The sequence below is a fragment of the Equus caballus genome, chromosome 1 (assembly GCF_041296265.1).
Source record: "Equus caballus isolate H_3958 breed thoroughbred chromosome 1, TB-T2T, whole genome shotgun sequence".
Classification (NCBI taxonomy): domain Eukaryota; kingdom Metazoa; phylum Chordata; class Mammalia; order Perissodactyla; family Equidae; genus Equus; species Equus caballus.
The window spans coordinates 135162822-135413573 of NC_091684.1; the positions used below are offsets into that span (position 1 = coordinate 135162822).

At 39.4% G+C, this 250752-nt stretch overlaps 3 protein-coding genes and 1 long non-coding RNA gene across 16 annotated transcripts; 2 read left to right on the forward strand and 2 right to left on the reverse strand.

The window, feature by feature from the left end:
- Positions 1–2896: 2896 nt before the first annotated feature.
- LRRC49 (leucine rich repeat containing 49) lies at positions 2897–140381 on the reverse strand. Of its 12 annotated transcripts, XM_023654519.2 has the most exons (18): positions 139769–140381; positions 139511–139697; positions 139036–139092; positions 136873–136960; positions 132108–132305; positions 131661–131763; positions 127804–128007; positions 121065–121131; positions 115352–115495; positions 100993–101054; positions 61039–61186; positions 50294–50377; positions 45624–45790; positions 34800–35037; positions 33439–33624; positions 30207–30316; positions 20033–20186; positions 2897–3579 (listed from the first exon to the last, which is right to left on the reverse strand). In XM_023654519.2, exons 5-18 carry the CDS (start codon positions 132214–132216, stop codon positions 3376–3378), a joined length of 1980 nt encoding a protein of 659 aa, XP_023510287.1. In that variant the 5' UTR covers positions 132217–132305; positions 136873–136960; positions 139036–139092; positions 139511–139697; positions 139769–140381; the 3' UTR covers positions 2897–3375. The 12 variants fall into 12 exon arrangements, with proteins under 12 accessions (XP_023510287.1, XP_005603015.1, XP_070125382.1 ...); XM_005602958.4 differs by lacking the exon at positions 139511–139697 and having other exon boundaries at positions 139769–140289; XM_070269281.1 differs by lacking the exon at positions 115352–115495 and having other exon boundaries at positions 139769–140063.
- Positions 139815–147875, forward strand: THAP10 (THAP domain containing 10). Its single transcript, XM_070241268.1, is given in 6 exon segments — positions 139815–139903; positions 140061–140666; positions 140668–140746; positions 147280–147394; positions 147397–147426; positions 147537–147875. Coding segments are annotated over 6 exon segments (1116 nt in total). The 3' UTR covers positions 147734–147875.
- Positions 147876–174054: 26179 nt separating this feature from the next.
- On the reverse strand, positions 174055–176529 carry LOC138924561 (uncharacterized). Its single transcript, XR_011439506.1, has 3 exons — positions 176398–176529; positions 174767–174865; positions 174055–174639 (listed from the first exon to the last, which is right to left on the reverse strand). It is a non-coding gene; the product is annotated as an uncharacterized lncRNA (long non-coding RNA).
- LARP6 (La ribonucleoprotein 6, translational regulator) lies at positions 175112–195188 on the forward strand. 2 transcript variants are annotated; one of them, XM_070269317.1, is made up of 3 exons: positions 175112–175262; positions 189402–189612; positions 193637–195188. In XM_070269317.1, the coding sequence occupies exon 3, from the start codon at positions 193778–193780 to the stop codon at positions 194702–194704; it is 927 nt and encodes a 308-aa protein (XP_070125418.1). In that variant the 5' UTR covers positions 175112–175262; positions 189402–189612; positions 193637–193777; the 3' UTR covers positions 194705–195188. The 2 variants fall into 2 exon arrangements, with proteins under 2 accessions (XP_070125418.1, XP_023510306.1); XM_023654538.2 differs by lacking the exon at positions 175112–175262 and adding an exon at positions 175733–176060.
- Positions 195189–250752: the final 55564 nt, after the last annotated feature.

A 250752-nucleotide genomic window follows, 5' to 3' on the forward strand; every position in this document is an offset into this window, starting at 1 on the left:
TTCCCCCCTCCCTCCTTCCTTCCTTCCCTCCTTCCCTCTACTTCCTTTCTTTTCATTCTTTCATTTATTTTACCCAGATGCCAGATTCTTAAGACTAGCGGTGGGTATGAGTGCAGGTCTTGTCTACTAACTATGGGCTGAAATAACCTTGGCTGAGGTTTCTAACCTCTCTATGCCTCAGTTTCCTAATGTTCAATTGGGGATATCGATCATATGTATATCACAGTGTTAGGAGATTCAACGAGATAATGAATGCAAAGAGCTTAGAATAGTGCTCGACACTGCTCAATAAATCTCAGTGGAGGAGGATATGAATCTCAATGTATTCTGCGCCCTGGTCAGGAACAGATCAGGAGCAGGGCGAGGCCTCACCGTCGCACATGCCAGGCTGTCAGTGGAGTGAAGCTTGAGAAATGGGGAGCTGATACCAGCAACATCCTCAGACTCAGGAGCACGGTTAACTGGCTTTATATCCAACAGCACACTTAGCAACCATGCCCAGATCTAGCAGCACACGTAACCATCTAGCTGCTGCACCAGAACATGAAGGTATCCCCCAGGTGGGAGATACTGGACGTTTCTGCTTTTGGGTCATACGCAATGTTCTCTTTCTGCTTGAGACTCCTCTTCCAAAAAAGCACTCCTTCAGCATATGCCAGCCTGGACAGTTTCAGACTGTGGGATATCACCTCTTCCCCTTTCCTGAAGACCCTGGCATACTCCAAATAGAGAGGACAGCTTGTTCCAGCAATCACCATTAACAACCTAGGACCCAGACTTGATTCCAGACCCAGTAGACCCAGAAGACCCAGATCTCCTTGTCCTTTCATCTGGAAATTATCCTCACCTAGGAACTCCAGCAAGCAAAAGGGGCTAGGAGGAAGCTCAGCTGAAGGGGCCAGAAACTAGATGGGAGGACATAGCCATCAGGAGTTTGCAAACAGGCAAAATAAGGATTCAGGACATAGAAGTCAATCAGTATGGGATAGTAGGGGCAGACAAGAGGGAGCTCAGGTACAAAGGGATGTCAAACTAAGTGGCTAAAGCTGCGGCATAAGGCAGTTTGGTTTCAGGAACAAGACAGAAACCCTATTACTAGGCCTGAAACAGACGGTCTAGGTCGAGCCAGCAGCGCCTGGATAGGCTTGCTGCCAAGTCATTAAGTGATGACCCAGGGTTCCTTAAATTCCCAGAATGACTGGGGAGGGCCAAGAATGCATGTAAATGTGAGGGTCAAGTGCCTCTGGCTTCAGGGATGGGTTAAGGGAGAGGCAGCATTCGAGAAACGAGACAGATTATTTATTAAACAGCCAGGCCATTCACCTGCAAAGCCTAGAGCGAGCAATAATTCCCCACACTCCTGAGTAGTCATAGGTTCTTGCCTTTCCTGTTTACTAGAAGTCCATGAGCAAGATATTCTTGGTTTTTCTCTCAACATCACCCTCAAGGTGAGAACTCATTTCTATACCAAACAAGATATAAACCCCAGGAGAGATCACCCTTTACCAGCCAGATGAGAGATGCTCCGTGTTTCAATATAGAGAGACTGAAGGATCAGCAAGAAAAGCTAATAGCTCTTCCTGTCCTGGGGCACCAATTCTGTGGTTCCACTTGTATCTAGAAGAATTAGCTCCATTTACTGGGCGTTTGCTCTGTCCCAGGCATTATAATAAATGCTTTAAATGTATTATCTCATTTGATCCTCACAACAATCTTATGGGGTAGCTTCTCTTATGAGGAAACTGAGGTTCAGATTGGTTACAAGCGATCCAGCTGGTAGCTTAAGTGCCAAGATGCGAACGCAGGACAGGGTGACTTACAGCGTCACCTTCTTAAATATTATGTTTACCTCCTAAGCTTGAGCACTCTTTCTTGGGGGAGGATGACTAGGAATTCTTAAGGATGTGAGCCCTTCTTAGAACTGCAAAAGTAGCTTACCTAGCTTCCTTCCCAGCATTTCTGTATGACTTTGTTGTCCTATAACTTCATTGTTGTTTTCCCACATCATGGTGGTTCTGCTGACATGAGCTGCTAGGCAAAATCTGAGCAAACTGGAGAAGTCCCATTTATTGACCTGTAAGATCGTTTTTCTGAAGTTGTACCATCTCTAGCTACGGTAATGGGCTCCAACCTCCCTCCTCACCAGCATGAACCAGGACAAACCCCTGCTTATATCCGGTTTACCTATTAGATCTTCATATGGAAATGGAATTAGAAAAATGAGAACCTTTCACTCATGAATTCCTAAATCTTCTGAGGTACAGGGACATATTCCTGCTGGAAAAAAGAGCCTCAGAATAGCTACCAACAGAAGGAAACACCTTTCAGAGAAGACAAGTGATTATAATTTATATTTTATAATTTATAATTTAAAGCGGATGATTTATAACTGCATCTTACATTCACTAAGGATCCTTTAAGACAAAGCACTTTTTTAAAGATTGGCACCTGAGCTAACAACTGTTGCCAATCTTTTTTTTTCCTGCTTTTTTCTCCCCAAAGCCCCCCAGTACATAGTTGTATATTTTAGTTGTGGGTCCTTCTAGTTGTGGCACGTGGGACGCCACCTCAACGTGGCCTGATGAGCAGTGCCATGTCCGTGCCCAGGATCCAAACCAGTGAAACCCTGGGCCACCAAAGCAGAGTGCACAAACTTAACCACTCGGCCACAGGGCCGGCCCCCACACAAAGCATTTTTTCCTGCCCCAGTTTTGACTCATTTTCATATTTTCTGCCCACAGTGACCCCCAGAATCTCCTGCCGTACCCTGAGGAGAACAGCATCCCTGGAAGAGTAGGACCTCTTCTCATGTAAGTGAAGACAAGGGCTCCTATTCAGCTAAGGAGGAACATACAGTAAATACGACAATTCCCACTGGATTAAGGAGGCAAACACCTTTTTTTAAACTAATTTATTAATAAGTTTATTCTTCATTCATAAAAAAGAACATATTTTTGGCTTTGAAATCATGACATAAAATAAAAAGGCAAACAATTGGAAATTTCCAGCTGAAAGTAGGTAAAAGCAACTCATGCTGAACATGAGCAAATACTGAGTGCTTTGGGCTCCAGCAGGGGCAGCAGTCAGAGCAAGAACCGAAAATGCAGTGCTAATGCAAGGCCCAGGCGATCTCTGCAGACCGCTTAGTTCCCAAAGGTGGTCTGGTCAACATATGGAGGAAATTAACCCTCCCTTTCTTGCTCTCTTTCTTTCCTTCCTAACCTTTACTTATGAGAACAGTAGGCAATAATGGCTTGATGCTAGTCTTTCTAGTTTGTAGGATAGTGTTGTTGTTGTTTTAACATGTTTAACCTACGTATTTTCAACCTTGAAAAACATAAAACTGCTAAAATCAACTGTAACTACAAGTCATTTCTATTTTTGGTCAGTTATCTGCTGCAGGCAAAGCTTCATGTAGGAGCTTTTGTTGCGGATTTCTATGACTGCATCCCTAACAAGCTCAATGAACATTTGTGGCCAAAGCTTCTGCAAAGCCTCATTTTTCATGTTGATCTCTGTGGCTTCCTTCACAAGGTCCTCAATATACATCTTGCAGAATTTCTTTTTTTCCTTTATTTCCTGTTAAAAAAAGAAAAATTTGCATTGAATCATAATTAATCCAAAAGCCAAAGCAACAATCAGCTGAACCAGAAAACTTGAAATAATCTGTTCTGAGCCCCAACCCTCAGAGCAGGAACACTTTCCTAGACACTTGACACAGAGCTCTGCTTGAGCAAGACAGCAATCAGGAGCTCACTGCTTCCCAGTCCACTCCTACCTCTGTTGGACAGCTCTCTTAGAAAATGTGTTTCTTTATTGGAATCACTGGCTCATAACTACTATTTCTCCCTTGGTAGACTTTCCCCTTACTCAGTTCAGGTAGTTCAGCTCACACAAGTCAACTGAACGCACAGATTCACAGTTTCTAGTGGTAATGTATCACAGTACTGATACTGACAATCTTAATTGGTATGAGGTCAGTGAATATCCATATACATACTTTAAACAGCCATACTCTGAACTGATTCTGTGTTTTAGGAAAGCAGGTGGTGATATATTATACTAACTTATGTGGCTTAGACCATTTGGACAAAGTTGGGGGAAGTGTACAAGGAGGAAGAGGAAATATACACAAGTTCAGGACCTGAAACTTGGCCTTTGAAAGAAATAATGCTCCCATTCAACTTCTGGGTCTGGCAGTCTGCACGTGAAAAATCTGGAGTGCAAACACAACAGGGAAAGTTTTGGGCCCAAGGATATTAGGGCATTGGGCCCCAATTTCATCCCAGGGGCTGAGACAAGGCCATTTTGTTTTAATGCAAGAATTCAACATTAATTTTGCTTATTGATACTTTTGGGGACTATAAAGGCATGATGCTGGAAAATGTTATAATACGGAAAAATCAATGCAATAGATAAGATAATCAGAATTATAAGGGAAAAAGTCTCCATCAATGAAAGAGGAAAGAAATAATAAATGTCAATGAGACAATAGGTTTAATTACTTGGAAAAGATCTATTGAAACCTCCAATTCAAATCAAAATACCAAAATAATTTCAAGATGAATTAAAGAGTTAAATTTAAAATATCAATAGATATTGCCATTAAAATTACACTTATGAAGATCTGTAATAACAAGGAAAATACACTATAATGTTAAATGGAAAAGGAAAAATACAAAATGAAATTTTGATAGAGGTTGGGTTATACAAGTGTATGTATTTGTCAAAACTTAGCAATTGTACACCTAAAATTTATATTTCATTGTATATAAATTTTACCTAAAAAGAAGAAACGTTATCAAATAACAAATACTGAATTATTTAGGGAGAAGCATGCTAATATCTGCAATTACTCTGAAATGAATTTAAAAAATAAGGTGCACTGTTGACGGATAGAGGATGGGCAGACGCACAGATATGTGACAAAGCAAGTACACTGTATAGTACAATGTTAATAGTAGGATCCAGGTTTGGGTGTATGGGTGTTTCCTGTAAAATTCTTTCAACTTTGCTGAACGTTTCAAATTTTCATTAAAAAGTTAGAAAAAATACATAGAAAATTATTGAAGAAAATATACTGAAGTGTCATTAAGACTGTCTTTGGGTTTTGAGACCACGAGTGCTTTTTCCTCCTTTATCTATTTCTCTTCCTTTTCCAAATTTTTACAATTTTTAAAACAATAAAATATGTTTTAGGTTCCTGATCAATTAATGTAAGTCAATGATGAGTCCCAACTGTCCTAACTTTCCCTAACAGAGGCATATTTTGAAAATTTTCTTATGACATGTAAGATTTCTCTAAATAATCATTCACCATTCAGGAGTCAACATGCTGATTTGATTTAGTTCATGTACTAAAAACAACAGGTCATGGGTTGACCTATCATAAAAATATGTACAGATTTTGACGGGCGATGAATAACAAATGGTTCCAGCTGGCTACTCCACCAATGAACCTCACTTCTCTAACTCTGAAATATAGTCTGGAACTCAGTCACCTGCACTAAGTTAGCTTGTCGATGAGAACAGCATTTAGCTGCTCCCTTTGAACACTCAGTAAATCTGGGCTACCCAGGGACTACCCGGAAGAAAGACAAGTGTGACTCACCAGAGATCAATAACTAAAACGAGCAATATTTTACAACGAGCAATGCATTTCTACAAGTAGAAGGCACAGAGCATACTTAGTGAAGGTCTCTCTGCAGATTTTTAAGTTTCTTAAAACATGATTTTGAGTTAAAAGGTAAGGGAGTTCTCGTCAAGATGGTGCTGTGAGCAGACGTTGAACTCGCCTCCTCCCACAAACACAACCAGGTTACAACAATTTTAGGAAGAATCACCCTGGATTGAAAACTGAAAACTGGATAAAAAGAACCCCCACAACAAGGGACAGTCCTAATGAAAGCAGAAGAGGCAGTAACTCTGGCCAAAGAGGAAAAAAGCCTCCTTTGGGAGCAGGAGAGCTTCTCAGTTGGCCAGGCGGGAGCCAACCTAAGGTACACAGCCCTCCCTGGAGGAGTGAGGTCCGGAGCGAGGGCAATACTGCTATAACTATCCTTCGGACTCAGCCCAACTGAGAGGGGGGGTCTTACTGTCTGGCTTTGCTGGCTATTAACTGCAGCGAGGACACCCCAGAAAAGCTATCGGACGAAAGCCGAAAAGATCCGGGTCTTAAAGGGGCCACTCACTCATTGCAGCAACCTAAAATCACCAGAGAGAAGGCTGACTGTCCTTTGGTGAAACGAGACTCACCTGGTGGGCTCCGGGGGCATCTTGGTGAGAGGAGGATCCTCTCCGGAGACTGAGACATTGGTGGGGGCCATTGTTCTGAGCTGGTCCAGGCGTGCTGATACGGACACAGGTGGGGGCCATTGAGGTGCGTCCCTTGGGCTGTTAGCCCAGGGGTCTGCCACACCCACTAGAGCACAGATTTAATCCAGTTCAGCCGGGGCAGGCAACCCACCCTAGGGACTGGCCCCACCTAACAGCAAGCCCTCAGGCTACTTTTCAGCCTGCATTGACTGAGTGCCTTGATCCTCTACAGGCAGGCAAAGTTGTCTGCCTCTGTGGGGCAGGGCTTGTGTGAGGACCAGGTGAACTGTGGGGGGCATTGGGGCAGAGGTGGGGGCCTCTGCAGTGTGGTGGTGGGGTATGCTCCAGGGGGTTGAGAAGTGTGCATGGACCAGGACTGTGCTGACAGTGTATGCGGTCCAGAGGGGGGTGAGGCTTATCAGCAGCAGAAGACTTGTGTTTCACAAATAGCCATAAAAAGGATCAGCCCCACCTTCCAAAGCCTGAAACAACTGAGTGCCTCCATGCCAAGGGCTAGCCCTACTCAGCTGCACTCCTAAGAGAACTGACATCAGCCTTGTTGGCCTCAGGCCTATCACAACTGTACGCCCCTGAGCCTAGCAACCAGCTACACTGGGTACCAACCCAATTAAGAGGACAATTGCAATAAGAGTGTGCTAATAGGCGGGACCAAGATGGCGGAGTGAGTGGTCTTCTTTGTCTCTCCCCCGACGAATCTACAACTAATTGGACATTCACCGATTAACAAAGGATATCCAGATAGCATCTCAAGATGCCTAAGAGTCTTGTGCTACTCTACATCGGAAGGCGGACAGACTTCCCCTCGGGAGGAGGTGGAAATAGGTGAAAACTCTCCGACCCCCGACCCCCAACCCCCGGAGAGCCTAGTTCCTGCAGGAGGCTCTCTTCCAGTGGACTCCCCCATAGCATTGCCACATACCAAGGGCGGGAATGTGCACTCACCAGCAGAGCGGCGGTGGAAACAGGTGACAACAGCCCTACTCAAGCCCCCCGTGATTACACCTAAGCCCAGGGGGAATCCCCAGGGTCCCGCTCCCACTGGCAAGGAAGGACTCCACTCACCATTAGCAGGGAGGCCCGCCCAGAATCCAGAACAAAGGGAAGCTCCCGGTGGGCGGATTCCCTGGCATGGCACCAGACCACAAGCTGCTGCTGGGCCCACGGTCTCCAGCGCACGGGTTGGTGTAGGGGGCACCCGGACTTCCTGTGGACGTGCTTGGGGACAGGGTTGGAGCTCCAATACCCAGCTCTGTGGCCCAGGGGGACACTCCAGGGTCCCGCACCCCCCCACCCCAGCAGGGAGGGCCTCTGCTCACCATTGGCAGGGAGGCCCCACCCAGCATTCGGAATACCAAGAAGCTCCCTAGAGCAGAATTCCCCACAAGGCAGCAGCCTACAAGCCACCGCCAGGCCCATGGACTCTGGCCATGTCCCAGACGAGGCAAGGGGCTCCCAGAGATCCCATGAGAGTGGAATGGGGCAGAGTGGAGCTCCAGTGAAACGGCTACGTAGCCCAGGGGGGAACTCCAGGTTCCTACAGCAGCCTCAGTGAAAGCCTCTGCACAGCACTAGTGGAGAGGTCCCGAGTGGCAATCGCAAGGTGGGAAGGCCCTGGGGCAAAAGTAGCACAGCTAGGTGAGCTAACGACAGTCTGCAGAAGATACCCATAGCTCTGCTGGGACTTATAGTGGACAAGTGTGATCTTGTGGGCTATGTTAGGGACAAAGCGGCGATTATAGGTGATCCTGCTCCTGGCTGCTGGGAAAGCTCACAACACTGCTGCAGACCACAAGGAGGGAGCGCGTCTAAGTGGGCTGCAACAGTAGGCACCAGCAGCCTGAGGCCCCCTTGTGATTGCCCCCATAACCGATGAGGGACCCCACAGGACCACTGTGACTACGAGGAGGGGTCCAGGTCCAGTCAGTAACAGCTGACAGGGTTCCTGGTTGGTGCAGTCTAAACAGCTGCCCCCCTCAACACCAGTCGCAACAAGTGGAAGCAGCGACTAAACTCTATCTCTATGCGGAGGCACAAATCCACGCCATCAAGCAGTATGAAAAAATATATTAAATCTCCAGAACAGGAGGAAAATGACAAGGACCCAGAAAACAATCCCAAAGACAATGAAATCTATAACCGAAATGATGATGATTTCAAAACTGCCATTATTAAAAAACTCAACGAGTTAAAAGAGAGTTCAGATAGACAACTCAATGAGTTCAGGAGCTATGTCACAAAAGAGCTTGACACTATAAAGAAGAACCAATTAGAAATACTGGAGATGAAGAACACAATGGAGGAGACTAAGAAAAATCTGGACTCTCTGAACAGTAGGGTCGATAATATGGAGGACAGAATTAGCAATTTAGAGGATAGGAATATAGAAATGCTGCAGACAGAGGAGGAGAAAGAACTAAGACTAAAAAGAAATGAAGAAACTCTCCGAGAATTATCTCACTCAATTAGGAGATGCAACATAAGGCTTATAGGTATACCAGAGGGAGAAGAGAAGAAGGGGGCAGAAGGCCTGTTCAAAGAAATAATAGCTGATAACTTTCCAAACTTGGGAAGAGAGATGGAACTTCATGTGACAGAAGCCAATAAATCTCCAAACTTTATTAACGCAAGAAGACCAACCCCAAGGCATATAGTAGTGAAACTAGCAAAAGTCAACGACAAAGAGAAAATACTAAGGGCAGCCAGGCAGAAGAAAATAACTTACAAAGGAAACCCCATAAGGCTATCAGCAGATTTCTCAGGAGAGACCTTTCAGGCTAGAAGAGATTGGAATGAAATATTCAAAACTCTGAAGGACAAAAACCTGCAGCCAAGAATGCTCTACCCAGTGAAAATATCCTTCAAATACGATGGAGAAATAAAAACTTTCCCAGATAAACAAAAGTTAAGGGAGTTCATCGCCACAAAACCTCCTCTTCAAGAAATGCTCAGGAAGAACCACATTCCTGAAAAATCAAAAAAAGGAAAGGGGTTACAAAATCCAGAACAAAGGAGATAAGCAGAAGGACAATAACACAAAGTAACAGCTCTCCATCAGGACAAAATGCAAAATAACCGGAAAACAAGCGATAAAATGGCAACAGTAGGCCCCCACGTTTCAATAATCACTCTAAACGTGAATGGATTGAACTCTCCAATCAAAAGGCACAGAGTGGCAGGATGGATCAAAGAACAAGATCCAACAATATGCTGCCTCCAGGAAACACACCTCAGCCCCAAAGACAAACACAGACTCAAAGTGAAGGGATGGAAGACAATACTCCAAGCTAATAATGAACAAAAGAAAGCAGGTGTTGCCATACTTATATCAGACAAAGTAGACTTCAAAGAAAAACAGATAAAGAAAGACAAAGAGGGGCAGTATATAATGATAAAAGGGACGCTCCACCAAGATGACATAACACTTACAAATATATACGCACCTAACACAGGAGCACCAAAATTCGTAAAGAAACTATTAACAAAAATAAAAAGAGACATCAACAGCAATACAATAATAGTAGGGGACCTCAACACCCCATTAACACCAATGGATAGATCATCCAGACAGAAAATCAACAAGGAAATTATAGAATTAAATGAAAAATTAGATCAGATGGACCTAATAGATATATATAGGACACTTCATCCAAAAACAGCAGGTTACACATTCTTCTCAAGCGCTCATGGAACATTCTCAAGGATAGACCATATCTTGGGAAACAAAGCAAGCATCAATGAGTTCAAGAGGGTTGAAATAATATCAAGCATCTTTTTGGATCATAATGCTATGAAACTAGAAATCAACTACAAGAGTAAAGCTGGGAAAGGGCCAAAAATGTAGAGACTAAACAACATGCTACTGAACAAACAATGGATTATTGAAGAAATTAGAGAAGAAATCAAACATTATCTGTAGACAAATGAAAATGAAAACACACCGTACCAAATGATCTGGGACACATCAAAGGCAGTCCTAACAGGGAAATTCATTGCAATATAGGCTCACCTCAATAAGCAAGAAAAATCTTACATAAACAACCTCAAACAACACCTAACAGAATTAGAAAAAGAAGAACAAACAAAGCCCAAAGCCAGTAGAAGGAGGGGAATAATAAAAATTAGAGCAGAAATAAATGATATTGAAACAAAAAAGACAGTAGAAAGGATCAATGAAACAAAGAGTTGGTTCTTCGAAAAAATTAACAAAATTGACAAACCCTTAGCCAGACTCACTAAAAAAAAAAAAAAAGAGAGAGAAGTCTCAAATAAATAAAATTAGAAACGAGAGAGGAGAAATCACAATAGATACCGAAGAAATACAAAGGATCATAAGAGAATACTATGAAAAACTATATGCCAACAAATTGAACAACCTAGAAGAAATGGATAAATTCCTAGACTCATACAACCTACCCAAACTGAATCAGGAAGAAATAGAGAATCTGAATAGACCAATCACAAGTAAAGAAATAGAAACAGTAATCAAAAACCTCCCCAAAAATAAGAGTCCAGGACCAGACAGCTTTTCTGGAGAATTCTACCAAACATTCAAAGAAGATTTAATACCTATCCTTCTCAAACTAGTCCAGAAAATAGAGGAAGATGGAGCACTCCCTAATACATTCTATGAAGCCAACATCACCCTGATCCCCAAACCTGACAAGGACAACACAAAGAAGGAAAACTACAGGCCAATATCACTGATGAACATAGATGCAAAAATCCTCAACAAAATTTTGGCAAACCGAATACAGCAATACATCAGAAAGATTATATACCATGATCAAGTGGGATTTATACCAGGGACACAGGGATGGTTCAACATCCACAAGTCAATCAATGTGATTCACTACACTAACAAAATGAGAAACAAAAACCACATGATCATCTCAATAGATGCAGAGAAAGCATTCGACAAGATCCAACATCCATTTATGATAAAAACCCTCAATAAAATGGGTATAGAATGAAAGTACCTGAACATAATAAAGGCCATATATGACAAACCCACAGCCAACATCATACTCAATGGACCAAAACTGAAACCCATCCCTCTCAGAACAGGAACAAGACAAGGGTGCCCACTTTCACCACTCTTATTCAACATAGTACTGGAGGTTTTGGCCAGAGGAATTCGGCAGGAAAAAGAAATAAAAGGAATCCAAATAGGCAACAAAGAAGTAAAACTCTTGCTGTTTGCAGACGACATGATCTTATATATATATATAGAAAACCCCAAAGAATCCACAGAAAAACTATTAGAAACAATCAACAACTACAGCAAAGTTGCAGGGTATAAAATCAACATACATAAATCAGTAGCATTTCTATATGCTAACAATGAACTAACAGAACAAGATCTCAAGAACTCAATCCCATTCACGATTGCAACAAAAAGAATAAAATACCTTGAGATAAATTTAACCAAGGAAGTGAAAGATCTATACAATGAAAACTACATGACTTCCTTGAAAGAAATCGATGACGACATAAAGAGATGGAAAGACATTCCATGCACATGGATTGGAAGAATAAACATAGTTAAAATGTCCATACTACCTAAAGCAATCTACAGATTCAACGCTATCCCAATCAGAATTCCAATGTCATTCTTTACAGAAATTGAACAAAGAATCCTAAAATTCATATGGGGCAACAAAAGACCCCGAATTGCTAAAGCAATCCTGAGAAAGAAGAACAAAGCTGGAGGCATCACAATCCCTGACTTCAAAACATACTACAAAGCTACAGTAATCAAAACAGCATGGTACTGGTACAAAAGCAGATGCACAGATCAATGGAACAGAATTGAAAGCCCAGAAATAAAACCACACATCTATGGACAGCTTATCTTTGACAAAGGAGCTGAGGGCATACAATGGAGGAAAGAAAGTCTCTTCAACAAATGGTGCCGGGAAAACTGGACAGCCACATGTAAAAGAATGAAAATCAACCATTCTTTTTCACCATTCACTAAAATAAACTCCAAATGGATCAAAGACCTAAAGATTAGGCCTGAAACAATAAGTCTTCTAGAAGAGAATATCGGCCGTACATTCTTTGACATCAGCTTCAAAAGAATCTTTTCAGACACCATAACCCCTCACATAAGGGAAACAATAGAAAGAATAAACAAATGGGACTTCATCAGACTAAAGAGCTTCTTCAAGGCAAGGGAAAACAGGATTGAAATGAAAAAACAGCCCACTAATTGGGAAAAAATATTCACAAGTTATTTATCCGACAAAGGGTTAATCTCCATACTATACAAAGAACTCACACAACTCAACAATAAAAAATCAAACAACCCAATTACAAAATGGGCAGGGGACATGAACAGACATTTCTCCAAAGAAGATATACGGATGGCCAATAGACACATGAAAAGATGCTCATCATCACTAATCATCAGGGAAATGCAAATCAAAACTACACTAAGATGCCACCTTACACCTGTTAGAATGGCAAAAATATCCAAAACCAAGAGTGACAAATGTTGGAGAGGCTGTGGAGAAAAGGGAACCCTCATACACTGTTGGTGGGAATGCAAACTGGTGCAGCCACTATGGAAAACAGTATGGAGATTCCTCAAAAAGTTAAGAATAGAAATACCTTATGACCCAGCCATCCCACTACTGGGTATCTATCCTAAGAACCTGAAATCAGCAATTCCAAAAGTTCCATGCACCCCTATGTTCATTGCAGCATTATTCACAATAGCCAAGCCATGGAACCAACCTAAGTGCCCAGCAACTGATGATTGGATAAAGAAGATGTGGTATATATATACACAATGGAATACTACTCAGCCATAAAAAAGGACAAAGTTGTCCCATTCACAACAACATGGATGGACCTTGAGGGTATTATGTTGAGTGAAATAAGCCAGACAGAGAAAGACGAACTCTGTATGACTCCACTCATAGGTGGTAGTTAACATATGGACAAAGAGAACTGATCGGTGGTTGCCAGGGGAAAGGGGGGTGGGGGGAGGACACTAGGGGTGAAGTGGTGTACCTACAACATGGCTAATAATGATATACAACTGTAATTTCACAAGGATGTTAACTTTCATAACCTTAATAAAAAAAAAAGAAAAAGGTAAAGTTCTAGCAGTAAGACTGGAAAAAACCCATATAGTAATTTAGGAATAAGAAAAATTTAAAAAATATTTTAAATGACGTATTTTGTTAAGTAATTTATACAGAATACAAATTAAAATAAACTTTTCTTAATTGTTATAATGCAATTTTTGTGCTTTAAAATTTCCTGCTACAGTTTCTTCCATTACTTCTTTATAAACATGTTGATACAGAAATGTATCTGCTATAATAACCCTTAATTTAGTAACTGTTTGAAAGCATTTTTACTTCTTCATTTATTCTTTCCTCCAAGCCAATTACTCTACATCTCAGTGCATATGCTCTGAGACTCCTCAGGTGTCTGCCAGGACAACTCTGCCTGTCCGGAATGACTGTTAAGGAGTACGTTAGACATACCTCCTGCCCTAACCCGTCAAGGAGTTGCTGCTCTGTGAATAATGCTTTGTCCATTCTCGAAGGCTTTCATACATTTACCTTTTTTCTATTCCACAATATCCCTGTGGAGTTCATAAAACAAGTATTTTCAAGTTAATCCTGATGAAATGGACTCTATATAATATTGTTTATATTGTTTCATTGAACTAAAATTTTTTGTGTTGTCATGAAGATGGTTTGGAAAAAAAGTAGGTCAAAGGTGGGATCTGTGATAGAGCAATTTTAACTGTAATGGTACTGGTATTGGGATTTAATCCATATCTCTATTTTACAAATGGGAAACTAAAGCCAATAGAGGTTGAGAGACTTTCTCAGGATTAGACATCAACTACTAATACTCATGTAGAGAAAAGTCTAATCTAGTTCCTGAAGAACTTGCAGTCTAGTTAGAGGTGGCCTACACATATGAAAAGCTAACTAAAAAAATTAAACAGTAGATAAGTACTGAATGAAATATTTAGACAGCAAATATAATCAGTGTTCAGAGAAGAGAGAACCCTTGCACTGGGGTGGTCAAGAAGACTTCCGGAAGCAGAATGACAGACTGTGGAAGAGCCCAAGGCCAGGAATGAGGAGGTCTGAGCTCCAGAGGCAGCTCAGTCAGTGCCTCACCGCATGATCCTGAGCAGTTCCCCTGAGTTTCCAGTTTTCCTCATATGTCTAAGAACAGGATTAGATTTTTTTTAAGTCCTTTTCAGCTCTCTGATTCTACATCCATCTTAAATGTTTTTTAGAGTGAGTCAGGAAAATGGATAGACAATTACCAAGCAACAGAATTCTACATGTCGTGTATAATTACACATGTCATACATATAATGAAAGGGCCTGCTTACCCTGATTTGTGAGGAACTCACTTCAACTAATTCCCTCAACGACTCAGGACATACGGAAGAGAGAGATCGAGCACTTGGTGCTGCAGTGATTTAAATGTTTTCAAGAAGTGGGGAGCATAGTATAAGGGGGAGAATGCTGGGCTGAGTCAGGACACAGTGATGAACAGGGCAAGGTCTTTCAGGTAATAAGGGGTGGAATGCAAATCCAACTCTCCTAATGGCCTAGTGTTCTTTCCAAAATATGATGTGGCTTCAGATTCTTCTTTTCTCTTTGATATTTCTCAAACCAGGAGTCAACATTCCCTGTCTTTACTTCTTCATTGCTCATTTACTGCTCAAACCACTTTAATCAAGACTCTGCTTATATGACTCCACTGAAACTAATTCCGTTAAAAAAAAAAACCCAAAAACCAATGACTTTGATTGTCAAATTTATCAAAATTTTTTTCTTTTTAGTTTGTGTCCTTGGGGTGTTAGAAAATCATAGCCTACTCAACCATGGTCATAAAAGTTTTCACCTATTTTTTAAATGAGAGCTTTAAAGTTTTTCATACTTGGGTTTTTATTTGATCTGGAAATAATTTTTGTTGTATGGTGTGAAGTAGGGGTTCAGTATGTATTTCTGATGTGATATTCCATTCCCTCAGCACCATTTAGTCTGTCTGCACTAGTCCACAATATCTGCTTTCTGTGTAAAGTTTCCCCATATCCATGGGATACTTCTGGCTCTCTATTTTGTCCATGGGTCTATCTGTCTATTTGTGTACTACTGTAATTATTATGCTTTGTAATAACACTTGATATCTGGAAAGGCAAGTTCTATCACTTTCACTCTTGTGTATTTTAGGTCCTTTGCTCTATCAGATAACTTTTAGGATCAACCGGTGAAGTTCCACAAATAACACTGTGCAAATTTTGATTAGAACAGCCTTATCTTTATGGATGGATTTAGGAAGAATTGACATCTTTACCATGTAGAAAGTTTCTGTCCATGAACATAAACTATTTTTCAGTTCCTCTTCAATGTCTTTCAATAAAATTCTGAATTTTATTGAAACCTCCATAAAGGGCTTATACATATTTTATTATTCATTCCTGCAGTGTTTGTTGTTATGGTAAATGGTATATTATTTAAAAATTATTTTTGAATAGGTAATACAACCTATATTTAATTGCTGACTCCTTTTCCTACTGATTTCTAAAAGCTCTTTATAATTTAGGGAGATTAGATGCAAACTGTTTCTTTCAATTTGTCATTTGTCTTTGCTTATTTTATTCTCCTGGAGGTCTTTTTCATCCCAATACTACACGTTAACTTTCCATGGTTTCTTACAGAATTTTAATGCTTTCATTATGAACTTCAAAAATCTCTGACCCATTTAGAATTTATGCTGGTATAACAGATATAATGTCTGAATCCAGCTTTTTTCCTCAGTTCCCTAATTATTCCCAAATCATTTAATGGATAGCTCACCTGAGTGGTTTGAGATTATTCTTTATAACAAATTCTCTTTTGTATTTGGATGTATACTTGACTTTTCCGTTCTATTCCATTAGACTATCTCCTCATGATCATCCTGTTTTAATTGATAAGATTTTATAATATGCCTTAATATCTAGTAGTGCTAGTCTTCGCTTCATGGTTCCCTTTTTCAGAGTTTTTACGGCTATTTATGTTTATTTTCCCACATGTACTGTAGGATCGACTTGTTTAAAAAAACTTCAATGGAAAATTTTTGGTATTTTTATTGGGATCATATTAAATTTTTAAATAAACTTAAGGAAAACTGACCTATTTTGCTTTAGATCCTTCTTATCCAAAACATGGTAGATTTTTCTGTTTGTATAAATCTTTTGTGTGCTTCATTAATGTTTTAAAGGTTACTTCATATATCTTGCATATTAATTAGCTTAGTACTAAGTATTTTATCTTTTTTGTGTTGCTACTGTGAGTTGAATCTTTTCTTCCGTTATGTTTTCTTTTTGGTTGCTATCTATATATGGAAGCTGTTGGTTTCTGCTCCATTACTGAATTTTCTTATGGCTTTTTACAGTTTCTCAATTAATTCTCTTGGGATTCATAGGTATTCAACAATGCTATCTGTAAATAGTGTAAATAGTAAGTTTAACCCCTTCTTTGCAAGTTACCACTGATTTCTTTCTCTTGTCTAATTGTATTGCCTGTATTGATAAATAATAATGGTGATATTGGACACCCTTGTCTTGGTACTGACTTCACAGATGCATTAGTGCTCTCTTGCTATGCAACAAACTACTTCAAACTTGGCAGCTTAAAACAACACACATCTATTATCTCACGGTTTCCATGCACCAGGAGTCCACGCGTGGCTCAGCTGGAAGCTCTGCTCAGGACTTCACAAGGCTGCAGGCAAGGTGTTGGCTAGGCTACGTTCTTTCCTGAAGCTTGGGGGGGGTCTTCTTCTAGGCTCAGGTGTTGTTGGCAGAATTCATTTCCTTGCAGTTATAGGATTGGAGTACACTTTTCTTCCTGGCTGTCAGCAGGGGGCTACTCTGTAGAAGCTTCTTTTGGTTCTTTGCCATGTGACCCTCTCAGAATATGGTGGCTTCCTTCTTTAAGGCCAGTAGGAGAATCTCTCAGGGAAATGTTGAATCTTTTTTTAAAAGACTTTCCTGATTAGGTCAGGCTTACCCAGGATAACCTTTTCATTAACTCAAAGTCAACTGATTACGGATCTTAATTGTATCCACAAAATCTCTTCTACCTTTGCCACATTTCATTGGTTAGAAGCAAGTCACAGGTTTTACTTGCACTTAGGGGAGGGGATTATACAACAGTGTGGATGACAGGGAATGAGAATCATGGAGGTCATCTTAATCAGAATTCTGCCTACCACTAATGCTAATGTTTCTAGAGTTTCCTCATCACGCATCATGTTTACTATCCAATTTCTGTTTACCCTACTTAGTGAGTTAAAAAAATTTTAGAATGAGCATTGAATTGTGTGAAATGCCTTTTCAACGTCTATAGGAATAATCACAATTTTGCACCTTAGATTTATTAATTTACTAATTTGAATCTTCCTTGCATTCTTAGAATAAACCACCCTTGACTGTAATGTTTGTTACTCATTCAATGTTCTGCTGTATTCTGCTTGATAACAGTTTTAAAAGATTTTTGCATCATCAATATTCTTAGGTATCTGGTCTGGCTTTTCTTTTTCTGTGCAATCCTGGCAGGTTTTGGAATCAGTGTTATGCTGTCCGTCCTGAAAAAATGTAAAAGTTTTCCTTCTTTTTCAATACACTTGAACAATTTAAAAATCATTGGAATTGTCTGTTCCTTAAAGAGTTGGTAGATTTCTCTATGGAACTCTTCCTATTTTGCATGAAGCTCTTGGACATTTTTCTAAATGTCTCTTGTAGAAATTGTATTAATTTTTGACTCACAGAACCAACTGCTTTAGGAAGAGGACTCATACTCCTGTCAGGTTGGCTTTCCTTTTCCTCTTTTGGCAACTTCAGGAATCCCCGATTAGCCAAAGATGACGTTCAATCTCTTTCACACAGCCCTCTTACTACCTTCCAGTCTCTTCTTTTAACACCATCCACCTCAGTCTCAGTACTTCAACAACACTGAACTGTGTATAGTTCCTGGGCCTCTCCTTATCTGTTTTATACTGCCACACCCTTTATTCACACTGTGCTATTTTCCAGAATTGCCCTTTGTCATATAGTTATGTTATCCTTTAAGACTTACATCAGAAAGCTTCTTCTCTAGAAAGCCTCCCTTGACCTGAGTTAGCTATCCCTCCTCTACTCTCGATATACTGACTTATAATTATCCCTGTGCGTGTCTATCTCCTCCATCAGAATGTGAGATCCATAAGGATGAGGACAGTGACTTCTTATAGCCCAAGTATCTGTGTGATAGGTACTTAATACATGATTTTTGAATGAGAGGAAGTATGAACGTAGAGAAGATTAAGATGAGACAGAGAATTAGCTGACAAAGTATTTGAAGAGTTTTCATAAGAAAGAGACTTGTCCTCTTTTCTATATAAAGTGGTACTAGAGTCATTAAATGAAAGTTATTAGCTTAATATGTAAGAATCTTTTCACAGTTGGAGTTATTCAGTGATATAAAGGTACCTCACGAAGCAGAGGCCTTTCTTGTCCTAGAAGAATTTAAAGCAGAGTCTGAACATCTTTTAGGATGCTATAAAAAATATTGTTGCATTGAGTTTTCAAGTGATTTTCAAGCTGTAATCCTTAGAGCCCTATGGGTTCCAAAGAGATGCTTCAGGATTAAGGGTGAAGTGAGGGGAAAGGACAAGAAGAGAAGATCCAGTCAGATGAAGCTCTGAACCCTCTACTTTCCCTCTACAACATCAGCAGCTCTGCTCTTTTGCTTTGTTTTGACATACTGGATTTTCACGCTACAATATGGTTTGAATAAAGAGCCCCACCATTGTTAAAAACATTTGAAAACCACTTGCCTGGCCATTTCACTTCTATATATATATATATATAAAACCTGTGTGGGTTATATAAATATATATGAGTTAAAAAATATATAAATAACTCACAGTGCCTTGCACATAAGTCACAGATGCTCAATCAATGCTGCCTGCTCTGTCTTGCTCATTTGCCCTTCAGTCTCCTCAAAGTCTCTTATAGAATCTTAGCATTCTTTTAATAATTAGATGACCTGTTTCTTCAGCTTCCTTATGAGCTCCATCAAGGCAGGCAGTGCATGCTTTTCTTCTTTGTAGCTCCCGCAGCACCCTAACATTGTATTCCCCCAATAAACCTCTGAACACATAAAGAAATAAAGAATTGATTCCAGCTTTTCTGACTAAGTAGCTACAGTAGAAACAGAACAGATCAAAATTATATTACCTGATTAAGAATACAGAACTTAATGGTGTAGGAGGAATGAAAGAAGTGAATTAAAACATCAAGGACTCAGGCAAAGAGAACAGAAATGGGGGTTCTGTTGCGTCCTCTGCCAGGCTAGCATGGGTTAGTTAAGCCCTCTCAGCAAGCCTATAACCCTTTTCTTAATTCAGGGAGCTCAGGACCCTTAGGCCTACTTTGGTCTAGATTTTTGGTACAGATGTCTTTTGAACATTTTTTTCTGCTAAAATAAAGACATTGGAACTATGAGCTCTACTTCTTCCTAAAGCCTTCGTGCCCACTGCCCTCAGCTTTGTACATAAGGCTGGCTAACATTCCAGAACAAGTTTATCTTAACTGATTAAGGGAGAATTGTACAACTGCCAAGTCCCAAGCCACATGGGATATATGCAGGCACTGGGTTCCAAAGATCAATGGTAGCTTTACCTCTAACTTTTCATTATAAAAGTCTCTTGTGGTATAATTAAGTGTAGCACGATTTGTGTTTTCTCCTACAAGTCTTTTGCTATCATTATTTTCTTCACTGACAACACCAGGTTTTTTCCCTTTGGTTTCTAGCAGATACCGGAACTGCTTCTTCCTGTAGAAAGACAGTAAAGAGATTTAGAGAGTTTCTTATCAGATTTATTAAAATATGTCTATTTTTGTTGACTTTATAGGGGAGCATATGCTCTTTTCAATATTTGTTTACGAGTTTGAGTTTATCATTTTTTGAGTCAGTTCAATATCTCAATCTTTCTACTAATGAAGCTATTCAACCCAAATTCTTTTGTTTCATAACTACCAATCATCAACGTAAATCTCTCAAGCATTTTTAAAGTGAAAAAATTCTACCTTAAAAAAAAATCAACATAAAAATTAAATAATCACAGAGCACAAAACAACTCTATTAAAGATGTAGTTGGCCAAACTTTCAAAATCTTCATATCTCATAAATCATACAAATAGTTCATAATTCCATTATGCAGCTCAGTAGTATTACTCATAGGTAGAAAATGGGATGGGATACTGGTTTAAGTATAGGCAAAAACAAAACAAACAAAAACCCAAATACCTCCAACTGTTAGCATATCAGGGCAAGATCCCAGTAGGAGATAAGCAATGAAAAAGGAAGCCTCATTTGATGATGAAGAACATAAGTAGTGCTCCTTGCATCCCTTACAGACCCTTCAGCCTCGAATTGCAGAGGACTGCAACTCATCCTCCAGGAAGGTCGCATTCTGGCTTCCACCACTAGGGTGTCTCTACATGAAGTGATGTGACTACTTTACCGTGAACTGTGAACTGAAGACTGGGAGCAGAAGAGGAATATATCTTTTAAAATATCTTCCTTTTCCCAATTTAAAAGTATAACACAATCGTTTTAGAAATTTTAAGTACAAATTTTGAAAAGCATGAATAGATAAAAATCATTGATAAAGTATACCTCATAAATCTATATAAATCTATAACACTGTTTACATTTGATATATTTCTTTCCAGACTTTTTCTATGAATTTTTGTAAAAAGCTGAGATTAGAAAATTAATAATTTTAATGAATAAATAAAACTCAATTGTGATGTAGATCACAATTTACCTAATCGATCTTTTTGATTGGATCTTTAAGTAGTATAATTTTTTCACTTTTATAAAGAAAGAAATAACATATAGATCTTACCTGCACTTATTTTCTGTATTGATTTTTTAATTACAAAAGCAATGTACACATATATTTTATATTACTTTTATTAGCCTTTTCAAATAATCACCTTTTCATTAATTCTGTTTATAATGTCATTATTTCTTTAACTTTCTTCAGGATATTTTGCTGTTCTTTTTCTAACTTTAGATAAATGTTTAGCTCATTATTTGCAGCCTCTATTCTTTCCTAATATACCTATTTCAAGGCTAAAATGTTTCCATTTAGCACCACTATAACTTGATCCTATGAGTTTTGAAATGTGCTATTTTTATATTTCAGTTCAAGGTAGTTTCAAATTTCCATTATGAAATTGTCTTTAACCTGTGGGTTATTTAGAAATGTTTCTTAATTTTCCTGGCTAACATTTTGTAATTGAATTAAAGCTTTTAATTGCATTTTGAACAGAGAACATGGGCCAAGTAAATCTTTTGGAATCTGTTGATGTTTGCTTTATGGATAGTATCTGGTCAATGTTTATAAATATTCCGTGTAGACTTGAAAAGGATGTACATTCTACAGTTGTTGGGGGTAATGTTCTCTAAATATTCATTATGTCAAATTTGTTAATCATATTGTTTAAATATTTTATATCTTTTCTTCTATTAATCACTCAGAGGTATATTGAAACTTCCCACTGTAATCGTGGATTTGTAGTGCTGTCAATTTTTGCCTTATAAGTTTTTAAGGCTATGCTAATAGGTGCATACCAATTAAATTAGCAAATTTATTTTTATATTTCTGGCAAACTGAACCTATTACCATTTCGAAATGATCCTCTTTATTTCTAGTATTGCTTTTAATCTTAGTCTATTTAGTCCTACAGTTTTTATTTTGATTAGTATTGATGTTGTCTTTTTCCATATTGTAACCTTATATTTTAGATGTGTCTCTTGTAACAAATATAGTTGAACTTCATTTCTTTTAACTTTTTATTGAGATTATGATAGTTTACAACTTTGTGAAATTTCACTTGTACATTATTGTTTGTCAGTCATGTTATAGGTGCACCACTTCACCCTTTGTGTCTACCTCATCCCCCCTTTCCCCTGGTAACCACTAATCTGTTCTCTTTGTCTACATGTTTAACTTCCACATATGAGTGGAATCATACAGAAACTGTCTTTCTCTATCTGGCTTATTTCACTTAACATAATACTCTCAAGGTCCATCCATGTTGTCATGAATGGGATGATTTTATCCTTTTTCTATGGAGGAGTAGTATTCCATTGTATATATACCATATCTTCTTTATCCAATCATCAGTTGATGGGCATTTAGGTTGCTTCCACGTCTTGGCTATTGTAAATAATGCTGCAATGATCATAGGGGTGCATGGGACTTTTGGAATTGCTGATTTCAAGTTCTTTGGGTAGACACCCAGTAGTGGGATGGCTGGATCATATGGTATTTCTATTTTGAATTTTTTGAGGAATCTCCATACTGTTTTCCATAGTGGCTGCACCAGTTTGCATTCCCACCAGCAGTGTATGATATGAACGTCATTTTCTTATTCAGTCTGACAATCTTTGGCTTTTAACCAGAACAATTAGAACATTTACATTTTATCATTGAGGTAGATTGATTATATTGATGGTCATAATTAATGGCTCCCTTGACTCCATGTCCCTGACAATGTGATTTTGAAGTTAGGTAACGTCTACTTCCAAGTCCCTTAAATATTACCCTGCGACTTGCTTTGACTAACAATGTGGGAAATGATGGTGTATCAGTTCTTACCCTAGTTCTCAAGAGGCCTTGCATGTTTCTGCTCTCTCTTCAGATCTTGCCTCTGCCATGAAAACAAGCCCAGGCAGATTTCTGGAGTATAAGAGACCATGTGGAGCAGAGACAAGTTGTGTCTTCCTAGACCAGCTTATAGCCGGCAAACCCCCAAACAAGTGAGAGAGTCCAGGTCAGATCAGCAGAGCAGCCTACCCAACCCACAGGCGACTGCAGATACATGAGGGCCCCAGATGAGGGAAGAAGAACCACCCAGCTGATCTGTAGACTCAGGAGGGAAAAGACTTCTTGTTTGAAGCCACTGAGTTTTGGTACAAACATAATTGCTGATATAGCAGTATCTAGCTTAAATCTGACATTTTATTTTCAATCTATTTGATCCACATGTTCTATGTTTCTTCTTCTCTTTGTCTTCTCCCTATCCTCTCCCTAACCCTCCCCACTGCTCCCACTTACTAGCTTGAACGCTATATACTCTATCATTCTTTGGTTACCGCAGACATTACAGCATGCATTCTTAACTTACTAACATCTAAACTCAATTACTGTATCTCCATCCCAGACAATACGAGGACCTAGATTACCATGTCTCCATTCACCCCTTCCCAACCCCAACCCCCTACTGTTGGAGTGTATTCTAATTCTATATTTTTAAATCCCACAGCACATTATTAATGTTACTTTATACAGTCAATGTTTATTAAGATTTAGTCCACAAATTTATCCCACTTTCCTTGCTCTTTAGCTCTTCTTGCATGTCAGACTTTCTGGGATCACTTTCCCTCCGCCATAATTACAGGCTTTATAATTTCTTTTAGTGCAGGAATACTATGGGAAATCTCTTAGGCTTTGTTTTTATTATTTTGTTTTAAAATGTTTTTATTTCAACTTCATTCTTAAAAGATATTTTTGCTCTGTATAGAATTCTAGGTTGGCAATTGATTTCCTTCATTATATTGAATATATCATTCATTGTCCTGTCTTCTGGCTCCCCATACTGCTGTTATAAGGTCAATTGTTGATGTGCACTCTTTTGAAGATAACCTCTCTTTTCCTGGTTGTTCAAAAATTTTTCACTTATAGCTGGTATTCTATAGATTCACTGTAATGTGAGTAGGTATGTATTTCTTTTTATTTATCAAATTTGGAATTGATTGACCTTAATGTGTAGATTAGTGTATTTCACCAGTTCTGAAAAATTCTTCGCCATTATCTCTTTAAATATTGTCTCTATCCCATGCTCTCTATTGTGTCTTTTTGGAACTCCAATCAAGTTTCTAACTTACTCCAGCTCCAAAATTTCTTAATTGTTTTTCTATATGTTCTTCTTTTCTCTTTGTGCTGCACTCTACAAAATTTTCTCTAGACTATCTCCCAGTTTATTGATTCTCTTTTCAACTGTGTCTAATTGGCTATTAAATTTCTTAATTAAGTTTTAATTTTGCTTATTATATTTTTCATCTATAGAACTTCCTTTGGTTTCCTTTCAGATCTGCTGGATCACTTTTTTAAATGTCCTGTTTTCTCCAGATATTTTCAACTTTGTCTTTTATACCATGAAATATACTAGGCATAGTCATTTTATAATCTATGTGTGATAATGCCAAAATCCAAAATATTCATAGGTCCGTTTCTATAGTCTATCTTTTTGCTTCTAGTTCATACATATGGTGCCTTATTTTTCTGTGTGATGGTTTTGTTTTGTTTTGTTTCTTCATTGTGTGCTGGTCATTGTCCTTAAAACTTATCCATGGGATTCTCTGAGATAGGATGAAAGCAACCTCCTCCAGAGAGGAGCTGCATTTTTTTTCCCCAGGTATCTAGAGATAGTACTGTCTAAACTTTGATATTATTTTAAACTATCCAAATATTATGAATTCAGGCTGCAAATCTATATGAAAACTGGTTTTTGGTTACAACTTCTTAGAGACCACTTTACCCCTTTTCTGCTCATATGAAGGCAACACTCCCTAGAAAATCCTGAGAGTGGGGAGAAAGGGTAGATTTATTTCTGACACACTCTTACTCTTATTGTGTAGCCATAGGTGATCTAGCTTAACCTTGGGAAGATCTCAATTTATATTCGCCACTTTAGATGGTGTCTTGGGCTTTGATTCCTATCCTTCCTTCTTTACAGCTGGCAAACCAAAATTTACGTTTCCTTGAAATGCCTTCAGGTCAAACACAGTCTCTGTGCCCACCTTACTTCTCAATGTTCTAATTTTCCCATAGATCTTGGCGTAGTAATTATGTTATACCTTGTCAGCTCTTCGACATGTTTATACAGTTTTTATTTTATCTGGCATTTTTAGTTGTTTTTAATGCCAGCAATGGTCAAAACAATCTAACTCACTGTTTTCAGAAAAAGAAGTCCAATACATTCTCAATGAAAAGTTTCAAATTGTACAGACACACAGAGTAAAACTTGAAGACTGCTCTTCAACTACACCACCACCACTCCTAACATCCATACCCTTCCGAGCGTTCATCCTTTCAGCCCCCTTTCTATGCCTCTATATTTATATGCAAACATATTTATTCTGTTGCTTTTAATAATAACATTGGGTCATAAAATAAATATTGTTTTATGCTTTATTTTATTCAGTTAACTATCTGTCTCTGGGTCATTTCATGGCAGAACAGGAGATCTATCTCAATTTTTTTTCTTCTTTTTTTACAGTCATATAATGACTGTAATGTAGATAGTGTCATATAGATACTACATCCATTGTGTATAAGTATCACGATTAATTTAGCTTTTTCTATTAACAGGCATTTATTTCTTTCCAAAGTTAGGCTACTGCAAACAATAAAGCAATGGCAGCCTTGTATATAAATCTTTTGTGCCTATGTGTGAGTATTTCAATAGGGTACATTCCTAGTATTAGAACCTCTGGGTTCAAAAATATGATAGATATTGCCAAACCACCTCCCTGCAAAAGTCTCCATCAAGTTTACTGCTACCAACTGTGTAGAGAGTATGTTGCCCTGAATACTAATAAATCCCTGATATTGTTGTTTTTAAAAATTTTAAGTCAATCTCATTGGCAAAAATGGCATATCATTATTTTAACTTAATTTGTATTTCTCTGATTACAAGTGAGTTCGATCTTTTCTTATCTAATCAGGCCATTCTTATGAACTCTCTACTCATATGCTACCCCTTTTTTCCTTCTATTGTGTTGACTGTCTTTTTCTTACTAAATTTGTAGAACTTCTTTAAAAATTTGTTAAATATGGGGGCTGGCCCCGCGGCTGAGTGGTGAAGTTCGTGCACTCTGCTTCAGCAGGCAGCCCGGGGTTTCACCAATTCGAATCCTGGACACGGATATGGCACTGCTCATCAAGCCATGCTGAGGCGGCATCCCACATGCCACAACTAGACAGACCCACAACTAAAAGTACACAACTATATACTGGGGGGCTTTGGGGAAAAAAAGGAAAAATAAAATCTTAAAAAAAAAAAGACAAAAATTTGTTAAATATGTTGCAAATATATTCTCCTTGTCTGCTCATGTCTTTTGACTTTATGATGTCTTTTATTACATAAAACTTCAAAATTTTTGTGAACTAAATGTTTCAAACCTTATGAAAGTATTACAAAGCACAGCAGAATATTTTCATAAACATGGGATGATGAATACCTTCCTAAAATACAAAATTCATCTTATTTAGGTTCCTGAGAAATGACATTGGGATTTTTGATTGGGAACTTAATAAATTTGGTATTTAATTTGAATAAACTGGCATCTTTCCAACATGAAGTCTTAGAACTCATTAATAACGTATATCTCTATTTTATAGATATCTTTTTTATTTCCAATTTCACTGTTCACTTCATAGTTACTTTGTGTCAGGTGGATTTCCTGGTATTTTATAGTTTTTATTGCCTCTGTAAATGGGATACTTTTTCTAATACTATTTTTAATAGTTTACCATTGGCATGAGGAAATGTTAATTATTTTTGTGTGTTGATGTAGCATCTGGCTTCCCTGTTGTACGTTCTGGTTAATTCTAAAAGTTTAAAAGTTGAGCTCTTGGATTTTTCTTAGAAAATTGTCTATATAAAGAGTCAGTTTTTCTTTTACTGGTCAACTGTTCTTTTTTCAATTTCTTCTTTAAAAGGTGTGCTATCTTTATGAATTTCTTTCCTCCCTTTTCTTTTACTTTACTTTGGTATTTTCCTTGAATTGAATTGTTTCTTGAATTGAAAGTCTGACTCACTAATTTCTAATCTTTCTGGTTTTCTAATAAGTACATTAAAGATATATAATTTCCTCTCAGTACAGTTTTAGCCACATCTCACAGGTTTTGTCACATAGTGCTCTTGTTGTCAAATTCATTTATATGTGATTTATGACTTTAATTTCTTCTTTGACCCAAAAGAGTTAAAGTATTTTTTAAAATCCTTTAAAAAAAAAAGGATTACAATAATAATTATGAAAGAAGAACAAAAAGGGGCTGGCCTGGTGGCACAGTGGTTAAGTTTGCATGCTCCACTTTGGTGGCCTAGAGTTTGTGGGTTCAAATCCTGGGCGTGGACCTACACATTGCTTGTAAAGCCACGCTTGTAAAGCTATGGTAGCATCCCATATACAAAACAGAGGAAGATTGGCAGGTATGCTAGCTCAGGGACAACCTTTCTCAAGCAAAAAGAGGAAGATTGGCAACAGATGTTAGCTCAGGGTCAATCTTCCTCACATACACACACAAAAGTACAAAAACCAAAAAGCTTTGAGCAGTGCACGCAGACATACAGTGAAAAGCAGGCTTCTACATGCTTTGGAAACTTAGTGTCTTCAGCTCAACTCCTAGAGGCAATCATTGAAAAAAAATTAAATATTTTTAAATTACACAAGGATATCTGACATAAATGCCCTATTTCTCACAAATTGCAACATACTATACAACTGTTCTATATCTTGTACTTTTATTTTCTAAGACATTTTAAAGATTGTTTCATAATGGAATCTCTAATTATTTTTAGAGCTGCAAGTAATTAGTTCTCTATTAATGGACATTTAGTGAGTTTTCTTATTTTTGTTATTATAAACACTGGCTGCAATGGAATCTTTGGACACATATATTTATGCTCATGTAAAAAACTATCTGTAGAATATTCCTTTAAGGGAAATGACTAAGTCAAAGGGCATATACATTTAAAATTTTTTAGGTATTACTAAATTGCTGTGAAAAGGTTGCATCAACTTTCATTACCACCAACAATGCCTACGAATCCTGTTTCATCATGCTGTGTGTCATCAAACTCTTAGTCTTTCCTCACAAAGTTATCTCACTGTCTTAAAATTTTCACATCTATAACTTGGACTGAGGTCAAACATCTTGTTTTAAGTTTAAAGGCACATGTATTTTTTTTCCTGGGAACTTGCTTCTCCTGTTTTTTGGACTTTCCAATTACAACTGGATATGTTTTTGGCTCATTATTTTCTAATTTTATGATATTATGATTAGAGAAAGTGATTTGCATAAGTATGCTTTTTGGGATACATGGAAATTTTCTTTCAGCTTAATATATGTTCAATTTTTGCAAACATTTCATAGGTGTTTGAATAGAATATATATATATTTTTCTGAATTGGGAATAAGGTCCTAGGAAAAAAATTCTAAATACATTTATTTAATAAAGTGTGTTAACTGTGTTACTCAAATCCTCCATATTCTTTTTTATTTTGATTTATTTGATCTAATGATCAAATAGATTAATATCTACCACAATAACTGTGAATTTGTCTATGTATACTTGTTTTGTTGATATATTTAGAAGCTATGATCCTGGTTATATTGTTTCATAATTATTATCTTTTTTGGATGACTGTAGTGTTTGCTGTCATCAATTCTATTATCACTAATATTAACATTCCCATATCTGTTTGTTGTTGTTTCTATTTGCCAATTATATATTTTCCATCCCTTTATTTTCAACCTCTACATATTGCTTTCTTTAGGGGTCTCTCAAACACAACTTGTAACTCAATTTTTAACCCAATCTGAGAGCTACTATTTATTAATAGGAGAATTTCATTCATTAATATTTATTGTGATAACTGACCTGTTTACTTTTCTTTTTTCTTCCCTTCCTGCTTTTTGTTGGTCAGTGTTTTTGCCTTTTAGTGGTTTAGAAATTGTACATCTCATCTTTTATTCTAATGGTAGCCCTTAAAATTTTAATACACATAGTTAAACATGTATTTTTTCATAATTTCTGGTATTAATTAATACCTATTATCTCTCCCAAACAGAGAAAGGAACTAAGCAAACTTTAACTTCTTTTCTCTTAGGATTTTCTGGAATTTTAATTCTAAGGTTATGAACATTTTTTTACATTATGCATTAATATTTTTTAGACAACTCTATTTTTCACTGATTTCTTTCCACAGCATCATTTCTTGAATTCATTGCTTCCTACTTCTTGCATTCCTGTTCCTTTTGTAGCAGTACCTCCCTCGGTATTTTTTTTCAGAATGCTTCTACAGATTTTTTATGGGGCTTAGATTCCACCAATCAGATACACTTGGGTAAGACTGAAACCAGAACTGAGCTAAGTGGGGAAGTAGGAGTAGCACACAAGAAACCCATTTTGTTGGTGTAAATTACAGCAGGGCAACATGGCTCTGGAGCCAAGTTCTAGAGAGCAGAGTGGGAAACTTCCTGATCCCCAATGTAGTTAAACTGGTACAATCCTGCAGCTTGCAGTTGGGACAATAAACAGTCTCCTGATCACCCAGCTCCCTGACTGTAGCAAAAGTGACAGTCTCCTTGGTGGGCTGGTTCTGTGGTATCATTCTGGGAGTCATCTCTGGAGGCTTAGTCTAGAGACTGCTTCTCCAATCCTTCCAATGCTTTTGTAGACAACTAATTCTTTGTATATCAATTGTTTTCTGCTGGCTCTAACCAGAGTGAATTCTCTTATCTATAACTGACACACCATCCTTGACTTTTCTCCTTCACTCCATGCCACATCCTGTCAGTCAGTGTGTTCTGTCAGGTACACCTCTTCTAAGTATTTTTCAAATTATCCTCTTCTCCATTTTCACTGTCTTAGTTCAGGCCCTTATGATCTCTTTCCTGGACTATAGACTAGCCTCTTGATTAGTCTCCTTTCCTTCCCTTTTCTAGTGCAACAGTAACTCTACAAAACTATAGAAATTAAAGGTTACCTGGCATCACCCAGAATTGAAATCAGACGGTACTGGGGTAACTCAGAAGATGCTACATGTGCTAGGATTCCAAAGAGCCTTTCAGCCATTATCATATCATTCTGTGTCACCTGAAGGGATACAATGGAGAGGAGTCCAAAATGACACTGTCTCTTAGCTTGATACAACTAGCATAATTCCAAAGAAAGTCCAGATTAAATATTTTCTTTTAGTCCAGGAAAGTACATTCTCCTGGGCTGTAAGAAGAGAGTTCTCATTGATATTTCTTTTTCTTCCTTGAGCTTAATTAAAATGAAGATGTACAAATGTAGCTCATGGTAATGGAGGACGACTGAGAGGTGATGAGTTAGCTCTGACTTAGAAGCCATGTTTTCTGAGAATTATACCTGAGATACTCTAAATTCTTAACGATTTTTTTCCCAGAAACCCTATGGCTTCTTGGAGTAGAGTGATTTGGGAGGCTGGGAGGAAATTCTCAAGTTCAATGGAACAGATTCATTTCAATAATGTGTCAAAGGTAAGCCAAGGTGTTGTTCACGCCTTGCTCCTATAAGGATAATTTTGTGTCTTCCTGAGAGATAGAACATTGTACTAGCAAGGACACTCTTGTTCATTCTGAAGTTACACTTTTCTTTCTCCCCGCAAGGAATAAATTGTCGTAGGTGTTCCCTGTGAGGGATCATTTCCATGTTAACCAAGAAAGTACTAAAAGCTAAAAGCAGGACTTACATTAATATCTGGGCACATTTTCTTTAATATAAAATGAGGTTGCTTGCATTTTAAATACTATTCGTTTGTCTGTATAATTCAGCCGTTCCCAATCAGTGGCCATTTTGGCCCATAGGGAGCGTTTGGCAACATCCGGAGACATTTTTGGTTATCACAACTGGTGGAGGGGTGCTACTGGCATCTAGTAGGTAGAAGCCAGGGATGCTACTAAACATCTGACAACGCATAGGACAGCTCCCACAACAAAGAATGATCTGGCCCAAAACATCAACAGAGCTGAGGCTGAGAAACCCTGGTGTAGTTAGATTTTGGATCGTTAAAAAATTCATTCTTAATGCTAGCTGTAATACACCTCCCAGGCATTTTCTGAAGAATAAACCCAAGCATCTTATACACATGAATCAGTCCAGACTGACTCATTCCCTTCCCTTCCCTAGACCTTCGTAGTTAATGAGACTGCTGCTCCCTCAGATCCCTCTTTAGCTGACAACCAAGTTGTTTGGTCTAATATAGTCACCTAGTGGCCAGTGCAGGTCACTACTTCATCTTTTCTTCCTGATGCTCATAATTCAGTTTAACTCTACCTCAAGCAATACATTTTCTTTTATACAAAGAGAAGTAGAAATATAGTATAATATTATATTGTCAAGGATGAGATAAGTGGCTTTATTTTAGGTCTTTTATTAAAGGGTGAAATATCCCTTGCGTTGACATTTTTGGAAGTTTAAATCAGAATAAATTATATTGGTTCTTTCTAATTCTTCTCTACTTTATATAATTATATTATACTATTCCCTTCTATTTCAAGGTTCTCTAATAATTAGTTCACCTCTGGTAGTGATCTATGTCTAGATCACTATGTCTAAATACACTATTTAGGGTTAATCAGGATAACAGATCGGCCATTAATGAGGGAGAATTACTCACCTATAGCCAAAATAACCATTCTATTTCCAGTCCAGTTAGCTTTGGAAACCTTTGAGACTAATTATTAGATCTGGCCAGGGACTCAGGACCTCTCTGGGGAATACCAAGAAGTTATACAAGAATACACAAGCCTGAACCAAATCTCTTGAGAACTACCTGGAGAAATTAACAGTCATCTGAAGGTTCCAGATTTGCCCTACATCTTCAAAAGACGGCTGACACTGGTCACGGGCCTCCCATGGTTGATGCAAATTTCACATGGTTCTTGTGTACTGACCCACAGACCTCCAGTCTCCTAATAGTAAGCTGGATTTTTGGAGTTCTAGGCCAGAGATCCTTGTAGTGTATCAGCTGCAGGGAAATACAGGTGCTATCATGGCCAAGTTGATTACAGTTCACCCTACAATAAGGAGCTCTTCTGAATTTTAAGAGATAATCACAATAATACTAAAGGCATATTAACAATTTTTTCCTTTGGGGGATTATTTGAATTCAGCTCAGGAATTCCACCATAGAATAGAAAGAAACATAGTTTCTCTCTTTTCTTCCAAAGTAATATTTAAAGAGAACATGGTCTTTGGATAGCTGGGGGATTACCCTTGTGACAAGCTTAGCAGAACTGATCTGAAAAATAACTTCACTATCTATAAAACGATTTTCCAGGTATTCGGGCTCCAGGCCTGAGTTATACAATGCAGATATGCCACAGGCAGCTCATACAAACTACTAACAAAGCAGTGCAGAGGTTCACTTAGGCTTGTTTCGTTTCCTTTTTCTCTCCTCTTTACTTTTTCTTCTTTTACCTTTCCTCCTTGCTTATTTTTCCTTCTCATCTCCTTTCTTTTAAGTCGCTCTTCCTTCCCTATGTACATTCTCTTGTTTTTCTATGTTATTCTTCCCAGCCTCTACCATGCCCCTTACCAGCTTACATTTGGGTATTACTTCCCCATCCCCTCCTGCATGCCAGGCGGTCTGCACTGCACTTTGAAAAACAAAAAAGATCCTATTACCTACAGAAGTGTTCTTTTTTAAACTGTCATCCTACCAACATTTTACATTTCTGAATGCTTACAAGCAAGAGTAAAAGTATTTACTGTTCTCCATGAACTGGTTACTATTTTATTTTCAAAATTTGTCTAGCGCTTTAGAAGTTTTTGGATAAAAAGATTTTTAGGGGCCCGCCGAATGGTGTAGTGGTTAAGTTCACACACTCTGCTTCAGTGGTCTTGGGTTCACAGGTTTGGAACCCCAGGAACAGACCTACACACCATTCATCAAGCCATGCTGTGGCAGTGTCCCACATACAAAAGAGAGGAAGACTGGCATAGATGTTAGCTCAGTGCTAATCTTCCTCAAGCAGAAAGAAGAAGATTGGCAACAGATGTTAGCTCAGGGCCAATCTTCCTCACCAAAATAAAGAAGAAAGAAAAAAAGATTTTTAGCTTTTTCATATTTTAAATGTCAAGATTAAAAAAAATTTTTCTCAAAAGTTCTCTCATGAGAACTTAAATTCCTTACCATTTTTATGACTATTTCCCCTACAATGGAACATTTTTATTCTTAGTGTTTAGCTTACCTCTGTTCCATTTATCTTCTGCATACTAAAATGGCTCAGCCTAAACAGTACATAGTATTTCCAGAGTGTGAAACTGACAACTGGATTTCCTTGAGGATCAATTGTCAGCTGGTCAATGCGACGGAGTTGTGCTAGTGCATTAAATTGCTGCAGCATTACAAGATTTGTTTCCTTGAATTTAAGGTGCTGCAATAAAAAAACACAAAAAAGAGCTGACCATTGAGTTTAACTATCTTAAAATATTAACATGAAAGCTTCAGTGATCATTCCCCAAGTAAATCTGTAAACTTTAGGCTTAGCTAATATGTTTTCAATTACACTAAATCAACTGAATGTACTAAATTTACATAACTTTAATCCATCTAGTGCATCACTGATGGAATCCATTAATCTACCCAATATTGCATTCAAAGTGCCTTTCTACAAAGGACATCCCTCTATTAACAAGCTAAGATTCTTACAAGTTATATAAATATACAATAATTCAGACTCTTTCAGGCATTACAATGATTTTATATGCTTTACGCTGAGATTAAATCTACAAAAGAAAGATTAGAAATGAAAATTTCAGAACTTTATAAGTAACAGGGCTCACAAGGCTTCTGAGAAGAATTAGTCAGCCATTATTACTTGTGTCTTGCCAATTACTATGTAGGCTAGTTAAACTGGCTACAGGAAAATAAAATCATTAAAACTGAAACGTTAATGTAAGTGTTCTGTCTGTGAATTTGGATGATCTTTTCTAAACATACCATCTCCAATTCTATCTTCTAGGGAAGATGATATGGCAAAAGGAAAAAGCACTATAAAAGGGCAGGTGAGGGAAATCATTCAGCTAACAGAAAACACAACAACAATACAAACTCAAGAGAGACTTCATTATGGAAACCACAGTTTCCGCAAATGCACACTAATAACACAATAATACCATAATTGGAAAGGAAATTTTAATGAGCTACTAAAACTATTTTAAATATTGTTAGGGGACTACTATAAAAATCATATATAATGTACATGTCCCATTAATACCAGGTACAGCAGATGAATATATAATATGGAGTTAGGTGAGATCCTGTTTAATGCTTTATAAAGTAGAACTATATAATTTGAATAAAATTATATTAATCCTTTATATTCCATAAAGAATCATTTTCCAGAGAGATAACTTCCAGTATTAACAGGAAACTGCAAGGCCATTTATGAATACTAATTTAAATTCCAGATTCAGAAAACCAACACAAAAGCTTAGTCTCCCTGCCAGACAGAAACTACATAAATAAAAGTTAAAACAAGTCTTTGGCCTGAACACACAAATCATAACTGAGAAGAATTTAAATATACTACCAAAAGGAAATGTTTACCAGAGAATTGGGAAACTTGATCTTCAGTTTGGGAAGCACTTGGACGATTTCATCAAATTCTATGAAAGTGAAGGACACTGTTGTCACCATTCCTGCTGTTTGAACGCTCCAATTCCGATCCAGGGACTCCAGTGCTCCTGAGCCATACAGGGAAAGCGTGTCCCCATCCACTTCAACAAGGTGTGTGTCTGTGACAGATAAACCTTGTAAAGCATTGCTGAGCGCCGAGTCCAGAGACCTGGGAAACCCAACATACAATTTTAAATGAAAGTCTAATCATGCACAGTAAATAAAAGAATGTAAAGACCTATTGGAAATCATATTGGAAATTTTATATTCACTTTTTCATTTCAATAATTAAACCCAGAGCACCAAAGACTAATTTTCAATGGAATATCTGGAAGTTTTGTACTCTTCTAGTCACATACTTTAATTCAAAAAAAGAGGTACATGTCAACAAAAAAGTACTGCCTTTAAATTCAAATTATTTATATCAATTTATATTAATGAAAGAGAATTGATATTCTATTTAGTTTTAAAACAATCCATTTAATATATTGTAGATATCTTTTCATGTCAATACAAATAGGTTTTCTTAAGTTAGAAAATACTCCACTGTTTGGCTGGGGAAAAAAACAATGTATTTTACAAAACAATATTTCTACAGTAAGAACCATATAATACAAAAATGTTTATAAAACACTTGGGAAGACACATAATAACTGTTAACAATAGTTTATCTCAAAGGTTGGAAGGGTAACTTTGACTTTCTATTTTTGGATACTTCAATGTTGTTTGAAATTTTGCAAGTGTATGTATACTACAGTTATAAGCAAGCAGTAAAATCAATGAAGATTTCCTCCCCATCTGAAACAAGAAATGATGAAAAACAATATTATATTATATATTAAATATATTATATTTATTAAATATTTTAATAAATTAATTATATATCATATTTTATATATATTAAATTGTATATAAAATCACTTCACATACTCTACTGAATATAATAATTGCTATTATTTCCAAAGTAGAATCCATATTTTCTGTAAAACGTTACCTAAATGATAGCGAAAGAAAACAAATAGCTCGATCCAACTCAAATTTTCTGCTTTGTGAATAGAAACGTAACTATTTGTTTTATGCAGTCTCAAAACTCTGACAATGCTTGGCTTCTGTTCTACGTGTCTTCCTTCTGGGATTTTTGCTTCCAGACAGTATTTATTTGCCCTTATTGGTATTAGTGCCTTGCCCTCCTTTGTGCTCCTATGGAATTTTGTACACTGCCCCAACACATCACTTCTCACGTGCTATCATAATTACATGTCTACAATTTTGTCTCTGCTATCAGACAGCGAGTTCCTCAAGGCTAAAGACTATACTTTTTCATCTTTGGGGGCACTGGGGTCTAGTGTGGGCTCTTAAAGATCTTTGAAATTTTTATAATGCTGTTGTTGGGACCAAGACTGACAAAGCATCACCCTGTTGGTTTATCATGCTTTACTAGACTTCTATGTACCTACTTCGGAGACACCAGTTAACCTGTAACACATTTGTCTACATAATAACAAGCTGGGTAATAACATCAGTCAATTCTAAGTAAATATGCAACCAAGAAAATACAAAAAAGCTTGATTTCTGCCAGACTAGTGCTCAAGACAATGATTATTATATGACAACAATTCAATGAGCAGTAGTATATGAAGAATCTTAGACGATAATCCTGAAAGGTAAAGGCTGATAATAGAACAAAAATAAGATGAGAAACAAGATTTCCTTATATTGTGCTTTGTGCGAAAGCTTTGTGTTGTGCTATGTAGAGCATATAATCATTTCATCCCCCAGGATGGAGGATAAAGGATAAGAGTTAGATTTCACTGCTACTAAAATAAAGAAGGCTTGATGAAAAGAGTGCATACTCCCATTACAGCACTTACCATGATGTGCTGCGATTACCTGTTTACTTGTCTCTCTTGCTAAATCTTGTGATCTTTAAGGGCTCAAACTTTGTCACATTCACTATAGTAGATCCAGAATCTAGCACAACTCCTAGCACATGTTGTGCTCAACAAACACTTCTTGAACGGCTTAACGAAGTGAGACAGTTATAAAGTTTTGTATGAGTATCTATTGAATCTTAAAAAGGATGTTCCAATCATAAACTGGTTTGAGCAAAGAGGCAGAATCAGTGAGACAGACACAGAAAAGGGTTAGCAAGAAGGTCTTCTCAGGTGAGGCAAAGACAAATAATGAAGAAGTAAGGTCAAGGCAAGAAAAAAAGCTAGCTAGTTGATGTAGTGATGCCTGATGGCCATGATACCCAGCAAAAGAAGTTTGTTTTAAAGTAAAAATGATGGGGAATTAGAGCTATGTACAAAAAACATGAATAAATCCTTTGAGAAGTGGTGTTTTATATGATATATTTGGAAGTGTCTTGCTTTTCTCTTTCCATGTGATTAAAAGTTTAAGAATATAAACTACAAAATGAAAAGTGTATCATCAGAAAGGGATTACTTATTCTGTTTAAAGGTTAGTCAAGCAAACTGTTGGGAAAATGAGCGAAAAAATAAAAACAAGCCTGGACTCAGCAAAACAGCAGAAGTAACCTCCAGTTTATGTAGATCTCACATGGACATTCAGTAAAGCACACGGCAAGTGCTGGACTGTAGACAGGTCCAGCCTCCTCAATAGGAGACACAGCACCTGTTAAACAGCTCATCCAATACCTAACCCATTTCAGTTATTTTCTGAATGAGGCTTGAGTTTAGCCTCAAACTCTGGCCAATATGGAACAGAGGAACCTGTTCCTCTAGGAAGGTGTCCTCTGATTTCCATAAAAAATAACTTAGAGGGGCTGGCCTGATGGCATAGTGATTAGGTTCATGTACTCTACTTTGGTGCCCCGAGGTTCATGGGTTGGGATTCTGGGCAGGGACCTACACATCGCTAATCAAGCCATGCTGTGGTGGCGTCCCACATGTAAAAGTGAGGAAGATTGGCACAGATGTTAGCTCAGGGCCGAACTTCCTCACCAAATAAATAAATAAATAAACATCTTAGAAAGTTTGCTAACCAATGTTTATATGTTGGTGGTTGTTCTTCCAGTTTTTCTTGTATTCTTGGTAGATATGTCCACATCTTTTTAGACATACATGCATACATATTATTTCATTTGTTCATTCATTCATTTATTCACCAAACATTTTCTGAAGAATTCTGGCACAGGCAACTAACTCCTCTGTACTGATAAGGACAATCAGTATAGAAATCACGTGCAAGTTTTTGGATATATCAGAATTTTTCCTCAATTTTATTGGGCTATTGTCCCAGAAATATAACTGCTCTAACCATACCCTGCAATTAATTTAATAAATACATGGGATATAATTTCTAAACTGAAATGACTTCAACCTCCTTAAGCAAATAGGTTAATCTGGAGAGCTTATTATGTATAAGTATTATGGTAGGCACTGGGGATATAAAGATAAATTAAGACTTATTTGCTCTTAAAGAGCTCCCAATCTTGATGGAGAGTGGAGAGCAGGATATATATATATATATATATATATATATATATATTAACTCTAATATAATGTGCTTATTGTCATATAATGAATATTTAAACAATACACTATGGAACTACAGAGGAAGGAATAACTAATTCTTCTAGAGGGAAGAAGTCAGATTTCCAAAGGAGGTAGCATTTGAACTGTTCCCTGAATGATAAATAGTAGAATTTCATCAGAAGTAGGAGGAGGAAGCACACGTTAGGCAAGAAAAACAGAACAAAGAAAGGCACAGAGGCCTAATTATGTGTAACATTGTTAAGAACAATTTCAATATGGCTGGAACACTGAAACATATGGGGGAGTTGTAGCTGAAAATGAAGGTGGAAAGTCAGATTTTACCCTATAATGTTGAAGAGCAGAAAAAGATTTTTAAATAAAAAAGTAAGAGGACCATATTTAACACAAGTTTTTTAGACCTCTAATGTTCCCTGCATGGAGTTAGGTGCTGGTGCTGGGGATACAAAGATGAATAAGACATGTTCTCTGCCCTCAGGGACCCACTTGAGACAGTAAGTTGGTCAACTTTGTGCAGGATGTAGCAGGGAGAGGCTGGAGGGAGGGAGAATAGTAGGAAGACCAGCGCAATAGTGTCAACTAGACGATATAAGAGCATAACAAAAAAAGAGGGCATGGTGTAGTGCAAATGCCATTGGCAAGAAAATCAGATGGACCTTAGTTCAAATCACAGATCTGCAGTGACAAACAGATGACTTTTGGGGCAAGCTATTGAATTTCTCTGCAGTTTCAGTTTCCTTGGATGTAAAATGGTGATCATAATACATATATTTTTTAGAGTTGTTACGAAGACTAGAAATAATATTCTAAACCATATCTCATGCTTAGCTCAATACATTTTAGTGACTATTTTTAATAAAAGAAGAGAACATAGATATACCAGAGATTTAAGAGAAAATAAAAGTAGGACTTAAGTCGTTGATTGTGGGGAATGAGGGAGGGGGAAGAATCAAGTGTTACTCGAATGCTTTAGAGTAGGTGACTGGGTACCTGGTAGAGGTTCCTACCTCTGTCTGGTCTGAATTTACACTCTAAGAAATGTGGTGGTATTCTATGGAGGATACATGTTTTAAAATTTGTTTTCTCATGAATTCCAATACATTTCCACATAAATTCCCCAACTCAAATGTTATTTATATAACAGTAGGCAGTCTGCCATCAAATAGGAATTCTCTTCAAGATCTTTAGTGGTTAATTTCAAGTCCTGTGCTCATTTATTCAACTCAATGTTTATATAAGAATGAATCAGAAAAACATTCTATGCTTCTTGATTAGTATAGGACCCTAAGAGAAGAGAGGGTGACCAATTCAATGCAATAAAGCAATGAGTCTCTGAAGCCAGGCTAAACGGAGAATTTACTCTTAAATGCCTAAATAGAAAAAAGACAGTATTTCAGAGGATTATGGGTTTTTCTGGTGTGTGTTTTTTTTTAATCTTTAGGCTTTCCATAACAGGCTAGAACAGAAAGACTTAAAATATTTCGGAAGATTCTTTTCCCAATGAATAAGTGGCGCTGATTCCTATAATAACGTATTTTATGAATTTCTATTACAACATTCATAGGTGTGGAAATTCATTTTATGCATTATGTTTTATTATAGTAGTGTTGGCTAAAATAGCATAGTGTTCATAGACAGGAAATGACCAAAAATAAACCAGTTTCACTGCATGCATCCAATGTAAGCAAAGAAAACATTACACCAAGTGTTTTCCCATTTCTGGCAGGAGAAAGAAAGCTGCAATATGTCATTTTACTGTAGAGTTGTCCCAAGTACAGTGAACAGTGAAATCATTAATGGGATATACCAAAGTTTTACAGAATTTCTTCCCTTTAATGTGCCTATAATTTTTTCATGGATACTTGTTTCCAGGCATTTAGTTACACACCCATAAGCCAAAGGTCACAGACACTGTAACACAAGAATTAGCCACTTTTTTGCCATGATGAAATACTAAAGACTATAAATGGGATTGCTAAAAATGGAAAACTTTATGTAGTATTAAAAAAACAAATCAGAACACTAAGGAAGAGACTTTGTGGCCCTCTGACTGCCTTTCTACCTTTAGAAAGAGCCAGGCTTATATCATTCCAGAAAGATGAAATTTAATTATATTTTTAAAGATTTACAGAGAATGTAGTAACACAACTTCTAATATTTAAAACATTCACTTTGTACTTTCAGATAAAATAGCAGACAGGCTGAGCACATGTGTGAAACCTTTCCCTCTAAGACTCTAAGTGATTAACATGGTATAAACCCACAACAGCAATAACAATCTGCAGCAAGAAGTTTCAGCAAAATTCTGGAAGCTGGAAAGTGAAGAATGTTGAGTGACAAAGAAGGACAAAGGAAGCCATTGCTTTGAATATGCATTGGGGACAAGAACAAAGATGGCAGCCAACATGCCCAGTAGAACTTTGGAAAGGAAAGAACAGTAGATATAATAGAAGAAGGAGTGAGAAGTGAGAGTGAACACAGGGGCATCAGTTGAAGATCTATAAAAGGACCCTGCCACCTACTGCTCCCACTGCCAACAAAAGTCAGAGTAGCATTGCAGATCAGTGGGGAAAGAAAAGCATATTCAATAAATAACACTAGGGCAATTGGTTATCTCTATAGAGGAAAAATAAACAAATCAGATCCCAACCTCAAACTTAAAAAATCAATTCCATGTTAAAAACTAAAATATGAACAGCTAAATGTTAAACCTTCAGGAGGACAAAATGGGAGATATTTTTATAATCTCAATGTGGTAAAAGATTTTTTTCTTTAAATGCAATCTAAATAGGTAAACCATAAAAGAAAAGATACAGTTATTGATATCTTCACAATATTAATAGTATTTAAAGTCAAAGACATATATGAGCAAAAAGTATATCTAAATCTTATAAATCAAGAAATAGCATGATATACATTTAGAGATTTGGTAGAAAAGGAGTTGGCAAGATATACTTAAAAAAAGAAAAGAGTAGCCACATAGGTAAAAGGAAAATCAGGTGAATATGCTCTCAAGAAAGTCAGTGCAGAGAGCCTTTCGACAATGCAGAGTGTCAACTATGTCAAATGGTGTGGACAGTCCAAGTAAAATAAGGTCTTAAAGTTCAAAAAGTCAATATGGATCCTCTGGTTAAGAGCACCTGGTATAGACGTATACAAGGTATAACAAGCTCTTTTAGTAATAATTCTACCTTTCTGATGTAAGAGATTTTACAGGAATCAGATAACCACAAACTACACTGAAGAAATTATCTGCAACCACTAGAAGTTATAAGTAACTGATGTTGCTTTATGGTCTCCACCAATAATTCACACTCTCAAAAGTTTCATTTTTCTGACTTCATATATAAATATCATCTGTCTCCTTGATTTAACAGTTTTTAGGTCATTAAAAAGGGTCAGACTGGAGCCAGCCTGGTGGCATAGTGGTTAAGTTCACATGCTCTACTTTGGCGGCCTGGGGTCTGTGGGTTCAGATCCCAGGCACAGACCTGCACACTGCTCATCAAGCCATGCTGTGGCGGTGTCCCACATACAAAGTAGAGGAAGACTGGCACAGATGTTAGCTCAGTGACAATCTTCCTCAAGCAAAAAGAGGAAGATTGGCAACAGATGTTAGCTCAGGGCCAAACTTCCTCACCAAAACAAAAGGGTCAGACCAAGATAACATAATGGTGTCTCCATGGCACTTTGAACTGACATGAACAGAAAATAAATCTTTTGTCAGAAACTATGGCTCTCTTTCCTAATGATTCATTCCTGTTCTCCGTATCCTCTCCATTGAACCCATTCATCACTTTTCCCGTCTCTCCCAAACTTTTCCTTTGTGGTCCTTGCTTAAAAAGCCTCTGACTTTGTGGAACTCCTAATAAAAATTCTGAAACTCTTGGCAGTAACTATAAGGCACAAGAATTTTCACTAACAGACACTTCCTCTTTCTCTTGGAACTGATTGCTTGTTTTTGAAACACAAAAGTAAACACTATAATTTTAAATTATTTTAGAAGGTCACAAAATTTGGGGCCATAAGCTGCTTAAAAAGTTCAAAGTCATAGGAAAGTCACATTAATACTCTGGAAAACACCTATCAGAGAGAGTTTTGCTGGGTAAAAGAGCCAATTAGTAAACAAAAACCCTACTTCACTCACTGCCGCCCCAACACTAATAAAACCTGAAGAGTGAACAGCCCTCTAACAAGAGCATAGGATGCACGGCTGAGATTGTGAGGAGATGGTCATTGTTGAATACCTCGGCCCTTGCTTCCACGCCTAGTTCTACCACCAACAACTTTAGTGTCTATGACAATAGCTTCAACAGATCTTCTCTCCTCTGATGACTTTTACTTCTACTCTTCTCCAACAATCCATTCCCATGGCCCAACAATGGCCTCCAAATTGCTTTTAACATTTTCATTACGTAGATATGTTCCACCTCTAAAATCTTCAACTTCAAAAACTTACTCTGACCAAAAATTCCCACCATTCTAGGTCACTATTAACCCTCTTACTTTATATACTTCTCATCTTCAACTTCATTTACAATTCCAGTACCAGAAACACTAAATTTTCTCCCAATCTGTCGGCAACCTTCTGTTTTTCAATTCCTTAAAAATCTAGCCTAGACCATAGGACCCATCATTTCTTTCTTTTGTCATTATACTTGAATTTCTTATTCCTTATCTTTGATCCTTTGTCTCCTCATTCTTTATCAGACATTTAGCTTCTTTACTGTTGTATCTAGTTTCTGTGCTCCTGGAATACCCACTCAACAATTCAGACTATGGTTGCTACAACTTCATGGTCTCTAACCTCATTTAGTTCCTCAGAATTTTCCCTTAATCTTTCAACACTTCCCCAGTTAGCTCCTTCTGGATACCAAACAAGACCTGAAAAAATGGAGAGATATACCATGATTTTTAAAGTGATGATTTATTAGCTTACAACTGTCAATCTTTCTGAAATGAATAACTTAAATGGCATTTGAATAAGATTCTTAACATTTCTATTTAGATTAAATGATTTTACATTTAAATTAATATGGAAGAACAAGTGTGCAAGAATTGAAACTTTGAAAATAATGAAAGCAGATTTCCCCTACTAGATATTAAAACTCACTACAAAACTACTATAATCAAAATAGTCTGGTATTGGCATAAAGCAGATAAACAGAATAGTAAAATGGAATAGAAAATCCAGAAATACATTCAAATATTTATGGGAACTTAAACAAGATGAAAATGGCATTCTCATTTAAAAAGAGAATAGCTTAATTAAGGAATGCTATTAGCAAATTGAATAGTCAACTGAAATAAAATTGTTAGACTCTCACCTAACATCATATTTAAAAATAAATTTGATGTATTAAAGGACTAACTTTTAAAAGCTTATTAAAACTTTAGAATAAAATTTGCAAGATTATTTGGATAAACTTGGGACCAGGAAACCTTCTTAAGGAATACAGGAAAAATATTTTGTTAAAAAGAGAAATCAGAAATAGAACTGATGTGTAGTATTTCCTAAGTCTAAATCCAAAGATATAAAGATTTATCTTTATAAAGTGATATAATTCTAATCAAGTATAATTATATTTTGACATTTAAATGATATTAAATAAAGCTCTAGGGCAATATAAAATGATATGTTTGTTATATAAATTATCACTTAATTAGAATTTCTATTCTTGTTGCCTTATTTTTCTAGCTGAAAGAGCTGAGCAGTCCTACAAGGGAATACCCAGGACAGCTGAGAGAAGTACACTGATCAATATAAATTACTCCTATAACTAAAATTTTTGAAGTATACTCATCTAAACATATGCCAGACTCTTTAACTTCAGAAAACTTTCAAAATATTATTCTAATGCTTCCTAAATTACTTTCTTTATTACATTCTTTCTATACAAAAAGCTTAAAGAATACTGCCTAAAAACCTGAAATAAAGTTACAGTATAGTTAGTCTGAAATGTGTTTCAGAATTTGGGTAAGGTCATTAGATAACTGCTTCATCAAATGAAACAAAATTGAAATGCATTCTATCTTTGATTTTTAGGCTTTATTTTAAAATTACACATATATTTAAAATTACAAATAAACTATAAAGATAAATATGCTTTATGCCCCTCTCATTTACTTGATTCCAATATCAAGTGGAAGAGAAAGAGAAATACGTGAAGCCTAGACAGTGTGCTCAGATTTGCTCATGAACTAGGGGTATGTAATATGCGACACGCATCATAGAAGAAAAGAGGTTGTGAGTCCCTGGAATAGACAGATATGGTAGAACACAACTGGAGTAATTATTCATATTTTATGCCGAATTGCTTAATACCACCAGTAAGGAGTAAGGTTTTGTGCTGGCTGCTGGGGACACAACAGAGGTCAAGACAAACAGGATTCTTTTCCTCTTGAAGCTTACCTTTTAGCGGGGAAGACAGATATGAAAGAACTCATTACCCATTAGTTATTTAATTATGGTTACGGTAAGTGCTAAAAGGGGGAAGTGCAGAGTACTGAGAGACAAAAAGGGTATCTGACCTAGATTAGTTGCTGGGAAGGTTAGCGAAGGCTTTTCAGAGGGTGTGGGGTTTAAATTTAATACCTCCAGGCTGGGTTGGAGTTAGCCAGGGCAGGTGAGGGAAGTGGTGCAGGGAAGCGGTGTCAGGGGAAAATACAACTGTTTCCAGGAGAAAGTTTCTGAGGCAGGAAGTAACCGAACCAAAACTCATTGAGGCTGCAGCGTGAGAATAAAGTGGCTGATGGTATGGAATAAAGTAGGTGAGGTGGAGAGAGGACCTCATAGCCTTTATTAGCTAATCTAGATTTTTTCCTATGAAAAATAGGAAACCACTGAAGGGTTTTTAAATTATGGGTTAGATTATATTTTTAATATTTCCATCTTAACTTTTAAATTTAAACTTCTAATTTCAGTAGGTTTTCTTAAGAAAACTATTTTTTTTTTCCTGAAGAAGACTAGCCCTGAGTTAACATCTGTGCCAATCTTCCTCCACTTTATATGTGGGTTGCTGCCACAGCACGGCTGCCAAGTGGTGTAGGTCCATGCCTGGGATCCAAACCTGGGAACCTGGGCCGCTGAAGCAGAGCGCACCAAACTTAATCACTACGCCATGGGGCTGGCCCCAAGAAAACTATCTTTAAATAATTATATGTGAAATAGTCCCATTTCTGCTCCAAATTCAGTTCTCCAAAGACACTCGTATCTGGAAAGAATACCATTCCATACCCTGTTTCTTCTGGAAATGCAGAGATGGTGCTTCCATCGACTTGACAGGGGTCCTGAGAAGGAGAATCAGAATCTTTTCTATCTTGATTTGCAGCAATACTGGTTACTCGATGTTGTTGCAAGTCCCACTTTCGAGCTACGTTGTTAATTGTTAACCTTTTCTTCTCCTGTAAAAAAGTTCATTGTGACAGGAATTACATAATGCAATTTTTGTAGCAGGTCAGTATCCAAGGAGCACAGACTAATTATTACACTTTCAAAGGAGTCTATTCCTTAAAAGTAGCTACCAAACATGCATTCTAAAACAAAGTACAAATGGCCTTTATCTACCCTGTGCATTTACACATCTCAATAATGGTCTATTATACTCAAAGAAAAAAATAATCTACAAATAATAATTACTCCCATTGGAGATACAAAAATTTACTATCTAAAAATTTAATTTGACAGAAATTTATACAGTTAAGGGATATCTGAAATTTTAATTTGACAGAAATTTATATGCCTTTGTGTTTAAACATAGCAAGAACAAACTAATGATACTTTAATTTTCCTGTCCAATAATTAGTACTAACATGGTGGATAATCTTGATGGAGAGAGAGGAAAAGGAAAGGGATTAATTAATGTTCCAAGCTTCATAGTATAAATTACAATGTCTGAAAATTAATAATTATATGTAGACCACTAAAAGAAATAGTACTAAGTTGAAATATTTCTAGGTAACTAGTACCATCCTAGATGAATAGGGAAGAAGTTAATTCATCACATGTAATGGATGCCTTAGGGCAGTAGTTCTCAAATTTTAGAGTACCTCAAATCACCTGGAGAACTTATTGAAACACCAAGTGCTGGTTCTCACCTCATTCTAATTTAGTGTTTTTGAGTTGGGGCTCAAGAATCTGCATTTCTAACAAGCTCCCAGGTGTTGCTAATGCTACTGGTCCGTGAACCTCACTTTGAGAACCACTGGTTTAGGGCACTGGGGCTCCATTCTCTCACAGAAACCTGTTGAGAAAAAGCAGATCTAGACTACTGAAAGACACTGTGCAATGTTGAAACGTTTCTAATTAAACTATATACACTGATGCAAAAAAAATCACTATTCTGGTAAAGTCTCCATTATCAAAGTTAATGTGTTAAAGCGGCATGTCAACTAGATCAGAGGGCTGAAAATAGACACTTGCCTCTCCTCTCTGCTAAGGGCACGATCATCCACTGGAAACTCAGCTGTGTGATACTGACCCCTCTTCACCGGCTCCCCCGGAGCCCGGGGAGGCTCCTAGGAAGATTCTTTGCCCATTCCCTCAGAGCATATATAAATATATACTTGTAGAATAACTATATTTAGTTCCACATCTTTGCCTATATTTGGTTATCTAAAATTTTAGCACGTAGGAATGGCACTGGATAGGAATAAAAAGTGATGAGAAAGCTTAATTAAAACTAAACTTTTTCGAAGTTCTATTTTTGTGTTTAAAAATGTTTTTAGCATGGGTTCTTTTTTCTATTGCTTGGTATTTCGAATTTATCTATATAATTCAAAGGGTTATACTTAATATGTATATACTTCTGAGACTTTTAAAATTTTTGTATGTCTTTCCCTGAAGCAAGTAGGAATCTGTTGTTCTTTTGTAATTTTTTCCCCCAAATCTATAATAAAAAGGTGTTCTACCTTAAGGAATTCTATTTCAGTTATTTGCAGATGACTGGGACAAGTCAATTCTCAATCTAAGCAATGCCACTATTTTTACTCAGGACCAAGGCCACTTTAAGAGAGGGAGGGACAGTGAGTGGATGGAGGACGGCTATCCTGCTGACTCCATGCATTTGGTTTTCTGGCTGACTGGGGGTTGGTAGAAAGAAATATTCCTAATGGGGTAGATATAGCAGTGCTTAGAAAAAAGACACAAAATCTCTCTGCACCACTGAGCATGTTAACAAATTTATAACAAGCTACTCTGAAAATGCAAACAGTTTCCTATACCCACTCCAAAGTTAAGCTTCTTTCACTTGGGTTATTAAAATCAGATCAACACCAGGTTAACTAAGAGAATGGATATTTTTCCTGGGGCCAGGGAAAGGGAAGACATTTTAGAAAAGGACTGCAACCTGGGGTCAGGTAGGTATCATTGGCTGGCCAGGGGGCCACGTAAGAACTCTAGGTATCTGTGGGACAAGGGAAAAAAAAAAGCACTGGCCAGCCTGGTGGCGTAGTGGTTAACGAGCTCCACTTCAGCGGCCTGGGGTTCACCAGTTCCAATCCTGGGTGCAGATCCACACACTGCTTATCAAGCCATGCTGTGGCAGGCCTCCCACATATAAAGTAGAGGAAGATGGGAACGGATGTTAGCTCAGGGCCAATCTTCCTTAGCAAAAAAGAGGAAGATTGTGGCAGATGTTAGTTCAGGGCTAATCTTCATTAAAAAAAAAAAAAAATTAAAAAAACAAAAGAAGGCTAGATATTCTGCAAGACAAAAAGAGAGGGTACCCAAAGAAAATTTTACGCTTAAAGATCATGGATGCATTTGGCGTATCAGTTACAATCATGTTTCTAAAGCTAGATGGCAATAAATTGTCAACTCTGTGTTAAAGTGACAATTATTTTAGAAGATGCCAAATTTCAGCTTCTGCCACTTGAGTCTATTCATAGCTCAAGCAATACCTCACCAGTATATACCATAACTATTATTCTTATTCATTTCCAAAGTTGCAAGGAAAATAGAAAGATAGAAAAGCAACAAGGCAAAAGATCCATGTTGATACACTCTTCCTGTCCCTCTATAACCACCCACCCCATTTTCTTAATGATGAATATGTGTTGTCACGTGAAACAATCCCCACCAAATGCTGAGGGTTTTTGGTATCATGACCCAGAATCTGAGCTAGGGCTAGAACCCAGGTCTCCTGATTTCCCATGCTTTTCCTCTTATTGAAAAATTTTAAAGCTAAATAACCCTCATAATTAAAGAGCCCTTTTTAGTGGCTTGAAGAGAAACATTAGCCATTTTTTGAAGTTTTCATACAAATTTTCCAAACATTTAAAAATCACGTTTGCTAAAAATTTAATGGCACTTTTCCAAAAACTCTGATGATAACAAGCAGCTGAACTGAATACATAACAAAAACCTTTCGGTTCAAAGGTGGAGTCCACGACAATTTGTTGCCTATGGGGGCTCTACTTACGCTGGTAGCCTTAGAGCTAAATCATCAATGGAGTTTCTAAGTTTATTCTTCCTTTCTATTGCCCAGGGCCCACACAAAAGTGTTCTTTACGTAGCTTTAGTCTATTTATTCACGTATTTTTATTCATTTATTCACTCATTCATCTGACAGCAGCAGCTACATGATAGGAAATAATATTTTTTCTAAATGAATCATTCAGAAAATTTGCCACTAGTATTATCTGGCAATGGTAAATCTTGCTCCTACACATTTAAAAAATATTGCCTAAAACTACTGTATATTTCTTATAAACCAAGGTGTTTCTGGCCAATCTATAGGGATATTCCAGCATAAGAAAGACTAAAATCCTATTGGCTAAATCAATAAAAAGGTAGAGGTGTCAAGAGAGGGTTTAGGCACGTCTGATTAACGGATGAAGAGAAAACAGACAAAAGCTGGTGAGGAGTCAGCAGGTTAGAGATAACAGCAGGTGAGAAAATTACAGCACACTGACGAACAGTTCTAATTACTTTTGAAGTAGTTGTCCTGAGCTGAGAGGGCTTGGGACCAAGTTGTGGCTTTTATTTTTTGTTATTTTAGGAGTAGTTTTCATAGAGTAAAACACACAGATTCAAATGTACTCTTTGGTGAGTTTTGACAATGCATATACCCGTGTAATCCATACCCCTATCAAGATCACCACATTTCCATCACCCCAGTAAGTTCTCTTGTTTCCTAAGTGTATTGTATACAACTTTGTATCCCTACCAGTCATTTTTGAATTCTGAATGCCATTTTAATTTTAAAAAGAAAAGTACCTACATAAGAGAAGAATGAGTAGTGATAATCAGGGTGATATCCTTAGTTTTAGAACATAGTATGAAGCGTAACATGAGCTATAAACTTTAAGCTGTCTTTATTATACTTTGAGATGATATAAAATATTTTAAAAGAAAATATTTTATTTAAGGAAAGTAATATCTGATATGCTAAATCAGTTAAAACCAGTTTAAAACAAGTTTTAATTCCTAAATTCCTCAAGATCTTTACTACCTCTATATCAGAGAAGCTAATGAAGTTTTAAAATTTAAAAAGCTACCATTAAAAAAACCCCAAGTAGCAGAGCTCATTAAAATCTATCAGTAAAGATGACAGACTCTCACAGAGGTTTCCAAAATGAAGTGCACGTTCTGTGAGAATATATAAGGCGATGCCCTGGGTTAGAAAAATAGCAAATTCTGTTATATTTATTTTTTCTCTCTTCCTTTTAAAGTTTCTAGTTTTTGCATGTGTTTTATAATGTACATTATATAGTATTTCAGAAGCACTAGTTTACTTATAGGTGGTAATTTATAAAGTTTAGGGGTGTTTATTTCTAAAAAGCATTCTAACGATGGGATTGAAAAATTTACAAAGTTTGGAAATGACTGTTCTAGCTGACTCGCTAGCTCGCTTCAGTGTTTGAGTATGTGTACACACACATGCATGCAGACATCAGAGAAAATACCTTAAGCAGTGATTGTTTTTGACTTTCCCGCTTCTTCTCTTCTTCTTTTTTGGCTATAACAGACGCCATACGCCTTTCTTCTTCCTAAAAGAAAATTTTTAAAAAGTATTATTAAGTATTTAATCTTTTTTAATGCTAAATATCTTTGGTTCTGCAAGTCCGTTTTTCTTTGTGAGAGGCATACTACTTGCTAATAGAAAATATGCCCTCAAAGAAAAGTTAGTATGTTCCTCTTTATTTTCCTTACTAATTCTAAAAAACCTATGCATTCTTAACTCTACTCCCAACTCTGGATCTGAGATGAATCTAGCTAACACAAGAAAGAAAAATTAATGAGAAGAAAAAGAAAAAAGGGGAAAGCAGGTTTGTATAATTTTTCTTTATATACCGTGCACTAAAATTCCACATAGAAAGACTTAACAAACTTTCTACCTTGAAGATAAAAACGGGTCAAAATTATACTTCTAACAATTTTGATTTGATCTATGGTTGTAAATATGAGCTTTTTAAATGATAAAACAAGAGAGAAAGCCTTTTAAAAAACTCTTCATTGATACTAATATTCTCCATCAATATCATTACTTTTACTTTGTTTTTAAGTTGATTTGACCAGTCTAATTTCTTAAATTCTAAAAACTATGAAATAACATTATAGTTTAGAAAGTTTAAAAAAAAAATCAGTCATAATCCTAACACCCTAACTCAAGTCTTATCATTTCTGTATCACCTTACAATATTTACTATAAGCACATTTTTAAAAGTTGTGATCTGTATACACAATCTGGATCATGTTTTCTTCCCTGAAGATTGTCAAATTTTAATAGAATAAGATATAACCATGTAACTTTCAGTTTTGATTATCAAAAGATTTGTAGGCATTCAAAATGATGTCACAATTTGAGAAAACAATTTCTTCATAAAAGACAAGCTTCAAACTATCTTCAGAATCGGAAACCATGAAAAGTAATTTAGCACATTTGAAGGAGAACTCTTTTAGAAACGAAAAATTACAAAAACCGAAACTAAAAATTCAATGGAGGGAGGTTGAAGAGCAGATTTTACACGCTGAAGAGAGAATCAGTCAATTGGAAAATAGGTCAGAAGAAATTTTCCTATATGCTTTCATAGCATCCTAGACTTCGCTATCATAGCACTTAACTTGTTTCATTTTAATTATCTCTGGTACTGGGGCCAGCCCTGTGGCCAAGTTTGTGTGCTCCGCTGCGGCAGCCCAGTGTTTTGTCGGTTTGAATCCTGGGCGCGGACATGGTACTGCTCATCAGGCCATGCTGAGGCAGCATCCCACGTGCCACAACTAGAAGGACCCACAACTAAGAATTTACAACCATGTACCAGGGGGCTTTGGGGAGAAAAATGAAAAAAATAAAATCTTTAATTATCTCTGGTACTGTCTCTCCCCTCTCCTGCTCCAAACAGCTCCATGAAAGTATGGACCATGTCAACTCCTGGCACATAGTAGATACTCAATAAATGTATATTTAAAGACTGAACTATTGAATATAAATCTTTATATATCTATTCAATAATTTCTTAAAACTGGAACTGTTAAATCAAATGGTAGACATATTTCTAGGGCTTTTGATATGTTTGCTAATTGCCCTCCATAAATGTAATACTAATTTACATTCCTACCAAAAGTCAACATTTGACTTAAAACATGATGGATAGTCATAAGAGCAGTTTGCCAAATATTTCTGTGTCTTCCCACATCCAGGCCACATTGTGAGATAGCACTTCTTGCCCCCTTGAAGTTAGGTGTCATCATGTGACTTGCTTTGGCCAATGTCATATGAACAAAATGACATGTGTTTACTTCCAAGTGGAAGCTTTCAAAGACCAGGTATGATATAGCTATTCTCTCTCTCACTTCTGCTACAGAATCTGCAAAGCTCCAGATGGGGTCACTTTGAAGGCCTTGGTCCTAGAATGAGGACAACACAGAGTAAAGTTCCAAGACCACATACTATGGACAGACAGGCAGTATGATCATGAAATAAACTGTGTTGCTTTAATCTACTAAAGTTAGAGAAGTTGTTACTGTAACATAATCTAGTCTATCCAGAGCAGTATATATGTTATATTAGAATTAAGGAAGACCAAAGAGGACATGAAAATGTATTTCTAGAAGTATTATAAATGCTTCTGAAAACAAAGAAAAGACCTAGACTAAAAAAGCATATTAAAGATGCACAAAAGAAACTATCACGGAGTTAAAAAGGAAACTAGAAGTACATCCATTAGAAGACTCTAATTTTAGAAATGAAGAAATGAATGTTCTGAGAAGTTTAACAGTTTATACAAGGTGACACAGCTACTGACCATGCCAGGATCAGGACCAGAAGCCACGTTTTGGGAGAAATGGGATTTGTAGTATTTCTTATAATAAGGTTATATTTAAATGTATTTTACTGATTTTAGAAAGTTGAAAAACGAGAGGTAAAAATTCAGTAGTAATCTGCCATATGATTTATTTGTTTTAAAGGGAATGGAAATGTAATGTGACTTCTGGTGAAGTATCTTTTACAATATGGAAAATAGTTATTTTTAATGTTTAAAGGCTGAGTAGAGGTAACGAGGAGAAATAAACTAAATAAGAAATTCAGAACTTTGATTCTGAACTTCATAAAATAGCTGGATTAATAATTATACTAAACTCTTCTGTTCAGTAAATACTGATTTGGTACCTATTAAGTATAATCTATTTCAGAACCAACTTTTTAAAAGAGCAAAATATATTGATGTTCAATTGTGGACTCATCTATAAAATGTGAACTAGAAACAGATTGGTTATTCAAAGAGCCAATTTCAAACAGTACTGGAAACTGTATGGATCACGTACTACACATACTTAAGAGATGATTTCATCAGATTTTCAAAAAGAATTTGAGCTTCTATTAAAGGCTATTTAAAGTAGGACTTTAAAAGGAAAGCTAAACCTAGGAAAACTGGATATACACCAAATCAATTCAACTATTGGGTGTTTTTAAAAAAATTTATGCATCTGATGACTATATTTCAGCCCCAAATAATTATAGAGTAACTAAACTTAGAATAAAAAATAAACCTCTAATTGTAAAGATAAGCTATAAATCTGTTGGTAAGGAGGAAAAACTGTAAAATTTTGGCATCATCACGATAATAGTCCAATTTCTGGGAAAAAAGCCATATCCTTTATGTAGCAAAAGAAAAGAATCTATCTGGGACCAAAACAAAATCTACTTTTTTCCTTACTTCAGTTTGTCATGAAAACCCAATATAGAAACGATTTCAAATTAAGAACTGCAGCCATTTAATAGGTGTTTGATAACTTAGATTATACTCTGTTAGCAGATTATTAAGGCTCTAAAACAATGCATATATTATATGAAAAGAAGTTTTGCTCCAAAATAAATAACAGTAGTCCTAATATGGGTAGCAATTTATTATGGGGAATTTAAAAAAATGAATGGCAATGTGGTGTTTTAACCTTCAGAATAGATAGTTATAAAAGACATTGTTTTCCTTGACAACATCAAATATTAAAACAGACTTTAAAATCACAGAGTTTTTGTCTAGAAGAGATGGTCCATATTTTTCATTCAAACAATCTTTTTTTTACAGAGAAAACTGATATTTCCAGGGTCATAGTTAATGTCAGAATGAAGATTAGAAGCCATGTCACCTGACTTCTACTGGCCCAGGGATATTAGCTGTTAAATACTAGGGGGGAGGGGGAGCCAGAACAGGCTAGGTTATACTGCCATTACAACTTGAAAACTTATACTGGCTTACAATAAGAAAAGTTTATTTCTTGATCATGCAAAGAACATTGCAACTGTTCTCCACGTAGTGGCTAAGTATTCCCAGGTGCTGTGATGTGATGGCATCTTCAATTCAATGACCACCACATGGGAGAAAAGCATGGAAAATCACACATCATCTTTTAAATGCTTCTGCCTGAAAATTATATACATTACTTCTGTTCACATTTCATCAGTGAAAGCAAGTTGAACAACCACACTTAACTTCAAGAGGAAAGGAAATATCTTTCCACGTGTCAAAAAAGAGGGGGAGAACCAGAACGTATGGGTGAGCATTAGTAATGGCTACTCCAACAGGAAACTCACTTCCATCTCAAGTTATGCCATTTTCGGGGAACAAATTGTAAATAAGTTCATATTAAGCCAACCAAATGTGGGTTTAAGGTGAAAACCTTAGATATTGTGTCCATTTCAGAATTGTGACAATAGTGACTGCATTCACAAAATACTGTTTTAGAAATAAAAAGGAGATAATTCTGCCTCCCAGAATTTTCTGTACAACAGTCTTTGTTCCAGTTCCTCAAAATGTGTCTATTCTTCTCTCTTTTGTTTTTTTTTTTGGACAGACATGAAAATATATGAAGGCTACTGTAATACTTCCTTATGTCTTCTCCTTTGTCAATGAATTGTGCCAGGTTCTCTGCAAATACTCGTTTGTTATCACCGCTCTAAAACTAATAGTGCAGGTGTAATCTGACCATTAAATAAAAAAATAAGGACTATTGTCTCTATTTTTCTGAATTCTCTATTTCTATAAATGAATATTGCTTTAAACCATATTGACTTCTAACAATCACATCTCACAGTGAGCTCAATTTGAACGTATCAATTCCAAATGCAAGACCTAGTCACACATGCTGCTGAGTCTCATCTCCCATAACCCTGCATTTGTGCTGAGAATTGGTTTGTTGTTGTTGTTATGGAGTAAAGTCCAGGATTTTCAATTTATCTATTTTTTATCTTGCTAACTCTTCTTATTTTTCTAGACTAGAAATCAGCAAACTTTTTCTGTAAAGGGCCAGATAGTAAATCTTTTAGGCTTTGTGAGAAACATAAGATCTCTATTGCATATTCTTCTTTCTTTTTCTTTTCTTTTTCACTTTTTTTTTTTCCACAATGTTTTAAAAATATAAAAACCATTCATATCTTGAGAGCCGTACAAAAATAGGTTGCAGGATGGATATGGCCCACAGGTTGTACCTTAACAAACCTTGTTCTAGACAATTAAACTACTTTTGGGTTCTGATTTGATCAACCAATATATCAGGATCTCTAATTTCTCCAGTTTCTGTCATCCACATACTTTATCAGATTGTCATCTAGTCATTTAACAAAAATGTAAAATAGAATGGGCCTGCAGAGAAAGCCTCCTGGCACATAGCACAGATCTCGCTCCAGGCTAACACTAATCCTCACTCCACGCTCTGTAGGGATGCTTAGATCACAGACCTACTCACCCATGTTGTCATACAACTTACTCAAAGTAATATCATAAACACCAAAACACTATTTATCTATAGCACTCCTCCGAGAGTCTATTTATAATATCTAAAATAGAAAACTAGTTTTGTCTGGTGTGAACTGTTTTTAGTGAAGTAATGCTGCCTCCTAGTGATCAATTCCTTAAGCACCCACAACCTATCTTTCAACAATCCAATGTAGTATTCTTTCATAACCAACATCAAGTTAACTGTCACAATTTGTGGAATTTATATTCTTTCCTTCTGTGATAAAGACAGATTAGTTCATCTTACCTTTCAACTACCCTATTATTCTATACTGCTTCTCAGATCTAACTTTCAGTGGTCTAGCAATTTATTCACTAGGTTTATTCCATGCCCTCCATCAAGGATTGGCAAACTCCGGCCCACAGGCCAAATCCAGCCTGCCACCTCCTCTTGTAAACAGAGTTTTACTGCAAGACAGCCATGCTCCTTCATTTATATATTGTCTCTCCTGTTCTCACACTACAATGAGACAGTTGAGTAGTTTTCAACAGAGATTGTATTGCCCCAAAAACCTGAAATATTTATTTACAGGTCCTTTACAGATAAAGTTTGCCAGCCCCTGCTCTAGGTGAGTCTGGACTAAAACTTATTTAGTCACCTATCCTAGGCTTCACTTTCATCTTATTAACATTTACTTTTATTCTTTATAATCTAAAAGTCATTCTTCTTAACAGAGATAACAAAAGCAAAATAGGAACTGAGGCCAGTGACTCATATTCTCTATTGGCATCACATTGTGTCTTGCTATTCCCCTGGATTAGACCCCCAAAAGCTCTTACCCTGACTAATCTCCCTGCTTCTCATCTCATCACCCACCCCATCTGCCCCAGTTCATCCTGTGGACTGCTACCTAGATAGACAATCTTTTTAATAGGCAAATCTAATTTAACTACCTCGCACTGTTCAAGGGCTTCCTATTAGGTGCAAGACAAAAATCTAAACTCTTCATTATGACATAAAACGCCCTTCATGGCCTACCCTTTGCCTATCAGACATCCTTTTCTCCTGCTCTTCTCCGCCCTGTACACTCAATGCTCAGCCATGTTGAATTGCTACCAGCTGCTATATTCTCTCACACCCCTTTGCATGTTGGACGCCTTCTCTCTCCCTGGAACACTCTCCACAAATATATCTTCCTTCTTCACCACTCTTCAAGTCTCAAGTCAAGTCTTTTCTCCTTTGGAACTTTTCCTATTTCTCTGGTAAACATAGGAGTGCATTGTTCTTCAATATCATTGTGCCATATGTGTCTGTATATGCACTTTGTGTGTGAGTGTGTGCATACACACACTCATATCTATCGATCGCTCTATCTTATCTAAGTAGCTTGTCGTTTTGCCGTATAATCTGGCTGCATGCCTGCCTCTGCACCAGACTGTAAGTAACTCGAGGGCACAAACTGTGATTTTGATCTGTCATCGCTAGCGTCTAATACAGACCCTCACACAAAAACTTTTCAGTTCAAGGTGCCTGAGAGCGTCTCAGGAATTTTTTCATGGTGCATCTAAGTCAAAAGAAATGAGTTATAGCTCTATTTACTAAGTGGTTAGTAAACAATTGAATAACTATTCACACTTTAGCATCTTAGCCATTTGAAAAAATAATACATGTAAATTAAAAGAAAAAATTGTATACCATTCTTAAATAACCACAATTACTTACCAATGGAACATGTGTACTACAGCATTACACAACTTCTCAAACATTGGAATTAAACTGGGACACCGCCACCTTCATTTCCCATTCCTTACTGATTTGGGCATGGCATTTGTTTTTATCACAACCACCACTGAAAGCTCAGCTTTGTAAAGAATGATCCCATGGAGGGAAACAGTGTGACCTAACATTGAAATGGTAAACTACCTTGAGCTAGTAGTTTTCTCAGTGTCTCACAGATATCAAATACCACCGTGTTTCCCTTGAAAATTAAAAATATTCCACAGTGCCCCTGTGAGTTCACTGCAGCATCCTTGGCACACCGTTTGGGATCCATAGCCCTAGTGCCTAGAAGTTCATTAAATATTTGTGTGATCCACCCCAGTTAGAATGTTTATATGGTAAATTACATAAATATTTAACCAAGATAGCATCTTTAAAGAGAAAAAATAGTTATAGAACAGGTATCAGCAAATTTTTCTAGCCAGGCAGTAAATATTTTAGGCTTGTAGGCCATATCGTTTTTTTAGGAACTGCTCAATTCTGCCATTTCAGCATCAAAGCAGACATAGATAATACATACGTGAATGGATATGACTGTGTTAGAAAACAACTTTATTTACAAAAACATGTGGCCAGCTTATGGGCCATTGTTTGCCAACCCTGTTTTAGAAAGTTTTTTAAATGGTATATTGTTTCCATATAAAGTTGCTAAAAAGTTACAAACAAAAGGTGAGACTAAATATCATGAGTCCATATGGACACAAATAAATGAATACATTGAAAATTTTATGAAGAATAGGATTACAAAAGGAAAGAGAATAACTTTACATCAAGAAGCCTAGCAGACACCATCTTAATTAAAGTGAACATCATCAATAAAGGAATAAATATAAATTACACATCACTTAATAGGATGCAATGAGAAGAATGCAAAATTACTTCTGTGATATTAATACCAAAGATCTACAACTAAAAATTGTAAAGAAATATTGAAAAAACAATAGAATACTACTCCGCCATAAAAAAGACAAAATCATACCATTTGCGACAGCATGGATGGACCTTGAGGGTATTATGCTAAGCAAAATAAGTCAGACAGAGAAAGACAAATACCATATGATTTCACTCATATGTGGAAGATATACAAACACACAGAAAAGGAGAACAGATTAGTGGTTACCAGAAGAGAAGGGGATATGGGGCAAAAGGGGTAAAGGGGCACATATGTGTGGTGATGGATAAAAACTGGACTGTCAGTGATGAACATGATGCAATCTGTAGAGAAACTGAAATATGGGGATGTACACCTGGAATTTACACAATGTTGTAAGCCAATATGGCCTCAATAATTTTTACAAAAACCTGAACTGAGGGTCATTCTACAAAATAACTGATCTATAATCTATAAATGCCAAAGTCACGAAAGTCAAGGAAAGACTGAGGAACTATTCCTGAAAAATAGTGACAGAAGAGACATGACAACAAAATGCATCTATATGCAATATATAATTCCAAACTGGACCATTCTGATATAAAGAACATTATTGATATAATTGATAAAATTTAATGTGGTTTGAGAATTAGATACTAGTAGTTATTCAATATTTATTTCCCGATTTTGTTGGTAATACTGTATTTATATGGGAGAATGTCTTTGCTTGCAGGAAATACACACAAATTCAGGGTTGTTGGGGAATCGAGTTAGCAGCTTGCTTTCAAACGGTTTTAAAAAAGTTCTTTGTACTTCACTTACAGCTTTTATATATCTTTCAGATTGTTTCCATTAAAAAGAATTTAATTTCTAAAATTGAAAAGTGGAGAAGTGGATATGCAAGGATTGCTGTTCTGTATTTAGCAGAACAGCTGGCCCTGCTCCCATCTCAGGTGATCTTCATTCATTTCCTTACAGGTAAACACACCCTATGGAACATACAAGGACAATGATTATATACAGTATAATTTTCCTATATTTAAGGCATAGAAGTAGGTAAATTTCTCTCAATCAACAAGTCTTTATTGAACACGACTGTATTCTCATCACTGTGTGAGAGAGAGAAGGAGAGGAAATAAATATGTATAGAACATCTGTATGTATCAGGTGAGGAGGAAGAACAGCTTCTGCCCTTAAGGACTATATACCTTAGCTGGGTAGACAAGAGTGACACATAAATTCACTATGAGAAACCTAATGCACAATTAAGTACTAATTTATATAAATGGGTTAGCTTAGTATCTTACCCCATTCATCTCAATCTCAAGAGGAAGAGCAATTGGAAGTACCAAAGATGCTTAATTGAGAAAGAGACAGGGATAAGGGTAAAAGTACAAAACAGTGTTGACAGTGTAGGTCTGAACAAACTGAGAGGACAAAGAACCATATCTCTATGCTGGAAGAGAGAGGCAGGACTCTAGGAGATCCCTGGTACTCATGAATTCATCAACACTTTAACTATCTGCTAAATACCTTAGGTTTCCATAACATTGCTGAGGTAGAAATGTAAACTGCACACATTGTGAAACTGGTGTACAGCCAATGAGTCAATTAATAAATAATAAACCCAGCTGATCACTGAGAATCCATATTAAAATTAGCAGAATTTAAAAGTAGGAAAACAGGTGGAGGCTTAGGATATTTTTTAGATCAGAGATTATCAAACTGAGATTTTTTCAAGTAATGAATTGATTATTTATTTATTTATTTTTTGTGAGGAAGATTGGCCCTGAGCTAACATCTGTTGCCAATCTTCCTCTTTTTGCTTGAGGAATATTGGCCGTGAGCTAATATCTGTGCTAGCTGTCCTCTATTTTGTAGGTAGGACACCGCCACAGCATGGCTTGATGAGCAGTGTGTAGGTCCATGCTCAGGATCTGAACCTGTGAACTCCAGGTCACCAAAACAGAGCATGTGAACTTAACCACTATGCCACCAGTTGGCCTCCAAACTGAGATTATTAATAGGTATTTTCTGAGAAAATAAAATATTCAAATAAATTTAAGATGCAATGAAACAAATTAAGGTAAGTTTCTTTATTACAGAACTTCTTGGAGTCTGTAATATGCTAATGTGCATTGTACACCTTAAAAGAGGGGTATCATATGCAGCATTTCACTTAGCTCAGGAGCCATATCAAAACATCTAAGTGTAGAAAATACCTAACATGGAGACAGAGTGAATAAAAAAAGAGATTGCTACTTTGAGAGGCATAGTATCAATAATAACAATAACAAACAACAGCTCCTTATGATGCTTCCTAGGAGCCTCATACTGTTCTAAGGTTTAGTATTTTATTTTATCTTAACAACCCTATGACATAATATAATTATGATTCCCATTTTACTTTGAGAAAAATGAAATGTAGAAATTTTAAGTAAATTGCCAAAGGTCATATGCCTAGAAAATGGTCAAACAGTCTGGCTCCATCACCCATGTTTTTAACCACTATACCATTGAACTTATCAAGGAAATTTTTACTCATCCATTCCAAAGTAAATTATTAATTAGATACTAAGCAAGAATGAGAAATAAGCATGATTATTATTTTAAATAGAAGATTAGGAATTTAAAAAGCCCTATTCAATGAAACTGGAATCGGGGACAGGTGGTAAAAAAATCTGCAATTATAATTATGAAGTATACAGTCATGATAATCCACAGTTCATAAAAATTAAGAAGCATTTCAAGCAAAGAGTATGCATGCCAATTTCTTAATGCATGCTAAGGAAAACAATATGGTAAGCACTTTAGAAGAGTTCTCACCGTGATTCTCTTCATATCTAGCTGGCGCAGCTGCATCATATTCTGAAGGATAGTGTGTTTGTACCATGACTCTTGAGCTATTGGATTGCCATCAAAAGTGATGTCTGAGAGAGATGTAGAGTCAGCAAGGCAGCAGACACTCTCAAAACTGCAGGAGAGAGAGAAACCACTGGGTTATTGTGAGACCTTCAAACAGCACTTTCATTTCTTTAATAGACATTGTTTTTTTAAAACAGTTTTAGACTTACAGAGAAATTGAGAAGATAGTACAGAGTTCCCATATACTCTGCATGTAGTTTCCCCTATTATTAACATCTTGTATTAATATACTACAGTTTTTACAATTAGTGAACTAATATCAATACATTCTTACTAACTCAAGACCATATATTATCTAGATTTCCTTAGTTTTTCCCTAATGTCCTTTTTCTACTCCAGGACCTCATCCAGGACACCACATGGCATTTAGTTGTCCTGTCTCCTTAGGCTCCTCTTGACTGTGCCAGTTTCTTAGACTTTCCTTGTTTTTGATGGCCTTGACAGTTCTGAGGAATACCAGTCAGTTATTTTGTAGGCCGCTCCTCTATTGGGATGTGTCTGATACTTTTCTCATGATTAGACTAGGGTTGAGGTACATACTATTAATTAACATGACTTATCACTGTCCATGTTGGCCTTGAGAACCTGGGTGAGGTAGTGCTTCTCCGTTTTCTCCAATGTGCAGTTAGTCTTCCCTTCCCTTCTTTCCACACTGAATCCTTTGGAAGGAAGTCATCATGTGCAGCCCCAACTTAGCGAGTGGGAAGTTCAGCTGCCCCTCCTTGAGGGCAGAGTATCTACATAAATTATTTGGAATTCTTCTTCCCAGAAGGTTTGTCTTTTTTCCCCCATTTATTTATTTATATCAGTTTCAATTTATGGATATTTATTTTATACTTTGGGTTATAATCCAAAACTATTTTACTTATCTTATTGTTCAACTTGTTCCAGCTTTGGCCATTGGAGGCTCTTTCAGTCGGCTCCTATGTTCCTTTGACATACCCCCATTAATGTGGATTTTTTTTTGAGCACTCCTTTACTTTCTGGCACTATAAGATTCTCTAGATTCATATTATATATTTACTATCCCAGTCCTAGAATCAGCCATTTCTCCAAGGAGCCATGGTTCCTTTTATTGTAAATGGTATTAGAAACAAAGATCCGCTGGCTAAGTGTACTTCTTGCTACTGGGATGGCGTTTCTTTCAGGTTCTCTGCTGACAAAGTAAAGAAATATACGTGTATATGCTAACCTGTGTGTATACATATATCTATAATATTTCTCCATGTAGCCATCTGTGTCTATACTAAGCTAAAGATGAGCTCACACTGTTGTCTCAAACTCTATTACCAAAAGGATCATTCCAGCCTCCTTCCCTTGCTTATCTGTAAATTTCTACTCCCACCAGGAGAAATCTGGCTCCCACCATCTCCCAGCCATCATTCAATTGTTCAATTCCAGAATACATGCATAGTGGTATCCGAGTTTTTAACCTGTACCCCCGTGGGAAACGACTCTATCAACTAAAACACAATGTTTATGTGTAATTCCTTTTGCATTTAGTTTTGCAGACTCATTTACAAACTTACTTAGGTCAGCACCTTACCCCACCACCCCTTCAGGGAGGTTTTTCCATACAATTGAAATACAGTTAGATTCTCTTGTCATAGTCTGTGTTCATTCCTTCCTGGGATCCTACAACCTCCTAAATGATTTTTTTTAATTTGCATACATTAAGGATCACTCTTTGCTGTAAAGTTCTAGGGGTTTTGACAAATGCAGAATGTCATGTATCCCCCACTAAAGCAGCATACAGAATAGTTTCATGGCCCTAAAAATCCCCTATTCAAAGCTTCTCCTCTCTCCCTGAATCCCTGGCAACCACTTATTTTTTTATGTCTCTATAGTTTTGCCTTTTCCAGAATGTCATACAGCTGGAATCACATAACACGTAGTCTTTTTAGACTGGCTTCTTCCACTTAGTAATATGCATTTTAGGTTCATCTATATCTTTTTATGGCTTCATAGATCTTTTTTTAATCACTAAGTAATATTCCACTGTATGAGTGTACGAACAGCTTGTTTATCCATTCACCTAGTGAAGACATCTTGATTGCTTCCAGTTTTTAGCCATTATGAACAAAGCTGCTATAAATATTTGTCTGTAGGTTTTTGTGTGAACATAAGTTTTCAACTCAACTGGGTAAATACTTAAGAGTGCAACTGCTGGATCGTATAGGAAGACTATGTTTAGCTTTGCAAGAAACTGCCAAACTGTCTTCCAAAGTGACTGTATCATCTTGTATTCCTACCAGCTCTGCATTCTCATCAGCATTTGGTATTTGTCAGTTTTGGGGGATTTTAGCTATTCCAATAGGTGTGTAGTGGTGTCTCATTGTTTTACTATGGAATTCCATAATGACAAAGGATGCTGAGCATTTTTTCATATGCACATTTGCCATATGTATGTCTTCTTTGCATTTTTACCTCTCGTTCCATTTTTTACTTAGGTTGTTTTCTTATTGTTGAATTTTAAGAGTTTTTTTGTATATCATAGATAGGTTTCTTTTTTATCAGATACATGTTTTGCAAATATTTCTCGTCATCTGTGACTTGTCTTTTCACTTCCTTAATAGTGTCTTTCACAGTACAGAAGTTTTTAATTTTAATGATGTCCAACTTATCAATTTTCTCTTTCATGGATCACGCTTTTGGTGTTGTATCTAAAAACTCATCGCCAAACCCAAGGTTGCCTAGATTTTCTCCTAAGTTTTCTTTTAGGTATAAAGTTTATGTCTAGATTGTAAAAGGTATAAGGTCTATGTCTAGATTCACTTTTTTAGAGAAATATCCAATTGTTTCAGTACCGTTTGTTGAAAACACTATCCTTTCTCTATTGAATTGGCTTTGCTCCTTTGTCAAAGATCACTTGACTATATATTTGTGTAGGTCTATTTCTGGGCCGTCTGCTCTGTTCCATTGATATACGTGTCTACTCTTTCACCAATACCATGCTGTCCTGATTACTGTACCTTTATAATAAGTCTTGAAGTAGGTTAATGAATCCTCCAACTTTGTTTTCCTTCAGTATCGTTTAGCTATTCTAGGTCTCAGCTTTTCCATGTAAACTTTAGAATCCATTTGTTGATATCTACAAAATGACTTGCTGGGATTTTGATTGGGACTTTCATTTTTTAAAGAAAGGAATAATCACTTTTCTAAATAATACCCCAGAGCAGGTCGGTAAAACTCATTTATATTAGTCATCTAATCTAGTGTCTAATCAAATAATTAATGAAAACACCTAGGCCTAAAAGCACTTTATTTAATGAGGTACTATACTGAATATCTTTCTTCCTGTGTTAAGAAAAGCTACACGATATAGAATATTTATGCTATAGAAAATAACCTGTGTGTTCACAATTAAGGTTGAGGCAAGCTCTCTAGCAAGAACAAAGTTCATTGTGTTTTTTATTGTCATATTTAAATATTTCTTCTATGTTTTCCTCCCATCCAAGGTAAAGAGATAGTCCACTATCAATTATTTTACCTCAGAGCTTATCCTTACCAATCTAAAAGGTAAATCTCATGATTCATATTCACATCATGGTTTTTGAGACATGTTTAGATAATTATGAGACATTTTTTAAAAGGCTGGTATATGTAGGTAAAAATGAGAGTTCATGAATTTAAACTTAAGCACTTCAGGTGTAAATAAACATCAACAAACATTATATTTTTTTCCACCTAGCATTAACAAGTTTTGTTTATCACTATAAAATATCTTAGAACAGTTTCTGGTGTTTGAGATGGATGTTTAAAAGATGCTTCTCTCCTTCCCTCATAGTTGTTTACATAAAGCTTAAATCAAATAAAAATGCTTCTGATAATTTCCAAACTGAAACACAAGGCAAAGTTTCATTTCTTCCACAGTGTTAAGTGAACTAACTTCCCTCCACATGTTTTCTGCTCTGTATATTTCCTGTCTGATGAATGATGTCATCATCAAGTCAGTTGCCACTGCGAACCACACTCTTCCTCAGAAATTGATGATTGAGAATGGGAACTGTGAAGAGTCATCAAGGGATTTTAAGCAAGGGGTGGCTAATGTGACTAGAATAATCACAACTTAGTAACATTATAGAAGGTATAAATGAAAAAAAAGAGTTAAGAGTAAAAAACTAGTTATAAAATAGATTGCTGTAATAAAGGTGAAAAATAGTAAGGGTCTAACATACCAAAAACTAAGGTGATAGCCATAAGAGTAAAGAGGAAGGGATAGGTTCTATGAAAGTTTAAAGTGTGGCACGGACAGAAATTAGTAATCATTTGAATATGAAGAAGAGATAAATCTAGAATAACATACAGGTTCTCTTGGGTTAATGATTGACATGGTGGTTACAAGGATGTATACTTTGCCAAAATTCGTTGAACTCTACACTTAAAATAGGTATATTTTATTACATGTAAATTATATTTCAATGAAGTGATTTACAAAGAAATTTAAAGTATAAAAAGCACATATTTGAGAGATCACATTTTCATCTATCAGGTCTCTTTTATCTGGAACACCATGTGACACTGGTGGCCAGTGGCTATTAGGACATGTTTCAAGAGGGCTTTCATTAAGTTTCCCTAAAACTTTCAAGGGATGGGGTAACTAATTTCAACCTTAAGATATTAACTAATGTGAGGAGCAGAGGCAACAGAGCCAGTAGATGGTCTATGTTAAAGAGCAGTTTTCTTCAATGGCCCAGCATGTCTGAACAGAATTAAACTGGAAGCTTCCTGAGGGCTAGAAATGTGGTGTGACCACTGCCCCAACACCTAACATAGGACCTAGCATTTAATAAGTTTGCAATAAAGTTCTGGGGAATGAATGAAAGAAGATGATGAATTGAAATGATTCCAAAGGTCATATTCTTGATAAAAAAAATTAATAAGTGAATTTTATTACACTATCCCTGAAATTACTTTTTAAAAGTTATCACGCTATTCGAGAATCATTATGCCCTGATATCTGTCACTAATAACACAGATGCACTGAAAAGTGGAAATAATATGTCTAGAGCATAGAGAAGCTGGAAAATCTCATTTTATCATAGGTAGATTCTAATTTTACTGTTTATTTACAAGCTGGGCTGAAGACAGTCTATGATTTGTTTCTTATTGATAAGCATAATTTTAAACTACAATAATTCCAACTGTTCTCAGCCCTACTTCTTGAGTATTCCTTTGGGGAGTGGAGTTAGTCTAATAATTACCAAATAAGTGGTGTTAAACACAAAACTAAATGATAGCTTCGTAGAATTTAAATATAAAGCACATTAGTGGATAGAGAAGAAAATAGTATGCCCAGTGAATACAGTCATTATGAAGCACTTCAGAGATCTAGAAGACATGCTGATGCCCATCTGGTCGACAACTGTAATTCAAGCACAAACAAAGAGAGGCATGAGGAATGGAAAAATCACTGTAATCCTTAGCAGGTAAAATCCTGACAACCCTTCTCACATCAGCTGCCAGCACTGACACCCAGATTGAAGTCTAGTCTTTATGTTTTGAACAGTTTTATTAAAGTAAAAATAAATCTGTATTTCATCCAGAAGATTCCTAACAAAATTTCATTTCCATCTGCAAGGCATTTGATCAATAAACATGCCAGACATTCCTAGAAATGCACAGACAAAGTACATATGATTTTCAAGACACTCTCTAATCAAACAAAACAATACTCTTTAATTACAAATACAAGCTAATGAAGGGTTATATCCTACCTAACCAAAGAAAATCAAAATCAGATTGTTTAAACAAAAACAAAAAAACCTGGAAATAGAACAGTAAGTATAGCGGAGCAGCATTGGCTTTCAAGAATAGTCTCTCTCTCTCTATTTTTTTAAGAACACAGCACTCAGTTGCATGCCTCTTCAGAGTACCAAGAATGAAAAAGTTTTGGTCCAAAAGCTGACATTTAACTCATAATTTGACTTTCATCTTTTTCCAGATTACTCATACATTTGCTCTGCCTCTAGCACTCTCTTCCCAATGCCACATCTGCTTTCTATCTGCTAAACCTATAGAGGAACAATCTGTCCCTACTGCCCAAAACTCACATCTCAAAAGAAAAATATTTTAGTCCATTTTATGCTTACTTAATAAAACACAGGGAAAAAATAAAATTCCCAAATATGCATGTATACCTCATAGATATTTAACTAACAAGTCCCAAATACCAGTCAAATTTCTTCAATTAGAAAGCTTCCCCCCAAAACTTAGGTACTTTAGAAGAAGAGGTTTTACACCTTCATACCAATAAAGTGCCATGTACTATGAAATAATCTTAATGAAAAGAAAGGCTCACTTATTTTATATTCATCAGCGAGAATTTTACTGAATAGTTACTACTGTACCTAGCAGGCTGCAATGAAATGCAACAGTAGATAAATCAAGTGTACTCACAAGGACTGAAACAAATACAACTGTAAACATCAAATGACTAGAAAGATCTATAAGATAACATATAATGAAGTATTAAAGAATGAAGCGCAGTTAAAAGAGCACATGACGGTGTTTGTATTTGTGATAGAATGAACTAAGTTTGTGGACTGAAGATCTTGCTAAAAACAATGGAAAAGTCTTGATAAAATATATTTTAAAAATCTTCTCAAATGCATCAAATGCATCCACGATCTGCTAAAAAATAAGAAATATACAGGCCGAAAAAAAAAGTAACGGTGGGAACTCAGAGAGGTAAGAAGAATGTTGAAACTGACCTTTTTGCTATGAGAGCATTTACTGAATCCAATGAATTTGAGATTTGTTTACGTGATCTTCAAGGCTGGGAGACAGAAGACAAATCCCAGAGGCCACCCAAGTTGGAGAGCCTAACTGGAGACTTGTCCATAAATCTGGGACCCCAAGGGCTAGACTCTCAATAGAGGGTGAATTACTTATGAATTTTCCTATCCACTGCCTCAGGAATATCGCCTATCTCAAAATTTGGGGTTAAGTAGAAGAGGAGGAAAACAACCACAAATCACAGTTTGCAGCCTGAATCCATGATAAATGGGTGGTCTAAAATATTTCAAGAGGAGAATTGATTTTTTTTTTGATGAGGAGATTGTCCTTGAGCTAATATCTGTTGCCAATCTTCCTCTTTTTGCTTGAGGAAGATTGTCCCTGAGCTAACGTCTGTGACAGTCTTCTTCTATTTTCGTATCTGGGATGCTGCCACAGCATGGCTTGATGAGCAGTGCTAGGTCCGCACCTGGGATCTGAACCTGTGAACCCAGGCCACCAATGCAGAGTACACGAACTTAACAGCTACGCCAACAGGAGAGCCCTGAGAATTGATTTTTTGAAGAGGTGTAAGGCTAGTTATACCTATAAGCATCTGATAGAAACAAATGAAACTCCTCTATGGAGGAAACTACCTTCATACAAGCCCCGCCTAAATTCCCAAAAATAAGGTACCAAGAAAAATAAATAGCTCACAGTTCAAAAGGAAATAGAGCACTCTGATAGTCTACTAGCAGAAACAACAGATGACTTAGTCAGATTGGCTAAGACTTCTTCATACAATGGAATATTCAAACACAGAATTAAAAAATTATAAGATATTTCAAGAAATAAAACCAGGTTTGAAAATATGAGTAAAATCCAATAAGATCTGAGAAGACACAGAACTTCCACAGACTAAAAAAATATTTAAAAAATTAAAATAAAAAAATCAAAGGCAGTAGATGGAGGTAAAGGGAATCAAGCACTTATCCTTCCTTTCCTGAACAAATTGTTCTTCAGGGTAACCAAAAAGATAATAAAAGTTTTCTTTATAGAAGAATTATAGCTAAAAAAATGAAGAATGATAGAATATCACCACTTTGTAATCCCTAATGAAATAATGGATCCAGATGATGATCATCAATGACTGCTAAAATACTCAGGTAAAAAGGTGACAGGGAACTTTATTAAAAATGGAATAGTCCAATAACAGCTGAATCCAAAACTCAGTTTTAATGTTATAGAAAGCAAAACTAACAGATTTTTTTCCCTCTCTTATATGTATTCTCCTCCCTTCACTTTTTCTTTCACTTTCCTGTTTCTCTCTTTGGGTGCTCCATAACAATTAACCATCTATGCTGATACACGTTAGTCACTAAGTGCACGATGGTAGCAGGGGTTCTCAGAAACTATGTGGTTCTAAGGAATCTAAAGATGCCTTCTAATAATAAGCCATTCTCATCACAAAGCAAAAATAATGTTAAGACAACAAGATATTTTTCTCACATGCATAAAAAAGATCTCCAAATTCCCCTTGGGGAAACTCTTAAAATAGTTTAATCCTTCCATCGCAATGTTTAAAAGATTTTAATATTTGAGAAGCTAAAGTGATGACAGAGAGAAATAGATAGATAGAAGACTGTGGCTATAGATAGAAACAAAAAGAAAGTGAAAAGGATGGGATAGAGACATAAAGAGTTAAACAGAAGTAATAGAGAAAAACGTTAACCTGTCTCTTTTGGTATCTTGTTTCAACAATGTCATTGACAACAATTCAACAAAGAGAGTATCTATTATGTCTGTATGCACTTGGCTGACAGAGGACGCCAGGACAGAGTTGAGTGTCTCAGAATTGAGGGTGACAATTTTATTTACTTTCTCCAGGCTACAATGATCATTTTCTAGTAGTAAAAACAAAAAAGGAGCAACATAGCTTCAGTCTCAGGTGATTCACAATAACTCTAATTACCAAGGGTAGATTTCAATACATGGTGATGTTCTTGTAATGCTAATTTGTGACACTGAAACCAAATTTAAAGTGATAAGGAAAGTTCTTAATGACATATTTCCACTTACTGAATTGATATGTAAATGAAAATAAACCCCCTCGAATTTACAGTAGAAAAAAGAAGGAAAGATTCTTTGAGGTCTCAAATTGTGATAAGGATAATTCTAAAAGGCTCGCTCATTTCAGCCACTTTCAACATTTATATTAATTGTTCAATAATTACACTGGCTATAAAGCAAGTTAAATAATGTCCCGGTGTACAGAGACCTAAATTCAGTACTGTAGGTACCACCCTCTGGGAAAACAACAATCCAATGTAGCATTTGCCAATTTCCATGGAGTAAATATTCCCAACATGGCCGATTTCCAGCTACCAAAATGACATCACCGAGCTGAAGAGATGTACATGATTGGTCTAGTGAGCCAGTGCAAGCTGGCTCCAGCATGCCACTGCAGACCAAACTCCTCTTTTATAGTTTATGGAAATACAGCTATTATTCTGTCATGAAACAATTTTGTTATTTGGAGCAACTTCCTTCTATTGATAGTTTTATAGTATTCTTTGAATTTTTTTAATCAATGTATGATATACATAAAGGGTACAAATCATAAGTGCACAGCTTGATGATTTTGCACAAACTGAACGTATCCACGTAACCAGTACCCAGATTACGAAACAAACATTACCCACACCCTGATGCCCCCTCTTGCATTCCCTTACAGCCACTACTCCTCCCCAAAGTGACCACTCACCTGGTTCTAACACTATAGATAAGTTTTGCCTGTTTTTGAACTTTATGTAAATGAAATCATACATATGCACTCATTTGAATCTGGCTTCTTTTGCTCCATAAGAAACTGGTAAACAGCTAGCAATTGATGATTAGGTAGCTAGTAACTAAAGTTTTTTTCCTTTTTTGCAATTCCTGATTATAGCTTTTAGTTGCTCCCCCGCCCATTGTAAACTGCACTGCTTAGGCAATATGATATCTGACTCCCACTAGGTTCCTATAGATAACATCTCCCTGGTGCCTCGGTCACCATGGTAATGGGTGTTTGAGGTGTTTTTCAGGAATTAGGACCCCTTGTCCACTTCAGGCCGGTTGAGACCACCAACCCATCAATGGGCCTGCACAGACGCCTGATAAGTGACCTTTTGATGTCAAGAAGCTAACAACTCCACCCTCAGGTCATGCTAATGCCACCATTTTGTGAACATTCATCCTAGGAAGAGGCGTGAAGTCTGACTACACTTGTGCAGATCATCGATTACCTCCCCTCTCATCACCTCCAATTACCTATCTCCACATTTCAGACCCCTTTGCCCTCTACCCCATAAATATCCCTGATTCCCCATTTTGGGGGAGGCAGACTTGAGACTCGTGCTTCTGTTTCCTCACTTGGCTGCCTTATGATTAAAATCCACTCTCAGAGTGATGTCAGCATCATGGCAGAGTGAACTTGCCTGGGACTCTCTCCCCTCCAACATACAGCAAAAAGGGGCATCCATACTCTAACAGAGGACATTCTAACAACACAAAAATGTTGGAGAGACTCGCAGCCACATGACAGAGGGCAGAGAGGCTGGAGCCCCCCTCGGAGGAGCTGGAATGGGGTAAGAGAGAACTTTGCTCCCTCGCCTAAAGACTGTGAGTGCTGCCATGGGAGGATCCATAAGGGAAGGAACGGGGAAGGGGTTGCTCATTTACAGGATCACCAAGGACTCCCTAGGGCCCTTGCAGCCTAGACGGTAGCCCTCTAATGGGGCGAAAGCTTTTGCAGGGAGTAACCTCATTAAGCCAACATCCCAGGAGACCATAGAGTGAGAGCTGATCAAGAAAGCCTAGAGTGCACCCATGAGAAAGCACCCCTCCCCCCTCCTGCCCCATGCTGCTCCACTGCCTGGGATATCAGCTGAAGAAGGAGGGCTCAGAATACATGGCTCTTGACACCCACCCAGTGGCGATAGGCAGTAACTGCAACCAAATAATATCAGAATGTGTAAGACCCGACCTAGCAACATCAAATGCTACATCAAATCTCCAGACCAGACAGAAAATGACAAGCACCCAGAACTCAGCCCTGAGGACACAGAAATATGTACTCTAAATGACAATGAATTCAAAATAGCTATCATCAAAAAACTCAACGAGGTAAAAGAGAATAAAAGAGAATTGTAGAGAAACAATTCAATGAGTTCAGGAGCTACTTCACAAAAGAGATTAAAACTATAAAGAAGAATCAATCAGAAATATCAGAGATGAAAGACACAATGGAAGAGATAAAACAAACTATGGATTCCCTGAACACTCGAGTGGACATCATAGAGGAGCAAATCAGCATGATCGAAGATAGACATGTTGAAATGCTCCAGACAGAGGAGGAGAGAGAACTAAGACTAAAAAGAAACGAAGAAAGTCTCCGAGAAATATCCAACTCAGTCAGGAAATGCAACATAAGAATAATAGGTATTCAAGAAGAAGAAGAGAAGGATAATGGAGCAGAAAGCATGTTCAAAGAAATAATGGGAGAGAACTTCCCAAACCTAGGGAAAGAGAGGGAAATCTGTGTGGATGAAGCTTCCAGATCTCCTAGATTTGTCAATGTAAAAAGACCTACTGCAAGGCATATAGCAGTAAAACTGGCAAGAATGAATGACAAAGAAAGAATACTAAGGGCAGCAAGGCAGAAGAAAATAACCTATAAAGGAACCCCTATCAGGCTTTCAGCGGATTTCTCTGCAGAAACCTTACAAGCTTGGTGAGAATGGAATGACATATTCAAATCTTTAAAAGAAAAAAATCTTCAGCCAAGAATACTCTATCCAACAAAAATATCTTTCAGATATGAGGGAGAAATTAAAACTTTCACAGACAAAAAAAAGCTAAGGGACTTTGTAGCCCCAAGACCCTCCCAACAAGAAATCCTCAAGAAGGCCCTCATACCTGAAGAAAAAATAAAGGGAGAAAGGGGTCACAAAACAGAGTAAGGAGATAAATAGGTAGACAGAATCAGAATAAGATAGCAAATATTCAACTATAGCATTAAGCTAGAGGGAAGGAAAACACCAAAAACAAAGATAATCCTATCATTTTAACCACAAACTCACAAAACAAGATGGAATAAGATATGACAAAAACAACTTAGGAGGGGAGGAGAAAAGGGACTGAATTGGTTAGACTAAGGAAATAAGAGGCCATCAGAAAATGGGCTATCTTATACATGAGATTCTGAATACAAACCTCAGGGTAACCACTAAACAAAAAAGCAAAACAGAGACACAAAGAATAAATAAGGAGAAAACAAAGAAACACATCATTAAAAACTACATCAATTGGGGGCTGGCGCTGTGGCTGAGCAGTTAAGTTTGCGTGCTCCACTTTGGTGACACAGGGTTTCACTGGTTCGGATCCCAGACACAGCCATGGCACAGCTCATCAGGCCATGCTGAGGTGGCATCCCACATGCCACAACTAGAAGGACCCACAACTAAAAAAGATATGCAACTGTCTACTGGGGGGATTTGGGGAGAAAAGGCAGAAAAAAAAAAAGAAGAAGATTGGCAACAATTGTTAGCTCAGGTGCCAATCTTTAAAAAAAAAAAAACAAAAAACTACATAATTCAATGGGTAGACCAAAACACAGAGGATGAGAAACAAAGGAAATTCAGGAAAACTGGAAAACAAGTGATAAAATGACAGCATTAAGCCCTCATATATCAATAATCACCCTAAACGTAAATGGATTGAATTCTCCAATCAAAAGACACAGCATAGCAAGATGGATTAAAGAACAAGACCCAACAATATGCTGACTCCAGGAAACACATCTCAGCTCCAATGACAAACACAGGCTCACAGCGATGGGGCAGAAGGCGATACTCCAAGCTAATAGCAAATAAAAGAAAGCAGGTGTCGCAATACTTATATCAGACAAAGTAGACTTCAAGATAAGACAGGCAAAGAGAGACAAAGAGGGGCAGTATATAATGATCAAAGGGACACTCCATCAAGAAGAAATAACACTTATAAATAGCAATGCACCTAACACAGGAGCACCAAAGTTCATAAAGCAACTATTAACAAACCTAAAAGAAGATATTAATGACACCACAATAATAGTAGGGGACCTAAACACCCCACTCACATCAATGGATAGATCATCAGACAGAAAATCAATAAGGAAACAGTGGAATTAAATGAAAAGCTAAACCAGTTGGACTTAATAGACATATATAGAAAACTCCATACAAAAACAGCAGAATACACATTCTTCTCAAGTGTGCATGGAACATTCTCAAGGATAGACCATACGTTGGGCAACAAGGCAAGCCTCAATAAATTTAAGAAAATTGAAGTAGTAACAAGCACCTTTTCCGATCATAATGCTATAAAGCTAGAAATTAATTACAAGAAAAAAGCTGAGAAAGGGACAAAGATGTGGAGACTATTGAACAAGCAATGGATCATTGAAGAAATTAAAGGAGAAATCAAAAAATATCGGGAGACAAACGAAAATGATAACATACTGTACCAACTCATATGGGATGCAGCAAAAGCTGTATTAAGAGGGAAATTCATCACAATACAGGTTCACCTTAAGAAACAAAAAAAATCCCAAATAAGCAATCTCAAATTACACCTAACTGAATTAGAAAAAGAAGAACAAAGCCAAAGTCAGCAGAAGGAGAGAAATAATAAAACTCAGAGCACAAATAAACACTATTGAAACAAAGAAGGCAGTAGAAAGGATCAATGAAACAAAGAGTTTGTTCTTTGAGAAGATAAATAAAATTGACAAACCCCTCACCAGACTTACAAAGAAAAGAAGAGAGAAAGCTCAGGTAAACAAAATCAGAAATGAAAGAGGAGAAACAACAACAGATACCACAGAAATACAACAGATTATAAGAGAATACTATGAAAAATTATATGCCAACAAAACAAATAATCTAGAGGAAATGGATAAATTCTTAGACTCTTACAACCTCCCAAAGCTGAGTCAAGAAGAAACAGACAGTCTGAATAGACCAATCACAAGGAAAGAGATTGAAACAGTAATCAAAAGCATCCCAAAGAATAAAGCCCCAGGACCAGACAGCTTCCCTGGGGAATTCTACCAAACTTTCAAAGAGGATTTAATACCTATCCTTCTCAAGCTATTCCAAAAAATTAGGGAAGATGGAACTCTTCCTAACACATTCTATGAGGCCAACATCACTCTGATACCAAAGCCAGATAAAGACAGCACGAAAAAGGAGAACTACAGGCCAATATCATTGATGAACATAGATGCAAAAATCCTCAACAAAATTTTGGCAACCTGAATTCAGCAATACATCAAAAAGATAATACATCATGATCAAGTGGGATTCATACCAGGGACACAGGGATGGTTCAACATCCACAAATCAATCAATGTGATACACCACATCAACAAACTGAGGAATAAAAACCACTTGATCATCTCAATAGATGCAGAGAAAGCATTTGACAAAATCCAACAGCCATTTATGATCAAAACTCTAAAGAAAAGGGGCATAGAAGGAAATTACCTCAACATAATAAAGGTCATATATGACAAACCCACAGCTAACATCATACTCAGTGGGGAAAAACTGAGTGCCATCCCCCTGAGAACAGGAACAAGACAAGGATGCCCACTATCACCACTCTTATTCAACATAGTACTGGACGTTTTAGCCAGAGCAATTAGGCAAGAGAAAGGAATAAAAAGAATCCAAATAGGGAGTAAAGAAGTGAAACACTCACTGTTCACAGGTGACATGGTCTTATATACAGAAAACCCCAAAGAATCCATCAGAAAACTAATAGAAATAATTAACAACTACAGTAAAGTTTCAGGGTACAAAATCAACCTATAAAAATCAGTTGCTTTTCTATACTCCAATAACGAACTTGCAGAAAGAGAACTCAAGAGTACAATTCCATTTGCAATCACAACTAAAAGAATAAAGTACCTAGGAATAAATTTAACCAAGGAGGTGAAGGACTTATACAATGAAAACTGTAAGACATTACTGAAAGAAATTGATAACGACATAAAGAGATGGAAAGAGATTCCATGCACGTGGATTGGAAGAGTAAACATAGTTAAAATGTCCATATTACCCAAAGCAATCTGCAGATTCAACGCAATCCCAATCAGAATCCCAATGACATTCTTCATGGAAATAGAGCAAAGAATCCTAAAATTCATATGGGGCAACCAAAGACCCCGAATTGCTAAGGCAATCCTGAGAAAAAAGAACAAAACTGGAGGGACCACAATCTCTGACTTCAAAATATACTACAAAGCCATAGTGATCAAAACGGTATGGTATTGGTACAAAAAAAGGCACACAAATCAATGGAACAGAACTGAAAGCTCAGAAATAAATCTGCATGTCAATGGCCACCTATCTTCAACAAAGGTGCCAAGAACATACAATGGAGAAAAGATAGTCTCTTCAATAAATGGTGTCGGGAAAACTGGACAGCCACATGCAAAAGAATGAAGGTAGACCATTATCTCATGCCATACACAAAAATGAAGTCAAAATGGATCAAAGACTTGAAGATACGTCCTGACACTATAAAACTCCTGGAAGATAATATAGGTAGTACACTCTTTGACATCGAACTAAAAAGGATCTTTTCAAATACCGTGTCTTCTCAGACAAGGGAAACAAAAGAAAAAATAAACAAGTGGGAGTTCATCAGACTAAAGAGCTTCTGTAAGGCAAAAGAAACTAGGATCAAAACAAAGAGACAACCCACCAACAGGGAGAAGATATTTGCAAATCATATATCTGACAGGGAGTTAATCTCCATAATATATAAGGAACTCACACAACTGAACAATAAAAAAACAAACAACCCGATCAAAAAATGGGCAGAGGATATAAACATTTTTCCGAAGAAGATATACAAATAGCCAATAAACACACGAAAAGATGTTCAACATCACTAATCATCAGGAAAATGCAAATCAAAACTACACTAAGATACCACCTCATATCTGTTAAAATGGCTATAATCACTAACACTAAAAACAACAAATGTTGGAAAGGGTGTGGAGAAAAGGGAACCCTCATATACTGCTGTTGGGAATGCAAACTGGCACAGCCACTATGGAAAACAGTATAGAGATTCCTCAAAAAACTAAAAATAGAACTACCATTCAACCCAGCTATCCCACTACTGGGTATTTACCCAAACAATTTGAAATCAACAATCCAAAGTAACATATGTACCCCTATGTTTGTTGCAGCACTGTTCACAATAGGCAAGACACGGAAGCAACCCAAGTGCCCATCAACTGATGATTGGATAAAGAAGATGTGGTATATATGTACAATGGAATACTACTCAGCCAGAAAAAAAGACAAATTCATCCCATTTGCAATAACATGGAAGGACCTGGAGGGAATTGTGCTAAGTGAAATAAGCCAGACTGAGAAAGACAAACACCAGATGATTTCACTCATATGTGGAATATTAACAAAGACATGGACAAAGAAAACAGATCAGTGGTTACCAGGGGAAGGGGGGTGGGGATGAAGGGGAGCACTCATGTGGTGACAGACAAGAAATAATGTACAACTGAAATCTCACATCCATGGAAACTATTATGAACTCAATACACAAAAAACAAACAAACAAACAAAAATCCTCTCTCTGCTGCACTCTCATCCTCTTGGCGTTTGGCTTTCCAGGCAACAGGCAAAAACAACCCTGGTACAGTAACACACATTTTGTGTTCTGAGATGCATCTGTATTTCATGTAGCTGTAGTCTGAGGATTCTCATTGCTAGGTAGTATTTCATTACATAAAAATACCTTAATGCTATTTTTTTTCTCTATTTTAATTTACTTTCTCTATTCCACTGTTGGAGGAGATGTGGCTTATTTGCAGTTTGAGGCTATTATAAATAGTGCAGCTAAGAGTGAGCAACTGGAGCCGGCCCCGTGGCCAAGTGATAAGGTCCATGTACTCTGCTTCGGTGGCCCGGGGTTTCACTGGTTCAGATCCTGGGTGCATACCTAGTGACGCTCATCGGGCCATGCTGGGGCAGCGTCCCACATAGCACAGCCAAGAGGCACTCACAACTAGAACATACAACTATGTACTGGAGGGCTTTGGGGAGAAGGAAAAAAAAAAGAATGTGCACCTGAATAGGTGAACATGTTAAGCATTTCTGTGGGATATATACCTAGGAGTGGAACTGAGAGGTCATACAGTATGCTCTTAAGTTCAACTTAATAGATATTGCCAGAGAGTTTTACAAAACGATTTTACCGATTTATACTTCCACCAGCAGTATAGGACTTCCAGTATTTCCACATCTTCGCCAATATATATTACCACACAGTAGACACGGACAAAGCATACAATCCCGTACTCTTTTAAACCAGCAGTTCTTCTATATTCCAGTAACTTCGAATACTGGTTGGGCATCAGAATCATTTGTGGAGCTTATTAAAAATATAAATACTTAGAACCCAACTAAAACTAAATTGGAATCTTTAGGAGGAGGGTCACAGATGTATAATTCCTAATAGTTCTATAGGTGATTCTGAGGCAGTCAGGGTTTGAGACTACTGACTTAAACTTCAATAGCCCCTTAAAGTTACAGATTTTAAAAGTGAACCTCACAATTCCTTGCTAATATTAAAACAGGATTCATGATTCTAAGGAGAAAGATGATTTCTCCAAAGTCACATTGTGATATACTAGCCCATGTTCAAACATAGTATGTACAAAAACGTATATTGTAACACTGCTTGTAAGAACAAAAAAATGACAAACTATCTAAACGATCATAAATAAGGGACTCATAAAATAAATTAAGATTAATCAATACAACGAAATTGAATGTCACCATTAAAAAGAATGAGATATACATGCAGGGCTGATATTTACCTGGCATAACTAACTGTACTAGCTAAAATTCTGAAATATTTCTATGCCAGTTGGTCAAGGCACCGCCCTCAAGATGCCTAAGTGCCTCACCTCACTGCCCAGTCCCAGCCCTGAGGTGCTCTGCATCTCCTGTTCTTTCAGCAGCGAAAAGATTAATGTTTGGCACAGCAGGGGCCTCAAGACTCAGTTTAGCTCTATTCTGATGGGACAGTGCCCATGCTATACTGGTTAAATGTTTTAAACCAGTACACTATACTTGATATAATAGACATGCAACACTTAATTTTTTTATTATCCTTTTGTCTACCTATACTACCTATAACATGGAAGAATATCCATAATATATTGCTAAGTGAAAGAGCACACTGAGGAAAAATCTATATAGCATGATTCCATATTTATAAAAATATTATTCATGTGTCAATAGTATTGGCACAGGAACAAAAATCCCATAGAATCCTCACAGATTCCCACCAAACTCTTAATAGAGTTGTACTTCTGCAGTTGAGACTGGGGGCCGTGGGATGATGCCACATTCACTTTTTACTTTATACATTTCTGTACTGTTTGTTTTTGCTATAAGCTTGGAATGAAATAATAGTATTTTTTAAAAACCTCACTTCACTCCTTAATTATGTAACAAAAATCTTAAATGTGGAATGAGATTATATCAGCAAGCTTCTCTATAGCTCTTCCTTTCTGCCTTCCTTTTTTTTTTTTTTTTTTCCTGATTATAAAAGTAACACATAATCATTAAGGAAATTTGGAAAAGTATAAGACCAAAATTAAACTATATGAAATCTCTCATCCTAAAGATATACTTATTTATACTTTTTTTAAACAAAATGTAGATCGTGTAATATGTATACTGCTTTGTATATGGCTTTCTTAACATTTCTCTGGCATATTTCCATGTCATTAATTACTTTTAAATGATTACTTTAATGGACACATAATATTTCAATGTTTTGGGAATATCTTGATTTACTTAACCTGTCGAATTCTAGACATCTATAGAAGAAATCTACTGTGTTAAAATGGATAGAAATTATAAGAAATAATATATATGAGAACTAATCTTGAAAGAGATTTTTTTTGTCTTAATGAATTTAGGGGACTATATTCTAAGGTTCTGTAGGCAAAAAAAGAATAACTTATCAGATATAAACAAGTATACCTTGGTCTTGGCATAGTAATTAGGGATAATAATGTAGAGACAATAAAGAAGAAAAAATTCAGCAGTTTAAATCTTATTTCCAAAGAGACTCTGGAGTGTAGTTTGTATAGAAAACAAAAGAATGAAATCATTTTGGGGAAAAGGAATATACTGAGCCTGTGTACTTAAAAATTTCGAGGCACGCTACCTGTCTTCTTTTTTTCTCTGGCATGTTCATGACCAGCACAAATAAAACTAATGTCTTAATCCATGGTACCTTGTTATCCCACCTACTGCATGGATGAAAACATAAACTGAAAGACACTGGAGCTTATTCCATTGATAATTTTCATGAATTGGCTCAGGTTACTTGTGATGGTAGCAGCCTGAATCCTTGACTACTCTTGCTGTCCTTTGCTGCCATCAAGGAGACTGCCAGATGAGGTAGGATAGGTAGTTTTGGAGGCAATGTAACTATGCCCCCATTGTTGGACACTTATGCTGTTTCCGTTTTGAGTTGCTACTAAAAAATTCTGTGATGGCTATCCTTCAAGTATTAGTTTGCTAGGGCTGTCAACAAAGTACCACAAAATGGGGGTCTTAAACAACAGAAATGTGTTTTCTCATAGTTCTGGCAGCTACAAGTCCAAATCAATGTGTCAGCAGAGTTGATTTCTTCTGAGGCCTCTCAGCTTGCAGATGGCTATCTTCTCCCTCTGTCTTCACATAGTTCTTCTGTGCACAGAGGTGTCCTAATCTCTTCTTATCGGGACACTAATCATGTTGGATTAGAGCCTACCCATATGACCTCATTTTACCTTAATTACCTCTTTAAAGACGCTATCTCCAAATACAGTCATATTCTGAGGTACTAGGGGTTAGAACTTCAGCATAGGAATTTTGAGGAATACAATTCAGTACATAACACTTGTACATAAATCTTTATGCATATTCTTAGATTTGGTCCTTGTATCCATATCCATCGCTTTTTTCTCTTTCTGAATCATGACCTGACAAAGGTATCTATCTCTTATAGAAATGGCAGTTATCATGAGGAAGTTACATTAAATTTTATTTGCTGCATGAGCCAGACAAAACAACTGTCAGGAAGATTTCAGTGTGAAACTGGTATTGGTGAATACTGCATCATTTCCCCTAAGATTTCATCAGAACATTAAATATTCACTGTAGCACTTCTGACCTTCCCAATTTTAAATACAGTAGCATAACGCAGCACTGCTATTTATCTCTTCATATTAGAACAAAATATTTCTGGCATCTCTCATGTCATATCATAGTCAAGACACAAGAGCAACATATTCATTCAGGAACCATAGGCTTCCCTCTAAATTGATATATATGTATCATATTATATATTATATATAACATATTCCTTCACTCATGAGCAACATGGCAATTTATGTACATTCAGGTTTGCAAGTAATAACTCCAAGTGCTAGTTATCTAGCCTACTATGGACTTAGCTGCACAGTTAAGAGAGCTTTAACTTCATGTTACAATCCTTTAGCCTTTGGTAAGAGATAGATAGTTTATTAACAGAGTAATATGTTGTATTGCAACTTTGTTTTAATCTCATAAATAGGTAAAGGAAAGTTTAAAAGTCACTGTATATTATAGGCACTGGGATTTACTCCTAGAGACAGAAAGATGAGGAAAAGTGAATTGCTACTCTTAAGGAACTTACATTCTGGTAGGAGAGAGAGGTAAAGGTGTATGATATATATACACATGCATGTATGCATATACACATACATGAGGTAAACACAGAGGCATAAACTGAATGTCCCAACCCATCCTCCAAACAACAGTACAGAACTACAGAAGAACAAACAAACTACATAAAACCAATGCCCACAACATAACAAAAAGACAGAGAGGGCCCAAACACCAAATTACCTATAAGTAGGTAATATGGAAAAACTGTGGAAGAGAGAAAAGAAGAACTAGTAGTGGGCCTAAAACCAAGTTAAAATCACCACCAGAAAGTCCACAGTAGGTTCAAAAATATTGGAAGAGTGCCAATAGATGAGAACATACACTACAAGGAAGGGACTTTTAAGAGCATATAGTTCGAGGTGGCAGTCTTCAAAAAGTCACTGCTTTTGAGGGGCTGGCCCCGTGGCCGAGTGGTTAAGTTCACGCGCTCCGCTGCAGGCAGCCCAGTGTTTCCTTGGTTCGAATCCTGGGCACAGACATGGCACCGCTCATCGAGCCACGCTGAGGCGCCGTCCCACATGCCACAACTAGAAGGACCCACAACTAAGAATATACAACTATGTACCGGGGGGCTTTGGGGAGAAAAAGGAAAAAAATCAAATCTTTAAAAAAAAAAGTCACTGCTTTTAAGAAGGTAGAAAGGCAGCAAGAGGAGCTCTTTGGAGATTGGACGGTGAAGGTGAAAATGGGCAAAGGAGCAAAAGGGGAAAATGCAGAGCCTTGCAAGAAAAAGAGAACCAAAAAATAAAGAGAAGAAAGAAGACATACGATACCTTCTCCCCATCACACACACACACACACACACACACACACACACACCACAAACTGTACTTTGCTACACTGACAGAAGAAGGCACCCTTGACCTAAGATTCTTCTAAACAGCCCAAACCCACAAAATAAATTGGCAGAAACAGACCAAGTCTATACAAAGTATTTTAAGAATATAAAATCAAACCCACTCAAGCTGATGAAAACTCGCCACCCCCAAAAAGAAACATGAAGAAGAAGAAAACTGTAACACAACATTTTACACTGAATTAAATATCCTCAAGTAAGCATTTAGAGGTATGAAAAACCACCTTGAATAAGAAACTCAAAAATTAAAAGTATAAATGGACAATAAACAGGAAGAAATAAAAAGAGAGTTGAGTGAATTTAGGAAAGAAATAAAAGGAAAGGACAAAATCATCACAGAATCAAAGATTAAATTACAAAGTCCCCAAGGGAGAACAGATCCAAATAAAATTTTACTAAGGGATATTGAAAAAAGCCAGAAACAATTAAGAGAATAAAAATGAGGCAAAGAAGTAAAATGGACCAGAAGTAAAGTGGTTGAAACAGAAGAAAGATAAAGAAGAAAACAAGTATGTGTAATAAGAGATTCTAAAGATAAAAACAAAATAGTTGAACAGAACTAATACTTAAAACTATAACCCAAGAAAACTTTCTGGAAATATGAAAAGACCCAAAATGTACATATTAAAAAAGTTCAACAGGTACCTGGGAAAACTGAACCAGAATGATCAATTTGAAAACATATCCTAATAAAACTATTAAACTTTAAAAAGAAATGAAAAAAAAAATCCTCAAGATCTCTAAGCACAGAGATCAAAATTAAAATCAGACTGGCACCAGATGCCCTAAACATAACTTACAATGCAATAACAATGGAGTAGTATTTTTTTTGAAAAACTCAAGGAAAGAATGAGTGAACTAAGAATGCTATATTTAGACAAGCTGTCCTTCAAGTAGCAAGGTATAGAAAACCTTTTAAACAGGCAAGATATCAGAATATTCTGTACCCATGAGCCCCTCTTGAGGAATATACTGGATGAGCTTCATCCACTAAGAGATGACTGAGGAAACTCAAGCAAAAGGATTGATGACAAGCACTCAATAATTAATTGCAGATCTCAGACTAAAATAAAGGCAGGAACCTAGTTAAAAGAACAACATGCTATGTAGTAGACATAATGTATTTTATGTGCAGGAAAGTAGAAATAACACAGCTAAAAAATGGAATATGGGAGAAGGAAAGAGGAAAGTAAAGGAGCTCATGCTTGTCAAGCTTCTTAATGGAGTTAGACAAGTTGATACTAAAGGTAGCATCCTAAATCACTGGGGCAAAGATGGGCCTTTTAATAAATGGCTCTGGGACAACTGGGAAGACATTAGAAAAAACTTAAATTAGCTCCAAATTTCATACTATCCAAAAAGATAACCTCCAAGTAGATCAGGAATCTAATGTAAAAACGGAAACCATAGAAGTTCTAGGGGGGAAAAGGTGTGTTTCTCTATAGTATACATGTATCTGCTGATTTATGCAAAAAGAAACATGAGAAGGATAAACCAGAAACTTACAAGATTGGTTACCTATAGAGGTGGGTGAAAATAGAATGGAAAGGAGAGGGGTGGGAATGGAGAAGAAGGAATGGGAAAGAGAAAGATCTCTGAGTAACACCGTTTTGTATAGTTCTGAATTTTGGAAACATGTTATTACTACACAGACTGAAAAATAAATATATCAGGTTAGCAAGGTTGAGGGGAAAAAAGAACAAAAAATGGAATAGAAACAGAAACAAATAAATCTCACTGTTCAAATGAATGACATAATCACACCGAAATTAGTGGAGGAGAACTAACCCAAGCAACTTTTGAACACAGTTTTTTGATTATACACCTTTCGACTAAAAACAAAACACAGTATAAATAAATATTGAACCCTGGTTGGAAGATTTTTCCTCCCACAGGAGTATGGTTAGTAATTCTGAAAAATCTTTGTATATATTCAAAGACTGAGTAAGTAAATATATTACATATAATGGGGAGTCAATGTCAGAGAAAGCAATTATAAATACTATGGAAAGGGAGTGTGGTGGATAGCTAAAATAAGCCATGTAGTATTGGATTGTAATTGGACGTTTCATGATTGAATTCAAGAAGGTGTCAGTATGAAGCCACAGTTTTTCATATATACAAATAGATAAAAATGTGTAATACACACACACACACACACACACACACATACTTTTCTAATTCTACCCATTGAGAAGTCCTAGAAGCAATGACACCCCCGTATCCACAAGCATACCTAGCACTCAAATCTTGGTTTCTAAATACCGTTTTCCACAAAAAGGAATCAGAACTCCTGCAAGATGAGCCTGGAACACCTTGTTGTGACAGAAAGTAAGGAAGTGCTCAAAGAATGATAAGGACATATCAAAAGATGGTAAGAGCCTTCTTGACAAATTCAGGAAAATTTGAGCATCAAAAATAAATAATACTAGTAAAGGATTATAACCTTCTCTTTCCCTGTATGTAAAACTTCCTGTAAAGGAGACATTAGGAGTTATAATTCCTGAGGGTAAAAGTATGACTCCCTCTAGCAAATACAAACGCATTTTAACAGATAGTTCACAGTCTGAAAAGGCACACACTTTAGTGGTAGGATGAAAGGCAGCGAGGGAGGCACACTTGCTCTATCAAGAGTGCAAGGAAGTGAACTCAGACTTCGGCACAGGTATGTGTGTGCTTATCCTTAATGTATTTATATTTACTTGAGAAATATGACTCTTTGAGAAGTGATAGAAGAATCATGCTGTGGAAGAAACAAGAATCTCTTGATATCTAGGTCAAGCAGACAGATGGCATTGTGAGGTAAGGGAGATTGGGAGTAGAACACACACACACACACACACGGGAAATGGGATGAAATGACCCAAAGACAAGGGGCTAGTGAACAGCTAGCCCTAACATTAATGTGAGCTAAAACATGAAGGAGGAAATAAGTTTACTGGATATCTATTACCATCTTCCTGTTCAGCTTCCCCTCTCCTGGTAACAGAACACTTCTTTTCTGTAGCAAACCCAATCCACAAACTGATCCCACCCCCACAGTCCTGGGGTTAGGGAACATATGTCCCAGGCTTGAGCATTTGGTGTGCCCAATACGCCCCTGGCCAGAGTGATTAGTTCCGACTGGGCACTTGACCTAAATAAGCACAATCAGAATCCTCTGCAGCAGGCTTCCCAGACTGTAATGTATATCTGAATCGCCTTGGGATCTCTTAAAAATGATGACTCTGATCCGGTAAGTCTAAGGTAGGGCTTGAAATTCTGGATTTCTAATAAGCTCCCCAGTGAAGGTGAAACTGCTGGTCCAAGTTCACAATTATGAACACTAAGGCTCTTCAGAAACTTTCTGCTAGAGTTATCAAGGAAGAAGTGCTCTTTATACCAGAGGTGCTGAGCCGACAGACTATGATTCTGGGGCTGTTGGCTTTTCTACAAGATGTAGGGTTTGTTTGTTTTACATTTCTGTCACTCATGTATTTGCGTGTTCTCTGTCATTAGGTTAGACACTCAGGTAAAACAGAGCTGTATACTTAATCTCTATCACTCTCCACAATGCCTTACTGGGTGTTTTACATATAGAGACGCATAATCAATGTTCTTCAACAACCAACTGGGGACAAATGTAAAGTTCTCTAGATGAAAGAGATGGAGAAGATCATTGAAATGGTAAAGCAGGAGGAAGATCAGTCTTGAGCTACTATCCTCTGGATATCCCTAAGGTAGTCCTAGATCCTGAACCCAAGCAGCTATGAAAAACTGGCGTCACGCTCATAATCCCTCAAGTGGGTCATTTTTGGAGAATTATAAGCCAATGTCCCTGAAGTGCCAAAAGCAAGCTCCAAAGACAAAACGAAAGGGACTAGCAGAAAATATTATTAATCTTGCTTACAGATTTACTCAGTGCTTCCCAGCACAAATCAAAACTAAAAACTATGGTCCCTAATATGGGGTCTAAAACCAAAACTGTGAATTTCTTTTCAATCCGTAAGAAGGAAGTTTTATCAAAAAACAACTCCCAGAGACTAGTCAACAGTTTTCAACTACCCTTTAAGATATCTTGGAGTGTGCAATTAAGTCACTGTAATACCTTTTTATGTGCCCAGGACAAACAAGCTATCTGATTCATTTCCTTTTAAGGCAAGAATCCAGAAATATCCTCCTTATTCATATAGAATCCCAATTCTCAACTTTCTTAAAGGGGAAAATACCCTCCTCTTTTAACCAAGGCCTGATTAGAAGTCCAGTGACCTTCAAGATCAGGCAATAATTCTCCTTCCTGACAAAGTTCAGCCCTTCATAAAAGTCTTCTTTAATACTAAAAACTAATATGGCGAAAACAATTAACACATCCCATTTAACAACCTATTCACACAGACACACACACACATACAAACACATCCCCCACACAAACACACACAACTCCTAAAAGGTTAACTTGCAAATCTCCCATAATAATCCTAGGTTCTCTTATTTTTCTTTCAGGCTACTCAGTCTCCAGGATGGGAGTATTCTCTTCAGTTCCATTCCTGAGAGGTAACTCTCAGTTTTCCAATTCCTCTGCCAGTTATAGAGTGAGTTGAAAATTCACTTCAGGAGAGATGTATTTGGAAGTCTGACTATAGGTGTATGTCTAAACAGCATTCTGCTGTTTTGTACTCCATTTGTCTGATTCCTGTACCTTTCAGTTGATTCAAAACTTAGAGCAGAAGAGAAAGAGTATGATTATCAATCAACTCTTCAAACATCAAAAGTTGGCAGCTTCTATAGAAATATACAATATTTATAAATTATTCCTAAATAACTTGACACAGCTTTTAGATTATACATATTTTTACATCACAAATAAGAAAAAATATTTTTCTTTTGAAAACTACATGATCCTACAATCTCAGACATGGACTCAAGAATAACTGTCTGTAGACATATTTATTGTATGTGCATATGAAAAGCATCCCAGTAATTTATTCATACATTCATAGTGTTCCCTTTTCACTTTGACCTGTAACAAAATCTGTTCAACAGTAATATCTTTCACTAGCCAGAGTTTTCTGGTTTAATTAGTTCTTTCCTCAATCTCTTCAATAAAGATTAGAATACATTAAATCATAGTTTTTGAAGGCATTTCTACAGGGACATAAAGTAATAAGACAGAGCATGGAGTTTTCTGGACAAATAACATGATACTGGAGTGGAGTTGAAAGAATCTAAAGGATATATTTTTAGCCCATTTCTAAACTGTTCATTTTAAATATCAAAGAGGCTTTTGACAGAAACTGTATATCTACCAATTCAAGAGTAGATTAAATCATTGGTTCTTAGATACAGGACTACAGTATTGCTGATTTGAAGGGAATCATATCCTTTAAGTCCCAGACAGATAGATGGCAAAGATAATATACAACATGATAATTTGAGAATCTGATAGAAGGAACTTGCAGTTTTGGCTATGATGGTATCAGTCTCACTCTCCCAATGTAAACAACCAAGAAACTGGGCCAAATATGTGAAGCAAGCGTTGAACAACAGACAGCATAGGGCTGTGACCCTTGGAGAAGATATACACACGAAAGCCACATTCATCTTGGCTTTCCGCCTGGAGGCACTTTCCAGATCACAACATAGGGAAGTGGAGTCAAAACAAGAAGAGAGATCTCACTGGGTGGATGAAACAGAGGTCAGTGTTTGGGTTTGCTGAGGCTGCTGGAATTTGAAAGAAAGAGTAGTGGAGAAGAGAGAGCCGAGTAGACGTCTAGAAAAACTCAAGAAATCTGCCTAAGCATCTTTTAACCATTTGGCTGAATATTAGGATGCACCAACACAGGGTGAGACTCCAGGAAACCTAGGAAAATGTTCTATTGAGGGGCTGTGAGGTGAAGAAAGTACCTATAGTCCACACAGAGCTGGGAGACATTGGAGTTCCAACCAGACATAGTAAAGAGACTGAACACTCAGGTTTTATAGCTGAGGCCCCAGAAAGGTTATGCCTTAGGTGTAGGGCTACTCTGTGTCGGGAAACAATCTGAAGATGTTCATGTTTCTGCATGGTAAGGGCTGCATGGTCTGAGCAAAGAAAATCACACCTGGGTTAAAGGGTGATTGTATAGATAGAGACCTCTGGAATAATACAGAAATTTAACTCCCAGAGCAAAGGGTTTACATTTCAAAGGATAATAAAACCTGGAGCCATTTGTTTTCATTCCAAAGGGTAACTGACCAAGGAAGCCTTCCGCTTCTCTTTCTTTCTCTCTTTCTCCTTCTCTAGAGGCAAAGAGGTCCAGCTGTGCAAGCAGCTCCTATGTAAGCTCCAAGATTTATAATTTGAGGTTCCTCTCATGTGCTAGAAACCCCCTACCCTGTACACGTAGGTGACATCTGCCCTCATCACATAACCCCATGGAGGAAAATGGAGCACAGGAAATCAACACAAGATATCCTGCAGGCAAATAATCAGTCTGCCTCTGATCCAGAAATCTTGTGTTTACCATCAGGATAAAATAAATAAAGATATAAACATGTATTACTCTAATGTTTACTGTCAGGATAAAATAAACATAGATATAAAAACTTACTACTCCAGTTGTAGATAAGCTTACTTTAGATCTGCCCTAAAAAAGCCTAAAAACAAGTCTCAACAGGATCAACCTGATTCTCCAGTAGATTAACTACCTTACGGAACAAAACTCAACAATCTTTAAATTAAGACCACAAAACCCAGATTCTCAACAAAAATAACATCCACAATGCTCAGAATGCAATAAAAAATTTCCAGACAACTGAGGAAGCAAGAAAATGCAATAAATATCAAAGAGGAAAAAAAAGTCACTAGAAACAGTCCCAGAGCTGAAACAAATATTGGAATTAGTAGACAAGGACTTTAAAATAGCCACATATATACAAGTATAAATGTATATATATATATAAAACATATTGGTCTCAATTTATCATACCTATTTATTTCTAAACCTAGAAACAGCCACCCAATATAATGTGTGTGTGTGTGTATATACATATATATGAAAATCAGGTAGATATTTTTGCTCACATAGAGGATTATCTTATCTTTGCATCAGATGATTTAGAAACCACCTCAAGCAAAGTGTCAGTTTTTCTCCGAGAAGCAATTTTGAATCTAACTCAAATGTTCAAAAAGTACTCCACTGAAATCTTAAATCGTTGAAGAGAGCCTTTGGGCTGGAATATCCTGTGAAAGGTGTTACTAATAACCCAACTCTACCATAAAATAATCTATATTTGGCTTCCTTGTGTTATTTACTTTTTAGCAGTTTATATCCCAAGGGAGAGCCATGATAAATTAGCTGCAAACTGAATTCTCAGATAACTAAATAAGATAACATATTGAATAGGGCTGTTAAGAATTATCTATGAATATTGAAAAAATCAGCTTTAGGGGCTGGCCCCGTGGCCGAGTGGTTAAGTTTGCGCGCTCCGCTGCAGGCGGCCCGGTGTTTCGTTGGTTCGAATCCTGGGCGCGGACATGGCACTGCTCATCAGACCACTCTGGGGCAGCGTCCCACATGCCACAACTAGAAGAACCCACAACGAAGAATATACAACTATGTACCGGGGGACTTTGGGGAGAAAAAGGAAATAATAAAATCTTAAAAAAAAAAAAAAAAGTGCACACAAAAAAAAAATCAGCTTTAAACTTTGGCTTTATTTATTCATTAATTAAAACAATAATAATTACATGCCTACTATGTGCAAAATGTGACAGACACGATGATAAGTTAAACATGGCCTAAGAGGACATACACAACAACAGATATTATAGTACTCTAGGAGGTACTGCAGAGGTAGTAGAAACAGGAAATCACTCTCCTTGTTGGGGGTTTAGATGGAATCATAAAGGACGAACAAAAGTTCCTCCAGTAGATCAACCTTGAAGGTTAGCAGGTAGAAGTACACATTTGGGGTTTTGGCATGGTCGATTTTGAGCTTATTTTTTCCTGAAATTAAGTGACCAGTTTGTTCAATTTGTTCAATATCTGTTCATTTACCTTTGTTTTAAATGTTGACGTTCACTCTATTTGGGATTTTTATTGTAAACTACTTCAAACTCCTTTTGGAAGTATTTTGTATAATACAAGTAGAAGGAATAGCACTAGAGGAAGCTACTTATATACCTTAAGTTTATTTCTAAATGCATTTTGGAGTTAATCTATTTATATCTTAAGTTTGTTTCAGAATATACTTTGGAATTTCCTTGCATTTGTAGAACACAACAAAAAGGACATCATAAAACACATTGGTCTCAATTTATCATACTTGTTTGTTTCTGAACCTAGAAACAACCACCCAATATAACATTTAATCATGAATAATTTTAAGATTCAAAATTCCCCTTAGTAACATGCACCAAAAATTTTCCTGCAACTTCTAGACCCTACACATTAGCAAAACCCAAAAGGGCCTTGGAAACAGCAATGCTTTTAAAAATGTTAATTCACTGCTACGAACAGCCATCAGTCTCTCAACTATGTATGTGTGAACCCGGACTGAGACTAGGTGTGCAAACAGCATGCTCACAGGGCCTTAGCTTAATTTTAGTTCAAGAATCCTTTTTTTAGAAAAACTAACACACATACGCAAATAAATTACCTTTATACTAATGAAAATGAAATCTTATGATTACAATAAAAGTATCTAGAAAACTTCCTGTGAAATTCCTTCACAATGTTATAAATAAAGTCCATGTCCATTTGTATGTAATTTTCTTTTTTAAAGATTGGCACCTGAGCTAACAACTGTTGCCAATCTTTTGGGGTTTTTTTTAACTGCTTTTTCTCCCCAAACCACCCCCTCCCCCCAAGCACATAGTTGTATATTTCAGGTGTGGGTCCTTCTAGTTGTGGCATGTGGGATGCCACCTCAACATGGCCTGATGAGCAGTGCCATGTCCACACCCAGGATCCGAATCGGTGAAACCACCTGGGCTGACAAAGCGGAGCACGTGAACCTAACCACTCAGCCACGGGGCCGGCCCCTGTATGTATTTTTATACTTACAGAATTGATGCTTTAAATGACTATAGATGCTGACAGAAAGAAAGAGGATAATAAAAAAAAAAAAAAGAGGCATGTAATAATAATAAAAAGTAACTGCTGTCCAATAGATTTTTTTCTGCCTTTCTCTCCTTCAAAGTAAAGCAAAAGGAATAAAACAAACCCGACAGAGAATCCCCGGTTTCCCCGCTGCCTGGTACCTTTGCCCCCATTTCTCTCTTTTTTACTGTCTACCACATCCTGCCCTATAAACTTTGACTCTTCAATAAACTACAAAGTTTGCAAAAATAGTCCTCAGAAAATACCGTTCTGATGGTTATTGAGCCCTTCAGCAAGAGGCATAAAGAAAGGAACAACCCCCCATTGCTAGGGAAGGTTAAAGTCAAAAACTTCTGCCTATGGTAGAACCACAAGCTCACATGCTCAGCTTTCTAATATCCTATAAAATCTCTGACCCTACTTCAGTCAGAGAGTCACCAAGTTTTCAGTGCTCTCTGACAATACCTCTGAATGAAGCCTTTAACTTCTATTCCTGTCACTTAAATCATTCTCTCTTGGCAGTAAACTCTATATGCAATTTAGTAAATTAGAAAATATAAAGTAAATGTAGTCCATTCATTTTAAAATGCTAGCTTAAAGCAAAAAATTTGTAGAATTTATAACTGTACAGAATACTATAAAGGTACACAAGGCATATAAAGAAGTTGGTTTCTATTGCTTACTTAACTGCAGAACATCAATAGGATAATCTTACAATTTCAAAATTATACTGTGTAAACAGCACTAATGCTGGTTCCCTTAAATCAGAAGAAAATCTCCAATGTCTTTGATAATATTGCCACTTGACAAGAGTACGTGGTATAATGGTGTTAATATTCCATCTATATAGTCAGTAATCTGTCTAGCATGAAATCAACAAACACTTAAAACTAACAGAAATAAAAAGTCATTTTGACTGCAACACAAAAATAAAAGTCAGAGAAAAATCAACTAAACTGTGTAATCCTTAGCTTAGTAGAAAAATTCAAACAAGACTTTCTATTAGAATGCAAAGTATTACAAATAGCACAGTCATCTAACAAACTGAATGTCCTAAAAACAAGGAATAAAAGAATCAGTCCACTTTAAACATTTTTATGTTTTACAATATTTTTAAATAATTTCTACTTTTGATCTATAAAAAGAAAAGTCACCTATAATAATATTAAAATAAGGATACAACGGAAAATTACATAAAAATTACTTAGTAAAAATTTTATGTTTTAAGTAAAATAAGTTTAGATCCAATAGTTATGTCAACTCTGAGCACGATAAAACAAATTTAACTTACCTCAAAGTCTGTTTTTCTGAAGTGGGAGAACAAATCTGTCAGTAGTTGTGGACATTTCACCTATTTCTTTCTGAACGAATTCAAAAGCTGGAGCTCGGCTTGCCCATCAGATGCTAGGTAACTATGCCCTAGCACGCTGTGGGAGTTTTGCTCAGGGCTAAGAAATAAAAGAGCAATGGATGGAAAAGAAGCCCCTATTTTTAGAACGCATTTTTGTAGGTCCTCTTTAGATGAGGTGCATAACATTTAGGAAAATGCAATTAAATGTTTATCTGAAGGTGAATCATATGTCAGCCATTAGGCAAACACCTCAAGAGGAGTTAAGTAGCTAAATGGGTACCGATAATGAAATTTTCTCAACAAATATGTAGTCATTTCTTAAATTGAAAATTTTTCTCAGTAGGTGGTCAGAAAAGATCTCTCAATAGTTGATGTCTTCTGCTTTATTCAATTAGTAAGAAGGTTCACACATTACTGGTTGTTAACTTGAGCCACAGAGGAAAAAACTGAAAGCATTCTACCAGTTTGCTGGATACTAGAACTAAGGAAAATTAATTTCCTTCAAGCCAAAATGACATAATGACACGTCCAATCCTGGAAAGTACAAGAGTAAAGCCCTATACCTCAACTGTAGGAACACTTTACGTAACCACCTGAGTTCATGACAAATACCGGTACATTCTGAAGGTCAGTGAAGTAATTTCCTCCTTAAAATATCAACCAGTACTAAAAGAGACCACTGCAGGGGAGTGTGAGTCTCTCTGCTTTTCCTAAATAGAAACAGGTTCTTCTCTGAATATATAATTCATACAGGGTAACTTACCATGTTATAGCTTGAGAAAAATGCAAAGAGAATGACTTCCTGATAAAGGTAAAATTATGAACCACTTTCAGTAAAATTTTGAAAGTAGGCAGGAGGATATAATGAAGGAAAAGTCACAGCCCAAAGCCTGCAGTTCAGTGACCTTTAGGGATACTGTAATTACTAAAAGAGGTCAATAGACAACGTGTAGCAGCATTCTTTCCTCAAAAAAGAAAATGGAAACCTAGCTTAAAATTTTAAATGACATCATAAAATAAGAAAGCAGAGTCCAAATAGCATGCCTCATTAAGGGAAGGAAGGAGATATGAGAGGTCCACGCTGGCAAAGAGGAATATTTTATCCCTGACATTGTTTAGGATTTCCAGCGTAAGGTGATAATAAAAGGCAAAATTATTTTTAGTCAGTTTTATTATTGTTTTTAAATGCTTTACTGATACCACAGCTCTTTACTGCCTATACCCTGGGGCAGACCACTCCCACCACCCTACCCTTGATATACCACTGTCCAACAGGAAGTCTCAGTTTCTATAGATTTTTCTCACATCTAGAAGTTCTGGGCAAGATCCTTGCTGAAAAATCAATAGATTGACCTGGAAGTCAGAAACCACTACCAAGAGAACTTCCATCTCTTAAGCCTTTAAACCTTACATGTCTGGGTATTAAACATGGTCCAAATGACTTAGCAATGACCTGACAGAGGACCCACCAAAACAAGTTCTTAGACCGCACAGAAAAATCTTTCTGTTTGAGGGACTAAATTCTCCTTGAAAAATTTTTTCATACAATAGTAGTATTTTTACTGAGAGCATATACACGCTAGGTGCCGGAGAGACCACAGTGAGCAAAGTAAACACATTCCTCTGCCTTTGTCAAGTTTACAGTCCAGCGGGGAGAACAATTTAAAACAAAAGCACAAGAAACTACGACCACTGCAATAACAGTGGAAATACAGGAAGCTATGAAAGCATGTATCAAGACCCCACAGTATTTTTCAAACCTCTTTTAACCCAATCCATAGTGAGAAATATATATTTACACTGTAACCCAGTTCCCACATACCTATAGTAAAATGATACACACACACTCACAAATGCATGCATAGATACATCCATACACAGTTAGAACTGGAAAATTTTCGTGAAACAATATTTGCCCTTACAACACGTGACAAACTCTGATATTTTCTATTCTATTTTTATTTTCCTGGTCTTGAACCACTAAATTGATTTTAGGATCCCTGTATGGGTTTAACTCAAAGTCTGAGAAAACACATACCATGGTATTTTCAAGTCAGCTGCATCATTTGCTAGAGATACAAATTCCTGAGCCCCAGGTAAAACTACTGAATTAGAATTCATGGAAAATGGGTCCCAGAAAGCTGCATTTTAGCAGACTCTCCAGATGATTCCTAGGCATATTCAAGCTTGAGAACCCTTGGTGTCATTTAATCTGAGATCTAAAGGATGCTCAGGAGTTATTCAGACAAAGAGGATAGAAAAATGCTACTGTGAGAAGTCATGGTAGATACAAAGATTGAGTGGGCAAGGGCGAGCATGAGATGTTTAAGGAAGTTCAGTGGAACATGAGTCTAGGGCACTGTGGGAAGGCAATGAGGATGGAGAGGCAAGCATGGCTCTTTCTGGAAACTCCCTCTTCTAGTCTGTTCTACACCACCTCAAGAATAATAGATGAGTATTCAGCCTTAAAAAGGGAAGAAATTTTTACACATGCTACAACATGGATGAACTTTGAGGACATTACACCAAGTGAAATGAGTCAGTCACAGAAAGAAAAATACTGTATGATTCCATTTATCTGAGGTACTTAGAACAGTCAAATTCATTGAGACAGACAAGAATGGTAGTGGCAAGGGGCTTGGGGGAGGGAGGAATGTGGACTTGTAGTTTAATGGGTATAGAGTTTCAGTTTTGCAAGATGAAAAGAGTTCTGGAGAGACAGCACAGCACGGTGAATATATTTAACTCTGCTACACTATATACTTAAAAATAGTTAAGATGGAACATTTATGTGTATTTTACCACAATTAAAAAAAAAAGAAGCCAACAGTCCTGGGCTGGTATCTGACCTTGACCAGTACAGATCTTCCTCGACTTATGATGGGGTTACATCCTGATAAACCTACCATAAGTTGAAAATATCATGTTGAAAATGCATTTAATACACCTAACCTAGTGAACATTATAGCTTAGCCTAGCTTACCTTAAACGTGCTCAGAACACTTACATTTGCCTACAGTTGGGCAAAATGATCTAACACAAAGCCTATTTTATAATAAAGTGTTGAATATCTCATGTAGTTTATTGGATACTGTACTGAAAGTGACGAACAGAATGGTTGTATGGGGACAGAATGGCTGTAAGCATATCAGTTGTTTACCCTGGTGCTCGCATGGCTGACTGGGAGCAGCAGCTCGCTGCCATTACCCAGCATCATGAGAGAGAATCGTATCAGATATTACTAGCCAAATTCAAAGTATGGTTTCTACTGAATGTGTATTGCTTTTGCACCATCCTAAAGTCAAAAAATCCTAAGTTGAACCATTGTAAGTCAAGGAGCATGTGTATTTGACTACTTTCCCAATGATACTGAATTCCTCTCAGTTCTCAAAGCGATAGCAACCATTCCCTTTTAGGCAATCAAGGCACTAGAAGTATAAACTCTTCTTCCTTTCTGTTCCTAAAAAAAAAAAATCCTTGTAAAAACTTTCTATGTTGGAGAGTTAAAGAAGAGGGAAACTGGAGAGAAGAATCAATTGTAACTTAACCTTGTAATAAATAGCAGAACTCTGCAACTGTCTCAGTGTAGAAGAGATGAAACTGATGAAACACCCCAGTTTTTGGTTACAGATCATAAACTACCTCCTGAGGGTAGCACATATTTATTCTTGACAAATATTTTTGTTTACAAAGCTTTTCCTTGTGAAAGGAAATTTTACATAAAACAGTAATCTCTAAGTTAGCAAATACTCTCATTTGGGGATTCCATAACTCAGTGGTTCCCAAATCTAGCATCAAGTTGTACATAATAATCCTCTGAGAAGCCTTAAAAAAATACAGATCCCTGGCCCCATCCCAAATCTACTGAAGAAGACCACCCAGCAGTGAACCAGGGACTATGCATTTTCAAAGCTTCCAAGGATATTTTTTTTGTAGGCATTCAATAAATATTTGTTTAATGAATTGCTGAATGCATTAGTTATGCTACATGTTAGGCACTATGGATTATTATAGAGGAGAACAAGACATAATTTTTCCCCTCAAAGAGCCCACCATTCGATGGCATGGCTGGTGGGCAGGGCAGGTAAGCAGACGGGCATTGTGAGAATAACTAATTTTAGAGAGCACTCATTACGTCCCAAGTGCTGCTTAACTCTCTTCATGAATTCTATCAGTTAATCTTTATCAAAGCTTCCAAGGACATTTTTATGTGTAGCCTATTTGGGGAAATCACTCAACGGAAGGACAGTTATGGGAACGGCTGCCTGAGCACACGCTCTTTCCTCTCTTCACCCTCTCAAAATCTCTTTGAATGACTGAACATAAGAGTACAAAAATATCCCTAGCAGTAGTAGAAAGCCAGGGGGAGTTCTATCAGGAGACCAAAACACTAAGGAATTTCTGGAAGATACAAAGCAGATGGAATCAGTAAAACTGCAAATTGCTGAAGAGTCTGACATGAACGGATCATTACATTGTAAGTAAGTATTGCCGGCAGAACCACAGAATGTTGCCTAGATCAGAGGCAGCAAGTGTTGACAGCAGATGTGGCTCGGTTGCCCAGCAATTATTGAAGGTTTGGTAACAATTTGCCAGCGTCTCACTCTCAGAGCGGCTGACTCCTGAACTGTCCCTAGGTCGAAAACAATGAGAGAAGAAGGGCAGTGCTCTGGGTAAGTTCTGGCAGCCAAGATGAAAAAGGAGCTCCTGTTCCTAGAGGCAAGTTTCTTGTGCACATCCTAAAGGAAAGTCCAAACAGGTGGACATCCTCCTCGCTCCCTACCCTACATCCTCTGCAGACAGAGATCCTGTACTCATAATTCGCATTCATAGTGACTTTTTAAATTTATCTCGAGGAAACAAATCCACCTAGACGCTCATAAATATGAACTGCCACTCACAAATCATAGAAATAAGGAAACAAAGAAAGAGCATTTTTGTTTCTTTGTTTTGTTTAGAGAATATAGGTATTAACTTCAAGAGGGAAAAGTAATTTCTAGAAATCAAAAAAACTTCATCTCATTCATAAAATAAGAATAAGCCATTAGAAAAAAATACAATCAGACTACTTAGAAATTAAGATCATGAGAGCCAAGAAAAACAACCAAATCAACCAGATGAATAGTACCTCGGAAGAAGAGGTGAATAACGGAATGAACACGTCTGAAGAACGAATCAGATATAACTGATCCCCTTGATTAAGCACAGTACATTTCTCTCAGGGTGATCATCATAAAGCGTACTTTGGCAGGCCCCTCCAGCATTCTGTGAGCTGGAGGAGGGCCCAGGGTTAGTTTGGGGGAAAGGGGAGGGGGAGGGCAAAGATCTCACTGCACGTCCCCAGAGGGTGGACCTAGAGAGTCCACGCTGAGCCCTCTGCATCAGCTCTGCTCAGGTTGTGCCTCTACCTGGAATGACCAAGTATCCTTCACATACGAAGGCCTACTCTCCACTTAGAGCTCAGCTCACATACCATCTCCCTCTGGAAAGGCTTTCTTCACTTCCCTTCCCCAGGATGACTTACATTTTCTAATATTCTGGCATTTCACCACAACTAAGTTTAACTCGCTGTATTATCATTACTTATTTGTGTCTCTGTCTTCTTCATGCTCTGAGGGATATTTAACCAGAAGCACTGGTTCTATTCAGATACGCAGCCGTGCTTATGTGTCATTCATTCTCTAAATATATCTTGCATGCTTACTGGTAGAACTAAATGCACTGTTCTAGTATCTGCAGGAAAACATACAAAAAGAGTTCTGTCCACAAAGCTCACCATTAAATATAGGTACCTCTTCATCTCATGTTGGAATTCTATGAATTGAATAGAGTGCCATCACATTTTGGAACTTTCTGAATTTCCACCAGGTACCTAATAGTTTATGCAAATGGACCTCTAAGAATCCAAGAACTTGGTCAAAACTTAGGAAGCCCTAGTGCATAACAGTCAATACATTTTTGCCTCCCCCAAAAGGATATACAGTTGGATATTTTCATTTGCTGAATCCTATCTGAGAGTTTTCTAGGGGGAGTCCTAAAGGGTACTGACTTCCAGCTTTACACTGCTGTTTCTGCACTTCTTGACCTCTGTTACTTCTAGGTCACTAAACTGTAAAACCAGGCAACTCTATTATGCCAGGACCATAGCAGGGCACTCGGGGCCTGAAAAGATACTATAGTTATCACTACAGGTATCTGATAGCTCAGCCATCTGAGACATGTGTGTCTTCAGTCAAGTTCGCAGAAACATTTTCCGCTCTCTCCAATGCTCCCCACCTCAGACCTAATATATTCTCTACACCATCTCCTGGACCACAAGCATCAAGAGAAAGAAAGCAGAAAATGTATTTAGCCTCAAAAGCAGACCAGCTGGAAGCACAAGAGGAAGGCAAAGGGCTAAGCCTATGTAGAAACACAGAGACAGCAATTAGTACGAAAATGAAAGCCCTGAGGTTGTTGACTCACACATCTCAATTTTTTGAGAAATCATGCTCTTTAGAGAAAGTTATAAATATTAATCTCATTAATCCTATCTTTATTTGGTTGGGTGGGTGAAACTCTTTTCCAGGTTGTGAAGAAAATTCCCTACACAGAAGCAATTATAAACAATTCCTTGCAGAGGCAGGAGTTCAGAAATCCAGGTACCCTGGGAATCTGGGAACATCATAACCCCTATACACTCAAATTTATGTCTGTCTTTAAATGACTCCTCATAAACAAGACAGGAAGAGAAAGTACTGAGGTCCACGATAGGCTGAGGGAATCTAAGGGTTTTCAGCACCTAAACAGCTAACACTGTGAGACACGAGAAACAACATATTGTGAGAAAGAGAAACTATCTTCTCAAAACAGTTGCTAATGGTTTTTAGGAAGAAATTCCCTAAAGAATATTGAGTGACCCTTCCACTGTCATTGAAAAGAAATCCTACCTCCCCAACAAGATAGAGAAGCAGCTGGAACAGCATTCAACATAAACTGAAAAGAATGTGAAAAGTCTTTCAGAAAACTTTAATATTTTTTTCACAGAAGAGAAAAGACTAAGTGTATTTTCTTTGAAATAATGCCGATATGCAAAGCTTACCACCTGGATTTAATCTCCAACTTTTAGAGATATAGTACAGGGATACAGGGCTAACACTTAAGTCTGATGGAGGAGGAAAAGATGCAAACAGAAAATGCACAAAAAGTAAACTGGCTTTTAATAAACAAAAGCGCAGGCCTGGAGCTCAGGAAGAGATGTGCTCTAGACTCTTTTATACTTAATTCTTACACTGTTATAAAAGTAGGTTCAAAGAACAGCCTTGAAGTGAAACTGAAGAACTGAGGGGTAGTTATAAAGTCTAGTTCAAATTAAGTGGCCGGGGGAAGGAGGAGAAGCAAAGAATTAAGGAACGAGTAGAGGTCCTTTTGCATTGAAAAGTCTGACTGCTTGTCTCAGCTCCAGTTCTGAAATCTTCCAGGTTGACACTGAATGAGAGCATTACAATATAAAGGAGGATATACTTCAAATCTTTGAAAAATAAAATTCATTTATTTATATATTCTATATACAGTCTCTTAGCAGCATTAATTCTAAGTAGGGATCCCAGGTTACAAGTTATAATCTAATTACCAAGTGGCTCAATGACAAATGTAGCCTGCTATATCAAAATTGCTTAGTACCTCTACAGATTGTAGATGATAATTTATGAAGAAATTCTAATTTAACTGATTAGTGCAGTAAGTGTCACACAAAGGACAGCAAAACATATGTTGACATTTCCACATACACATGTTTTACTAAAGAGCAATTAAACAATAGTATAATTAAACAAAAAGCACATACTATACAAATTTCATAATTTTAGCATTAGAGGCACTAATACACACCAGAGCTCTGTTGTTCCACAAAGAACTCTGTCATAGATGGCCCTATCATTTTCCAATTTAAAATCTTACATATCAACAAAATTCTCCAAGGTACTTATAATCTTAACTTAAAGCACTAGAACCCACACCATCAAGTTATTAATAAACGACAAGTTGGGAGTTTCCACTTACGTAGATATATTGTTGAAGCTGAGAAACAGACGTTGGAGGCAGGGCAAATTATCCACATCTCTCTAGAAGGAAACAGAAAGCAAAAATTTAATCAGCTGTAAGAAAAAAAATATTGTACATGTCTTCTTGCTCAGCCGTTGAAATATATAGTCATTTCTATTTACTGCAACCTTGCTAGCCTACTGATTTCTACTGGACATTGAGCTCCATTTTTCTCCACTGCAGATTAAATGGGAGGGTTTCACTGCATCGGCAGAACGAGCTGCACCACTGGCAAGGTAAAGAGCTCTGAAGAGAGCAGGAAGAGAGGCTGCTGCCAGCCTCTTTAAGCCTGCTTTTGGGAAAGAAGCCAAAATGCTACTTCAGCACTTCAACGGTAGCACAAATACAGTATGATCAAACATTTGTTAAAAATCACTTTTAAAAGGAAGCTGTTCAAATGCTTTAAACTGTAAATTTATGCAATTAGCTTTCCAAGCAGAACTGATAACTTTCACAGCTAGTTACCTCACTATTCTCAAACCCTTGGAAATATACCACTCGGTGTTCAATGAACCAATACACTGACAATTCCCCCATAAAAATGAAAGCAGATCACAGAGTCACTGAAGGGCACCTAAGGGCAATTTCCAATCTAAGCAAGAATCAGAGGTTCTTACAACTGGAAATGTACCCTGTTGTTTAGGTATAGCAACGCAAAGCAAGCCACTGCTGTTTAAATACAGCTACCCTTAGCAAATATTGAAACATTTTGGCCCAAATGATTAAAAAAAAAATCACAAAATAAATACATACAAAGCTACCTAATTTCATCAAGGGAAAAGACAAATCTTCCGGAAAGTATGACATATACTGAAGTAACAGAATCTGAAAAGGAAGTGAAGTAATTACCTAGTCTCCAACCTCATTATTCTAATGAGAAAAAGTAAACAGTTAAGGTTGTTGCAGGCGCAGGGTGGGAGTGGGGTGGGAGGGTGCCCCAGGGTTACCTACTGTCCTAGGGGCAGAGACAGGACAAGATTCTAGTTATCCTGACTTTCAGTGTTCTGCCCGTTAAAATACTGCACACTGGTACTACTCACATAAAATGTTTTTCGTTTTTAAGGGCAATATCATTTACAATAACTCCCAGTTATATGAGTTTGAACAATGCTAATACAAGTATATACATTTTATATATTATTGTCACCAAATATTTAAACCTAAATCAAAACTTGTACTACTGTTTCCACAAGTCATCATTTTCTTCCACCCTTTTCTTCCTCCCTTTTAAAAATACCACATCCAAGACCCCTGAAAGAATTTAGGATGTGCAGTAAAATTACAAACAAACCCAGCTATTCCAAAAACGGTTCATTTATTTATTTTTAAAAGCTTGTTATACAAAGAAAATATAAAAGTGATAAAACTGTGTCAGAGTCACTTCTCATTGGTTTTTGAGAGGGCACAGGAGAAATGAATCTGGCTTAGGACATTCTCGTATGTAGCTTCCCTTGTGTACCATTCTCCAGGCTTCTCTCAACCCCTTAGATCCTAAACACTGTAAAACGAATACAATTGCCAATGATCAAAACACTGGCTATGTATATCATTCATTTGGCATTACCACTATCAGGCTTACCCCTGAAAAACCTGTTCCACAGATGTGAGTTAGTGATATTTAAGTTTTTCAACCATGGTCAAGGAATAACTCTGCAGAAAACAGGAAGGCAGCCAAATTCCCCTCAGGGAGTATTAGGCTCTATATGTTGGCAAACTTTTTGAATCATTTCTACCAGCTGCCTCTCTCTGATATTCCCAGAAATGAGAGGGAAGTGGGGTGGAGGAGGAGTGACGGACAAGTGGTAGAGCTCATTTTATTCCAGGGCCCTATTTTCCAAAGGAAATGGTAGCTCGCTTCCTATCTGGTCTCTAGAAATAAGAAGTCACAGCCAAATCGAAAGCCCTCTCTGTACTCTTGGGGACTCTCTTCTCCCACATTCCTCCTGGAATCTACTTGAGATATTTCTGGACACAAGCATTGTCTGCTGACATCCAACTGGGAGAAACTGAGAAGCGGTAGCCTGGATCTCCATTGAATCAAGGCATTTTAAAAAAAATTGTCCCTTTGAATTCCAGCCTGCCACCTTCAGAGACTACAGAAACCTTTCAAGACATAATTTTTTTGCTATTAAAACATAAACTCACATTACATCAGGCTATAATTTGTGAGAAAAGGTTTTTTAAAGTTTGTCTTATTAAATTATAACGTTTTGTATTTATCTTCATTTATGTAACAAAATTTTACCAGAAGTCTTTATCAAATTTTCAAAATCATAAACTGTCATTATCTGGCAGAGCCATAAAAAGATATTCACAACAAACTGAAAAAATAAAAATCAGAATTCAACTACATATGTTCCTATTACCACTTTAGTAGACACCCTTTCCAGAACTTTAAAAAGCAAAATAATTACCCACAATCATTTTTGTTCCAAAATTCATTTCTATAAGAAAATCATAAATTTTCTTTAATTCTTCTAGCAATTCTGAGATATACTTTGTAATGAAGTTCTGGCATTACAATAAACAAAAGAAAAACATATTTATCATATCATTTATCTATGCATGAGTTATTTACAGAAAAACAAAGACTTATTGAAAGCTACTAGAAGATGGCTCCTCTAACATGAAAGAGTAAACCAAAGATGGAGATATGTAAGATCCAGGAAGTAGATTCACCGTCAGAGGGAGGCAACAACAAATCCAAGAATAACAGCTCCATAGCAGGCCTGAGAGCAACCAGTCTATGTGAGAGACAGAGGACAGAGGCTCTAGAAAGGGCATCTCCAAGTGCAGGAAATGAAACAGATAGATTACCTGACATCTTTGCCCATATGAAGAGAAATTTTACAGTTCTGTTGGGGAGTTTGGACATTAATTAATGGTAAATTGAACCTTCAATTAATGGGGGGAAATGAGACAGTCATTAATGCCAGAAAAGAAAAGTTGAATACCATGGTCCAATATTCACTTTGAAAAGCTCATCTTGCTATGCCAGACAATCCTAATCTACGATCTCATAAATTCATCCATCTGAATCAAGCCTCTGCACTGAAAGACCCACCTTAAACCAGACCCCAAAGAAATCTCAAAAATAAATATCCTTCCTTTTCCCTCAAAGACATTACTAAGACTATGTCAAGGCAGTGTGTTCTTCTTGCCAGTAATAATCTCAGCTTTTTTTAATCAGCTGGTGGTATTTTGGGGGAGCTAGCATTTGATAATCTGCTTATCCAAAAAGTACAATATAATTATTTTATAATGATGGGGAAAGGAGAATTGGGGGTTTAAGGGTAATGTAAGAAAGCTAAAGCCTCAGAGCTTTGAGAAAAAGTCAGCACATTTATTTCACTGTCAAGCGTTAAACCCTCCCGACGAGACTTCTCCTGAAGTAACTGTTTCACAGGCAGAGAAACCACTGCAAAGAAGCATTAATGTTAACATATCTAAGATGAGAAAAAAAGATGAAAGAAATTATTTACATATAGGAGAATATTTATAGCTCATCTGTTAGTAATCTGCTCATAGTCTCAAATTAATTATATTTAGCAAAACACAATTCTGAGAATCACATTTAAAACATTTTGTGAAGTAAGATTGAAAACCATTTTATCTATTTTTAAATGTAATTCTTTAAAAATAGGGAAATAAAATTACTCACTACAAGAGTATTGAGAGGATTATAATTCTTTTTCAAAAGAATACTGACTTGCCATTTGGGAAACATGCTGTCCTACTCTGTTCAGATACAGTTTTACATATTCCTAAACTTCACAAAAGAATGAAATGAGTCAGCAACCTGACCATGTGTGAAACATCTACCACTGGAGCTATTTTTAGAGCAGCCTCCTGCAGAGGAATAAGGCAGAAGAAGTGAAGAGGCAGAGGCTTTGGCATGCATCAAGCAGGACAAAGATGACGAGAATAAAATCATAGCTACTCCCATTGTCAGCTGTGCTGTCATATAAAAAAGTCAGAGTAAAAATATAGAAGGGTAATTATTTTAATTTTGAGAACTAGAAACAGATTTATTAACAAAGTATTGAGTAATTTTGAAAAAAACAAAGAAAAAAGTACTCCTTTTTATAAAAAGCTTTATTAAATTAATTCCAAAATAACTACTTGCTATAGTCATCACTTTGTGACACAGACATGTATTAAATGAGGAATAGCATGTGTAAGCCATCATATCAACAACTCTAGTTGGACATTTAAATGTCAATGAAAAAAGGTCCTTATCTGGCTTTGTTACCCAAAGGCATTAATATGCATATCTGCTTTTTATATTTGCTCACTACCCATTACATGGAAACAGCTATCAGTCACTAGCTGCAAGCTACTCTTCCAGTCTGATTTTCTTCCACATACTGTTACAATCCTCCACAAAAAAGAAAATAAAAGGGAACTAAAGACCACACTACTAAGCAAGCACTAATACTCTAACTACAGAGATTTCCAGTCTTTACAATCTAGGTTAGCTAGATTTAAATGCCATCAGGAAAAAAGAGAATAAGCGTCAATTTCATAATCATAGGCCTTTCCTCACCTGAATCTGCAGTTCAAATTTACACTGCATGCATGATCTAACAAGATTCCTCAGAAAAAATGATCTTTGGCATTCATGCCCCTAACACTCCTGGTAAAATTCTCTGGAAAGACACAAACTGAACGCAGGTTTTACAGCATTATAACTATCCCAAACTACTAACCATTGAAGAAAAGAATAGCATGAGCAAGAGTCAGCAGAAACTTCAGGTAGCAAATGTAGAACTGCCAAAAAATTAAGAAAATACAATAATTTGATAAAGACTATGGAATAGCTATGCTTAAAATTATTAGAGGAATAAAAGAAACCAAAACATAAGAAAAAAATACAATAGTATAAAGAAAGAAACCTGGGCATTTATGAAAAAAAATCCATGCAGAACTTCTAGAAGCAAAAAATTATGGTCATTATTAAAAACTCAATGGATGGCCTGAAAATGAGATTAAACAAAACTAAGGAGTGAGTTAGTGAACTGGAAGATGGCAATAAAGAAGTAAAAAGAATGCAGAAATATAGCAGAGAGAAATAAGAATGATGAAATTTTAAGAAACAAAGGCTAGAACAAGAAGGTCCATACTATACCTAGTAGGTGTTTAAGGAGTAGAAAGAGAAGAAATGGGAGGAGGCAATGTTTGAAAATATAAAGACTCAGAATGTTCCCATAATTAATAAAAGATATGAGCCTGCAGATTCAGGAAACATAAATATTAGGTATGCTAATAAAATTACCATATTTAATCAAATCTGATACCATCTTACAATTATTTTATGCAACACTTGGTTAAAATAAACTTATGATTAACCAACAATAAAATAATCTATCACTTAGAATTTTTATTTCATTATTACCAAAAGAGCTCTTTTAGATTTACTTAACCATATTTTTTTTACCAAATATCATTCTTATGCATACATACAAAGTAAATTAAATAAAATAAATTTATCAAATAAGTGAATTCTCAAAATATCTCCACTTACTGTAAAGCTAGAGTAGTTCAACAGCACAGTTTGGCATAATGGTAGACAAATAGATGGAACAGAATAGAAGATTCACAAAAAGATTCATTTGATTATTACTCAATTTCAACAAAGACCTCAATTCAGTTCAATAGGGAAAGCAAGGTCTTTTCAATAAAAGGTGATGGAGCAAATAAATATCCCTATGTGGGAAAAATGAACCATGACCCCTACCTTCCACCATACCCAAAATTTAATTAAAGATGGATCACAGACCTAAAATGAAAGGAAATCTATACGTCTTCTGGAAGCAAACAGAGAACATATTCGTGATATTGGGATAGGCAAAGATTTCTTGGATAGGACAAAAAAGGCACGAAGGATAAAAGAAAACAATTGATAAACTATACTTTACTAAAATGTAAAGCTCCTACATATCAAAAACATTGTTAAGGAAGCAAAAAGGCAAGCTATACAGGAAATATACATCAAACAAAGGACCTGAATCTAGAATAAAGATATACTACAACTCAATGATAAAAAGATAAACAACCCAATTTTTCTTAAACTGGCAAGAGACTGAACTGATACTTCACAAAACGATACGTCAGAATGACCAGTAAGCACTTGAAAAGATGCTCTATATAATTAGTCATCAAGGAGCTACAAATTAAAATCACAATGAGAATACCATAGAGTCACTGAAATTATAGACTGTCAATGCCAAATGCTGGCAAAGACATGGAGCAATTAGAACTCTCATTTATTGCTAGTGGTAGTGTAAAGTGGTATAATCATTTTGTAAAACTGTTTGGCAGTTTCTAATAAACTTAGATAGCTACCTACCTTATGGCTCAATAATGACACTCCTATGTACTTACCTAAGAGAAATAAGAGCATGTCTGCCAAAATAAACATATCAATAAAAGACTACAAGAATAGTCATAGCAGTTTTATTTGTAAGAGTCAAAAACTGGAAATAATCACAATGCCTGTGAACAGAAGAATGAAAAGGCAAACTGTATTATATTTACACAATGGATACAATGCAGCAATTAAAAAGAATACACATTATAAAAAAACATTATCCAAAAGATACAATGTTTTTTCATTCTTCTGTTCAGAGGCATTCATAAGTAGAAGATAAAAACAACAACAAACAAACACATAGCAACAGAGATTGGACTGGTGATTACCAGAGGGGAAGTGGGGTGGGAGGGGGACGAAAGTGGTGATTAGGCACGTGTGTGTGTGTGTGTGTGTGTGTGTGTGTGTGGTGATGGATTGTAATGAGTCTTTCGGTGGTGAACATGTTGTAATCTACACAGAAATTAGAGAAATTGAAATATATAATGATGTAAACCTGAAATTTATATAATGTTATAAACTACCGTTACAACAATAAAAAAGAATTAAAAAAAAAAGAAAAACCACCGATACATACAACAAAATGGATGAATACCAAAACATTATGTTTAGTACACACAAAAAACATACTTTATATATATATATCCTTTATAAAAAGTTCAATAACAGGCAAAATTAATCCATGGGGATAGAAGTTGGAAAACCTCTGGGGCGGGGAAAGGCATTGACTGGAAAGGGGCACAAGGAACTTTCTGGAGTGATAGAAATGTTTTCTGTCTTGATCTGGGTGGTAGCCAAATGAAAGTACACTTGCATTAAAAAAAGTTATTAAACTGTACAGTTAAGATTTTTGCAATGTACTGTATCTAAATTGTACCTCAATAAAGTTTGGAGGAAAAGTCTTCACATTTAGAGTTCAGCTTTTGAAGCATTCCTTAACTAATAATGTCTATGCTTTTCACACAGTATTGTCTTCTGTGCCATCAAGAACATTGGTGATGGGGCATAGTGGTTAAGTTCGCACACTCCACTTCAGCAGCCTGGAGTTGGCGGGCTCGGATTCTGGGTGTGGACCTACACACGACTCATCAAGCCATGCTATGGAGGCATCCCACATACAAAATGGAGGAAGATTGGCACAGATGTTAGGTCAGGGCCAATCTTCCTCACACACACACAAAAGACCATTGGTGAAGCAGTATGCCCTAAAAATGTGCTTTAAGATTGCTGTCTATGGGGCCTGCGCTGTGGCTGAGCGGAAGTTTGCCTGCTCTGCTTTGGTGGCCGGGGCTCACCAGTCCAGATCCAGGGCATGGACCTACACATGGCTCATCAAGCCATGCTGTGGCGGCATCCCACATAGAAGAACTAGAATGACCTACAATTAGGATATACAACGATGTACTGGGGCTTTGGGGAGGGGAAAAAAAAAGAGAGAGGATGGAGGAGTGCAGAGTAGATTAGAAAATAAAAGGGGACTGGCCTGGTGGCATAGTGATTAAGTTCACATGCTCTGCTTTGGCAGCCCTAGGTTCAAGGTTTGGATCCTGGGTGCAGACCTAGCAGCACTCGTCAAGCCATGCCATGGCAGCAGCCCACATAAAATAGAGGAAGATTGGCATAGATGTTAGCTCAGCAACAATCTTCCTCAAGCAAAAAGAGGAAGACTGGCAACAGATGTTAGCTCAGGACCGATCTTACACATACACACACAAAAGGTTGTTGTCTACAGGATTTTCTTCCGAGCTACTGACACCCTTTCTGATGTTTTGATATTGTTAAGATAAAGAAACACTAGTGCTATGGTCTGAATGTCTGTGTCTGCCCCAAATCCCTATGTTGAAATCCTAACCCCCATCACGGTATTAGAGGTAGGGCCTTTGGGAGGTGCTTAAGTCATGAGGGTAGAGCCCTGATGAATGGCATTAGTGCCCTTATAAAGAGACTCCCCAGAGAGCTCTAGCCCCTTCCACCATGTGAGGACACAGTGAAAGGGCACCAGCTATGGACTAGGAAGAGGGCCCTCACAGAATGCAACCATGCTGGCACCTTGATCTTGACTTACCAGACTCCAGAGCAGTGACAAATTTCTGTCGTTTATAAGCTACCCAGTCTGTGGTATTTTGTTATGGCAGCCCAAATGGACTAAGACACCAGCATGGATTATTCACACAGCTTCTTGACACTTTGACATTTCTTTCACTCACTCCAAGGAGTTTGCTGAACGTCTCCTGCCTTCAGCTGCATTGCTTGGCATGTGATAGGCAACCTCTCTGAAGCTATCTTAGTAACAAAATGTAACACAGCTTCATCTATACATGGTTGTCTTCCTTTTAAAGTATTTGATTGTTAATAAGCAAAAAATGTGGAATTGCAGTCATTCCTCCAATGAAAAATATATTTCACTAATACTAAAAGTAGGTCTTTGCTGTTTGATTTCCATGCCTTCGTGAATAATGTTTCATTTCAAAGTCAAATCATGGTGTAATCTTTTAAAATACATTTTGAACACTGATTAAATTCAAAACATGTAGTACCAACAATTGAAATGACTACAGTATAAACAGTTAGTTAGAGCCAAGTTCACATATATTCAGGCAATGAAATTGCTGTAGCCTGTCCAACAGTGATTTTAGATGTCATAGATGTAAGACACGTCCAGACTTCAGAGTTGTTTGAAATATGGAAAAATGTGTCTCAATTGGTGAAATATGGTAGTTCCACATCATATACACACCTTAGTATGGGAGAAAAAGAACTGTCAACCAAGTCAAACATCAGTAATGAATAAAAGCAAAACAAACACATTATTAGACAAATTGAGACAGCTTCCTACCACGAGAGGCATCTTAAAGGAACTTTTTCTAAGTTATATCTTTTGGGAGTGGTGAACCCAAACAAGCATGTGGGTGAATCCAAATAAGCATCAAGTGAAAACAACAGCAACTAAAATATCTAATTTGTGGAACAGAAAGACAAAAAGAAAATACTAGACAACAAAAACGTGTAAAATTGGAGGGGCTTACTGGATTAAATGTTTTCAAGGTCCTTATTTGAGAAGAGGGTAGAGATGTACACTAACTCTATAATTTAAGTCAAGCATGTATTTTAAAATGTTAAAGAGTACCCATTAAAGTGAATAAGAAAGAGCAGAGAAAATAAGGCACAAGAAAAAAAAGTACAGGAAAAGCAAGACAAATAGAAAGCATGAAATAACATCAAAGTGATAAATCTAAATATGTCAGTAATCACAATTAGTACAATAGAATAAAGTTTCTGGTTGAAAGATTCTCAGATTGTAAGTGAAAAGAGGAATTGTGCATTCTTTATAAGAAAAAGGTTGATAAAGAATACTTAATATGATTCACTGAGAAGCACTCAGCATCACTTGTGGTGATATTCCTGCCAAAAGTGCACAAGCTGAATCTAATCATGAGGAAACATCATTAGATAAGCCCAAATTGAGGGACAGTATACAAAATAATAAACCAATACTATTCCAAAATGTCAATGTCATAAAATAAAAGGAAAGATTCAGGTACTCTTCCAGATTAAAGAAGACTAGCGAGACAGAAGAACTGAATGCAAAGCATGATCTTGAATTTTCTTTTGCAATAAGGGACACTATTGAGAAGACTGGGAAAATCTGAATGGGATCTATAGATTAGATAAATAGCATCATATCAATGTTAATTTCCTAGTTTTGATCATTGTAATTTGGTTATATAAGAGAATTCCTTGTTTTTAGGAAATACACACTGAAGTATGTGGAGATAAAAGGGCATCAGGTCTGCAACTTACTCTTAAACAGTTCAGGAAAAAAAAAAACATATATATACATAGAGAGAGAGAGACTGGTAGACATAAAGTGAAGGGAAAAGAGAGAATGACTTTGAGAGGCTAAATCAATGTACTAAAATGTTATCATTTAAGTAATCTGGGAGGAGGGTACTGGGAATTCTTTATACTATTATTGCAACATTTTCTGAAATTATGTCAAAATTAAAAATTACAAAAAGGTTGGGGCCGGCCCGGTGGTGCAACAGTTAAGTGCACACATTCCACTTCAGCAGCCTGGGGTTCAGCGGTTCAGCTCCCGGGTGTGGACATGGCACCGTTTCACAAGCCATGCTGTGGCAGGCATCCCACATACAAAGTAGAGGAAGATGGGCACGGATGTGAGCTCAGGGCCAGTCTTCCTTAGCAAAAAGAGGAGTATTGGCAGCAGAGGTTAGCTCAGGGCTAATCTTCCTCAAAAAAAAAAAAAAAAAATCACAAAAAAGTTAAGGAATAAAAAAGATATACCAGGGAGCTGGCCCCGTGGCCCAGTGGTTAAGTTCGCACACTCCAAGTTGGCTGCCCAGGGTTTCACCGGTTCAGATCCTGGGCACGGACTCAGCATCACTCATTAAGCCATGCTGAGGTGGCGTCCCACATAGCAGAACTAGAAAGACCTACAACTGGAATATACAACTATGTACTGGGGAGCTTTGGGGAGAAGAAGGAAAAAAAAGAGGAAGATTAGCAACAGATGTTAGCTCAGGACCAATCTTTAAAGAAAAAAGATATACTAGGGGAAAAAAAACAAAAGAAAGCTGATCTTAACATTAGACTAAATAAATAACAACAAAAAATGGAAAATGCCATGATTGTCCATAAATAAAAGAATATTTAATTACAATCATACAAGGGAATAATACATAATTAAAATTAGTGATCTAGAGCTACAAGTATCAACATAGATAAATCTCAGCATAATGTTGATAAAAGCAACTTACAGAAGATATGTACAATATGATACCATTTACAGAATATTTAAAAGGATGTAAGAAAATTATTTCATATTGTTTAGGGATACATACATATATGGGAAAAGGAAACAGACACGCATAGGACTAAACACCAAATTCAGAATTGTGGTAACCTCTGCGAAGGAGGGAGGGAATGTGATGGGGGAGGGTTACACAAGAGGCTTCACCCGTATTTGAAAGACAACAGGAAAATTGAAAGGTTTTTATTTGTTAAGTTGATTGGTGGATATACAAATGTTGGTAACATTATTTCCTCATCTTTTAAGAGTGTCTGAAATGTTTAGTAATTTTTAACAGGGAAATATATAAACTAAAAAGATATCTGGTTTGAAATTTACAAAATTTCCAAGAAAAAGATTGGTGAATTTAACTACAACAAACAAACAGTAACTTTTCTACATCAAAAACATCAGAGAAGGTTTCTAATAAGATGATGAAGTAGGTAAGGTATTTGTTTCATCTCCTTCCCAAGATTCAATGGGTGAAGCAGAAAAAAAAAACACAAAATGAGTAAATCCACGAAAATGCTAAAAACAAGAGTTATCATTAACAGACTGGCATTTTTGGTGAATTTCAGGAAGTTGGAAAACAGGATCTTGTTGGAGATAACTCTGAACAGAGAAAACTGCAGCTTAAAACTAGCAGGAGAGACGCTGCGCTGCAAAGGCAGCAGTTCTGTCTGACAGAATGCCATCTCACTCCATGCTCAGGGTTAACACGTACAAAGAGCAGGCGTGGACTGCGGCTAACTGTGGGCAATCAAGCAGATGTGTAATTAAATGTCTGTCTACTCAACAGCTATTCCTGGAACACCAACAAACCCATCCTACTCCCAGCCCACTCCCACCCCTGCCATGCACACACAGACCAGCTGGCTGAAGAAACCCCCAGCTGGAGCCTCAGGATCTGCTCTCTAAACAAAATAGAGCATCTGTCAAAGAAGGATGGAGAGTGCGGGTGTTTTATCTATGGAGATAATTAATAACTGGCCACAGTAGAACCAGAGGGGAAAAAGGAATGGCAGTATTACCTGGCACAAAAGCTACTGAAGCCCTTCTACTCCCAAAAGTAAAGTCTTTCCCATTTTGGCAACTACAGAGCGAGCCTGCCTTTTCCCTTCCACTTACTCTAAAGGGAAGTCTGCCAATGTGTGGGATTTAAAAACTTACACAAAGCTAGTCATCATTCCAGGGAGAGACCTTATGGTTAAAAAAACCTATTCAACTGCACAAGAGACCCAGCCACTACTTAACATGGTCCTTCATTTAAGGATTACCAGCCATTGAGGAAAATCAAAACCATGGAAGAAAAAAAAAGGAAAAAGAAAGAGTGTGATAACTGACCCTGGAGAAAAGAAAAGATGATGAAAAAAAAAGAATCTTCAAATTTAAAAGTCTCTTGGCTCTTTTAAGAAAAGGATGCTTTGAAAAAGAAACAAACAAGAGTTGAGTAAAGTTTCTTATTTATCCTTAAATGTATACTCACAATTTCCTGTAAATTAATATACATGATACTTATCATTATCATGATAATGATAATCATATATGTATAATACTTATCACTAAATCTTTTTAGCTTTTAGAAATTAATGCAATTTCTTCTTCCATAAAATGTTTATTACTGCCTAAACGATACCAGTAATGATTAGACATAATACTCAATGGGAAATTCAGTAAGCAACTTCTTCTATATGCATTTTGAATTTTCCAAATGAAAGACAAAATATAGACAGGGATATGCTAGAGCCTATAAATTTCTGTACCCTACCCTACCAAAGCTTTTTGGATTCTCACTATACCCAAATCTTAAGGTCAGGTTAAGTCCAGCCTGAGCAGTTCCTAGAGACTCAGCAATGAAACAGATTAACTCAGTCTGGATGTCTTCTAAAATAAACAAGCCATTTGCAGTATTTAAATCCAATCTGGGGATGGCATGATAAAATTTAGAGGTTCTGGAATAAATCCATGTCTTGGCGAAGGTTCTGAAATTATCTCAACCTCCTAAAAAATATGAGCACTACTTGGCCCAGATTTTCTGGGAAAACTTCAAAATGAAACCAGCCTGTACAATGAGGCCTAGATATAACGCATCATCTGTCCCCCAACCTTTTCAAGGGTACCACTTACAGTTATACTTAATTATTTACTAAGGAACTCAAAGTCTTGAAAAAGTTCGGAGTTATATTGTGCCTTTAAAAGTGCTTAAATGATATCCAGAGAGAACCTAATGAAGTTTTTTATTGCATATAAACAAAGGAAACTTGTTAAAAGAACAAATAACATTCTTACAAATCATTAGAAGTCGTCCTTGCCTGTATCATATCACACAGCTAAAAGTTGTATTTCTAGTGCTCTTCACATATGCACAAGTCAAAATACCTGAGCACCAAGCTGTTACTTAGTTGCTGAACTTGAGCATAACTATAAATCTAATGAAGTTTATCTTCAGAGTTCTAGAGTTGCCTTTCTGTGGTTTTGCCCCCACAATGCTAACTCTTATCCTCCTGCTCACATGCCAGTTCTCTACCATCTTTAAGTCTTTTTTCAGAGTCAACAAGCAAAAAGGACCCTACAGATAATCTAGCCCAAATGCCCTTATTTTAGTGAACAGTAAACTGAGGCTTAAGAGTTAAAGTGATCTAGCGAAGGTCACACAGCTCATGAAAGATGAAGCTGAGACCAGAACTAGGCCTCTGAAGCCCTATGCAATGCTCTTTCTGCTAAACCAAGTTGCCTCTTTAAAAACTGCAAGGGATATGATATTTATGCATGTTTTCACAGTGCTCAAGCTCTCCTCTCTGTGCCTTTCTCCTCTTGGTGCAACAATTAATCAACTTTCAGTCACCAATAACCTTCTTTCTTATTAAAACACCCAGGACAAAACAGGAAAGGATTCAGTGTTCATTTACACTAGCTGATTCATTTACTCATACTTCTATACTCTTTCTAATGGAAAACATGTTAACACTTCCCAAATCAAAATATTATAAAGCTTAATAATTATATCCACAATTTAAATTCAGAAAAAACTAAATTACCTTTGATTCTTACTTTGCATAAAGCAATGCTATAACATTTATTTCATTTCCTTAAAAGAAAAGCCAGGGATCACATATTGATTCTACTTTAATACTCACCACAAAAGTGATTTGATTATGTCTCAGGTTAAGTTCAGTTAGTGAGTCCAGCCCATTAAGATTATCAACATGACTTAAAAGGTTTCTGGCAAGATTTAAAACTCTCAAGTCACACAAATGACTGACATTTTCGATTTTAGAAATCTGTTAAAAAATGAGGAAGGGATGATTAGCAGCCATAAATCTCAGACATGCATGTTATAAAAACCCTAAAAATAAAAGATAGAGTCATTGGATTCACTGACAGGTTTATATGAAGACATTTAAAAATCTATTTCTATTTCCTCTATTGCAGATAACATGAAGTCATTTAACTTGTGAAAATTAACTAAAGAAACGTATTTTATAATTTGAAAATAGTAAATATTTGAAGCAAATTTTATCCAGTAATCAACAAGTCCGTCGTTTGGGACCTCTCTAAGTGCCCAATACTGTGCCAGGTCCCATGAAGATAACAAGAAGTATACATACTACTTGCCAAACAGAAACTTACTATGAGCCCAAGGCATAAGCTCACAATGTTTTGACCAAGCAATTCTGTCCTCTGAGAGAAGCAAGGAAAAGGAATGATACTAAGTTTCCCTTGTTAATTCCATTTATACTGCAGGATCCTGAGAGCAGTCAAGAGTCTGAATGGAAATAACTCAAGGATCTAGGATCCCCAGTAGAGGGTGATATTCTTTATTAGTGGAAATGTTTAAGAGAGGGGACAGGGGCCGGCCTGGTGGTGCAGCAGTTAAGGGAGCATGTTCTGCTTCGGTGGCCTGGGCTTCGCAGGTTCGGATCCCGGGTGCGGACATGGCACTGCTTGGCAAGCCATGCTGTGGTAGGCGTCCCACATATAAAGTAGAGGAAGATGGGCACGGATGTTAGCTCAGGGCCAGTCTTCCTCAGCAAAAAGAGGAGGATTGGCAGCAGTTAGCTCAGGGCTAATCTTCCTCCAAAAAAAAAAAAGAGAGAGGGGACAGATAGATAATGTTTAGTCAGGTAGACATTAACTGTTTAGAACGAGAGGACTTGAATCATGGAATATGCACGTGTACATAAGCACTGAACTGCAGCAGAGGAGCTAGGCTTTCACAGCAAGGTCAGGATAAGCACAAGCTATACCCATGAAGTGATGAGACCTCAACAGGATTTTCAGCCCCACTATTGTACTATTGTAATGTAGCAAGCATAGCACAATGGGATGAGTTTCTACGTGACACAGAAGTAGAGGTCCTTTTGGGGAGCTTCATCAACCTTTTAATGTAATGTACTTAAGTGACAATGAGTCATACACATAACACTTTTTCCTCTGAACATTAAAAATAAACTGCAAAATCACTAGAGATTAATTTTCTATGTATTGCCATCACACATATGTATTATTTGAAATTTTTCATTTAACAATTCAAAGCAGATGTTAGCTAACAGAATTTTTTTAGTTTTATAATCCAGTTTCTATGTTGTTGTTTTGACCTTACCTTACATTCAAGAAATATCATCTAGATTCTATCCAGGTTTGAGAAGGGAAACCCAAGTATGTTTATTATAAATTCAATAATACATAAAGGTAACATCTGACCATGCTTTAAAATTTGTCCTAAGATTTTTGGTCTAACTAACGTAAAATGACAATAAATTAAACAAAAAATTGTAAAAGAAGAAACAAGGTTATCAGTATTTTCAGATGACAGAACTGTATAACAAGACATGGACAAAAACATTTCAAAACTAAATAGGTGATGTAATCTGAAACGTATGGAATCAGCAAAAGGCAAAATAGACACTGTAGAAAATGAGTAATGTCAGCACAGGCTTGAGAAATTCTCCTGAAATACTAAGAAAAAATAGAGATAAGAGGAATAAAAGATAAGATGGGGATACGAAAGACAAACAACATAGATATAACAAACATAAATGGAAAAGCAATATTTAAATAAATAAAACTTTCCTGAGCTCAAGAAAGATATAAATATACAGGATGAAGGGGCACAATTGTTGTATAACCTGAATAGGGTGTTTTCTCCCTTCTGCAAATAATCCTGGGGCTTTTCTTTTAGAAAACTACCTCTCTCCAATTCCATTTGGTCCTGGTGGGACTTACAATTAGAATGCCTACATTTTAGAGTTACCCTTTAGTTTGGTAACTCTGAAAAGAAACATTGTTAATGTTAAATCTAATATACAGGTATCAACCCGTAATTTAAAAAAAAAAATCACTGGTGATATTGTTGGGCATCTTGGTTTGCAATCAGATAGGCTGGAATCATATATAACATCTCTGACAGAATAAAGTCTGTTACTCATCACAGCCATAGACAAAGTCACAAGAATAGAGTAAACGATAGAAACTTTAAGCAAAGGGCGGTGTAGGGTGAGAGCATGGTTCTTGATTAGTTAATAAACTTCACAGCAAGAAGAAGAGTTGATGGGAATGTTTGGAAGCCCAATCATGGGTCATACTGATCAGAGAGAGGGTCCCAAGTCAGACTGCAGAGTTTCCTAATACATACAGGAAAGCTGGATTTTCCAGTCTTAGCTTTGTGTATAAGAGTAACCAGACTGCTCTGTCTAAACAAAGACAACCTTCCTACTCAACAATACTGACAGAGCGAATGTCTGCTTTCAGGGAAGCAACCACAGAAAGGGCAAGCTCTCCCTGAAGGAAAAGATATCACTGAAAGAACAGATTTTTTTCGAAGCACAAGCGTTACCGAGAGAACAAATTCTGGTAGATCAAAAAAAATCTAGGTCAGAAATTGGGAGTCACCCTCCCAGATTCCTCTGTATACTTCGCTACTCATGTATTAACAATTGCTAAATCTTGATGTTTCTACTCTTTAAATATTTATTCAATCTGTCCCCCTATTATTATCCCTATTGCTACTACTTCCGTTCAAGCCACTATCACTTCTCACCAGGATTATCGGATTAGTCTCTCAGCTGTTGTCTGTCTCGTTTTACCTCCCTCCATCTCTTTCCATTCCTCAATCTATTTCTTGAACACTATCATCGTTCCTCAGAATGTCTTCACATCCATAAATCAATTTTATTTAATTTCAAAATATACAAGTATCATTTTTATTTCCAATGGAAGTAAATTCAAAGACAAAAAATTCACTTAATTTTCTCTTAGTTTTTTAGCTACCTGACCCTTTTTTTTAGAGTTGGACATTGTTTCATCTTCAATAGTTTATCTCCTGACTTTTTAGAAGCTTAAGGTCACCAAGTCTGTCTTCGCTTTGAAATACTCCAAATTTTTGCTTACTGGTTAGATATTTTGAAACAAGACTTAGATTTTCATTTCAAACTTCCTTCTTGTAGTTAAAGAGCCTTGAGAAATAATTTGTGTGGTACAAATATTTAATATTAATACACGCAACATGACAAACGTATGCTGAAATTATAAGACAGTTAACACAGGTCAGCTAACAAGGGATAGAGCAGTTTTCATCAACATAATGGTTGGTAAATAATTCCTATACACAGTATATAGATCAAGTGATATGTTAGTTCTCCTAGAGATCCTGGATAAATGTTTATTTCTCATATATACATTTTTAAATAAACTTAATAAAAATATTGCTACCATAAAATGTTTCATTTATACTTATGAATAGTTTTAAAAATAGTGGGCTACAAGTTAAATGGCAATTCCTTGTTATGACAAGGAGTACAAAGTCCTCCAATCTGCCCTTTACCTACTTTTCTTGCCTCATCTCTCACCAGTCCACAACATGTGCTAAATTTTCTAGCAGTAAAAAATACTTACCATATTGTTTCTAGTCTCAGTGCTTTTGCATATGATATTTCTCACTGACAAAACTCTTTAATTTCTCTTCCCATTCCACCACTATCTAACTGGGTAACTTCAATTCTATTAGAGCAACACTAACCCGCCTGCAGAGCTGGGCAATTCCCAGGTCTTCGGCACTCCTCCCACAACGTGCACACACAGACAGACTCACAGAGAGGGCTGCGATGAGATTAGAACCTAGCAGATGTGGCCTATCTAGATCTATCAAGGTTTTTATTAATTACATTAGCTTTTCACCAAAACAATTGGGACTAACAGCTGTTAGAAAACCTACAGAGATCATACTGAGGTTTGCGCCTGACCAACCGCAAATGGCAGTGACAGATCTTGTTTATCAACACGCAGGGACTCCTGGACCATCCCAGAATGTATGCTCACTACCTCAGGAGAGGCTTTACCTTCTGCAGGAGTATGTAGCTCATGTAGCTATTCATAAATAAATACATTTCAAACACTAAAATTTAAATGGAAGAGCAAAGGGTTAAAAAGACAGCTGAGATGCTCTGAGAGAGAAGAATAAGGAGGGGAAATAAACCAGATAGAGAAATCCAGACAGACAGATAGAGGGGTAGACAAATTGACTGAACAGAACAATAAGCCCAGAGTATATAGTAATCAGGGAAATATAAATCAAAACCACAAGGAGACAACACTTTACACAAACTCAATCAGCAAAAATTAAGAAGCCTGACGATTCCAAATGTTGAAAAGAACGTGGGGGCTGGCCCCATGGCCGAGTGCTTAAGTTCATGCACACCACTTTGGCTGCCCAGGGTTTGGCCAGTTTGGATCCTGGGCACGGACCAAGCACCGCTCATCAAGCCATGCTGAGGTGGCGTCCCACATAGCAGAACTAGAAAGACCTACAACTAGAATATACAACTATGTACTGGGGGCTTTAGGGAGAAGAAGAAAAAAAAAAGAGGAAGATTGGCAACATATGTTAGCTCAGGGCCAATCTTTCAAAAAAGAAAAAAGAATGATCACAGGTGAAGGTGAGCTTTATGAAGGAAAAAAAAAAAAGACTGAAGCAACAGATCTCTTAAATATTACTGGTAGGAGCATGAACTGGTACAACCACTTTGGAAAACAATTTGGCGTTATCTTTTAAAATTAAACATTTAAATAACCTATGACCCATCAGTTTCACTCCTAGATATAGACTCGAGAGTCCTTATGGTGTATGGAAGAAACACATACATCAATGTTCTTAGAAGCACTATTCCTAACAGGAAACAAAACAAACAACAACAACAAAAGGAAACAACTCAAACATCTATCAATAATAAACTAGAGAAAAAAGTTTTCATATAGCCACAACATGAAACATACAACAGTGGAAATGAATAAACTACAGCTACTTATTCAAACAGATGACTCTCAGTAACATAATGTTGTATCCAAAAAGCAAACACTAGATGTCAACATAGAGTATGATGCCTTTTTTAAATTAACAGACAATACTACTAAACAATATATTATTTAGACACAATTATACGTGATAAAACGAACTGAAAAAAAACCAAAGAGGAATGATAAATGTGAAATCCAGAATTGGGGTTACCTTGGAATGAAGGAGGAACACTTAAGTAGAAGAAAACCATTAGTAACAACCTAGCTCTTGGGTTGGGGTTGGATAACGTCTACTTAAAAGATAAGTTAATAAAGGACTAAATAAGAAACAAAATTGTCCTAACTATAAGGATTCCAAAGGTTTTATATGTTTTGTCTGTCATTTACTGCCAAGGTATTACCAAATCTTATATAAATAGGCTTAATACCTTAGAAATTTCAGTGAATCAGTGAAGTAACTCTTCAAAAATTCAACATGAACATAACTTAAAACTTTTATAATACCAAATTTCCTGGACTTTTGCCAAAAAAGAAAGAAATAAAAAGGCTTTACGATACCTGATTTCCATGAAGGTCCAAGACATCTAAGCTTTTTAGATTCTCCAGATTTGAGATTTTCTTGATTCTGAAAATCATAATAAGTAGATAGAAATATGGATGTATCACACCTATTGTAAATCAAAACATGCTAAGGCATAACTCATTTTAATTTATTCTCTATACACAGATAGAGAACCAGCTATATAAAGAGAGAGAGACCATATATAATTATACATATTAAAGAAAAACATACTTCCCATTGATTTAATTATAACGTTAAAGATGCAGTCCCACTGCAGGGAACATCCCAAAGACAGCTTAAAAGTTAGATCTTTAGAGAAGAGCAATTCTACTTCTAAGAACCTTAGGATAAGGCACTTATTCAAGGCAGTTCCCTTCACCTTAGAATACAATGTAAACTCCTAACCTCAGTCTTCAAGGCCCTAAACCATTTGGCTGCTGACTCTTCCTCCGCCTTCTCTCCTACCATCACTGAGGCGCACCCATTCACTCTGCTCCAGTCACAGGGGCTTTCTTGCTGTCTCTAACCTAACAAATTCATTCCTGCCTTGGGGGTTTACCCTTGCAGTTCCTTCTTCCTTAATGTTCTTCCCCAGGACTTCACATGGTTCATGCCTTCACATTATTCAGATCTTGGCTCAAATATCTTTTCGGAGTGGCCTTTCCAGATGATCCTATCAAAAATAGCTCTCCTCTTTCCCATCCCCATTACTCTCTCCTTTCTCTGCTTTTAATTGACTTCATTGCAGTTATCCTTGCCTAAGATTATATTACTTATATGTTTACCTTTTTATGATCTCCTTCCTCAAACCAAAATAGGAGCTCAAGAGAGCAGAAACTTTGACATGTTCTCTACTCTATCCCCAGCATTCATGACAGTGCCTGGCACAAGTAGGTACCTAATAAATATTTGTTGAATGAATGAATAAACATACTAACTAAATGGATGAATTTCATGTACAAGGGTATTCACAACAGGATTATTTATCACAAATACAAACTACCTAAATGCTTTCTACTGGACCTGCTCAGTTGTAATATTTATTTGGAATTTTTGATTTGCCATCTCATGAAAAGCTAAAACATTGCTACAAGTTGAAAAACACAGAATTTTCTCTCTAAGAAGTCCCCTCTTACATTCCCTAATGGTTAGGGTCTACCCACTGTCTCCGTCACTCCTATCTTCTACGGCTACCTTACCTGTCCAGCTGCCTCCAACTGATCCAGAACCTGGATCGCCCCTTGAAACTTCATACATGCTGATCAGCATGTGAACATAATGCAGACTTAAAGTTCATGAATTTCTATCTCCATTTACCTCAGCCATCTTATATCAGTGCCAAATCCAGACTTCTATCACCAAAACCAATTCAAGCCAATTTAATTTATAAAAATATTTCTCATACACTCACTATGTACCATCACAGCGTGATTCTGGTTCCTCCTCTCTCCCTTCTCTCTCACACACACACTCCCCCATGACCACAATCTCCTCCTCAGTCTCCTCTTTCACACCATCACACTGGCAGAATCTGCTCTTTTCCTAGAAAGCACCCTACTGCCTCAACACTGCTCAGTCACTTCATCCAAACCATTAACATCCTTCCAGACTCAGCGGAATCCTTAATTAGCCTTCATCCCGAGTCAGGCATGTAATACTATCCTATAGAACAATGAAATATCTCTAATAATAACAGCCAATATTATTAACAATACTAACAGTAGCAGCCAAACGAGATGGGAAAACAGACAAAACTTTCAACAAAATTATTCCTCCACCTGCTTTGCTCTTGAAATACCTTGAACAGTTAGAGAAGGTGACAGTATCCTAATAATATGGCTTAGGACAGAGTGATGCTTTCTAACAGCAATCCGACCTCATAGCTATTAGAGAAGCCTTGTATTCAATTCTTTTATTTTCCCAAGTTTACATTTCCTAAAACAGAGGTTCTCAAACTTCTGTGTGTGCATCAGAATCATCTGGAGGGCTTGCTAAAAATAGACTGCTGAGCCCTATCTCCAGAATTCCTACAATAGGGTTCAAAAACTTGCATTCAGAACCACTTCTTGGGTGCTGCTGATGCTGCCGGTCCAGGGATCACACTTTGAGAAGCACTGCCCTGAAATATAGACCTTCCTCCTCATCAATCTCAGTTCTCCCCTCACGCGAACCTTATGACGATGACTCCCCTGTTACACGGAAAATACTAAAGCCTATTATAAGGAAATAATCAGAGATGCAGACAAAGACTTATGGAAAAGGATATTCATCACAGCATTAGCATAGCAAAATAAAGGATACAATGTAAATGTCTAACAAAAGGGAAATATTAAGTAAATTATTACATATATTCATATATATATCATACAGCTCTTAAAAATTATATTTTCAAAGAACATTTAATGATATGGGATAATGTAAATAATAAAATATAAATATTCAAGTGAAAAACAAATGGTAGGTACAAAAACCAATTTTCTAAAGCAGTGATACGCAAGTATAGAAGAAAGGGTGCTACTCAGTGTTGATAACCAAAATTTGGAAACAAGGCAAAGGGATGACTGCATGTCCTTTCAATGTCATATCAGAGCACTGTCCACAAGCCTACCTAAGGATCATCTATTCACTACAGATTACAGCCCAAACTCTGTAAAGTCATATACTAACTTGTAGAAAACTGATAAGATGTAATGCTGATTTTTGCCAGGTAGGAATGTAATTTATTTTGTCTAAGAGAAACAAGAACCTGGGGAAGCCCCAGTGGCCTAGTGGTCAAGTTCAGTGTGCTTCACTTTGACAGCCTGGGTTTAGTTCCCAGGCATGGACTTACACTGCTCTGTCAGTGGCCATGCTGTGCTGGCAGCCCATCTACTAAAAAACAGAGGAAAATTGGCATGGATGTTAGCTCAAGGCAAATCTTCCTTAGCAAAAAAAGAAAAGAAAAGAAAAGATAACCTGAGGGTTATGATTTTACTGCTTTGTAGGATATTAACCTGTTTTATAACAACAATCTTATTCCAACATTCTTCACTTTTCATTGACTATATATCAGTTTCTCTTATGCTCCTTTGAACGAGCTTTGTCATCCTACTGGTTCCATCATTACGTACTGAGTTAACTAAAACACTGGCCTGTAATTACTATCTATTTGTCTGAGAATTATATTTTTAAAATTTTGAAAATTATACACAAGGGATGGAAATGGTCTCGGCAAAGTTCTCTGATTTGGAGGATCAATGTAATCTGTTTCTGTATTTTTCAGAAACTCTGGGCACCTTTAAGGCACTTCAATCACAGAAACCTTCATGTGCAGCACGTCTCCCCACAGAATTCCACCAGGGCCTCACACACTGTTAAGCTATCCAGTAAAACAGTCCCTATGTGTCGTGACTTGGGCATTCTCTAAGCTTTGACCCATAGTGGCTTTATGACTCTCACTTCAGATTCCGACTGCTCAGGTGAACAGGAAGAAAAATACACAAGTCACTCAGTCAGTTAAACCCAAGACCAACCAAACATCTTGCTGTCTTGTTCCCGTGAATTGCCTTTGCCATAGATTCTCTCCTCACCCTTACCACCTGAAATGACATAAAAACAGATCCATTCTAAAGAATTCAGAGGCACATGAAGGGCATCAGCTGACCTAGGAGGCCACTGGTCAGATCAGGTATTGATGTGAGGAATTTTCAGAATCCTCGTCAGTCCCTACTGGTTAAGGATTATTATATTAACACCAATGTGACCCGAAAGATTTTTTAAAAAGAAGTTCTCCCATTAAACAGACTGAAATGAGACAAAGAGAAGGCTCAGCCATCACCCATCAGCAGCCACAGACCCCTAGGGGCACATCACAGCCCGTCTCTGCAGGGCACAGCACGTTACTGAACTGAGGACAAAGACCCCATTATAGGGTCTATATGAATGCTGGGCCTTTCAGGTGTCAGAGACAAATCCCTAAGTGGGAACCTTCAAGGAATCAAAAGGAAAGGAATACAGAATCCCAGGGTCTGGCAGAGAGTTTGGTATCCATAGTCCTGGGTGATCAGAAGAAAACACAGAGAAGTTCTATTCATTCACCTGTGATCATGAGAACACTAGAAGATCTCACAAGGACAGGCAGGGGACATAGAAAGTAGAAGAGATGGCAAGAACTTCACTAGCAAAGTGACAGAGAGGGGTTGGGAGTTCTTTGGTAGCAATGTAAACTTCACACACAGAATCTGAGCAGGGTATTTCTAGGTTCCGAGCACAAATTTTTGTTGGAGCTGCTTGAACTTAGAGGCATATCGTTGCCCTGGATTTTCATATATGGTTCCATTGCCTTGGCTTTAAAGACGCTGCAGTGCTGTGCAATGCGGGACGGAGAAAACTTTCTGGACTTGACTAGCAGAGGATAACGAGTCATCCACCACAAACGTGAGGAGACAGGGTGGCAGCTGTGCTTCTCTCCTCTCCAGCAGTCCTCAGTCAGGTTTGCATAATGTGCACTAAAGTACTGCCACAGGAGGGATTTGCACCCTCAAGGCTCACAGGCCCCTTCCATGACAAAGTCAGCAGGTTGGAAAGCACCAGGCATATGTTTTAGGGATCAGATTTGCATTGTACTGATTCTTCAGAAATACGCACTTTGGAAAAATGTGGAAAGTTGTCTTCTGGCTCATTTTCTTTTTATGCAACAATATGAACAGTTCTAGAACTGTTTAACAGGAATTTTTTCCTTATGTGAAAAATAAAGTAAAATATGACCAAAAGCAAACAAACAAACAAAAAGATGGAAGAGTAGAAAGAGGAAGAAGAGACTGAATCAGATTGCTTTTACTTGACCAAGGTAAGGATAGAGAAGGGCATCGTCCCTTAGACTTGAAGGAACAAAGAGACCTTTAAAAAGGTCAGAAGGCCAGATAGACTGGTGTCTTTGAGGCACAAATTATTTTGAAAAAACTTAAAAGGTTATTTCCAAGAAGCTGAAAAGGAGGAGCAGGAAAAGAGAGCAGACTGAGAGATGATTTAAAACCTTAGGAACCAGGAGCAGCTCTTGTTTAAAACTAGGTTTAAAACTAGAAAAGGAGATTAAAAATATCACTGGAAAGCACCTAACTCAAGGACTAAAAGGACGGCATAAAGGCAACGGTTTGTTGCTGTCAGTGTCATCCAATCGATCCCAGACTTCTAGTGACCCTGTGTACAGCAGAACAGAAGCCTGCCTGGTCCTGTTTTGCTCTCACCTCTCACCTCTCAGCACTATATCAGATGATGTTCTACGGCTATTCATAGGGTTTTCATGGCCAATTATTTGGAAGTGGGTGGCCAGGTCCTTCTTCCTAGTCTGTCTAATCTGGAAGCTCCGCTGAAACCTGTCCACCATAGGTGACCTTGCTGGTATTTGAAATACATTGGCACAGCTTTCAGCATCACAGCAACATGCAGCTGACAACCAGCAGACAGGTGGTGTGGTTCCCTGACTGGGAAATGAACCTGGGCCAGGGCAGTGAGAGTACCAAATCTTAACCACTAGACCCCAGGGCTGGCAAAGGGCAATGGTACTGAAGAATAAACGGAAGCTAGACAAACACATCAATTACTCCAAGGATCAGAAACTAGTAAAGAAATCTCTGGGAGACATAATAGGGAGCACCTAGAAGGGAAAGCCTTAACTGTATGAAAAGTTTACTCCTCACTCTACTCAGTGAACTGCTCTGGTGGCATATTCACACTGTATATAGTTTGTACATATCTAACTTTGCAAAAGTCACTTTATGTCTCCATATATAAAAATTTCTCCATATATAAAATGAGAGAGCTGATCTCTGAGGTCACTTCAAGCTTAATACTCTATGATCCTATAATTCCCCCAAATTCCCTCATGCTACCATAATACTTAGTTTAACACTTGATTTAATAGTAGGTGATAAACTACAATGATTGGAACTTTCAAGAAACCACAGAGAACAGACAAGAGCCTAGAACTCTGGGACGTGATTTGGGAAAAAGTATTTTCTATTTACCACTGGCTAGTGAGAGTAAAGGGGTAATTCTTTAGGTATATACAGAGGGGCATGTTTAGGTATAATGCTATATCTAAACTACATCATTTGATAACATAAAAATCATTTTTGGATTTTGCTAAAAAGGTCTTCTTTGCAGGCATTGTAAAAGCTATCCAGTAAAACAGAAGGGAGAGAAAAGTCATGAACAAATCTCAAGGAAATTACTCAGGAATTGTGTTGCTGCACTCCACAATAGAGCCTCATGAAAGGAACTGGGCAGGTTCATACAGGACGTACCATTATAGACACACTGAAAATACCCTCTGAACAAGAATCAGTCAGTAATTTGACAGTCACAAAGTATCAAATGTCTACCCTCAGTCAAGCACTGAGAAGAATCACAAGTGAAACACGTAAGCCTAACGTGGATACACACGCTTAAAATATAGCCAAGAGAACATAAAGGTAAGGCCAAAGTCTGCTATTTACTTCCAGATAAGATATGGTACTGGAAAGCAATGGAAATAATAAAATACACAACTCAATAAATGTTATTTGGTTATTTGACTAATTGTCAGATTGAATCTCATAAAACAAATTATGGTTAAGTCTTTATCCATTCAAATAATCTTTCAAAAATTTTAATCTATTAGTTTCTCAAGTGTTATTCAATTCTGAGTTGCCATCTAAACACCACAGGACTCAACATTAGTTCTAAGTATAACAAAAATTGTTCTACAAAGATTACCTGTTTTTCCCCAACAGAAGGACCCGGAGGGATCTCAGAGTAGAAAGCCCACTAATTTCTTCAATCTGGTTATCATATAAATCCAAGAATATTAGCCTTTGCAGATTAGAAATATTTTGGATCCGAGTTATAAAATTGTGTTGAAAATTCAACAAACGAAGGTGTTCTTCCCCATCGATGATAGGACATACAGTCAGCTTTTGCCTAGAAAACATTTTAAAAAGTTAATAAAGTTCTGACTTGGCAACCTGCCTCCTCTTGCAAATATTATTAGTAGTATTTTTGTGCTCCCATGCTGAGAGGAGAAAAAGATAAATAGAACCATTTCTTGCCTCCATGAACTAAGCATCTTAGACCTAATCATAAATCATTCATATAAAAGTCAATATACTTTGACAAGGGTAATTATTAAAATTAAGTCTAAGCTCTCATTGTATTTTAAAAAAACCTCCAAATATAAATTATTTCACATAAAATTGACTTAACATCAGAAAACACTCAATGTAATTGCCTTCTGCGATAGAGGTTCAGATGATTCAAAGAACCATGTCACATAACCAGAGAAATGCCCTGGCCATCGATCCACTGATAAAAAGACTGTCCAGGCAACTAAGTCATCAGAAAAAAAAAAAAACCACATCAAAGGATCTCTCATAGAATCATAGACTCCTGAGCTGGATGATATCTTAGGAAGAGCAAGAAATTCAGCTATCTATAGTTCACTCTGATGAAAACAATTTCATCCTGAAATTCATTAATGGTAAGGTGGTCCTTTGAACATTTCCTCAGAAGCTTAGATTTTAAGTGTATCTTTACATATTCAACACTCACTTTGAACTTTGCAGAACATTTAGGATGCTTAAAGTAGGATGAAACCTTAACATATACCTTCAGCTGTATTTAAAACAGTAAGCCTCTATTATGCAAAAAGTTATATATAATGTATTACATGTGAAGTAAATATGTGCAGGGCCCTTTAAGAATTCTACTAGTGTAATAAAATGGCCAGACAGGAGTGCTTTACTCTGAGATTTTCAAGAGTCTTCGAAGAAAATGTAGCTCTATTGATCAGAGTGTGAACAACTCTAATAGGGAGATTTATTAGAAATATTTCCTTCCAGTAAAAATCAAGCTAATGTAACCTTTAAGGAAAATAAATCAGTGCTATAAGCCTACATAAAACTGTGGAAGTGATCGAATCCTCCTCATAATGAAAAAAAGAATGATTAGGATAGGGAAATAACTGAATGTTAATGGTTTACAAAGATATGATGTTTAAAAATACAGGCCCTGAATAAATTGGTTTAAAATAGAAGAAAAGTAAAATTAAAAAATAGATAATAGTTTAATTCTTTTAATGTGTGCTTAGTGTTTAGAATTTATTTCATGCATTCAATTATACTACCACATTTGGTGCTTCTGTTTTATAAATTATAAACTAATAAATTGTAAGCATTCTAGTATAAAATCTCTCTCTTTGTACATCAGCTTAGCAAAAAAAATTGTTTCATTTTTCCTGCTTCAGTCTTCGTCTGTTTCTCATAGCTAAACTTACTAATACCCCCAGATTCTAGTTCATCCAATTCTTGAGTCAGTCATCACTGAGTTAGGAAAAAAACCTCTAACTCTCCTCTTACATAAGCTGCTATAGCTTGAAATAAAGTCACTTTCTTAGATTCCAAATCCAGTGTCTAAGATCCAGCTCCAAGGCTCACTTGTCCACACCATAACCCCATAAGTCCCTGCCATCCATCAAAGCAAGCAAGCAAACAAAGATAAGCCAGTGCTCTCAAGGGGAGTTGATTATGCCTACAAAACCCCTGAGTTGCTACACTTCCCACCCCATTACTGACATGTCTGTTGGACAACGCTTTTGCCTCTGTATTTCCTACTTGGTGCTGATAGGTTGCCATCCTGGTACTCCAAGCCTACCCCAACTCCCAGAACAGCCAGAGGCTAGCTCTTCCAAGCATCTAGAATCTTCTCAGGGCTGGATCCTACTCTTTTTTTTTTCTGAGGAAGACTGGCCCCGAGCTAACATGCATGCCCATCTTCCTCTACTTTATATGTGGGACACCTACCACAGCATGGCTTGCCAAGTGGCACCATGTCCGCACCCGGGATCTGAACCGGTGAACCCCAGGGCGCCGAAGCAGACTGTGTGCACTTAACCGCTGTGCCACTGGGCAGGCCCTGGATTCTACTCTTGACCCTTCAGTCTCCTGGCTAAGGAGCTGCCCAGCATAGCAGATCCACCTTTGAAAATCACTACCATTACGCACTGCCTTTTCAGTAATGATCCCTCAGTGCCTTGCTGCTAGCCCGACTTTCTCAACTGTATATCCTGGTACTGATCAAATTATGCCTAAGCTTATGATTTCTTTGTGATCCTGTCGCTTCACAACCAGCCTCTGAAGCTGAGTCGGTTATCTTGGTCCTGACCTTCCTGGGTAAACAAGTCTCTGCTGGATCAAAGTCCGCGTCTTTACCCCAGAGGCCCAAGTGCCCAGGACCCTCTTCACGACTGCCTGAGTCCCCCCAGGCTACAACACGAGTGCCTGACGACTTACGTCACGGTCTCACAAATACTGGCTCCTGTTAGTGTCAAGTAACACGAAACTGAGGGGCTGAGGTACTGTTCTCAGCTGGACTTTTAAAGACTGAGATTAAAATTACTACAGAATCCCTCAAAATGTTTTGTGGAAGCTATAAATTTTAGGATTACAATCTCAAAAACCAACAATACTGCAAAGATGTCATGAGAGATACTGCCCCCAAGTGTTACTTTCTCCACAAAACAACATATACCCTCCAGAGAGCTTTTTCCCAACCTACAAACACAAATGGCCCATGAAAATTTGCTGTCGGGTGTGCGCTGCTAAGCTACGCAGTTTGCTTAACAATTTGCTGTCAGGTGCACACTGGTAAGCTAAAGGTACGCACAGCAGAGGTGGTCTGTCTGCTGGTTATACACTAAGGTAGGGTTGGGATCCTTCATCCACCATTCTTTTGCAGATACCTTCCAGATTTAAAGATGGGGACCAAGTCCTAAATTCAAAACCTTTTATTGAGAGCCTATTTTGGCCCAGGCTCTGTTCCAGGTGCTGGGGATGCAGAACTGAACCAAACTCCCAGTGCTTATGGAACTTACACTCTGGGAGGAGGAGACAGACAACAAACATAAGTAAAATATTTATTATGTTAGAGGGTGACAGTGCTAAGAAGAAAAATAAAGCAGAGAAGAGGGACTGGGGACTGTCAGGGTGGAAGGGGTTGCAGCTTTGGAGAGGGTGGCCAGGGAAGGTCATCCCTGAGACGACATTTCAGTAAATACCTAAAGAAGGTAAGGGAATGTGCCTACAGCTCTGTGGAGGAACTGCATTCAGGGAGAGGTAACAGCAAGTGCAAAAGCCCTGAGGTGTAAGCACACTTGATATACTCAAAGAGAACAAGGGGGCAGATGTGGCTGTAGCAGAGTGAGTGAAGGAGAGATTAGGAGGAGATGAGACCACTGAGGTAACAGGGAACTCGAGTGGCTAGGGCCCAGAAGCCTGTGTGAGGACTGTATCAGAAAGTTTTTTCTATCCTAAAATCCATTTCGAACAATGTCATATTTTAGAATTGCTATAGAGCTCTTTCAGAGTATTGTCAAGTTCTTTTACATTATATAGATATAAAATTCCTCCCCATACCCCTGGAGGGATAAATAAAAAATTGGTAACTGAGATTATACCTAGGCAGGAGAACCATACAGCTGGAGAACAAGAGGAGTGAGAGAGACTTCTGCACCTTTCAAATCTTGTACCATGTCTATGTATTATCTCGTCAAAAAATAAAAGAAAATAAATTGTCCTCACCTTTCTAGGGTCAACCTGTCTGAATAAAGAATTTTCTCTTCAGAAGAACGTTGGAGAATAGGAAATGATGGCATTGATGAGCTCACCAAATTAATATGATCACCTATTGAAAATGATATACAAATTACTTGATTAAGAAAAACCTTTAAAATCGTGAAACTAAAGTCATCTTATATTTGGAGGACTCTGGCACATACAAATATCTTTGCTAGAAAGTATACTTTCCATAGCTCTCCATATTTGAAATTAATTGCTAAATTCGAGTTTGCTTCTTTCCTCCTCAAACCTAAACCATGTGTTCTGTGTGTGCCAAAAAGTTTTCCCTTGCCTTAGAGATTGGCCCTGTAAGTACAGCACTACTCTAGTGCTATCTTTATCCCTTTAGAACCCTGACTCCTACTACTAAGTTTTAACTCTCCTATAACTGAGATGATAGTCCCTCATTACCAGATACATTGGGGCCAGCACTATGACAGCCCTGCCGGATTCTGGACTTTGAAGGTGTCTGAATGGAAGAATCTCCAAATGCTGATAAGGAGCTCGTGGTAGTTTTCATTTCCAGCCCACATAGTTCTGTCACGTTTGTTGTGGATGAGATGCATGATGATTTATTACGAGGCGAAGGGCTTATTACTCTTCCATCTCCTTCAAAATATCAAAAAGTTTATCACAAAGCTACACAATACATGACTTTGCTACAGGAAATACAGAGAAAGTACTTGTGGATAACAAATGTAAACCTCGTGTCATCACGTTTTCTTTGTATGTTCAGCTGCCATGAGTAAAGAATACTGCAGAGACCAAAGTGAATGTCACTAAATGTTGTACATTTGTAGTTAGGGTCCACAGGGTATATGACACTCCTATGAGGTTTACAGGCTGTTGGTTAGATATTGTCCCTGCCATTAAGTAGCTTTCAATCTAGTGGACAAACACATATGAAATTAACAAACTATACAGAACAATATACATAAAATGAAGAATAAAAAATACCTGTTTATATATTCACATATAAAGTGTATCTGATTATCCTTCACTTAATGAAGATGGTTACAGACGGGTTTTGGGGAGATGGATATTAAGATGTATTCTAAAGACCCAGAAGAATATAGAATGGTCAAGAGGAAATGCTAGGAAATTCCAGAAATGAGGTAAGATTTGAGTCATGGGTCAAAGGCGACAGTTTGAACACCAGAGGAAATCTACTGTATTTTCCTCTACAAAGAGAAAAATCTCCTGAAAGCAGCAATTGACGTTAAAGTGCTTGAGGGGAGCAATGAGCAGTAAAGTAGAACCTAAGGTTGCCACAGAACTCTGCTGCTTAAACTGAACAATGAGGTGAAAAGATGAAACTAAATCTAGGAAGCTAACATACTCTTTGGGAGGCCGTCAGACAACATAACGACAACTTAAAATCAAGTTCCATATAGACCATATTAATGAGCTGCAAAGTAATCGTATTTGCTAGCTTCTCTAGGTCTGCAGGGCGTAAACCAAAGTATCACACACTTAGATTTTTCAACAAAATAATTACTGCTCACATCCCACTTTTCTGAATATCATGAAGTATCAAGATAACTGATAATGATGATCTAGAGTACAAGCATTCTGAATTGACATCATGTTCACCAATGAACCGGTCTTGTGACGTGACCAGCTGCTGGCAGGATACCCAAGGAAACAGGATTCAGTAAACCGATGTGGAAATCAAAAATCAGATGGTTAAAAAAACAAAACAAAACAAAAACCTTTAACCAATTAAAATTAACTGGTCAGCTAAAGATGATAAAAGAAAAACTGCAAATAATAGATAAACTCAATTTCTCTTGTTAGCATCAGAGTTAGGTTTTTTGAATTATTTTGTTAAGTCTTCAAGCCAATTCTCAATTCAAGAGGCAGATTTAAACATTAGAAGATTTGAGATGTAAAGGTAATAACTGAAGAATAAATTTAATTTACACTCAGTGAATACAGGAATTTTACTCTGACATTTTTCAGCACTTATTATACACAGAAGTCATAACCACTATCCACATGATGAGTTTACTATCACAATCAGTGTGATATACATCTTAACAATAAATAGCAAGAGATAAGAATGATTAGGTAGAAAAGCCTTAAAATCTAGAAACAAGATCTTCTAAATGACTGGGAACTAGAGTGATCTGTGGTTGAAACATTGACATATTTATGTGGATACATAAATACCTATACATATACACATATATATATATATGTATCAAATACCCACACACATACACATATATATATATGTGGGTGTTCATATATGACTACAGAATGGTCAATGAACACCCACATAAATATATATGTGGGATGAAACTACCTTACTACGTGGAAAATTTTGTTCTTGTTGCTGAGGAAGATTTGCCCTGAGCTAACCTTTGCACCAGTCTTCCTCTATTTTGTGTGTGGGTTGCTGCCACAGCACAGCTGGCGAGTGGTGTAGGTCCATGCCCAGGATCTGAACCCGCAAACCCAGGTCACCAAAGTGGAGTGTGCGGAAGTTAACCACTACGACACCAGGCCAGTCCCTGGAAAAATTTTAACTGAAACATTTCCTCTGTTAATTGCTTATTTTGTACATGACTATTTAACTTACCAGATATGTAGCCCTTGTCTTCTCAATTAAATTCATAAGCTCCTTGAGAGATAGACCTCACTTTACATTCTTTATATTCTTGGTAAAATCTAAATTCAGTAGCCAATCACTAAATTAATTAATTGATTTTCCAATTTACTGAGTTAATTGGAAATCTGTTTTGTATATATTATTTCTGTTAAAAAAGAAAATCAGAAATTCTTGCATTTTAGTATAAAAATGCTGAATGAATTCTTTCATAATTAGGATCTCACAGTGTTAAGCAGCATATGAATACATTTGGTAAAAATCGTCACGGTACTGCACTTTAGATACACAGATATCCATCTGTGGGTGGGTAAATGGATGGGTAAGTGGATGGACGGACAGATAGATGGATGGAGGGGTGGGTGGACAGACAGATGGGTGAATGGCTTGCTGGCTGGCTGGCTGATATAGTACATTGCAATAAATGTGTGTCCACTCAGCCCTATCTTTGAGATTGTTTTGGTAAACAATATCCTGATTCTAGATTTTCCAGTGATTTATCATGATCTTAAGAGTCAAGCACTGTCTCTTCCTTTCTATACCCACATTCTGGAATTCTTAATTAAGCAATTCAATCAATTAAGGTGTGGTTAACTGAGATTTTACTGTGTAGTATTCCCTAGAGTATCCGGTTCTTACAAAATCTCAAAGATAGAGGGATTAACTCTTAACAATATTCTAAAAAGCCTAAAGGAAATCACATACCAAGTTTTGGACTAATCAGCCAAACTAAAACATCAAGTTTTTTTACTTTGGAATAAGAGTACCATTGGTTAATTAATACTGACAAGCTATTATAAATGTTCAAGTAATTTTGAAAAACATAGAAAAATAAAAAGTGGAATTAAATTAATTACAATGATTGGGTATTAGGATGCAGTTTATTAGAGGTCCCCAAATTTTTCCTGATAAAGTGCCACTTATAATTTTTCCAGTTTTATGCCTTTAGAGGTAGAATAGTGAGTACACAAGTCAAGAAAATAGCTCTAAGCTGTGTGGCCTTCTTTACATGAAACTGCCTGGAACTATGGAGGAGGCACATTTGGAAACAATCAGGTACAAATGAGTAGTCTATCACAGAAAATGATTTTTAATAAAATATTTTAATGAAAAAAAAATTAGGTTTATTTTTCCCTGAAGAATTCATTTGTATTTTCTAGGTCATTACTTATGTATAAGACTTTATTCATCTCTCAGGTTCACAAAATTCAGTGCCTCCATACTATTCCTTACTAGCAAATATCTAGTAATACGTACTTTACCACTTAAATAAATTTACCTGGCCAGCCAACCACAAATCTGTACACCAACTTCCTCCTCTGACTCAAGGAAAGCTTGTGAAAAATATCTGATTCATGATTTAGAAAAGAAACTTAAGGTATTATTATTAAAAATGTGAAGAAAATTCACAATGCAAACATAAAAAATCCTAGTTGAGAATTTCGAAGTTCACTTCTATAACTCTGTGCCTAAAACAGCGCCTGGCACATAAAACACATTCAATAAATATTGAACTGAACCAAAGAAGGGAAGACAGACGCTGTAAAACTGCATTGTAAAACTGCAGTTAGGTCGATGCCACGTCCGGCAATCGGCCAAGACAGGAGTGTAGTATACAGGAACGAGAAAAGGCATGTCAGATTAGATGGGCCCAAGAGGAAGGTCCAAAAGTAACAAAACAAAAAGGGGAAACTAATCGGTATTCAAAACCACCATATGTTCATGCACTAACGAGACGAACAATCCAAAGAGGCCTACACCGATCAGCCCTCCCATACAAACTCCCGGGGGGGGAGGATGGCACTGTAGGTAAGGATGCTGTAGTGCTTAACGCCAGCACATTACAGATATCCAACAGTTGTTAGCAACTCACTAACAACTCAAATGTGCCAAAGGAAATTTCTCCTTGAAGTAAAAAATACGTGTCAGAAATATAACCAGATCATATAAGGCAGTATTTTTAAAAGGGTGGTCCACAAACCACATCCATCAGAATCACTAGAGACATTATTAAAATGCACACTTTCAAATCCCAGCCAAGACCTACAATATCAGAATGGGGAAGGGGAAAAACGGAAGGGGAGCACTAAAAATCTGCTCGTCTAACAAGATCAGAGGTGATGTACACTAAAGTTTAAGGCCTTTGATATAAAATATCTATAACTCTATGTGCTAGTAAGGGAAAGGGATTGCTTCTTTCTACTCCTGACTTTCCTCTCTTTCCACTGTTCCTGTATTTCCTAAAGATCTGTGTTCCTATCCTCTTACTTTCACTAATTAGCCATTCTTCCTAGTTTTAATACAGTATTTGGAAGATTCTCTCCCACTCTCTTGTGCATAGCCAATTCCTAAACTAAAATACAATAAATTTTTCTGCATTGGAAATAATCTACTATGCTGTGTATATAAAACCAATTCTGATTTAAACAAATATCAAACAAACTTGGTAACCAATGAACCATTTCATTTTTAATTCAAGTCTATTTGGATCTAGAAATTCAACATTATTAAACAATATTACTTAGAGACGATAAACCATATCTGGTCTCTACTCACTGACAATACCTTGCCTACTTGAGTAGTTTCTTTCAAGGTCATGTTGTAAGAGTCGACCAGGGAATGATGGTGTTTCTTTATGTAGCTTGAATTCAACCTAAAAAACATTATTTAAGGAAAAAATATTTGGAGAAGAATTTAACAATAAGTAATGAAGATAATTATAAAATAACATACAATAACTGATATACACTACAACACAGATGAACCTTGAAACCATCATGCTAATTGGAAGAAGTCAGACACAAAATGCCACATACTCTATGATTCTATTTATGAAATATCGCTAATAGGAAAATCTATAGAGACACAAAGCAGATTTGTGGCTACCGGGGGGGTGGCGGAGGGGGAATGGGAAGTGACTGCATAATGGGTACAGGGACTCCCTTGGGGTGACAAAAAGTTCTAGAACTAGATAGTAGTGATGGCTGCACAACATTGTGAGTGTATTGAATGCCACTGATTTGTACAATTTAAAATGGTTAAAATGGTAAATTTTATGTTTTACGCATTTTTTACCACACACACACAAAAAATCAGAGTCAATCTCATGAGGTCAAATGAAACCATCCTCCAATCTGAGGCACTCCTAATTCCTCCATACCCTCACCACAAATACAGTGAATAAAAGAATCATTTTCTCAAAAACAAAAGCAAAAACATACAATAGAAACCAAATTCTATTAAGAAAAAAATCACTTGTTTTTATCACTAGGATTCCTTTAAGAGTCCAATTATAACATAATAAAATTGGATATCTACACCCTATGAGAAGAGTTTTCTCCAAATTGATTTTAAATTATTTGATGGGGGACTGAGAAAAAAAACCAAAACAACTTCTCATGACTAGCCACAAAAAAAAAAACCCTAAATACATATCTTAAAAGAATTATGACGCTTCTGATTCATCCATACTATAAACATTCCAATAGCATTATATCCTTATGATTAGGATTAGGATTAGTCTTATGATTAGCTAAAGGCATTTTCTCAGAACATATGTCCACACAAGAGGAAATGAACGGTTTGGAAAGAACTTGGATGAGGCACATAGTTCCTAGAAACACATTCTAATGGTAGAATAGGATTTGTCCAGTGAAATCAATTAGCAAAGCTTTGGAGGGAATCCATTATGTCCAATTATAATAAAGAATATTTTCAATTTCTTTATTTGCTATTTATTTATTTGTTCTATATATGCTACTTATTTATTAATTTTTATTATTTGCTGTTTATACGCTATTTATTCAAGATGACCAAATGGTCTGTTTTCCACGTGTTCATTTTCATATACTTCATGTAATCAACTGCTGCCTCTTTGACTAATGGTGTCCTTTGATCCACCCTCCTCACGCCCCTCCTCACGCCCCTCCTTACGCCCCTCCTTTCATGCTGTTCCCTGTAAACTCTGCCCTTCACTATAGAGCTCCTCCAGTGGCATCTATTTAACAATTTTCTTAGGAAAAAAACTGAGTTGTGATGGTTGGAGGAGTCCAACTTGGACAAAGGAGAAAAAGCTGTGTTGTGTCTTGAGACACAGTTGTATAGGAGGTGCGTGAGTATGTTTGAGCACTGAGGTGAAACAGGAGGGAAAGAAAAACACGTGTATCTAAAAAATCAAGTCAAAAGTCAGAAATTATGTAAATGCCAGGGATATTATGGGCAAATTGGGAAAAGAGAATCTCATGATCATATTTTAACTTCTAAAGAGCATTAAGCCTAATATATTTCCACTAATAATCTATTTTTCTTCTCTGATTTTAAATGGGATGTGTAGATATGTTCCCCCAAATTATTATATTTTATCTACTATAAGATTCCATCAGTAGTAAGACATACCATCATTTTACCCACTACTAAGAAAGAAGAAACTTTCCCAATTAAACTATTATGTGCCATCAATTTTAAGAAGGATCCTCATTTAAGAAATGTTAAAAAAACAAAAATAAAAACAAAAAACCTTACCTCTTGTAATTGGTGAAATAAGATTCAGTTCTTAAAAAAGGGTTTTTGGTTTTACGTAGGCAGAACATAAAAATTAGCTTCATACTGGAGACCAAAGTAAATACACTTAAAATGTCCAAGTCAGACTCTACTCTTTATATCATACTATTTGTGTAGAATACAAAACAACTTATCTTCAATATAAATACAAATCTGCTGAAATCTTACTTTGTTTTTTTCAGGAAGCGATGATGTTTGAATAACCAGATGAAGCCCACAGTTCACCTGCAATGTAAAAATTAAACCATAAAATATGCTCTTAACTTAAACACACATACACACACACATTCTTCCCCAAAATAATACAGATAAAGACATAACAAAAAATTAGAATAAAACAGAATGCTTGCTTTTCTCTGTTTCTGGTAAATTACCATGTTCTGAGGATTTGCTGAAAACAATAAAATTGCAACCAAGAATTAAAAGGTTTCACTGTGATTCATTTTCCAAAATGTCTGCAGCAATTTAACCCTCTACTCATCACGTCAGGCTTTTGACATTGCCATTTCAGGTCTAAGTAAATATCTCAATGGGACAAGTGAAGGAGGTGGGAGTGTCTGTTAATAATAAATTCTTTCCTTAGTTAAAAAAAAAAGAAAAGAAAAGAAAAAGAAATTGACTGGTTAAAGGAATTTAAATGAACCTGAGCCTTTCACAGCAGACCAGCTCCACCTTCCGGGAAGCCAAGATCCTGGACAAGACTTTGAATACCCATCATACAATGTTAAATGCCCTCCAAGTGCCTTGGTCAGTCCACGAATCTCAAGCCTCGGTCAGACAATAGCTTGAGTAGACTCAGCGGTCCTGGTCCCAATATTACAGCCCATCACCTAGGACAAAGACGCCAGTCAGAAAGGACGATTCGAATGGGAAAAAAGAGAAAGCAGGAGACCCAACCTACGTTGTTCGTAGCCCGGCCAGAAACAGAGCGGTATTTCCCGGGAATCATGGTAGGAGACAGTCCAAGATCTGTGGGATCTGCCTTAGAAGCGACGCTACAGCAGAAATTCAGAGGCCGAAAGGGGTCATCTCCCAGGTAACCCGCTCAGGGGTTACCATGGAAACTACCATTTCCGGTCTGGTCCTCTCCCAAATCAACCGGCCAACACAGCCGTTAGCGCATCTGGCTATATTTGGGGGCAGCCGGTGCGTCAGCACGTCCTCGTTCTGTTTTCCTGGCCTCATAAAAACAGAGTGGGAGGACGAGGAGGAGAAGACCGGGAAGAGGCTGGCCACCTCGGTAGCCATGACAACCACCACTTCCGGCTCGTTCCTCTTTACGGCCCACCTCGGCTCGGGCCGCGCGAAATTCGTATCCTGCTGCCTGCGGCCGGCTGCTCTCTGGGGAAAACTGCGACGAGGACGGGGAGGAAGCTATCAGAGACTCGGGTACCGTCGCCTGTGGGGCCCCAGGTCGGCGTTTCCGGGGGCCGGAGCCAGGGCGAGGAAAGCGGCCCGACGCGGCGGGGACGGGGCAAGGGAGGACCGCCTCCCCCGGCCGCGGCTCGGAGCGCGGGAGTGCGGGGGGCTGGGGATCCCGGCTCGGCCGCCGTCCTGCCGGCCCGCCGCGTGGCCCCCCTCTGCGGCAACACCCCCAAGTCCGGGAAGTCGCTGTTCCGCTTCCCTAAGGACCGAGCCGTGCGGCGGCTGCCGCTCCACTGCGTGCCGGGCAGTGAGCCCTCGCTCATCTGCTCGGACCGCTTGGCTCCCGCCTGCTTTGACGTCTCCGGTTGTCCAGAAGAGCCTGCCTTCTCGCAGCGCCCGAGGCTCGTAGCAGGCGCCGTGCCCACCGTGCACAGGGGCCTCCTCAGCACCCAAGGCGGAAGAAGAGGGAGACCGAGCAGGCGGCCTCCCTTTAAGCATTGATTACACTTATTTTGTATCTGGTCACTACCATCTTCTTCCCCACTTCCCATCTTAAAGAAAACTTCCTAGCCTTCTTTGAGATAATCAAACTTCAGCCCTATCGCCATTACACAGGTTAGGTTATGACTCAATTGGATCTAAAGAGTGTTCATTTCCAGAGATGGGAAGAGTTCACCAAGAAGTGAAGTGAACTGATATTTTGGCTTTTAAAGATTTTATTTTTTCCTTTTTCTCCCCAAAGACCCCCGGTACATAGTTGTATATTCTTCGTTGTGGGTCCTTCTAGTTGTGGCATGTAGGACGCTGCCTCAGCATCGTTTGATGAGCAGTGTCATGTCCGCGCCCAGGATTTGAACCAACGAAACACTGGGCCACCTGCAGCAGAGCACGCAAACTTAACCACTCGGCCACGGGGCCAGCCCCCTACAACCCATTTAGAATTGATTTTTGTGTATGATATGAGATAGAATTTAAGTTTCATTTTTTCCCAGATATACTCAATTGATTCAGCATCTTTTATTGAAAAGACTGGCATTTCCTCATCACCTTGCAGTGTTAACTTTGTCATTGTATGGGAGGCAAACTTTTCCTTCTACCCTTCTTGGCTCTTTGGCTGGTCTGGTAATCAAGTTGACATAAGACAGGTGAACAGGAGAAAAACAAATTTAATTACACACATAGAGAAACCCCATAAGAATATGAGACATAGGGCAAGTCAGGCAGTTGGGGCTTTTATGCCATCCTGAGCTGAGGAATGGGATAGTGGCCTGGGACTTCAAAGGGGAGGAGGGTAATTCACAGGACAATAAGTAGGGTAGATGTTTGGTAATTAGATGTTTGCCCTGCCATACAGATAGGTCATTCAGATAAAAAGTTCTGTCTGAGGGCCAGCCCAGTTGCATAGTGGTTAACTTCACATGCTCTGCTTTGGTGGCCCAGGGTTCACTGGTTCAGATCCTGGGCATGGACCTATGCACTGCTTATCAAGCCATGCTGTGGCACACGTCCCACATATAAAGTAGAGGAAGATGGTCATGGATGTTAACTCAGGACCAGTCTTCCTCAAAAACAAAAGCAAAAAAAAAAAGAAAAGTTCTCTCTGGTAATAGTTCTCTTTCTGGGCCAGGGCCCCTATCTAAATTCTTTTAAGTGTCAAGGGAGAGGTAAAAGTTTTTCTTGAATTGGCTAGGTCTTGATTGCCTTCAACTCTAAATAGTCCACATGCCAAAGTGGCACATTTTGGGGAGGCTTGTTCTGAACCCCTTCATCATAAGTCGTGTCAGTATACATATAAGGCTATTTCCACATTCTGTTCTGTTCTGTTTGTCTGTTTGCCTATCCTTGTATCATTATCACAGTGTCTTAATTACTGTAGTTTAAATTAAGAATTAATATCCATTGATTAACTCATCTTATTCATTTTCATGGATGTCTTGGCTATTTGCGGCTATTTAAATTTCCATATATATTTTAAAATTGGCTTTTCAATTTCTACAAATTATCTACTGATATTTTGATTGAGATTGCACTAAATTTATAAATAAATGTGTGGAGAAAGGGCATATTGACAATATTGATTCTTCCAATCCATGAACATAGGGTATCCTTCCGTTTATTTGGGTTTTTGCATTTCTCTTAAAAACATTTTATGGCATTCCATTTAGAGATCTTATACATCTTTGATTAGATTTATTCCTATTTGATTTTGCTATTATAAATAATAATATTTAAAATTTTATTTTCTATAAATATATGTAGATAAATTGATTTTTATTGACCTTTTATCGAGAAACCTTGTTAAACTCATTTATTAATTCCAATAATTTATAGATTCTTTGGGACTTCCTACATGTTTAAAAAATATCTGCAAATAGTTTTTGATGTTCATGCTTTATCTTATTCTTCCTATTGCACTAGCTAGAACCTCCAGGACAGTGTGGGGAACATGGGAGTGATGGGGAATCCTTTCCTCATTTCCATTTTCAGAGGGAAAGTCCTTAATATTTCACCATTTTATATGATTTCTGCTATAGTTTTTTTTGTAGCTGCTGTTTATCATAAAAAGAAATATTCCTCTTTATTCCTAGTTTTTGCTACAGATTTAAATCATAAATGATGTTGAATTTTATCAAATGCTTTTTCTGAATCTATTAATGGTCATATATTTTGTTTATTATTCTGTTAATGTGGTGAAATGTATGCCTGGTTTTGAGATATAGAATCAAACTTCCAAGGCTGAAGTAAACCCAATTTGGCCAAGGTGTATTATTCTTTTTTGATGTTGCTTAATATAATTTGCTAATATTATAGTTAGGATTTTTTCGTCTGTGTTTATGAGCAAAATTGGTCTATAATTTTTCTTTCTTGAAATGCTTTCTCAGGTTTTAGTATCAAGATTATGCTGGGGCTGGCTTGGTGGCACAGTGGTTAAGTTTGCATGTTCTGCTCTGGCAGCCCAGGGTTCACCAGTTTGGATCCCAGGTATGGACCTACGCACTGCTTATCAAGCCACACTGTGGCAGGGATCCCACATATAAAGCAGAGGAAGATGGCGATGGGTGTTAGGTCAGGGCCAATCTTCCTCAGCAAAAAGAGGAGGATTGGCGGTGGATGTTAGCTCAGGGCTAATCTCCCTCAAAAAAAAAAAGACAATGCTGCCCAATTTGGAGTCATTCCCTCTTTTATAATTCTCTGGAAAAGTTTCTATAAATTGTCATTATATATTCACTAATAAATTTGGTATTAATATTTGGTAGAATTCACTGAAAAAGACATCTCATCCTGGAGTTTTCCTTGTGGGAAGATTTTTAATTATGGATTCAATTTTTAAAATAGTTGTAGGGTTATTCAGAGTTTTTTGTTTCTGTTTCCATTTTGATAAATTTTTCTAAAATTTTGTCAGTTTAATATAAGTTTTCAAATATATTGACAAAATTATTCAAGATAATCTTTTACCTTTTAAAGTTCTGTATGATCTGTAGTAATTGTTGCTTTTTCAGTCTATTTTTCCCATGATCTGCTTCACCAGGTGTTTATTTATTTTTATTGATCTTTTCAAAGAACGAGCTTTGCCTTTTTGATCTCTCTGGATGGTTGTTGGGGTTTTTTGTGTGTAAAGAAGATTGTTGCTGAGCTAACATCTGTGCCAATCTTCCTCTGTTTTATGTGGGATGCCACCATGGTTGGATGAGGGGTGCTAGTCTGTGCCCAGGATCCAAGCCTGCGAACCCTGGGCTGCCTACTTAACCACCTAAGAGGAGTGTGCAACTTAACCACTACACAACCGCACCAGCCCTGCTCTCTGGTATTTTTTTTCATGTATTTCTATTTTTTATTATTTCCTTCCCTCTACTTATTTTTTTCAGCTTTTATTTTCTCCTTGATAGGTTAGATTTATACATTACTGAGCTAAATGATTAACATGAACCTTTTCATATCTGTTTTTCTATTAAGCAAACTTATTAAAAAGTGAAAACTTCACTTAAACACTAGGATATCCTTACATATTCAGATGTGCTATTTCACACAAGAATACTTTATAAATAACTAACTTGCTTATGTGAAGACTAAACATTGAATTATCAAATAGTTCAAATTTTGCCCAAGTGCTTAAATTTTTTTAAAGATTTTCAGTATTTTTTGAATTATTTTTTGAGGCTTAATTTTTTTAGAGCAGTTTTAGGTTCATAGCAAAATTGAGGGGAAGTTAGAGAGATTTCCCGTATACTGCCTCCCCCACACATGCATAACCTCTCCCACAATCAACATCCCACCAGAGGGTACGTTTGTTACAACTGATGAGCCCACGTTGACACATCATTATCACCCAAAGTCTGCAGTCTGCGTTACATTTCACTCTTGGTCCCTCTACTTTTAAATTTTTTATTTCCTATTCTTCCTTTAACTTCTTGAAAGTGAAATTAGATCACTGATTTTCAGAATTTTCATAGAGAATGTCAGATGGGGCAGCTGTTTCACAGGCTTATTTTCCGAATGTAGAATTCGCTAGAGTGGTATTGTTAGAGGAAAAACTGACTCCTGAAATGGGGATACAGTAGAAACATTTTGTGAAATACTTTTTTGCATGATGTTAATGATTCCAACCTAAAATAATCAAGCCTAATTAATTTTTCTATACTATTATGTGTATTTAAGACTATAAATTCCTTCTAAGTGTGGTATTAACTGAATCCCACAAGTTTTGGATATAGGATATTTTTATTATTTAGTGTAAAAATATCTTCTAATTTCCACTTAGTTTTATCTCAATTCATGGATTGTTTAGTACTATATTTGAAAATTTCCAAACATATGAGCGTTTTATAATTATATTTTTGTCACAGATGTCTAGGTTAAAGAATATACAACATATGGATTGTGGCCAGAGAATATACAACATATGAATTTAATCTTCAAATTTATTGAAACTTGTATTGGGTCAGTAACAGAGGTCAGTTTTTGTAAATGTTCTGTATGCACTGGAGATGGATGTGTGCTCTGCAGTTGGGTACACTGTTCCATATATGTCTAGTAATCATGTTCTTTAAATTTCCTATATCCTTATGGAACTTTTGTCTGCTTATTGTATTAGTTATGAGAGAGGCATGTTTAAAATCTTCCACCAATTTTGTGTTGTGTATTTTGGAACTATGTTATTAGTGATATCACGCTAATACTATAGCAACGCTAGCTTTCTTTAGGTTAGTGTTAGCATAGTACATCCTTTTACTTTAAATCTTTCTATATCCTTCAGAGTTTAGACATTTCTCTGTTTTGTCGTTGCCCATTTGAGCAAAATGTACTTTTTTCCTCTAGCTGAGTACTCCTAAGGTTTTCCTTTGTTTTCCAGTTTTACTGTAATGTGCATAGGTACAGTTTTGTTTGTTTCTATCTTGACAAATACAAATAGTACTTTTGCAAAACCATGTCTTAATGCCTTCTATCTATTTTGGCAAATTTTCAGATGTTATTTGTTCAGATATTGCTTCTGTCCCATTTCTCTCTCCTTTCCTCTGGGACTACAATTAATAGTGTATGTTATACTTTTTCATCATATCCACCAAGTCTCTTATGATCTTTTCTATATTTTTCATCCTTTTTTCTCTCTCTGCCTCATTCTAAATATTTTCTTTTGAGTCATGTTCCAGTTGATTAACACATATCTGGAAATTCTGCCTCTTAACCTTGTAATATGAAGAAGTAATCAGATATGTGCACAAAAGATTTATGTTCAAAGATTTCCAATAATATGGTTTGTTTTAATAAATTAGTATATCTGTACAATAGAACATGTACAGCCATGAAAATTATGACTTAGAATATTTAATAACATACAAATATGACATATATATTAAAGGGGAAAATTAGATTATAAAACATATCATCCCAATTTTTTTTAATGCATAGAAAAAGACAAAAAAATGTACCAAAATATAAATTTGTTAGCTATGGATGATGAGATTATGGCTAGTTTTTAGGATTTTTTTTTTTTGCTTCTCTTTATGGTACCTATTTTACTCAATGATATAACATATTGTTATAAAGGGAACCAAAGTTATTTTTTAAACCCTGATTAAAAATTCCTAAAACTCTGTTTTATTAGGTGTATATCTGTTTTGTAAAGAAATCTGTACTTATTCTAGACTTTTATAATGCTTGGCTTAGAAGTAGATGTAGCCAGTGGAAATTAGTCATAATTTTATAAGGACAAATAAAGATAAGACTTAAATTTTCATTTAAATCCTCAATAATATTAGGTGTAATTATTCATGTTACAAAGGGGCTCTTCACAAAAGTTTCTTCACAAAGTTCTTTTAACTTGAGTATTAATAGCCTGTGTTACAGCAGCCCAAAATGCCTGCTAACATATTCTTTCAGTAGTCTCATGGCGGTTGCTACTACCAGGGCCAGAGGTAAAATTACAAAGCACTTTAATTTTGTTTTCACTTGTCTATCACTTCTTATTTTTTTCTTCCCATAGTCCTCTTACACTTTCAAGATGTCTTTTCCTATCCTCTTCCACATGATTTCTAGGTACTAGAAATCCTCCTCCTTTGTACCTCTTACTTCCCCCACAAATGAAAATTTCCATTTCACATTGTAATTTTTCTCAGGCAAGAATAAAAACATTAAAGCCAATCATGTTATTTTATTAAAGTATTTCTCTGCAAGGTATGAAAGTGATGATTAGGCTTTCTAGAATAAGGCTACTATTGTGATATTCAATTCTGGTAATATTATCTCTTCCAGCTGTTGATTTAGGAAAAAAATAGTGGGTTGTAAGCAAATAGCTTAATAGCTTATAGATTTCTGCTTGACTAGAATTCTTAGTAATTTATGATTTAGAGATAGTAAAGAACAGTATGGCACAGTTCTTAAGTACTTGGACTATGGTTCCAGCTTGCCTGGGTTCAAATTCCAGCCTTCCTATTATGTGACCTTGAAAAGTATTATCTATACTCTTTCACTACTTGTAACTTTCGAGAGATACAACCATATAAGGTGGGTTTACCTTTGATATAATTCTCCTCTGATTAATATTTTTAGATTACATGTGAAAATGAAGTTATACAAACACAAATCCGTGCTGATAATCTATCTAATGATGTCACTTCAGTACCTACTCACTGTGAAGAAGGCCCAGTGCATAAAAGTACACAGATTTCTTGAAAAGGCCCCCTCACCATAGTGTGGGTATGTTTTGATTCTCCAGTTGATTGATCAATTGAATTGATCTTTTGTATATGAAAGATAAATGAAAAGCAAAGTCTAACTCGTAGGTAATTGTGTTTATTCTCTTTCAGGTGTTCAGGCCAAAGTGAAAGTGTTTGGAAAACAACTATGTAATGCATCTCCTCAGACTGGTGAATTGTGGCCTAGAACTTCCTCTCTCTTTGACATTTACTCCAGTGACTCAGAAACAGATGCAGACCAGGATATCAAGAGTGATCAGAGTGATTAATCTTATATAGCTGTGCAGGTGAAAGAAGAGATCTGTTAAAAACACAGCGTCAGATGACTTGATGTGCTATAAGTTTTCAAATCTTTGCTAACATAATTATCTCTTTGCTCTTGTATATCTTTCACTTCGAGATAATTTGACAGTTGAGTATCAGAAAATTTGTTTAGCTCTAAGACAAAAATTTGCCTGCTTGCCAAGATAATGAAGATAATCCTGCCCAAAACCTCCCCACCTCCCACTTTCACCTTCTTTTTCTTTTTATCTTTTTGGTGGAAATCAAGTTATAAAACAAAACTAAATAGCAACATTTCCAGATCAAGATTAAGCCTTGAATATTTAAGCTTAGTTCAGAAGCAACACTCATATGGGACTTATTTGACATTCACAAGTTACAATGCCACTCTCCTTCTAAATAATGTGAAGGTAAAGAGCAATAATAGTGAACAGAGCCAAGTCTGATACTATAAAATGATTTTGGGGTAAAGCCAAGACATTTACTCTTGATTATTATTTTCTGTGTTATTTGTTTATTGGTGTGTTCATTTGTAATACTATTAGATCTCTGGATCAGTCCCTGTGAGCATTTCTGGTGAAGCTATGGCTTTCACAGAAAATTTTCAAAGGGAATCAATTTAGAGTTAGAGTTTCGTATGGTTAGATTACCTCATTAATGAAATCTACTTGCATGAGTTCCTATTACAACAAATCAATTAGCTTGACTAATTTAGATTGAAATTATTGACATCATGCAAGAAAAGGTATTACATTTCTAACATATCCCCATTTCAGCGATTAGGTTTTCCTCTATCAATACCACTCTACTGAATTCTACGTTTGGGAAATAAGCATGTGAAACTTAGATGCCCCATCTGCCATTCACCAGGAAAATTTCTATGGCAACTTTGTACCTTGAAGTAATTTGTTACAATAGTTTCTAAGAAACTTACTATAACTCTGATCTTCTATGGAGAATAGTAAAAATAAAAGTCTATTTTACACCTCACATGTCTTGTTAGTTCTGCATGATTGGAAGAACTTGCATACGTTTTATCCTTGAAGGTTTAAATAATACACCAAAGTGATTTTCTTCAAAAACTAATTTCATGTCTGACTTAGTTTGAACAGTGTAATTCTAATAAAAAGATTAATAGAATTAAGTATTAATAGAAGTTGTGAGCCTGAACAATGATTATGTAAACAACAAAGCATTATTATTATTGCTGCTGCTTTGGCTATTTTATGTTTTAGGAGATGACTATTTTATGTTTTAAGAGAGCATTATGTTTTAAAATTAAGCATATAAATCTTCTGAAGCTAAATATGATCAGTAAGTACCTACTGTCCCTTGAGCTTTGAAACAGCCCATCTCCCTAATTCAAAATGTAATGAATGTTATCTGCCCATTCATCCCCAAATTTCACTCCCATGAGTTTACTTCATTTCCACATATTAAACAACTCTGACAGCCATAAGAGCACTTTATTAATTATTTTTTTTTCCTGTTCAGTTAGGGTTTTTTCTCTTACCAATTGAGAATTTATATTTGGTTTGTTGATTCACGTGATTTTATAGTATATTATATAATGTTTCACTACCTTAAAATAAAATAAAATACTGCCTTCATTTTAAGTTAAACATAAAGAACTTATAGTTTATATAATACTGTTGGCTTTTTACATAAGCATTTTCAATTATCTTAATTTGTTTTGGTGTCAGATGAGTTTAATGGAGGGAAAAAAAGTTAGATTTACTTCAACACCTCCCATATCATTCTTCATTTGTTTATTTATTAAGTACTTATTAAACATACTCTGTGCCAGACAACTGTTCTAGATACTAAGGATACATTGATGAACAAAACAGGCAAAGATTCTGCTATCTTGACACTTACCTTTTAGTAGGGAGCCAGACAATAAACAAGGAAATGAATTAATAATTTCAGATAGTGATTAGTGCTTTGAAGAAAATAAAGCAGAGCAAAATGTTAAAGCATAATTGAGGTGAAGGGAGGGTTTGCTCCTTTAGGTAGGGTAATCAGAGAAGAACTCTCTAAGGATGTGATATATGCTCAGAGACCTGAATGATCAAAAGGAGCAACTGTGTAATGATCTGAGGGAAGAGCATTGCAGATGGTAGGAACAGCAGGTGCTCTGGTATTTGAGCAACAGAAAGAAGGCTAGGGTGGCTGGAGATAATGAACTAGGCAGAGAATGATATGAGCTGTGATTGGAGTGGTGTACAGGACCAGAATGGGTAAAGCATTTGAGGTCACAATAAAAAAATTTACTTTATTCTACACAAATTTATTTTAAATGTATTCTATGGCTGGCCAGTATTTTTTTTTTATACTTAAGAAACTCAACTGGATATACACATAAAGCCATTGGACTTTAGGCAAGAAGGGAGATATGTTGAGTGTGTGAAAGTAAAGTTTGTTCAGTCAAAAATATTCCTCTATGAAGGTGACGTCAGCGTCATAGTGGGGTGAGCTCTTCCTTAAGTCTCTCCCCACTAAGACACAATGAAAAGGACATTCATAAACCAACAGAGGACATTTTCACAACACAATAGATGTCTGAGAGATCCACACAGCCACGTATCTGAAGTTGGAGGTGCTGAACCCCCCTGGAAGGCAGTGGAAGGAGGTAAGGGGTCTCCTCACCCTCCCCAGGAGCAGCAATCTGGGGCATAGGACCTTGTGTGTGGCCAGCATGTAAACCTGAGAGAAGAAGAGGGAAAAAGGCAGCCATCCATGGGAATGCTTGCACTCTTGGAGTTGCCTCCCAGCCTGTGGGAACATTCCACACCAAGGTGGCTAAGCAGTCACATGGATATCCACACCAAGCCAAACAGCCCAGGTGGGCAAACATTGAGTGCAGAGTGGAGGAGCTCAGGATCACACATGCAAAAGAAAGCACCCCTCTCTCCCACCTGGCACACCAGCTCAGCCAGTTGGCCAGAGCAGGGGATCCCCAACTGAGCACCTGCACCTATGTGTGTAAAGCAGCTGCAGCCAGTGAGAAAACGCAGACAAACCTTGTCAGCACAGCTTCCAATGGTCAGGCACATCTGCCAGAGGTCACAGAGGGCTCAAAAACACAGCTTCTGCCCCCATCCCAGTGGTGGCAGGTTAAATCTGCAACCAGATACTACGACTATGTGACAGCAAAAGTCCACCCCATCAAATAGCATGAAGAGGTATATTAACACTCCGTATCAGAAGGAAAATGACAAGTACCCAGAAATCAATCCTGAAGTCACAGAAACTTACAATCTAAGTGACAGAGAATTTAAAATAGTTATCATAAAGAAATTCTAGAAGTTACAAGGAAATTCGGAAAGACAGTTTAATGATCTCAGGAATATAATTAATGAACAGTGGGAATTCTTCACAAAAGAGGTTGAAACTATAAAAAAAAACCCAATCAGAAATGTTGGAGATGAAAGGCACAAAGAACAAGATAAAGAAAAAGCTGGAGTCCTTAAATAACAGAGCTGATATTATGGAGGACAAAATCAGTAATTTAGAGGACAGAAATATAGACATGCTGCAGATGGAGGAGTGAGAACTAACACTAAAAAGAAATGAAGAAATTCTCTGAGAAATATCTGACTCAATTAGGAAACGCAACATAAGGATTATAGGTATTCCAGAAGGAAAAGAGAGGGAGAAAGGAGCAAAGAGCTGTTCAAAGAAGTAATAGCCAAGAACTTCCCAACCTGGAGAATGAGCTGGAATTACATGCAAATGAAGGTAATAGAACTCCTAATTATATCAATGTAAAAAGACCTTCTCCAATGCGTATATTATTAAAAGTGGCAAAAGTCAATGACAAAGAAAAAATATTGAGGGCAGCAAAGCAGAAGAAAGTAACCTACAAAGGAACACCTCTCAGGCTTTCAGCAGATGTCTTGTCAGAAAACTTACAGGCTAGGATAGAGTGGAAAGATATTCAAAATTCTGAAAGACGAAAACTTTCAGTCAAAAATAGTCTATCCAGTGAAACTATCCTTCAGATATGTCGTAGAAATAAAAACTTTCCCAGATAAACAAAGGCTAAGGGAGTTCACTGCCACAAGACCTCCCCTACAAGAAATAATGAAGAAGACCCTCAAACCTGAAAAAAAAAGAAAAGAAAAGAAAGGGCTTACAAAGCCTTGAGCAAGGAGATAAATAGACAAAATCAGAAAATTGCAGCTTTCTATCAGAACTAGTTAGCAAATGCTTAATTATAACATTAAAGATGAAGGGAAGGAAAGCATCAAAAATAACTGTAATCACTTCATTTTAATCACAAACTCACAACACAAAAAGGAATAAGTTGTGACAACGATAACTTAGGGAAGAGGAAAGGGATGGAAACTGCTCAGACTAAGGAAATAAGTGTCTATCAGAAAATGGACTATCTCATCTGCAAGAGCTTTTACACAAACCTCACATAAGCACTAAACAAAAAATCAGAACAGAGACACAAATGATAAATAAAGGGAAAACTGAGAAAATCATCATAGAGAAATACCAAACTGAACTGGCAGTTGGAAATGCATGGGATGAGAAACAAGGGAAATACAGAACAACTAAAAAACAAGTGATAAAATAGCAGTATTAAGCCCTTATATACCAATAACCACTCTAAATGTAAATGGATTGAATTTCCCAATGAAAAGGCAAACAATGGTTGGATGGATTAAAAAACAAGACCCACCAATATGCTCCCTTGAGGAAACACATCTCAGCTCTAAACACAAACACAGGCTCAGAGTGAAGGGATGGAAGACAATACTGCAAGCTAATGGCAAACAAAAGAAGGCAGGTGTTGCCATACTTATACCAGACAAAGTAGACTTCAAGATAAAACAGGCAATGAGAGACAAAGAGGGGCAGTTTATAATGATAAAAGGGACACTCCACCAAGAGGACATAACACTTATGAATATATATGTACCTAACACAAGAGCACCAAAGGAAATAAAGGAACTATTAACAGACCTAAAAGGAGAAATTAATAGCAACACAATAAAAGTAGGGGACCTCAACACCACACTTACATCAATGAATAGATGATCCAGACAGAAAGTCAATAAGGAAATAGTGGAATTAAGCAAAAAACTAGACCAGATGGACTTAATGGATATATATAGAACACTCCATCCAAAATCAGCAGAATACACCTTCTTTTCAAGTGCACATGGAACATTCTCAAAGATAGACCATATGTTGGGGAATGAGGCAATAAATTTAAGAAGATTGAAACCATATCAAGCATCTTTTCTGACCATAATGTTATGAAACTAGAAATCAATTATAAGAAAAAATCTGGGAAAGTGACAAATATGTGGAGACTAAACAATATGCTACTGAAAAACCAATGGATCATGAATAAATTAAAGGAAAAATAAAAAAATATCTGGAGACAAATGAAAATGAAAATACACCATACCAACTCAACATGGGGTGCAGCAAAAGCTGTCCTAAGAGGCAAATTCATAGCAACCCAGGCCCACCTTCACTAACAAGAAAAATCTCAAATGAGTAATCTTAAACTGCACCTAACAGAACCAGAAAAAGAAGAACCACCAAAGCCCAAAGACAGCAGAAGGAGGGAAATAATAAAAATTATAGCAGAAAATGGAGGCATCACAATCCCTGACTTCAAAATATACTACAAAGCAATAGTAATCAAAACAGCATGATAATGGCACAAAAACAGACACATAGATCAATGGAACATAATTGAAAGCCCAAAAATAAAGTCACACATCTACAGAGAGTTAATCTTCAACAAAGGAGCCAAGAACATACAATGGAGAAAGAAAAGTCTCTTCAATAAATGGTGTTGGGAAAACTGGACAGCCACATGCAACAGAATGAAAGTAGACTGTTATCTTTTACCATATGCAAAACAATAACTCAAAATGGATTAAAGACTTGAAAGTAAGATGTGAAATCATAAAACTCCTAGAAGAAAATATATAGGCAGTACACTCTTTGACATCAGTCTTAGGAGGATCTTTTTGAATACCATGTCTGCTTGGACAAGGGGAACAAAAGAAAAAACAAACAAGTGGGACTTCATCAGACTAAAGAGCTTCTGCAAGGGAAGGGAAACCAGGAATAAAATGAAAAGGCAATCCACCAACTTGGAGAAAATATTTGCAAATCATATATCTGACAAGGGGTTAATCTCCAAAATATATAAAGAACTCACACAACCCAACAAAAAAAGCAAAAGATCTGATCAAAAAATGGGCAGAGGATCTAAACAGAAATTTATCCAAAGAAGATATACAGATGGCCAATAGGCACATGAAAAGATGTTCAACATCACTAATCATCAGGGAAATGTAAATTAAAACTACAGTGAGATATCACCTTGCACCTGTCAGAATGGCTATAATCATCAAGACAAAAAATAACAAATGTTGGAGAGGATGTGGAGAAAAGGAACCCTCTCATACACTGCTGGTGGGAATGCAAATTAGTGTGGCCACAATGGAAAACAGTATGGAGATTTCTCAAAAAATTAAAACAGAAATACCATATGACACAACTATCTCACTACTGGGTATTTATCCAAAGAACTAGAAATCAACAATTCAAAGAGACTTATGCACCCCTATGTTCATTGCAGCATTACTCACAATAGCCAAGATGTGGAAGCAACCCAAGTGCCCATTGACTGATGATTGAATAAAGAAGATGTGGTATATATTATATACACAATGGAATATTACACAGCCATAAAAAAGACAAAATTGTCCCATTTGCAACAACAAGGATGGACTTTGAGGGTAAATGTTAAGTGAAATAAGCCAGACAGAGAAAGACAAACACCATATGATTTCACTCATATGTGGAAGATAAGCAAATACATGGACAAAGAGAACAGTTTAGTGATTACCAGAGGGGAAGGAGGTTTGGGGGTGGGTGGGCATAATGGGTAAAAGGGCGTATTTAGAGGGTGACTGACAAAAGATAACAAACAACTGAAATTTCACAGTTATAAACTAGTATGACCTCAATAAAATAATTTTTTAAAATGTTCCCCTATGAGAATTCTGGAAAGATGATGGTAGTGATGGTGTCATTTTTTAAAATCTCCCAAAATTTCTCCATGAAAACAGATCAGTTCCTATTCTGTTAGTGGTGAGGAAGCTTGTATCAGATTAAACCCTCCCGTAGATAACATGTATAAACTCTGGAAAAAATACACAAAACAACTTTGAGGGAGCTGGGGAGCCTTAAAAGTGGGAAGAAACAGGGAGTCAAACTTGAAAGAAGTGAACTTCAGTGCGTGAGATGTCTTTTATGTGTCTTTACACTTCAATGTACTCCCTATTCCATACCGTGAAGGGCAGTTAGAACTCAAGCAGAAAGCTGCAGTCTTACTGGCCTGAGGAGTCAGAGGTGAAAATTAAGGGCTGCCAGAGTGAAAAGTGATGGGGCAAGTCATGGAAAAGCAGAAAAACCATGGTCCCCCCTGGGGAGGGGGACCAAAACCTGCTTATAAACTCCACGCAAATCTTTGACTAGTCACTGAACTACACGGGTGTTGTGTGGAGAGACTTCAAGCAGCCCTGCAGAAAGCAACAGTTGGAAGTCTTAGGTTAGCTGCTACACATCATAGCAGAAGCAGAGTTTGGAGTTTGAGATCAGCCAAGTTAACTGGCTGTTAGAAAAAGATCCATCATGCTTTGGAAGAAGATAACAGAATTTATCTTCCAAAATGTCCAGTATAAAATTAAACTTTACTAGTCGTGAGAAGAAATCAGAAAGTGTGGCCTATAATAAGGACAAAAATGAATCAATAGCAACCACCCCAAGATAACCAGAAGTTGGAATTAGCAGAGAGAAACTTTAAAAGATTTATTATATATATGTTCAAAGAGGAAAATATAACAGTAATGGATGAAGAGGTGGGGAATCTTGGCAGAGAAAAGGAAACCATAAAAAAGAACCAAATTGAAACTGAAAAGAGGCAAGCCAGCAAAACTGACACAAGAAGAAATAGAAAATCTGAGTAGTTCTATATCTATTAAAGCAATTGAATTTGTAATTACAATTGTTTCACAAAGAAAATTCTAAGCCCAGATGACTTCACTTATAAATTCTATCAAACACATAAGAAAAAATGTCAACATCACACAAGCACCCTTCAAGAAAGGGAATATTTTCCATTCCACGTTGAGTTCAGTGTTACCCTATTACCAAAACTAGGCAAAGACATTATAAGAAATTACAAACCAATATCCTTTGTGAATGTAGATGCAAATATCCTTACAACAAACTATTAGTAAACCTGTCCTGCAATATAGTAGAAGAATAATACATCACATCCAAGTGTAGTTTAGCTCAGCAATGCAAGGTTGTCTTCACATTCAAAAATCAATCAGTGCAATTCACCACATTAACAGAATAAAGGAGCAAAATCATATGATCATCTCATTAGATTTAGAAAGAACATTTGACAAAAATCAATATCCGTTTATGATAAAAACTCTCAGCAAACTAAGAATAGAAGGGAACTTACTTTCTCAACCTGATAAATGGCAGCTGTGAAGTATATACCAATAATATCATAGTTAATGTTCAAAGGCTGAATGCTTTATCCCTAAGATCAGGAACAAGGCAAGGATGGTCATTCTTCAAAACTTCTATTCAACATTGTACTGAAGATCCTAATTAGTACAATAAAGGCAAAATTAATTAATTAAATAAGTAGAAGTTTTAAAGGAAGACACAAAAGTGTCTTTTTTTTTAAAAAAAAAATGATGACATGACCATGTACATAAAAATTCCTGTGGGATCTACAAAAAAGCTACTAGAATCAATAAGTGAGTTTAGTGAAGTTGTTGTACAAAAATAAACTGTATTTCTATATACAAGCAATGAACAACTGGAAAGTGAAATAAAAAATCGATACCATTTACAATATGGAAATGCAAAGGATTTAGAATAACCAAGTGTTGGAGAGACAAAGAGCAACTGGAACTCTCTCATACATAGTTGATGGGAATGCAAAATGTTATAACCGCTTTGGAAAACAGTTTGGCAAACTGTCGTAAAGGTTACATACCCATATCATTCAACCAAGCAATTCCACTCCTAGGTATTTACCCAAGAGAAGTTAAAATATATATATGTCCACAAAAAGACTTTTACACAAATGTTCATAAGAGCCAAAACCTGGAAACAACTCAAATGTTCATTAACAGGTGAATGGATAAACAAATTGTAGTATATCCAAACAATGAAATTCTCAAGAAATAGAATACAACACACATACACATAACAATGTGGATAAATTTTGAAAACATTATGTTGAGTGAAAAAATCCAAACTCAAATAAGAGCACATACTCTATATTTCCATGTGTATGGAATTCTAGAAAAGAGAAAACTAATCTGTAGTCCTAGAAAGAAAATCAGTGGTTGCCTAGGACAGGGGCAGGGGAACACTATTTGCAAAATGGCAGAAGGAATGTTTGGGGGTGAAGCCAATGTTTTATATCCTGATGTGATGATGGTTACATTGGTACATACAGTTGCAGTTGTACGTAAATTATACTTTATAAAGTTGACCGAAGAAAACAGCAATACATTATGATTGCCAAAAGACTAACACAAACAATAAATTCTGTAGTTTTTTAAGATCAGCTTCACAGAAGAGGTAAAATAATGGCTCTTTAAGGAGAGATAGAGTAGATACTCTATATCTAAAAAAAAGGAACTGGAGGCAAATAAAAGTCAACACAGGCATGAATGCAGAAAGAGCAGAGAGTGAGCACTTTAGAGGGATAATAGTATCATTAGATTGAAGGCAGAGGCTCTTACAAGGGAGTTGTGGGAGATTCAGAGGTGCCAGAAGAAGGAGATTGGTCTTTATCCTTTGGAAACTGGATGACCTTTAGAGATTTTTGAGCAGGAAAATATGTTAATCAAATGAATTTGGAGTACAGTGCAGGGAGAATTGAAAAAGAGAACTGTTAGGGTTAGGATGACAGACGTGTGCAATAGTGAAACCAGCAAACAGCCATTGATAATTAGGTAGCTAGGAACTAAAGTGAGGGTTTTTTCCCCCTTTTTGCAATTACTGATTATAGCTTTTAGCCATTTACCCACCCATTGTTAACTGTGCTATTTAGGCAATAAGATATCTGATTCCCACTAGGTTCCTATAGATAACATTTCCCTGGAGCCTGGGTCACCATGGTAGTGGGTGGTTGAACTATTTCTCAGGAATTAGAACCCCTTGTCCACTTCAGGCAGGTTGAGGCCACCAACTCATCCTCACACAGATGTCCGCTAAGTGCCCTCTTGACATCAAGAGGCTAAAACTCCACCCTCAGATCATGCTAATGCCTCTATTTTGTGAACGTGCATCCTATGAAGAGGCATGAAGTCTGACTACACTTGCATAGATCATCATCTCTCCTTACCTCCAATCATCTACCTCCACATTTCAGACTTCCTTGCCCCCTACCCCATAAATATCCCTGAGTCCCCATTTTTGGGGAAACAGATTTGAGATTCATTCTCTTGCTTCCTCACTTGGCTGCCTTGTGATTAAACTCTCTCTGCTGCAATCTCGGTGTCTCAGTGTTTGGCTTTCCAGGCAATAAGCAAAAATGAACCTGAGTTCGGTAACAATACTCCTGGCTTGAGAAGACAAAAGATTGAACTAGAGTGGGGAAAGGTAAAGAATGGAGGTGATATTGAGAAAGAAGAATTGGCTGGACATGATGATTAGTTTAGACAATGGATTTGTGAACAAGGAAAGAGTACACAATGTTTCAAGCCTAGATAACTAAAAATGGCAGTACAACTAGCAGAGAGAAGAAGGAGCCAGTTTGAGGAGAAAGGTGCTGATTTCAGTTTTAGGAGTCAATTGTCTGAGAAAACTACCCTGACTCGACTCTTCCCTCTCTCTTAAGACTGGATGAAATATCACTGCACATACTGAAGCATTTCTGCTTAGCCCATTATAGCATTTGTCACCTTGCGTTGTAGTGACTGTTTACCAGTTTCCCCGACTAGACTCTGTAAAACTTGACAGGAAGGACTGTCTTTCACTAGTATTCCCATGTGCCAAGCAGCTTCTTAAGGTCTAAGGGTTTTGCATATGTGCTTGGTGCATAGTAAGTGCTTGTAAGCATTTGCAAATGAATACCGAATGTTGAGTTTGAGAGGACAATGGAACAGGAAAGCAGACGTGTTCCTCAGGCAATTAGAGTGGTGAGACTTGGAGATGTAGTCTGGGGAGGTGTTTACATAAAAGCGATAGTTCAAACTATGATATAGGATCCCTAAAGGAGAGCTTATAAACCTTCTGTGGCACTTAATGTCTTCATTATTTACCCGACAACATTGCTCCAAGATGAGAAGCAAGAATGACCAAGAAAATGCATACAAGCCTGCATTATCCATTAATCGAATTAATAACTTCTGAATGTTCAGGAACTGGCTCTTTGAATAATTGAAAAAAAAAGCTCTATCTGGCATTTAATGCTTGCATCTTCCCCTTCTGTACCAAGTATAATGAAGCAGTGACATGTGGGACTAAGGAGATGGCAGCAGCCCAGATGCATCTTTTGGTCAGCTCCCTTCACTCTGGCTGAATATTGAAGTTTGAAACCACTTATCAACGATATGAGTTTAGAAAAATTACTTAATCTCCCTGAGCCTAAGTCTACTCATGTGAAAAAAATTGTGATTTTAATACCTACATCATATTTTTGTTGAGAGGATTAAGTGAGGTCAAATATGCAAAACTCTTAGAACAGTGCCCAGCACATGGTAAGTGTGGTAAGTATTCCACCACTCTTAGCTGGAGGCGGGAAAGTGAGGTGGTTAAGAAGATGGACTTTGTAGCCCACTAGCTGGGCTTGAATTCTGCCTCTGCTGCTTATGAGGCAAGTTACTTTTCTGTGTCTTGTTTCTTCACCTGTAAGGTATGTGTTAGTAGTTAGTAGCTAGTAGTTAGTAGTAGTTAGTAGTTAGTATGTGTTAGTAGTTTATCATAGGATTGTCGTGAGAATTAAACGAATATTTGCCACTTAGAACACTGCCTGACACACAGTCAACATTACGTCAGTGTTAGTTCTAATACCATCAACCGCCTACTCTGATAGCTTGATTCTCAATCTCATCTTCATTATGTCCAGCCTCTTTAGTGCTCTCATCACTTGGTAGAAGGACTATTAGATGTTTTCTACTAAGTTCACACAGTGACACTAGATGGAGTTGCTGAGCTGAAGCACCTAAGAAAGCTGGGCAGCCAGGTCAGAATTCTGGAGCCGAGTGAGACTTTAGGGGTGATCTAGTCTGCCCTTTTTATTTTGCAGATGAAGAAACTGAAGTTCAGAGAAGTTATCTGATGTAATCCCTGCCTGCAATTGTCTCAGCAATCCAGTCTCCTCATTTCTGCCAAACACAATCCCACTCTTTATGACAAATGACTGAATCACGAAGCTGGATGTGCTTATAAAACCTCATTTTTCTCTAAAATCATTTGATCAAACCCAGATGATTCTGTAATCTCCGCAGGGGCAGGAGCAAGCTGCTGTCATTCACTGACTGCTCTGTCTGGCATATAGCAGATGCTCAATTAATATTTGTTGCGTGAATGATGGGGCTCTATCAGGTTTCTAAAGCTCTAGAGATTTGAAATCGTCCTCAATACTTGTTTCAATGCTCTCTAAAGGGGATTCCTCCTGCCAGAGCCTCATTCCCTTCGCGTATATGTCAATCCTTTTCTAGCTTCCATGAAGATGTTAGAGCTGGAAAGAACTTTGTAAAACTCACCCAGCCAAAATCCCTCGTTTTGTCATGAGGTGATTTGAAAACTAAATGAGGTGGTTTGTCCACAGTCACACAGCTAACTGGTTGGTGGCAGAGCTGAGATTAGGATCTTCCTTAGCTCATCTTCTTAAAAAAAAAATCAAACTCCTTCAAGAGACGATCATATTTCTTCCACCTGTCCTTTAAATGGTCCCTAAACTTTCTTCCAGATCACATTCTCCAGCTTATTATTAATTTTGATTGCTTCCCTCTGGGAGCAGGCTTACCATTTATATCCTTCCTTTTAGTGATTTCCAGCTAAAAAACCTAACCTACCCTATCATTGCTACTCATCCATCCGCCCCTTGCACCTCCTGGTTCTTAATCCCTGTCTTAAAAAGAAAAAGTAGGTCCTCTGTCGCCCCTGAACCAGTATGCCTGGGTTTCACATATTCCATGGAGGTCGTCCCTGCCTGGCTAGTTTCAGAACAGATGGATCCCAGGAATCTGGGCCACTTCCAGGATTGTTTTAAGATGGTGTTTGCAGTTCTATTCAGAGCCTCAAAAGTTATGTTGGGATCTGAGATAACATAACCCAGGGCAATCCCTAAACAGAGCATTCCCTAGCTGGACCAAATGATACTGGAAGTAGTGTTTTGCTAACACAGCCAGGAAACGAGGAATTTCTTTAGCCAAGGACAGTCTCCTTGACATCCCAACCCTTTCTCTATAGTTCTAAGGATTCACTGGTTTTTTTCTTTACCAGCCTTACTATCTACTTGTGGAAGATTTTTTAAATGGCCATAAATTCTTCCACACCTATCAAAAGGTGACATCTATTTGTCCACTCCTTGAATCTGGCTTGGCCAGATGGCTTGCTTTGGCCAATGGGATATTAGCAAAGGTGATGCAAGCTGAGGCTTTGAAAGTGCTTGAGCACTGGGCTAGTCCTCTTGCTGCGCTTGGAACCTTGGAGCTACCATGTGAATAAGCCCCAGCTAGCCTGCTAGAGGATGAAAGACCATGTGGAGAAACAGCCAGATCCTTGACAAGAGGCTTCTAAATCCCAAACATATGGCGAAGCAATCCTAGAGCATCCTAGATCAGAACCGGTGCTGACATACCAGCTGACTGGAGAAGATGAGTCAACCCAGCAGTATCAGCCCAGCCTTTCCGGACAGAAGAACTTCCCAACCAACCCATGGAATTATGAGATAAGTTAATGGTTGTGTTTTAAGTCATTACATTTGGGGCAGCATGTTATACAGCAAACACTACCTGATGTGTATGTATGGTGAAGACTCCCTCAGGAAAAGACAATCAGTATTTTCCTGTTCCCTCCTCACCTTAACCCTTATCTTCCTATTCTTCTATCATAATAGGTTTAGTTAGCCATTTTGACTCTATGTGGGGATATGTGGGGAATAGCAGAGTATAATTGTTATTAAAATTGGGACAGCTGTAGGTTTCGACAGGTTATCTGCTTGCCAATCCATTCTTAAGAGTCATTTCTCTCACAGGTCTTGGAGTCTCTTAGCAAGTAAGGTCCCCTTTCTCTCTAGGCACAAACTCACTCCATGGTTTCAGATCTGAATCACTCTCCTCAAGGACATGACAGCTTTCTTAGCTTCTGCTTATGGAACTTCTCTGGTCTAAATTTCCTCTTTTATTAATGTGCCAATAATTTTCTCCTTCTTGACAATTCTCTCATTTTTTAAGAATACTTACACTTTTGGAAGTTCTTTATTGCATCACAACTTTATCTCCAACCTCATTCCAGGCTTCTAAACCATAATTATAGGTCCCCAAACTAGACCCCTCAGGAAGTTACTTCCAAGCGCTCATCCCCTAGGTTCATCTTGAAGCACAATATGAACATTTTTTCACTCATTCAACAAACTGAGGATAAAATTGAACATGACGGAATCAGCCCCTCTCTCAAAGATCAACAGCATTTGTAAAAATTCTTCAAACCAACTCTAATCACACTTTAGTTAGAATTTGACTCTCAGTGGGGAAGAGGATGAGATGACGACCTTGAGAGGGATAAGAATGACCTAATAGGCTTATTCCAAATAGTCCTGTCCCAAACTGTGTCACAGTTTGGGGCTAGTGCAAACTCACATGAATCTAACATGTCACAAAAAAGCAGTGACCAACTATATGGCATTCACTCATATTTCTAAAAATGAAAAACCACTGTTGAGCTAGTGTGATACTGCAGCAGAATTTTTATAACAAAGTGTGGGCTGCTCTGCAGTAATCTCTCCCAATTCAATTTGCTGATGACTCACCCATTCCAATCTTTGAGTCTATAAATCAGTGGGGAAAACCACACTCTGCATCTTTTATTCTGCATCAGTCTTTGCTGTTGGAATCCTCAGAGAGTTGCTGGGGAAATGGCCGGAGTTAGAACAGTATAGGACAAGAATTTTGCACAGACACTTTCCAAACTTAAAGTAAACTTACTGCTGCGTTTTGAACCAAACTGAAAGCAAGCAAAGAAAACCTCATAGTTTCTGAAGCTCAGAGTATCAAAAATAGGAAAGGAGTGAGGGCTACTAATTGACTAGGAAATTTTCCAGTGAATAATTATTTTTTCAGCTGCAGCTCAGTATTTTAATTTTAGCAATATTTTCCTCCTAATAAAAGCAACAATACATTCAGTGTGGGAGATTAAGAAAAAACAAACGTGTATGAATAAACAAATAAAAGTCACTTGTTAATTTAAGACACAATTGCAAGGAAGAGAAACTCTCTCTAATTAGCTCAAGCACAAAAGGGAGATTGTTGGAAGCATAGCAGGAGCATAAGTATTACAGTTTAATATTTACAACCCTTCCCCACCTGTGCTTTTTAAGGCAGATTTGTGTGTGCATGTGTGCTTGCACATGCTGCTCAGCTACCGAACCTGTACTGCAGACAGCAGAAACCCACAGAGCTGCAGATCTGAACTCACCTCCTCCCCTTGCATACAGCCTAGGACGGCCACCAGCCCTCAGTCTACGTGGGTACATCCCACAGCCATCTAACAGTTTCTGAGGTTAACAGTGCAGTTTTGTCATGGAGTCTCTGATAGGTTCGCCTTGAGTCAGGTGTCTATTACAGGGTCCAGTTACCTATCATTAGAAGGATGGATCACTTGGTATAAATATGGCCGCCTAAGAATTCCCTTTTGGGGCTGGCCCTTTGGCCGAGTGGTTAAGCTTGCGCACTCCGCTGCAGGCGGCCCAGTGTTTCGTTGGTTTGAATCCTGGGCGTGGACATGGCACTGCTCATCAAACCACGCTGAGGTGGTGTCCCACATGCCACAACTAGAAGGACCCACAACGAAGAATATACAACTACGTACCAGGGGTCTTTGGGGAGAAAAAGGAAAAAAAATAAAAATCTTTAAAAAAAAAAAAATCCCCTTTTGGATTTGGAAGGGTGAGGCTGAGGGTAGGATTTATTATTTCAGAAGATCAGGTAGGGAGGAAATGACTGACATATGCAGTGCAAATGTAATGCCACCCAGAATTCATCACTGTTAACACTTCAGCATGTTTCCTTAGTTGATATGCTATTTATAGCAGTACATATGTATTATATATTTGGTTTACTACATATGTAGCTCTGTGTCTTGGGCTTTTTGTTTAGTAATATATCACAAGCATTTCCTTTCATCATTAAAAACTTTCCTTGGGGCTGGCCTGGTGGTGCAGTGGTTAAGTTTGCACATTCTGCTTTGATGTCCCTGGGTTCCCTGGTTCGGATCCCAGGTGCGGACCTACACACCGCTTGTCAAGCCATGCTGTGACAGGCGTCCCATGTATAATGTAGAGGAAGATGGGCACAGATGTTAGCTCAGGGCCAGTCTTACTCAATAAAAAGAGGAGGATTGGCAGCAGATGTTAGCTCAGGGCTAATCTTCCTCAAAAAAATAAAATAAAGTAAAAAACTTTCCTTAAGTACTTTGGTGGTGGCATAATACTCCATTATGTGGATATTATTATTTCTGATCTATTGGATATTTGTGTGATTTCCAAGTCTCTACAATTTTATATCAAGCTCCAATAAACGTTCCTATACCTTAATCTTTGTGCATGTTTCTTACTATTTCCTTAGAGATATCTAGAAGTGGGATTACTAGACCAATGCCTGTAAGTATTTATTTACTGCCAATTACAAAGTTTGTACCAAAGTGTGCTCCTACCAGCAATGATTAAGTGTGGTCATCTCATTTTAGCACCAACTCACCCATTTAGAACAAAACAAACAAAGCATAAAAGTGGACATTGCCTCTGTATACAGTTTTTGCCAATCGCATGTATTGATTCAGCTCCTCACTTAGGTTGACCAAAGTTTAAAGCTGAGATTCTCAAAATATGGTCCCCAGCCCAGCAACGTCAGCATCACCTGGGAACTTATTAGAAATGCAAATTCTTGAGCTCCACCCTAGACCTACTGGATGAGAAACTCTGGGGACGGGAGCCAGCCTGAGTTTTAACCAGTCTTGCAGGTGATTCTGATACCCGCTCGAGTTTGAGAAAGCATTGAAGAGTCCTTTCTAAGCCCTGCCAAATGTTTCCCCCTTTCAAGTACCCAAATTCCATTTTCTGGCCCTGACCATTTACAAGGACAATGTGATGTAGGATAAATGCAGTTTAGACGACCTGAGTTGTAAGTCCTGGATGACTCCCTTCTGGGGCTGCATCCAAACACGCGTAAGAATGACATATTACACCGTTACAGCTTGCATTTCAAGGTGAACATTTTTCTGTATCATTTAGCCCAAATGTGACACTGGAGGGAAGTTTTAAACTGAGTTACCCCAGATGTTTCATGGTTATGCAAGGGTGCAAAACAAACATGTTTTCCCCGCTGAATGAAAGCACAATATAAGTTTTCTTTAGCAGCTGTGACTGGAGATTGCAAAATGGAAAATCTGGCTACCCTCCAGGCTGTTAGCAGCCCCCTCCCTCCCCTAGAGGCAAAGGACAATCAAGCCAAAGAGCAGGAAAAACACAATGCTCCCAAGTTTACAGCTAATGCTGAGAAATGCAGCTGCTGGAGCATCTGGGATGTGTCAGAACAGAGGTGACAGAGAGGAAGAGTGCAGAGCGTTCACCCCACCACCTCTGGATCAGATTAGTTCATTTAGAATGGCTCCAAGAGGCACGACCCCAATATTCACCTCAAAGCAATGCATGCCAGGGTTTCAGGGAGTGTGGTAGGTGCGGTAGAGAAAAGTGTGGAGCCAAGAGGTCTTTTCAGTGCTCTTCAAATAGCATGGCAGCAATAACTATGTCCTTCAGCTGGATTAATAATGCCTTCACTTCTGAAGCTGTTTAGGCCCTAGTCCCAGTCCATCTCCAGAAAAATGCAGTGTGGCGTAGTGGGAAAGGTAGAGAATTGGAGTCAGACAGCACGGGTATAAATCTTCATGCTCTCCCACATCCCAGTCTTATAATCTTTAGTTAGTCGTTTAATTTTGCTAAGACTCAGTTTCCAAACAATACCTCATTGGGACTGCTGCGAGGATCAAATGAGGTCGTGTGCATAGCACACAGTAATTGCTCCATAAGTAGTCATCCTTTTGATCTCCTTTACAGTACTTTGGTGTCTTCTCAGTACCTCAGTCCCCTCATCCTACTGTGAGGGACATATAAAAAGTACTCTGTTCATGCTCAGAGAAAAACAAATATCATCAAGCACCTCAAAATTCCTTCACAGTTAGGAAGTTCTCTTCTTTTCTAAATGCTCTTGTCTATCAGTCTTTCTCTGATACTTCTTAGTGACTCTGACACCTTTCTCTGGTAAGCATCTGAACTAAGGATTCTTGCCACAAAGCCAGCCCTATGTAGATTAGCTTGGGTCCCAACCAGACCTTCCTCTGGGAAGGGAGACTGGAATGAGAGAGCGTGCATTGAGATGTGGCGTCTTCCACTTGGACCTTGCCAGTCCTGGGCTCTGGGCCTTCAAGATTCCAGCCCAGATCAGCCTCCATCTGAATTCTCTACCATCAGTTACCCAATGCTGCTTCAAGTCTGTCACCAAATCCCCAGCCCAGAAGAATTCCCAAAGGCCAGACATGACCTTGAGTTGACCTGAAATTCAGGCCGAGTCCAGAATTACACTATATTGCAATTGCCTCCCCAATCCCAGCCTCTTTTTCTTGGCTTCTCAGAGAGCAATCATTTAATGACCCTGAGGTGTTCAAATCTGGAGAATGGGACAAGGAGTAGAATTATTATTTTAATTTCTACATGATTTAATTGAATTTTCTTACAGTGTGATTGATTCCCTTGGGACCTGGTACATGGGCCAGTGCTGCTGAACCAACGGGTTAAGTGTCTCCAGATTCCCAGATACCCCTACCCTTGTCTATCCTCTCATTGCATGAAGCCTCTGAGGACTTAGAAGCTAAGGTTTGAACTTGATGTTGAAGATTATTCAAACTTACAGGGTCTCACCCAGAAGGCCAGGACAATTGCACAGGTTGTTTATTAAGATTTCCATGCAGGCAACGTAACCTACTCATACTCAGTGATTAAGGGACGGAGATTACCAACCAGGGCTGCAGCCTTACTGTGTGAAAATTTCTCAGCTGGGCATTCAAAATAGATGCTGAATTCTACTTTATACGTTCTGTTCTGAAATACCTTGAGATCATTCAATTATTCTTTCGTTCATTAAATATTTAATACACACTTGATATGTACCAGGACAATGGGGATACAGTCGGATGAGAGTAATGAGAAAGACATATATGTTCCTGCTGTCGTGGAGTTTACTATCTATTGAGAAATTTAGACATTAAACCGAGAGTCAAAATATGAATGTTGCAAAAGGGTAACCACAGGATGCTGTGAAAGCATTTATTGATCAAGTGTGGCTGCATAATATTGGGTTATTATTATTTTTAGGGTTCTACTCTGCACCTTGCAGCCTTCAAGCAAATATCCAATTCTGTGCCTCCTTACCTCTAGGGTGACCAACCCATCCTAGTTTGCCTGGGACCTTCTTAGTTTTGGCACTAAAAGTCCCACGGTCAGAGAAAACCCTAAATCCTGAGCAAACCAGAATGGGTTGGTTACACTTCTTGCCTCAGGGAAAGTTTAGAGCAGAGTTCTCTGGCTTTTTGTTTCCAAATACCTGAGTCCTCTAGGATAACTGACATGAATCCTTCAAAAAGTCAATGTCATGAAGCAGCAACAACATAAAAATGTGGAGGGACTGTTCTAGATTAAAACAGCCCAGAAGAACATAAAAAGAAAATGCAATGTATTAATTAATTGGATTCTGGTTTTTGTTTTTAAGCATAAAAAAATTATTGAAATGGAACATTTAGGGGGAATTCAAATATGAACTAGATATTAAATGATTTTGTAGAACTTTTGATAATTTTGTTAGACGTGGTTATGTACAAATGCCCTTATTTTAAGAAGTCATAGGCTGGAGTACTTAGAGGTGAGGAAACAAGGATGGCAAAATTTTAACAATTTTTTAATCCAGTAGAGTGTATAAGAATGTTCATTTTATTATTCTTAAAACCTTTTGGTATCTATAAAAATAATAAAAAGTTTTGAGAAAGAAGTCCACAATCATTGAGCAGAGTGGAGTTGGAGATGAGAGAGACTTCTCCCTGAACCAGAAAAGGATTTCTCCAGAATGGAAGCCAGAGAAAAAAGGAGCAAAACGATTGTGTGTCATTGGTGTTGACTCTAGGCACATGGGATCAAATAGAGCCCAGCAAAGATCCCCACAGCCCAAACTTGGCATAGAAGCAGACAGGGGAGCCCTGACTGAGGCTATGGACATCTCAGGAGATTGATTCCTGCGTAAACAGATGACTGGTGACCAGGTGCCTGGAATTTTGATCCAAGTTATGAGAAGAGCCCAAAATGAAACTGAGATTCAGTTTCCATCACTCCAAAGAGTTACATTTTCTCCACATCTGAGTTCCTGCATTTAATGTCCTATACGCTAAACTGGTGACTCCAGAAAAGTCTCCCTGAGTGACTTGGGTGAGGGTGGTGCCTTGGAGTAAACTGAGAGGACTTCAATGTGACTGGAGCAGACAGACTGAGGGCTGGGTGACACGAGAGGAAGGGGGAAAGGTGGGCAGTGGTCAGAAAGTGCTGGACCTTCGAAACTGTGCAAAGGAAATGACCCACAAATCCTCTCCCTCAGGAACTCCAGGGTCCTTCCCTCTCAACACCCCCACCCCATCCCAGTGCCCATGACTTGGGTCCTCAGAGTGCTTGGTCTGGGCTACAAACTAGAAGTCACTCTGATTACGCACCAGGTTCTTTCTGCAAAAGGGTTGGCAAATGAAGAGAAGCCAGATCTTCTTAGTCTGTTACCCAAATTTTTGGGCTCCTGCCACCTGCTCCCTCTCACCCACTAATGCCATCAGTACATGATCCTAGCCCCCTAAACACTCCCCAAGTATCTCTGGGCATTCCCTCGGGGTGTCTCACGTGTGTTCGCAGACAAGTCTAGCTAGCCACCACCAGATGCCTGCAGGTTATCCCTCCTCTGTTGCCCCAGAACTTCTCTGCTAGACAATGCCCTGTCCCCTGGACACTGCTGACACTTCCCCTGGGCACAGCTTTGCCCACCAGGCACCACAGCCTCCTCCCACAGCTGAGGGGCAGTGCAGGAGGTGCTGAAGCTGTGAGGCGTTGTTCTGCGCAGTGGTGAAGATTGCCTCTCCCTTTATGTGTAAGCGCAAGTAGTGGGGTCCCAAAGTCATATTCCTTTTGCCCAAATAGTTTACATGGGTTTTAGGGAAACAGCTCTTTCAGTTTTAATGCACAGGCCCCCAGCTGTCCGTGGGACTCAGATACACAACCACAGGGTGTAAACAGGAGCTGGGGAGCAGGGTTTTGCCCCACAAGCAAACACGTGTCAGACACTAAGCTATCCCCCAAATCACTCCTTTCTGACAACAGAGGCTTTGTTAGTGAGTCAGGCTTGTGGTGCCAGGCTCCCACTTCCCGGGGATGACTATTCTCCTGGGAGGAGCGTCAGTCCCTCCTGGAGAGATTTCTGGGTTGCTCACTGGTTCTCTGAATATGCCAGATCCATCTGACCCCCAGCAGAGGTCGTAGCTTGGGCTCCTGCCAGGACCTACACTTTTTGTCTGTGTCTCCCACTAGATCAGCATGCTTAAAGAAGGGACAAGGTCTTATTTGCTCTTGTACATCTGAAAGGCGGCATGGGCCTGGCAGGTAGGAGGTGCTCCATCTATTTTTATTGAAAGACCATCTGACCATCTCGTACCCTGGGCCAGTGGTCATCAAACTGCAGCTTGTTGGAAACCACTTGGGATATTATTTAAAACACAGATTTCTAGGCCCCATCCCCAGAGATCTCATTCATCAGATCTAGGGTGAGGGCCCAGGAACCTGTGTTTTAATAAGATCCCAGGCAGTTCTAATGCAGAGTTTTGCCTACCTGAGGCAGACTTGAACCAGGGACACTATTAACCCTTTAGTTCCTTTGTGAGAATTAGAAATAGGCGCCTCTTCCACTTTTAGTTGCACCAAGTCCAAGGCCAGGGTGAGAACTTGGTGAGCAGAGTCTAGGCTGTAATTTTAGTCCCTTCATCCTCTTTGCCAAGCATCCTTGTGCTGTACACAACCTGCACAACTGTTTGTTGCTCCTGCCAAGAAACAGCACAACTCAGAAATTCATCTTTAAGTCACCCAATCTCAGTAAACTCTAGGGAAATCCTGGGGCTAAATTGTGCTGGTTACTTGCACCTGGAGACCAAGTGAGCCAGTAACCAGTCTCCAGACCTGTTGGGAGGGGTGTTGGGAATATGAGCTTGAAAAATCCAACACAGAGTTTCCTGACATATGTTGGAGTCACTTTGGGAGCTTTAAAAGAGTGTGATGCCTGGGTCTCACTCCCAGAACTTAACTGAGTGGAGGCGCAGCCTGGGCATAAGAATTTTTAAAAGCTCCCCAGGAGAGTCTAAGGAGCAGAATTCCTGACTGATGAAGCCCTTATCCCCACCAGGGAGAAGAGCTGTCTGCTGTGTGTCTTCCTAGGGATGGAAGCGCCAGGGATGGGCTCAGCTTTATGACTGGAGAATGTACCTAGCTCTCTTGCTTTGTGAGGTCCAGCTTTGTGCAAGTTCTTCAGGCTTTCCTTCAATAAAGAACGAGAAGCTTTGCTTGTGCTTCTTGGCATTTCTGTCAGTCACCTCTACCCCTGCAATTGCTGAACACCCTCCCAGACCTAGCCCTCCTTTCACTACTTCCCTACCCCCAAAATAAAATCCATCTTTTTTTTTTTTGATGAAGATTGGCCCTAGCTAACATCTGTTGCCAATCTTCCTATTTTTGCTTGAGGAAGATTGGCCCTGAGCTAACATCTGTGCCAATCTTCCTCTACTTTGTATGCGAGATGCCACCACAGCATGGCTTGATGAGCAGTGTGTAGGTCCGTGCCTGGGATCTGAACCTGTGAACCCCTGGGCTGCTGAAGTGGAGCCTTCAAACTTAACCACTATGCTTCTGGGCCAGCATCCAAAATCCGTCTATTTTTAATGTGTCATATTGTGCCCATCAGTTTGATAAATCCATCTTCTGCAAGGCATAAATGTCAAGCAAAGCTTAATACTCTCTCTGACACATGTATCAAAACAATCCAGTGATATGCCACAAAGAAATTAATGTTATAACAGCAGGGTGCTATTTTTAAATGGTGAGACCCAAACTTGGGATGTTGTGGCTTTTTTGGGAGGAAACTCAAACTTAGGGGAGTGGGAGAGAGCAGCTGAGAGCCTTTTGGAAGCCCCCACTGTTTTTGCCACTTGCTGCAATGGCTGGACTTCCACTAACAATGCCGGTGATGCTATTCTTGCAAGGGGGTTAGAAGGAGGAATAAAGAATCCAATTCCCCGACTAGAACATGAGCTCCTAGAAAGAAAGACCACATGCTATTCCTCTGTGAATCCTGCATCATTCTTACCACATAATTGGTAAACTTTTGGCATGCAATAAGTGTTACCAAGTTGTCAAATTTTTAAAATTCAAATTCAACACCAATTAATTGAGTTGCTACTATGTCTTGGGTCCTGAACTAAGTACTTCTATATGTTATCTCACTCATTCTTGATTAACCTCTCAGCTATTAGTTAGCTAGGATACAGGCCAAGCTGCTGTAACAAAGATATCTCAAAACACAGTGAATTAAACAAGGTGTGATTTTCTTTTTTTCTCAAATAAAGGTCTAGATTATGGTCCACTAAACAAGTCCAGGGCTTGTTTGTTGGCTTTGCCATGTTTAACATGTGGTTTCCATCCTTGGGTCCAACAAGGCTGCTCTAGACAATGAGTAAAGGAAAAAGGCTGGGAAGCACATCCATGTTTCTAGAAGCAGAACCCAGAAGTGGCAGAAAACATTTTCGCTCACATCCTATTGGCCAGAATTTAGTCACATGGTTATATCAATATGCAAAGCATGCTGGGAAATGTAATCTCTAATTAGGTGGCTGTGTATCCATCTAAAACTGAGGATTGATATTATTAAACAAGAGAGAATGTAGGGGCCAGCCCCGTGGCCAAGTGGTTAAGTTCGTGCGCTCTGCTTCTGTGGCCCAGCGTTTCGCCGGTTCGGATCCTGGGCGCAGACATGGCGCTGCTCATCCAGCCATGCTGAGGCAGCATCCCACATGCCACAAGTAGAAGGACCCACAGCTAAAAATATACAACTATGTACTGGGGGGCTTTGGGGAGAAAAAAGAAAAATAAAATCTTTAAAAAAAAAAGAGAGAATGTATATTGATGGACAAGCCTCATAAAACACTTCATACCTGTGAGTGGGTATCTTAGTTCTTATTGAAGCTAGAAATGAACTATAAGAAGATGCTGATTTCCTGCACAGAGAAGTCCTCTGTTTTGTCAGTGTATTCAGGATTAAGTTGGCTCTGAACGGCTACCTCAAATTATAAGAGTTTTGCATATAGACAAAAAATACCAATTTCTTAATTTACAATGGAGAAAGATACCTATCTAGCAACTAGAATATTTATGTTCCCCAAGCAGGGTAAGATTTTCGTGGTATAGAGGTACTTAGAAGGCCCCATCACAGTGCATACTAGAGTCTACTGGGCATCTAATTGGGTCCAGGTGCGAGGCTAGTGTCTGCAACCTCATCTGCTTGATCCCAGAGCGAGTGCTTTTCCCGCGACACTCTACTGCCTACGTGGAAGCTTTTCTAGTCAGCTTCAAGACATTCTCAAGATCTTACTGGCTGTGGCTCTTTGTACAGATTTCTGTTACAGCATTTATTGCTGTAGACGTTCTTATTATTGAAGGCTATCTTTTCCAGGCTCCCTCCATCTCCTGGTATCCGTGGATCGTGTCTTAGTCATTTTACAAAATTGAAGCCAGCACAGGGCCTGGAATTTGTTATATGCTTAAACAATGATTAAATGAGTAAATAAAATGCCCACTTCACCTATGGTTATAAACAGAGCCTTTACTGAACTCCCTCTCATATTACCAATTCTTCCCTTGGGCACTTAGCCCACTCCCAACTTCCCTACATTGATATCTTATCCTAAGTCCTTGGTTTCCAACTCTAGTGCCAGGGACACTCAAAAATATTTCCAATTGATTCTGAAACAACTCTTTACACACTGGAAAAGTCTTCCAGGGTCGAGCTTTTGCTTCGGCCTTACCTCAATTCATCCTGAAGCCTTGTCAGTATATTTCCTTTTGTTTCATCCTCAGAAGCTACAGAAAAAAGCTATTTCTCGTTTTGAGTTTATTATAAAAATGAGCCCTCAAGATTCCCAGTAAAGGGAACGATGCCAACTCCAGGCTGAGGTCATGATTTTGTCAAAGGAGTCTTTGCTAATCATCTCAATGCTGATGCAAATTCCCCACAGGGATGCTCAACACAGGCCTGGGTGGGACTGGCCTCATTCCGCAGCCACACTCTGTGAAGCAAGGAGCTGGAAACCAGAAGGAGCCCTTAAAAAGACCTGGTTCCTTTACCAGTGACGTGAATGATGGGGTGTGTGGGTAGGACTAATCAAATCAAATCAGTGTGTTCCTAGACGCAAGGCTGTCTGCTAGACAGAATGGGGGTGCAACAAGTAGAAGAAGAGGTCCTTCTCTCACTAACAAATGCACTCATTTAATTATTTGTTTAAGCATGCAACAAATACCAGTGAGCCTCATTAGGACTCACTTCTCTCATTTGAAAAGTGACCGAGTTGGACTCCCCCATGAAGTACCCCATTGCAGATGAGGGTGTCTGTCCTCCCCTCCCCCAGGCATCACGCAAAGCCAACTACTACGAATGAGAAACTTACGTGAAATTGCCTTAAAAATTCCGTGCAAATTTTGCATTCAATTCCATAGTATATTCCGAGTTGTATTTATATATATATAATGGCTCTTCTCTCAGTAGAGGCTTGGCAGAAAGGTTTGTACTCTTGGGGCTACACAAACCCCAACAGGCGGAGCTCAGGACTGGAGGATGTCTGACATCCTTTCTAGATCCAAAATTCCCTTATGAGGAGTCAGATATAAACAGTATCATAAACAGCATAGGCAGATATATTTGAATCTAAAGGCATATAAATTCCATTTATTTTTTCAAACCTCCAGCCAAATAAAACACTTGTGTAGACTGGATTCACCCATCAACTGCCAGTTCTCAAGCCACAGGGACCTAGGAATCTATATGTCCAGAAAAGTTCCCAAGGGACTCTTATGGTCAGGCAATTGGAACCCCTGAGATGAGGCATGCGTGAACTCTTCATAAACTGTAAAAGCTGGAAGAAATGTGAGCCATCCTCATGGGTAGGGATAATAATCCTTGTAGACTTTACCACACAGGATGGTTTAAATGAGATCATGCATATTGTTTTGTGAAATTTAGGAACTAAAGTTGTCAGATCGGAGGGCACGGAGGGGCCTGCAAATCTCTCTCCTCTTGATCCTCATTACAGTGGTGGACCAGGTGTGCAGCCCTCCTATAACAGCTGTAGCGCTGGAGGGAGGCACAGCCGGCTTGGAAAAGATCCTCTCGACTTCTTGCTTCTTCCTCCCGATAGCTCAGACCCAGGGCTCTGAGCTGTTCTGGTGCAGAACACCAAGGGTCTGTCTTCCTTCACTTACTCATTCTAGGACCTCTTCTATCAAAAGATAGATCTGACAAAGAAAGGGACACAGATTCCAGTCAAATCGTAAAAAGAGGGGCTGTCCTTGCTGCACGCCTGGGTCTCCCCCGGCCCCAGCCCAGACACCCAGGACCCCATGCATGGTGTTCTTGACTCACCAGGACACTGCTTTCCAAGACACCCCATTTCTTGAGCCTCTCCTGACTTGCGTCCCTGGCTCAAAACGTATTGGTCCAGGGTTCCATTCTTTTGGAGCCCTAATGTGGCAAATTAATACGATAAATTATGTTTAAGGCACTAAATAAAAGACTTTATGAAAGCAGATTCAGGTTTTATTCACTTCTTGCCCCTGTCTTTAGTTTCTGGGTCACATTTGAAAGGTTGAAATAGAATTCAATTTAAAGCGAAAAGCAAAACAGTGGCAGGGTTTTCGAACACAGTGGCATTTCAGTAGCTCCCTTTATTCATTCAACAAATATTTGAATGCTTACTGTGTACAGGGCATATTCTAAGGGGCAATACACGGCAGTGGCTTTCACACTTCAGCGACCTTCACCACCATTTGGAGGGCTTGTTAAAACACCAAGTTCTGAGTCACAGATTCTGATTCAGGAAGTCTGGATGGGCCCTTGAATCTGTTTGTCACAAGTTCAGGTAAGGCTGATGCCGCAGGTCTGCGGATCACACTTTGAGAACCACTGGTAGAGGCCATGGCGGGAAACAGGTCCCTGACCTCACAGGACACACCGTGTAGGGTGGAGATTCCGGTCATCTTGGCAGGTCAGTGGGAGAGACAAGACGGAGGCACAGAGCCCCTTAAGCTGCGGTCTGTGCCTGCCACCCCCAGAGTCGTCTGCAAACTGAGAAGTCAGACGTGCCGCGTCCCTCCCCTCCCCTGGGCAGCCTTGAAAGTGAGCGGGCAGGAGCAGGGAGCCCCAGCACCTCCGCTCGGTCTTGGGCCCCTCGAGCAGCGGGCGCGCATAGGCAGGACCAGGGGTCCAGGGGATCGTTCCGGCTCCAGCCTCTGCGAGAGGCGAGCAGGCGAAGCGGCCCTCCTCCTCCGTGGCCCCGCCTGCGCCGGCGCTCGGCTCGCGGCCGGGGCGGGGCGCCGCGACCCCTGTCCCTCCCGGGGCCGAGCCGCGGGCGCGCTCGCGCCGCCCCCGCCCCCTCGTCGCCGTCGCCGCCTCCCGGCTGGCTCGGCCTCGCGGCGCGGGCGTCCAGCGGCGCCGCAGTCCCCGCCGGACCGCGAGCCATGGCCCAGACCGGCGAGGAGGCGCTGCCCGGGCCCGAGACCGCGGTACAGATCCGCGTCGCCATCCAGGAGGCGGAGGACGTGGAGGAGCTAGAGGACGAGGAGGAGAGGGCGGAGGCGCGGGGCGCGGGGGACCCGGCTCGGTATCTCAGCCCCGGCTGGGGCAGCGCCAGCGAGGAAGAGCTGAGCCGCGGGCACAGGTAGGCGCGGCGGCCCGGGTCCAGGTGGGGGCCGAACGGGAGTCCGGGGACGGCAACTCGGCGGGCAGAGCCGGCTGAGTCCGCCCCGCCGCGGGGCCCCTGCTCGGGCCGGCTCACGAGTCCGGACCAGCTTTGGGCGGTCGTTGGTGCCCCGGTCCGCAGCTTTGGAACCGGGGCTGGCGACGCGGATCTGAGGGGCCTGGACGTGGGCATGCTCTGGGACCAAGGAGGAAGTCCTTCCCGGGCCATCCTCGCCATCTCCTTCCCAGGGGGAGACTCTCCTTCCGTGAGCTCACCCAAAGACCCTCCACAAAGCCCAGCCCAGCCCGGTCTTCACCTCCGAGGCTGGCCCACCGCCCAGTGAGCGTGATCCCACCTAGCCTTCACTGCCGTCATCATCGCCCTGTCTGCTTATCAGTCCAGATGGCTGGGGGCAGGCCAAGCACAGCTGACACTTGCTGCTGGCGGATCCGAGGAGGAGCGATTCATGGTGTAGAGAGCTCTCTTGCCCTGATTTGGGATCAGTTCAGGGTTTGCTGCTTGCATCCTCCTGGCCGGGGGATTCCCATTTTCAGGCAGCCTTCCCCACCTGACTTCTATGCTTGCATCATCTTGCTGCGTTGGCATTGGGTTCCTGGGTCTGGGTAGTCTGGAGGCGGTATGGCACAAGAAACCAGCTGTCTAACCTTGCCTCTGGGCCCTGAGCGTTGTCATCAACCGGAGACCCAGTCTGTGTCCACTAGCACCCAGGCCTTTCAGGACTGTGGTTTAGCTCCTGCTGTTGAGAGAAGATACGGTATGGAGTGTCCATAGAGATGAGAGTCGGGCCATGGCAGAACTTGCAAATTCTGGGAAATGCCAGCAGGCACTCTTTCAGAGCCCTCTTTCTTCTGGGACTCTCTGCACAGGCTTTTAGCTGTCAGAGCTCTTCAGGATTATTTGCTGGCGGGCTTATATTGACTTCACTGGGAAAATACTCAACTCAAGGGCATAAGGATACTGAAGCCAGAGCCATTCCCCATCGCAGGCTGACCCTTTCCAGTGGAAAAGGTCTGGATTTAGGGACCCAGAGATTCAGGGCAGTTCAGTGGAGACAGGGGCACTCAAGGAGGAAAGTCCAGCCCAACAGCTTAGAGCAGGAAAGCGGGACACAGCAGATGACATGGTAGATACAGTAGACATAGTAAACATATCCACACTTTGTATGGATGTACAAACCTCGTTCATTCATTCATTCAGCTCTGTGCTGAGTACTGAGAGTATGAAAATAATGCCTTTGTAGTATCTGACATCTCACAATCTTGAGGAGAAGGCAGCACGTGGTCAAATAATTTCAGAGGTGTGTCAGATAGCCCAGAGTGGCTTCTCCTTCTGACTTTATTTCCCTGTGACTATGGCAAATTGCTGTCCCCTAGCCTGGGAGCTAAGTTTTGAGATTGTACCATTAGCAGGGATTCAAGCCCTGCTTATCTCTTGGGCCTGGAAAGATCCCCTGTGAAGATGTGGGAGAATGTGAACCTCAGTTCTGGTGGGCTGCTTGCCCCCACGCCCTGCACCCTCCCTCCAGAGCCACCCTTCTCTCCCAGCTCTGGCGGATGCAGTCTCATGGAACATTCAGTTTGAAGCATTTCCTGCTGCCCTCTGGCATTTTCTGACCCCAGAAAATCTCTGGGGCTCTTCAGGGTAGTGGTGCTGACAGAGCCCAGCGGGCAGACGTCCAGAGCATGAGGAGAATGTATCCAAGAGCAGGATCCACGCTGTCCCCTATTTGGGCCAGCCTGGCACAGCAGCAGCCACCGCCCTGTAGGAATACTTCTTGGCTCTGAAAGTCTGCAGGAGAAAGCCCAGGTTCCTAAATCTGCTTGTGGAGATGTGGCACGCACCCACCTCATCCCCTCAACCCATTGCTTCCTTCCTTGCTTGTCTTAGCAGTTCTCACTCCCACTGCACTGACCCCTCTAGGTCCCTGAACACAGGGCGCAGTTTTGTGTCTGTGTGCCTTGGCGGTCCCACATCTAGGTTACTCTAATGGATTGGTTTCTACTCAGCCTGGAAACTTCGCTGCCTTGTCCTCACCACCCCCAATCCCTACCCCGAAGCTGGGTTTGTTTCCTCCCCTTTGTGTTGCTGTAGTACTCTGTACGTTTTACACCCAGCACTTACCACAGTTGTAATTCTATAGATCTGCTGCCCTCTGTGAATTCGGGGACCGTGCTTACCTGTTCTCATTGTATCCTCAGCACCCAGCGCGTGGTGGGTGCTCTGTAAATACGTGTTGAATGAATGCATGTCTCTATCGTCTCACTCACTCCGGCGAGTTGAAATATTGGTGTGTTTCTCTTCCACGAGACAGTGCCATCCTTGAAGGCAGCGACCTTGCTTAGTCCTCTCTGTATGTCCAGTACCTGGCCCAACACCTGGCTTGTCCCTGGGGGACAAGGAATAAATGGAAATAAGGAAAAATCTTTATAACCTCCAAATGTTCATTAGTCTTCCCCCTGCATCTTGCTCACCAAAAAGATGTCTTTCCTTTTATTCTCACCTTTTTAACATAAAAATTTCAAACATAAAATGTGAAAGAGTAGTACTGTGAGCATTCATATGCCCACCGTCTAGATTTAACAGTTGTTAGTATTTTGCCGTTTTTGTTTGATGGATGTATAATATATACGTTTCACCCTTGAAAGTATGCTGTACACAGACTCATTATACCCTAAGCACTTCATTTAGTAGCTCTTAATGATGATGTTCTCCTATAACACCGTGGGACTGTTAACTGCAATGAAGAAAGTTAATAGTCATTCCTTAATATAATCCCTAAAATAATCTAACAGCCAAGTTCCATATTCAGGTTTTCCCCAATTGCCCCACATTGTGTTTTACAGCTGTTTCTTTTTCCCCTCCAACCAGAATCCAACCAGAATCCAATCCAGGTCGAGGCATTTGCCTGTTATCTCTCTAGAATCTTTTAACCTAGAATATTCCCACTATTTTTTTAATGCTTTGCTGTTTTGGAAATAAGAGGCCAGATGTCTTGTTGAATGTTTCACAGTTTGCATTGGTCTGATTATGTTCCCATCATCTAGTTTAACTTGCTTCTCTATATGCTATGTCTCCTGTAACTGGAAGTTAGGACTGAGGGCTTGGTAAGATTCATTTTGGCAAGAACACTTCATAGGCAACGCCATGGACTCGTTGTTGCCTGACCTCACGCAGCTTCCACCGTTAGTGATGCTAAATTTAACCTCTTGGCTATGGTGATCTCTCCATTGTAAGGGTTCATCTTTCCTTTGCAGTTAGCAAGTAATATGAGGGCTTCTTTTGAATATTCTTTCACCAAAGCCGTCCGCCTAGTGGTTTTAGCAGGATCCATTGATGATCCTTGCCTGAGTCCGTTAGTTCCCTGGGGATTACAAATTGGTGATTTTCTAATTTTATCATTCTTTGTACATTTATTAGCTGACATTCTTCTGTAAAAGCGAGCTTTGCCTCATCATCTGGGATTCAACAAGAGTTCCTCCTTAAGAGGCAAGCATAGATGCTTAATTGCCAGTTTTCAAAGAGAGGAGTTGGTGTAATAGTCACATCAAATAATTTAAATTGGGGGCCTCCCTTTCACTCTCTCCGATTCATGGATTTTTGTTTATTCACTTTTTTATAGTTAGTTACAATAATTATCTTTGATGCTCAAAATGTCCCTAATTTAGCGAGAGGAGCCCCTTCAAGTTGGCTTCAGATATCCTTTTAGAACATGCCCTTTGGTCTTTGAGCATGTCCTTGCTTTCTGATACTAGATATTCTAGGCTTAATTTGTGCTTTTCCTACTCCAGTCATGGGATCCAACCATTTCTACAGGAATCCTTGGTTTTTCAAACACTAGGAGGAAGGTATTTAGAAACGCAGGCCTGGAATTAAGAGTGCTAATTTCTACTGGGGCAGCATTGCTTTTAGGTCCTTTCAATAGACAGCGTTAGGAAATATATTTCTTAAAAATAAATTTGTGTTGATAATCCCAATTCAGATTTACCACTACAGGGTTTTTGCTTGACTTCTTTTATTTTTTATACTGAAAATCTCGATTAGCTAATAACATTAACATGTTTACTTATCTTCCTTGTCTTACAGTGTGTAACAATTAGTTAAAATTATAATACTAAATATTAGTATAAATAATAAAACCACTGAGCACACCTGCTTTTCATTTAACAAACAGAAACATCTAGGTTTCTTTCTCTCCATGATTTTTCAGGGACATTGCACAAGCAATCTTTTCCCCATTTTGGATGATGATAATGAAAGCTTCCATTTATTAATGCCAATTATATGCCAGAGGTGGAAGTAAGCACTTTGTATACCTTATCTCTGCTCCACACCACAAACCATATTTGGACCTGCAGAGACATCCGTTAGTTGCACTCCTTTCCCAGGCCTAGGAAATATGCCAGAAGACAGGGTTAGAGAAGAAGGTCATGGTCTCTAATAAATCTTTAAGAACCTGTGGGCCACCCAGACATAGCATGTGGCCTCTGCTAGTGGCATCCAAAATGTACTTGTTCCAATGATGCCTTTTCCAAAGTTGGGAACGTACTTGTGTGTGTTTGCAATCTGTCTCTGTGAAGAACCTTTATCTTTTGAATCTACCCTCATGTTTTTATACTGCGTTATCAATTTGGTAACCTTTTTGAACCTTTTCAGATTCATTATCTTTTTCTAGAGGCAAGTCAAAAGAAAGTATACACAGATTGTACTGGACCCTAATGTTTTTCATAAATGATGTTTTTCCCTTTGTGTTCAATATCCTCCTTGTTGCTGTCCACCATTTTCCTGGTCTTGGTGGCCAAAGCATCGTATTAGACCATCTGAGGGGCAGATGGTGAGTCCAAGAAATCTTTCCTGTATTGAAAGTCATAGTGAGGAGCTCATTACTCCACCATTTAGTTTGGATATTTTCCTTCATAAGGTATCATTTGATTAGCCCCTTAATTACCATATCCAAATTAGCTTGGGCTTTTGTAAGAAAAACAGCCCTGGAGATTTTATGCTGCACTTATTTCTCCAGATCATTTACAAATATGGTAAATATTTCAACACTATCTGTGGAGCCCCCTGTCTGTTTTGAAATGTACCCTCTTATTTCTACCCTTTGTTTTCATTTCTAGCAAGTTTATGGCTATAGCAAAAGAACTCACTACCACTCCCAGTTTACAATGCTTTATTTAAAAGGAAACAATAATGTAGATGTAAAATTCAAATGTAAAACTTTTTCAAAGTCCTCCTGAAAGGCCACTAACAGCACATTCACCAGTACACATACTTTCTGTTTCAGAGAAGGGAGGGTGTCCAGAAATCTTGTGACACTTACAGGGAACTATAAGTCTTTTATTTGCTTGGAGCAAAGGATCTGAAAGGCAATAGACAGAAATGAGTCTGGAAGCTGGTTACAGCCAGATTCTAAATGAATCTGAATAAGAGCTAAGGACTTTGGATTTTATTTAATAGGAAATAGAAAACATTGTTATTATTATTATTATTATTATTATCATCATTGAAGTAGAGCAGTGACATAGCTCTTTTTCAAAACTTGTAATGAGGCACGGAGTAGAAGAGGCTTAACCCCAAATCCATCAGGAGTGGGGCAGGGGCAGGTGGCAGGAGGTGGGAAGACAGAGCCCTAGAAAGGCTCTGGTTAGAAAATTTATGAAGGATGCAAGAGGGGAAAGGGATGCTAATATCTGAGAGGTGATTTAAATTCTTCCTCTAGACAATTACCCAGCCTCTCTGCCAATGAAAAGGAGCAGGCACATACCCTGTACTTCCAAGGGGGAAAAAAGGAACAAGATTCATTTCTAAAGGAACTGAGTGAACTAACTGGTGACCTAGAGCTGCTAAGGTAGAGCTGGTACCTGCAGATACAGCCTTCTCCATATAAGGCCCCTACTTAATGATCCCTTGCCTGTTCACCCCAAAGTGAAGCCTGCCAGTTGGCATGCCCCACCTATGGCTATAGAGCCACCTAGGAAGAAAACCAATAGGAGTATACAGCTGCAGAGGGAACCCACACGACCCACCAAGAAAAAGCATCCCAGACCTTCATTCTTCACACTGAGTAGCTGTGGAGCATAACTCCCCACTCCTTAAATATGGACTGTGTGCAGTGACTTCCTTTCGAAGTGTATGGTATGGAAAGGGGGGCAAAGGAGTCACTTTACAGTGGAGACAGCTAACAGTCACTACCTCAGCCAGGCCATCAGGGCCAATGTCCACAGTGATCAGGCATGTTGACACTAGGTACCCTGGATACCATGTGATGAGAATGGAAATTTGCATCTGTGGTCCTCTTCTCTAAAACCCCTATCACTGGTCTAATTGTGAGAAAAATATCAGACAAATCCCAAATGAAGGACATTCTACAATATACCTGACCAGTGAGTGCTCCTCAACACTGTCAAAGTCATCAAAAACCGGGACAATCTGAGAAACCGTCACAGCCCAGAGGAGCCCAGGGACACATGATGATTAAATGTAATATGGTACCTGGATGGGGTCCTGAAACAGAACTAGGACATTGGCTAAAAACTAAGGAAATCTGAAGAAGGTATGGACTTTAGCTAATTATAATATGTCAATATTAGTTCATTAAATGAACCATACTAATGCAAGATATTAATAATAGAAGCCTGGTGTGGGGTATATGGAAGCTCTCTGTAATATTTTCACATTTTTTCTGTAAATCTAAAACTATTCTAGAATAAGTTTATTAAAAAAATTTTTTAACAAAGAAAAAGATGAATTGTTTACCAGTCACATGAAAAAAAATCAATGACATGAAAGTTAAATAGAAAAACTGACCCCAGAGGATACAGAAGTGACACTTTCCCAGAAGAAACAAAAAGACTGTAAAAAATGTATACTCCAGTTATTACCCTGAGAGAGAATATAAGATATTGCATCCACAAAACAAGAACAAGATGCTCTTAAAAAGGAATAATCTGAAGACATAAAAGAGTTCTTGGGACTCAGTTCCAGTGGCGCAGTGGTTAAGTTTGCTCACTTTGCTTTGGTGGCCCGGGGTTTGCAGGTTCAGACCTACACACTGCTCATCAAGCCATGCTGTGGCAGCAACCCTCACACAAAACAGAGGAAGACTGGCACAGATGTTAGCTTGGGGACAATCTTCCTCAAACAAAAAGAGGAAGATTGGCAACAGATGTTAGCTCAGGGCCAACCCTCCTCACCAAAAAAAAAAAAAAAAAAAAAGAGTTCTTAGGGAATAAATAAATAATTACTAAAATTAAGAACGTCACAAGGGAAGGTTGGAAGATAATGTCAGGGAAATCTCTTACTGTGTAAATCAAAGACAGAGGCAAAGACAGACAATATGAAAGAAAAGGTCAGAGACAGAGATCAATCCAACTGGTCGGTCAACTAATAGGACTTTAAGAAAGAAATGAAATCTTAGCAAATGCCTTTGCCCTGCAGTGAACAACGTTTACATAGTCGCAAATAAATGCAGCTGATTGGCTTTCAACTTTTACTATCTATAGACAAAACATGGAAGATTAGTTACAGAATAGGATGTAAATATTATGAACTGTGACAGAAAGAAATAAAGGTACCTCTGATAGAATTTGGAAGATTGGAAATGGAAGAACAGGAAGGATGAAGGAAATGAAGGAAAAGGTAGGGTGATAATATGCACATCATAGGTAGTGAGGAATTGAGAAATATTATTTAATGTTGGTGGAATAAGAAACAGTTTTAAGTGTAATATTTAAAATAAAATAGACGCTAATAGAAACACCAAAAATAACATAAAAATTTTAAAAATTGGACGAAGAGGCTTTGGGAGATGAGTGACCCCAAATCCTCATCTTCTATAATAGGACATGAATAGAGAATGTCTAAGATTGGCAAGTGAGAAATAGAGCTATGAGCATATTTTCTAGAACTATAAGGCAACCGCCATGAGAAGGAAATAGTTGAGCAGAGGTTACCTCTAGGGAGGAGAGGTGGAGCGGGGAATTGTTGCTTTCTTTATAAGTTCTCTACTATTTTATTTTAGTTTTTGCTATGTATATGTATTACTTTAATTTTTAAGATTCATTTTTGATGAGCTATTAATAGTGTCCAAGGGAGAAGTAATGAGGACAGTTGGAATGGAAAAGAGAACAGATGGGAGACACTGCAGAATAAAATCAACACTTGATAACTGACTCCATGTAGGGACATCACAGAGGGCTAAAAGATGCATCTTAGGTTTTGAGTGTAAATGCAGAGAAGAGTGAATAGGAAAAGTCGTTGGTGGGGCAATTTGGGAGGGAAGATACGTAGTTTTTACAGGACGGTTGTAATTGACAAAAAGTTGCCGATATTTATATTTAAAAAGATCTAAACTTCTTTAATGTTTGTAAAGGATACAGGGTCTCTTTTGTTCAGAGGCTGTTACACGAACCAGGAAACAATGTAGCATGCTCCCAACTGTGAACCGGGCTTTGCTGCTCTTCCAAGACTCCCCTTTGGAGATGCACAGTTGCTGCTGAGGGCACCCATGCAGAGGGAGGGGTCCTCTGGGTGCAAGAAGCTCATCTCTGCCCTCACATAAGGGTTTTGTATCACCCATCTGTGCTGGCCTCTCTGGCCACCTGCCTGTCTGTTCACTGAGTGCAAATAACTGATAGAGAGTCACCCTCTGAACCCATTATGGATTGTTTATTATGGACTGTGAGACTGCAAAAGGAAGATGAGCTTCCCAGATGGAATGTCTCTGAGTAGACCCAGGCTTCAGTTCTGCCTGAGGTCGAGTTCTGCAGAAGGCGATAGTTCAATTCTGGACATTTAAATTTGAAGCAATATCAGGCTATCCAAGTGGAAACGTCAGGCAGGCAATTAGGAATTGAGGACTGGAGCTCAGGAGTGAGAGAAGGATGGAGGGGTGGGAGGAGAAGCAGATTTGAATTGGGTGAGCTCACCAGGGGCTCAAGTTTAGAGGTTGTCAGGGGATAAAGAGTCAAGGATAGGTCCTTGGGGAATACCCACATTTAGAAATGGGAGGAGAAAGAGGAGACTGAAAGGGCGCTTAAATAGGAAGAAGAATCAGACAAGAGCAAGTCACAGAAGCCTGGGGGAGGGGTATCAAGAAGAAAGTGGTCAACAGTGTGTCATCCTGCAGTGGCGGCAGAGGACCAAGAAGGAGAAGAGGCAGCTAGTTATGGCAAACAGATTCTTTGGGGGATGTCCAGACTCATAGAACAAGCATAGGGGGAGGGAGGGCTGTGCCCGAGGGAGGTCTGGGCAAGTCTGATTGGATGAACTTCATTTTCTCCATCAAGTCTGAGATGGAATCATCTGCAGAGAGTCAAGTCTCCCCATGGCCAACTTTGGGAAGAAGGGGAGGCTCTAGACTGGGCATCGGAGAAAGTGAGCCGTTACATTGCCTTCCTTCCATTATGTTTTGTTTATGAGTTTACCTTTTATAATAGCATCAACTGGTCTAGTTTGGACGTGGGACTTACTGGTCTGTGGGTCCCTTTGATAGTCTGGTCACCTCTGATATACTAGCCATTTGTAGTAAGTTAGACGATTTTGCTAACATCCCTGAGTCCACCCAAAACTCTTCACTGGTCATTATCGCACGCCTCATTCCATCTTCTGCTCTGTATTGTCATCCTTGTGTGCTGGCCTCAGAATTTCCTACGCATTTGTAGTTATTTTATCTGGTGTGGTCAATCTATGTGTTGTAACTACTATTTAGGGTGTAAACTTTCTCTATAAAGTGAAAATTTATTCTTTCTGTCTTGCTTCTCCTTTTTCATTCCATTGATTATCCCACTGACACTTTTCCTTTGGCATGTTTTGAGGACCTCTTTTCTCATTGTAATGTTACTATCCTAATATTTGGCTGTAAGTAATAGAAAACCCAACTAACAAGTGAATTAAACAAATAGGATTTTCTCTTTCTCATGTAATTAGAAATCTTCAGGTAGGTAGTTAGAGGAATTGGTTCAGCAACTCAGTAATGTCAGAGTCAATAATGTCAATAAATCAGGCCAAGCTGGTTTATTGGCCTTTTCCTTAGGGCAATAAAATAGCTGCTACAGCTCCAACCATCACATCCACACTCAAAACAGATAAAAGGGAAAGGGGCAGGGACAAAAGAGTTTCACTTGTGTGTTATTGGCCATAACATGACAAATGGCTACCACCTGGAAGAGATACTAGGAAAGTGTGTATTTAGTTTTTTTATAGCCTCTATAGTAAAGGAAGGCAAGTGAGAAAGAGTTCGATATTAGATGTTGGATGAGTCAGACTAATGTCCGCCACAGCTACCTTTTAGGGACTTCTAAAATTATCAGCTTACCTGATGTTTTAGTTGCATTTGACCTGTTTTATCTTTTGGGCTACCTTAATATATCCCTTTAGTTTATCATCCCGTTTTTAAAAGACTTTTTAAAAAATATGCTTTTAAGGTTAGACTCTCAGATCAATTTTTTTTCTTCAGTACACATTAGTCTTGGGACATCAGTAAGGTATTTTTAAAAACCATTTCCAGGCTGTCTACAGGCAAATAACTAAAACTTCATTCCCTTTTTTTTTTGAGGACGATCAGCCCTGAGCTAACATCCACCCCCAATTCTCCTCTTTTTGCTGAGGAAGACTGGCCCTGAGCTTCATCTGTGCCCATCTTCCTCTACTTTATATGTGGGACACCTGCCACAGCATAGCTTGACAAGCAGTGTGTAGGTCCACGCCTGGGATCTGAACCGGTGCACCCTGGGCCGCCAAAGTGGAACATGCAAACTTAACTCCTGCACCACCAGGCCGGCCCCTAAAACTTCATTTTTTAAATCGACCAGTGCCAATATTTTATGCTAATTATAGTTTCTGAATTTTAAAAATTGTGAGAGATTTATGTAGTGTTTTCTCTCCTGCCAGAATATTTACTCTTTATTCTCATTTTGACTCTTCCACAATTGCTTTTTTTGGTGGGGGGGTGGGGGGAGGGTTGAAAGCCAGTGAATTTTGCTGGAGTTGAAGGACATTCATGTACGTGCCTTTTCCCGCTTTAAACTGTCAAGTAATAGCTCACCTTTACTTTCCAAGCCTCTCTCTCTTTTTTAATTGGTTGCTGCTTTTATTTAAGAGCTTAATCCCAAACCAAGGAAATGGTAACAGTTTGCTTCTTTATAGAGGAAACACAGTGTGCATGTAAGCATGCATACTTCTCATGTGAAAAGGCTCCTTTTAAGAAAAATTTTTAATTGTGGTAAAATACACATAACATAAAATCTGTCATCTTAACCATCATTAAGTGTGCAGTTCAGTGACATTAAGTACATTCACATTGTTGTGCAACCACCATCCATCTCCAGAATTTCCTCTCTCCCACCTGGAACTCTGTACCCATTTCACAACTGCCCATTCACCCATCCCCCACCCCCTGGTAACCGCCATCTACTTTCTGTCTCTATGAGTTTGACAATTCTAGATACCTCATATGAGTGGAATCATACAGTGTTTGTCTTTTTGTGACTGACTTATTTCACTTAGCATAGTGTCCTCAGGGTTCATCCATGTTGGAGCCTGTGTCAAAATTTCCTTTTGAGGCTGAATCGTGTTCCGTTGTATGTATGCACCACATTTTGTGTATCCATTCATCTGCCAGTGGACACCTGGATTACTTCCACCTTGTGGCTACTGTGAACAATGCTGCTGTGAACTTTCTGAGCCTTTTTGGGAGCCAGGCACGTTCTCCCCACAGAGTAGAAGCACACTGGGTGCTTTCGGTGGACCGGGTGTGTGTGTCTGTCCCAGGCGAAGCTCTTTCTGCTCAGAACACGTTAACGGAGGCTCCGGGTCTGATGGCCATGTTATTAGAAATTAAGCAGTTATTTTTTTTCTGGAAGTAATTTTTAACCAATTCTTTTTATTGAATAATATGTATAGTATTTGTATAATACCTAATTTTAATTTGGTCATTAAATGTATAAAAGAGAACTCATCTTTGATAACTTGTAATAATTGTGTCAACTACGATGTGGATAATGACAAATTCTCTAAATATTTATGGTTTTGAAATTTTTATAATCTCTTTATGAAAGATTGGCCTTCTTACAGAAGTTTTGCCCAGGATTTCTCTGGCTTCTTCTCATGTCCTCTTGTTCTCAGGGAGAGGGAGAAGTCTGCGCAGGTGGAGCTGCTGGAAGGCATGGGTTTCGTTCAGAAGGGCCCTGGTGAGTGGGGTTGTTTGCAGATTCCATGGCAGGGTCCCAACAGAAGGTGGAAGGCGTTATGTATACTGGCTTTGGAGACAGAAAAGTTGTGTTTGAATACTAGATCTGCCTCATAGGAATGAGCAAATGAGTGTATCTGTCACTTATTGAGCTCTGAGGGTATACCAGGCACTCTTCTGGATATCTCATGTATTAACTCATTTAATTTAATCTTCACAGCAGTCCTCTCGGGGGACTGACTGTCATGATTCGCATTTACAGATAATGGGGCTGAGGTGTGGCAGTGGAGTTCTTGCTTAAGTTGACTCAGTTAATAATTGGTGGTGCTAGGATTCAAACCCAGGCAGACTAACTCTAGAATTGGGGCTCTTAGTTACTGTACTAAACTGTCTTTGAGAAATTGGGATTTGAGGGTTGGAGTAGGGAGGGAAGAAAAAGAAGGTATGCGAAAAGCATCCTGTCATTGGCAGAGCAGCACATAAAGGTTAGTAGAGGGTGTTATTATTTTACTGATTCTCCATCCTTGTTAAAAACTTGATTTCTTAGCTGGTTAGAGGCAGAACCTATCCCCTTGTGGCTGTGTGATCGCCACCTCTGAGCAGTGCAGTTCAGGGGTGACCCGTGCAGTGTCCTAGGGCTGTGACGAGGACAGCCCTCAAACTTGGGTGGCTTAGAGCCGCAGAAGTGTGTTGTCTCCCAGTTCTGCAGGTGGGAAGTCCGAAAGCAAGGTGTCAGGAGGCGCGTGCTCCCTCTCAAGGTGCTGCTGGGGAACCACCTGGTCCAGGCCTCTCCGCTTCTTCCGGTGGTTTGCTGGCAGTCTTTGACATTCCTTGACTTCCACATCACCCCGATCTCTGGCTTCATTTCACACGGCATTCCCCTGGTGTGCGTGTGTCTCCAGATTTCCCCTTTTTATAAGACCCCCGTCATATTGGATTAGGGCCCACCCTGCTCTGGTATGGCCTCATCTTTATCTAATGACATCTGCAAGACCCTCTTTCCACATTAGCCCACATTCTGAGGTACAGGAGGTTGGGACTTCAACATTGAGGGGGAAATTTGGGAGGAAACGGTTCAACCCATAACACCCGGTGTCTCCTTCTGGTCTCAGTGGTGCCACGACTAGTGGGGGCGAGAATGAGCGTGAAGACCTGGAACAGGAGTGGAAGCCCCCGGACGAGGAGTTAATCAAGAAGCTGGTGGATCAGATCGAATTCTACTTTTCTGACGAAAACCTGGAGAAGGATGCCTTCCTGCTAAAGCATGTGAGGAGGAACAAGCTGGGATATGTGAGCGTCAAGCTACTCACGTCCTTCAAAAAGGTGAGGCTTCCTTCTCTGAAGCTGCCTCGAGGATTTCAACGGTGCTTTGGGTTGGGGTTCTAAATGTTTTCACCCCCTTGAAACGTGATAGCGAGTGATTTTTTATTTCCTCTGAGGCCTAAAAAATGATCAAGACAAGGGATTTGGGATTGTTATTAAGAATGTCCTCCCACACTATTAAAAGGGTCCTGGGTGTTGGGACACATCTCAGCCTGTGGCAGTTATGAAATTATATTGCTCGTTCTTGGTAAAGTTCAGGCACTCTTGCCAGGCAAGTGGGTGGCCAAGAGGATTTGTGCCAGGACAAGGGGACTCAGTGGCCTTGAGAGACACCTACCAGGCCTAGAATTTTATCAAATCCAAGTTTTTCATTTGTCAAGTTGGATAAATAAGAGGAGGAAGGAGTGCCCGGAGCTCTGGGAGATGAGCCTTCTCCAAGACTCCAGCAGCCGCTGCTGTGTAATGCTGCTATCTATATGATGGAGATGTGGGATGTCCAAAGAGTGCAGCCTTTGGGCAGCAGACCGCATGTCCCTGCTACGTACAGATCCAGCACTGGGCTGTGAATTCCCTGCTTCTGCAGGAGTTGACGGGTCAGTTGGAGTAAGAACTCTCTCTCCCTTGGGGGAAGTGTATTTACTAGAATGGAAAAGCACCACACGGCCTGTTGCATAACGGGATGTGTAACGAATGGGTCCCAGCCAAGTCGCCTGTGCACTTTGTCAGAGAGCACTGGAGCAGAGCTTTTCTCCTGCAGCTCTTCTCTGCCCCACCACCGTTATACTCTGCCCTCTTCTCTTGCTCTCTTTTCTTTATTCATTCATCAAACGTATTCATTCCATAGGCTGAGTGCTGTGTTAAGCACAGGATATACAAAATGAATATGGCATTCCCTCTGCCCTTGAAAAGTCCAATAAAGGAGAGAGATCAGTGAAGGATTACAATATGACCAGAGACAGGACTACAAAAGAAAGAGCAAAGTACTGTTAGGAGCTAGTTGATGAGAGCAACTAACCCTGCCTGGAGAATTGAGAAGGCTTCCCAGAAGTGGTGACATTGAAATAGGATCTTGGAGGATGAGTGGGAGTTTTCGAGGTGCTGGAGAAGGGAGGGGGCATTTCGTGTTGTAAATGAAAAACATACTCTTCCTCCTGTGTCTCTCCTTTCCTCTCACCCCACCGCCACACTCTCAACACTTCTGACACCTGATGTATGGGGCTTTTTTTCCTCACAACAAGCAATTCTCTGTGACACCAGGTGGGTATCCTACAATTTAACTCAATTCTGACACTGTGTACGTGGAGATAGCATCAGATCCCACAGGGTAAGGGCTCAGTCCCACAAGACTGCCCTCCACTTCAGATGTCAGTGACAAGTAGTGGGTCCCCAGGTTACCCACAACTTCTGTCCACCTTGGCTACAAATAGGAGGTTCCCATGACCTCCTGTCCATTGGATTCACTTATGTGTTAGAGTGGCCCACAGAACTCAGGGAAATATTTACTTGCATTCATCATTTTATTAAAGGATATGATAAAAGATACAGGTGAACAGCCAGATGAAGAGATACCTAGGGCGAGGTCTGGGAGGGTGCTGAGTGCAGGAGCTTCTGTCGCTGTGGAGCTGGAGTGCTGGAAGCTCTCCGAACCCTCTGCTATTGGGATTTTTATGGAGGCATCCTCATGTAGGCATCGTCAATCCTTAACTCCATTTCCGGCCCCTCTCCCCTCTCTGGAGGATGAGCTGTGGAGCTGAAAATTCCAAGCTTCTAATCATGGCTTGGTCTTTCTGGTGACCAGCCCCCATCCAGGAGCTATCCAGGAGCTCACCCAGAGTCACCTCATTAGAACAAAAGATGCTTCTAGTGTTCTTATCACTTAGGAATTTACAAAGATTTCAGGAGCTCAGTGCCAGGAATGGGGACGAAGACCAAATATATATATATATATTTCTTATTACAAATCACAACATCACACATGTCCAGAGAGCAATGAGAAGCCCTCACGTGAAAAGTGTTTTTGGGGGACCCCAAAGTGAAGCAACCAGTGGAATCATCCTACATACTCCTTTATTCCCCCCAGGAACCCTAAGACGCAGCCCGATTCTCTTTCCTTTTTGAGCTGCCACTTAGGGATCTGCTTAGGAGGGTTCTCCTCTGTTGAAAACTGGCTGCAGAGTAGACACAGACTCCCCACCTCCGGAATGAGAGCAAAGGCCCTTTTCATCCTAAGGGCTTTCGTGCTCATCATAATAGGAAACATGTATGACAAAGGTAACAAACCGGGGAATTACTGTTGCTGAACATCTGCCAGAGGTCTTCAAGTAATTGCACAGAGACTGCAGCTCCCTGGTCCCTCTTATTCAGTGGTGCCTGGACACTCCTTCTCAAGGCTCACAGACACAGGCCTGGGATGCTCAGACTAGAGCCGGGGTTTCCCCGGGGACCTACGTCCTGCCTCTGGAGTGGGGCTGGGTCCTTGCCAGAGCCTGCTTCTCTCTTGATTGGACGTGGTCTTGCACCACCTTCTCTAGCCCTGAGAAGGCAGCACTGGCCTTCCCCGGAGCACTCATTGCTCAGGCTTCGGGCTTAGCTGGCAGCTTTTCTTCCTCTCCTGAGCACTCCCTCCCTGACTGGTTTTGGAGAAGGCTCCCCATGTTTCCCGCCCAGAGAGCCACTGCTTGGGTTTCCCACAGCCTGGCACTGACCCGCAGTCATCATCTTCACCCTTTCTGGATCTCGACTTGACTCTGTCCACCTGACATCTGACCCTTTGCCTGGACCTGCCCTCTTCTGCCCTTGGCCCATGTCACAGTTATCAGCCCACTGATTCTATGTGGAGGTGACTCGTGGTTCCTGCACCCTAAGGCCAAATCTTGGCCATTTCACCCAGAGGCCACAGGCTAGAGTGGACAGTGGCCTCTCCCCAGGAGCCTCCCTGTACTGCTAATAGCTCTGCCAGCGTTCCCCCCTGCCACCCTGTTAGTGAGCCCTCCCTTCTTGAGTTCTGGGAGGTTCCTGTTGTGGTCCCAGGGTTCCTCTGCAGAGCAACTGCATTGGCCTGGCCCCAGAGGACACAGGGTGATCTCGCCATTCCTGGCTCGGGTTACACACCCCGCCCATCTCCACCGTTTCTTTGGGATGACTCATTCTCCCTGGCATTCCCTTCACCGGAAGTGGGCCTCTCGAAAATTACTGTTTTATAATATAAATACAGCTTTCATATACTGCAACATTGATACACACAGTTTCCACTAAGGGAGGAAGAGGGAGGGACCATTTCATCATTCTCCGTGAGGTCCAAGTTGGATTTAATTCCAAGTTGAAATAGTCCACATCATTTTCAGGGGATATTCCAATGAAATATGAAAAATCTTTTGGAACCTTCTCTGTATCAAATGCATAAATGAAGAAATCCAACTTCAGAGAAGCATTTGAATGTTAAAATCTCTGAGTTCTGTCAAAATGATAGCATGTAATATTTGAAATAATGACAGCACATACTATCTATTGAGTACTCGCTGTGAGCTAGACACTGTTCTAAGTTTTATGTGTATAATGTGTGTCTGGATGTATACATTTATTTATTCATTTAATCCTCACGACAGCTGTACGAGGTGGGCACTATTAACATCTCCATTTTACAGATGAGGAAGTCGAGGCACCATGAGGTTAAATAACTCTTCAGGTCTTACTGCCAGTCGGAGGTGGCCTTGACTTGTGTATCCAACAGCCTTGTTCCAGAGGCTGCAGGTTTACCTTCTAAACTTGCACAGAATAGAATATTTCCGTCACCACAGAAAGTTCTGTTGGACAGTGCTGCTCTGCAGCATGCTGCCTTCTTTGAAGTTGTAGAGAGTGTGTTTGTTCACTCATTCATTCACTAGGTTTTTGAGTGTATACACACACCAAGTATGATTCTAGATACCAGTGTTACTGGGGTAAGGAAAGGAGGGAGGGTGATTCTAGAGGACGTGGACAGACAAGGACAATAGGTACCATTTCAGATTTGCTTTATGTTCTTCAGGTGAAACACCTTACACGGGACTGGAGAACCACAGCCCATGCCTTGAAGTACTCAGTGACCCTTGAGTTGAATGAGGACCACCGGAAGGTGAGGAGGACCACCCCTGTCCCACTCTTCCCCAATGAGAACCTCCCCAGCAAGATGCTCCTGGTCTATGATCTCTACCTGTCCCCCAAGCTGTGGGCCCTGGCCACCCCCCAGAAGAATGGAAGGGTGCAGGAGAAGGTGATGGAACACCTGCTCAAGCTCTTTGGCACCTTTGGAGTCATCTCGTCCGTGCGGATCCTCAAACCCGGGAGAGAGCTGCCCCCTGATATCCGGAGGATCAGCAGCCGGTACAGCCAGGTGGGGACCCAAGAGTGCGCCATTGTGGAGTTTGAGGAGGTGGAAGCCGCCATCAAAGCCCATGAGTTCATGGTCACAGAATCTCAGGGTAGGGAGAACATGAAAGCTGTCCTGATTGGTATGAAGCCACCCAAAAAGAAACCTCCCAAAGACAAGAACCAGGAAGAGGAGCCCACTGTGAGCATCCACCTGAACAAGTCCCTAAACAAGAGGGTTGAGGAGCTTCAGTACATGGGTGACGAGTCTTCTGCCAACAGCTCCTCTGACCCCGAGAGCAATCCCACATCCCCTATGGCTGGCCGGCGACATGTGGTCGCCAACAAGCTCAGCCCTTCTGGCCACCAGAATCTCTTTCTGAGCCCGAATGCCTCCCCGTGCTCGAGTCCTTGGAGCAGCCCCTTGGCTCAACGCAAAGGTGTTTCCAGAAAATCCCCACTGGCCGAGGAAGGTAGGCTGAACTCTAGTGCCAGTCCTGATATCTTTCGCAAGTGCATGGATTATTCCTCTGACAGCAGTGTCACTCCCTCTGGCAGCCCCTGGGTTCGGAGGCGTCGCCAAGCCGAGATGGGTTCACAGGAGAAGAGTCCTGGAGCAAGTCCCCTGCTCTCTCGGAAGATGCAGACTGCAGATGGGTTACCTGTGGGGGTGCTCAGGTTGCCCAGAGGCCCTGACAACACCAGAGGATTCCATGGTGGACACGAGAGGAGCAGGGCCTGTGTATAAATACCTTCTATTTTTAATACCAGCTCCATTGAAAACCACCTTTGTTTTCAAGGTTCTGACAAATACCTGGCATGACATACAATGAAAATAAGTCCCCTTTGAAAGATTTTCTATACCTGTAGACCTCTTAATTTATATATTTGTAATGTATATAAATTGTCTGGTATGCTGTGGTTTTAAGACCATCTTCTAGATCAGAACACCCATTCCTCCCAGCATGACCATTATTTTGATGATGCCCGATGTGTGTGAATGTCACGGCTCTTCAGGGCTGTGGGACAGAGGCTCTCGAGGGAAGGCCTGGCAGTGGACCTCTTCTTTGGGGCAGGGTTCTTCCCTGTGGTGACTGAGCTGTCCTCAGTCGGCCATGCAAAGGCTTCCTGAGAGCCCAGAGTTCTGTTGTGCAATGGCGACTGCTTAAGCCGTGGTGTCTTGTAGGACCAAATGTATGTTTCCTGTCAAGTGAATAAATAATAAAACACCCGCCTGGGAGTGCTGGCTCTGAAGTCATAGACTGTGCCTGACAAAAGTCTGTGCTCATCTGACAAGCCTGTGGACAGAGTGTCATGAGCCCCTGAGGAACTTAACAGAGACACGTTTCTTGAATGTGCCCTCGGGCAGCTGTGGGGCTCTCCTTCGGGCTCTTGGCAGCCTGAGAGGTGGGCCGACTTTGTGCAGTTGTTAGAACACCACATCTGTCATCATGATGAATCATACCACGTGAAGGCAGCTTAGTATAAACCAAGTCCTCTAGGTATGGTCCCCAGACCAGCAGCATTGACATCACCTGGGGACGTGTTAGAAAAGCAAATTCTCAGGCCCTGTCCCAGGACTACTGAATCAGAAACTCTGGGAGAGGGGCCTGGAATCTGGATTTTAACCAGCCCTCCAGGTGATCCTGATGCACTCTAGGATTTGAGAACCACTGGGACAGACAAGTGTTGTGGGACTTGAGGTGAGACAGTTGGACTCCCATATCCCCGCTAACTAGTTCTGTGTCCTTAGAAAAGGTCAGCCTCGTTGTCTCCCTGCAAAGTACTTCGTCTTGATGTCAGTGTCTGGAATGCAGTTGGCCCACCGTAAATGTTAGCTCCTTTTCTTTGGGTTAATGCCCATTATCGTTGGAAGCTGCCTTGGTAGGGCAAAAAGAGTGCTGGCCTAGATTCCGCTGTTGGCTTATCTGCTCACTATTTAGGGGAATTTAGGCAAGTCACGTTTAATGGAATTTGTTAATAATTATTGAACAGTGATTAGATTCCAGGGACTATGCTGTGAGTTTTCCATGCATTTCCATGCACAACCACACTGGAAAGGTTCAGAGGTTATCTCTGGTGGGTAACTAACTCCTCGAAGGTTTAATAGCTAGATGGTGGAGCTGGCTTAGACCTAGCAGTCTGGCTCCAGATTCCACACTCTTAACCATCAGATGGTACTTGGCATCTCTGAACCTCACCATCCACATTCTAAAAAGAAGCAACCACAAAAGGTGCTAATATTTATTTGGCACCTCCTGTGTGCTAGGCATTTTGCTAGACATTCTTCCATTTGTCTTATCAGTGCCCCATAAGGTTAATACCCCTAAGGTTATACCAGTTTTACTCATGAAGCTGCTGAGGTAGGAGAATACCCCAAGCCATTGTGAAAACAGAAAAAGATAGTGTATTTTATATTATACAGTTCCATACAAATTAGCAGGTGGTTATTATCTGGTTAGTAAGATAGTGTGTCCCTGAAGACCCAGAAGAATTCCTACTAACTGGCAAATGCCTCCAGGATTTACTCGCATTTGCCATTTCCACCACTCCCAGCTGTAGGTCGCCCAAAGGCTTGTGTCTGGTCCCCAGTCCCCCAGGCCCCCAGGCCTCCTGACCCTGGGCAATGCCACAGCCCCACTCCAGGCCCCTCCTTGTGCTTCACTCCCTGACTCTGCTCCCACTCAGCCCCTGCCTGACCTTTCCCCACAGCCACCCACCTGCTCCTGGACCCTGGGGCCATCTGGGCTTCACCAGCTCTTGACCTGGTTACCTTCAGGCTATTCCACCCCTTTATGCTCTGGCACATGAGCTATAGGTGTTTTAAGATTCCCTCCTGTGCACAGTAATTACTTAAAAAAAATAGCTGCACCCTCACCTTTCTATGTGAATACTGATGAACTTGGCCTTCTGTCTGTGGCATTGCCCTGTGTGACCTTAGGAAAGAACCCTGAATTGGGGGTCAGCAGATCTAGGTTCTAGTCGTGGCTTTTCTAGTAAGTGACTATTTGATCTTGAGTAAGTCATTTCTCTTTTTGTTTCACGGTTTCCCCATCCAATCAGTGGGTAACAGTAAGACACACCTTAAATAAGACCATGTATGTGACAGTGCTTTATGAACTGGAAAAGACTTTGTAGGTGTTAGTCATTACCTGCTCTCTGATCATCTCCAGAGACAAGCCCGCCTTCTATTGCTCTGGTGCTTAACTGCAGCCTCACATTAGAATCACCTAGAGAGCTTTTCAAAACTTGCCTGTCTACCCTGACATCAGATGATTTAATTGGTTCTGGAGTGAGGCCTGGGCACCAGTGGTTTCTAAACCTCTCTGGGAGATTCTTGTGGGCAGGCGGTGTGAGAAGCCCTGATCCATTGGAATGAGGAGGAGACTTGGAATAAATTGAGGCTTCGAGACGTCCACCTCCTCCTTTTTCAAGGCTTCGGCTTGGTCTCTTTTGTAGATCTCCATGCTGCACTTAATCCTTTCCCAAATCACAGTGGTCCAGAGACCTGAGCACCTTGCTCATGCACCTGATCTTTCTCAATCTCTGACCAAACCTGCAGCTGGGGCGTGGGCTTCCTGTTTGTTAGCACAGCAGGCCTTCCTTGAATAGCTTGACCGGGAAACTCAGCCAACAGCATTTTTACAGATGTTTCACTATTTTTAATGAAATCCAGCTCCCTCTCCACATCGGGACCTGAAGCCTGCTGGACATCCATTTGAGGTGCTGGCACGACATCCCAACTCTACGCACGGCCAAAAGACCACCTTGTCTGCACCCTCTGACCCTCCTCCCACAGACACACGCACACCTTCTCCTCCTGACTGCTCATCTCAGCCAGTGACGTCACCAGCTTCCATGTCCGCCAGAGTGGAAAAGAGACTGTGTGCCATTTGTGAAGGATGCAAGTTCTGGAGTTCAACAGTCTGGGTTCAGATCTTAGTGACCTTTGACAAATGACTTAGTCTCTCTGTGCCTCAGTTTCCTCTCCTATAAAAGGTGGATGATATCAATAATTCCTACCTCATACGATTTGTCAGAATTAAATGAGTTAATACATGTAAAATGCTTACTAACTTGCACATGGTAAATGCTCAGAGAATGTGAGGCTGTCTTATTTATACCTTCTTCACCGTTTCCCACATTCAGTCAACAGCTCAGAGCCGTTGCTTCCAGCCCTGAATTGTTTTTCACATGCTCCCTTCCTCCCCAAGTGCTTGCTTAGTTCCATAGGCCCTCCCTGCAAGGTCTCCCTGTTTCCAATCCTCCTCTTTAACCTATCCTCCATAATGCCACCAAACCCATCTTACTAAAGTAGAGTTCTGTTTGTATAACTTCCTTCCTTAAAAAAAAAAATTGCTGGGGCTGGCCCCATGGCCTAGTGGTTAAGTTTGGTGTGCTCTGCTTCCATGGCCCAGGTTTGGTTCCCGGGCGCGGACCTACACCACTTGTTGGTGGCCATGCTATGCCAGCGACCCACAAAGAAAATGGAGGAAGAGAGGCACAGATGTTAGCTCAGGGTGAATCTTAGTCAAGCAAAAAGAGGACGACTGGCAACAGATGTTACTTCAGGGCAAATCTCCCTCAGCCAAAAAATAAAAAATAAAAATAAAATTGCTGGCTGCCGCTTCCCTAAACATAGAATAAGAGCCAGATTTCCCCAAATCCCCTGCCATGCTGTGCATCTTCAGGGGAAGGCTCTCTGAACATTCACTTGGTTGATCCACAACCTCTTGGACTGTAGGGTTACATCCTGAGCTGCAGGCCAGCTTCACATCCAGAAATGTGTCCATGCCTGAGTCTCATTTACTATTGCATCACTCCAGGGTGTGGCTGGGTTGAAAAAGGTTCTGTTTGGTTTCTGCGACATGGAACTGAAACACATGAGAAAGTACTTTTTGAAAACACAGCGGTCACCGATTATTTTTAAATACTTTTCCTAAAATGTGAACTATCTTTTTCCAGTAGTTTTCAGCTACGTATTCTACTTGTGAGTTGTAAACTTGGGATGGGAAAGTTACCTAGAAACTGATGTCAAAGCTCTAAGGAGGAAGGGATTGAAACAACAGGGAATATTGACTTCTTTTCCCAGCACCAACTTCCATCCTGGTGAGTGTCATTTCCTTAATGGAAAGGTAATCCTATAGGCTACAGCCTGAGTACTTCGTCCTCACGAAGCATCCCTCAGGATGGCGGTCATGTTGATGGATTCATCCTTTGTGATGCTGTCAATGGAGTGGGGGCCTTGCCGGCCCCTCATTGCTCTGGGAGCTGGAATAAATGGGGTGCTGGGGGATGTTTCTGGAGTGTGTGTGCAGCCCATGGGTGAACTGAGCTACTTTCACTTGGAACAATTTCTAGATGAGCATTTGTTTGCATAACACCCCTGATTTGGAATCAGCTATGGGATGAGCAGAAGACGAATCTTGTGACTGTACACAGACATCCAATTAAATTCCACAAACATTCTATCCTATGGGTGAAAGAAGCTGCGGGATGAAGTGCTTTGGATGAAAGATGAATCCTGTGATCCTTGCTCTTAGCTGTAACTGGAATGTGCAGTAGGTTCAGACCTGCTTTCTCAACGCTGCGCATACAGTTAACCCACTTCAAAGATGAATTTGGGAAGGTCAATTTCCTGTAGCTTTTCAGAGTGGCCCCCCCTGGAGGCAAATTCCTCCCGTTGCTTCGCTCTCCCCAGCTCTCGCTGTGATCTCTGTCTCCATCTCTCTCTCTCTCTCTCTCTCTTTTTCTCTCAGCGCCCTCTGGTGTCCAAACTGGGACATAGCCCTATCTACAGGAATCGTAACCTGGCGCCTGCGTGCAGTTCGGCTTACGCTCCCATGGTTAGGGAATAAGATCCTAGTTCAAATTCCAGCCTTGCTACTTGCCAAACTATGAGACCCCTCTCACCCCTATAAGCTTCAGTTTCCTCTTCTGTAAAGTGAGGATGGTAATACCTACAACATCAGTGTTCTTGTAAGGATTAAAGGGGATAACATATGGAAAATATTTCACACCATCGTAGCATCAAGAATTTGCTCCAAAAAATACGTCATCACTAAACCTCTTAGCCATAAACTCATCCTAAGTAAGACGGATGGGAAAGACGTATCTAGAGCACTAATCACTTTGCATTATAGTCAATTGTTTATGCACCATTTCTTTGCTGGAATATAAACCATGAGGTAAGGACCATGTATCTCAACACATCTATTGGAGTCTGGCCCGTGGCTGGAGCTCAGGAAATATCTGTTGAATGGATAATGAATAAAATTTATTCATTATAGACGGAGTCTATAAAAACCCCAGAGGACTTTGAAATTAACAACTTCACAGGGGAACTTAACAATAGGTCAAGTTCGCCCTCCGCTTCAGTCGCCTAGGGTTTCGCGGGTTTGGCTCCTGGGCGCGGACATGGCACTGCTCATCAGGCCATGTTGAGGCGGTGTCCCACGTCCCACAACTAGAAGGACCTGCAACTAAGATATACAACTATGTCCCGGGGGGATTTGGGGAGCTAAAGCAGGAAAAAAGAAAGAAAGAAAGAAAAGATTGGCAACAGCTGTTAGCTCAGGGGCCAATCTTTAAAAAAAAAAAACTTATCGTCCCATCTCAGAAATATTGTACAATGTAATATAAATTTAGTGTTTCCAAACATCCAAGCAGACCCTCTTACAGGCCATAGAGATTCCAAGGGCTCTACGATTTGGCACTGCGTGGCAACTCTACCTTGTCCTGAAACACTCCGGCCCAGGAATCACCATTCGAGTGTCTGTATGTCCCATCCTAAGGTATGGCAAAGCATATTCTGCATGAGTAAGTCTGGGATGGGGACTCCGGAGCTCTGAACCCCTGGGGAATCTGAAAAGGAGCATGAGTATCTGGAATGGATGGGGAGGAGCTTAGGGATGGACCCAAGGGCCAATAGGGATCTTCAGAAGTCAGGACCAAGGGACCACTGAAGCTGCCTCTTTTGTGTGTAAAATGAGGGTGATGGTGCCATTTTGAAGCACCTGGAATCCACTCTGAAGGGCCAACCCAATTAACAGGGGCCCAGATGAATTCAATTATACAAATGTACTTGAGTCTCTAATATGGGTTCTCAAGAGGCCAAAGGGCAGCCTTCAGAAAGAACAGACAGCAACTGTTATGACCATGAATAAATATTTTCTTTATCCAAAAATGACTATTCTAATACCACAAGTCCACAAACCCACAACCAAGAAAAGAAAGTAAATGAGACAGACAAGTAGATTTGTTCTGTTTTTAAATACAAGAAATATTACCTAAGAAATTTCGACTGTGTTTTTACTTTTAAGGAGCTAAATTTTGGAACAGAAACTTGCTTATTCTGAGTTGCACAGCCTCTTCACAAGATGGAGAAGCTGACTTTGACATTGAGAACTGATTAGAAGCTGGTAATTGCAGATTTATAGAGTGCAACATCTGTTCTTTGTTTGGCATAGCCTTAAAACTATTTAAGGGAGATGGAGTCATAAAACCCCAAAGGACTTTGAAATTAACAGCTTCACAGGGAACTTAACAATAGGTCAAATTGAAGCACTGGGTTTGATAGATTGGCAAAGAACCAGGTTTCAGGGCTATGAAATAATTGTGAAGAACTCCTGGAGGGACTTTAGTCTCTGCATCCATCAAAATCTTATCAACCATCCAAGGAGAAAAGAGCTGGGACACTCATGTGAAAAGCTAGAATCCTTTGAGACAAAAAGTGAGGCTGTACTGAGATCTTATTCTTTCAATAATATCAGCAATAAAATATCCAGTGCCTACAACACATCACCTGGTTGAGAAATCATATTAGATGTGAGACACTGATAAGGTTCCTTGTTTTTGACTGCTTTAGTTGCTTGGAATAAAGGAGTGAACAAGACTCAGGTATACACTGTTTTCATGGTGCTTATACTTTTCTGGGAGGAGGCAGGCAATACACCAGTAAACAAGATAATTTTAGATAATAAATAGTTTAGAAAATATAAAACAATGTAATGGGATAGAAAATGACAGCAGGTGGGGGTGAAAGGCTATTTTATTTATTTTTAATTTTATAACAAAAAAATTTTCAAGTAAATACGAAAGTAGAGAGTTAGAAACTCTATGTTCCCCAGATTCAACAATTATCAATTTCCCCCATATTTATTTCATTGAGACCTTTTCCTATCTTCTTTCCTTCCTTTCTTCTTCTTTTTTTTCTTTTGCTAAAATGTATTTTTTTTTCAGGGCAAATTTTCTGGATTTAATTGCTAAAATATTTAAAAACAAATCCCAGATTCATTCAATTCGCCCCTACATACTTTAGTATGCGTCTCTAATGATTAAGGACGAGAGCGTAGTTTTCTAAAATTTTTGCTTAAATAAATTTAATTCATAAAATTTATAATGTATAAATTATAAATTATATAACAATATAACATAACTAGACATTTTAATAATAGTTATATAAATTATGTACCATACAATTATAAAATTATAAATTCTAAAACAATTACTAAACATTATAAAACATTAAAAATAAATTTATATAAATAGCCATAATCTAATCACTTGAGCTTAGTAACTGAATTTAGGTGCTTTTTCTTCCATCTTTTAAAAACATTTTTATTACAATATAACATACTGTTGAAAATTGTGCATATTGTAAGAGTGTAGCTTGCTGAAGTTCACTTTAAAGTGAATGATCTGTGTAACCACCGCTCTGGCACCCCAGGTTTTTTTTTCCTGTTAATTTACTTATTGAAGAAACTCATCATCGTCCTGTAGTTTCTCACATACCGGATTCATTCAACATTTCTTCTATCCCTGTATTTTCTGTAAAATGGTCATTAGATCTAGACTGTAGACCAGGGTCAAGATCACTAACAGTGCTGAGCCATATGGAGGCTGAGGCAAAGGAAAAACCGGGAACACTGATTCTGTCTTTATTTAAAATTTTGATATTTTGTTCATCATGATTTTTTTGCATTAATTTTGACTTTTAAAAATATTGCATTAAAATGTTACTTATCTTGATCACTGAGTTTTTTGGCATCCTCTAGTATTGGCTCTGGCTAGAGACTTGGTCAGTCTCAGGTTCAGTTTTCTGTCAAGGATACTTCATAGCTGACTGTGTATCCTTTCTGCATCATATTAAGAGGGCCTTGCTGTCTGGTTGTCTTTCTTTTTGTTACATTAAGAATGATCAGTGGAGGATGTCAGCTCTGACCATGCCTGTTCCATGTTGTACTGGAAATCCTAGCAGGTATAATAAGACAAGATATAAAAGGCATTCAGATGGAAAGGAAGAAATAAAACTGCCCCATCACAGATGATATTATTGTCTACGTAGAAAATCCCAAGGAATCTCGTTCTAGAAGAACTAAGTGTGTTTAGCAAGGTCATGGAACAGGTCAACATACAAAAATCAATCATTTTTCTACACCTCCAAATGAACAATTGGAAACTGAAGTTCAAAACATTCAAGATGTTTTCAAAAATTCAAAAACATTACCATCTATAATAGCTCCAAAAAGAATGTGATGTACTCAGCTGTAACTCTAACAAAATATGTGCAGGATCTATATGATGAAAATTACAAAACACTGATGAAAGAAATCAAAGAAGACCTAAATAAATGGGGAGACATATTCTGTTCATGTATTAGAAGATTCATTACAGTTAAAATGTCAAACTTACCCAATTAATCTATAGATTTCCAGCAATCCCAAACGAATTCCAGTACGATTCTCTGTAGACATAGACAAGCCGATTATAAAATTTATATGTAAAAGCAAAGGACCTAGAATACCCAAAACAATTTTGCCAAAGAGGAACAAGTTGGAAGACTCACACTGCCTGATTTTAATATATACTATAAAATAAAACTACAGTGATCAAAACAGTATGGTATGGACTGAAAAATAGACACATAGAGAAGTGGAACAGAATGGAGACTCCAAAATAGATCCATAAAATATGGTCAATTATAAAGAGTTTTATTGAGGTATAATTGACTTACAACACACTACACATATTTAAAGTGTACAGTTTGATAAATTTTGACATATGTATACATCTGTAAAACCATCACCTCAATTAAGATAATGAACACATCCATCAGCCGCCAACGTTTCCTTGTGTCTCTCAGTGATCCTTTCTTCCCACCCCTTTCCACCTCCCCACCTTATCTCCTGGCAATCACTCATTTGCTTTATGCCATTTATGTTAATTTACATTGCCTGAAATTTCATATTGATGGAATAATACAGAAGGTACTTTTTTGTCTTCTTGAACTTGACATAATTATTTTGAGAATCATCCATTTGTAGTGTGCATCAATAGTTCATTCTTTTTTATTGCGGTACAGTAGACTTTTGTATCCATGTTTATGCATTCACTTGTTGATGGGCATTCAGGTTGTATCCTGTTTTGGCTATTACAGACAAACTTGCCAGGAACATTCATGCACAAGTCTTTGTATGGACATATGCTTTCATTTCTTTTGGGTAAATACCTAGGAGTAGAATGGCTGGATTATATGGTAATTGTGTGTTTAACTTTTAAAGAAACTGACAAACAGTTTTCCAAAGTGGTTGTACCATTTTACATTCCCACCGGCAGTGTCTGAGAGTTCCAGCTCTGTCATGTCCTTGCCAATACTTAATTTTAGCCAGTCTTAAAGGTGTGTGGTGATAACTCATTGTGGTTTTAATTTGCATTTTCTTAACATTGAAGATATTTTCCTAACGCTGAAGATCTCTTCACATGCTTATTTGCCATCTGTATACCCTCTTTTGTGAAGTGGCTGTTCAAAGTTTTGACAAAGGTATGAAAGCAATTCAACAGATTGTCTTTTCAGCAGATGGTGCTGTCACAATTGGATATTCATATGCAAAGTTTGAACCTCAATTATACCTCAAATCATATACAAAAATTAACTGAAAAAGAATCACAGAACTAAACATAAAAAACTCCGACACTTGGATTAAAAAAAATAAGAGAAAATCTTTGTGCTCTTGGATCAGAAAACAAGATCCTTAAAAAGATTGATAAATTGGAATTCATTGAATTAAAAAGTTTTAGTTTTTTGTGTGAAAGACATGGTTAAGAGAATGGAAAGATAAGCCACAGAGTGGGAGAAAATATTTGCAAATCACATATCTGACGGAGGACCTGTATGCAGAATATACAAAGAACTCTCAAAACTCAACAATAAGAAAGCAAACAACCCAATTTTTAAAAATGAGCAAAAGATTTGAACATGCACCTCACCAAAGAAAATATACAAATGGCAAGTAAACATATGAACAGCTGTTCACATCATTTGTCATTAAGGAAATGCAAATTAAAAACCACAATGAGATATCATTACATACCTATTTGAATGGCTAATATAAAAAATTCTGATAATATGGAGTGCTGACACGGGTGTGGAGCAACTAGAACTCTCATACACTGCTGGTGGGAATGCAATAGGGTACTGGACAGGCACTCTGGAGGACAGTTTGATATTTTCTTACAAAGTCGAACATACGCTTACCATTTGACCCAGCCATCTCACCTGTAGGTATTTACTACAGAGAAGTGAAAACTTACACTCACACAAAAACCTATACACAAATGTTTAATAGCAGCATTATTCATAATTGCCCCAAACTGGAAGCTGCTCAAATATTCTTCAATGAATAAATGGATTTTAAAAAACAGTGGTACATCTATACAAAGGAGCACTACCCAACCATGAAAAGGAACGGGCTGTTGCTACCCACATCAATGTGGGTGAATCTCAAATGCATTATGCTAAGTGAAAGAAACCAGTCTCAAAAGATTACATACTGTATGATTCCCTTCATATGACAGTCTAGAAAAGGCAAAACTATGAGAACACATCAGTGGTTGCCATGGGGTGGGGGCAGGAACTGACTACAAAGGGGCCGCACGAGGGAATTCTTTTGGGTGTTGGAGCTGTTTGGTATCCTGTTTGTGGTGGTGATTATAAGAATCTATGCATGTGTGAAACCTCCTAGGACTGTATAACAACAAAGGGACGTTTACTATATGTAAATTTTTAAAAAGTAATAAAAATAACTGATGAGTGGTTTCAAGTGTGTACGCAGCCTGATCCATCCTCATCAGTCCCCCAAACCTGAAGTGCTTGGGGATAAACCAAAGGCCAGTGTGGCTGGAGCTGGGGGGAGGCACAGTGAGGTCAGAGGGAAGGGCAGGGCCAGCCCATGGAGAGCCATAGAAACAGTTGGAAAGGAATTGTGGTGCTTACAGATCATTCTGGCTGCTACGTGGAGAATGGATGGATAATAGTGAATTATGGAAAAAGGGCTTTTTCACTTAAAAGGATGATTAGTTAAAGAGAAAAGTAATCATACCCTGAGAAGAGAGGTCCAAATAATTGGAACATTTAACTGAGACTGAGGACTGGGAGGAACAAGAAAACAGTTTGCTTTTAAAATACGGTTTTGTCTTGTGGTTAGAGAGAATTTCCTCGTCTGGCTGACTCCAATGATGAAGGGACAGGGCTTCTTCCAACGTGTTTTCTTACCCTTCTGTCTCAGAATAAACAAACGTGGTGTCTCCAAGCTTTTCACAGGGTCCCAGGTACAGGGTGACCTGACCCAGACCACAGAAGCTTTATTGCCAGCTTCCTCCAGCCCACGGCTTGTGCCTCGTTGCTATAAACACACCACTCTGGAGGCCCGGGCAAGTTTGAACGCCTCCAGGAGCTAGTTTCTATGCCATCCCCACTCCTCACGGACAACTGAGGCTTAACCGTGGAGAACAGAGCATCATGGGAAGGGCTAGAACCCCTGACCTCAGAAAACACTGGAAAATGAGTGAGGGCAAGGCTGTCGGGAGGCCGGTGAGTCACCACTTGAGGCGGCTTCGCATTTAACACAGAGAGGAGATGATACTTTGCCAGTAAAGATGTTTATTTGACAGATGTTTTGGTCAACGGCAAAAAATGCCAACCCAAACCCCCAAATCCAGGTTGACAAAATGGCTATAGAGACATTAACTCTATAAAAGAAAGAGACAGAGAGGGAGGAAGACATAAGCCAGTGCTCCAAGGATCGTTGCCGCCTCCCTTTTTGCTGCCCCGCGGTGGCCAATTCCCATTCAAAGGGGGCATTTCACCTGGCTCCTGGGATGTTTCTGCAGCGCTTTCCTGCTTTGCTTCTCCTCTTCCAAGCCCTGGTCACCTTGGTCGTGGGCAAATGTCTCCTCAATGACCGGGCTAGGCCTTCTTCCGTTGGAATCACTTAGCACAGGACGGCAGCCAAGCTCCTGGCTCGACTTCAAGTTCCCTTTTAAATGGAAACCATTTGATACACTCTGCCCACGCGGTCCTAAAGTCACTGAGCATTCTGAAACAAAGAGAGAGCACCGACTGGGAGATTTAACTCCCTGCCTGCTCAAACGTTGGTCATTACTCTACTAAAACAAAACAAAGCAAAGTTAGATTTTTTAAAAAAGGGGAAATAAAACCTACCTTTAATCAGCACCAGAAAATCCAGTGAAAGAGTACTGGTTGGTGAGTCCCCCCAGAAAATCCCAAGCACTGCCTTTCCTGTGTGCACCATCGTAGGTGTTCAGATTACCGGCATCAAGGTGACGCCTAGGAAAACAGAAAACAAAAAGAAATACCTGATTTGGGAGTCAGGAGAGGTGAGTTCAAGCCACTGATCTCATGTCAAATAGCCCTGCAGCCTTGGGGACATCAGTGACCCTTGCCCTTCTCAGAGTCTCAGTTTCCTCATGTGGAAAGTAAAGGGCTAGGACGTGCTCTATGTCTGTAAAACCTGTTATACCTGGAAAATTTTCAAACTGCTTAGACTCTCCAAGTTTTACCTCCGGTCTTAAATTTTTCACCTTCTCTTTACCACAGGTCCTCATGTTTATGGGAGGTCTGTGCTTGAATATCCCGCTCCTACCCCAAACTAAGTTAGAATCATGTCCCTGGATCAGCCCTCTCAGTCCACAGCCTTTCTCTCTCCCCTTTGTCTCAATAATGAAGGAATTTATGGTGTAACCTAATGACAGCTTTCCCTTCCTTCATAAGAGTGGCCTCCCTCTATATTTGGGAGAGAAATGGGTGTTGTCTCCCTCCTCCCAGGTCTGTTTCCCTGGCCTCTCTCCCTTTGAGCCCTGTTCCGTTTCTGGTGGCTCTGGGTTCTGTGTGGGCCACGACTCAGGTCCACACGGGGCAGGCCACCCCCAGCATCCTGCTGCTTCCTGGATAACGGCCTCCGTGCTAGGGAAGACTGATGAATACGTCTCTTCTCTCTTCACAACATCATCACACAAACCCAAATAAAGTATCAGACTGTACTAAAGGTTGAACAGATTAGTCACAACATATAAGAGAGAAAATTTTAAATGGTCACCTATACCATTTTTCTTGGAAAAACATCCAAGATGTAAAAAGATCCACCAAATTAAACGTTTCACTGGAGGAAACTCTTTAGGTGGGTGCTGTTAAGAACCTAATCTTGTTCCTTGACCTCACATCTGCCTGCCTTGGGGAGAGACAGCCTCCCTGTTCAAATCTCCCCCCTGGGGCTGCATCCCTTCTACACTTCAAAAACTCCACCCACGGCCCATAGGGACTGCGCTGTCACGCAAGGGTCTCCCACCCCCGCCCAACTCCCCAAAAATTCATTCAGCCGGGTCTTAGTTATTCCACCCAGAATGGCTCAGCAAATGGTCCATGATGAATGTGGGGTCTCCCAGGCTTTCAGAGCCAGATAATCTGTGGGGGAGGTGGGGACCACATGTCTGGTCCTCTTTAAGGTGTCCCACCAATGTGAGTTGAAAACAAACCTCATTATTCTTCCAGATATCCATGGGCTAACAGTTGGCACACACATCCCACTCTCCCAATGACAAACATTAATTCCAAAGATAATATAGACTAACTTTAGACTCTTAAGGAGAAAACAAAGCAAACTTTCCCCCTGTAACTTCCCGTACTTTGCAAGGCTGCCCCTTGGAGTCTTACTTTGCATTCTTTTAGTGACCAGACTATGCTCCTACGTTCATCTCTCCCCCCACCCATTCTGCTTTCAAGTTGTGCTCTCTTGGGCTGGTCAAGAGTAGGAAAAGAGGCCTATTGGTCATATACCCTTTAATTGTAGCTTGTGGAGCTTCTCAAAGACTCCCTTGGAAACGTGGAAAATATTCCTTGTAATGTGAGAAAGATGAAATTTTTAGACGGTAGGGCCAAGCTACTCCCAATTTCTGTCTGAGAGTGGGGAGTGGGGAGAGGTGTGTGTATGTGAGGGAGTAATTCTCCCAGTTATATAGCAATAAAAAAGATGTCTGACCCATGCTTACCAATTTTTACGGCCTCTCAATCCTGACTACACATTAGAATCACCTGGAGAGCTTTAAAAACACCAATGCCTCACTCCTGAACTATTAAATCAGTCTCCGGGGATGAGATCTGGGCGTCGCTGTTTTTGAAAACCTGCTGGGGGTTCTAATGTGCAGCCAAGGCTGAGAACCACTGATGTGTGGGATGGGAAATTACTACAGCTGGAGAAGGTCACGTTCTGTTGCACCTGAAGTGAATTCTGCAGCCCCAGGCAGCCTTTTCCTTCGGGTTCCTTTCAGCGTCCAAGAATCTTAGTGAAATCTCAAACTGAGTGTGAAGCGAGGCCTTCGGGTTCCTACGATGCAGCTGCTCTGGAAGGTCTGGAATGCCAGTTACCACCAATCCCAGGGGCAGCTTCCTACCACGTAGGGAGAGTCTTATTTTTAATGTAAAGAAATGACTGCAATTGCCATACAGTGCCTGCTAGAGAGTGGACTCTCAACAAATATATACAGTACCTGTTAAAATAATGAATACGACCCCAGAGCATAAATAGGCTGTTACACTCTTCCACCACGAGATGGCAACATACCATGGATCACTATAGAACAACGTCTCAACTCCGCCAAAACAAAAAGGGATAAATGGTTCAACCTGGAGATAAAGACATAGCACAGCCAGGGTGGGGTTGGCGGTGGGAGGGTGTTGGCTTTTGTTTTGGGTCCTTTTTTTCTTTTAGATAAGGAATCAACAAAATTCAAAGTGGCAAAAAAAAAAAAAAAAACCAAAAAAAAAACCCCAAATAAACAGTGAGTGCATAGTGAATTCACAAGGCTCATCTCTCCTGGAAGGCTGAGCCACTTGGTTGGCATCTGTGCACTGATGGCATCTCGAGAAGGTAGCCAAAGCCAAGCGTTAAGCTATTTCATATATAAGGACAATAAGTGGCCTCAGTTCAAGTGCTCTGTTAATAAATCCTCTGCCAGGAAACACATTTCCAGTCACCCTAGTCCCTGGCTCTCCCCACCCACATGGAGAGTTTTGAGAAACAACTAATCTGTGGAAACATAGAGTTAGTTATACACCAAGTATAACATCTCTGAGAATAAGCCCCTGTTCATAAAGCTGGCCTTCGCCTCAGGGAAGGTTGGTGATATTTCTTGTCCATATGTTGGGTCCTAGGAGAGGAGGCAGAGTGCCATCTCATGAACAGTTTTTGAGTGACAGGCTGAGATCTAGGCCCAGCTGCATGAAGCCGACAACCCTTGTGTTTAAAGAGCCCGTATTGTTCAGGCACATGGAGGCGCCACCCCATCTTGGCTGTGTGCTACCTCTGGGACACTGGGCACAGGGAGCTCAATCATTGCCACAGAGGCAGGGGTACGTACCTGGCCATCTGCTCCTGCAGCACCCCAGCTGTCCACAAGGTCACTGGTCCACAGGGTCAGTTGACCCTGGGGGGAGAGGAGGAGGAGATGGCACACAGAGGCGAATGGGATGGCCTGGTGGAAACTGAAATCTCTGTACTGCTGGGTGCTGCTGCAGAGGAAATCATAAATTCACAGTTTTCAGTGCATCCGAGCCATCATTTGACATGTTTCTAGAAAGCATCTCGTCCCTTCCCCACTATGGCTGTTCCAGATTTTCACCACTACTCTAATTCCATGCTTACTTCAACTCCCCTCTCAGCAGATGGCTTTGCCTCCTAGTTCCCAGAGAAAATTGAGATCACCTGGCACGAAATCTTTCAACTTCCAGCTTCTCACCTACAAACTTGCTTATGTCTGCTGCCCCTCACGCCGTCCCACCAATGTCAGGGTCAGACGTGTGCCACCAGTATAGAGACCAGAATCTCTTCACCTGTGTTCTGGATTCCAGAGCCTTCAACCCCTCCCAGGTTTCCTCTGGATCTTTGCTCCACCGACTTTCATCTTTCTTTCTGTCTCCTTCCATGTGCAAACTCTGTCATCACCAAAAAATGAAACAGAACAAAACAAAGCCTATAGTAGCGTGTTCTCAAGCCTGCCTCAGTTCCCTCGAACCTAAGTGCTCAGCTTCAGATGTGGGGCAGGTGTAGAGACACAGGGGGCTGAGGAAAGGGTAGAAGCCCCTCCCCCTTCTCCCACCCCGCCCCACCTGTGGTCTGTTACACCCAGCAGTGGAGCAGGGAAAGTAAGCACAGGACCCCAGCAGCAACACTGCTGTGATGATGACCTTGAGGTTGAGTTGCTGACATCTAAGCTGGCATCAGAGGCTTCTGCAGGCCGCTGAGGCTGAGAGCAGTGAGAGCTCTGTCCTAGGTTGCCCTGGGCCTTACCTCTCGCCAAATTGCACCTTCAGTCTCCAAGACCAAGGCCAGACTGGAAACAAGCCAGGCAAGAAGGCTGGTCCTTTCTGAGGATGAACTGAGAGCCAGAGCAGGAGCGGAAATAGTGCTCCCGGGTGAGGGTGGACATGCTCTGGGCCAAGGTCAGAGAGGGCATGCGCAACGTGTAGATGAAATGAGTTAGGAGGAGGGCCCGGGATTAATGTTCACGTCACTCTGCACGTTCAAACAGCAGAGAATCCCCACGTGCAGAATCTAGTCTGGGAAACCTTCCAGACTGGCCTCTGCCACCACAGTCACGCCCCTCCTGTGGGCCACGTCTGTCCCTCTCTGCAGGTGCTGTTGCAGGACACTGACTCAGAGGCCTCCTGGATGCCTACTCTTCAATTCTCCTGATCATTACAACAAAAACAGCATTGTCTGAGCTCATCCTACATGTCTAGCAATGTGCTAAATATTCTACATACATCATGCCAGTTCATTTAGTCATTGCCAACTCTGTGAAGTTTTATTATCTCCATCTCACAGAAGAGGAAACCAAGACTTTGAGGAGTCATCACCCAAGTTTACAAAGCCAGTGAGCAATGGAGCCAGGATTCGAGCCCAGTCTGTTTGACTTCATGCCCTCTTGATTGTATGGCCCAAATGTCTGTAACAAGTATGAGTTTGTTCCTTTTCTCGGCAGCAAGAAAAATCATATTATCAATGTGGCAAGCCCTCACATGCCAGGGTCAGCAAGATAGCCAGCATCAGTTATTACTGGGACCCATTTTCCCTAAGAAGCAAGAGGCAAAGCTTATATGCTAAAGCTTTATGGGGAGGGGGAGTTAATCCCAGGGCAGCAACAGTGAGAGGAAGGGGAAGTGAGGCAGAGAAAGAGCAAAGCAAACACAAAGTGGTCCATTTCTGAACTGGCTGTGGCCCCACGAGAAATAGAAAGGATCGCTCAGCCATGCTGGATGTCTCTGGAGGGACCACACAAAATTACCATACCTTGAACAATCTGCTGAGGAGAAGAGTCAGGAATCTCTCCGTTGCTTCCTCCTTGTCTCAGGTCTCTTGCTGGTCAAAATTCACCCCATGGGACATTAACTCCCTTGTCCTTCGGGTTGTGTAGCTGGGCCCTTAGGGCAGCTATGGGGCCAAACTCAGTGGGTCCAGGTCAGGTTGGACCTGGGTGCAGGAGCCATTTCAGCTCTTCCCATCACAGTGGACATAATGAAAGTCATGCCAAAACCCACCCCTCACTCTCAGGGTGGCTAAGGCAGCCTGCTGTGTTAGGAGTTCGGTGACAGTGGCAGCAGGGGCTCTCTATTGAGAAGGGCCAGGAGAAGAGTGTGTGGGGAGGCAAGTGGGCTCAAGAAAATCTGGCCTTCTGTTCATTCAAGATCAGGTCCAAGTCCCTTAGCATGGCACCCAAGACTCTCCATGGCGTGGCCTCAGCCTATTTTTCCAACCTAGTCCACTGCGTCTCCACATGCCCCCCTTCAGGTCCACCATTAGCCTATGAAGATCCTGTATATGAATGAGAAAAAGGCACTTCCCTAAATGGTCATGGCCCTCTGGGCTCTGGGTTTGGCTGGCAGAACCATGTTTTGGTGTAAATTAGAAAAATAAAATACTTTCTTCCTGGTCACAGATCATGCCAGAGTGCACAGCTGGGTTTCATTGTGCCCTTTGGCCACCTGTGCACGGAGGCCTGACCAGCCACATTAACTCCCAGATGAGGAAACAGGCCCAGAGAGGTAATGGCCCTGCCCAGAGTCACATAGACCCAGATGCAGGACTCACGTTCTGACTTGAATTTAGCTGCTGCCTCCGACTTCACCCCCAGGGCTCAGTTGGGCAGCCTTAAGACTACCCCTCCCCCAGCCCACATAGAAAGAGTTTTTAAAATTTCCCAAGTGTGTCTGGCATTGACTCCGTATTCTGGCCTGTTCTAGTGCCCAAGGCCATGAGAAAAGGCCTGTACTCCAGCTTTCCCTTCCCCATCCCCATGACCTGCAGAGAATCGGTCCTGGGGCCTTTGCCAATGACCTCATGGGGAACTGCTGCCTGCTGACTTCCTGTTTTTATATTCTTTCCTCCTCTGCTTGTTTTTTCTACTTTGTTGTTCTTTCATCATTTTTGGTTCTCCTCCCCTAGCCCACCCTGCAAAAACTAAACTTTATTTTTTATGATTATTTTAAATTCATGTTTAGACAAGGAGACATTATACTTCTCTTTTTCCATTTGAGGAATTGGAGATGACTGTTATTTCTCCCCCTCTTCCTCTCCCTCCTCATTCCCCATGGTTGATTTCCCAACTGAGAGTCTTCAGGCTCCACAGCTTAGAAGAAGCAAACTCAAAAGCTGTGTCTGCAAGAACCATGTGAATTCAGGATTCTGTCTCCACGAGAGCTTTCCTTCCACTGGATGCTGTCGTAGACTGAAAGGAAGAGATCTGCCAGCTTCCCCACTGTGATATCCTTAGCTCCCTAAAACAAAAGACAGACTCCCTACTTAGAAACCACATGGGCTTCCACGTCTTCTAAGACCTAGTCCAAATTCCTTAGCATGCATCAAAGACCTTCTAAAGGATGGTCCAGTGGAGCTTTCTGGCCCAGTTCACAGTGACTCCATCTGCTTCTACCGCCCTCCACCCTGTTTATTCTATTTCAGCCACACTAAACTTCTCATCTTTCCTGGAAACACCGTGCTCCTTCGTGCCTCCATACTTTTACACTTGCTCTTCCTCTGCCTGGAATCCTTTTCCCTTTCTCTGCCTTGTAATTCTTTTTCACCCTTCAAGGTCTAACTCAAATGTCACCTTCTTAGGGATGCCTTTACCATGTCCTCCCAGCTGAATTTGTTACTCCTTCCTCTGTGTTCCTTTGCACTTTTTTCTTGAGTAAATATAAGAGTATTTATATTTACTCTTAATAGTTAAGAACCTCATTTGTAGGCTGCCTTTGGCGTGTTTGACTCACTTGAGCATTGCCTCCTTTTGTGTTAGTCTAGTCACCTCCTTGTTTCTCATTGAATTAGTCATGTGTGTTTATATTTATTTGCGTTATAAGTGTTTATCTCTCTCCCATTCTGCATATGCACATGAGTGTGTATGTGTGGTATGTATGAACATTTTGCTAATTGTAGTATTGAAATATGTTTATACCACTGGGGCCTGTGCGGCAAGGCCCCTCTGGGGAGGTGTTGAGAAGCTCAGCCACTTACAGTGTTAAGCTCCCATGTGGAGGTTGTGGATCATTTAACAGGAAACCAGAACCTGGGGCAGGTGGGAAAGGAAGTGCTGTGTCTTCAGGGCAGTGCTTAGGAAAATATAGTTTGTGAACCAACTGCATCAGAATCATGGGGATGAGGGGTGTTTGGGAGGACTTATTCAAAGTTCAGATTCCTGGGCCCAAACTCAAGCCTTACGAATCCAAGTCTCTGGAGGTAGGTCCCAGGAATCTGCATTTTAATAAACTACCAGGAGAGTCTTCTGCACCAGAGTTTGAGAACCAGTGATGCAAGTACTTTGGGATCTGGAGTTCATGCAACTGAACTGTGCTTGTCAAGGTCACTAGTTGTGAAACCTCTTGCATGTCTAATTTAGTGGCTACTTTTCAGGCCTCAATTGTGTGCTCTCTTTGGTGGTATGTGACCTGCTTGAACATTGCCTCCTTATGAAACTCTTCACTCCCTCACCATTTATGAGACCCCCCTGTTCCTGGTTCACATCCTAACTCTTTAATTATTCATTTCCATACTCCCAAGCTGGCTCTTCTTTCTCCAAATGCCCCTTCACTCTTGAGTCTTCTCCCAGGTCCCGACCTCACCCCCATCCTTGACATTCCACACCAGACCTATGGCTTCCGCCACCACATGTAGGCGCTGATGGTGTCTAAGTTGATGTTTCCAGCACAGACGCTCTCCTTGGCCTCCATCCTATGCATACAACTCCCTCCTGGAGCTCTCCACGGGGATGGTCCCAGGCATCCCAAATTGCACATTTCTGAAACTATTCTGTGTATCTTCCTCCTATATTTCGTACCTTTGTGGGAGGCACCCACTTAGACACTGAACTGGGTGACTAAGGACCATTCCATTCCTGCTACTTACCAGCTGTGTCACCTTGGACAAGTTACTTATCTCTCTGTGCCTCCACTTCCTCGCCTGAAATATGGATGTAATGACAGTATCTACCTCACTGGGTTGTGAGGATTAAATGAATTCATGCATATAAAGGGCTTAGAATAGTACCTGGCATGGTGGAAGTGCTCAATAAATGCCAGCTATTAATAATAATGATGATGACACTAATAAATACTTAGTAGTTAACAATCATTTTTATTATCCTGGTCTTCTGCTTCTCCCTCACTGCCTGCCCACAAGGTAGTCACAGTCCGTTTTCTCTTTAATGCTCTCTTTCTATACTATCTGCCTCTTCTTCCCCATTACCTCTGCTCAGTCTTAGTCAGAGTATACTCACATCTTCCCTTTTCTTGTCTAGGACTGGTCTCCCACCTAGACTCCTGTCTCCTTTCTTACCTTTGGGGCTCCTTAAAGGCAGGGCTCATGCCCTATTCCTCTTTGTACCCCAGGACCAACTGAGTGCATATTAAGTATTTACAGAAAAATAGGTGAAACAATGGATGGATGGATGGATGGATAAATGGATGGATGGGTGGATGGACAAAATCAATGCATTATGTAGAAATCTTCAAAGGGATAAGATGCCTTATAAATCAAGGTGGTAATGGACAGTTAGGAACTTGGGAAAGCAAAGTCTAATTAAGGTGGAATCCCCAGAAAGTGTTTCTGAACAGAAAAAGTTTAAAAAGTCCAATGGCCTAATCATTTATTTTAATGTGACCGAGGAAGAATGTCTTCCAGAAGGAATGGGATCTGCAGAGATGTTACAAGAGGAATCAATGTCTGCAAATGGTCAGTGTGCCTCCAGTTAGTCTCAAGGGAGAGAGGCACTGGACATGAGGTCAGGGGTTTTACCATTGCTGGAGAGAGGGCACTGTTGTCAGACAGAGACAGTTTATCCACCTTTCCTGACTTGTGTGAAACATTCTCTCTGAACCTTCCCACTTCCTTTTTCTCATTCCATCATCTTCGTGGGACTGAGCCTTTTTGATGACCATTTAGTCTGGGGACCAGATAAAAATTGTATTTTTGGGAAGTGCTTACATTTTATTTTGCTGTCGGCATCTCATGAATGTGATTTTTGTAGGTCTGTTCCCAAGAGTCCAGTCAGCTCCAGATGCACCAACAACACTGTGTTTCTAGACCTATGAAGCTGATGACCAGCTCTGTGACCACTGTAAACCCACTTGTGCACTGCCCCAGGCAGTATGGGTCTCCTCCGTCATAGGACTGTGCTCTGCAGTGACATAAATAATGTCTGGTTGAGTTCACTCAAGAAGTTCTGCCTTCACCATCACTCTTCCTGAGAAATGTTACTTAACTCGTTGGAAAATCCCCTTACCAAGTGGCCCACCTAACATTTAACTTTGATGATTCTACTTTCCTTATTCATTGACCTCTGATGGACAATATGGAACAAGGATGGTAAATATAACGCATACATATTGCCACTGTTTCCTGCTATGTTCTTTCCACACACATTAACTGGGGCTTCAAATTCTTCTCAACAGAGATCTTGTCAAGATGGCGGTTTGAGCAGACATTGAACTCGCCTCCTCCCATGAACACAACCAAGTTACAACAATTTTTGGAAAAATCACCCCAGATTGAAAACTGAAAACTGGATAAAAAGAACCCCCACATCAAGGGACAGTCCTGACGAAGGCAGAAGAGGCAGTAATTCCTGCTAGAGAGGAAAAAAGCCGCCTTTGGGAGCAGCGGAGCTTCTCAGCTGGCCAGGCGGGAGCCACCCTAAAGTACATAGCCTTCCCTGGAGGAGTGAGGTCCAGAGTGGGGGTGATACTGCTATAAGCATCCTTTGGACTCAGCCCAACTGAGACGGGGGTCTTACTGTCTGGCTTTGCTGGCTATTGACTGCAGCGGGGACACCCCCAGAGAAGCTATCGGCCGAAAGCCGAAAAGACCTGGGTCTTAAAGGGCCCACCCACAAACTCACTCACTGCAGCAACCTAAAATCACCAGAGAGAAGGCTGACAGTCCTTTGGTGAAACGAGGCTCACCTCGTGGGCTCTGGGGGCATCTTGGTGAGAGGAGGGACCTCTCCGGAGACTGAGACCTTGGTGGGGGCAATTGTTCTGAGCTGGTCCAGGCGTGCTGACATGGACCCCAGAGGGTGCCATTGAGGTTCATCCCTTGGCCTTTTAGCCCAGGGGTCTGCCATGCCCACTAGAGCACAGATTTAATCCAGTTCAGCCAGGGCAGGCAACCCGCCCTAGGGACTGGCCCCACCTAACAGCAAGCCCTCAGGCTACTTTTCAGCCTGCATTGACTGGTGTCTTGATCCTCTACAGGCACGCAAGGGTGTCTGCCTCTGTGGGAAAGGGCCCGTGTGAGGACCAGGTGAACTGTGGGGAGCATAGGTGGAGAAGTGGGGGCCCCTGCAGTGTGGTGTCGGGGTACGCTCCAGGGGATTGAGAAGTGTGCACGACCAGGACTGTGTTGACGGTGTATGTCGTCCTGTGGGGGGTGAGGCTTATCAGCAGCAGAAGACCTGTGTTTCACAAATAGCCATAAAAAGGATCATCCCCACCTTCCAAAGCCTGAAACAATTGAGTGCCCCTGTGCCTAGGGCCAGCCCCACTCAGCTGCACTCCCAAGAGAACGGACAACAGCCTTGTAGGCCTGAGGCCTATCACAACTGTATGCCCCTGAGCCTAGCAACCAGCTACACTGGGTACCAACCCAATTAAGAGGAAAACTGCAATAGGAGTGTGCTGATAGACTTTGTAGCAAACAGTGCTGAGGCTCCCCAAACTGGATTTACAAACAGCTGGCCAGGGAAGGAAAGATTAGACTGCCTGGGTACCAGCAGTGGGAGCAACCCTGCCACAGCAGGACACAAGTAGCTCACAAAGGGGTCACTCCTGGTTCTTATGGACTGGTGATGAGACGGAAGCACACTGCTGGGCCTCATAAGGCATCTCATACATAAGGCCACCTCTCCAAGATCAGGAGACATAGCCCACTCACCTAATACATAGAAATAAGCACAGAGAACGAGGTATGATGAGGAGGCAAAGAAATGCCTTCCAAGCAAGGGAACAGTACAAAACCCCAGAAAAAGGACTAAATGAAACAGAAACTAGTGACCTACTTGACAAAGAGTTCAAACAAATTATCATGAGGATGCTCACAGATATGGGGAGAAGAATGGATGGACACAGCACATCAGCAAAGAACTGGAGGATATAAAAAAACAGTCAGAAATGAAGACTACAATACTGGAAATGAGAAATTCTCTAGAGGGACTCAATAGCAGAGTAGAGGAAGCAGAAGAGCGGATCAGCGAGCTAGACGAAAGACTAGAGGAAATCACCCAAGCAGAACAGAAAAGAGAAAAAAGAATTAGACAGAATGAGAACAGTCTAAGGGAACTCTGGGACAATATCAAGCATGCTAACATTCGGATTATAGGTGTCCCAGAAGGAGAAGAGAGAGAGAAAGGGGCAGAAAATTTATTTGTAGAAATAATAGACAAAAGTTTTCCTAACCTGAGGAAGAAAACAGACATCCAAGTTCAGGAAGCACAGAGAGCTCCAAAGAAGATAAGCCCAAAGAGGCCCACACCAATTATACTTAAAATGTCAAAAATTAAAGACAAAGAGAGAATCCTAAAAGCAGCAAGAGAAAGACCACAAGCGACATATAAAGGGAAGCCCATCAGGCTATCAGCGGACTTCTCAGCCAAGGCCCTACAGGCGAGAAGAGAATGGCACGACGTATTTAAAGTGCTAAAAGGAAAAAACCTACAGCCAAGAATACTCTATCCATCAAGGTTGTCATTCAGAATGGAAGGAGAGATAAAGTGCTTCCCAGACAAGCAAAAATTAAAGGAGTTTATCACCAAGAAACCAGTTCTGCAAGAAATGCTGAAGGGACTTATTTAAGTGGGAAAGCAATGACCACAAATAGAGATTTAAAAAACATTATCAAAAAAACCAAAACAGCAACAACAAAAAACCAGGCAATAAAATCACTTGTAAGGTAAAAATATAGTAAAGGCAGCAGATCAACTACCTGTGAAAATAATATGAAGGTTAAAAGACAAATGTACTAAAATCACCTATTTCAATGATAAGAGGGTAATGGATAGACACACACTAAACAAGAGACTATATATGATTTGAAAAACACATCATGTCGGAGGAGGGGAGTGAAAAAGTAGAGCTTTTAGAAAGAGGTCAAGCTAAAGAGTCTATCAACTCAATATAGACTGTTATATGCATAGAATATTAAATAGGATCCTCATGGTAAATCACAAATCAGAAACCTATAACAAGCAGGAAAAAAAAGTAAGACAAAAGAAATCAAACATATTACTAAAGATAGCCATCAAACCACAAGGGAAGAGAACAAGAGAAAAAGAAAACAACAGAGAACTACTAAAACACCCAGAAAAAAAAAGTGACAAAATGGCAATAAATACATATTTATCAATAGCTACTTTAAATGTCAATGGACTAAATGCTCCAATCAAATGCCATATGGTGGCCAATTGGATAAAAAAACAAGACCCATGTACATGCTGCATACGAGAGGCGCACTTCAGACCTAAAGACATTCACAAACTGAAAGTGAAAGGATAGAAAAAGATATTCCATGCAAATGGCAAAGAAAAGAAAGCAGGGGTAGCAATACTTATATCAGACAAAATAGACTTTAAAACAAAAACTGTAACAAGAGACAAAGATGGGCACTACATAACGATAAAGGGAACAATCCAACAAGAAAATATAACACTTGTAAATATCTATGCACCCAACATAGGAGCACCTAAATATATAAAGCAATTATTAACAGACATAAAAGGAGAAATACACAGTAACACAATAATATTGGGGGACTTTAACACTCCACTTACACCAATGATAGATCATCCAAACATAAGATCAATAAGGAAACACTGGCCTTAAAGGACACATTAGGCCAGATGGACTTAGTAGATATATACAGAACATTCCATCCAAAACCCACAGAATAGACATTCTTTTCAAATGCCCATGGAACATTCTCCAGGATTGATCACATATTAGGCCACAAAACAAGTCTCAATAAATTTAAGAAGATGGAAATAATACCATGCATCTTTTCTGACCACAAAGTTATGAAACTAGAAATCAACTACAGGAAGAAAACCAGAAAAGCCACAAAAATGTGGAGATTAAACAAAATGCAACTGAACAACGATTGGGTCAATGAAGAAATCAAAAACTTCCTGGAGACAAATGAAAATGAAAACATGACATGCCAAAATCTGTGGGATACAGCAAAAGCGGTTCTAAGGGGAAGTTTATAGCAATTCAGTCCTACCTCAACAAGGAAGAAAAATCCCAAATAGACAATCTAAAAGTGCATCTATAGGTACTGGAAAAAGAACAACAAATAAAGCCCAAAATCAGCAGAAGGAACGAAATAATAAAAATCAGAGCAGAAATAAAGGAAATAGAGACTAAAAAACAATAGAAAAAATTAATGAAACCAAGAGCTGGTTCTTTGAAAAGATAAACAAAATTGACAAACCCATAGCTAGACTCATCACCAAGAAAAAAAGAGAGAAGGCTCAAATAAATAAAATCAGAAATGAAAGAGGAGAGATTACAACGGACACCTCAGAAACACAAAAGATAATAAGAGAATACTATGAAAAGCTATATGCCAACAAATTGAATAACCTAGCAGAAATGGATAGATTTTAAGAAACATACAACTTCCAAAACTGGACCAAGAAGAAGTAGAAAATTTGAATAGACCAATCACCAGTAAGGAGATCGAAACAGGAATCAAAAACCTCCCAAAAAATAAAATTTCAGGACCAGATGGCTTCCCTGGTGAATTCTACCAAACATTCAAGGAAGACTTAATACCTATCCTTCTCAAACTCTTCCAAAAAACTGAAGAGGAGGGGAGGCTTCCTAACTTATTCTACAAAGCCAACACTATCCTGATACCAAAACCAGACAAGGACAACACAAAAAAAGAAAATTACAGGCCAATATCACTGATGAACATCGATGCAAAAACCCTCAACAAAATACTAGCAAATAAATACAACAATACATTAAAAAGATCATACATCATGATCAAGTGGGTTTCATTCCAGGGATGCAGGGATGGTTCAACATCCACAAATCTATCAACGTGATACACCACATTAACAAAATGAAGAATAAAAATCACATGATCATCTCAATAGATGCAGAGAAAGCATTTGACAAGATACAGCATCCATTTATGATAAAAACTCTAAATAAAATGGGTATAGAAGGAAAGTGCCTCAACATAATAAAGGCCATATATGACAACCCACAGCAAATATCATTCTTAATGGAGAAAAACTGAAAGCTATCCCTCGAAGAACAGGAACCAGACAAGGATGCCCACTGTCACCACTCTTATTTAACATAGTATTGAAAATCCTAGCCAGAGCAATCAGGCAAGAAAAAAAAATAAAAGGGATCCACATTGGAAAAGAAGAAGTGAAACTGTCACTCTTTGCAGATGATATGATTTTGTATCTAGAAAACCCTAAAGATTCCACTAAAAAACTTTTAGAAACAATAAAGAAATACAGTCAAGTCATGGGATACAAAATCAACGTGCAAAAATAGGTGGCATTTCTATACACTAACAACGAAGTAGCAGAAAGAGAAATTAAGAATACAATCCCATTTCCAATTACAACAAAAAGCATAATATACCTAGGAATAAACTCAACCAAAGAGGTGAAAGATCTGTACACCGAAAACTATAAAACATTGTTGAAAGAAATCGAAGAAGACACAAAGAAATGGAAAGATATTCTGTGCTCTTGGCCTGGAAGAATTAACATCATTAAAATGTCCATGCTTCCTAAAGCAATCTATAGATTCAACACAATCCCTATCAAAGTTCCAACAACATTTTTCACAGAAATAGAACAAAGAATCCTAAAATTTATATGGAACAACAAAAGACCCCGAATAGCCAAAGGATTCCTGAGAAAAAAGAACAAAGCTCGAGGTATCACACTCCCTGATTTCAAAATATACTACAAAGCCAGAGTAACCAAAACAGCATTGTACTGGCACAAAAACAGACACACAGATCAATGGAACACAATTGAGAGCCCAGAAGTAAACCCACACGTTTATGGACAGCTAATATTCGACAAGGGAGCCAAGAGCATACGATGGAGAAAGGAGAGTCTCTTCAATAAATGGTGTTGGGAAAACTGGACAGCCACATGCAAAAGAATGAAAGCAGACCATTCCCTTACACCATGCACAAAAATCAACTCAAAATGGATTAAAGACTTGAATGTAAGACCCAAACCATGAAACTTCTAGAAGAAAACATAGGCAGTATGCTCTTTGACATCGGTCTGAGTAGCATATTTTCAAGTCCCATGTCTGCCGGGCAAGGGAAACAAAAGAAAAAATGAACAAATGGGACTTCATCGAACTAAAAAGCTTCTGCACAGCAAAGGAAACCATCAACAAAACGAAAAGACAACCTAACAATTGGGAGAAGATATTTGCAAACCATATATCAGATAAGGGGTTAATATCCAAAGTATACAAAGAACTAATACAGCTCAACAACAAAAAAACCAACAATCCAGTTAGAAAATGGGCAAAAGATCTGAACAGAGATTTCTCCAAAGAAGATATACGGATGGCCAACAGGCATGTGAAAAGATGCTCAACATCATTAGCTATCAGGGAAATGCAAATCAAAACTACAATGAGGTATCACCTCACTCCGGTCAGAGTGGCTATAATTAACAAGACAGGAAACAACAAATGTTGGAGAGGATGTGGAGAGAGGGGAACCCTTGTTCACTGCTGGTGGGAGTGCAAACTGATGCAACCACTATGGAAAGCAGTATGGAGTATCCTCAGAAAATTAAGGATAGATCTACCATATGACCCAGCTATCCCATTGCTGGGTATTTATCCAAAGGACTTGACAACACAAAGGCATAAAGATACTTGCACCCCTATGTTCATTGCAGCATTATGCACAATAGCCAAGACTTGGAAGCAACCTCGGTGCCCATTAAGGGACGAATGGATAAAGAAGATGTGGTATTTATACACGATGGACTACTACTTAGCCATAGGAAAAGATGAAATCCGGCCATTTGTGACAACATGGATGGACCTGGAGGGTATTACACTGAGTGAAATAAGCCAGAGGGAGAAAGTCAAATACCATATGATCTCACTCATAAATAGAAGATAAAAACAACGACAAACACATAGCACTGGAGATTGGATTGGTGGTTACTGTAGGGGAAGAGGGGAGGAGAGAGGGGAAAGGGGTGATTAAGCTCACATATGAGGGGATGGACTATAATTAGTTTCGGGTGGTGAACGTGGTGTAATCTACACAGAATTCGAAATATATTATGATGTACATCTGAAAATAAATAAATGAAAAAAAATTAAAAAGCAAATTCTTCTCAACACAAGCTTCCGGGAAGACACTACTGATCAATTAAAGTTGATAGACTAGATGTAACATATCTATCATTTCTGGTCTAAAGGTGTCTATACATTTTTTTAAAAATTAGTATCTTAATTATTACTGTATAACGCACCAACCCAAAATTCAGTGCCTCAAAATTACAATTATATTTTGTCATGATTTTATGGGCCGGCCACTCAGCTGATCTTAGCTGGGCACTTCTTCTGCTGACCTTGTCTGGCTGAAGTCATCTGGTGGCTTGATGGGGACTGGAGGGTCTAAAATGGCCTCACTCACATGACTGGTGGTTGGACCTGGCTGTTGACTGGGCCCTGTGTCTCCAGCAGGGTAGCCCACGCTTCTTCATATAGTGTGCATGTTCTGATGTCCTTTTCAAGTCCCTATTTGTATCATGTTTGCTAAGGTCCCATAAGCAAAAGCAAATCATGTGGCCACGCCCAGAGTCACTGTGGAAGGGGCTACCCAAGGACATGGATTCAGAGAGACATGATTCATTGGGGGCCATTTCTGTAATAATATACCCCAGATTAGATGGTATTTCATTGATCAGAAACTTACTGAATGCCTGCTATGAGCCAGATATGTGCTTGGCACTGAGAATAAAATGAGAAAGGAATTGGGAAGAACTTTGAAGTCTGGAAAGGCTCTGACTAGGTGCAAAAAAGGAAGAATTGAAACCATTATTTGAATCACTGTGGATGTAATAAACCGTGTGTGTGTGTGTGTGTACATGCTAGAAGGAAGAAGTGTGTTGAATTATTTCGATAATTTCTTCTATTCTCATTTCATGTGGATCTGTGCCGCCTGGGCTGAATGAGTAACTCTATTGTTGTCCATCGTAATGTGTCCCTTAAAGCTTTTCTTCAGCCTCTAAAACATTCAAAACAATCACATAAGTGTATTCTTCATGACCACAAAGAGCTACTTGAGAATTTTTTTTCTCCTAGAAATCTGGCCAACTCTGAGACTGACGCCCGTGCTTGCTAACTCTGATATTTCCTCCCTCCCCGCATTCCTGCCACCCACAGCTGCTCGAGCCCACAGTGAAAGTTCAGAGGCCAAATACTTACAGTCCAAACAGCCTCTCCAGTGGTGATGGCAAAGAGACAACTCCACTTACGAAAACAAACAATCATCCCTTCCATTTATATAGTTCTTGAGCCTTCGTTTCAAAGCATGTTCACATCCTTTCTCTCATTAGATCATCCCTAAAACCCTTTGAGGTGGGCAGGGCAGGTGACAGATGGGGAAACTGAGGCACAGAGAGGGGAAGTCACTTTCTCAGTGAGTGACAAGGCTGAAAGTAGAGCTCTAGCTTCCTGATTCCACATCTTGGCTTGTCCAGTAGATCACGCTGCCATGAACAGAGCTGCATGCTCTCCCTAGTTAGGAAGTCTGCTTTTAAAACCCTTCAAGGGTTTTCTGCTCCATACCTTACCGTTCGGCTAGTAACCATTTAAAACTTGCTTTACTTCGCATTCACATGGAAAGATTGAGGGGAAAACATCAAACACTTCCCTGGGTGCTGGCTTCTAAATCTTTTATTGCCAGGAGAAGATAGTGGATTCTCTTTGAAGTTCCAACTTGCAGCCCGTAAATGATCCAGCCAGCATCCTCCTGATGGGAAACAGAGGCTCAGAGCCAATTTCATTGTGAGTACCCACCCTACCTCTTCCTCAAAAAAGTGTGATACAGGAGAAAACTTAAAATTCTAATCAAGAGAAGGCTTGGAAAGGATAACCTGTCACCCGCTGGGAGAATGTCATTTGGGGAAGCCTAGCATACAAGAGAAAGGAGACGGGTTGCCTCCATGCTGCTGGAAGGCTGGGATGGAGTGCAGGCCCACTTCATAGTGCCAGCACCGCCTTCTCCACAAGCTCCTGCTCCCTGAGAGACTGATTGTCTGTATCACCACCCTGGAGCGTAGGGACCCATTGGAAAACTGGGACTGGAGCAGAGATCCTGATTCGCATAGAGTAGGCCAGGGAGAGTGAGATGTCACTGCTTCCCCACGTACCTTTCTCCTGGCAGACATGGCAGCCTTTCTGGATGAGAATAGAAGTGGCTTAGAGTCCTTTTCTGTACAACCCTTGAGGCAGCCTTGAGGCAGCCACTATCACTTGATCAGGCTAACATCCTGGACGAAATCTCCCTCCCAACTCTGTAGTCCCTGGTGACCCGAAGTCCCTACAGAAAGGAGGCAGAAGTGGGGAGTTATCCAGGTGTGCATGAGGTGGACGTTCCTAGCTCCTGGAGGCCCCATGTTCTAGGCTTTAAATACAGGGGCATGGACAACTATAAACGAGAGCTTCTTGCTATAGGAGAGGTGACTGAAGGGCTTTGACAGTGACATCAGAATGTCAAAGCTTGCCTTCGAGTTTTACCATGACATTAACATGAGACCAGTTACTGGCAACGCATTTGTCAGATTCAGAAAACGCAAAAGACTGTCAAAAGTCACAAAAGGAATGCTCTAAACTGTGTTACTAAACAAATTTATCAAATGGGTGAGGAAAACAGCAAAGCAGCTAATGCAGACAGAGACAGCAGAACTCATCTGGTCTCGTGCCCCTGGGTTACTGATGAAGAAACAGGACCAGAGTAGAAAGCAACTTCCTCAAAACCACACAGCACACTGACAGAGCTGGAGCCCAGTCTCCTTACTGCCAGGCCAACGCTCTTTTGACTTCACTGCACACTCTCTTCTTTTGTCTATACCCCCACTTGTACTCCTGTATAAATCTGCTGCCTGCCCCAGCGCCCCTTCCCCACTCACCCCCTCCCTCCTTGGAGGAAGATTATTAGTGTACAGATTCAGCCACTAGGGGACTCAATTTAAATTGTACTACTGAGGTGGATGAGTGGGAAGAATCTCACCCTGCTGTCTCATAAATAGGACAATTTGTGTTTCTGTTCGGAGGCCTTTGGACTATTCTCCAAATACCCTCAGGGCAGAGATGTTAAGTGAGAAGTAGGCACCGTCATAATGGACCAGGAAATTCCTAGAGAACTTCAAAAAACATATATGTCCCAATTCACCTGTGGCCAGCAGGAGAGAAAGAAGGTATAGAGATGCAATGTCCCAGCACGCTAAAGGTGGCTAAATATTGACAGGTCTGATGTACCAGCACACATTCCAAGAGTATCCCAGACTTGAGGCTCTGGAAGATGAGTAACTCCCACAGATGACTTTGAATTAAGAGCCCTTGCCTTTACAAGAAGTTGTAATATAATTGTGGGCTCCATTCTCACAGCTCGTGTTTCCAAATGTCAGAGGAATCTGGGGAGTTCCTTCCTTGTCAACAGCACTGCACCTGGAGCTGATAGGCCTGGGCGCTGGTTCTGGGTTGTCCATTCCCTCGCCCCAACACCTTTTCTTGTTTTTGTAGTACTTTAGGCCAATCTCCGGGTTTCGTTTTCCTAACATATGAAAATAAAGAAGCTGCAAGCAATTTGACTTCTGGGAGTGTGCCCAGAAAAAGCAGTAAGAATTTATGCAAATATTTAGCTGCATGAATGTTCATTACAATACTGTTATTGATAGAGAAAAAGTTGGAATAACCTAAGTGTCCAGCAACAGGGGACTGGTTAAATAAACTTAGTACTTCAGGTAATAGGATAGTATGCAGGCATTAAAATGATACTGAAAAATCTATCTACGGCCACAGAAAATGTTAAGTGAAAGAGGGGAAAAAATCACAAAAACGGTATATATGGAATGGACCCATTTTTGTTTGAAAAAGGTACATTTGTGTGTGTGTATAATATATATATTATGTTAGTATAATATATTTTATATTATGTGTAATATGTATTATATTACGTATAATAACACAAATATATATATTTACCTAGGAGGGTATATATCTAACACAGTATTAACAGTGTAAAATATTATACAAATTGTAAAAAAATAAGTATATTTATCTAGGAGGGTATTTTAATTATCTAACATGGCGTTACTAATGATTGTTTAAAGTAGGTAAGATTATGGATATTTTGCCATTTCTTCCTTTTACTTGTCTATGTTTTCTAATGTTTCTATATTGAGCAGTGGTGCATTTTAAAAAGAAAAAGGAACTTTATTTTGACTAAAAGGGGGGCTTGACGATAATTAGTGAAGTTCAGCCAAAATACACCCTCCAGAACAGCGGCTGGTGGGGAGAGAGCAGAAGACCACGCCTGGAGGTGCCAGGCCGGGCAGCCACCCCTCCCTTCCACTCGGGCCCGTGTCCTCTGTGCGAACGTCCTCTCCACCCAGCTCCTGCTCCGTCCTGGAGTTACTCATTCCTAGCTTTCTGGCTTTATTTTGACTCACTCTTCAGACATCATTTAAGAGGAATTTCTGTTTAACCACAGCGCCTGCTGGAAGAATCCTACTAAGACTTCATTTTAACTAAGTTCCAGCAGAGAGATGACTTAAATTAGCTGCACTGGCCTCGGAGGGAGCCCCAAATCCCCCACTGCCGGAGCAGTTGTTGCTGGTGGGCCTGATCCATTGGCGGGCAAACTCCATTTCACACACACATATGCACACGCACACGCACACGCACACGCACAGACAAAGGCCAGGCATCAAGTGTGCCCTCCTGTGCTTGAATTCCCAGCGTGGCCTGGTCGCTGCGGCTAGCTCCTGATGTGCCCCTGTCTCTACTCCGGTGGTTGAAAGGAAGCCACTGCAGGGCCAGGGACACTTGTAGGTCTGGAGGCCACACAGCGATTCAGTATAACTGCGAGGTGTGGAGGAAGTGTTCCATCTCACAGCACACCCTGACGTTCTCACTGCATTTGGGGTGGCCTCCGCTCCCTCCTCCTCTCCTCTGAATGCTGATATTCCTGTTTATTTATCTTTCCCCTCAGGCCCACCCAAAGGAAGCGCTCCCACCCCTCTCAACCCTTAGAGAAGTTTGTGTGGGCTTCAACATTCACTTGGCCGGCCCCTTGGGAACGCCTGGATGTGCTGTTAGTTTTCCTTTTATGTTTAAGGTCCCCTGGGGCCCCCTTGACCCTCGTGGGCTGGCTAAACTTGGCTCAAGCCTGGATGGACTGCACTGTGTGTGACTAGAGGCAGTGTAGCAGGGTAGGGGTGGTGGGAAATGGGGGTGCGGGGCTTTTCCACATTCTTAAAGATAATATAATAACATTGTGGTTAAGACTAAGATGCAAATATGTTAGAGAAGCAAGATTGTGAGACAGATGGAGAAAAGCAGCTCCCACTGCCCCACCAACCAATGGTGGAAAGTCTGCTGTCCCCAACTCTGCCGCTAGGCATCCTCCCCCAGCATAGCTCTTGGCCACCCCTCTGCCTGTGACAACAAAGCTCTCCCTGCAAGTCATGAGTCCTGGGGCTTATTTCCTGGAGCTTCCCCCTGCTCCCTGCACCTGCAGTCTTTGTTGCAGTGTGTCTCTGTTTAACTCCATGACAGCTTGGAGGCTAACCTCAGCCCTCTGTTGGTTTCCAAACAGCGTCTCAGCATCCTGAGCTCCATAACTCCGGTGCTGGCCTCCGGGGCAAGTGCTTGAGCCACTCCTGCCGGCCCCTCATCCCCTCCGGCTCCAGACGCCTTCTTGCTGACACTTAGGGACTCAGCTCCCTGCCCCTACATCTTTTCACTCTATCCCCGGAACAGGCGAATTCTCCCTTTCTCATGCTCAGCAGACTCACCCCTTTATCTGCAGCCAGGGCTTCTGTTCCTCTCCCTATAGCTCTCATTCAGTGTGAACACCTGCCGTTTGTCAGGCAGATCGCTTCTCCTCCAGCATCAGTTCAAAGGTGAAGGCTTGCCTCACCCTTCCCATCCTCCTCCTCCATCCCTCAACTGGAGGCCCCCAGGGAGCACGTGATACAGGCTTCTACTTTATACCTAGCACTTGGAATTGTAATTAGTCCTCACTCCTCTGGCTGAACCATGAGTTTGGCAAGGGTGAGGACTGGGCCTTTTATATCTATGTTTCCAGCTCCACTCATTACGTATTTCTTTCACATGCATTTGAACAGATGTTGAATGAAGTTGTACTGGTGACAGTGGAGACAAGACTGAGTAATACTTAATTGCGGACTGGATTGTCAATGTGTGCCTGCCCATCAAGAGGAGAGCCAGAAAAACGCCTGCATGGGCAGACGGGGGTTCGTCTGAGATGAGCGGGGTATGGGTGTGGAACAGGGAACACTGTACCTTCTCTTCCTGAGGTGGAGAAGCCGCTGTGAGCCTTCCCCAGGGGCCTGCTTGATGAGGCCCATGCCATCTCACTCCTTGCTGTTCATTCAACACTGTTTATCAAACTTTGGCTATATGTCAGGCCCTAGATCGATGCTAAATGGGGAAACCGAAGCACAGATCAAGCTGCTTGTCCAAGACCCCCCCGCTAGTTAGTGGAAGAGCTGGAAGACAAATGTGACTGTCACTCCAGAGCCCTCACTCTTCATTTCAATGCCAGATGTTTGAGATGAAGGGAAGGACTCCTAGGTGTTTCCTGGGTTTTGTCCAGCCTGCCTGCAACTTTAGCCCGTGGGATCTGACTTCCCCGCAGCTGGAGTCTGCCAGCCTTTGGAGTGGCAGACGGAAGCGACAGAGCACTCCCCAGAGTATCTAGTGGGGTCACTTGTCCCGTTGGCTCCAGTTCTCCATGGACTCCTGCTGGTAGTGCGCAGGTTGTGCATTTGTATGGACAAGTGAGTCTGTTTCCAGCTGTCAGGGCAAACAGTGCAGCCATGGCTGGCTGAGATGTTTGGAAGCAGTGTTTCCACTCAGCAGCACAACCCACATTTAGGTTCCTGAGACTTCCTAAGCAGCCTCCCCCTTGGATCTTTGTCCTTCCTCCTGTGTCCTTCCTGCCACCTGTGGTCTAAATTTAGTGACAAGCACAGTAGAGCACCTTCCGCCCGGTCCCCTTTGGCAGCCACTGAGCTGCTAATGAACGTGTAAAGGCACCGTCTCCTCAGGGCCACTGTGGGGGTGGCGGCTGGGGTGGGAGCCCCACAATCACCCGGGTAAGGTCTCCTGCAATGTGGGCTTTCTTAAACTTTTCCTTTGGTTATATAAATAATATCTAGTTTGGAAAAAGCAGAAAAACCTAAAAAGGAAAATTAATCATATTTGTATTCCCGTCACAAAGAGGTTTCATTGTTAATATTTTCTCTAGCTGTTTCTTTATATTTGAATCACATTTTTATTCTGATAATAATAAAAGCTTATCAATTAAAAAAATAGACAAATAAGAGCAAGATAGAATCCTAGCATCCAGAAATGCCACTGTTAACATTTTGGTGTATTTCTTTTCGAAATTTTGGTATTCATTTTTTTGTTTCTAGAGCTGCAATCACACCCTATAATCAATTTTGTAGCTCACTTTCTCCACTTTCCATTTTGCAAAACAAGCAGCCTCCAAGTTTTTATTTCAAACTCTTTAAGACCGTTTGTTAACACAACATTTCTTTGTTTCAATAAACTATGGCTTACTTAACCATTCTCCTATTCTGGACATTCAGCTTGCTTCCAATTTTTTGAAATTATAAATTATACAACTTGATGGTGAATGTCATTTTGCCTGAATTTTTAACAACATTTAGAATTACTTCCCTATGATAGATTTCTGGAAGGAGGATTATAAGATAAAAGGCTATGAATATTTTTAAACACTGTGATCTTCAAGCCCAAATGTTTTCCGAAAGAGCTGGGCCATGTCACATCACAAAGAGCTGCTCACGTCTCCTCCCAGCAGTGCAGGGGGTGAACAGGCAATGTTTCTGATGCCAATGAAACCAAGTTCAGAAGCAGAAAGACAGAAACTGGATTCACTGGTAAGTTTTAGCCTAAAGGGAAAGGTCAGGAAGGGAGAGAGTGGTGTCACCTCTTGCAGAGAGAACGACTTTTACCAAAGGGCTATAGGGACGAGACCCTCTTGGGACATTTTCCAGATTGATTGGGGAAGTCATCTCCTTTTCCTCTCCTCTCCTCCCTTGTCCACTTCTCCTAGAACAGAGGGCTAGAGCAGTGGCACCAGCCAGCTCCCCTGGGGACAGATGGCTTTTCCCACCACAGTCTCTACCCAACAGGCAGAAACAGTTGGAAGAGACCTTAAAGATTCTTTGGTCTAATCCCTCACTTTATCAGATCGAAGCCTGGAAAAATAAAGTGACTTGCCCAAGAAGTGATTCACAGCTAGTTTGTTGGCAAATCTTGGACTAATACTCACATCTCCATTCACCTTTGATGACAAACACAAGCCATTGTACTTCAGCACAATCCGCGTATATATGATTCCTTGTACCCATTTCCCTTATTAAGTCTTGATGGTGTGGATGAAGTTGCACAGTTGTCTACAGTGCTTAGAAGGCGCACTTTAAAAAATCTGATAAGATAGATTTCAGAGTTTCCTAACTGATCAGTATATATTACTAGAGTGAATGGTTTCTCATGGCTTTGCTAATTTTCTGGAGGCTCTCAAAGTAAGTTAATTAAACTGAGATCTACATCTGCCTGTGTTCCAATTCGTCTGTGTACCTTCTGCTCTTAAAATATCATGACCTGTCATGGCGAGAATTGTAGCATGTAGTATGTCTTGTGGCCTTTCTCCTTTCGCATACATTGGGGCACCTGAAATGGGTTGAACCTCAGATATGACCTTGCTGTTAAAAATATAATCATTGTTCAAGGGTGAATTCAAATCCTATCCCTTTCAGGAAAAAAAAATCCTTTGATTCACCTGGGCTAAAATGTTCACTTTCTTTTCTAAATTTCAGCTGTCGATGCCAGTGGTTTGAACAGCCCTATTTGGATATGATAATTCTTCCTTTTTAACTTCAAAAAATGTTCACATAACCTACATGACAATAATTGTTCTTTTTTCCGCCTGTTTTTAAAGTTCATGATGGGGGCCGGCCTGCTGGGGTAGTGGTTAAGTTCATGTGTGCTTTACTTCCATGGTCCAGGGTTCATAGGTTCGGATTGTGGGTGCAGACCTACACACTGCTCATCAAGCCATACTGTGGCGGCATCCCACATACAAAATAGAGGAAGACTGGACAAATGTTAGCTCAGTGACAATCTTCCTCAAGCAAAAAGAGGAAGATTGGCAATGGATGTTAGCTCAGGGCCAATCTGCCTCACCAAAAAAAAAAAGAGAGAGAGAGAAAAGAAAAGTTCGTGATGAACAAAGGATAGCATGAAATCCTAGGCATTAAAGTGGCTATATATTTTGCCAAGCACAATATGCATTCGAAAAAAATAGCATATGCACCTTCTGAAATGTGTTTGGATTTGTGATGCTTAGTACAATCCATGGATTGCAAGGGATCCAAGGTCGCAAATTTGGGAACCATCGGTTTATTGCATTTATTTACAATGAATCACAGGCCAAGGGATGTTGCTTGCATTGTCACTTAACTTTTCAGGTTGAACTATATTTCTCATTTAGGCTGAATCCTTCCTGAAGACAAGAACTTCCTCTTATAGGCCTTTGTACATCCACAATGCTAATGGGCCAATCAATTAGGGATCATTAATTGAACACTAATAACCATGTGCAGGACACTGAACTTGACTGTGGGAGATACAAAGTGTAAGATCCAATTCCTACCCTAGAGATCTCACAGTCTAGTTACAGAGGCATGACAAATGTCTCTACAAATGGAGAAATGAGTTAATGAACTGAGGCTCTGAGAACAGGACTTGAGAAATAAAGTAACAATTTAATGGATTAACCTCTATAGGTTATAGGATTAATTATGAAATGAATGGAGCAGACACTAAATGCTATGAGTATTTGCCATGAGAAAAGGAGTTAGAGCGTGCCAGGGGGCAGGAAAGCTTTGTAGAGGGGAGGTTTGAGGGTGACCCTGAAAGACGATTAGGGCTTGGCTGCTGCCTTCAGCCTTAGAAAGTGCTCAGAGAATAACTGAATGAATGAAAGCATCAGAAAAGCACTCTGGGTCATTTGTTCCTAGATAGGTACAAAGTGAAACCCTCATTCTTTTAAGGAATAACATTTACTCTGAAACACACAGGAGTCAATTTCTTGAAGGGAGCAGTGGAGGAAGAGAAGAGGTGCTTTCCTATTTCCTTCCAGGAGCCCCTGAATCCTATAATCTCTTAGACTGTTGTTGCTGGGATCCAGAAATCATTTAGGTCAACCTTTCATAGGTGAGAGTATTGAGGATCCAATGGCAAAGTGACTTGCCCAGGATTGTACAATCAATAGCAGAGCTGGAACTTGACCTCTGGGAACTGGACTTCAAGGCTAGTGTTCTTTCCACTCTGTTTGGCTACCCCTAGAATCCCCTTCCTTTTATTGAACTTGTCAAAACAACTTGTCTAAAATAAGTTTCCCTGAGGCTAACCCTTCCCACCACCTCCTTCTTCTAATCACAATGCTAGACTGGCCTTTCTTCTCTTGCTATCTAAATATGCCCTAATTAGAAATTAGAAGCAACTCCTGGGCCCAGGCCAATGCTTCAAAGAGACTGTGTACCAGCACTCACTATGCCAAAACCATCCTTTTAAAAGACAAACTGTTAATTACAAAATCCAAACCATTGCTTTGTGGATTGCGGGGATCTCATGAGCGTGGGTGGGAGATGGGGGTAGCTCTGGAGGGGCCCTCTCCACTGCCATTAGTTTTCATCCACAACAGAGAGCTGCCTCCTCTAGGATACCACACACCAACTAGGTTGAGAGCCCTCCAGGGCAGCTGCCACCATCTGGTGAATATTTGGGCAGCCTGGGTGATCCGAAAAGTTGGTGGGTGGGCATTGGGATACACAGACCTGCCTTCTGGCAAAGGATGCTCTAGGCTCAGCAACCAGGATGGCAAATGCCCTCAAGAAATTACCCCCAAATCCTGGGGTCATCTGTGAGCTGAAGTCAAGCTATTGGTTTCGCCTGTTCCATTGGGAAGTAACTGGCAAATTCTTTGCTAAGAGGTCTTGGCCTCTCCCAACTGTACTTTTCTTGTCTCAGTGATAACTGTCTTCATCACTATCAAAGACTCCGGGGCTTTCATGCTTTCTCTGTCCTGACCTTGCCCAACAAAGCCTTGCTCTCAGGGGTTTAATTCATCAATCTGTTCACTCAATGCATATCTATGCTGTGGGGTTAGTATAGTGTAGTCACTACTGAAATTGACTGTTTGGAGATGGGACTTCCACCCCTGATTCTACTGCTCACCGGCTGTGTGACTTGGGCAAGGCATTTACTTTTCTGGTCCTTCTAGTGCAATCTTCTCACCTGAGTGAGGGAGCTGTATGAAATAATCCCCTTTCATTCTATCTGTATCATTCAGGGTCCAGTTAGGAGACAGAAGCCACACAATACTTGGGACAGGGGAAGTTTAATATAAAGAATTATTAACTAATAACAGAGAACTAGCTACTCAGTGGTAGAATACTAGACCAGCAGATAGAGGGAGCAGCCCAGGGCCTACTGTAAGGCTGAGGCAGAGTACCCAAGGAAGGAACAAATCTGGAGAGTCCCCACCCCCAAGGCTGAAATTAAGACTTTATAGCTATAACCCAATGAGTGGCACAGAAATTCATTGTGTTGTTACAGACTGGAGTTGGCAGGCAAAGCGTGATTCTTTGGGACACTAGAAAAGTTGTTGAGAAGCCGCCCATGGGAGTGCTGCTGGTCTCACTGGGAAGCCAGCTAGGACACTTGTGGAACTCCGCAGAAGCTGCCTGCGGGGGTACCACTGAAACTTGCTTGAGGTGAGTGCCTCCCCCTCATCCCCTGCCACAGGAAAGCCACAGGAGTAAGAGGAAAAGAAAGCACACCAGAACCAGGAGCAGAAGTCCCTTTCTCCTGCTGTCCTGCGGTATCCCTCCAGAACCCTCTACTGACGAAGCCTAACATCACGCCATTGGGTAGAGAGGAAGGTTTACAGGGCCCCGGTCTAGTACCACACACTGGGCAATGAAGGGTAGATCTGGAGATGAGCAGCAATAAATCAATAACTGGCACACTATCATTCTGTAATATGTGATTCTTTGCTTCACTCAATTTTAACATTAAAATGAATAAAATAAGTGAATCAATTGTATTGTACCCAGCCTAGATGTGATCTCAGCCTATTTTTTTATGCTTTTAGCCCCTCTCTTCCTCAGTATTTAATGAATTGCTTCAGAATGAAACCGGTCCAAGGAGGATGACCTTTGACCTTAAAACTTTAAACGTGCCATAATCATGTTTATATATATTATAAATATGTCTATATTTTATATATAATTAGTAATTAGTTATTAGTAATATCTTTGCCAAGGACAGAGGTGGACCTAAGCTTGCAGAGAAATGAATAAAAGATGTCAAGTCCTTCAATATCCTTCCTAATGACAGCAAATAACTCAGAGGAGAAATAATCATTTGGATAAACCTGTGGTTCTCATATCAATGGTTTGAGCATTTGCTGGTATAGAGGATTTACAATTATAATAATCAACTGGTGCTCTACCCATTGTTTAATTGAAATATTGAAATACCAAGAAAGAAGAGCAAATAAATGTCCTAAATAATTGTCATCAATGGTGCAAATACAGCCTTGCTGTGTTGGATGCCTCAGGTTTATTTGCTCTCTCCTGAATGAAGATTGGGCAGAGGTGTGGCTCAGAAATGTTCTGAGTGTTTGGATAAGCTGTGCTCTCTGTGAGGATCACTGTTAGAAGGAAAGTGGTGTTGACTTCTGTCAAGATCACTTGCACTTAATATTTACTGACATTTGGCCTCTGTGACCCTAGAGTTGCTGATTTTCCTTCTCTCTCTCTTTGCTGGCCTGTGTTTCTCCACTCTTCCTCTAAGAGCTGCCATTCCTCAGGCTTGGATGCCTCCACACACTTCCTGGGCTTTCTTATCCATTCCTATGGCTCAGATCACCATTTACATGTGCTAACAACATCCAAGTTTTTATCTGCAGAGCCAGACCAGAATATCCTCCTTGCTGCTGGATGTGGATGCATTGTAGACAACTCTAGCTCAGCATATCCCAGGCTGAACAAACTTTCTTGTCCCACAAACCTGTTGCTGCTCCTGTGTGTCCTCTTGGTAAAAGACAACATTATGTTGCCCAGGTGTGTGAATTAAAAACCAGGAAGTCATCCTTAACTTTCCACTCTTTCATCCACCACATCCAAATCAGTCATCAAAGCCTATTGATTATCTCCCTAAAATCTCTCAAATCCATCTCCTAGCTTCCACCCGACTCTAGACCGTGTGCCAGAACCTCTAACCTGGACTACTATAGCTTCCCAACTGGCTTTTAACCATGCAAATATTTTACTTATTAAAAAAGCTGTATTAAAAAGGATCTTGTCACACGTAGGTTGAGGGAGTGTCCATCTGAGTTGGTTTGAGTTTGCTTCTGTCAGGGATGTAAGTGGCTTAAGAAGAACTTTTAATGCCAATTTCTTGGCTTTGAGGTGCCTGGTCCATGCAGTTAGTATAGTTTCAAACTCTCAAATGATGTGGGGCCAGGAATGGGGTTAAAAATCCTTAATGGAGACTTCCTTTTCTCCACCTGAACACCAAACAGACTCTGACACATTTCCCCATCCATCTCTGCTGGTGAGTGGTATTTTCCAGTGCATCCTTTCACAGAAGACCCCACTTTGTGATGGTTTTCCAGTTCCAGCCTTTTGTTTTTTTCCCAAAAATATTTGCTAGGTAGCATACTACTTGCTGTTACTTGTCATCATGGAAAAAGCTAGCAAATTGGAAAACTTGTAATTTTGTAAAATAAAGTGCAACCTCATCTTGCAGTTGAATTTTGGAGTACTCTGTGGTTTATCTCAGCACAAAGTATTGTAAAGAGTCTACTATTTAAAGGTCTTGCTTTTATAAAAGTAGTCACATTGATGATATCTTGAATCACATAGATTGCGATATGTGGTGCTACACTGAGATCAAACAGGAAGCAGGGGCTCTCCCATCAAGCCCTGTGCACTGAGTCTGCTCTTCCCTCAGGACCCCACCTCACAGGGCAGCACATGGGGCGTTGATAAATGGAATACAAGGAAGTTGCCAGTATCAGTCCACACATTAAATATTACTAAGGCTTAATTTCTTTCTTTTTTTTTTAGGAAAAGTTAAGTAGAAATAGAAATTTTAATATTTTCTTCCCTTTCTTCAAAGGATTATCTTGTGCACTCTGGGCGTGTGTGTGTGTGTGTGTGTGTGTGTGTTTGGGGGGGGGGGCTCTGTAGACCACTGTTTTATAGGAAGATGTTATGAGTTGAACTGTTTTTCCCCCAAAAAAGATATATTCAAGACTTAACCCCTGGTGCTTGTGAATGTGACCTGGTTGGGAGATAGGGTCATTGCTGATGTAATTAGTTGGATAAAGATGAGGTCAACTAGAGTAGGATGGGCCCTTTATCTGCTATGACTGGTGTCCTTATAAGAAGAGGAGAAGACACTCAGAAAAAAGACGATGTAGAGACACACAGGGAGATGGCCATGTGATGATGAGGGAGGCAGAGATCGGTGTGATGCATCTATAAGCCAAGAATTGCCAGCAAGCATCAGAAGCTACAGGAGACAATGATTCTCCACTACAGGTTTCAGAGAGAGCACGGCCCTGCCAACACCTTGATTTTTAACTTCTAGCCTCCAGAACTGTGAGATGATACATTTCTGTTGTTTTCAGCCTCGAAGTTTGTGGTACTTGTTACAGCAGCCTAGGAAACTAATACAGAAGGGATCCAGAGATGAATGAAGAAAGCTCAAAGAGGTAGTGGGAATACCAGTAGGGCAAGGTGACCCAGGAACCTGGGCAGGTGCCAGCTCAGGAAGGAGGGTGTGGGCAATGGTTTCAAATGCATCCTGGGAAGCAGGAAGATGTGAGCAAAGGCGCAGGAATGTGCATGCTGAGGGACAGCGGCTGGGAGAGGAAACGCACACTTAGGGGAGCAGAGATGCACCTGGATGGGCGGAGGTGGGGGGAGACAGGGTGTGAAAAGCCCTGAATGTCCATTCCTTCTGCTCTCTCTGCCTTCCCTCTTCTGGCATCCGAATTTCTTTGGCTGCCTTCTGGTTGTTGCAACCCTCTCTACTTTACTTTCCTTAAGATTTGCTTGTGACACCCGTCTGGGCTTCCAGGTGCCTCACCTACACTACAGTGCCCTCCATTTCCTTTCCCACACACAGGACCAGTCACATTCTGTCTGTCTCAGATGCCTGCAATTCAACCATATTTGAGTCACCACTTTAGGGCCCTGTTTATAAAGGTTTAATACTTTCTTGCATCTCTATTTAAGGGCATATAAGCAGCTGTTGGAAATATTGACATTGTCAAATAAACAAGCGAGGTGTACAAAAGTTTGTCTTAGGACACTTCCACTTTTACATTAAAAAGTTGTATATGTATAGAGCTAGATTGTGTATAATCATGTTATGTTAGACTTAACAGAAGACGAGGATGATAAACTGACTCTTTCCCTTGAAAGGGTCAGGTATTATCTGCTGAACCCAAAGAAAAGATTTCCCCTACACATGAAAGAACAGGTTTACTCATAGATTTATTTGTTCAGTCATTCAACAAATATTAATTAAGCACCTACTTCATGCCCTACGCTAAGTGCTGGGAATACAGTGAAGAACAAAAGTGAACCAGTTTCTGCTCTCATAGAGATTAGAGGCATTTAAGGAATTCAGGCTTTTGTAACGTAGTATGATAAACATCAAAAGGAAGCATGCATAAGGTTTGTATTTCAAATGTTTGTTTATCTGTGTCAGTCACTGGATATGATAAGCAGAATAATGACTTCTAAAGACATCCACGTCTTAATCCCCAGAACCTGTGAATATGTTACCTTACATAGCAAAAGGACCCTTTGGTTATATTAAGGACCTTGAGATGGAGATGTTATCTTGCACAGTCGGGGTGGGCCCAATCTAATCGCATGTCTCCTTAAAATCAGAGAACCTTTCCTAGTTGATTTCAGAGTCAGAGGGCGATGTGACTAGGGAAGAACGTTCAGAGAGATGCAATGATACTGGCTTTGAAGATAGAGGAAGGGACCATGAGCTAAGGAATATGGGCAATCTCTAGAAGCTGGAAAAAACAAAGGAATGAACACTCTGCTGACACCTTGATTTTAGCCCAGTGAGACCTGTGTCAGACTCTAATTTGTAGACCTGTGTTGCTTTAAGCCACTAAATTTGTGGTAATTTTTTACAGCAGCAATGGAAAACTACTACTCAGGGTTAGCCTACGGGCATGTAAAGATGAATGAAACAAGGTCCCTGTCCTCAAGAAACTCATGATTTATTGAGGGAGAAAGACATATCAACAGTATAAAAAAGTGCTAAGATTAGAGTGTGTACATGGAGCTATAGATATATAACTTATTCAGAGACATCCTGTTAATCTCTCCCATCTGAGGAAAATTTCTCTTGTTCTTATTTCTCCGCCAGCTCTGCCCCATTTCCTCACTCCCTTTCACCAGAACTCCTTGAAAGAGTTATCTGTTATTGTAGTTTCCAGTTCCCCTCCTCTCGTTTCCTCTTAAAGCCACTGAAGTCAGGTCTTTGTACCCACTACCCCACTAACTTGCCCACGGTTCAGGTCTCCAATGACCTCTACAGCGATAAATCCAGTGGTAATTTTCAGTCCTCACAGGCACAACTGATTAGCATTGACCCAGTTGACCACGCCCTCCTCCTTGATACACTTCCTTCATTTGGTTTCCAGGACTCCAGAATCTTGGTGTTCCTCCCTCTTCACTGGATGCCACTTCTTCATCTCCTTTGCAGGTTCCTTGTCTTCTCCCAACCTGTTAATATTGGAGTGCCCCAGACCTTAGTCCTTGGTCCTCTTTTCTTTATCCATATTTCCTCCTTTGGTGACCTCATACAGTCTCATATCGACTATATCCTGATGACCCCCAAGTTTATCTCTCCATCCCTGCCGTTTCTCCTGGACTCCACATTCACATCCAGTCTCCTACTTGTCATCTCCACTTAGATATGCAATAGACATCTCATGCTATCATGTCCCATACTGAACTCCTGATCTTCCCTAATCCTTCCCTACAACCTGCTCCCCCCATAGCCTTGCCCACCTCAGTGGATGACAACTCTATCCTTCCAGGTGCCTGGATTCATAATTGACTCTCTCTCACATTTTACATCAATCTATCAAGGATTTTTATTGGCTCAACCTTCAAGATATATTCAGAATCTGATCACTTCTCTATTGCTACTACCCTGATCTGGTCACCATTTCTTCTCACCTGGATTGTTGCAAAATCCTGATATGGTTTCCCATGTCCCTCAGAGAAAAGTCTTAAGCCCTTAAATATCCTACAGGCACCACATGGTCTATATTCTTGCTCCACCTTCTGTCTCTCAGGTCATCTCCCTCTCTTGCCCTTTCTCATTCTGTTCCAGCCACACTGACACTCATCACTTTTCAATCTTTCTCCTTTAGGAACAATGATTAATCTTAATGACCCTGAACAGTGCCTGGCACATAGTAGGTACTCAGTAAATAGTGAATGAGTAAATGAATTTTCTCAATCACAAGCTCTCATGTTGACTAATTCTCCCTGTTTTTAATGATGCTGTTTGTTACTTCACTTGTTTTTTGAGATATTTTTCTAGAATCTCAATTTTGGACAGCATTCACTAGTTTTTTGTTTAAAGTGACAAAAGAATGCAGTGTTTCTACAATACTAGGAACATTGACATAGAAAAAAAATCTAGGGAACGTGTCTGAAAGAAAGCTGGATTCTACCCTAGAGTCTTCTTTCAATCCTGACTCTACACTATACGTGTTCCGACATGAATCAGAAATGAAACCGGAAAGACATAATTCTGAAAGTTCACATAACAATCACCCATGACTTTATAAATACCCCACTTTGATGAGTATTCATATTCTTAAACCTGAAACCAGAAGGTCAATGAATCCTTTGTCTAAGTAGGCATTAAGCTAAATCTCTGTGTGTGAACTGTTTTCATACAGAAAATTCGGTCACTTACATTATCCAATAGGTCAACAACAACTTCTCAAGCAGTTCCTTGAGGAAGCTGTATAACTACTGCATAAGAATTTAGGCTTGAAATTACATAGACATGTTGAATCACGGGAAATGAACACTCTGCGGATCTCTATGTCTAATTATAGCTTATTCACTTAATCTTTTCAATATTTTGAAAAAAAGAGAGAAAATAAAACATAATTTGCATACTGAAACAAGATGTTCTATTACACTTATTTCTAACCCTAATTTCAAAAACACATTAAAATCAATAAAATTCATGGCTAGAGTTCCCTTTTTATTTCCTTCACGTGGTCCCTAGGAGGGGGTCTATAGTCTCAGATCAACTGGAGTTCTGGGATCTCAAAGTTATCCTTGCTAGACATACCCAAGAAAACATGAGTTCTGGTGGTACCAGAAGGATTCATACTAGCATCTTCCACTGGTATGCTGGAGACAACTCACAAAAGCTGATTGATAAATTTTAAAGAATTTTGTGAACTGGTTTACATCACATTGGTAGCTTGAACTCCATGGTGGAGTGTTTACACCAGGGAAATGGGCAATTATTACAATCCAGGGCTTCCTCCACCACCCCTGAAGTATAGGTCATTTTATTTAAGTTTTGGCTTTATAGTTTTTTTCTCAATAGACAAATTATTTACAACCGTGAATACCTTATTAGGTTTTGGTTTTACATTTATTTATACAACTGCATTCATAACCACACGGTGTCAATAATTGCTGACTCTATCCTTCCTATCTCACGGACAACTTTGTAGTCTCTAATATTGATATAATTTAGCCTCTGTAAGGTTCAGCTTCATCATGTACAAAACTGGGATAATAATAGTACATCATGTTCATTTAGTTGCTGGAGGATTACCAGAAATTAACACAGGTAAAGAACTTAGCACCGTGTTTGGTGCATGGTACTATCTCAACACATTTTAGTTATTATATGGTAAGAGTTGTAGTAGGATTTTGTGCTGTGGAGTTCATACATACATGAAAGGGTGAGATGTGGCGCTTTGGTAAACAAACATTTTGACAAATATCTGTATAGCTTAGGAACACAAATTAACCAATGTTTGCTACTTGGAGGTTTAGATACTGAGGCTCCCTCCTGGACCGATTCCTTTGCTGGTAGAAAGATATCAATTGAGAAATCATCTTCATACTCTCAGAATCACATTGGGGATTTCTTAGGTCAGGCAGAACAAGTTGACATTTTGGAGTTGGAGTGTTGAAAAACATTGGCTATTTCATACTTTCTCATTTCTCTTCAAACTTCCAAAAACCCTGTTTCCTCACTGTCCATCTTCCTTTTAACTGATGATCGTGATTTGTGAGAAACCAGAAGAAATCCACTTGAGACCTTCTTCTCTTTCCACTAAATATGCCAACCTATATGTATTTGAATCTGTATTTTTTGCCTTCACTCTGTTACTACAGAAGACATGTCTAAGCTTCTGTTTAAGGGATCACATTCCTTTTCATCTTCTCAAGGACTTAACTCCTAAAGGTGTCCCCCTTCTCTGTTTCATCAGTCCTTCCCCCTCTACTGGACCATTCTACTCCCATTCTTTCTTGAATCTACTTTAGCCAGACTTCTCTCACCAAACCTGATGGAAACCATTTTGTCAAAGCTTTTAGTAGCATCCACAATGCTAAACCCAATGGTCACCCATCTATCTTCACACCTCTCCGCTTTCAACAGTATTTGGCAGGGCTGACCTCTGAGTCACCACTCTGGTTTTCTGCCTGCTCTCTAGCCATTCCCTCTGTCTTCTTTGTGGGCACCTTTTCCTCTGCTGTTTTCCAAATGTTGCAGTACCCACATCTTGGCCCTTGGCCCTTCTCTTCCATAATAGATCTCATCTGGTCCCATAGCCTTAAATTCCATTTATTTGCCCTTGATTTCCAAATCTGTGTCTCCAGCCCCACCTTTCCAATGAGTTTCACTCTTGCTGTTTAGGCTGTCTATTTAATATATCCCCACTCGGATGCTCAATGAGCAGCTCAAACCAGCATGACCAAAATAGAACTCTTGACTTTCCCTTCAAAAAATAACTTCCGTAGTCAGTCATCTCCACTCAGTAAATGGCACCACCATCCACCTAGTTGCTTAATGTCTCACTCTTTGTATCCAATCTACCAGCAAGTTAGTTCTATTTCTAGACTATATTCTAACCCTGTTCATGTCCTGTTCATGTCCTCTCTTGGTCATTTATGATCAATTTTCTCCCCAGAAGCAGGAAGGTCTATAAAAAAGATCACATCATCCCCTGTTTAACAGGCTTCATACTAGAAAGCAACCCAAAATCCTTACTTTGGCGCATAATACCCTACTTGTGTTGGCCTCAGCCTGCCTCTCCAAATTCATCTTGCTCATATTCTTCTCTCACTATGCTCCAGCCACACTGGCCTTCAATATGCTCCTGCCACATGCTAAGCTGGACCTCCCCTTAGGGCCTTTGCATTTGCTGTTTCCTCTGCCTAGAGTATTCTTCCTCCACATCTATGCTTGGCAGGCTCCTTTCTGTCATTCTGACCTTAGTTCAAAGTCACTTCTCCAGAAAGAACTTCTTTGACCACCCAGTCTACAGTAGCGCCCACCACCCCCCCCCCCACCCCCCGCCCCTTGTTCCCTAGCACATGACTAGCTTTGCTTTCCCATGTACTACTCTCTGAAGTGATCTTGGTCACTGGTTTGTCTGTTGGCTTTGTCTCTTCACCCCCCACTCTTGCTAGAATTAAGCTCCCTAAGACCCTTTGTCTACCTTGTTCCCTTCTGTTTTCCCAGCACTCACACATCATCTGTGACTAACCAACAATCGCTGTATGAATAAATGCACATCGTGGACACCCAACAGACATATTTCTAAATACTACACTCATAAATGTAGTTGAGGACATTGTCTACTACATTGCTCACTGTCCTATATGTAAAGCCACACCCATATGAGAAATTCATTTTAGAATGCAGCATCAGGAAAATTTTACCTCTGTTGAGAATTTGCTGTGCCTTCTCTTTTTTTAGTATTAAAGCTGTCACTGATTGTTTCCATTTTTGTTTGGCTCTGGCCATTAGGAAGCTGAAAGTCAAATTTCAAACTCAAGGGCAGCAATAATACTTGTACTACCAGTGAAAAAAAAATTCTCCCTTGCTCAGGTTTATTTCCTACTTTTGTTATTGGAAATATGGTAGTGAAATTTGTTATAAGTCACCCCAATTTCTTTTTGGGAAGAAGTGTGATTTAAACAAAAGCATTTAAAGTGTTAACATTCTGGCATAGGCTGGATAGTGTTGGCTTGGCGGGAGCAATGTGATCTTGGCTGGGAGTTTTCTGGCTCTAAGTGGTTCTGTGGTAGTGTGAGCAACCTTTATTGTTGTTAGGTGATTTGCTGTGATTCATATTGGGAAATTCCCCAAAGTTACTTTAATTAGGGTTTATTTGTCTAATAAGAGCCCTACCATCTGAGTATTAGGATTTTTAGGCTTATATACACTTGCTGACTTGATGAGTGTCACTTTAGAGTTGTAGGCCAAAAGTTGATGGATCTTGAGAGCTGATTATTCTGAGAGCTCCATGTCTCAGTAGTGGAAGAAACATACCTTTTATTTTGCCTGAAAATGCTATGCCTAGATCTTAGGCAATTCATGGACTACACCCTTCTAAGGTTCAAAGGAACTGCTCTTAATTGTTGTTTAGGTTGAGGGATGGTTTTGAAGTTTATGGAGCATAATGCATACATGCTTCTCCCTAGCACAGCAAAACTAAAATGTAACTTTTTGAAGTCCAGAATATGTCGGTATTTTAATTTATTAGTTATTTTATATATTTTGCTTGTGGCAACAGCATTCATGAAACAGCATTAGGAAAAGCATACATTGATTCACTGCTATAGAATGTCTTTTGATACTTGTACTAAATTGATATAGATGATGTAAAGAATATACAAATGGCTAATCTATGAGGGCATAACAGTGGACAAGTCTCTTTGAATAAAGTGTGCTTTTAAAACAGCCCTTATGGCTTATATGCAATGTGGAATAATGCCACTATATGCAAACATTGTACCTTTAAAATGTTCTCTCAAATAAGCATTGTAATTAAGTATTACTTAGCAATTTGATACAAAATTATACTTAAATTTTTAAGGATAATTTAAACATTGGTGCAAGTAGTTTTGAAGAAAGGACATGCAGGAAAAATTTTTCACAATCTATTCTCTTCCAGGAAACAAAAGTCTGAGTCTTTTTTTTGCTGAGGAAGATCAGCCCTGACCTAACACCTGTGCCAATCGAGTTCCACTTTATATGTGGCTTGCTGCCATAGCATGACTGACAAATGGTGTAAGTCCACACCTGGAATCTCAACCTGCAAACCTCAGCCACCAAAGTGGAGCACGCCAAACAACCACTACGCCATGGGGTTTGGCTCAGATCAAAAGTCTGAGTCTTTTGATAATCAAGTCTAAACATACACACATACATACATAAATCCCATATGACATCATGCAAGGAACTAATTTTTAAGATTAACTTTTTAAAATACATATTTTACCCACACTCATATGGGTTCAATTTTTTGTATAAAAGTCAGGATGTATACAACGATGTATTCATTTGTTAAGTTATTTTAAAAAAGAATTCCAAATAGTACATTTAAAAAAGCATATAATATATAATGCTATGTGATATATAATATACATAAAAAAGCATATTTACATATATCTTTATTAGAACTTCTATATATCTAATATATTGCCTATGACCTTCCTTTTGGCATAACTTAAACCACTTTAGTCAACAATAATTTTAATCTAAGTGGCTATAAGTTCATTGTTAAATGTGCATCCCAAAGCTTGAGTCATTTACCAAGAGCATTTGAACATGAGATTTACCTTGACTTATTCTGTCTGCAATGTTCTTTCATTAGGATAAGTAGCAAAGATTGGCACGGAGTAACTCGTGATCACATAATTTGCTGGTAATTTAATTATTCAATTAAGAGTATTTACTAATATCTTGCCAGAATTTTTAAAGGCCCCTGGCAATCCGGAAGGGAAAAATTATAAGGAGGACAAATAAAACTATCATTTAAAATCTACATAGATAGTCTTTATTTGCCATAGTTTCAATTCAAAAGCAAGAATCATTTCAACTTATTCGACAGTACTGAAGTCTTGAAAGTCTGTTGGGTCATTGTTTGTGCTTATCCTGGTATCCTGACTGAGATAAGAAAACTCCAAGGTCCAGGGAAGTTTACTATGGAGTCAGATGGTTACTGATCCCTGAACCAAATTCCTCGCGTTCATCTGGCTCCAGGATGAGTAGCCTGTTTTAAAAGAGGCAATAAAGAGCTTCTGACTTTGAACCATATGCACTCAGGGCCATCAATCTCATTAAAGTGAAGCCAACAGTATTTCTGGAGCTTTGTGTAATCAAGACTTGACAACAAAGGTTAATTTTCACCAAATGAAACGGGATAGGTTTTCTTGACAGTAAACCTGCATTCAAAGAAATAACTGTGGGTATCTCCACTGCTTTTAGGTAGAAACTCAATTATGCCAAGGAAGTCTAGTTTTGTTCCTCTTCATGCCTCTCCCTGCTTTTTTGCTCCCTCTTTCAGTATTGAAACTAATGGCACTCTTGATGTATCACAGGTGAATGACAGTCTGTAAATGCTAAGGAGGACAGAGAGATAGGTGGAAAGCAGCCCTCTTTGGGAGATAACTAGCAGAACCCAAAACAACCCTCAGCAGGAGAGATTAAATAAGCTTCTGTAACAGGGAATTGGCATCCAGAATTGGCTGAATAACTAAGAAAACTCACATAAGTGTCTGGTTATATGGAGCAGAAGCTATCTCCTCTTCCTACTTTTCTTCTTCCTACTGTAGTTTTGGATGGAGTCATTGGAGAGCTTACTAGAAATGCAGATGGTTTTAAAATTAGTGCCAGGGATGACCTATTTATTTTTTGTAGAGCTCTCTTTCGTAATGTGTTTTAATTTTGAATGTGGCAGGAGAAGAGGGTGTGAGAACTGCCTCAGGTCTCTCATTCCTGGGGCTGCTGGATGGGTTGTGAGTGGGGGTGCCCTTCCTCGTGATCCTGTGGCCACATGTGGCTCTGCCAGCTATCTGCCTTGGCATTTGAACTGGGAGAGAATGGAATTATTGACTAGCTTTGTTGGCCAGATTCCCTGGGGCTCCCAGGAGTGGTAGGAAGCTCTGAAATGAAGAGAGAAGTCATTGGACATGGAATTCATAACTGAAGCTTGTCTGGAAGGAGATCTTCCTGTTTGAAAAAGGAACATTTTGTGCGTAAATTTTCAATTTTGTGTGTCAACTCACTATTCTCCTCCTTCTAAGGAATTGCATTTGTCTTCCTGTTGCCATTATCATCACATTGTTATCAGTGAGATCTCCCAACGGTGCTCTCTTACCTGCTCTGTCTGGTTGCCCTGGGTATCCTCTGCCTCCCTGGGGTTCCTTCTCACCTGTATGCACTCATGGAAGCCCCACCCAACCTTGGGTGCCCTCCCTTCATGCACACTTGTTTACTAATCTTTTCTTTCCTTGAATACCACCCACATCTGTGATGCTATCCTACAGTGCGGGAAGTAGTTGTTCTCCAGTGGAGCTATATATGTTAGCTTTTCCACCCTAGTGTAGAACACAAGCTCCTTGACAGCAGGAGCCAAGGGACAGAAGTGGTAAGGAGACTAACTTCCCCTTTGGGTTATTTGAGATTTCTTTACTATGTGTACGTATAACCTAGTAAAATAATTTTTAAAAATGCATTTCTCTTCCTGGTTTCACATATTGTAAAACATAAGAAGCAAAAAAAAAAACACCTCATGTAGATTCAGTACAGTAATAAGTAAAAATCCATCTAGGTTTGATAAGTGCCTTTCACTTTGAAGAGAAGATAAAAATAAATAATAGTGATAATAGTTAACAAAACAAAACCTGTCTGGCTTAATGCTAATAATAGTGACTTTACTTCATGTAGGGAACTTCCAGATCAATATAAAAAAGCCTTACTTGCATATTCAAACCAGTGCTATTTACTTAGCTCATCTCAAATGGGAATAAGCAGACATCAGCTATTAAATTTCTAGTCTGGAAAAATCCATAGAGGCCACTGGATACAGACACCATGGGGACATCATGCAGACAGTTCATAAAAATAACTTGCCCAACATTTTTGGAGCTTGATGCAAGTTGTACTTGTGGCTCTGTCTATTTCCTTTGCTTTATCCAGTAACAACTGAAAAGAGGCCAGTTACCAGAGCTATGAGAACTTGGATGCTAACAGGAGACACTCAGCACAATATAAGGCTGCAGTTAATAACTCAACAGACAATTACTGGGCGGAGACAGTGCTAGAGGAAGCCACTTAACATTTAAGATTTAACTAGGGGACTAGCTGGTAAAGGGGTGCCTCTCTTCAGTCCAGATCAAAGGAGTTGACTGAGGTACAAGGATCTGAGCAGCACCGTAGCCTCAGACCACTCTGCTGTGTTCACAACAGGGGGCGTACCAGTCCTGTGCTACGTGAATGCACAGAACAAACAACAATAATTTAGTCTAATAACCAAAAAGAATGTATCAATCCATTCAGAAAGATTTACCGAGTAGCTAATACATGCAAGCATTCTAGGAAATTCAAAAATACATCAGTTATTTCCTGGTTTTAAGGAGTTTGAAGTCAAGTGGTAAAATAACTCTTGTTCAGAACATATGTGGCAGTATCATATGAGAGGTACAATTATTCAGAGGATGAGAGATCACCTTCAGCTGAGTGATCAGGGAAGGCTCTGTGAGAGAGGAGGGCATTTGGAACGGATGTATGAGTTAAAAAACATTTTATTAAAGTATAACACACACATAAAAGAGTACATATCATAAAGAGTACAGCCTCACTGAATTTGCACAAAGTGGACACTCTAGTTACGTAACCTGCACCCAGGTAGAGGAGTACAGTACTCCAGAAGCCCCCCTGTCCCCCCTTCCAATCATTCTTGGGTGGGCTAGGATTTTGTTAGCTGAATGTAGACAGAGAGAAAATTACTAGAGAGAGGATCAACAAGTACAAAGATGTGGAAATTGAAAGGCATGACCCATGTTTGAGGAATGGGCTGAAGAGTAACTTGCTTAGTGTTAGCTAGAGACCAGGGTTGGGTCCATGTTGTGGGGCCTTACATGCCAAGTAAAGAAGTTAGATTTTATTCATTAGCTTCTGAAGGTTTTTGAGCAAGGGAGAAATATTTTGCATGACTTTTTATTGATGGTTGGTAATTTACTGGTGATGGGAGAGGTGAGACTGGGGGTTGGTGGCTGGTGGGGAAGCTTACATAATATCCACGTATGAGGTAATTTTGGCTCTGCAGTGTCAGGTGAGGACGGAGACTGACAATTCACAGACACTCTAAAGAGCCAACTACAGCTGAATGGATGTGGATCTTGAGGAAGGAGGAAGAGTCAAAGAAAATTTCTACCCTTAGGACTAATCAAGAGAAAAATTAATAATTTTCTCAGGTA

What these genes read in the sequence shown, in the direction of transcription:
- LRRC49 (XM_005602958.4), bottom strand. Translation starts at nt 139,816, where the DNA reads ATGATTCCCGGGAAATACCGCTCTGTTTCTGGCCGGGCTACGAACAAC. An exon ending in AGCTTCAACAATATATCTAC is followed by an intron (nt 61,187 to 100,992) that starts GTAAGTGGAAAC and finishes TCTCTCCTGCAG; the next exon opens with TTTTGAGAGTGTCTGCTGCC. An exon ending in TAGATATGAAGAGAATCACG is followed by an intron (nt 50,378 to 61,038) that starts GTGAGAACTCTT and finishes ATTTTCTTTTAG; the next exon opens with GAAGAAGAAAGGCGTATGGC.
- LARP6 (XM_023654538.2), top strand. Translation starts at nt 175,861, where the DNA reads ATGGCCCAGACCGGCGAGGAGGCGCTGCCCGGGCCCGAGACCGCGGTA. An exon ending in GAGCTGAGCCGCGGGCACAG is followed by an intron (nt 176,061 to 189,401) that starts GTAGGCGCGGCG and finishes TTCTGGTCTCAG; the next exon opens with TGGTGCCACGACTAGTGGGG. An exon ending in TACTCACGTCCTTCAAAAAG is followed by an intron (nt 189,613 to 193,636) that starts GTGAGGCTTCCT and finishes TATGTTCTTCAG; the next exon opens with GTGAAACACCTTACACGGGA.